At 37.3% G+C, this 243,793-nt stretch overlaps 4 protein-coding genes and 1 long non-coding RNA gene across 16 annotated transcripts; 3 read left to right on the top strand and 2 right to left on the bottom strand.

Annotated features, from left to right (window-relative positions):
- The first annotated feature begins 16,963 nt into the window (after positions 1-16,963).
- Positions 16,964-39,662, top strand: phb2a (prohibitin 2a). The gene is made up of 10 exons (XM_067362313.1): positions 16,964-17,162; positions 22,570-22,699; positions 24,102-24,186; positions 26,460-26,539; positions 26,739-26,923; positions 29,287-29,416; positions 30,610-30,713; positions 31,305-31,382; positions 33,404-33,480; positions 37,587-39,662. Exons 1-10 carry the CDS (start codon positions 17,142-17,144, stop codon positions 37,603-37,605), a joined length of 909 nt encoding a protein of 302 aa, XP_067218414.1. The 5' UTR covers positions 16,964-17,141; the 3' UTR covers positions 37,606-39,662.
- Positions 39,663-60,684: 21,022 nt separating this feature from the next.
- ptmab (prothymosin alpha b) lies at positions 60,685-63,928 on the top strand. Its single transcript, XM_067362828.1, has 5 exons — positions 60,685-60,842; positions 62,766-62,828; positions 62,931-63,012; positions 63,099-63,187; positions 63,297-63,928. The coding sequence occupies exons 1-5, from the start codon at positions 60,798-60,800 to the stop codon at positions 63,339-63,341; spliced, it is 324 nt and encodes a 107-aa protein (XP_067218929.1). The 5' UTR covers positions 60,685-60,797; the 3' UTR covers positions 63,342-63,928.
- Positions 63,929-66,493: 2,565 nt separating this feature from the next.
- On the bottom strand, positions 66,494-68,975 carry LOC137003655 (uncharacterized). The gene is made up of 3 exons (XR_010892023.1): positions 68,867-68,975; positions 67,798-67,874; positions 66,494-66,719 (listed from the first exon to the last, which is right to left on the bottom strand). It is a non-coding gene; the product is annotated as an uncharacterized lncRNA (long non-coding RNA).
- A 23,195-nt stretch (positions 68,976-92,170) lies between these two features.
- Positions 92,171-238,773, top strand: dlg1b (discs large MAGUK scaffold protein 1b). Of its 12 annotated transcripts, none has more exons than XM_067363948.1 (26): positions 92,171-92,844; positions 93,097-93,228; positions 105,458-105,621; positions 156,277-156,444; positions 162,449-162,565; positions 177,221-177,319; positions 177,878-177,931; positions 185,660-185,710; positions 189,024-189,148; positions 190,802-190,971; positions 194,269-194,405; positions 194,493-194,637; positions 211,428-211,554; positions 213,329-213,485; positions 213,659-213,761; positions 215,138-215,252; positions 218,899-219,075; positions 221,119-221,185; positions 223,231-223,330; positions 226,650-226,691; positions 229,122-229,172; positions 229,283-229,384; positions 231,687-231,859; positions 232,046-232,155; positions 232,431-232,522; positions 236,577-238,773. In XM_067363948.1, exons 1-26 carry the CDS (start codon positions 92,778-92,780, stop codon positions 236,681-236,683), a joined length of 2,952 nt encoding a protein of 983 aa, XP_067220049.1. In that variant the 5' UTR covers positions 92,171-92,777; the 3' UTR covers positions 236,684-238,773. The 12 variants fall into 12 exon arrangements, with proteins under 12 accessions (XP_067220049.1, XP_067220051.1, XP_067220050.1 ...); XM_067363950.1 differs by lacking the exon at positions 223,231-223,330 and adding an exon at positions 223,581-223,614; XM_067363949.1 differs by having other exon boundaries at positions 92,171-92,796.
- Positions 238,774-240,172: 1,399 nt separating this feature from the next.
- Positions 240,173-241,090, bottom strand: ncbp2as2 (NCBP2 antisense 2 (head to head)). The gene is made up of 2 exons (XM_067363716.1): positions 241,000-241,090; positions 240,173-240,898 (listed from the first exon to the last, which is right to left on the bottom strand). Exon 2 carries the CDS (start codon positions 240,889-240,891, stop codon positions 240,577-240,579), a length of 315 nt encoding a protein of 104 aa, XP_067219817.1. The 5' UTR covers positions 240,892-240,898; positions 241,000-241,090; the 3' UTR covers positions 240,173-240,576.
- Between the last annotated feature and the right edge of the window lie 2,703 nt (positions 241,091-243,793).

The following is a 243,793-nucleotide window of genomic DNA, read 5'->3' on the forward strand; positions in this document are numbered from 1 at the left end:
GAAAGACCTAACTTGTAGGTTAAAACCACATTTTTCACATGTGCATAACACTCTAACTTGATATATGTTCTTAAAAGCATACATCCACTTATTTAATATATCAATATATAAAGCAGTGGACTCATTACCTGTAGAATATTATTCTACTGGGTTACATATATATATATATATATATATATAAAGCCAGTTTGTGCTTTTCAGATTCTCTTTAACTGTAAAAAAATAAATAAAATAAATGTACAATATATTAGATTTATTCATGTCCACTACAATGGGCACCAGGACGGAAGCAACAACAACAACAACAACAACAAAAAAACATATTTTAACCATACAGCATTATGAGCTAGAGTTCAAACACAGTATGTGAACTAGCGTTGAAGATTTTGAACTTAACACATACTGAAACAATGAGCAATGGCAATCAGAATGAAAAAATGTAAGATAGATGGAGTCTCAAAAGACATTTTGATTCTTTTTGTTGGTCGAGTGGGTGAATTGAAGTATATGTACTTGCTGGTTTTGATAAATATGTGTTTGTGTGATTGATTGCATATAGCATCCAGGCATCAGTGTGTGTGTGTGTGTGTGTGTGTGTGTGTGTGTGTGTGTGTGTGTGTGTGTGTGTGTGTGTTGCTTTGTGTACACTCATAGTCATTTCACATTCGTTGTTTCACAATATTGTCTCTTGTTAAAAACTATACATAACATGATTCATGAATAGGCTATATTTTTAAAATATATTTTTACATATGTACACAGGCCTATTTATGCATGTAACATGAAGATCAATTTTTAAGCTTTATGTTCTATGCATTTTTACATTTTTAAAATATAAACAGTATACATATATATATACATATATATATGGAAAAAATTAAGAGACCACTTAATATTGATTTCTGAACTTGGAGTGGTCTCTTAATTTTTTCCAGAGCTGTATATGAAGACTTCAGATGCAAAAGCCTCTAAGTGCCATCTGAAATTCTTCTAAAATGAGCATTTTTATCAAGCTTATATGTTTATGTTCAGTTATTTCACTTTAATGGCAATGAAAAGGACCTATTAATTGCCATTCAAGTGAAATTACTGAACCTACGAGCTTGATAAAAATTTCAGACGGTACTTAGAGGCTTTTGCATCTTAAGTCTTCATATTAACAGTGTTTCACATATATGTTGCATTCATGGTTTTCATTAACGCTCCTTCTCGTGTGTTTATGACCTGCCGATACCGTTTGAGCAATCTTCGGTAGGCTATGCTTTCATTTAATTTTAAAATGGATGCATCGGACAAGAAATCACGGAAACTTGAGGACTGCTCATTTTATCAGTGTCAGAGTAAGAGCCTGCTATAGATTTTGCTGCTCATTTATGTGGATTTATTATAAATAACCACTGCTATAAACTTGTTTAATTTACTTAAATAGGGTTTTTATAACGAATTAAAATTATATCAGTAAATAAGTCAAAAGACATGCACGTCCTAATAGTGCACGCAATGTCCGATTCCTCTAACCAAGTTTCAACATATATTAGACGTTATGATTTCGATCATATGCGTCGGCGTAGGTATCTGTTGATGAAACAACCTCATTTCGACATTGAATCGATGTCATATTTTCGACGTAATAACGTTCTGATGTACCGATCAAATAGTGAACGTTGAATCAACATTGAAATTTGATCGGCGACTGATACTGATCTTTACAACCAAAAATAAACGTTGAATCGACGTCCGTTTGCTATCTGGGCAATCTCGTGGCCATGTGATGTAAAGTTGTGGCCTCGAGATCATATGATGAGGGAACGAGATATTTTTCTCGTGGCCACGACTTCATTATGTTGAGAGAAGGACATTTATTTCTCATGGCCACGAGTTACATTTGTAAACAACCTGCGCTACCACAGCAACCTGGAACTATCAGAAATGAATAAGATTATAATAATATTTTTAATTAAGAAAAAGCGCGGAATTGCCTACAGCGGCATTCGAATGAAGTTTATCAATAAATATTAGAATATGCATGCATATTTTTATCACATCCAACAGTCTTTTAAATCCATTCACTGACTGTTAATTTTTTTTTTTTTCATATTTTTTTTTACATTATTTATTATTATTATTAGGCTATCATTATTGGTTAAATGTTTTTTATTCATTGTTATTTAGCCCTATTTGCTTTATTTTCCCCTTCATTTCGTGTATCAGTGGTTTAGGTCAGATAGGACATTCTCTGTTATGACTGATGACCTCTCCTCCTCTTCAGCCCCTATGACCTCTAGTGTGCCACAGGGATCCATTTTGGGCCCTGTTCTATTCTCTCTGTACATACTGCCTTTAGGTTCAATTATTTCAAGTCACAATGTGTCCCTCCATCTGTATGCAGATGACTTACAAATCTATCTGCCGGTTGTCCCCAGTTCTTCTGACAGTCTTTAATCCATAAACAGATGTTTAGATGACATCAAATTGTGGCTGTCTCAGAACTTTCTCTGTTTGAATGAGGACAAAACTGAATGTATTGTTTTTGGCACATCCATCCTGCCCAGTGTTTCAGCTCCTGGTCTTGTTGCGTTGACCCCCCATTTAAACCACGTTGTGAAAAATTTGGGGGTGAAATTAGACAGTCTGAAATTTGATAAGCAAATTGATTCTATGGTCAGGGCATGCTTCTTTCAGCTCCGCCTCCTAGCAAAGGTTAAACCCTTCTTGAGCCGTTGTGACCTGGAGAAAGCTATCCATGCTTTTGTTAGTTCCCGCATAGACTACTGTAATGCACTCTATGTGGGAGTTAACCAAGCTGGTCTTCACCATTTGCAGCTTGTGCAAAATGCTACAGCCCGCCTGCTCACTAACAGTCGGAAACACGAGCACATCACACCTGTCCTATACTCCCTGCACTGGCTCCCTCTCCAGTTCGGAATTCATTTTAAAATTTTGACATTTGTTTTTAATGCAGTCAATGACCTTGCACCTTCCTGTTTGTGTGAGATTTTGAGCCATCACCGACCCAGCAGAGCTCTACGATCTTATGGGCAACATCTGCTGGAGGTCCCCCGGTCCTGGTGCAAACAGTGGGGCGACCGTTCTTTTGCAGTGGCCGGTCCAAAACTCTGGAACTCTCTGCACATTGACTTACGCTCCATCACTGACCTGCCTTTGTTCAAAGCCAAACTTAAAACCCACTTATTTAGAATAGCTTTTAACACTTAGTGGTCCTGTGACACTTCTCTTTATCTTAATGTTGTAATGTGCTCTGCTGACCTATTTGTACTTTTATTATTATTTATTATTATTACTTTTTATCTTGTTTTTAATGTTGTACAGCACTTTGGTTCAGCTTTGGTTGTTGGAAGGTGCTATAGAAATAAAGTTTGATTGATTGATTGATTGATTGATTGTATCCTTTCTGTAGGCCTATATTATGTTGTTAGCTATATTTTGTAAATACTTTAAATGCCAGATCATGCCAAAAAATGTGACTTTATGACTGTATTGTAGCCATGAAGATAGGATAAATGAGGGTCTATTATCATTTGTAGACCCTCGTGCCCGTGACAGCTTTTGAATGAAGTTCGAATAATTTATTATTATTAATTGGTTGTTAAAAGAATATTTTAGCTAAAAAAAATAAATAAATACATTCACTGATATAGCCTAGACAAAAACTTAATTTTGTTCATCATTTTATTTAGGTTTAATAGGCATATTTATAATAATAATAATAATATTATTATTATAATAATAATTATAATAATAATTATTATAATAAAGACACAATCAGATTAAAAGGCTGTGAGATGGGATGGATAAATGTTCATTATCATTAAATGAAGTTTGTTTTCAAATTGATAATAACAAACTTCATCTGAATGCTAGTGGCAACATCGCGCGCAATAGGCTATTTATAGCTTATTACATTGCGCTATGTTGACTATATACTGTATATAGCATTCAAATAATAATAATTTCTTAATTCCGCACTTATCATTCTTAATTCCAGGTTGCTATGGCAGCGCGCGTTGTTTACACATGTAACTCGTGGTCATGAGAAATAGATGTCCTTCTTTCAACATAATGAAGTCGTGGCCACAAGAAAAATATCTGGTTCCCTCACCATGATCTCGAGGTCACGACATAAGGATGTCGTTACCTCGACAAAACGATCTCATGGCCACGACTTATTATCACGTTCCCACGAATTAATATCTTGCGGCCACGACTTATTATCACGTTCCCACGAATTAATATCTTGCGGCCACGACATATTATCACGTTCCCACGAGTTTATGTCTTGGCCACGACAAAACTAAGTGAACCGAACATGTCCCCTCCCGGTCACCGTACGAGAAAAAATAGGCTTGTTTGAGATGCGCCTCGCCTGAAGTTCAGCCGAGAGTAGGCGGCTGCAGTGAGGGGAGGAGTGAAAAAAGTGCAGGCAAGACGGACAATTCTCCGTTCTCGTAGTGCATCAGACACCTGCGAGATCAAAGGCGGATATCGCGGGATTCACACTTGTGCGCTGTGTTGCTGATAAACTGGATGTAATTTACGTTCTGTTGCTTTTATATGAAAACAAACATAATGAACAATACACCCAAAGTACTTGTTATTTTTTCCATTCGAAGGATGTGTGTATCAATCATTTTTATTTCTAAAGGCTGCAACCCAGCAAACACAAAACGTTTTTACAACTTTTCACAACGTTGTATTTTGGTTGCAATTAGGTAATGTTGTAGTACAACGTTTTAAAAACGTTTTAAAAACGTTTTTTAAAATAAAAAAATAATGTAACCAAAATAAAACGTTTTAAAAACGTTGTGAAAATACCAAGCTGGTATGTTTTCTTTAAGTAGTCAAAAAAACGTTAATATCACGTTTGTCTACTACGAAAACGAAACTATACCAAATTGCAACTTTTGGGAGACGTTTTATTCAGGTGTTAAAATAACGTAATCTGCACGTTGGAATACGACGTTTAAAAAACGTCATGACAGTACCAAAATACAACCATGTCAAAACAAAGACTATGCTAGGGCCAAAACACATACATTCTGTTTTTTTATTATTATTTGTTGTGCAATAGCCTATAGCCTACTTTTATTTGTACACCACGTTGATCATTTCTGGTATATAAAACATATGTTTTCTTTAGTCAAAAAGAAAAAAAGAAAAGAAAAAGAAAACTTAAGTATTCTAAAGCTATATTATATTATATTATATTATATTAACCCCCCCCCCCCCCCATATTCAAATCCATCAGTTACAATCCCCCCCCAATATTTCAACATGAAAATCACAGTAGATCTATACTAAAATATGTATAATTCATTTATTTTGTAACAATAATTTTGTTTATAATCGAATATGTGTTTGTCATAATAAATTAGTAAAAAAATACCCCCCCCTCCATTGAACCGATTGGTAACGCCCAACCAATGCGCATCGCATTTTCACCAAAAAAACGCCAGTGGCGCTCTACTGTTTGAATGAATGAGAGCGGGTAGCACCAAAAAAGAAGAGAACCGCTGCCCAGCCGACTATATTAAACTTCTGTTCAAAGAGGGACGTTAAAAAGAATAAAGCATGTACTGAGAAGGAGGTATGAAAACATTGTAATAGTTAAGTACACTCCACATATATTTTAGCTAGCTAATCCATTGCAATTTAGCCATAACTATCAGTGTAACTGTAACCAATTACTAAAACAGCCATCTATTTTGTTACTTCATTTTTCAATAGCGTCTTATCAGTGACAAAAGTATTCAAATCGGTGTTTGTTTTCTTCCTTAATTAATCTGATTTTTGAATGAATTGGCTGAATGAACGATTTAAGTAGCTCACTCATTAAAACGTCGAATCGCTGCCACCTACTGGCGGTTTCAATATATAACATTATTTATTTTTAGAATCACTCCGTTATGTTAGAATTTGATGAATAGTTATATTCCATAAAGTTATGATAGATAGATAGATAGATAGATAGATAGATAGATAGATAGATAGATAGATAGATAGATAGATAGATGATAGATAGAGAAGAAATAAATTATCAAATAACGCTACACATAAAACAGATTTTTTTTTTTTTTAATTAAAAAAAACACAAAAAAACAGGCAGCATACCAACGCTCAACCCCCCCAATGTTGAAACCAAATCTACGCCCTTGACTCCATCAGTAGTCTATTGTTTTAACGCTGTAATGTAAACGATAGCTGCTTAACTTTTGACATGTTTAATTGGCGTGCGCATTTAACATTTCGAGTCCCGTGAGCAATCGGATTGGAGTCACCATGGAAACGGGGCGGCAACCAGGCGGCAACTCAACCAACTGACAAGTGTCAAGCAAGAGCACGACCGTCTGTCACTGTTATTTTCACTGCTTTCAGGTAAGTTTAGTGCCTAAAATTACACAAATAATACATACAACTGTTCTTGACACGTTCATACATGTAATTGACAAGCTTCTGTTGAATATTTTCTTCATAGAAAAGGTTTGTTGTCTTTGGAAAAAGATCGTTAGAATCTCAACCGTTAGGCTAACTTTAAGAGGTAGACTAACTTGACATAAACTCTTATTTATGAAAGTTTGGGCTTTTAATCACATTTTATGTGTAGATTAGAGGTTTTGATAGTTTTGTAAATGATTTTCTGGCAATTTGTCAATGGATGATTAGAAAATATAACTTAAAAGTATGCGGTGTACTGTTAATCGGTGACGTCACTTATATGGAGCGTGAAAATGGGGTGAAACTAACGTTATTTCAAACATGTTTTGATATTTCATGGTAAATAAATATTGATTAAAATTGCACTGTGATTTCAGGAGCGTCAGATATATGAATAATTTATATTTATTGCGTCCAAACATAATTAAGTGACATTGTATGAGGAATACTAAATAAGTAAAGCTACAAATGTAAATGCTGGCATCTTAAGACTTTTTTTTACACACACACACACACACACACACACACACACACACACACACACACACACACACACACACACACACACACACACAGACAAACACACATAGCCTATATATAAATATATATGTATATATATATATATATACACATATATGTATATATATATATACACATATATATACACACATATATATGTTCTGTATATTATTCTTTCTCATTTCTGCATTTCACCTCTATTCTATTTTTTTTTTTTTTTTTAATAAACCTGACATTGAATACTACATTTTGTTGGCCCTGTGACAACTTGTTTATGTTCCTAGATTCTTCCATGTTAAAGTTTGATCAAAAGTTTATCAAGTATTCAAAAAATTCATCAAATATTTTTTGAGTCCTCTATGGCCATCTTGTTTAACTCTGCATTGAGGACACTTGGTATAGAGTTAGCAACCTACAGTAAGGTCCAACATAATTCAAAATGAGACAGATGATAATAAAAAAGTACTGAGCATTGTGAATGTAAGAGCCTCACATTATATTAATAACAATCATTGTTGGTGTGTGAATTGCATTTCAGGGCAGTTTGTGAAGACGAGATGCTGTGACAACCTGGACAGAAGTCAGTTCCAGATCCACCTTCAACACCAGACTTCTCATATGGATTGCTGTATACTAGCATATTATTATTCGCTTCAGAATTGGGTGCATGCAGACAAATGTTTATAACATTCTTTCTTTCTGGTGTTGTGTCGAATTCTGTGACCTACCAAATCATATGACTATAGGCACTGCATTGACCTAATCTGACTAAACCTAACCCTAATCCTACCCTTTTGATAATTAACCATGGTTTTACTATAGTAAAATCTTGTTGTTGTTTTTTTTTTTTGTTGTTGTTGTTTTTTTGACGTATTGATTACCATTTGTATAATCACACAAATACCATAGTTAAAACTGTTTTTCTAGCAGAACCATGGTTCATTTGTGGTAACCATGGAATTACTACAATGACTATATTTTTTGCTTTTAATCATGGTAAAACCATGATAAATTTCCATAACCTACACCTTATAACCTACTAGGGTCACATAATTTAGTGGGTTACAGAATTCGGCATTATAACTGTTTGGATCAGCAATTAAAGGGTTAGTTCAACCAAAAATGAAAATAATATCATTAATTACTAACCCTTGTGTCAGTCTACACCCGTTAGACCTTCGTTGATCTTCGGAACACAAATTAAGATATTTTTGCTGAAATCTGATGGCTCAGTGAGGCCTCCATTGCCAGCAAGTTAAAGGATTAGTTCACTTTTTGAATGACAATGTCCTGATAATTTACTCACCCCATGTCATCCAAGATGTTCATGTCTTTCTTTCTTTGGTCAAAAAGAAATTAAGGTTTTTGATGAAAACATTCCAGGATTATTCTCCTATGGACTTCAGTGGACTCCAGACGATTGAAGGTCAAAATTACAGTTTCAGTGCAACTTAAAAGGCTTTCAGTGATACCAGACAAGGAATAAGGGTCTTATCAAGCAAAACGATCAGCCGTTTTTTAAGTGCTTTCATTGCGAGTGCTTTCATGTTCCGTATTCTTCTAATGCTGTATATCCAATGCCTTCCCTATTCTACGTACGGAAAAAAACTGAACTGGTGCCGGGTTCGTTCCGTAAGTTGAATAGGGAAGGCGTAGGACATACAGAGTAAGCTTTTTGAAGCATACACAACACAGGAGCACTCGCAAGGCGATCATTTGTGTTTATAAATCATATACAGTTATTTTTTTTTTTTTTCGAAAATGACTGATCGTTTCACTAGATAAGATTCTTATTCCTTGTCTGGTATCATTTAAAGCCCTTTTAAGCTGCACTGAAACTGTAATTTTGACTTTCAACCATCTGGGATCCATTGAAGACCACTATAAGGAGAATAATCCTGGAATGTTTTCATCAAAAACCTTCATTTCTTTTCGACTGAAGAAAGAAAGACATGAACATCTTGGATGACATGGGGTGACTAAATTATCAGGACATTGTCATTCAGAAAGTGAACTAATCCTTTAATTTACACTTTCAGTGCCCAGAGAGTTACTAAAACGTTTAAAACAGTACAGCGGGCCTACTAATATTAGTATTGGGTCTTAATATTGTAGAACAGCACAAGGGTGAGTAATAATATTGACATAATTTTCATTTTTGGGTTTACTATGTCATTAAGACAGCTCCTAGCTGCCACCTACTGGCATAACAATGTAACCTGCAATGAAAGCGCTGAAAAATCGAGAAATCGCTAACATAGTTTCTCAAAATCAGGTATTTATTGAACAATAAACTTCTTATTTAATATATATTATTTAAGTTCCGATGCCTATATATTTGTAATTTGTGTTGAAAAAAATCCTTAAAATATAAGCATTAGTTTTACTGCAAACAAGTGATTAAAATATAATTATTATAATCGCAATAAAATAATTTGTATCTATTTAAAATGAAATACTTTACAATTTACAAATTAAATGTTTTTTTCTTCTGTAAAAACATCTGTCCTCTGAAATTTCTTGGAATTTGTTAATGACCCCATATTTAAATTCGCCAGTAATGGCATAATTTTCATGTGTTTTATTTATTTACATATTTACCTTTTTTTCCATATCATGTTACTTTTTTTACATTTTGTGAATAAATATGAGTGACAAAATTTGTGTGTAGTATAAATTATTAGGCCTACATATATGTTAATGTAGGCTTATACAATGGACAACAACCAGAGGTCTGCTCTACAGGTAAGGTAGTGCAATGTAAAAAAAGTTCTGTTGAATATTCAGATTTACAGAAATGTTGTAAACTGACATAATAGCTTATGATGAATTATAAAGAAATATAAAATACACCACTTAATGTATTTATCTTACCATACATTTATGTTTTATATATTTGTTTTATATGGTTTTAGTCATTTTATCTGGAAAGATAACACTAAAAAAAACATTTTGATGGCAGCATATGAAGTACTAGTTTGGACGTGTCAAGTACGTTTTTAAAACGTTGCAAGGAGACATTCAGACGTGATAAAAACGTTATAAAGACTTTTCTGCAATGTTGTGAAAAAACGTATTTATAACGTAAAAAAAACCCGACATCTGTCGTATTAAATACGTCCGATTAAAACGTTATCACGACCTTTTCACAACGTGAAAAAAACGTTTTTACAACGTTATTGTGTTTGCTGGGAACCTCATCAGTCGCTAGAGCATCTCTTGAGATCAGAGGAGTGAGGTTTACTCGCACAGCAACTACTAGCTGGCCTCCGTTACATACAGACATGTTTTTATATATTTTTATAAATATGATAACAATCACATAACCCAGAGAGATCGCACTGTCAGAGACTTTTGGAATATTCACACATAATTCACACACATAAAATCATGGTATTAGTGTTTTAAAATCAAACATTTTAAAAGAGATCAATACATCACGGTTGTTTAAACCAATAAGCTTTAAGCTGTGTCGTCAGCAAGTCGTTTCCCATCGTGCTTTTGGTCAGCGCAGTCGGTGGAGAGCAACTGCGCTCGACTGCAGAATCCGACACGTCCGCCTCGCCCTCGCGAGAGGTTTTGACACACGTCAGCATGACATCAGAGCAAGGCGGACCATATGGGATCAGATTCCCGCCAATAGTATTGCGGTCACGGATCAAAAAATAATACCACATGTATAACACATGTAAAAATATATAGCACAAACTTAAAAAAAATAATGCAAAATGATCGGAATGGCAAAAAACATGGTCACGGATCAAAATATAATAAGCGTAAATCGAAAAATTAAAAGCACATTTAAAAAATATAACAAGCATGAATCAAAACTTTAAACACATTAAAAATGATATTGCACAAATCTTAAACTTGTGTTTATGCGTTCTTAAAAGTTGTTTTCCTTGCTTTTATTACTATTTTCTTTCTGCTCTCTTTACATTTTCTGCTTATATTTTACTCTTTTGTGCGCTTGTGCAGTTTTTCTCTTTGCTCTTCTTTCTACGTTCTGCTCTTGCTTTTCCAAATGTTGCAGTTCGAGTTTCATGTAAATTAGGCTGGGCTTAAGCGCCACCATTGGTCCACTAGTTCTAGATTGACAGCTCCTCCTCTAGCCAATCAATCGAAGGGAGGGAGATGACATCACTTCAATGCGACTCATGGCTACTGATGCTCACACTCATACAGGAGAAGATAACAGTTTAATCTGAAACTTTACAAGGACTTTCAATCTGTAAAGTTATATTTGAGATACTCTTTTTATTGTGCAGTCTACTTATGATTGTTAATCTTTATGTTCATAATATATGGTATTTGGTGTAAAAATATTACTTGGCTCATGGTGCTAATATGCTAAGGCTACTGTAGCTAATATATTTCTTAATTGTTGTTAAACGATCATAGGTAAATTAATTCTAAGACTGAATGTATCATCTCTGCATTGACTACGATAGTGTTACAGAGAAGATAGTTACAGAAACCAGGTGGATTTGATATGCAGTGATTTATTCACACATTTATTGTGTTTAATTACATAACTACATAATTGCACAATACTATAAGATTAATGTTTTAAATAAAAACAAAATTACAGATACAGATATGTAGGTGGCGAAAAGTTCATTCAAACTTCTCGTTCAAATCAGGAATTCATTAATGAAACACTGCTGTGTTGCTCAGAGACGAGCGAAGCTGTTCTGCTGTGACTTTGTTTGATACTCCTTTCATTAAAATAGTGCAAAAACACATTCAAAATTAACTTATAGCTATATTGATTTATACAACAGCTCAATAAACATTTGCAATTGCTCTAATATTGGGGAAAACACTGATGTGAAGGCTATTGCTTAACTTTATAATTTTATAATCTCAGTGTTAAAATGGGATCAAATTCATAAACCAACACCCGTGTCAATGACATACTGTACATGGAAGACAAAATCTATAAATCTGTTTACAGGAAAACAATACATGACAAAATATGCACAGTTTACTATTACGAGCAACATACAATGATCTAAACCAGTGGTTCCCAAACTTTTCAGAGTGGAGTACCCCCTGAGACACTTACCATCCTTCTGTGTACCCCCTCTCTTCCACTTAGATTGTAAATTTTCCAATAAGGGACAATATTTGCCCCCTAAATTGACTTTCTAGTGCAGTTTTTGATCTTTATGAATACTTTTACAACAATAATAATGTTTTAAATTAAAAAATGTTCAATAGAGAAATATGCAATGCTAAAAACGTGAAAAGTGATTATTTTAAACACTAAAACCGCCAGTAGATGGAGGTAAGTCACTGTCTTAATGCCTGAGTCATCGAGTCATTCATTCAAAGAAGCAAGTGGCTGTATTTATGAATGAATCATGACTTTCACGAACAATTCATTCAAAGTTGCAGATTCGTTCTCGAAGCACTGCTGTGTTGTAATCCTGCTGTTGTTTTCGTTGCAAAATAGAGCAAATACTGACAATACTGTGAAGAATAACACTTAATATTACCCCTTTGTTTGTTGAACTGTTGTGTGGATATTTGGATTTGCATTTTTGCTCATATAATATTATCAACATTAAAAACAAGAACTCACAAAAGGTAGGCTATGTTTTGTATCAAGAGTTTGAATCTTAAATTGATATTTAAGCCCGTTTTGTGCCAGGCTATTGTTCTTCGTGCTAGTAAGTGCTAAATCTGCAGGTACAGAATGGCAGTATGTTGCGCGTTTTGCTCAGGCTGCAGACTCCGCACGCAACCTATACTGTAGGCTATATGCAGTGCGCTGCATGTGGAAATGGACTCCGTCAGATTTGACCGCAAAAGATGTGGTATTTTGATTGGATGTCATATGGCATATTGTACCTGTTAGAAAATACATGATCAGTTTTAATGTTATTTTAATGTAGAGAAGAATTAAATGAATGGCAAAATTCTGCATTTTGTTCGCGTAACGTTACCCCCTCTGTCACCTCACGTACCCCAGTTTGGGAACTACTGATCTAAACAATTGCCATGGCATATCTTACTTTAAATGTAATTCACGAGCAAATATATTAGCCTAGTAAGGTAGGTTTCATATGTTATATTCTCTTGTGCAAAAGACAGGAATAAAAGAGACAACAAGCAAGCATATTATTATTAATATTATTGTATGAATACTAAAAATATCTAACAGTAACATAACAGGTATAGACGAGCCAGGCACACATAAGAATGATGTTGTGAGGCTGCTGCATGGTGGACGCTGCGTTTGACGGTGTCAAGTCCAGTGATAGGTGCATTAAAGATTAATATAACAATGATAGATCGTCAGACAGGCACAACTGTGACAGGTTGTCGTTAGGATGGTAAATTTAACAATAAAAGATTGTCCAGGTAGAAGTAGCCTATATACCGGTGACAGGTCGAGTTGCAGGTACATGTATGAAGGTACATATGTACATGTTATAATGTATATATATACATTATAACAGTGTCCTGCAACAGAAAGAGTTTACCACAGCTCGGAAATTGCCAGCTGTGATGGTTATCTTCTCCTGTATGAGTGTGAGCATCAGTAGCCATGAGTCGCATTGAAGTGATGTCATCTCCCTCCCTTCGATTGATTGGCTAGAGGAGGAGCTGTCAATCTAGAACTAGTGGACCAATGGTGGCGCTTAAGCCCAGCCTAATTTACATGAAACTCGAATTGCAACATTTGGAAAAGCAAGAGCAGAACGTAGAAAGAAGAGCAAAGAGAAAAACTGCACAAGCGCACAAAAGAGTAAAATATAAGCAGAAAATGTAAAGAGAACAGAAAGAAAAGAGTAATAAAAGCAAGGAAAACAACATTTAAGAACGCATAAACACAAGTTTAAGATTTGTGCAATATCATTTTTAATGTGTTTAAAGTTTTGATTCATGCTTGTTATTTTTTTAAATGTGCTTTTGATTTTTCGATTTACGCTTATTATATTTTGATCCGTGACCATGTTCTTTGCCATTCCGATCATTTTGCATTATTTTTTTTAAGTTTGTGCTATATATTTTTACATGTGTTATACATGTGGTATTATTTTTTGATCCGTGACCGCAATACTATTGGCGGGAATCTGATCCCATATGGTCCGCCTTGCTCTGATGTCATGCTGACGTGTGTCAAAACCTCTCGCGAGGGCGAGGCGGACGTGTCGGATTCTGCAGTCGAGCGCAGTTGCTCTCCACCGACTGCGCTGACCAAAAGCACGATGGGAAACGACTTGCTGACGACACAGCTTAAAGCTTATTGGTTAAGTTTGTGCTATATATTTTTACATGTGTTTTTAAATTTGTGATTCACGTTTATTATTTTTTGATCCGTGACTGCAATACAATTGGCGGGAATCTGACCCCATAGGACCACCCTCGGACACATTTCTAACCGGCATGCATCTCGCGGTGATCGCGGTGATCGATTCTGCGCAGAATTTGCTCATCTCAAACAAGCCTTGCCAACTTTACTGAGTTAAGCACTGACCGTATTCTTTATATGCTAGGCCTACTTAAGTCCAAAGTAAACTCTATGAACAGCTCAACGTACTGTACATAATAGTGTAGGGCAGGCGCTAAATTATTGCTTGGGCAGACGTGCCGTAGATCTATCCATAAATGTACAGCGCTCTGGATGAATATCAACACACGCTCCACCCCCGGCGACACTGGTGGTACGATCCACCCGCGAGCGCTCATTATTAATGGAAAATCAGAATAATGAGTCATATTTATGTTTGTTCAAAAATCAGATTCGGACGCAACAACCCATGTAGAATCGAAAATTAAACTGAGTGACAATTATCCGTTTGTGAAGTATTCTAAAAAATGAAAAAATGAAAGTTTGAAGCCAACTTTTCATTTGGTTCATTTTGATGGTGCAAATTGAACAAAGAACTGCAAAGCGTTACACGGACCCTACACCAGTGGTGTAGTCTAGTTTTTTGTAGTGAGTATACTGTGATTTTTCCCTCACAACCTCATACACCACCACACCCGCTAATGCATATAGTATGTATCTGATCTAGGCTACATGAAATTGAGGGCATTTTGAAAGACTATGTGTGTGTTATCAACATGTCAATTTATTATAATCAACATAAGACTTTAACAGCCAATGACATTAACAGCTCTGGACTGATTTTCTACTGTTTAGTGTCAATCCCCAAAATTCAAATTCAAATTCAATTTACTTTATTGGCATGACATATTTCCAATGTCAATCACCATCTAACTCAGCCAGTTAAGATCTACATTTAGTCTTAGATGGTATATGAATATGGTCTCTGAATCATGAGTTTTATCAGCTGGCAAGTTTCAATGCACATTTAAGAGTTAAAGTTGCAACTATTATTACAAAATGCTGGATTAAAAACAACCCAAGTTGGGTTGAAAATGGACAAACTCAGCGATTGGGTTAAATGCTGGGTAGTTTTATTTAACCCAACTATTGTGTAAAAATTGCTTTAATGCTTGCTTAAAATGGACCCAAAATATGTTGGGAATATAAGAAATTATTTAAAATATAATAATTAAACAATAAACATTTATTAAATAGTTTATTATTAAATGATCACCTTTTGATTATTATTGTTGCCTCTAGTAATTGTCTGATTTTTAATTTCCAACCAATTTTGGGTTCATTTTGGCCAGCCACAGTCATTTTTAAACAATAGTTGAGTTAAATAAAACTGCCCAGCACGTTGGGCAAACAACCCAAGTGCTGGGTTAAAACAACCCAATCGTTGGGTTTGTCCATTCTCAACCCAACTTGGGTTGCTTTTAACCCAGCATTTTTAGAGTGTAACAATAATGGAAAGATGAGGATTATCAGTATGTCACAATATCACCCTGTTTGGACTGTTTTGCACCATTTCCTGCCAGTCTGTCATCATAGTTATGCATTTCAATTCACTAACTTGAAATTGGATTCAATATCAGTTATTTTGGATAGGCTATACTGTATATCAGGTCAGTATATGGCAAATTTCCAAAATATCTCAACTAATGCTGTAAAATATACATGGAAATCCGTTACTACATTAATATTGAAGGTTAAAATTAACTGATTTGCATACAAACTTAAACTACACTTAAGGATTTTTTTTTGTAATAATAAAGTTATAATAGCTCACTTTAATTTCTACTCCATTTCGTTTTTTGAAATATAAAACATTTAAATGGTGGCTGTCAACTTGACAGATTTATTCAAACATGCATTAGGCTATATAGGCTTTTTAAGAATATTAAAAATTATAATGTAATATGGTGCATATATTTAGCTAAATGCTCCTCTCTAGAGTTCATTTTTCTAGCTGACTAATGAGTTTATGGTCACTGAATAAGTTTGTTCTGAGGTAATGTTAGCCTAAATGTGACATTACGTGACATTGTTTACAAGCTGTAACGTCTTTCCGCGGTTGAAACACTGATTACTCGAATACACGAAACATGATATGGATTTCATTAAGTTGTTCTGTATCTTTTATCATACCTTCAGAAGTTTATTCATGTTTATTTCGCGCTGTAACTGGTATTAAAGCGGAAGAGAGAACCAGTTCACGCGCTTCACGCTGCCGCGTCTGTTGAACTGATGAGGCGATACAGCGGTCACGACATATTAAAGAGCGCCAAAACGGTATTTATGTTTTTTATTACGTAGTAAAATGGGCAGAATTTGAAATATGAGACTTTGTTTCATGTCAAAAGCAACAAACCACAAATCTTATTGTGATTTATTGGATGGTTACGAATCCTCGTGCTTTTTAAGTGGGTATACGGAAATCCTTAACCTTTCCTAGTGGGTATACGGCGTATACCTGCGTATCACGTAGACTACACCACTGCCCTACACTGACCACATACGTAAAGTAAACAATAGTTCTTTATTGCCACATCCTGACACGTTCAAGTACTCTCGTGTATTCTCACAAACAGACCCAAAAGTGACATGTAATTAAAGTTTCATCCAACTACGAAAGAAAAAGTCTCTGAAGAAAGCTTTGTTAAAGATCTTCGCGGGTTAAATCACGTTCATATCACTGCTGCACTACAGCTCCACCAGTAGAATACAACTCCCATGGTGCCATGGCGTAAACCAGGACGGAACGTTACTACATCATGTGCTTGGTTTGTCACAAGTGACGTGCAGTCGAGAACAGGACAGCATGGCGAGTAAAGATCCCGGAGTAAGTTACTTAATATTAAAAAATATAAAGAAGGTATTGGGAATGTATATACATATTTTGTTTGCAGGTAATAACGGCATTTTAAATAACTGTCTTCTAGTAATTTGCATTTAATTGTGTAGGTTTATTTATGTCTTAAAGAAAGCTATGCTAGTAGTGTGCTAGCTTTGCAGGGTTCAGTTATGCCACTATGACGCAGCCTTGTACAACTTTATGTGTGTGACCTTCACTGAAATATAATTATTTTGATATAACTCACTCTAAAATCACAGGTTGTTTCAGTGATATGGTGACATTATTATAACAGTATTTTAAAGTTGGCCATCATTTGTCCTAGACAAGGTCAATTTGGCACACTTGAATTGCATTAACGTTACTTGTACTCGTATCCCACATTCATTTATTCACTGAATTCTTACTCATCAGAAGGGTATTTGTATCTTGTACAAAACCACTAATAACATTTTTAGGAGTCCTTATCAAATTTGATCAATTTTCATATCTTTTTGTAGACCACAACAAAAATGGGTAACACTTAACAATAAGGTTCATTAGATAAACATTAGTTAATCTATTAACGAACTAACCATGAGCAATACATTTGTTACTGTATTTACTAATCTTCGTTAACGTTAGTTAATGAAAGTACAGTTGTTCATTGTTTGCTCATGTTGGTTCACAATGCATTAAAGGTACAATATGTACAATTTTTGCAGTAAAATATCCAAAAACCACTAGGCTAGTGTTATATATTTTGTCCAGCTGATTACAAACAGTATCTCTAATGTTTTCAACTACTTGTAAATCATGAGAAAATTCCCATTCTAAACAGTGACATGAGGCGTTTCTCAATGTCAAGGATACTTCCTTGGCAGGACTGGTCCTTCCAAGTCACTTCCTTCAGAGGCTAGGCGAGGCTCCTCTTTAGCATTCGGAGAACACGTAAATGGAACAGACTAGCAAGTGCACGTCATTGCGTTATTACTAGGGTTACCACCATCAAACAAACCAAATGTGGGACGATTGCTAAGTTTGTGTGGGACAATGTGGGACATGTTACCAACACTAAAACACAACCTGAAGCTGTTATATAATGCCTATCTAACATAATAAAAACATTTGTATTATACCTTTCAGCTTATAAAAAAATACTTTGTTCTTTAGTCCCTTCCAGAAAACACCATTACATCACAATGTATGTCTTTATTTTACATGTCATTTAAATTAAATATCACCGACCTTAAAGGCATCAGGCATCATGCAGATAACTATTTTTGAATTAGGTGACCAGATTTCTGAAAGGGAAACTGGGGACATTTCCTATTTGAGTGGTCAAATTTGTTATTATCTATTTAAAAAACAAGGACAATACATTTTTGAATGTTTTTGTTTTTAATTGTTGTGGGTTCCTTTATAGGCTATTATTACATTAATAATTATTATTAGTATTTTTTCTCTGGTTTTAATTCAATTCACCAAAAAATACTTTTACACTATTAATAGTAACCACTGTAGAAGCAGTTCATAACAATATGCCTGTTATATAATTATAACATTAGTATGACTTTACAAAAGCACATTACATTACAAAAATAAAACAACATAAATAGGTCTAGAAGATAAATAGCCTATTTAACAGCATTTAACAAATATTTTTTAATATTACAGAATTTAATATTTTAATTTTCACAAGCTGTTTTAGCTACTGTATACAGAAATAAATATTTGTTACTATTATTTTGCATTTTAGACCCATTTTAAGCACAAAGTATGTGTATTTTATTTTATATTCATATCAGAGCGTACTTTCACCACGTGATGTAGCTAAGAGTGTGTGGAAATTGCTGCGTTGTGACGGAACTAATGTGGACGTTTAAAATTGTGCAAAAAAATCTCACACCCTGTGAGGACCGGTTATAAAACATACAAACAGTATGAATAGTTAATACTAACCTTGAAACTGATAACGATGTTTATTTTGATATTTGACGATAATGTAAGGTGACCAGATTTCTGAAATGGAAACCGGGGACATTTCCTATGTGAGTGGTCAAAATACCACCAAAATCTTATTTGTTATTATCTGTTAATTAAAAAACGGGGACAGTACATTTTTTATTTTTTTATTGTTGTGGGTTTCACATTTTACATTAATACATATTATTATTATTATTATTTAATTTTATTAATAGGATTTTTGGTCTGGTTTTAATACATTTCACCAAAATAACTAGCCAGTAGGCATAACTACAAAAAACTTTTAAACTATTACACTATTTTGAAAAATCACATTACAAAATATGAGATAAATAACAAATAATAATTGCAACATTTATTATTGAATTGAATATTTTTCTTGAGCTGTTTATACTGTACGAAATTACAACTTTTGTCCAATGACATTTTCATTTTTTGTTAACAGCTTTACTGATACGAAAGGAGCTTTGATGTAGTATTCTTGAATAAAGTTGACAAAATGTTGGCTAAATTGGCTACATTATTATTTCCCACTGGAATTTGTAAAATGTTCTGTATACCTCCTCTAGTGGGGTCCGGGGGCATGCCCCCCTGTAAGAAAATTTTGTACATTTTAAGGTTAATTGTATCAATCTGGTGCACTTTGGAAGCTCAAAATTAAGAGTTTTCAACCCATGTACAGTGTGCAAATTGAACAAAGAAACAGCATTAACTTGTACCTGGACATTAAAGAGGGTTTTTAGTTCTTCTTTTTAGTTGTGATATAAAGTCTATATCGTTTTAGGTGTTGTAGGATGCCAAACAATTACTACAATAAAATAATATACATTTCCGGGGACAGCTCCAGTCGGGGACGGAGCACCAAAAACCGGGACTGTCCCCGGAAAACGGGGACGTCTGGTCACCCTACGATAATGGCGCTTTGCTCTGGTCCAGATCAGATCCAGATCACGTTCCTCATGAACTAGAGGCGCGTGCGCGACCAAGTGTAGCTGCACAGCCCCCTCTGTTGGAGAACATGATCACTACACAATTTCTCCAGCAGGCTGCTGTAGCCTACGCTCGTCGGTCTTTTTGCAATGTATATGCGGGTTGTTTTAAGCAATATGTAAAACGGGGACATTTCCGGGGACAGAACACCAAAAACCGGCCTGGTCACCCTATTTTTGAAACAGTTCTGACCAAGTCCGACTCCGCTCCACATTTGGATTGACAGCCGTCACAACCAACTAGTGACCGTGTTTACTCCTTTCTTTTCAACCACTGGATCGGATTTAAAAAAGGGCTGTTGGGATGTTACTTCTGTCGAAGCGCTGGTAGGTGAAAAACTACGCAGCAAAAAGAATAAATAAAATGCTTTCTTAAAAGGCAAAAGAACGCATGCACGTTTTCTTAATATTATAAGTGAAAACCAACAGACTGATGAAAATGCGGGACATTTTCTCAATATGCGACGTGCGGGACATTGAGTCAAAATGCTGTGCGGTGCAACGCAAAGCGGGACAGGTGGTCACCCTAGTTATTACCCCCCGGTAAACAGCTGCTTGTTTTCTACACGGAGACGTATAACGCCTCCGTTTGTTCCTTGGTCCCTTGTCAATTTTAAGACAATTTTAATTATTGCTTATGTAACCATCTGTGAGTGCATATCAACATAAGCCGAGTCATTACCAGAAGTGGCACAGATCTCTATAGCCAGAGTTGGGCCAGTTACAGTGAATAGGAATCGGCACGGTGCTTTACAGCCGTAACAAATATACATGTCCCAGAGTGAGCTGCGGGCCACAATCGGGCCGGTTAATACGCGCCGATGCCGATTCTGAGCCACATGCGCCGCGGGGCAGCCGAGCTCGGGCCGATTACTACATGCTATCTGGGCTGTTAAAAAAAGATGAGAAAGCTATGAATAACGCTGTGAATGGTATAATATTAACGTTAAATTACTTTGGACAACTTAACTAGTTATTTATAAAAGAAATGCCGGTGACTGCAACGGCAACCAAGCCAATTGTTAAATGACGGTCCGGTTCAGTTAGCCATCAATAACGTAATTTGTATTTGTATAATTATAATATCAATACGGTAGTAATTTGTACTGGCATTTAAACGTTAAACTTTATTTATCTGACATATTTACTACAGTTATAACAAATGTTTGGTAACATAAACATACTTACATTTGAAAGCATATTGCCTAACGTCCAACATTTTTTTTAAACATTTTTGAACAAGATTGCAAAGCTGTGCGCATAGGATTGTGGGTGATTAGAGAGCGCGAAGGCTACACATATGCATCCTTTCCTGTGTATGGGATATTTTTCGAATGAAGGACTCAGTCCTTGTTTGAAATTCCGAGGATCCTCGACATTGGAACAGTCCTTTGACGGATGTCGATGACGTAGCATCCTCTAAATTCTGGCTTCCGAGGATCCTTCCTTGACATTGAGAAACGCCTACTGGGCAGTGCAGTCGCCTGTCAATGACGTCAGTTACCTTTGTTACCGCCTTTACTGACGTAGAAACCACATGACAACAGTGCCGTGGACAAATGCGGAAGTAGAGTCTCGCGTCCAGCAAACCACTAGCTTGCTTCAAGCAGTTCCTTATTTACTTCTTGCATGTTTTATGGTGGATTGTGTTACTTATTTATGGAACATAATTACTTTTTACCATCTGCCGCTGGTTCTGTCGACAAGGACAGCTCCCGTAAACTAATGACCGGAAAAGCGGAAGCGGCACCGGCGACTGTGTCATAATAAAAGTTCCGCTGCTCTTGAGGCGTGTGTTGATCAATCGCTCCAGCTTCTCATTCAGCTCCTGCTCTGCTTCATACTACAGTAACGTTAATAATCACATCCACGAACATAAGTTCTTCCAGACTCCAATCCCTATTCTTTTGCACCGTCCGTTGAGATGGAGACCACATGTCCCAAGTTTCCGCTCTAAAACTTGGCGTCATCAAACTACGCCTTTGTTTTGAATAGGCTTCTAGCGACCTCTAGCGGAAAAAATATCACAGATTGTACCTTTTAACTAGTGTTAACAAGATTTTAATAATATATTAGTAAATGTTGAAATTACCAATAACAAAGATTAATAAATGCTGTATAAGTCCAGTTCATTATTAGTTTATGCAAACTAATGTAGTTAACTAATGAACCTTATTGTAAAGTGTTACCCAAAAGTCTTTCTAATCGGAGTTGAATCAAACTGGCTTGAGATAAGCTTTAAGGCTTTAAAGTATTTGATGTATACATCTACACAGTTCCCACTTCTATATCATTAAGTCTCTTTAAACATAACACCTATACTTTAGTAGGAGGAGGATCAAGCATGTTTAAATTGAGATGATATGCTGTCTAGTAGATATAAGATATAAATAACCATTTGAATATGTATTTGAAAAGTCTGACTTTGTGTTTGTTCTCAGAATTTTTTGCAGCAGCTGAGGCAGATTGCTGGCAGGATGGGGTCTGGCCCTCGAGGGGCTGGGCTGGGCTTGAAGCTGCTTATCGGAGCCGGAGCCCTTGCCTACGGGGTCAAAGAAGCCACATACACAGGTAAAACTCATGCTGAAAAAATAAAGGAGGATCACATACAAAGCATGGTCATTTTTAAATAATGAATTAAAGTTCACCCCAAAATAATAATTCTTCTGTCATTATTTATCTGCTCACGTAGGGCTGTACAATTATTAATCTTGATTAATCGTGTGCTAAATAAAAGTCTGTGTTTACGTAATATATGTGTAATTATTATGTGGATAATAATTATTTATATAATAATTATATTTATATATACATAATTATTATACACATAACACCAGGGTGCGATTTATAGGAGGGGACGGGGGGGATTTCCCCCCTTCTGATCTATGCATCCCTGCCTCTGCTGAATTATTTTTATCCCCGGTGGGGATAAAAAAATATCCCCCCTGGGTGATGCTACTCCACAAACCACCAACAGAGCATATAAAATACCAAAAATAAAAATCTTTTTTTAAAATATCGCCAAATAAAATGCTGCGTTTATATAGAACTGTCTCTTTACCACCACAACAAACGGGACACTTTTCAGAAGCGCATCCCGCGGAAAAGGTGCAGGTGACAACGAGTGAGCTTCAGTTGAACAACAGTGAACTGCGGTCAGAAGATGTTAGTAAAACTCAGAAAAATGAACATGACTGTCCAATCAGCCGCTATACTGTGCTCGTGGCGTGCACTCAAGAGTTGCATGTGCAAAAATTACTTTATTATAGCTTAAATAAATAAAGCGCAAAAGAAACTATGAGCAATGGCCGTCGGTGTTCTAAGTCATGAAATGACCAAACATGCAATTAAAGCTGCCTCAAAACTGTGCATGCATGTAATTGTTGACAATGTTTTTAAAGCTATTGTTATCCAATTTGTTGGCCTTTTAAACGTCTTAAAAATGCACATATGTACATTGTACTCCAGGGAAATCTAAATTTTCTCGGGGGAGCATGCCCCTGTACCCCCCTAGTAAACTACATTTTCTGACCTCGGTAATTATGAAACCCTGTGTACAGCACAGCTTATATTCTATCTAATGAAATCTGAGGTAAACGTGTATAAATAAATGGGACCAGACGCAATTGAATGTAAAGGGTTGTGTCTCGTTATTCTATTAATAACTACCGATTGATTTTGCATTTCTATCAGAATTAAGAATGTCATTGTAGTGCTGGAAATATCTAAGCTATATCTATACTTCAAATCTCAAAGTTAAATCAGAATTTTTTTGTAAAAATGTTTCAGTAACAGCTGCCAAAAATAGTATATAGCTCCACTGTGGTCTTTAAAACTCTGTAAACTTTTATTTTGCACACTATTAATCGCGATTAAAAATTGTGCAGCCCTATGCTCACATGTTCTAAACTCAAACATGTTTTATTGGGAGATTAATAACTAATTGTGTTTTGCTGTGTGTGTGTGTGTGTAGTGGAGGGTGGCCAGAGAGCCATTATCTTCAACAGAATTGGAGGCATGCAGATGGACACTGTGCTTTCAGAAGGATTGCACTTCAGGTACATTAAACACAATGGCTGTCATTCAAGCCGTGAGATTTCATTATAATAATAGGAGTTTCCTCACACTAGGCCATCTGAACCCCCTAGTCACCCCCAAAGTCTAGTTCGTTTGACTTGTGTAATAATCATGCCCTGGCCCGCTTAAAGAGGTGGGCACGGATCTACAGGCACTTTAGGCATGTAGTTTGATCCTTAGCCGTGCTGGTGAACGGAACGGCTACTACTTATATGTAGGGTTGTCAAGGTACCAAAATTCTTGTTACCAATTTTGGTACCAGAGCAAAAACTATTGAATTAAATACTTTATAAAATGTTGTTGCATTTTGTCTTGTCTGTTGGTTATCACTGTCAGTCGTCACAGTTTCCAATTCAGTTGCGCATTTAAATACGGTTGTCAATCTTTGCAGTGTACTGGCTGAGCAGCAAGTGAAGAGCCCTCCTTTTATAATCATTAAGGCTTTCAAACTCAAAAGTGCAAGCTCCCTGAATTCTGCACTCTTAAAAAATCTTGCATTATAATAAAAAAAGCTGTCTTAATTGTACAGTGAATCTCTTATTTACATCATGTTTACACTTTGTTGGTTATAATGAAAGGATTCGCGAGTGTGCAGCTAGTGTTGAACAAAACAAAACCTTGTGTGTTTTCAGCGGTAAAAGGATTCTGACTAACTTACTGACTAGCACCTCTGATAGGCCTTTGTGTTCACACGCTTACCAGATATGATTGTAATTGGCTACAATGCTCAACGCTTGTAAAAATAGTTACCAACTGGTACCCGTATATTTGATAACACTACTTGTATGTGCACTACTGTCCATGCACCACTGTCATCATTTCAACAACAAACATTTTCTAATGCTATTTGGATAGTACACTTTTCAATTAATTTGTATATATTTAGGTTTATAACAGGTTTGGTTCTCACTTTATTGATGCTCAAGCTGGGTACAAGGCAACCGTGCCTAGTGTGAGTATGCCCCACGGCTGTGTTCACACTTGTAGTTCAGTTCGTTTGGTCTGGACCAAAAAATAATAATTTAGTCCTTGTCCGCTTAGCATTCACATTGACATTTTTAACACTGAACCTAAAGAATCTTAAGGCATAGAGATACGTTCATAACCTGATTGGTTGGTATATTTTGAGACGGAACATACCCAACATCAAAACAGTGCTGTGTGCTGGGCTAAATGTGCTTGTTGTATGTGCGTAACTTACATATGATGGTATTTTGACCAGCTAAGAACTTGTGAAGAGATTAAAAAATGTGTAAAGGAGTCAAAACAGCAGCAGTCACACACAAACGAAGGTCTGCTGCGAGGAGACGCGGTTCTGATGCTTGTGTACTGTAATGGGCAGTGTCACGACTATGATGAGAAAAACAGGTATGCTTGAGCATTCTGTCCTTTTTAGGGTGACATCATGTCCTGTTTTTGGTTCATTTACATGTCTTTGGTCCTTGTTGCGTTCATATTTAATTCAAACTGCACTTTATTGAAGTGGACCAAGACTGTAACGTTCACACTTATTCAAATGAGCCGAACTAACAGAGCAATCGCCAAACATGCCAAGTGTGAACACACCCTAAAAGAAATAGTATACTTCAAAATGGAATTGGTCAACATTTAGTCACTTCCATGTCAATTTTTCCCTTTCATAAAGTACAAAAGGTGTTAGGCCGAATATCCAAGCTTCTGTTGTCCATGCAAGGAAAGTGGATGATGTACTGCCAAGCTTCAAAAAGGGAAAGAAGCTTCATAATTTTTTTTCTGGGAACCATGATAATTTTTTTTCAGGATTCTGTGATGAGTATAAAAAAAATAAATTAAATAATAATCTTTTATAAGTTAACATTATAAATGTCTTAACTGTCACTTTTGATCAATTTAATGCATCCTGAATAAAAATTTTAAAAAAATTCTTAAAAATAAAAAATCTTACTGACCCAAAACTTTTGAACAGTAGTGTAAATGTTAACTTTTATCTTCCCATTATCTCATAAATCTCATTTTGGTTCAATATTTAAAACTTTCTTTATCGTATGACTTTAGAAGACACTTTTTTTTTTTTTTTTTTTTTTGAAGCTTAAATGACAAATTATTTTAGTTGTATAGAAAAAAGGACGTCAGGCATTCTGCCTAACATCTCACTTTATGCTCCACAAAAGAAAGAAAATGATATGGGTCAGAACAACATGCGACAGAGCAAATGATGCAAAAAGTATGTTTTTTGCAGTAAACTGTTCCTTTAAGAAGTATGTCTTATATTTAGGATACCGTGGTTCCAGTACCCCATCATTTATGATATTCGAGCCAGGCCAAGGAAGATTTCATCCCTCACTGGAAGCAAAGGTAACCTTGAACCAGATGTTTTATTGTCATAAATGCAATAAATGTTATAAATGTACATGATAAAATCTTCAAAGAGGTTGCCTGCTGTTAGGGCAACATACCCTGTCTCTCACCATTGCTCTCATCAATAACCAGCACATTAAGGCTGTGCTGCTTGTGACCTGCACCTTCTGAATTCATGTGACTCTGTCCATCACAGATCTTCAGATGGTGAACATAGGTCTTCGTGTGCTCTCTCGGCCCAGTGCCTCCAGCTTGCCAGTCATGTACCAGCAGTTGGGGAAAGACTATGATGAGCGTGTGCTTCCTTCCATTGTCAACGAGGTGCTCAAGAGCGTGGTGGCCAAGTTCAATGCCTCTCAACTGATCACCCAGAGAGCCCAGGTACAGTATAAAGCAGGGCTCGTCAACTGGCGGCCCGCAGGCCAAATCAGGACCGCCAATCATCTTCATCCGGCCCGAGGGCACCCCAACCTCCCTCCTCCTCTTTTTCCTGGCAGTGCAGCTAAAAATATCAATTTGACACACACCTCTCAGTAACAATCCACAACTCACTCGATGATTAAACTAGTTTTAAATTGGATGAAACGGCCTCAACATTCCCAACAAAGACTGATGAGGAAAACAGGAGAAACATGCCATGAATGAAGATAATCCGGCCCTCGAATTAAACTACTTGAAGTTTTGGCGCTAGAGGTCGCTTTTTCTAAATAATAACAAAGATTTAACTTGATGACACCGTGAATGAGCATGGAATCATGGGAGTTGTCGTATTCACCTCCGTAGCCGATGGAAAGCAATCCGATGGGACTCAGGCAGAAATTATGTTCATATATCATACATTTCACGTTGCTGTTTTTATTATGCTTATATGCCGCAGTCAGCTGCTGCCGCTCCTTTTGCTTTGTTGTTTTTGCATGTTTTATTGTTAAATTTACATTTAAAGGGATAGTTCACCCAAAAGTGAAAATGTGATGTTTATCCGCTTACCCCTAGCGATGTGTTCTGCTGAAGAAACAAAGTCATCTACATCTTGGATGTGCTGGGGGTAAGCAGATAAACATCAAATTTTCATTTTTGGGTGAACTTATCCCTTTTAATGTTCACCTCCTTCCCTGAACTTGAACTTTGTTATGGTTGCATTTGATCACTTAAATTCACATTATTTTATTTCATTCAAATAAAATAGCCACAAGTGCTGAATTACTACTGATACAGGTCACTTTATCTAATGAATTATCAATCATACTAAAAGAATCATACTACAAATATGTTTTGAAAGTGTGTTGAAAGTTGTGTTATAACATTACTCTGTGCGTTTGCTCGGTAGCTGTTGTGAGACACATTGCAGTAAGCTAGATGAGCGATTGGGGGGTGGCTTACGCAGAATGCGTACTCTGCAAATAGGTAGTAGCGGTACTGGTCATTTGCCAGCATTGACACGTTAAAGCTGACTGGATGGATAACTTACATTTAGTTATTTTGTTTATGGGTGATTAGATCTAGCTTTCTGCTCACTTTAAATCAGACACTGAGATAAAGCATTTTGGTAAGATTGCTTTTATTTGAATGAATTAGTGATAGAGAGAGAGAGAGATAGATAGGGAGAGAGCGATATTGTGCATGTGTATATTGCGTTTGTGCAGTGTCTCTCTACTAATAGTGAAACTTTGAGTTCAATTAATCACAAGAGTTTGTGACTATTATTTAATGAACAAAGCACACTTACACACACAAAAAAATGTATGACAAAGCCCTAAAACAAACAATTAAACGTCATAATCACAATAATTTCTTGGACATTAAATCGTCAGCCAAATTTCATAATCGTGAGAGCCCTAATTGTGTATTTACATTCCCCTTTTGAATGACGAATACAGACTACTGCCACCTGCTGGTATGGGGGCCCAGAGCGTACATGCTAGTTGGCCATTGGCTGATGTCTTTGTTGTGTTCAAATAACTCTATGACCCAGTTGCAGGCAATGTGAGGTGACACCACCATTGAATTTCAACACTGCTAGTCTCTTGATATTTGTTTGGTGTGTTGCAGCCTTAAGGCTACAGGCTGTTAGCATGCCTGCCTACTCATTGGCTTTTGGCGAAAGTTGCTATTTTGACAGTGAAATCGTGCCAAGCTGAGGAGGGTTGTTTTTTTTTTTTTTTTTTTGCCAGACCAGAGTTTGCAGGACTGTATTAGAGAATAAGATTTAACTACTATTACTGAATTGAAGTTATTTAAGACGAAGGGCTGTTATTTCACACACTCTCACCTGATGCTTCGGGGAGATGGCTGGAACACACATGAAATAATTAATATTAAAGTATTCACTTGTTTGGTCACAAGTCTAAAATTTAAGACTTGTGATCAAATTGTATTAGTTTTATTGCATGTTTTTTCATGAAGTGGGGTCCAAAAGTCCACAAAACAATATGGGATTTCAATGAAGCACAAGATTCTCTTTGGAACATTATCAAAAATCATGTTGGGTAACATGATATTTATACAAGCTTGTGGACTCAAATGCTGCTGTCAATAAAGCAAAAGAAGGATGTAGCAAATACTAGGACATTCATACTTCGTATTAAATAGTATAATATTAATATAATAACTTATAGCATACGTATAAGCAATTTCACTTTTGGACCTCATCTTATCTGCATGCCTGTTGCTGGTTTAAATAAGGTAATCAGTTACTGAGAAAATCAGCTTAGCTGTTATTTGTGTTGTTTTATTTTGGTGGTCAGGTGTCACTACTCATAAGGAGAGATCTATTCGAGAGAGCTAAAGACTTTAACATCATCCTGGATGACGTGGCCATAACAGAGCTCAGCTTCAGCAAAGAGTACACCGCTGCTGTGGAGGCCAAACAAGTTGGTTAGTAGTACTGAAATGCATCTTGTCTAATCCATAACAGAATGCAGCGAATTTAGCACCCTAAACTAAGCATGCCTAAGCTTCCTAAACTAACAAAAATTATATTGTACCTAGTCAACTGATATGATTTGTTTACATTGGATATATGAGACGAGCCTCTTCATAATAAAGTCTTATATTTACCTGTCTAATGCCACATTCTGTGTATTGATAAGAGGGGCCAGATGTTTTGCCGCATTTTATGTTACATAAAACATTTATAAATTGCACATTTTATGATGTGTATAGAATTTGTAGATGTGGAATATAGGCGTTGGCTAAACCAATTGGCATATAAACAAATGTTGGTCAAGTTTTTCAGTGTCATTTCAATTTTTCCTACACTGTAATTCATTTTTTACAAACTAAATGCTTTTACTAGTACTGGTTGAAAACCCATTTCTTGCTCCGATGCAGCTGAGATCTCATAGATAGATCATGTGACACACCCAACGTACTAAAGACATATTCATAAGGAAATATATAAATATAATATTCACAAGGAAAGCATTAACTGAGACATGGCAGACCCTAGTGCTTTGAGTATGATACCTGTGCTGTAATAAGATTTTTTTTTTTTTTTTTTTTTCGGGTGTTCTGTGTGAAATTGTCTTAATTATGTATAAGGTATTAATGCAATATACAGTACCATTCACAGATTTGGGCTAATATTTAATGTTTTTGAAAGAAGTCTCTTATGCTCACCAAGGATGCATTTATTTAATTAAAAAATATTTAAAATACACCAATATCATTTAAATCACTTTGATCTCAACCCTATCATAAAGGCCTATTTTCAGATATAAACAATTTACTTTTTTTTTGTGAAATTCTGAGTTGCAATTGTAGAAAAATAACTACACCTTTATCATTGGTTATTGCCTATATTGGTGTATCCTTGAAAGAATGATATTTGCTTATCTTAATGCTCTCCACTAGAGGGCACTCTGGTCTAGTTATTTCATCAGTATTCCCTATTGACCAAACGACAATATACACAACTTGCATAAACGGTTTGTGTAAGCACTGAAATGTTTTATTGTTTGCTGTATTTTTACCACTTAAAAATGAACAAAGGTTGGCCTGAAAAAGGAGAATATCTATGTGTGAGCTATTTTTCTATGAAATAACCTTTCTCTCTTGTTACCGTGTAGCCCAGCAGGAGGCCCAGAGGGCTCAGTTCTATGTAGAGAAGGCCAAACAGGACCAGAGACAGAAAATTATCCAGGCAGAGGGTGAAGCTGAGGCTGCTAAACTGGTATGCTGCTGCAGCTTTCTCTATTCCACTTTGACATACAGACACTCACACATATTGATAATCTTTGAAACAATCTCTGTTTTATTCAGGCTTATAGGGGGTTTCCGTGGTTACCCTCAAATGTCCCAGATGCACTATTTGCATCCACAAGCACCCATTTCATATGATCATTATTCCCTGTTATTATGTTCTAGATCTGAGTGGTAAATGACTGTAATTATCAGATATAATTAATGAACACTGCTTAGTTGAGCCACAGTCATTGCAGTCATACATCTAGGCTATTTTGAACTGTTGCCCCCTCATTCTTAACAAGCTATCCGCAACCAAAACACATTTGAAAGCATTTGTTCTCTCTTTTTGTTTGTGTATTATGGACATTTCTCAGTTGTTCTTTCAATTTGTTTGTAATTTTCTAGCATTTGCAGTCTTAGTGTCTTCATGACTTTGCTTTTGCACTCTTTCCTGCTGATATGATGCAATTCTGTTTCTAAAATGGGCTGCAGGTCAATGGCTGTCTGCTGACGGTAAACAAAGGCTCAACCAAGGGTACAGAGTAATTTTCCTTTGTTTTTATTCTGTGCACTCCAGTTGGGTAAAGCGGTTACGAAGAACCCTGGATACCTAAAACTTAGACGCATCAGAGCAGCCCAAAATATCGCCAAAACGGTAAGACACACTTCAAACAAAAGAAATCATTGGTTGAATTTCGTTGACTCACATTAGCAGATGTTCATACACTATTGTTCAAAAGTTTGCGGTCAGTATGAAATAATAAAAAAAATCTAAATCAATGATTTTTATATAGCAAGAGCGCATTAAAATGATCAAACTTGACAGTAAAGACGTAACAAACTGTAACAATATATTACTATTTCAGATAAATCCTGTTCTCTTGAACTATAACTCAGAGAATCCTGAAAAAAACATTAAGCAGCACAAATTACATTTTAAAATATATTTATAAAAACATATTGTACTGACCTAAACTTTTGGACGGTAGAGTACATGCTAACAGCCCAGTACTTTACTGCCAGTTCCACAGCTTACATGAGCAACACATGAAAACTAGGGCCACATGACTTACAGCTTACTCATTTACACTGTGCTTCTTACTAAAAACAGTGAAACAATAGACATTAACAAATTTTCAAAGCGTAGTGTGCTATATAAACACATTTTGTTGCATATAAGTGAACAAAAATTGTTTAAACTTTTAAAAATGTCTTCACTTTTGGAAGTCTAGTCATGTGAGTTAAGAGATATTAAAAATCACTGTTGCATTTTAAATACTTTGACCTTCCATTACTAGTGAGGTGAAATTAATGCAAATTAAACCAACATAGTAGGTGATTGGGTATTCCATCTGTACTCTGCACAGTATACATATTACATACTATGTTAGTATGCAATAAAAAAAGCTGTTGGAGCCGATTGCCTCTTGGGCAGCACTCCGACATATAGTGCAACTGTGCCTCTGGCGACCCGAGTTTGATTCCCAGCTCGAGGTCCTTTGCCAATCCTGTTCCTCACTGTCCTATCTAATGAAGCCATAAAAAGGCCATATATGTAGATGAGTTTGAAATGATCACCTGCCAAATGCTATCACTTTGCACGGCATCATTTTAGTGCCCTTCTTGTAAAAGGATCCTTAAACATTGGCAAAACAAAACATAAAGAGTGCCACACACTGAGAGAAACTCCACACAGTGCCACATCTTTAAAATTCCAACACATTGATTGTTTTCTATGACTGTATGCACACCGGCGGTACCACTCGGTGTCTGTCTGCGGTGCCCAGCCACGACTCCAGCTGTTCAAAATCATGCCCCGCCACAGCATCACTGACATAGTTTTCCATTAAAATACAATGATTTCGTATGTATGTACTGAGTTCACCCTAGGACAGGGGTAGGCAACAGCGGTCTTAGAGAACAAATGCCCTGCAGAGTTTCTCCAACAATTCAATGATTCAGAATCAGATTTAATAATAAATATATTTAAATCTAAGCTGTGACTTTGATAATCTGGTTTATATGTGTGTGTGTGTGTGTGTGTGTGTACAAAAAGAAAGTACACCCTCTTTAAATTCTATAGTTTTACATATCATCAGGACATAATAAAAAATCCTTTGGTCCTTAGCAGGTCTTAAAATTAGGTAAATACAACCTCAGATGAACATCAACACATATTACATATTGCATATTACACTGTCATTATTTATCTAACAAAAATAAAGCCAAAATGGAAAAGCCATGTGTGGAAAAACTAAGTACACCCTTACTGCTTCCATAGAAATTAAGAGGGAAAGTAGCAGCCAGGTGCTCCTAATGAAATGCCCTTGACCAACTCTACAAAAGCAAAAGTTTTTGCAGTTTGCTGGTCTAGAGCATTCAGTTGTGTTAACTCAATGTCAAGGAAGAAAGATGTCAGCATTGATCAATCTAGAAAGGGTTACAAGGCCATTTCCAAACAATTTGAAGTCCATCATTCTACAGTGAGGAAGATATTCACAAGTGACAAATGTTAGACAGTTGCCAATCTTCCCAGGAGTGGACGTCCCAGCAAATTCTCCCCAAGGTCAGACCGTGCAGTGCTCTGAGAAATTGCAAAAAACCCCAAAGTTATATCTTAGACAGTTAGCACATATATATGATCTCTTGTCTCATAATCTTATATCTTATCACCAGGTGGCAACTTCTCAGAACAAGGTGTACCTGAGTGCAGACAGCCTTGTTTTAAACCTCCAGGACAACTACTTTGACAAGTAAGATCCCAGTGCTCCTCACATACTAAACATGCTAAACATAATAAACATTTTGTCTTCTTTCTTCAATCAAGCATGATGTTAACAAACTAACTGAAACATTCATAGCTGTAGTTATAAAAAGGGAAAGTCCCTTCATGAAATGTGTTCTGTGATTTGAGAGCAGTGCAGAAAAACTTGACCTAACTAAGTCTAAAGGCCCATTCACACCAAGGACAATAACTATAACGAAAACAATAGAAATGTAGTTCTAAAAATCTTTCTAAATATAGAATAGCTAGTCCACACCACAACTATATTGATAATGGCAGAGAGAAACAATATAGTTGGAATTACTTTCACTTAAATATCAGCAATATTACTGATTTGACTACACTGACACTATCGGATGAGAACTCAACTTAGCTGGATGATGACATCACTGTTTTCTCCAGAGCCGCTTTATAGCTGAATTGAACTCATTTCATAATTGATGTAATGAATCGGCACTGAACTGATTTCAACTGAATAATGACTGTTTACTATTGTCTTTTTAGAGCTGCTTTACAGAAGGATTTAATTCTGTTTGCATTACTGACTCATCAGTTTCCTGTTTATCAGTGTAAAGCTGCTTTGAAACAATCTGTATTGTATAAAGCGCTATATAAATAAATTTTTCCAGAAGATGAATGTTAAAAACATTGACAACCAATCAGAATTCATCCTGCTTTTAAGTGCTCAAACATTTAAAGGCCAGGCCACAAAATTAGAATGAACAGAACAATATCGTCTGCTGGTGTGGATGCTAATATACTTATCATTATAGTTATCTTTGTAGTTATTGTTCTTGGTGTTAATGGGCCTTAAAGGGTTAGTTCACCCAAAAATGAAAATTCTGTCATTTATTACTTACCCTCATGCCGTTCCACACCCGTAAGACCTTCGTTCATCTTCAGAACACAAATTAAGATATTTTTGTTAAAATCCGATTGCTCAGTGAGGCCTCTATAAGAAGCAATGTCATTTCCTCTCTCAAGATCCATAAAGGTACTAAAAACATATTTAAATCGGTTCATTTGAGCACAGTGGTTCAATATTAATATTATAAAGCGACGAGAATATTTTTGGAGTGCCAAAAATAACGACTTATTTAGTGATGGCCGATTTCAAAACACTGCTTAGTGAAGCATCGGAGCACAAGTGAATCAGTGTGTCGAATCATGATTCGGATCGCGTTTCAAACTGCCAACGGCTGAAATCACGTGACTTTGGCGCTCCGAACAGCAGATTCGACACACTGATTCACTGTGCTCTGATGCTTCCTGAAGTAAATATGTTTTTAGTACCTTTATGGATCTTGAGAGAGGAAGTGACATTGCTTCCTATGGAGGCGTCACGAAGCCACCGATTTTCAAGTAAAACATCTTAATTTGTGTTCCGAAGATGAACGAAGGTCTTAAGGGTGTGAAACGGCAATAATAAATAACAGAATTTTAATTTTTGGGTGAACTCAACCCTTTAACCTGTTAGAGTTCCACTGTGCTGCCCGCGGAACACATACCTTTCAGAAGAGTCCAAATCCATACATATACTCCAAATGGTTCAAAAACCGTATGCAGTTTACTTTGGGTATGCCTTTTTAGGCAAATTTTACATGAATGATAAGGGGTTAGAGATCACCCAACAATGAACATTTTGTCATCACTTGCGCACCCTCAAGTTGTTCCAAACCTGTATGTGTTTCCTTCTTCTGTTGAACACAAAAGAATATTTTTTTTAAAGAATGTTGGTAATCAAATAGTTGACGGTAGCCAATGGCTTCCATAGTAGGAAAAAAAATACTATGGAAGTCAATGGCTACTGTCACTGTCTGGTTACCAACATTCTTTAAAATTTCTTCTTTTGTGTTCAACAGAAGAAAGAAACGCATACAGGTTTGGAACAACTTGAGGGTACTTAAGTGATGACAGAATGTTCATTTTTGGGGCAACTATCCCTTTAACCCTTTGATGCATAAGCTATGAAAACCCCTTCTAATGCATAACATGGGTCAAAAATGACCCGTATTCATTTCCTATTTAATTTCAATAACAGTTGAGTGTTTCTTTGCTGAATCTTTAAAAGAAATGTATTTTATCATTCATTTATTCCAGGTATTCCTTAAATATCTTGTTTTGTATTTTAACAAATCATTGTTTTTATTTTTTCTTTCTTTTTTATAAACAAACACAGCTTTTGTATTTCTACATCAATTTTACACACACGGGTCAAAAATGACCCATATAGAAACCTTTGCAAATTATCACAAGTAGGAACATATTTACTGCAGACAACTATTCATCCACCACACATTTCACCTCTCAACATGGCTGCTTTTGTATATTTGATGGATGAAAGTCATATTATATTTCATATAATAGGCTATATATTATATTTCATAATTTGTATTTTTGTCATAAACCAATGCTACTGGTCACTTTTTACATCTATCAGTGTTCCTGAAAAGTAACAGTTTTGAACAAGGTTTCTGTCCAACAGTGAAAATATATAATAAGTGAATCGATCAACAGTGCTTTTGATTTTTTTTATCTAGGGTGTTAGCGGTTGGTCCTCAACAGAACTGAGGTGGATGATGACATCACTGTAAAAAAAGCTGAAAGTTTACTTTGCGCACAAACGCAATTTAAATGTGTATGTGCAGGTTGTACATACACAGTTACAGAAATCCGGCGGAAATTATAAAAAGTTACAAAAATCTGTATGCTGATCCTCACATATGCATACAAAAGTGAGGTATACTTTGGCCTTTAGAATGGTAATGACACACAAAAAAAAACATATTCAAAAAGAAAGGACGAATTAAAATAAGGAATTGTTTGAGTATTAGATGGAATAACGAATGATAAAATTAATTTATTGTAATATATGCGATATAGAAAGTAATAACTTATTCAGGTCACTTTAGACCCATGTTGTATATGTCCAAAACTGTTACTTTTCAGGACCACTGACAGACTTGAAGGGTGACCAATTGCATTGATTTATGACAAAAAATAAAAAATTATGAAATAATATATTAAATATAATAAGACTTGCATCCATCAAATATACAAAAGTAGCCTTGTTAAGATGTGAAATGTATGGCAGATGAACAGTTGTCTGCAGTAAATATGTTCTTACTTGCAAAAATTTGCAAATATTAAAGATTTCTATATGGATCATTTTAGACCCATGTGTGTAAAATTGATGTAGAAACTGTGTTTGTTTATAAAGTAAGAAAGAAAAAATGAACATAATGATTTTTTACAATCAAAAACAAGATATTTAAGGAATACCTGGAATAAATAAATGACAAAATAAATTTCTTTCAAAGATTCAGCAAATAAACACTCAGTCTTGACTGAAATACCATGGAAAATGAATACGGGTTATTTTTGACCCGTGTGTAAAATTGATGTAGACAAACAAAAACTGTGTTTGTTTATAAAGTAAGAAATAAAAAATGAACATAATGATTTTTTACAATCAAAAACAAGATATTAAAGGAATACCTGGAATAAATGAATGATAAAATACATTTCTTTTAAAGATTCAGCAAAGAAACTCAACCGTTATTGAAATTACATAGGAAATGACTACGGGTAATTTTTGACCCATGTTGCGCATTAGAAGGGTAGTGATACAAAAATTATTTTTATTAAAAAAATAAGAAAGAAAAAATTTTAAATGAGGATTTATGATCAAAAACAAGGTAATTGAGGAATACCTGGAATACTGAATGATGAAATTAATTTCTTGCAAAGAAATAGAAAATAAAAACTCAGCCGGGTCATTTTTGACCCATGTTATGCATCAAAGGGTTAATAGGGTGAATTCAGTTTGATTGGGACACTTTTTGCCATTGGAATGTGTCCCAACCAACCTGAATTCACCCCTACTAGTCTCACATTGTTTTGTTTTTTTCTTTTTCTCTTAAACATTTTTCTCTTAAACCATTACTCAGTGGACCAAACACATTTTGATGTTTTGCTCTAAACTCTGTTAAGTGTTCTTTTCTGTTTATATTGATGCCCATATGTCAGCGTGATTCCCTCAGCGGTAATGCATGCATTTGTCTTCTCTGGCAGGCTGTCACTGGGGAAATGAGGAGCATCATCCATGAAGAACATATGCATTCCATATGTAAGCAGTGTTTGCTGAGCCACTATATTTATGTCCTCTTCCCAAACATGACTGAGCAGAGCCCCTCTCACTGTACAGTTCTGCTCGGGCTCAGATAACACAAGGGTCTAGCGACCTTAGATTCACACGTACATAAATATCCATTTATACACAGTTGTTTGTCATTCAGCTGGTCTTTTGGATTGTTTTCTGATCAATTCAGCTCAAGAATTTAAATTTTAACATCAGGTGGTTTTAAATACTAATGGTGATTACAAAAAAATATACATTGCAAACAATAAATGGTCACTTATTCGTTTATTCATAAAGGTCACAATGAAGACTAAAAAATAAGTTGCTGATCAGGGCCAAACAGTTAAAAAGTTGCACCAGGTTTATTATTATTATTATTATACCCATTTACCATCTATAAATTTCATACTGTTGGATTTCACTTTATAAAGTATTTGTTGACTGATACTAAAGGACTTGCAGCAATTTTGATTAAATAATGTGTTTTCAGGACTATTTGTGGGGAATATTTATTTCTTTGGAAATATTGACTATTACAACTGAATTGTTATATATTAAAAATTATATCAGCATAATTTGAGTGTTTGAAATATTTCTTTGAATTTCCAAAGTGAATAAGTATTTGGTATGTGTTCCAAAAATAGTGAATCACTTGCATATGCAACTAAATAATGTCTATCATTAGCCATCGGCTAATAAATTAAAATTCACTCGCCAGTGTTTAAATTAGAGGCTAAGCATAAGTTTAGCACAGATATATTTTCATTCGTCCTTAACTGGAGATTTTCGCTGTCCATCAAGTGATCCGTGAAGTGCAAATTTTAGCAGGGGAACCCACCAAAATGTGTATTATATCCCCGGAACATGATTTCAGGGGGGGGGACACCTCCTTGAAACACGATTGGGCTAGTTTTGAGTAGCAACTGGGCGAGTTTTGTTGTGAAAACTTGGCAACCCCGGTAGCTATACATGAAATTTCCCCTATTGTGGGCGTGTCCTTGAGACAATGCACAAACTAATGGAACTGAAAATATTAGTGCACGCTTCTCAAATCGTAAATTGTTTAATGAATTATTTCGAAAAGGTAATGAAGCTTCGATGTTACGCTTCGACTACAACCTTTCACGTTTTCAAAACTGCATCATTTGTGTTATATGATAAATTGTCTGAGCTATTTTGCCTGATTGATTACAGGCATTCAGATAAAAAGGACTCAGCAGAGCAAACGAGCGAGTAACCTATGCTAGTTGTCATTCTTGTTGTCATTCGGTGACTAGTACTGCAGTGTGTTGACAACAGATGTATCTGTGCCCTAATAAAATGTCTATAAGCTAGCCTGGTGAGAGTATTGTCATCCTTAATTTCTTGTTTATTTTGTAGATAGTCATTGTTTACCTGCTTCCACAGTCCCATCAGTAAAACTCAAATTCCCTTTATCAACACCAAGCTATATACGTTTTCCTGTTTTCTTATATTATACTGGAAATCAGGTAGAATTATCATTAAAGTCACACAAGTGAAAATGCACATTTACTTGTATCTGTGATATCTGTCATGTACTGATAGATTATAATACATTAAAAGTGTAGTCCACCCAAAAATGAAAACACCATCATTTGCTCACCTGCTCAAAACCAGTATGACTCAAATTTCCTCCGTGGAGCATAAGATATTCTGAGGAATATTGGGAATCATAAGAACCAATATTGGTGCCCAGTGACTTCCATTATATGTATAAATAATATATGGTAACACTTTACAGTAAGGTTCATTAGTTAACTACATTAGTTAATAATGAACTACACTTATACAGCATTTATTAATCTTTGTTAATGTTAATTTCAACATTTGCTAATACATTATTCAAATCTTGTTAACATTAGTTAATGCACTGTGAACTAACATGAACAAACAATGAACAACTGTATTGCTCATGGTTCGTTCATGTTCGTTAATACATTAATTATTGTATTTATTTAAGTCAAATACAGAGCATCCTACTACTACTAATAATAATAAATATTGTATGAATAAATATTGTGTGTATATATATATAATAAAAAAATACATCATGTCTGTTTGTTTTTTTTTTGACCATATGTTGCACTGAAAACAACCTGCTTTCATGTCGTGTTTTGTATTATAATGGTGTGTGAAAGCATCCGCAATACCATGATCCATAGTGTTGTGTTAATCAAGTTTAAAAAAATCTTTTTAAGTGTTTTATTTTGATTGATCCCATACTTGTCATTAACTCAAAAGCAATGCAAGATTAAGTGAATGTCTGGTGTCTGAGATATTAATTAAAACATGGCCAGTCTGAAACAGTGACTTTCCATGATGATGAATAAATGTGGAAACATCACAACAGCAAAACTAAGACATACATTGCCCTCCACAATTATTGGCACCCTTAGTAATTATAAACAAAGGCAGCTGTGAAAATAAATCTGCATTGTTTTTCCTTTTGGTCTTTGATTTAAAAAATAAACAAAATTATAACCTTTCATTGAAGGAAAATAATTGAAAGTGGGGGGAAAATTACATTATGAAATAAATCTTTTTTTCTCCAAAACACGTTTGCCACGATTAATGGCACCCTTTTATTCAAAACTTTTTGCAAACTTCTTTTGCCAAGATACCAGCTCTGAGTCATCTTCTATAATGCTTGATGAGTTTGGAGAACACCTGACAAAAGATCAGAGATCATTCCTTCATGCAGAATCTCTCCAGATCCTTCAGATTCCAAGATCCATGCTGGTGCTTCTTCTCTTCAGTTCACTCCACTCATTTTCTTTAGGGTTCAGGTCAGGGGACTGGGACGACCATGGCAGAAGCTTCATTTTGTTCTCAGTGACACGTTTTTGTGTTGGTTTTGATGTTTGTTTTGGATCATTGTCCTGATGTAATATCCAACCACAGCCCATTATTGGATTTCTAGCAGAAACTAGAAGGTTTTTATCTGTTGGTATTTGCTAGAATCCATGATACCATGTATCTGAACAAGATGTCCAGGACCTCCAGCAGAAAAAATAGGCCCACAACATTAAAGATCCAGCAGTATATTTAATCGTGGGCATGGGGTACTTTGTGCACCAAACCCATTTGGTGAGTTTGCTGCCAAAAAGCTTTTTTTAGTTTCATCTGACCATAGAAGCCGGTCCCGTCTGAAGTTTGACAACTCCCAGTCGTGTCTGACAACTGAATATGCTGGAGATCGTTTCTGGATGAGAGCAGAGGATTTTTCTTGAAATCCTCCCGAACAACTTGTGGGGATGTAGGTGCTGTTTGATTTTTTTTTTTTTTTTTTTTTTTGGCTTTCTGAGACTCAAGGCTCAACTAATCTCTGCAATTCTCCAGCTGTGATCATTGGAGAGTCTTTGGCCACTCAAACTTTCCTCCTCACCGAGGACGATTTAGACATATGTCCTCTTCAGGCAGATTTGTAGCATCTTTAGTTGATTGGAACTTCTTAATTATTGTCCTGATAGTAGAAATGGGGATTTTCCATGCTTTAGCTATTTTCTTATAACCACTTTCTATTTTGTGAAGCTCAACAATCTTTTGCTGCACATCAGAACTATATTCTTTGGTTTTATTCATTGTGATGAATGATTAAGGGAATTTGACCTTTGTGTTTCCTCATGTTTACTCCTGTGGAACAGGAAGTCATGGCTGGACAATTTCATGCTCCTAGTCACCCTGGTGTGCTAAAAAAATGTAAATATCAATGGGATATACTTCAGAGATATTTTACTCATAAGAATTTCTAGGGGTGCCAGTAATTGTGGCCAACGTGTATTGTGAGTTTCCCCCCACTTTCAATTGTTTTACTTTGATTAAAGGTTAGAATTTTGTGAGTTTTTTGAATGAAAGATCAAAAGGATGAACAGAGCAGATTTATTTTCACAGCCACATTTGCTCATAATAACTAAGGGTGCCAATAATTGTGGAGGGCACTGTATGCATAATTTTCTGTCCCAATTTAAAAATAATATACTTGAAGTAGCTGCTGACTTGTGTCAAAGAAGAGTCAGAACCGTGTCATCGTAACAAAGCTCCAAAGATTTGTGCACTGTATTCTATAAACAGTTACACATTGTGATGTTTATTATAATGACTTCAAGATTAAGAAAACATTTTCCTGAATAGGTATGTAGCTTATGTAGTTAATTGCATTTATTGTGAGACTTTAATTCTACATGATATCCAGTATAATATGAGAAAAAAAGGAAAATGTATAGTTTGGTATTGATAAAGGGAATTTGAGCCTTATTGATGGGACTGTGGAGACTGGAAGACACTGGCTATCTATAAAATAAACAAGAAGTTAAGGATGACAGAATACTCACACCAGGCTATCTTACAGACATTTTATTAGGGCACAGATACATTTGTAGAGGTTTATTTCAGGCATTGGTGTCAACACACTGCAGTATTAGTCACTGAATGACAACTAGGTAGGCTACTAATCCAACTCGAATAAAATTTAAAGCCTCACAAATGAAATAAAAATGCTAAACACATCAAAGAGTAAAAAACTATATTAGTAACCATAGGTTATTTGCTCATTGTTTGCCCTGCTGTATCCTATTTATCTGAATGCCTGTAATCAATCAGGCCAAACAGCTCATTTTATCATATTGCACAAACAAAAATTATATTACAAAAGCAATCTTCTATCATATTACAAAAACTATGTATAGTTTTGAAAATGGGAAAGGTTGCAGTTAAGGCATAACACTGAAACGTCATTACCTTTTCTAAATAATCCATTAAACATGGGATTTGAAAGCGTGCATTAATATTTTCAGTTCCATTCGTTTGACTCAAGGACACGCCCACAATAGGGGAAATTTGCCGTTCCCATTCTGATTTCAGCAAATCCGTTCAAACGAATGCAGGTAACTGGATTAATATTCATTAACACAGCAGCTTATCAGACCTTTGTGCGTTTTAGATTTTTATGAGTAGTAGAATTTTTAGTAGCAAGTATTTTTTTAGTATTGTTAGTTTTTTTGCAGAAATGACCTGTGAATGACCAATGATGTCTCAAGCACCAACGCCAGTCCTAAGTTCTGTTAAAATGACAAATATGCATTCATACATTTTCATTCATACGTGGATACCACGTTTTAGTTCTAGTTAAGTTTAAATGCTTGATTGACTTTTTTTGTTTTGTTTTTTTCTTTCCAGTTTAAAAATTTTTTTTCCCACTATTCATTTTTAATTTTCTTAAATTGAGGACTTTTTAAGATTGTAACACTGAGTAATGTTTAAAAATAAACCTATAAATAGGATTATGTGTAACAGCAACATTGTGTGAAAAGACATTGCTTTCAGTAAAGAGGATGTTTAGTCAGTGGGTGGCGCCAAATACAAAGCCAGTAGTTCCTTCTCCTTTAATTGGAATTCTGCAACCATGGAAATAAAGATGAGTCTAAATGTAGAGAAAGAGACGTGGTAAGGGACTTCTGCTTGTGTACATGTTGTACACAGCACTGACCCACGGATTTTCTGAATGCTTGAGAGCATGTTTCAATGTGATCCTCAGAAATAGGGTCTCTTGTGTCTCTTTAAATCTCACTGGATTAGAGCGAGCGCTCTTCAGGAGGGGTTTGAAGGGGCTTAATGCGCTATCCCATTCTATTCATGTGGAGGAGGAGGAGAGTATGGAAAGGGTGGAGCCAGTGAAGTGGTGCATAAGGCCAAACCCCTTCTTTTTCCTCAGCCTATAGAATTCAGTCGAATTTTTTGAATGCGGAAAACCTTGATGAGTGAGTGGCTGCATTTTGTCTTATAGCTTGCCTATGGCATTTGTGTTATTGTAACATTTTCCACAAGAGGGATCTGGTGCTGCTGCTCTTTTGACCTCATTTTGCATGTGTAATCCTAAACTGGTTCCGGTTTGATCTGCTGAACGTGCTGCTGCGAACGCTCTAGTATGCAAATGTGAGTGGAGGAGATGCCCGTCACGTGCCCACACCCCCACCCTCCCTTTCCTCAATCCTCTCTCTTGCACCTCCCCTCCCTGCCTATGCATAAACAACAGCAGATTACCACTCAGCTGGTCCATCTCCATGGAAACGCTGACCTCATGCTGGGACAAGAGATCTGGGCCAGTCACCATGGCTATTCGCCAGGATACTAGACTTGATCTCCCTTACCTATGGCATGGTGCACCTAATAGCGGCTTTGCTGCTATTTCTAGAGTTCAACAGCACAACATTCTCAGATCATGCTGTTTTTTCCCCCACCATGCACTGTAGAGCTGCAAATAATTATTTGCTATGCTGCAGCTCAAGAACCGTGTCAGTGCTTGCTAACTATACGCTCATGCTAGATGTGTGACCTACATCCCACTTCAAAGTCATGATGCTCTGCAGTTTGTCTGCGGTGTCCTTGCCACAGAATCTGATCTACAGAAATGCACACTGGAGTATTTGCTTAGTCATTTGAGCTGTATTAACATTTCATAATTTCAACATACAAATAGCATACAGAAAAAAGGGCAAACACTATTGTCATGACCTGCAGCATGAATATGTGAACCTCATATGACCAAAAATATTTTATGTTTAACTGAGCATTGAAAACCTAAAGAAATTAAGAAGTTAGTGCTTTGAGTCTGCCTCCTAGTTAAGATTAGCTTGTTTTAAAAAGGAAATATATATATATATATATATATATATTCTGATATCTTATTGTAAAAGAACAAAAATGCATTGCATTGTCCCAAATGCAGTGTATTCAAACAGGATGCCTTTTTTTTTTTTTATGTAGAACCAATCAGCATAGGTGATTTTCATCAACTAAAGATTGAATGTGAATTAAGTAATGCTTGGTGATACAAAAGCTACAGGTCCCGCGTTTCCAGGTTGAATTCGCTCCCCTGGAGATGAATTGATGAATTGGTGCCATCCGTAGTCAGAGAAGGCCTCCACATTAATTTACTGAGTGGATTTAATTAACCTGTTTCTTTTTTATGGCACCCTCATTATGGTGTCAAAAGGGATTTGGAAAGCTTGTCCTAGTTTGGTTAATATTGTTCCCTTTTTGTCTTCCTTTTTTCTTCCATTTGCCATTGTTTAGGTCACACTCAAGGCAAACTTATACAGAGATCTGGCCTGGCTTTGGTGTTACGAGGTGTCTGAATTCTCTGTGCACCCTTTCCATAGACAGACTATCTTCTTTAAAGGGTTAGTTCACCCAAAAATTAAATTGTCATTTTTTACTCACCCTCATTTCGTTCTACACCAGTAAGACCTTTGTTCATCTTCGGAACACATATTAAGATATTTTTGATGAAATCCGATGGTTCAGTGAGGCCTCTTTTGCCAGCAATGTCACTGAACCTCTCAAGATCCTGAAAGCTAAAGCCATATTTAAAACAGTTCATGTGACTACAATGGTTCTACCTTAATATTATAAAGCGACAAGAATACTTTTGTGCACAAAAAAAAAATAAAAAAAATAATGACTTTTCAACAATATCTAGTGACGGCTGATTTCAAAACACTGCTTGAAGCTTTACGAATCTTTTCTTTTAAATCAGTAGTTCGGATCACGTATACGAAGCTTCATTTACTGAAATCACGTGACTTTGGCACTCTGAACCACTGATTTGAAACAAAAGATTCTTAAAGCTTTGAAGCAGTGTTTTAAAAACGCCCATCAGTAGATATCGTTTAAAAGTCGTTATTTTGTTTTTTTGGCATACAAAAAGTATTCTCGTCGCTTTATAATATTAAGGTAGAACCACTGTTGTCACATGAACTGTTTTAAATATGTCTTGTACCGTTCTGGATCTTGAGAGGTTCAGTGACATTGCTGGCAATAGAGGCCTCACTGAGTCATCGGATTGCATCAAAAATATCTTAATTTGTGTTCCAAAGATGAAAGAAGGTCACTTACAGGTGTAGAACGATATGAGGGCGAGTAATAAATTATATATTTTTTTCATTTTTGGGTGAACTAACCCTTTAAAAGTATGCTGTAATTGCACATCCATATACACTTTGAAACGAAAGTTCAGAAAAGGGTGCCTGTTTTTCTTTTTTTTTCTTTTGCTTCCTGCTACCTGAGGAAACACTTGTGTCTTTGTTTCTTCCTAGAAGAACAGGAATGCTAAGTAGAATATTGGAAGTGTGTTAACCTTAGCCTCGGTTCACAAGTAGGTACAAAATTTGAATCGTGCCTCTTTGTGTGAGGAGCAATGATTCTCACACATCATCGATAGAGGTGTTATGTAACAACGGCTGTATAGTTCATGTGAATTTTTATTTTTATTTTGTAGTAGTAGTAGTAGTAAAGGAGAGGAGGAAGTAGTGCTATACTTTTTTTCTTTCTTTTTTTTACCCAAATGCTGGGTTCAGCCTGTTGGGTCATTTAAATAATATACCCTACCTGCTGGGTAGTTTTTCTGTAAATCAGTTGATTGGTCATTTTTACTGTCAGTACAAATGATGAACTCCCTCACATCCCTACTCAGCGCTGGGTCTGTATAAAACAATGTTCGGGTGGTCTGTGCTAAACTAGTTAAAGCTGGATACAATACTTCATTTTTAGTACTTCAGCCACATGCTTATTAAAGAAAATTTTGGTTTTCTAGCTAAATAGAGAGCTACAAATATATGTGTAAATGACTATTGCAAAGCCATTGAAAAGTAACTCTGCAATCTTTCTTGTTCAAATTAAATTGCCTCACGACCTGCTTTCACTTTGGAGCACAGCTTGTGGGTTTTATCGTATTTGTCCAAAGTAGCAGCAGCAGCTTCCTCTTTCATTGTATGTCAGGAAACAGGCCCTTAGTCCCTCCATGTCAGTTCCCACAGGTGCAGCGTCTGCACATCAGCCTCGGAGCATGTGAACGGCTGATAGAAGCTACAGTTATGACTGTGATTAGCACAATGGTCCTTCTACGTCAGTCAGCTTGTGATATTTTCCTGTTCAACTCCTCACAAAATCACTAAATACTAATGGTGCTATTTTGAGTCTGGTTTTCCTTTCAGGAAAATTTAACTAACTGTTCTGTTGAACAAAATCATTGTTCCTTTTAAAGTTGCGAAGTAATGGAAGTAGCGACAGATCCTTTCTTCCATATTGTGGTGTACATTTGGGATGTACATCCATTTTAAAATGGTTCAACTCATTGATCGTTAAATGGATTGAGGTAGTTCGTATGCAAGCTTGCAGATTATTTTTTAATTATCTAACAGATATATAACAGATATAACAATAAAATAGTAGGGACAACAAATAATATTGACAACAATATTGATAATAATAATAACACAGGACCCAGGGCCACCATTCGCATGCCATGCCTCCCGTGTATGGCTTTATATATATATATATATATATATATATATATATGGATGTGTATGTGTATGTGTGTGTACTATTTTGTGATGCATTAAAAAAGTGGGACATGCCGTGCAGAAGCTTGCAGATTATTATAAGAATGGGGCAGAGTTTATGCAGAAAAAATGATTGGAGAAAGCTGGGCTTTTCACTGTTGAAATAGAATAATTTCAATAGGAATCCAATCTGGAATTTCCTCAATGCAGATCTTGCATCAGGGTTTTCAAGCAAATTCAACAACAGTAAACTTGGTTTAAAGTGACTTTTACGCTACACTTGAAAAATATTTCTCCAAAATTCAGCTAATGTGAACGTACCTTAAAGGGTTAGTTCACCCAAAAATGAAATTTATGACATTATTTACTGACACTTATGTCGTTCCAAACCTGTAAGATCTTCGGTCATCTTCAGAACACAAATTAAGATATTTTTGATGAAATCCAAGAGTTTTATTTTTCATCTCCCATAGAAAGAAATGGAATTACCACATTCAAGGTCCAGAAAAGTAGTAAAGACATCATCAAAATAGTCAACGTGCCTACAGTGGATCAACCTTAATGTTATTTAGCGACAAAAAAAACTAAAAAATAACGACTTTATTCAACAATTTCCTCTTTAACCTGTCATTCTCCTACACAGTTTACGTTGAAGACACATTTCAGAGCTTCAGTGTTCTACATCGGAACGCCGACTCTCTATTGGCCAGCTCCTACACCAGCATCACACATGTGCTCATGTGAACGCCGTTGGCCAATACCGAGCCAGCGTTCGGACGTAAACACGGAAGCGCTGCACTGCATTCACTGTGTCAACTGCATAGGAGACTGACAGGGTAGAGAAGAAATTGTTAAATAAAGTTATTTTTGTTTTGTTTTTGCACAGAAAAAGTATTCTCGTCGCTTCATAACATTAAGGTTAAACCACTGTAGTCACATTGACTATTTTAACGATGTCTTTACTACTTCTCTGGACCTAGAATGTGTTAATTTGGTGGCTTTCTATGGAAGATAATAATAAAAAAAACCTCATCAAAAATAATTAAAGTAATTAAAGACAGTAAAGTAATTAATGACAGAAATTTCATTTTTACATGAACTAACCCTTTAAGGCAGTTCTTAAATACCATTTTTTTTTTTTTTTTGATTTTTATATTGGCAGCATATCATATCTCTTGACTCTGCACAGATATACAGTCAAATTACATGTGGCAGTCTTATGTGTCTTCTGGTATCTTACCTCCCTCCTGCTTGAGTTAAACAGACCCCTGTGTGTTTATCAGGTCTACTCCCACTAATGATTCTGTGTTTGGCACAGATGGTGAGCACTAAGGGTCTCCAGGCTTTGACACACTGTGTCATCTGATTAAGGGAGTCTCTCAGGCCTCTTCCCCTCTGTGATTACATGACCCAAAGCCAAAATGGACTTTCCTTATGATGACTTACTTTACAATTAAACTGGACACATTTAGTTGTCATTAAAATCCATTGCTCTAATTAGGTGAATAATTGTATACCAGCCATAATTGCAATGCAGATCTACATCTCTTGAGGGATATGTTTTACCTAAATTAATATGTAAGCAGCATTTGAGCCTGAAAATCAGCTCTCAGTTTGTTCTGTGATAAACACAATGATCATTCAGCCAATAAATATTATGCTACTATAATTTTAGCCATGCTGTGATAATGAACTATCACCTCAACTCTCACATATGAATATTTAATGAGCAGATCAGCAGGACACTCCCATGCTTCTGTTGCTGGCCCCCAAGGGTTTCAAGCAGTTTCAAGTTACAATAAGAGGGGGTGGGGCCACAGAAGGAGAGTAATTTTCCCTCCTTTTTTCTATACCAAGTAGGCCTAGGTATAATGCATTGTTTGGCAAATTTATTTTTACACATTTTAAAATAATAATTGTTATATATTTGTTTTCTTCTCAAGTTAAATGAGATCATTACATTTGATCCCTAATTACTTTTCTTTTTCTACAGATTGGGCCATGAAATTGTTTAGTTAAAGCTTAAGGTCTTCTTAAAATGATTTATAATACTAATGATAATGCAGCTACCTGGTGTCTCTTTCTATGCCACATTTTGAATTAGCACAAGATCTTTGAAGTCTTAAAAACTTCTCCAAGGACCCAACCTTCTCCTCACTCAGAGACCATTATTATCTATACGTTGAACTGCCTTCTTGAATAGAATTTGCTTTTGTTAGTAAAGGGGGAAGGGAACAAATGTGTAAGATGAAGTACCTGCAAGGCACAACAAACACAAAATGTTTTTAATACCCTATATTAGCCTAGAAGTTATTAAAGCACAAAAATATGGGAAAAGGTGGAAAATCAGTTACACTGCATAGGATTGCTCAAGAAACATACAGCATGTAAGAACATGACCAACTGCACCTGTAACATTCCTTTCACCCCACAGGTGAACTGATTTTTCTGCTGGGTGGTGCAAAGCTGATTTAGTGTAAAGTGTTTAAAAAAACATCCATCCACCTCAACAAGCAGGCATGTTTTTTTAAATAAATGAGGGTAAAACACCTTTTCAAGCGAATTCCTAAAGTATCGAAGCTGTTCTAATCATTGTCTGTCAATTCAGCTGTGGCTGCGTGTCGGATAAGTCAGTATTGAAGCGGATCCAGATCCAGATCGTGCTCTGGTCCGTGTATTTGCGCTTGCCTACAAATGTTGGGTCGGATTTCACCGTCCTCTTGCTCGCTTCTGTCCGCCATTTCGCGTTGTTCCGCAGGGCTCCTTGCAAGTCGCGTCATGGAAGAACAATAAAGCGTCTTTGTTTCACTGCAGCTGACGAGTGGAAACGCTGAAGAGGCAGTGCACGATATAATGAACACAAAGAAAACACATACCCGTTACACGCCGCATGTTGATACAAAAATAACAATGATATTTACAGTGGTTTTTCATTTTTTTCTGTTTTATTTTATTCTGCATATTCCCCGTTTGAGATCAGTACCGGAAATGGACAGAGCAAGCCATTTTTTTTTTTTCGTTTTTGATTTACATATCTTTTAGATGCTAAAAAAAACGTTATTATACAAGATACAGTAAAAATGAGCAGTGGCCTACCGTAATACCGTATTTGATCTGCGTTTTTTACAAGTTTGTAAGCTTATGAAAACGTTGCTGAACGCTAAACGTCGAGCTGTTTGAATAAACAAGGGTCTTCTTGTGATATCTGACATTTAGTCTATAAGGTCATTCCAAATGGTAAAGAAATGTGAAAATCTTACTTTGTCCTTAGGCCTACGTTTGGATGCTACACTGTTGTCAGGGTGGTCTCACCTTTCCAGTGTAGGCTACCTATTATGAAAAAATGTAAATAAACACTTTATTGATTCATTCATTAATTTTTTTTTTTTTTGCCAGTTATTAAGCTATGTACATTTGCAGTATGTTGTTGAAGCACTTGAGAATTACATTTGGGTGGGGCAACAATCAGTCAGATTGTTAAAACCTTTGTGTCTTAAGCCCTAACCCTAATACATTACAAAAGCAAGGAAAGGGTTGTCTTTCTACTTGTGTTTTGCATTTCACATGGATGTATTTAAATGGAAAGGCCACATTCTAAGGTAACTGCTTTAGTGGTCTTGGTCTTTTGAGCAAAGCACATTGAATAGAATGAATATTCAGAGAGATAAGACTTTTTGCATAAAAAGATTTTTTTTTTTTTTTCAATTGTCATTAGAGCATATCAAGTCTTTGTTGGCTCTTGTATTCCTCCACTTTCGTAATATTTTTGTCTCCACAGTTCATGCTGTTAACCATCAGACATTTTCTGCTGCCTTACATGCATAAGGTGGAACTGGTTGGCTCCTTACAGAGATATTCCTGCTATCAACTTTATTTATTTAGTTATTTATCTACTCATTCTTACGTTTGTTACTACCCTTACAACTGTCTTCAAACACTGGAATTTATCTTGCCAAGTTTCTATTTAGCCTTCTGTAATTCTTTCAGCATAAAGTAATTTCCTTTCTTGTAGTGTCACAGAGATGACACTAGATGGTACTAAATTGTCTAAATCTGGACAGACAAATGAATAATAAAACAAGCCAATTTAATGCCAGATTTCATTTTAATTATTAATAATAGCCAACATTCTAATATTTATTATATAAATTAAATGTAATTTATTAGACCATGTGAATGGTCAAGGTTTGGGCCTTCATGATTGAATTTGATATAAATTGTATTTCTATTTCCCAAACAAAAATGTATTCAAACATTTTCTTTGGGAATACACCTTGTAAATATATATATATATTATATATATAAGGGTATTGGGCTTCTAATGTATGTTCTGAGAATATGTTTCTTTACTTATGTGTAGAATTATAATATTTATTAGTACAGAGTATGAAAATGAACAATCCATCAAGATTTACTTTATTGCTATAGTCTGTAGATATACCTTGATATACCTTCATCTGTAATGCATTCATGAAAAGAAGAAACCAAAATTAAATGCATTACATTAGACTCCAGGTAGGATGCCTCCACCCCCCCCCCCCCCCCTTTTTTTTTTTTTTTCTTTTTCTTTTCTTGATGTCTTTATTGCCAAAGTTCAAATATAGTGCATATTCCACCTGGCTCACAATGTCATACTATTTGTTTTTGAGGATTTATCATGGTCAGTTTCAGTTCATGGTACAAGTGAGAGGTTTGGTTTGTTCATTTATGTGTTGCTGTGTCTGGCCACAAGAGGAGGCTAGAGTACCAAGATCACAGCCACATGGATCGGATGACTTTTGGGCCTTTTAGATGACATCAAGTAAAGAAAAAAAAATCTTTTGAAGTCTTTACAGCTCTTCCTGTGTCAGCTTGTTTTATGGGCTCAGACTTAAGTGTGGGAGTTTTGTGGGAGGGAATAACAGTTTATTTGGCCAGTCACTGGTAATTTGTTCTTGGGTTTAATCATTGTGTGAAAGTCGAAGCATCTGGTCAAATATTGGATAGCTTTTTTAAGGAATTCAGTAACAGAATCTATCAAGAAATGGCAACATTTAAGCCTAAAGTGGTGACTTTTTGCATATAATGACAGTGAATAAACTAGAACAAAGTCCAGTCCTGCCCCCTTGAATGAGCTCCAAATGTGGTCTTATTGCTCCAGTCTGATCAAGGTATGTTGGATAAAGTCCTTTTCTGACCCAAGTGTGCAACAGTGTCTACCATGTATTTAACACTTGGTAAAAAAATCTAGTAAGGTGGCTATGAGGTTCATCAAACAATATAATTCTTTTGATGTTTTGACTGTTTATATATTGAATGACAATCAAGAAAAAAGCTATATAATGTCTTATACGTGAGAGAGAGATTGGAGAAAAGCTGAGATAACATTAATTTTTAATCTAAAAGGAAAGACTTCTGTAATTGGGTCCATGGGAAAGTCTTTTGCTCCTCTTGCTTGTCCTCTAACCTCAGTTCTGTGGGAGAAAATGGTGTCAGTGTCTCTTTTAGAATAATATTAACTAAACGAATACCTTTGATCTAATACTTTATGAATTCTATGTGCTTTTGCTTTGTTTTCATGACGTGATTCTTGAATATGAAAGGCCCAAACCTTTCCGATATCCCACCCACTATTCATCATAACTGTGGCACCAATGAACTCTCTGATGTGCTGGATGGGTAGAACGTGTCTCTGAGTTTCAGTTTTATTGACACCCACTCTGTCAAAAAAGTAGTTTGTGGACAAACTGGATGATGCAATCACAATGGTTGCTCTAAGGACTTGTATAATACGCTCAGTTCTTGTCCCTGATGCCCAGTCGCTGTTTCTCTCTATTATTTTTGTTTTCTATGTGACTGTGAATGCTTCTTATTAAAGCTAATGAATAAATACACAATGCAGCCATTATGCCTGATACATTCCTATAGTTTCATCACACAATTTGTGTTGCAGCTGAAGAGAGGACTTCTTCAACAACATGTGAATGAAAATAACCTTGTCCATTGGAAGGAAATGATTCATATTTTGATACTATTTGTTGTGTCTTAGTTAGACACAGATTTCAGCAACCCTTTGAACTATTTTCAATATATAACATCCCAGACTGCAATGGTCTAACTTTATAATATAACATGCAGCAGATGAACAAAGGAGGGCAGTATTTGCAAATGCTGTAGGTAAACTGAGGGAAGTGGGCAAATTAGGTGAACCAGGATTTCTCTGCATTTGAAAGAAAGAGGATACTGCTATAGTCAGACACTTAAAAAAACAAAAAAACAGTCACACTTTAAGAAGAAGAAAATTATGAATTTAGGGTACGTTAACGACAACAATGTACTAAAAAAAAAAGTTTTTTTTTTCTTTTTCTTTGAACAGATGACGTTATCAACACTATTCCTTTTCATACAGATCCACGAAAATGACTAAAAACGCTGTATTACGCATGCCAGACAAGTAGTTGGCGACGTCACTTTGTAAAGAAAGATGCGCGCATACGCATTCTTTTACAGAGTATGAGGTCTCTGCGGAACAAAAGTGGGTGTTTTCAAACTGGTGGGTGTTTATATATTATGCAATAAAAATTATCCCCTTCACCCGACCCCACCCCTAAACCCTATCCACACTCTGACGTGGACAAATCAGGTAATGCTCTCAAAAATGCCCCTCTGTTTATGGCCTAGTCCACTGATCATTACTGTCCTGCAGAGACCTGTACTTGCTTTTACAGAGCACTCGCGCCAAACACACGTCTATCCACCTTATTTTTGTGGTTTACTGCACTTTGACATTCTTGTCGTTATTTCCCTATAGCGGTAAACAAATCTGAAGTCTCGCACATTTACAGAAAACGTTTAAAATAAGGTGGACAGACTAGAAGTAATACGCATGTGCATGGCGTCACTGTTTTCACAGTCAAGTTTTTGCAGTTTAAAAGTAGATGACAATGGTATCGTTTTCAAAAGCTTGCTGTTTGAAACCCGTTTTCAAAAGTTTGCATTTTCAGGCCACCAAAATGCCGTTGTCATGTAAATGAAAGGCCAAAATGCATAAAAAGTTTTCCGTTTTTAGTTGAAAATGGTGTCGTTTAAATGGCCCCTTTATTTCATGTTTAACTATTTAAGTAGTTTTTAACAAGCTTCAAACTTTGACTAGGTCAGAGGTGTTTAACCCAACCCAAACCCCAATTAAACACACCTGAATCAATCAAGGTCTCGTTAGGCATACCAGAAACATCCAGGCAGGTGTTTTGAGACAAGCTGGAGCTAAACTTTGCAGGACAGCGGCCCTCGAGGACTGAGTTTGGACCCCCCCAGGTCAATAAAATGTTTAGCTTTCTTGGGACATTTCCACTTTTCACTGCAAATTTCTTATGTTAACTTAAAACATCAAACTCCCAGCTCTTTTCTTTCTGTTGCTCACTGTTTTCCAGCTCATGTTTCCTGTAAGATACCCCAGGTGAAAAAAAAGTACACTTCCATAATGTATAGGCCTATCCTTAAAGTGCTCTATTTTCACACACTGATTTTGTACTTTATATACTAAAAAAAATCTTCTTATGATAATCTTAAGGGCATCTAAGTGTATTTAACTGTGCTATTTTGAGACACCATGAATATGAACTAAAATGTGCTTTTAACATCTCTGTATTAAAAAAAAAATGTTTCGTTACCATGGGTAGCTAAATACTTTTTTTTTTTTTTTAAATACAGAGATAGTTGTAGCACTTTGAACATGTACTGTAGATTGGTGCACTTCACCGATCAGCTATGTAAAATCTTTATAGCTTCAGGCACTTTCTGCTTTCTGCTGTATACTACAAATCCTTTAGTGCACTTTTTAAATGTAGACCATAAAGTAATTTAAGCTCAACCACTTCAAAGAAATTAAAAAGGTATCCCGCACACTGAAAGCGAAATGTGTGAATTTGTTCCCACAAATTATAGATGTCTATATTCTTAATACTAGGCCTGTGTATATATAGGCCAAAAATATATTTTTACTTTTACCATGTTGTTGTTTTTTTATGAACTAGGTTTATGTTTTTTCACAATTTAATAAAATGATCCAGTAATAAGTAGCCCATGATTGAATAGGCCTATCTAATGTAGTTGTAGAGGCTATGTGGGCATTAGGGCCAGTTCACACAGCACACTTTTATCGGTTCCAGTGCGTTGCTTTGAAATTGTTTTTCTATATAAGCATATGACGGACTCTTTTGACTGTTGTACCCTGTTTGGCTGTTCCTTTCAGCATCTCACAAGAGCTGCGTTTTTAAAACGGCGTGTCAAATTAATGAAGTTCAACTTGTAAAAACGCGTCTCGAGACATCATGCATTCTTTTCCATTCTGCTGCGCTTGAACACTGTGTGAATGGCTCCCTTTTCTTCAAAAGTATAAAAGAATGGGAAAACGGAGCAGTGTAATGATAGTACATGAAAACAAGCTGGCATAAATACGTTGAGTTGGCCTTACTGTACAAAAAGATATGCCTGAAGTCCTAAATTTGAGACATATCAATTGCTATTACATCATTCCCACAACTCCATTTTCAAGTGAATTTCAATGTCAAAAGGCACAAAGGTGCTTTTAAAAAAATGACAGGAAAGCTTCGTGAACCTTTTTTGTATTATATTTTACCTTGCCTAAATGAAATGTTGACCACCATGTGAATTCATAAATCTCTGAAGCATGCAGTATGTAATGATCAAATCTTTAAAAAGTTATATCATATTTCTGTTATACAGAACTTAGTTATTAAAAATAATTATTAAATATAATTTAATGAATAATTGTATGAATATTTAATAATAACCAACATAATTAGAATTTATTTTTTTCGCATATTAGGGAAGTATTTGATTTCAGACACAGCGATTGATTTCAGCAAGTGATGATATGTTGACTTCCAAGATGGTGGACGTGTTGACGTCTCGACGGTTGAATGTGGCATCTACGTATACATATCTATGACATAAGTACATTGAGGTGTATCTGAATGTATAAAATCAGGCCCAGGTGATGGAATAGATTCAAACATGATATGTTCCCAGAGCTTCGGCCACAACACATTGCAGCTGTTAACAAATACTGTGGAGGATCAGAGAGAATCATACCTGAGGTGGCTGGCTGTGCCTTCAGAGCCGTTTAGTCATACATTGTGCATATCTACATATTTGCTTATATTAATCCAGATGTGTACAGCAGAAAGATAAGGGCTGTATCTGAAATCTTATACTTCCTTACTATAATATAGTAGGCGAAAAACAGTATGTGACAAAAGAAGTATGTCAGAGTTCACAATAGCCTACTTATAAAAAGAAGTCAAAAAGTCAGCATATGACCTACCACTTCTGGTGAGATTTTGAAGTGCACATTCAATGGACACTTTACTATCCCATGAGGCCATGGGAGAGGATTTTTTGAATGGCAGTGAAACGACGCAACTGACGCTGGTAGGTCACGTGATAAGGGCAAATGTAGTACGTCCAGATTACATTCATACTATATAAAACATACTTTTTTAGTGGTTGTGAAATAATTACTTATTCAAAATAAGTACCTACTCAAAAGAGTATGCGATTCCGGACTCAGCCAATTTTACTTCTATCTAAATGCACTAGTAGTTTGTAAATCATTATGGCATCTAGAACAGCTCAACCATACCTAATTTGCATTAGTTAGATCCAGACAGTACTGACTCAACCAAAGTTGTGTCCCAAATGACACACTATACACTTTGCACTTATGCAATATGTAGTGTATGAATTTTATAAGGTTATTTTGTCATTTAACATCAGAGTGTCTGATAGCACTTGCCCCTCCCCTTCTGCTATTATTAAAGCTGCAACAGTTGAGTGCATGAAGTGTCCAACAATTAACTTAAATGCATCATCCGGGTATTTAAAGTGCTTTCTTCTATTTGGAATTTCAGTGCACACTACTCTAGCGTGCACTATTTATACTACAAAATGTTATAGAAAAATGCACAAGTACGCAAATTGGGATGCACCTCAAGTCTTTTCATCAGGCAACTGAACAATTATTAGTAATGAGTGACTACTTACTTACAAATATATTTGACATGCTTTGTTGACAGTTCAGGCTTACTTGTTCAACGTCTATTTTATTTTATTTAAAAATAACTGACATGCAGTAGAGGTCTCTCTCTCATCCTATCTTATTCCCCTTCTTGTTATCGATCATTTCACCAAGGGCACCATGCCTAATTTATGACTTCACACTCTTGTGGGAAGGAGAGGAAGAATTGGGTTTCACCCCAGTCAGTCCGAACCATTCAAGTCCAGATTTTCTCTGGATGTGTACATTTGTTGTACTGTGCCATGTTTGTTTGTATGCATCTGATGTTCATTAGACAACATTAGCTTTTGAATAGACATTTTCCCTTACTACACACTCTGAATACTTGAGAGCATGTGAATTAAAAATACATAAGTTCACCCAAACTTGAAAATAATGTCATTAATTACTCACCCTCATGTCGTTCTACACCTGTAAGACCTTCGTTCATCTTTGGAACACAAATTAAGATATTATTGATGAAATCTGATGGCTCAGTGAGGCCTCCATAGACAGCAATGCCATTCAAACTCTTGAGGTCCATAATGGTACTAAAAACATACTGAACATGTGGGTTCAGTGGTTCCATCGTAATATTATAAAATGACGAGAATACTTTTTGTGCACAAAAAAACAAAATAATGACTTTTTGAACAATATTTAGTGATGGCAGATTTCAAAACACTGCTTCATGAAGCTTCTGAGCTTTATGAATCTTTTGTTTCGAATTAGTGATTCAGATCTCCTATCAAATGGCTAAACTGCTGAAATCATGTGACTTTGATGTTCCAATTCACTGATTCACTGAATTCATAAAGCTCCAAAACAGTGTTTTGAATTCAGCTCATATAGATTTTGTTGAAAAGTCTTTATTTTGTTTTTGGTTTTTTTGTCGCACAAAAAGTATTCTTGTCGCTTTATAATATTAAGATAGAACCACTGAACTCACATGAACTGTTTCAAATATGTTTTTAGTACCTTTAAGGACCTTGAGAGTTTGAATGGCCTTGTTCTCAATAGAGGCCTCACTGAGCCATCGGATTTCATCAAAAAATATCTTAATTTGTGTTCCGAAAATGAACAAAAGTCTTACGGCTGTAGAACAACATGAGGGTGAGTAATAAATTACATTATTTTTTCATCATTTTTGCGTGAACTAACCCTTTAAAATAGTAACAATATTACTATTTTAATATTAATATCACTGTATTTATGCACACTTTTTAATGTCCTCTCAAGAAGTTTTTGAGCCTCTAACAGAATGGTTGCTGTAGTAATTGTCAGCAAGGGATCACTAGAACGCACTTGTTCTCATTATGCTTAAAATACACCAGGCCAGTGTTACTACTTTCAAATTAGCACTTTCTCCTTGTGGAAACGGCATCTCAGTTCCAAGACATTCCTTAAGAGGAAGTTCAATACAGTTCTCTGTGTCTTCTAGGAAAGCAAAGTTTAAACAAAGAAGACTTACAATAAAAAAATTTAGACCGGGTATTACTATTGTAATCACTGTGCAGAGGAGTGCATGACAGTAGATGCTATAATATGTGCTTCCCACTAGAGGGAATACATTCCTGTCTCTGAGTGAGACACTTTTTCATGAGAAGAAAAAAAATGACGGAAATTAACAGCCTTATTTGATGAGGACCATGCCTTGTTTTTGTTTTTTTTAGAATAAGAACCTCATGGTGAAGAAATGCACACTGATAGCTAGGTTGTTTTCTAAGGTTCTGGACACTGCTTATGGCCGGTGTGTACCTGGTTGTCTCACACAGTCAAATATGTGCCCTTGTTAGAAGAATACACCTGTCTGAACCTCAGAGAGCGAGAAGCAATAGTCTGAGTTACTTCTTTCACAGCAGTGCTTTCCTCCTCCACATCTCCCTGGCAGGTTCACGCATGCACAGTTTTCACTGCCTACTCATGAGGAAGTGTTTCTCTGTGTCTCTTATCCTGTACAGCAATATATACTCTGCCTCAGGGGAGATCAGCTTGAGAAGCAGGAAATTTGGCCTGATGCTAGAATTAAAATGGGGCATTATTGGGTGTGAAGAATGTCTTCAGATTCTGATTAATAATTAGGCGTCTCTTTAAGGTAAGTGTATGTTATATTGTTTTCATTGAAATCAGATATTTATTCATATTATAAAGTGTACAGAAGATGGAATTTAATGACTGAAAGCAATCCATCATAAAATGATAAATGCACAGTGATCAAGACTGGTTAATTATTTTTGGTGATGATAATCTGTAAGATGGCCTAGGCTATGCTGTTTGGGAACAGGTTTTTGCAAGTTATTATTGATCTAATAATATTATTTATCTAATATTGATCTAATAATAGTTGTTATCTTTGCTTCCATATCATTAATGTTAAAAAAATTGTTCAAAAATAAGGCCCTCTTCTTTATTGTCAGGTCAAAAGTGAAGAGTTTTTTACAATTTGATACACTTCACAATAACAATCCCCGCCACACGATTTGACCTGCTCACAAATCGGCATCCAGGCCAAGAATATTTTGGAATCCATTTCCAGGCTTTCTCGCACACTGTGTGTCATTTCTTTGATTGACATCTCTGGCATCCAATAGTTTCGCGCAAAGCGTCAACTGTGGGTTCTGATCGTCTGGACATCCAATCAGATGCGCTCGACTGCAAAAGCATCGTCATCAAAGTTGAATTTGAATGTAGGTTATGATGAAGTATCCGAAATTCCCCTCCCCTCTGTGTTCGCCGGCGAGGTTATGGCTTCTGCTTTGTTTAAATGCTACTCATCCCGAATAATAAAGCACAAGCCGTGTGATGTTAATGATTTTACAATACATTTTCTAACAGTATAATCTACAGCGCCCAACTTGCAGAAGACGCGTTTCCATTGAAATAAAACGCTAGTAGTTGCAGCTCCACATCGTGTGGTTAGTTTTTTTTTCTCGGTAATAAAAATTGGTTTCTTGTTCTGAAAGGGGTTATGCAACTAAAACGTCGTGCCTGGTGAATTTTTAGCTGGTTTGTGTGCATTTTCTCATCTCGTTTGTCAGAAGGCAGCGGTGAAAAGAGCTGTTTTTGTTCGCAGTGCTAAGTTTAGTGCGAAATTCACGGAAAGGGGAGGGGCTGCATCTGGCATGAAAACACCGTTTCCCAAATGCCGCCCCTATCACCGTACGTGCTTTTTTTTTTTTTTTTTTTTACATTTGCTTAGTTTGCTTTGGCATATTGACTACCTATGCTATAATAGTAGGTGCCGTGTTTGGGGGTGATGTAGGGGTCAATAAGTCTAAGCAGTTGATGGACAGACGACATTTATTAACTACTGATTTCACGAACTTTAAAAAAGAGGCTTCATATGTTAGAGGTAGTATGTCGTATCTACGAATTTGTTGACGAAATGTGGAATTGCGTTGCACAGATATGTCTGTAACGAGAAAAGCGGAGGTAGGAGGTGTGTCTTCCCTGTTGAAATACCGGCTGGGGGTGTGTCCTTTTACATTTAGAAATACTTTCCATTGTTCCACTCTATTGCCTTGAAAACACACCTCCTCGGAGTCCACTAACCAATTAAGTACAGCCGACCGCCTCTCATGCTCCGCCTCCAAATCTATATTAAAGCCTCCTTCATCACATGCCGTCGGCATAAGAAAGCTTCATTACAGTAGTGATTACTGGAGGATAAAGGCGGATTATTTTCGCATTTTCCTTCGTTACGAATTTTTTGATACACAATATTAATTATGGCCGATACGAAGGTTGACTCCGCGACAGAGATCTCTGCAAAGGTAAGAACGGGTGCCTCTAGATAAACGAAATTCTCATTTAAAAAGCATTTTCTCTTTTCATTTGGCTCCTAGTTAAGATTTAACATGAACGCGTAGGCTAATTTGGGCTTTAGCCGGAAAGAACCGTTGATTCATTATTGCGAATAAAGGAAAAGTATGCGATAACTGCTCCGTAAGTGATTTAAATTGATACTATAATGAGAAATTTAAATGGATACATTGTAACGAGTTCTATCGCGCGTTCGGAATGAGAGCACATTCAAACGCAATTTCTCATTGTCCGGAATGTAACAGTCTGCGCGCGCGGGTTCTTTGTTTATACAAGCGTGTCGGTTCCCCTTTGAACAGCGACGATGTGAGCTGGGGACCGTCAACTGCTTTACCACGATAAATCCTTAAACCTGTAATTTTTTGTATTTCGTTTTCCAGATCTTAAACGTATACATAGCCTAATATGTTACACAATTTACTCATGTTTTGTTTGTAGGTAGCCTATGGTTTTGTGGCTTGTGTAAATTTCCGCACAACAATGTTTTGAGCACTTATCTATTCCTAAATCTGTTCATTCATTACCGGTTAGTTTGTGGCTAACAGGCATTACGGCGGGTTTGAGAACGCGTTGATCGGTAGATGGCTTCGGGTCTGAAAGTTTGCCGGTTTGTCTAGGCGGCTAAACGATAGGAAATCTCACATGTGATTTAAAAAAAGCACATTTGACGGGATTAAAGAAGCATATTACAAGTTATTTCGAATTACCGCTGTTTGGGTTTATCAAGTCAGATAACGATTGATTCTGATGCAGCCAATACGCGGAACTTGGATTAACGCTGCAGTGCATCGGATTTCAAAGGCAAATAACCATTTTCTTTCTTTTTCTGAAGTTTATGAATAATAAACAAGTGAAGAAACTGTATGATATGTGTGAGTCGAACTGTTTTGACGTTCAAAAGCGGTGGCGGTGCCGTTGTCTAGTAGCTACTCGATAGCCCTTTAAACTCACAGAGGCAGCTGATATGCAAGCCCAAAGATCGAATAATCGGTCTAATGCTGTTTGTTATGCATTTCCAACGAGTTTATATTTTTCCGTATGTAACGACAACGTGGGCTTGTTGGTTTACTAGTTTGAAGCCAGGGACGTCGTGAATTTAAGGAGGCGGTCCAAGTTGATGTGGTTGATAAACGGCTTAAGGGCTAAAGATTATATAAACGAATTAATGAAAATATTTGCATGTGTAAGGCTCATTTAACTGCGTTTGACAAGGCTTTAATAGAAACGTGACCCGTCAAAGCAAATTCAATGATATTCTGACATTTTTGACAGGTTGTGTTTTTTGCCTACGGTTTCTTGTCAATTCTGCGACTGCGCGAACTAAATCCAGGTTAACGTGACGGCGGTGGTGGCGTGCATGCCGAACTCTGTTGTGTTCGAGATGGATAGATTGTGCCATGCGTGCGCTTCTTTGTCTTTCATTAGAGTTCGGGATCAGCTCGCTGAAACACAATTCCGTGGTTCTGAATCATCCCGCTTGTTTCGAGTTTTAAGCTTGTGTTTTCTGGAGCTGCAATGTAAGCAAGTGCGTACACGCCAAAATATTGTTGCTTAATGGATTTACATTTTACATTATCCACAGCCGCCGAGTCTCAGTTAAAGTGTCAGATTACAAACGAGCTCACTCGATAAGAGGCGGGAGCAGGGGTCGTTGATGGACAGCAAAATTCTCTGCTGCAGCCAATGAGGCGTCAATGTCAGAGGGGCGTCATTAGAGTTGCAATTTAAATTTGTGCGCATAGGGGGCGTTTTGTTCGTCAATCGTAATCTGTATTCACTCTGCCTATTGGACACAGATGGCTCCAATCTGACAAAGGTACATTTTTTAAAATATCAGTTAAGATTTTTTTTTATTTTATTTTTTTTTTATGTAGGACCTGAAAGAGAAGAAGCTCCTTGAGGAGAAGGAAAATGGAAAAGATGCCACTAATGGAAAGGTAATTAAATTGCCTGGCCAGTGTTCTTGACTTCTCTACTATTCCACTACTTTGGTAATTAATGAAGAACATGCACTGATCTTTTTTGAAATGTGTAAACAGGAGAATGAAGAAAACGGAGAGCCTGAAATTGATGATGAAGAAGATGATGAGGTAGATGAGGAAGATGAAGAGGAAGGAGAGGGTTGGTGCAACATTAATGTTCACAATTTTCTGACATGACTAATTCAAAGACATTTTAATCATGTGGCTAATGGTCCTTTTCTGCAGGTGATGAGGATGAAGATGAGGATGAAGATGACGATGAGCTAGGTGGAGGAACAAAACGGGCTGCTGAAGATGACGATGAAGATGATGAGGTACAATCATGAATCGCTACCTAAAGAATACTGGAACCGAGTGGTGGTGGTGGTTTCCACTTTTTGTCACAATTCAAATAATTCATTTTTAATCCCACTTTTCTGTTAGGATGACGTCGACCCCAAGAAGCAGAAGACGGATGATGATGATTAAAGGATGGTTTCATATTGCTGAGCAGGTGTAGACGCCTCTGCTTTAACCCAACTGTTGGAGCCAGTGGCATAAAGGACTCAAATACATAAAACATGGTCATTTTCAAGTTCGTCACCCATGTCAACCAACTGACCCCCAATTCAAAATTTTCTAGAGGACCGACGACAACTTCCGATTTCCAGCATTCACAATGAAATAAGCAAGACAAGGATTTGTTTGTATTTTTATTTACATTTTATATTTTTGTACATATTGTGAAGAGGTCAGCCACTTTATCGTGATCTCCTGTGACCAAAACGGTGCTTCTTTATGAAATTTTACTTGTTTGACCATGTCTCAATATTTCAACATTTAAGACAACATGTATAAAATCAACAGCCATTGAACTCAGAGCATTCCAGTAAATTTTATGTATGAACTTTAGTTGTACCATAACTAGTTGTACCATAAACTAGTTTTTGTATGGGAGGGCTAGGCCAAAGAAAAAAGGAGTTTTGGTTTCTTTTGACTTTGTTTTGTCTGCATTATTTGTTTTACCTTGGCCTGTTTGTTGTATGTGTGGAGTTTGTTGTTCAACAATAAACTTAACTTTTATTTTGTGAGTTATATCTTTTTTTTTAAGTTTCAAAAGCACATAAATTTGCCATTCATTGTGTCAGACTAAAGCATGCTTAAAGAATTGGAAATGCCAGTCCTATATTCACTGACTCAAATTAACATTTGATGCACTTCGCACATTAATTCAGTTCATGAGACACTACACTCAACTTTGATGCATTTAAGATTTAGAGCACTACATTTCCAAAAACCACTTTCTAAACCCATATGTCTAAAGATAATTAGATTTTATGTGGTTCAGTAAAAGCATCTTTGCTTATGAAACCACCCAAACTAGTAAGGCAACATGATGTATGAAGTTATACTCAAGCACATCAGGTGGATATTAAAAATGGCATGATTCCACAAAAGGTGCTCTTCATTTGCTGCACTATGGAAAAGCTAAAAAAAGACTAGTGCTATTAATGGGTTTCTAGTCCTTAACCATATAAAAGCATTTTAGTAAAAGCCATCCTCTCCTCTGCATCTCCTACAGCAGATCTAACACCTTCAACATGCAGGTTTCTGTCAGGGGTGCAATCCTAAAGGTTGATTTTACACACACTTATAGAAGCGATCCTGCCAGAAGCAGGCTTTTAATACACACACACACACACACACACACACATACACTCTTACATCTGCATCCTTGCTGCCTTCACACAGCTGCCAGATATTTCCCCACTAGACTTATAAACGCAGGTCATTTGGCTCAGCAGACGTGTACTGAATGTGCGTATGTGTGTTTGGCTAAAACACTGGCTGATGTCATGTCTAAGTAGGCGTCTATTTCAAGCTTATATGTCAGGGTCATGTTTGAGGAGGCTGAATGCTTGTGGAATGAGTGTGGATGTGTATGAAGATAAGCAACAATATGGCATTTTTCTCTACAGAAAAAAATAGGTTGTAATGGGACAGAAATCGTCAAAAAAATACAGAGTTCACCTCAGAAAACAGCAACTTTGTAAAAACTAAATAATCCACATGGTAGGCTACATGTTTAATTTCATATTTCACCTCACATTTTGGCTTACCACTCCATCCCTTGCATCTCTCTCACATACATTTCCCAGCGTTCAGTGCAAGCATGTGCTTTGATCTTGATAAGAGTGGAGCTACTCGGTCTAGACCGGATGGCAGCTGTCTACCAGCCTTCACTGAAGTGCATCTCGATATATGCAGGCATCAGCTTGAGTGTTTGAGGCTTCAGTAACACTGCTGGTATGTGACAACAGCATGAGGCCGATCTATCAAACACATGTTAATGCACGTCAAAATGTTGGCTCCTGAAATTCAGTGGTATATCATGTAGTCTGACAAACAGCACATCGGCTACATAGGTTGTGATAATGCTTATACTTGGATAGACACCTCGGTTACAATCAGGGATTAAGTGGAAATGAGGAAGAGAGTATTTAAAAACATATACTAATTGAAACATTAATCAAATTATGAAATGCGTGAAATTGCAACTGCAACGCGTCTCCAGCTCTATTTAAACGGACATTTAAAGCTAGAAAGATCTCAGTCTCATATAGAAGTTCAAATTAAAGTTGAAACGTTACATTTTTTCAAGATTTGTTAAAGAATTATTATCTTACCAGAGGCGCAGACGTAATAAAACAGACGGAATCGATGGATATCCCGTTTAAATTCTCTCCATATCAATATTTCATTTTTCATTTTGACTGACAAATGAGAAACTAAAACGCCTTACAGGTATTTCAAACTGACAGACCACTGGTAAAACACAGTCCACGTCATGCTGAGGTTAATGTAAAATGGTAAATGTCCTCATTGACAATTCCAGCAGCGCGGTGCAAAGACTTTCAGACTGCACGAGTTCTCGGTGGATTTGACAAAGTGAAGCGAATCCCATACAAATAAATAGTTAACCGTTGGAAAATTCACCGTCCTCTTCTGCCGCCTACTGGCAACCAAAAGTATCGCACACAATCACAGAAAATAATACAAGCAATGGAGAGAAAGGGTCCGTTCACACAGAACGCGTTCATTATTTCAACTGTAAGGTGTCGAGATGCGTTTTAAAATACACTTCTTTTAACTTGAAAGAAGTGCGAACTGGAGCAATGAGTAGGCTACGTCTCATAACACAAAGAATAAAAGAAAATAAAAAAGAAAAGAAAAGAAAAGAAAAATACATATTTATAACAGAACATATAAGTTTTATCATGCACACTAAAAACTCCTGGGTCAAAAATAACCCATAATGGGTTATTTTTGACCCAAATCCTGGGTTAAAAAGGGACCAACTAATTTCTGGGTTATTTCAACCCAGAAAAATGGGTTATTCTTTTTGACCCAACTTCTGGGTTAAATACCTAACCCAAATTTTAGGTTAAAATAACCCAAAATTGTAGTTAATATAACCCAACTTCTGGGTCAAAAGAACAACCCCAATATCTGGGTTAAAATAACCCAGAAATTAGTAGGTCCCTTTTTAATCAAAGGTCAAAGGTCAAAAATAACCTAACTTGGGTTACTATGCCAGTATGCCTCATTTCAGAAAATAAAACTTCAGGCACTTACACACTTCAAGCACTTTTACATTTTTATTGCATTAAATTAAATTAAACTCTACACACTTGGACCTATTTATTTTAGGTCACACTGTAATAACATCAGACATTAGAAAAAATAGAAAAATAAACAACTCATTCTCTTTTGACAACATTCAATAACTGGATTGAACTTGAGGGACAAGATTTTTGATAGTGTCCTCATCTAAGAGAAGAAATGCCTCCTCATCTCTGTCTTCACCTGAAAGACAGAAAACAAGACAACATGAGTATTGTTAATAAGTCGAGACAATTGTGAACCACTCACCAGACACTCTTTGATTATCAAGCTAACAAATAATCACTTTTAAGGGAATGATGTTGTTGTTGTTTTTTTTTTTTGTTAAAAAAAAAAAAAACGTGGCCCAATTTGCTAGTTAACTAATGTGGTTCTTTTGCAGCATTACCCATTTTGTGTGAATGACAGTCTATACTGTACATCTTTTCTTTCATTAACAAGTGTAATAATGACATTAATGCAAAGGTGAATATCTGGCCCATTATTATGCATAACAGCTTAAAGACAAGGCACAAGTATCTTTTAACTATAAGGGTTATTATAGAGATGCATTCCCCACTGTCGAAGAAGTTGTGACTGTCACAAAATCTTGCACTGACACATTTAAGCCATATTAAAGAAAAATATTTAGGTATAGAGAGATGATATGAGGGCAGTTAAAGGGATAGTTCACCCAAAAATGAAAATTTGATGTTTATCTGCTTACCCCCAGGGCATCCAAGATGTAGGTGACTTTGTTTCTTCAGTAGAACACAAATTATGATTTTTAACTCCAACCATTGTCGTCTGTCAGTCTTATAATGCGAATGAATGGTAACACAATTTATAAGAGTCAAAAAATAACCCAAAAATAAATCCAAATTAAACCCTGCGGCTCGTGACGACAAATTGATGTCCTAAGACACGTTTGTGCGAGAAACAGAAAATTATTTATATAATTTTTTACTTCTATTGCATTTAGCAATCACTTAGGTTTCTCGCACAAACCGATTGTTTCGTGTCTTAGGACATTAATGTGTCTTCACGCGCCGCAGGGTTCAGTTTGGATTTGTCTAAGCATATTTTTTGACTCTTATAAATTGTGTTACCATTCACTCGCATTATAAGACTGACAGACGGCAACCGTTGGAGTTAAAAATCATCATTTGTGTTCGACTGAAGAAACAAAGTCACCTACATCTTGGATGCCCTGGGGGTAAGCAGATAAACATCAAATTTTCATTTTTGGGTGAACTATCCCTTAAAAGAGTAAAACGCTCACCTCTAAAATTCTCTATCAGCTCAGACATCCGCCACTCAGTTAGCTTATCAGCAACAAAGCTGTCCATTTAAAATGACCTGGAGAAAACAATAAAGGTTAGCAACAATTTGAACACTTAACACACTTCATTAACTCTCACTACTTAAGCCCGTAGAGCACTGTATAATATGATAAGCACAGCGCAGCTGGTTAACATAACTATTATGTAGCCTCGTCGCTCTAGCCACGGCTAAAGGGGGTCGCACACCGGAAGAGATGCGTATTTAAAATTCAAACACATTATTCTCTATGAGTGTACACACACCGGCGGCGCCCAGCAACGGTTCAGGACCTTGTTCAAAATCCTGCAGCGCCACAGCGCGCCATGTACATAGATTTATATTAAATTTACACTTATTTGTCTCAAATCGTCGTTAATGTATATACTGACTTCACCATGTGCTGCAATATAAAGTTAATTTTACATTAATTTACAGTAATCAGCTGCATGAATAAAAATTGCTTATGTTATTGGATTTTCAGGTGATATTCTCAATTCATTCAGTTAACGGACGCTCTGAGGTAAAGTGTTCAGACTGCAGACTCAGCAACGTATTTAATTATACAGTACAATCATAACATAGTACTGACATTATCTTAATTCCACAATGTCCTAAAACATAACAATATTGCTGGCCATAAACTGAGAAAGTACACGATACCTCGAGTTGTCCTAGACGCGGCTCAGCGCGGCGCTTCTCGTCCGGTGTTCGACCCCCTTAACGCGGCATGAAGTCGCCACTAGCTGCACTGTACTTATCGTATTATTACGTTACGTCAAATTTGGCTTTGGTGGTTAATAACACTTTCTTATTTAGTCTGACAAACTTAAAACACATATTTATTTTGACTTTACACGGACTTTAAACTAGTTAGATGTTGTCGCGATATCCGCAGGCGGCTACATGCTCACCACAGAATTACCACGGTAAGCCATGGTCATTTTTTCAACAAATGGTGCTAAACTAGCAATGGGGACATGGACACAGAAAAGTTTACGTTACATTGACACTGAAAATACTTGCCTTACCTTGAATACGCGACGAAGTTGCACCGAAGAAGCCCAGGCCAAAACGGATCGAGTGCGTTCAAGTTCAAGTGACGGTTGTTTCAAACGACTGTTGTGAGAAAATTCCAGAACAACAGCGGGGGGCGGGGGGAGGGGCGTTAACCCAGAACATGGGTTACTCTTTGAAAAATAACCCAGAAACCTAAACAACCCAGGAATTGGGTCAAAATATTAGCCCTATAACCCAGAAAAAGGTTACTCTCTGAAAAAATAACCCATAATTTTAACCCAACACAAATAACCCAGAAAATGGGTTAAAGAAATAACCCAGGAGTTTTTAGAGTGTGTTTGAAAAAAAATGGGTTAAACCAGATGGCCTAACTTTAATGAGAATTTAAAGTTTCATTTTCAAACTATATGTTAATATTGTCAAATAATCTTTGTACGACTAAAAATACTGACACCATGGTATTTTACTAGGTATATAGGCTGCTATGGTACAGAAAGAGTGCCATATTCATTTCATGGTATTTATATGATACTTCAAGGTACTTCAAATAATGTTGTAAAAAACATATAACTTTTTTGTTAGTGTCCAAGCTTCCAGCCTTTATCCAGCAGTTGTTAGTTAAACTTTACATTCTAGCCACGGTAAGTTCCAAAGTCTTTGTTTCTGAACCCTATACAAATGCAGGTGGCCAGTTGCTTTTTAAAAACAGAGACATGACCAGCTGTACCCGTTGATGTATTCAATTGGGGATTGCACCCACCCCCCCCCCCCCTCCAACACACATACACACACACACACACACACACACACCACCACCACCACCACCACTATCATTACTTTCCTCCCCCACCATCTTTGTTGCCTCCACCCCCATCACACATGCACACTAACTCGCCTTTTGTTTACCCCACCTTTTTTCAACCAAAGCAGCCTTTGCTTGGTAACGTATAGTCAAGGGACATCTTGTGTTGGATACGACAAGTGCCACTGAGAGCAAATGGCAAAGGACGCTGTTAATTGTCCCTGAAGGCAAAGCTGTGGCTGCTTGTCCAGCCCAATGAGATTAAGTGTAATGAGTGTCCTTGTGAAACACAATAGTTTTGAGATAAAGGTGAGATGCAAGTGGTCCCTTTGTATTAGTGTTCAGGTGAAATAATTGGGGTTAATTGAACAAAGACACCATCTCATTTCATGGGCTGAAACAGTCACCCTGATTATTCTTATGTATAATGTTTCTCACAAGTTTATGATAAAAAAGAATGCTGTTTTGAGTTAAAATTTGCATGCATATACATATATGATTTTTATTTTTATTTTTTTCAGCCATATAAGGAAGTCAGCGTTTCTGACGTTTCTGACTCCTGCTATTTCTGCAGGTTGTGTGTCTTATGGACATATCGTTCTCTGTCCACTAGGTGGCATACTTGCACGGCTCTCACAGCGTCATCGTGTGAGGCGATAGCAGCCAGTACACCTTGCTAGTACCAAGTTTGACCCCCTTTTGCCTTCAGAACTGACTTAAATCTTCATGGCATAGATTCAACAAGGTGCTGAAAACATTCCTCAAAGATTCTGGTCCATATTGACATGATAGCATCACGCAGTTGCTGCAGATTTGTCGGCTGCACATCCATGATGTGAATCTCCTGTTCCACCACACCCCAAAGGTGTTCTATTGCATTGAGATCTGGTGATTGTGGAGGCTATTTGAGTATAGTGCACTCATGGTCATGTTCACGAAACCTGTTTGAGATTGAGCTTTGTGAAATCGAGACTCAGACCAGGCAGCATTTTTCCAATTTCTATTGTCCAATTTTTTGTGAGCCCGTTTGAATTGTAGCCTCAGTTTCCTGTTCTTAGCTGACAGGAGTGTCACCTGGTGTGGTCTTCTACTGCTGTAGCCCATCTGCTTCAAGTTGTGCGTTCAGAAACGCTCTTCTGCATACCTCGGTTGTAACGAGTGGTTATTTGAGTTACTGTTGCCTTTCTATCAGCTCGAACCAGTCTGGCTATTCTAACCTCTGTTATTAACAAGGAATTTTCCCCTACAGAACAGGTGCTCCCTGGATATCTTCTCTTTTTTGGACCATGCATTCTCTGTAAACCCTAGATATGGTTGTGTGTGAAAATCCCAGCAGATGAGCAGTTTCTGAAATACTCAGACCAGCCCGTCTGGCACCAACAACCAAGCCACAATCAAAGTCACTTAAATCAACTTTCTTCCCCATTCTGATGCTCAGTTTAAACTTGAGCAGATCATCTTGACCATGGCTGTGTATGAAATTACCTCCTATACCCTAAGTAAGGCCCTATTTGAAGGAACAGCCATTCATATTGGTGTCTAAAACCATAGTGGACATTATCGAGTGCACTCATTCATTTCCACAATGCACTGCAATAACGAGTTTATTATTTAATTAAGGTTTATACATGCTAGTTTCCATGACAGATTTCAAGATAAATCTTTTCATTACTACTGGAGCTGCCAGTTTTAATTATTAAACAGCAAGCACAATCTATGCAAAAGCAGCAGTCCTTCCGGTGCACTCAGTGTCCAAATTCACTCACTCATTTTCATTCACTCCCTCAAGTGGACTATATTAGTGGAGTAATGTAGGGAATAGTGAATGAGGGTATAGGGAGGCGATTTTGAACACAGCCCATGTCTACATGTCAAAATGCATTGAGTTGCAGCCATGTGAATGGCTGATTAGATATTTATACCTTATAAAGTAGCTAGTGAGTAGAACAATCTGAGAATTACCTAGGGCCGGCTTGAAGGACCCTAGCTGGAGGCACAGACATCACAAGGCCTCCCCCAAACCATATATGTAACTTTTGTTCAATGATTTCATCCTTTAAATAATTTGCATCTTAGTTAACATTTACATTACACTTCTTTATATTTATGCATTTAGCAGACACTTTTATCCAAAGCAAATTATTAAGGGCAACAAAAGCCATTCATCAAAAGGCCAACAATATTTGTAATATACAATGTTTATTAGACAGCTAGATTAGGAAGCAAGATAGAGAAGAGGGGAAAAAGAACAAATAAACTAATATTGTGAGTGAGTGTGTAATTACATTGGTTTAAGGGTTTAGGGTGGATAAGTGCTTGCAGAAAAGTTAACAATGATGGTTAAAGTTAACAGTGGATGTTAAAGGGATAGTTCACCCAAAAATGAAACTGTAATCATTTACACACCCTCAAGTTGTTCCAAACCTGTATTTCTTTGTTCTGCTGTACACAAAGGAAGATATTTGGAAGAATGTTTGTAACTAAACAGATCTCGCCCCCCCATTGACAACCATTTTCCATAGTATTCAGGTGGGGGCGGGGGTGTAGATCTGCTTGGTTACAAACATTCTTCCAAATATCTTCCTTTGTGTTCACCAGAACAAAGAAATACAGGTTTGGAACAACTTGAGGGTGAGTAAATGATGACAGAAATTAATTTCATTTTTGGGTGAACTATCCCTTTAAAGGGCCTCTGTGCTGGATGATAGGTCTCTTCATAGGCAGAAATGAAAGTATGGGGTCCTCTGTTGTGTTTTGTTTTTGAAAGGATGTGTTTCTGATTATTAATATGAAATGAAACAATAATGAAAGTTCAGGGCATTTGGAGATGGTGTTCAGTACAGGGCCCCACATTGGTAACCCTGCCCTGGAATTGCTCAGGACCCTAATTTCTTACTCTTATATTCATGCATGGAGCGATCTGGGTGGATAACAGCAGATGACGTCATCTCCTCCCACCTCTGAACCATAGGGAATGACTCTTGCTTTCTAATATTAGATTTTGGTAGGTTTCCAGGTGCCAGCATTTGAGTCTTTGTGTGAGCCTGTGAGTATGTGTACATGAGCTCATGGACAAGATTGTGTCTCTCTGAGTGTCTGTGTTGTCTGTGCGTGTGACACCCGCACTGATCCTATTCTGAGCTTGGCTGTTAATCGGCTTACTTGATATCCTTGTGTGTCTGTGTCTTCTGTCTTCCGTCTCAGCACTTTTGTCATATCGTGCTGTCAGATCACAGGGCAAGCTGCACGATATGCTGCAAGCCTTTAATCCAGGAACAGTCTCTTTTGTCAAAGCTGTTAAAGTTAATAAATATTGTTCAAAATTAAGTTCTGGTCATTAAATTTGAGTGCTGATACTTAGTCCAGGAGCAGTTTTTGTATCACTTCACTTGTTAGTGTGTACCAGGCAGACTGTCAGTCTGTGCATTAGTGATGGGATTTTTCATTGGCTCTCTTCAGCAGGTTAAATCAGTATACCAGTAGATGGCGACACATAATTTGTATTTGTTTCTTTTTTTCTTTTTCCTTCTTTTCTTTTTTTTGACCTAATGTTTAATCAAAAAGTCATAACTGGACCTTTCCGCTAAATGCGAAAGACTCTGGTGATGTATGCAGAACTTATCTCCAATCATTACGGAGGAAAAGATCTGTCGCTACTTCCATTTCATTGCAACTTTAAACACTCGGGCAGCGTCTAAAATCTACGGAGCCACATCATGTGCATGGCTCCGTAGATTTTGCACGATTTAGCAAATCGAGTGAATGAAATAGTAAATCGTGCATATGATTTAGTAAATCGAGGGAACTACTTAGTAAAAGCGTGTGCACAATTAACTTTTTTTTCCCTGCATGTCATGTGTGGGGCTCCGTAGAAATCGCATACTCACTTGAGTAGGTACTTATTGCATATACTACATTCGCCATATTGTCATTATAATGTGACCTACCAGTGTCAATTGCTTCACTTCACTGCCATTCATAAATCCTCTCCAGTGGCCTCATGGGATAGTAAATGTCCATCGAATGGGCACTTCAAAATCTACTTTTTGCCTCCTCTTTTATGAGTACTGTGAATTCAGACATACTTCTTTTGTCACATACCGTTTTTCGCCTACTAGGTAACTATGTGGATGCAGCCACTGTTTAATTCAGGAGCACCTCTACTGCTTGTTTGGAGATGCCACGGTTGTTCCTGGTACTTTGCGTTCATGTCATATTGAAATTGCCATAATTATGAGAATTTGGACTTGTAAAAAGTATTCACTTCTCTAACTCGCTATTACACGCGCAATGTTCTCAGAGCTCCAGTTTGTCATCTTGTTAATTCTGACATGATGTGATTGCATCTGTTATGAGGCTGCAGAAGACCCAGAGGCAAAGGAGCAGGTTAACAATATTTATTTAGAGTCTCAAACAGAAAATAGAACAAAAGCAGACTGCCAGGCGCAGAAACACTGCATGCTGCAGCTGGAGATCAGAAGGAGTAGTCACAGTTCGTTCCCTGAAAGAAGACCAGAAAAAATCTGGCTCGGTGATCGATCTGGAGTGTCTCAGGTAGCAGATGGAGCACACTCTAGCTGGTGGGTGGTAGAGACCAGGCCTGACGACAGAAGTCTCAGATAAACGGACCACGAGTTCAGGTTCAGAAACTGAGACTGGGACTGGGACTGGGACTGGAACTGGGTCTCAAACTGATAACACACACACAAGCAATATTAGAGCAGAGAGAGATACTGCAGTAGCACGCCACACTAACAGTGGAAACAATTACCCGACACAGACTCGAACAGACATCAGGGAGAAATAACGAGAGCAATCAACGCAGACACAGAACAGGTGCGGACGCGAAAGCACAAATGCAGGTAGAGATGACGAACAGCTGAAAGGAATCAGCAAAGATAGACTGACACAGAAAAAACAAAACAAAGAAACAACAAAACCATCAAACCTGGTTCATGACAGCACCATTTAACTTTGTTATGAACTATTTTTTTTGGTCGAGCAAAAATAGACAAAGTAATGGTGCATTCATGCTATGTCTAGATAACAACCCAGACATTCTTTTCGGAGCTGTTCACATTCTAGGACTTGACATTATGCATTTCTGTGGCCACACTATTAACACTATTCAAAATCATTCTGTAATTTGAGTAATAAATAGACAAAACCTCCCATCTCTCACCCTCCTATCATGTCATTATTATTATCTAGCTGCGGCAAATATTAATACTTGAATAAATGCTAATAATGCTTGAATAAGATTTGTAACCAGATTTTTCTCTTTTTTTTAACCTATTTTCGTACTTGCTCATGATAAACGTGGCACCACAATGCTAGCATGTTGTGGGTGGTTGCCAGGGCTTTGCTATGCAGTTGCTTTGGTGTTCTGGGTAGGTTTGCACCAGCCATTCGTAAGTTCTTTCTTAATTTGGAACGTAAAATCCACACTAGAGGCTTAGTAACTACTAGCTAGTTTGTAACTAACTAGCTAGTTTGTTTTCTAACTCTGTGCTTTATTCAGTTGTACCATTTGTTCTTAAGGCAGAACATAGCTAGTAGGTCATAGGAGGCTTCTATAAAAATGTAGTGCATACGCTACACTTCAACTAAGTTTAATGCTGCAACGCAAAACTTTTTAGTAGTGCATAAGTTGTAACTTAGTGCCTATTTACGTCAAAACTAGGTTACATTGTAACTTACGCACAGCTGGTGCAACCGGCCCCAGGTCAGAGAGATCACCAAAGTCTCTAATAAATTTTGGTCCCTATATATTCCTTAGGTTCCTGTTTCAAGTAATAGCATATCGTTCCTCAACAAGCTTCATGGTTTGAGGTATCATTCATGTGTAGTCTTGCATGAGTTGGAAAAAGAATTGAAAAAAACAAAACAATGTATGAGCAAAACAGCTCTTCTTTTAGAAAACTGTATCTTCTGATGCAGGCACATTGAGTGTGTTGTCAACAGATGTACTTTCATATTCTTCAGCTCAATGAAACAGCCAGTGAAATGCAATAATTCACTTGGAGAAGGGCAGACTGATATTTCCTGGTCATTCCTTAAAGGAGTCACACTCCTGCAACACAAATGAATTATCACCTTTCCCCACACAATATGATGATCTGAGATACTGAGATTAAAGATCAGATTCATATCCATATTTCATTATAGAAAGAAATAGATTAGGTGAAGGGATAAGGATTCCTTAATTACAGTGGCAGGTTTCTCTTTATTAAATTAAAGGTATAGGCTAGCAATAGCAATTTAACGTTGAAAGCATGAGATCCCACTCTCCCTTCAGAGCGCTTTCCAAAGCCATGCCAGATTCTGCAAAGCATCACGAGAGACAGCGTTAAATTACCTCATGTCTCAAAGCACATAACAATACAATAATAATTAACTTAAACAACTTACAGAGGTCTTACTTGTACCACCTGACTGCTGCAGATTCATTTCAGCATTGATAATGCTGACATAGCATAAATCCACCTATGGAACATTTGTTTTGTTCTGAAACAGGGACTAAATTTATTACTATGTTGCATTTTCTTCTTGGCACCCGAGTGCAATTGCTGCATTCACACCTGCTCAAACAAACCGCACCAAGGGGGACAACGAACTCTAGTGCGATTCAACCGAACTAAATGAGGCAGGTGTGAAAGCACCCCTAGTCTGAGGACATGCTCCGGGTAGAATGTCACAGGTTATGATCTTGTAATAATGGTTATGACATGGTGTGAATGCAGCATAATCAATCATCATGACAGAATTGCATAAACTTAAAGGTGAAGTGTGTAATTTACACCACTAGCATCACCAAAGTCACTTCCAATTATAGTGCCTGTTTTCAAAAGGCTTCAAACACACTCCCCATCTGCAATTGGTTGAACAAACAGGTAGTTTCGCCCAAACCCACAGCATTGGTCAAGCCAGTGCTATTATGTCCATCCCAGTCTGGGGTGCTCAAACAGATTGCAATCCATTTGATACTAAATTGAAAAGCAAAATAACAGCTGTACAACTGAACTGTAAATGGCTTTGCTTTCACCCTGCTGTGAGATTAACTACTTCATGAAGGGGTCAGCAGAGGTCAGCACAGCCCATGGAACCACAATCAATGTTTCCACACAGGCCTGGCAAGTCATTGATCTTGTATATCATGTTATTGTAGTAGTGTGGCATGTCCCAGCCTGAAACATCAATGCAGACAGGCATCCGGTAAGACCTGAGAGCTGCATTATGGGTATAACATTGCCCTATGCCAATGCTTCAGACTAGTCTTGTCCTTTTATTGTCATTATTCAGTAATGTTCAGTAACTTTTTATGAGTGTATTATAGCTGTGTTTTTTGCCCCACAGCTTCATCGGGGCGGAGTGAGTGGAACTGAACTGCCATTGCCAATACCAGTGAATTGTACAGCAAGAGGTGAGAATGTCAAAAATATCAGACATACTTTATGCAAATGAGAGGTAAAAATTGCTGGGTGGCAGCCAATTGCTTTGAAGGGTTTTATAGGCAGCTTTGTAGGTAGTGACGTTTGTTGTGAGAGATTTAAAACCCTGCCATTAGTGCTGCAGTCTCCGGTGGTTTTATTTCTTAAATCATATTGTTACCTTTTATTTAAATTAGATTTCAAATACTGTGTTGGTACTTTAATTGTGGCTAGACTGGCTTTTCAACTCTAAAGTGGCAGACATCTTCTGTTTTGACTGAGTGGTATTGAACAAGTTTCTTTCATGTTTCTTGTATCATAATTCATGTCTTGCTCTAGTATTGACCAAATTAAAAATCTAGCCCTAGACATTAAGAGTATTAAAAGTTTATGTCGACAACTTAAAAACTCAAAACAATCAGTAAATCAATACTGTGGGTGAAAAACGGACTGACCAAGGAATTTCCAAAATATAAGATATAATTTACAGCCATTACCACAAAATAAATCCAGACAGTTTTACAGTGTGCAACAGTTATTGTTCAGACATATCTGACCACTGAATGTCCTAACTGAGTGAGCAATCAGAATTGCAATAGACCAATCAAGTATTCTAGAGAGCCATTTAATAAAATCTGTTATTTGATAGGACAAAATTAAGAGTGTTTTTGCAGTCACTGTCCTGTAGTCAATTTTTTTATCATTTGCAAGTTCTTTGATGTCCTGAGGGGAACATCACTTACTGACACTCTGTAAGATGATTCATGTGTTTCTCCCAACCATCTTATCCAATCTAAGCCAAGCCTAGCCTCATCTTGCCACTTTAATCAACAACTTGAATTTACCAAAGTGCATTAGTAAATAAGTCTCTTTACAGTCTCTTTAAATGCCATCCATACTTCTGCAAAACACAAATAAGTACAAATTCATCTTCCTTGCCCTGTGAGTCTAAAGTCTGGTGAGAACAGCTTATCTCAAGCCTAGTGAGGATTTTGAACTGTCCATGTCATCATAAGCAGCTTTGCTGATTTGGTCAGAAGTCCCTCGAACTGAAGACCACCTGAACTCTGTGGATCTGATAAGGTAGAACATAATGCTTACCCTGTCAGGCCCTTGTTATTTAGTAGCAGCTATCTGCCTACTATTGATTTAAGATTTACAATACACCAGGTTTATCATGTTTTTTTAGATTGAGAGCCATGATACACTACACCCCCCTGTGGATGCTAAGGTAAGCTTGAATATACAGCATGACCAATATATGTATGCTCTTGCTTAAAACCTATTGATTTGTTACAGCTGTGTTAAAACCTTGTGTAATGAGACTGAACGGTCAATATTCACTGTTCCTAAATATATATATATAAAAAATCACATTTCTGGTTTCCTGTTCTTAAAGAGAACAAATGCAGTAGAAATTGTTTCTGCTCTGGTTTATTTCTTCATCAATTGCAAGACTTCAAATGTGTACTTCAATAAGATGGAGGAGCAGTGCATGTACGTGAAAACACACAATGAATGGCTCATTTCCACTGTAGGAGAAAAGGAGACGGAGGCAATTTGTGATTAGCATAACCAAAGGCTACATCAAACGACTGGTTCTACTAAAACAGGCAGGTCAGATGAGAGCAAAATCTGTGTTTGAGGGGTCTACCATTTGTTGTAGTTTAAGCAATGGTTTAGCGTACTGAATTAGAGTGCTTTTTTAATGAGTAAACATGACATGGTGAATTTACAGTGATGTTAAAGGGTTAGTTCACCCAAAAATGAAAATAATATAATTTATTACTCACCCTCATGCCGTTCCACACCCATAAAACCTTCGTTAATCTTTGGAATGCAAATTAAGATATATTTGTTGAAATCCGATGGCTCAGTGAGGCCTGCATAGCCAGCAATGATATTTCCTCTCTCAAGATCCATTAATGTACTAAAAACATATTTAAATCAGTTCATGTCAGTACATTCAGTACAGTGGTTCAATATTAATAGTATAAAGCGACGTGAATATTTTTGGTGTGTCAAAAAAACAAAAAAATGACTTATATAGTGATGGCCGATTTCAAAACACTGCTTCAGCAATCTCTTCACTTCATGAACTTTTTTAAGCCTTAACATTTTGGTGGAATTGACTTTCAATGGATGGACAGAAATTACTCAGGTTTCATTAAAATATCTTCATTTGAGTTTCAAAGATGAATGAAAAACTTATTTTTTGGGGTGGGAGGCAACTAACCCTTTAGGACAAACAAACTTGCAGCAAATGTCCAACTAAATGTGTTTACACTTAAGGGGCCTCTCTCAGAGGGCCACTCCAACTTCTTTCCATTAGATTGCATTAATGAAGTCACTTACAATGGCTGTTTGAAAAACAAGCCTGATGTTTCTCCCCACCTTACGACAGCTAGGTGGGAACACATGGGCCACATTTACTAGAAAACTAAAAGAGTTTGATGTATGCAAAATATGCAAAGGATGCATTGGTGGAGTGTGCCAAGGATTCTGACAGCATAGTTTCAACCTGGCATGCTGAAGGATTTTATGAATCCCTTGTGAGAGCCGGTGTATTGGGTATATTGTATTCGGGCTTCAGTGCGCATGCTTAAACAAATATGTGTGCAGTGCAACACAAGCTCTCACACATTAACACACACTCACATTCATACAATGAGCCCATCCCTTAGCGCTCTCTCTTCTTGAACAGAGGAAGCTATTGTACAGCCTGGTACAAAGTTGCTGAGTCGAGACTGCCAAGGAGGCTCTGTGGTGCTGTTCCCTCTCCTTTCTTTACCCCTTCCATTCACTCTTTCTCAACAGCAACCAGACACCAGGGCTCTCTGTGCCTTCCATTAGGGGAAACAGCCTTCTGACCAGCGCTCATTCACTGGCTTCACAGGCACAAGGCCTCTTTTTCCTCATGTGGGATGTGGTCATAGCTGGGCAGACCAGGTCAACGCCCAAAGCACACTTTTGCACCACACACATATCTCTGAAATGGAAACTCACAGTAGGATTTGCTTTGCTTTTTTGTTTGAATTAGTGTATTGTGGTTAGACTATATTAGTTGAGCTCAGTGGAATATAGTCTAAGATGCAGAAAAGACTTGCCACTGGTATTTGGCACTTTTTAATACTGTAACCAAATATTTAAATTTAAATGAATAATGTCTTTATTTTTACGAGGTTATGTAAAAGTCCTTTAGATTCGGTACTAGTTTCTAAATCACTTGCTCTAAATGCCAAAAATAATTATATTACTAAATACTGAGTTAGAGCATGATTTTAGTAACACCAAAATCATGGGTTTGATCCCCAGGGAACTTTGGATAAAAGGGTCAATAAGAGCATCAATGTTAGAGAAAAGGGAACATCTTTTCGATGTGCCAAGTTCTTTGAAATGTTTTTTTTTTTTTTATGATTATTATTATTATTTACATTGGTTTTATATTATTTTGAGAATCTTTTATCATGTTTTTTTCATGTCATCTAATTTAAGCATAAATTAAAAAGTAATATTATATAACATATACCTTGAATATAATCATCATTAAAAAAAAAATAATATATTTTTAAAGAAAACTTTTTTTTTTAAATATCATGTTGGTGTATAATAAATGCTGGGTGGCTTGTGTTGATAAATGGCATGCAATTAATTTTAAAACATAATTGTATGATGGAGATTAATGCTGTATTAGCTACTTGACAAAATAGTGTTTTTCTCTGAGGTATGGTAAAAGCATGTTACTCTCGGAAAATCAAGAAAACTACATTTAAGGAATAAGACTAAATGTGTTGCGCTATATAACAATAATTTGTTTTCTGTCTATAAATGTATCCAAACAGTTGTTACCTTGTCTAATAAAACATCTAATATATTAAAGCGTCTTTGGTGTTTCATGTTTTCTACAATAAAAAACAGGAAACCAAGGGTAACGCAGATATGACGCCATTGACACGCGACTCCCGGACACATCCCGTATCCTTGGTTAAAATCCTGTTTTTCTCACGATTTACAAAAGTTGGAAACATTTGGGATATTGTAAGTACTCAACTGAACAAAATATATAAAACTGGCCTAGTGGTTTTTGGATATTTTACTGCAAAAATTTAATTTCTATTGTGCCTTTAAATTACTTGTTTTCCCTATGAAATAATAATACAATTATAAAATGTTTTTTTTTTTTTTTTTTTTTTTTACAAGAATTTCATTCTTCATTGTGTTATATTAACAGTTGCTTTTAACCTTATTCCTCAAAAAAAAAAAAAAAAAAAAAATATAAGTGTATTTTAACAAAGAAATGAAAAAAAAAAACCTTTTTGTGGAAGAGTTGTACTCAATTCACTGTTAATTGAATTTTTAATGTATTTTTAATTAGAAAAATATGAGTGCCATGTCATTGATCCATCGGCCACATGCATAACTGTTCCATATAAGCTGGCAACATGATATCCACCAAGCTCAAACATCTGAACACACTGAATCAACAGACCACTGAAGATCATGGTGATGTGGAGGCCATGTTGCTAATGAATATCTGATGACATGGCCCTTGTAAGAGATTTCGCTATACACTTTGAATGGAAATGTCTTGCATCGTATTATAGCATTTAATGATATATATTATATAATAGAATAGATAAGTCCTTGCGAAATGACTTCTCTGAGATAAGAATATGTAGAAAACATGTAATAACTGAGAGTTATTTGAGAGAACATATAAATCCTGATATAAATCAGACAAGTATGCATTATAAACAATACGTGCTGTTTTGATAGGCCACAGTGATGCATTTCCTGTCAGTAAAACATGGCCAGCCCCTTCTGTAAAAGAAGAGAAGCTGTTAGACAGCACTGACCCATAAACGTGATGGACAATGAAACGAGAGTGATGCCAGAAATGGATCTAATCTCTTACAATAGCTTTTTAATGCAGTCACTCAGTGTAATAGACCCAGTTTACTTTTCTAGAGCAGTCTTTAGAGCAAAATGTCTGATAAAATGTGACAAATACTGTTTTCCTCTTCAAAACTGTGTGCTCACATGGTTAGACATGTATAGAGCTCCATGCATATTTAATCCCCAATTTAATCCACAAAGATTTGTTTTATGGCATTAGTTTATCTTCAATTTTCACACGCATTTGACCTATTGTTGTGTTCTCTGTTATTCTGGGATTAATCCCTGAGGTCAAAGAAGCTAATTCAAACCATTATCTGTCCGCCTCTGGGATTTGTTCAAATCATGAGCGGAATCGAGTGTACTCAGATTACACTAAAATGAAAGAAAAAAAGCAGGCTTGTCACTCATAATAATAATTGCTTCCCATTAAGACAAAAATTTTAGGAAAATTTAATATGGCTGTCTCATCATTTCTGAACTTCTAAAGATGCCAACTGGCATATGTCCACATGTAACAATCAGTGATATGGCATGCTTTTACTGTTGACTGAATTAAGTCACACCATTTATAGCAACATGGCTGACCCCCACTGAAAAAAAAAGACATTGGATTGTGCTACTTCACAGTAACTACAAATTCAGTTGCAATATACAGTTCTGATTATCAATTGTTTAATATATTTCTCTAGTAACGGCTTATTCAGTAGTATATTTAGGACTTATACATGTCTTTTGACAAGTATAATACTCACAAAAACTGCTTTTTAAAATGATTGCAGTTGTTACACTGTTGAGTAATGAACATGGCATCTGTTGATGAGAGTCAGTTGATCAGTGTTACATAATGCCAGACAACAGATATTGTCAAATCTGTTAGAATTTGACATGCCTGATGATAACTTAAGATTTTCAAGGATATTGGTTTGCATTAAAGCAACATTTAAACAGTGAATAATACATGAAAAATATATAATTGCATTGTGTTTTCATTCATTTTGTTGTTTTAAAGGGTTAGTTCACCCAAAAATGAAAATTCTGTCATTAATTACTCTCCCTCATGCCGTTCCACACCCATAATACCTTTGTTCATCTTCGGAACACAAATTAAGATATTTTTGATGAAATCCGGTGGCTCAATGAGGCATGAATTGCCAGCAAGACAATTAACACTTTCAATGCCCAGAAAGCTACTAAAGACATATTTAAAACAGTTCATGTGACTGTGTTTCAATGTTATGATTGTTAGCAGTTTTATAAGTGCTCCGAACCACTGATTCGTAAAGCTTCAAAGCTTCATGAAGCAGTGTTTTGAAATCGGCCATCATTAGATATTGTTGAATAATGTCATTTTTTTTTGGTGCACAAAAAGTATTCTCGTCACTTCATAACATTAAGGTTGAACCACTGTAGTCACATGAACTGATGATCTTTGATGAACACATGATCTTTAGTAGCTTTGGGCATTGAAAGTGTTAATTGTCTTGCTGGCAACGCAGGACTCACTGAGCCATCAGATTTTATCAAAAATATCTTAATTTGTGTTCCGAAGTAATTAATGACAGAATTTACATTTTTTGGTGAACTAACCCTTTAACCTATTTATAATGTTCACATTAGCTCTAAAACTGTTATAATATACTGCATACTGAATTACAGTAGTCTAAAATCAAGCCTATTAATTTTATACAGGCTTATACTATTAATAATTTAATGTGTTCATGTTTTCAATTAAGATCCTCTATCGGTAATGTTTTTCCCTACGTTTCTGTTATGTCTGCACTTGAAATCTTTATTTTTCAGCTTTATACTGAAAACAAGACATTCAAGATATTGAAGTTGATTCAAGATATAATCTGCTATGCCATCTGAAATCATGAAAGTTGTAAATGAAACAGATTATTGGAGTATTTTCTACAAGAGAAAAAAACTATTTCAGTTTTTTATACTTCAAAGTTTAATTCAATTTGTTACTTGCTGTTTCTGTAATTATTTGTGAAATTTACTCGCAATTGTTGAATGAAAATAGTTTAAATCCTACTGTATGTTTAAACTATATGGCTGTGATTATTTATTTATATGCCCCAATTTTCCTTTTTCCCCAAATATCCTGGTTCTCACCAGTTTGCAGATGTTATGCATATTAGGTATATATAAGCACTGATTCATTTTTGGAACACACATTTCTACATTTTTCTTTTACAAACCTTTATCCATATGTGAAACCATGTAGTCCTCTATGGATTTTCCTCATTGATATTTTTTGCATATTTTCTCGGTTTTCAAGCACACTATAAGTACATCATCATCATTACATCATCACTAGGTGCACAGTGCAGAATGGTGCCACTTGGCACAACAGCCCATTCACTTCAATCACTGTGCTTTGATTTTACAGACAGTAATACAGAATGTGTGCTACTGTCTCCCTAGTGCTCTTTTAGGCTTGCTGGAATGTAGATAAGACTTCCTGTCTTGTGTATTAATACTACTGTGGGAGATTACATTAATAGACTTATTTTATGATGTAAGGTGGGATTTGTAGGGTGCCATCTGGCCATTCACAAACACTCTAAGCCCCTTCCCCTATCATCTAATCATGACCAAGGGGCTGGAATAGATTACAAGGAAATCTTCCCTCACATGGATATTAAAGGGATAGTTCACCCAAAAATGAAAATTTGATGTTTATCTGCTTACCCCCAGGGCATCCAAGATGTAGGTGACTTTGTTTCTTCAGTAGAACACAAACGCTGATTTTTAACTCCAACCGCTGCCGTCTGTCAGTCAAATAATAAGAGTGATTGGGAACTTGAACAATAAGAGTCGAAAAAACTTCCATAGACAAATCCAAATTAAACCCTGCGGCTCGTGACGACGCATTGATGTCCTAAGACACGAAACGATCGGTTTCGGCGATAAACCGAACAGTATTTATATAATTTTTTACCTCTAATACCACTATGTTCAACTTCGTTCAGCATCCGGTTAGTGAGGTCTGATCGCGCTCTGACAACGGAAGTGATGTCTCACACTCATTGAAGTATATGGGCGAGACATCACTTCCGTCATGAGAACGCGTTTTTTGACCTCACTATCAGGAAGCTGAACGAAGTTGGACATAGTGGTGTATTAGAGGTAAAAAAATGATATAAATACTGTTTGGTTTCTCGCACAAACCGATCGTTTCGTGTCTCAGGATATCAATGCGTCGTCATGAGCCGCAGGGTTTAATTTGGATTTGTCTATGGAAGTTTTTTCGACTCTTATTATTCAAGTTCCTAATCACTCTTATTATTTGACTGACAGACGGCAGCGGTTGGAGATAAAAATCATCATTTGTGTTCTACTGAGGAAACAAAGTTACCTACATCTTGGATGCGCTGGGGGTAAGCAGATAAACATCACATTTTCATTTTTGGCTGAACTATCCCTTTAAGTCAAACTACTACCTAACTATATGCTAGCAAAAGGTATGATCATCAGTCCTTTATAAAGAGTCGTTTATTTGATGTGTGTTAGACAAAAGCCTTCAGTAAAACTAAATTATCTAGAATTGTTAAACTGATATGCCTCTTCTCTTATTAATAGAGTTCAGATAGTAAAGGTGAAATATTCTGTCTTCTGCCATTATGACCCATGTCATTGCATTGCCTGTCAGTGACGCCATATCCGCGTTACCCTCGATTTCCAGTATTACTTCCGTACCATGGAAACATCAAAGATGATTTAATATATTATGTGCTTTATTATCCAGGTGAGCAACTGGATACATTTATATCTTCATTAAAGCTCAACATGGTTAGTCTTATTATTTGAATCTCTAGATTTTTTTATTTACCGTGAGTAACATGTTTGTACCATGCTTCAGAGAAAAAGTTATTTTGTCAAGTGGCTAAAATAGCATAATAGGAAAAACAAGCTTTATCTGTAGTAAGAGTAATACAGCATTTTCTCTGCCATGAAATATATTTCAAAATTATTTGCATGCCATTTAGCAACACAAGTCATCCAGCTTTTAATAATTTGATATTCTAATATCGATCTAGCTTACTGCAATTTGCAACAAGTGTCTCATTCCAGCCACTAAACTAACGCACAGAGTAATGTTATAACATACCTTTCAACACACTCAAATCAAATTTATTTTTAGTATAAATGTTTTGACCAAGCAGTGTTAATTTTGACAGCAAATTTTGATCTAGTTTTAGTCATAGTCTTTTGACTATGTTTTAGACTCTCGTTTTAGTCGACTAAATATCATAAGATTTTATTTTTTACTAAAATATAATTTAGTTTAATTGTAATGCATTAAGTAAATATTTCTCTAACAAAACACAGATCCAATACACTGATATACATTTGATATTCTCCAAACTGTTTATATTTACTTAAGACAACCAACTGTACTTTACTCGCCAAAGCAGACAGTTTTTGATCGTTCAAGTGCAAAAACACACAACAGAGAGCTCAATTCAGTGCTTTTCAGGGATTGACACACTTATCATTGAGGTAGGCTATTATAGTTTTTGTTTTAAATTTCGATTTTTAGTTTTACTGCTTTCATTGTAACTTTAGTTAAAAGTTTTGGTAATTTTTTATGTTTGTCTTTTAGTTTTTAAATGTCTATAGTTTTTTAATTTCTGTTTTAGTTGTTTTAGTACATCATGTTAAGCTAAAGATTAGAAGCTATTAAATACAGTTTATTGTGTAAACAAAATAAAAAAAAAATTTAAAATAAAAGAAAAAATTATAATTATAAACCATCCCGAAATACACTGTGACTCTTATTCTGAAATGTCTGCAGTCTGCACTGAAGCAGGCTGCTCTTTTAAGTTCAGATGAGGGAGTTAATAAATGCATTCTTACAACCATCTAAAACATATTACCATATAAGCATTGTGTAGTAAACATTGTCATAATTCATCAACATTAGCTTATAAGAAATCGCTTGGCATAAATGAGAAGCAGTCTGAAGTGCTGCTGGTGAGCCTGTAGAGTGCGCAACAGCGCCGCGTTTTCCCGCAGTAATATCAGCACATTACACTTCAAATGTGCACATCTTTCACACGGGACAGCAGTCCTGACTGGATATCTTCCCAAATCATCCCTCTCTATAATTTTTGTCCCATTTTTAGAGTAGATTTTTCATCATAGTTTTAGTCATTCAAAACACATTTTTATTTAGTCATCGTCTCGTTATCTTCCGTGAAAAAATGTTGTTGACGAACAGCCCCAGTTTTAATTTGTCAAAAAAAGTGACCTGTAGGAGCAGTTATTTAGCACTTGCGGTTATTTCATTAGAATAAAATAAAAGCAAACGTTAAATGTAAACGTGGCCAAATGCAGCACATAAGCAATAATAAAAGCTCCGGAGCTCCTCCATGGGACTCGATAGGCTCCCACAGCTCTTGGCCTCGCCCTGCTTTATATCACAGTAATGATAATAAAGCTTTAATACATTAGCTCATCCATGAACATGATTTCTGCCTGAGTCCTGTTGGATTGCTTTCCATTGGCTGTGGAGGTGAAGCCTCCTATGATTCCATGTTCATTCACGGCATCATCAAGCTATACGCCTTTGCTATTGTTTTAAATAAGCAACCTTACAGGCAAAACTTAGATATTCTGCCATTAAAATATTCAGATTACACTCTGAATACTTTGAGTTTTTAGACATCTGAAATCTGAGCCCCAACACGGTGTGGACAAAGTGGTTGAATGGTGTGGTAAAAATGCTCTTGATATTAATAAAATTAAAACTGAAGAGATTGTATTTGGTTCACTATTGAGCATTCATAAAGTTCCAGTTGTTATTCATGATGAGGGAATTATGCAGGTTGATTCATAAATACTTGGGTGTACATCATTTGTTATCTTGGAAATATCATATTGAAAATATTTGTTAGGACAAAGCAAAAAATATATTTTCTTTACCATCTCAGATCTTTTGGAGCAAGTATACGGGCAATTTTTTATTTTTTTTTAATTATGAGTGTTTTGCAATACTGTACTACTGTATGGAACAAATGTTTATCAACCACCTTAAAGTCAAAGTTATTTCATCAGAAGTTTAAAGATAGATCCTTGAGATGCTTTATGAATCAACTTATCATAATATATTAAGGCTGGCAAACAACATTATTACTTATCATAATAATTGAGAGAACTGAACTGAACAAACACAGGGCTTAAAAAGACTGAGGAGCAAAATAACAAGACACACCTGAACTCAAAGTGAGTGAGTGTTAAATAGTCCAGATAATAAGCTACAGCTGTATGTGGCAAATGATGATTGGTGTGGAGTGTGCATGTGACTGGCAGGGAGGATTATGGGAAATGTTGTCCAGGAACTGACAGGAATCGCGACAACATGTGACTAATGAAAAACACACTCTAAACATGAACAACTAAACAGAACAAAACACAACTCAAGACGTGATAATCATGTCCTGCAAAGTGAATATACATTGTTACCATCAAATTGGTATCCCACGATTTAAATCACACTGAAGCACTCCTCTGTGTCCAGTCCTGAACTTTATCACAGTGTAAAAAACAACCAGAAAATCTCTTTTAATTATTTTATGCAGAAATTAGACTAATATATATATATATATATATATATATATATATATATATATATATATATATATATATATATATATATATATATATATATATATATATATATATATAATCAAACCAAAAATTAGACAGACATTTTATATTTTATATTTTTACTAGTGGGTGGAGGACACTACAGTTCATTTATTTAAGTGAGGATAGCAAAATAAAGTAAACTGTGACATATTATATACCCAAAAATTCTTCATACAGTGGACTACAAGTAAAATTGATAAAAATCTGAAACCAAAAATTATTCAGACACTTTGACCTGACCATGTTTTGCTTAAGTGTTATCTGACATAAATATTTTTTTTTTTCTGACACAGTTTAACTCTGAGATCTTGTCATATTTTATTACCATTTTTTAAAACTATAGTTAATAAACTGTATTAATGAATGAAATGTTCAAGGTGTCTGAATAAATTTTGGTTTGACTGTATATATATTCTTATAGGATTTTAAAAAATATATATTTTACAGGATTTTATATTTTTCCTGTTTTATGTTTTGTTTCATGTGGTTTTATTGGTTTTATATGGGTTTTATGCCCATCTATCAATTCTACAAACCAGGGTTGTAGGGATATTGAAGTTTATGCTCAGCATATTAGGCAATAGGCAGGGAAACACCATGAATGTATATGGCAAGTCCATTACAATGGGAGAAATACATTTCCAGAGAGTGTAAATGTTTCAATCCATCCAGCATGTTTCCTTGCCTATGGCCTGAGAAGCTAGAATAGGCTCCAGCACTCCCGCAACCCTACATAGAAGAAGTTTGGAAGATGGGTGGATGTATTTTTTACGTTTTATTTATTCAATCATGGCCCATGGCAGGACTTTTATGGATCCCGGAAGAATACTCTGCATGGCATTAAATGATGATGTCTCAAAATCAATCCATTTAAATGTGCATGCAAAATCACTGAATTGGACTTCTTAGGGAATTATAATATAATCTTCATTGGAAATGTTAAATGTTGCCATTATGAATGGCATTTCTCATAGAGTGAGTGCCTTTGATATACTGAGATGCAGCACAAATGGAAGATAAGCTATTACTCTGGATCGATCATGTCTTGGCATCCTGACAACCCACTGAAATGATGCCAGAGAATTATCATGTTTACAGGCTGGGATTTGTTTAATAGGCCATCAACACATTAAGAGAATAAGATCAAATTACATGCCACACCACTGTATTATTATTATAATACCGAAAAGATTGATTATAATAAAATGAACAAAAATGGAAATAATGATTTCAATGAAGCAACCGCAACAGCATCACATTATCATTAGTGGCAACAAAGCAAAAACATCTAAACAAAACAAATGTTTCTGTACATAGATGGGGCACTTTACTGCCCAGAGAAATTCCTGCATCATTTTAGTTGTGTTTTCCTTGTTGTTGACAAAATTTCATCTCACTACTCTCACTACACTCACCAACACTGCTGCCAAAATCCTGATTTATGCCAAGATTAATTGTGAGCAATTTGTCCAGAGATGACAGCAAAAACAGCTGCTATAATCACTGTTCAGTATGAGAGAGCCAGACGGGATGGACATGTGTCGGGAAGCGCCTATGTCATATTGTTTACAGATCCACATTCTGTTACAGAGAATATGCCCAGTCTCAAATGGTAATACATGATTATTACATTGACACAGTTTATACAACAACAACAAATTTGAATCAAAGAATGAAATATTCCACAAAAGTGCCAGACTCCCAAAAAATAAGCCTTATGCAAAGCATGCATATCTGTCACCAAGAATAATACGCTGGATTAAAGGCCAAAATCTAACTAATGACTCAATGCAAATCCAATGTTCGTGAGATACAATGCAAACCTGACTGCTCTTGTACACTGTGGCAAGATGGAGGTAGCCTCTTCAAGATCAGAGAGGATCATTCATAAAACATGACCATCTAAAAATAAAGTCCTCTTTTACCATGTCTACTTTCTAATCTGGGCCTCTGCTTTGGTTGTTTGTGTCAATACATGTTAGATCTGAAAGGCACATCTTCATCTGATGATCCACTGAGTGTTTGTGGGGTCACACAACCTTGACATTGCTGCCTATGTGTGGTTCAGATACCCTCAGACTTCATCAGAAATATCTTAATTTGTGTTCTGAAGATGATTGAAGTTTTTATGGGTTTGGGATGACATGAGGGTGAGTTCTTAATGACAGAAATTTCATTTTTGGGTGAACTAACCCTTTATTGTGCGTTCTGGGAATGGAAAACATTAATAAATGAAGAGTGCACAGAGGATGTTTTCGTTTTAATCTTTAAGTTATTTCATGGTTGATTTTTTTTTATGCATACAACAATTTTTTTTTAACATGGTGCACAATAAATGAATAAAGGGTTAGTTCACCCAAAAATTAAAATAATGTAATTTGTTACTCACCCTCATGGTGTTCCACACCCGTAAGACCTTCATTCATGTTCAGAACACAAATTAAGATATTTTTGTTGAAATCCGATGGCTCAGTGAGGCCTCTATAGCCAACAATGACATTTCCTCTCTCAAGATCCATTAATGTACTTAAAACATATTTAAATCAGTTCATGTGAGTACAGTGGTTCAATATTAATATTATAAAGCGATGAGAATATTTTTGGTGCGTCAAAAAAACAAAATAACGACTTATATAGTGATGGCCGATTTCAAAACACTGCTTCAGGAAGCTTCGGAGTGTTATGAATCAGCGTATCGATTCATGATTCGGATCACGTGTCAAACCGCCAAACTGCTGAAATCACGTGACTTTGGCGCTCCGAACCACTGATTCGACATGCTGATTCGTTACGCTCTGAAACTTCATGGATATGTTTTTAGTACATTAAAGGATCTTGAGAGAAGAAATGTCATTGCTGACAACGAAGGTCTTACGGGTGTGGAACGGCATGAGGGTGAGTAATAAATGACAGAATTTTCATTTTTGGGTGAACTAACCCTTTAATAAATAAAATGTACAATATTTTACAACACTTATATTCATACATTATATATATATATATATATATATATATATATATATATATATATATATATATATATATATATGCATACATACAGTATGTTTGTTTGTGTGTGTGTGTGTGTTTTGCAATACCCATTACATTACTGGATTAACACATCTCAAGATCAGGTTCTGTGTGGCTTTACATAATGGCCCCTCAGTTGAGCTTCCACGTGAACAGCCACTACAACTTCTTGGCAAATCAAAGCCGGTGTAGTCAAAACCGTGAATGTTTCATTTGGATTAAAAACACAGTGTAGGCATAGCAATGGTCAATCATAACATGAACATAAAAGTCCCGCATAAACTTGTGAGAGCCTATATCCTCATATGGACCCTTGTTTATACCACTTGCCTGCTTGAGTCAGTGAGTCTCCTTTAAGAAAGTGTGAAGTCTCACCTTCCCAACCCTGAGCTGAAAGGTAGCTCCAGTCCCATGATTGGGCGGTCAAGGGTAGGGTCTAGAATCACGTGACTTTCTTCCAACCCTGGGACGCCATTTTGGAGGAAAGTTTGGAATTTCTGACACATAGGAAGAAAAAAAAGGAGGAGGAGATAACGAAAGAAGTTTGACGTTTAGGAAAACAATCCTCATTCTTCCGAAGGTGAAGAAGAATGAGGGAAACTGCGGACGTGAGGATTTGAATCGCTTGTGTTCACATTGAGCCCTTGCAAGCGCACGGCAGGGAGGTGTATATTTGCAGTTTGGGGAGTTTTTTTGGAAGCCCTACTGCAACTGGCGGCGACATATGTTCAGTTTTTCTCCGCAGCCGCGGAGCAGATTGGCGGTGGAGACTGAATCGCAGCGTCTGTGTGTCTTTTGAATGGAAGCGCAGGGCTGTCAGTGGAGTAAAGCTCAATTCTGTGTTGTCGCTCGACTGTCAGGTTAAAGAAGTGCAGCTCGCGCTCGACTCTAAAATCAATAGGCTCAGTTCATATCAGCCTGAACCGTCTTCATGTTTACCGGATAAACATTTGAGTTTCATGCCAACTGCGTCTAACTTACCCCTTCTTGACACTCTGGACGAACTCGTGTTGAGAGAGGAGCGTTTTATTATCGCGTGTATTGTTAATTTTTGTCGCGAGCTCTGCTGGATTGGTTATCGTGCACGAGCCCAACCTAAACATGCCAGTCAGAAAAAAAGGTGAGATAAACTTCGGATATACTTTTACGCAATCAGACATTGGAGCTGGTAAGTCACTTCTTGGAGGCTTAACAGAACATTGCAGACTGAATATAAACTGTAAAATTCTTTGGACGTGAGAACTGTCATACATTTTTTTTGTCCAGTCATCACCACATAGATTTGAAAACCTATGCCAAAGTATTTTATTATTTATTTAAGCTTTATTCAATCCACAAGAAGGCGGAGATTTAAACGTAGAGTCTGTTGCAGTATCGTGTAATTTTGTAATTCAGTAAACTTTCTGTCTGCCCTGTATAGATGCACAGAGGGCTCTGTTACTGCTGGAGGAATACCGGTCAAAACTCAGTAACACTGAAGACAGACAGCTGAGAAACTCTATCCAGAGAGTCATTGACATCTTCCAGAGTAACCTCTTCCAGGCGCTTATAGGTACTACAATGTGTCATTCAGCACTTCCTAGTTATAATGAAAATACTGTGTCATGCTGTGAGAGCTACTGTTTATTGGAACGAGTTGCATTCTATCTATCTATCTATCTATCTATCTATCTATCTATCTATCTATCTATCTATCTATCTATCTATCTATCTATCTATCTATCTATCTATCTATCTATCTCATTTTAATGTTACTTACAATTTTATTTAACAAAAAAGGGTACACAGGACAAGTGACTGAACTTTTTTGTGAGCCCTGTTGTAAATTTTCAGTATCTGAAGGGTTCATATTCACTGTGTGGAGGTTGCGATGCTTTCCCTCCAAAAGTTTGTGAGAGCTTGTCATTGCACAGAGGTGTTGAGTTGTAAAAGCCAATCAAGGCCGTGTGTTAGTCAAGCCATTGCCTCCGTTTTCAGAGGGGTGAGAACTTTTTGACATGTAGGTGACTATACTAAAGAGTACCTAATACTATGATGTGAATGGTAAAAAAACCCCAAAAAACAATTGAAATGAATTCTTCGAAGCAGTGTAAACTATTGTTTAGAGTAATATCTGAGGATGTTCTTGTATAAAGAGATCTGCTTTGCATTGAGTTATCTTGTAGTTTGTTTTGAGGAGCTGCATTATAGTGTTTCTTAGTTCTCTGGTTTATTTATTTATTTGATAGGGACAGTTTACAGGCACTGTAAATAAGCCAGAGTTCTATATATATATATATATGTATATATCATTTTTTTTTTAGACATGGTAAATATCACAAATAAAAATCACAATTATCCACAAATAATAAAATGTGTAAATAGTGGCGTACCTCCCTGAGGCATTTAAAGGGTTGGTTCAACCAAAAATGAAAATAATATAATTTATTACTCACCCTCATGTCGTTCCACACCCATAAGACCTTCGTTAATCTTGGGAACGCAAATTAAGATATTTTTGTTAAAATCCGATATGCCTGCATAGTCAGCAATGACATTTCCTCTCTCAAGATCCATTAAAGTACTAAAAACATATTAAATCAGTTCATGTGAGTACAGTGGTTCAATAATAATATTATAAAGTGATGAGAATATTTTTTTTGCGCCAAAAAACAAAATAATGACTTCTATAGTGATGGCCGATTTCAAAGCACTGCTTTATGAAGCATGAGCATTTATGAATCAGCGTGTCGAATCAGTGGTTCGGAGTGCCAAAGTCACGTGATTTCAGCAGTTTGGCGGTTTGACACACAATCCGAATCATGATTAGACACACTGATTCATGGAGCTCCGAAGCTTCATGAAGCAGTGTTTTGAAATCGGCCATCACTATATAAGTCGTTATTTTGTTTTGTTTTTTGGCACACCAAAAATATTCTCGTCGCTTTATAATATTAATGTTGAATCACTGCACTCACATGAACTGATTTAAATATGTTTTTGGTACATTAATGGATCTTGAGAGAGGAAATGTCATTGTTGGCTATGGAGGCCTCACTGAGCCATCGGATTTCAACAAAAATATCTTAATTTGCATTCCAAAGATTAACGAAGGTCTTACAGGTGTGGGATGCCATGAGGGTGAGTAATAAATTACATTATTTTCATTTTTGGGTGAACTAACCCTTTAACATCCTTCTGTGTACCCCCCCCCTCTTCCACTTAGACTGCAGTCACACCCTTTTCCATTTCCATTTTTTACCTATTAACCTATTAAATGTATGTAATGTTTTATGTCAAATTCTTAAAATCCCAATAATGTAATTATTAATATTATTACTTTATTCATTAATAATCAACTTAAATCAGTACCAACAAAAGACATCTTTGCACTGCAGTGGCAAGCTCCATCTAGATGTATTTACACAGTTTAATCCTGCTTAGTGGAATGAATTCAATTAAAGTGCCATAAATAATGTTATGAGATAATGTTTTAGATACTAAAAAATGTTCAATAGTAAAATATGAAATTATGGTAAAATCAAAGTTGATACTTCAAAATATTCAACTAAAACCACCACAAAGTAAGTGGCAGCAAGTCACTCTCTTAATGAGTGAGTCATCGAGTCATTCATTCATTTGAGCAACAAAGCAAGTGGCTGTGTTTATGAATAGGTAATTGAATCCTTGACTCTCCTGATTCGTTCAATGCCATGGATTTGTTCACTGACACAATGTAATGTAGCATGATTTACTAAGGTAGCATACTTTCATTATATGCATGCTGCTTGTGTGGATGCAGTCAGTTTTGACCGCAAAAGATAATTTAATTTGACTGGATGTCATGTATTTGACCTTTTATTGCACTACCGTTTTCCTGTTTTTATGTTAGAGGTGGCATTTTGCCTGTTATAAATGCATGCTCTGTTTTAATGTTATTTTGGGTAGGGCAGAATTAAATGAACGGCAAAACTCAGCATTTTGTTTGCATACCCCCTCTGTCACCTCATGTACCCCAGTTTGGGAACCACTGTCTTAGGCCAGCCGTTTGAAACTAGGCAAAGAAAGCAACCACAAGGAATGCTGAACACTGAACAGCCTGTTTGAGGCTGTTTCTCTGGGGTTTAACTGGCCATGTGCCAGTGACTTCCTTTGTTTGACCCTCAAGGTGTGGAGGCTTCCTGTAATAACTTCATCCTCTGTTTCTCATTTTTTAGAAAAAAACCCATAAGTTTTGTTGCTTGAGTTGTTGAAGGGAAAGAGTTATACTTAATGTGTGCTTAGTTACTTGTTTTATTGTCTACTGAAATGGTCATGTGTTTTAGGACAAAGACTGATCAGCTTCCTCTTTGTAAATGTATTTCACCAATGTGTTTTGCTTCAGTTTGAAAGCAAACTCGTTTTGTAAAAAGCACAAAAACTTATTTAGAGAGGGTGGGAAAATTACAAACAATTGAATTGCATATCACAACACAAGAGTTGTAAATATCTAAAAAATATCTATAAAATATTCTGTTGTCCTGGCTGGAGCACTATGTGTGCCTCACCACTGTTCTGTATCTCAGACAACAGTCTTACTCTAAGCTGCCGTGATGAATCGTCGTGCTCAACATTGCTGGATAAGTTCATACATCATACATGTGTAATCACCCTCATGCGTAGTCTCGTTCAGGTTCACACAAACACGCACAGAAATCCCTCTACTCATATGTGTCCTGCATGCACACATGCTCTTCTTAAGAGAGCCGCCAATGAAAAATGCGTTGGAGTGACAGTTTTTCAATTTGACTTTTCCTCAGATATGTATTCTAAAGGACAAACAAAATGTAATCCGTCTGTTGACATGATTACCCCAGTCCTAATCCGTAGGCTGATGATTTACGATGGTTTCTCTGAGAGAGCAGCACATGCAATACTCATGGTTTCTCAATGATTAGAGCATTAAGATCCCTCCTAGGATGCCAAAGAAGAAGAGTTAACCAGAGCAGGGCAGGTCTCCTCCTGCTTGCAAAATGTGGGTCACAAGACAGACCAGGTTTACCCTTGACAGAACCTCCCCGCCTCATGAGTTCCTAGTTAATTGTTTTGAAAATGAGACTGAGTAAGAGTAAGATTAAATCACATTATCTAAAATAGATAATGGTGAGGTTTTCTGTTCACACACAGAAGAAACTTTTTTTTTTTTTTTTTTTTTTTTTTTTTTAAAAAGCTCTTAGTGCTTCATAAAGAGCTGGAGTGGTGAATCTGATATTACAGATATTCTGAAACAGAATATGTAATGGATAAAAATCACTTCCTCAAGTAGATAGGAAGCATCTCACTTGGGCAAACGTCAAGCCAGCCAAAAAATGCTATCATATATTTTAAAATGATTCCCTTATGTACCCCTCATCTAAATTATTGTAATATCAAAAGTCGATCATTTCAATCATAATATTAATTGCCTACAGAAAGCATTAACATTCCATAATCTGTAAATGAGCCATCAGATAATGAAGACATGTGTCAGAGGTAAAGAGACCCGGCAGGCTCTGTGAACTGTGGAAATTCTATCCTGTGGCTGCAGAGGTCTGTTAATCGGACGTCAATACAGCACTCTGTTCAAGGGCTGTCTTACCACATATCTTATTCCGGAGGGAGAAAAGTGAACATGAGACTAAGAGAAACCTGGGAATCGGCTGAGAGTTACGCCTTCGTTTTGACTGGCTCAGTTTTTTTAATCTCCAATTATCATCTACACTATGAAATATAACACATTTAAGGAGATAAGTCCAGTTACAGCTTTTTAGCTTTTACATTCTGTTATGAATCCACTATCATTTACATTTTACCTGTTTTTTTTTTTTTTTCTTCAGTCTTGTAAACTTAGTTGTGAAAAGATCACAAAGAGTTGAAGTGTCTAGGTCACAAATATACAACATCTCTATTAAGTATTTGTGATGTTCCATAGATTATTTGGGACCTAATTATACATCAGTTTGAATTACCATAGTGTCTGATGCAGCTTGTGTTTTCTACTGGTTGTGAATCATGCACCTGTTTAGATTTGATATCGGACACATTCGGGCTGATATTATAAAGATCATGTAAAGCATGACCATTTGTACTATCAACGGTTTTGATGTGTCGCGGTAGTACTACTAAAATAGGCAGCGATTAAAAGTGTTAGAGCTCCATTTTTATCATGCACATTGCGTACTCTCAGAGCATGGATGGGGTCACTGAACTGACATGAATAAACAGAACGCCTCATAATGTCATTGGTATTATACTAAGGTGAAAAGAGTGTGTTGTTCAGTATTAACCACCTAATACTGATTCTCAAACAATGATTAAATCTCTGTGTACCTCACTCAGAAATTTGTGCTCATTAGTGATTTGATTCAATCATAACTTCATCAGATGCCAGACTGATTTGCCACAGTGACCAGATTAAAGATCTTACTCATAACCCCACTGGTTATTACTTTACTTCATCGTATGCATGTTTTATCCTGGCTGACCAAAAGCTTAAGGGCAGCCATGTTGTTGTCCATACTGTTTAAATCTGCTAGAACAAACAGATGTATCATTTTGGAGTCAAAGGCTGGGCGTTAGAAAGATGCTTTTTAGCGCAATTTGAACATGATGGCCTGGTTTCACAGACAGGGCTTAGACTATGTCAGGATTAGGCCTTAGTTAAAGGTGCTAAAGAGGATGTTTTGTTTTATACATTTTTGCAATATTACTTGAAACTGTCTTTACTAACTGATAAAAGACTATTTATTAGGTCCACTGAAAGGAATAATATTAATATACATCATCTGTGCACGAGGTAGGGCCTTAAAAACATCAGCCAATGATCGCGTAAACGATTGGCCCTCTGGCTTGTCAATCACTGCCGTGACGTTCCTTGTGAGAGACGTGCGCGGATTGGCCCTCTGGCTTGTCAATCACTGCCATGACGTTCCTTGTGAGAGACGAGCACGGCTGCACGCTCCATTAACTTTCCACACTCCACAGGCGCCGCATGCGATGTTTTTGTCCGAAGACAGGAGTAACAACTGCAGATTATGAGTTTCCTGCGGTGAGTCCGACATAATGAATCCACTAACACAACACAGCGAATGCCGGTGGTAAACACTCGTGTTCCAATACGAGTGTTTACGAGTTTTGGGAGGCGTTCCTTTGAAGGAGGGGGGTTGTTCTTACGCATGCGCTCATTTCAAAAACTCAGTAACAGTCTTTGGATTCTCAGTCGACGAAAAAATCCTCTCTATCACCTTTAAATTAGGACATTTAAGATGCTTTTATAAACGTGCCTTTACTGGTCAACTTAAGTCATCTTCATTTATATAGCACTTTTCACAATACATATTGTTTCAAAGTAGTTTCACAGTGACAACAGGAAAATTATTATCGAGCTAAAGATGTTTTTTGATTTAATCACGTCCGTTGTAAAAATTGCTAATTATTACTTTAGGGGCTGCTTAAATGACACCTTTCCTACTGAAAACCAATACCTTTAATGCATTTTTGCCGTTCATTTACATGTTTAGTCTATAGGTTTGCATGTTTGAGTGTGTATGTGCGCAGAAGCTTGTCCTTTTTAAAAAAGTGGTATTTGCCAAATTATTTGTCTGGTGCGCATAATACAGAAAAACTAGTTGTGTCGGCGGAATAATTTTGATAACGTTTTATCTATACATAGGGAAAGGAAAGGGAAGGAGGCCTTCACAGGGGATAGTTTAGTTGACACTTCTGGGCTCCGTTCTCATCATGTCTAGATGCAGGTTCTTCATCTCATCTGGATACGGCCTGGATCTGGCAGGCTGTGGCAAACCCCGGGATAAAAAGAGAGAGACTAATATTAGCGTAGATGCCATTCTTCTTATGATGTAGCGAGTACATCAGGTGTTATGGGAAGTGTTCCTGGTTCCGGCTGACCTAATCTATGCAGCCTAACAATTTACAGAAGTAGATAATGGTTTATGTGTATGCAAGTTTAAACAGATGTGTTTTTAGTCTAGATTTAAACTGACAGAATGTGTCTGCTTCCCGAACAGCGATAGGAAGACTTCCAAAGTTTAGGTGGTAAATAGGAAAAGGATCTACCGCCTGCAGTTGATTTTGATATTCTAGGTATTATCAACTGTCCAGAATTCTAAGATCGCAATAAACGTGAAGGACAATAATGCATTAAGACCTCGCTCAGCTACTGGGGAGCTAAACCATTTAGTGCTTTGTTAGTAATTAGTAAGATTTTAAAATCTATACAATGTTTAACAGGAAGCCAATGCAGTGTTGACAGAACTGGGCTAATATGGTCATACTTCCTGGTTCTAGTAAGAACTCTAGCTGCTGCGTATTGGACCAGCTGTAGTTTAACAGGCGAGCGGAACAACCACCCAGTAAAGCGTTACAGTAATCTAGCCTTGAGGTCATGAACGCATGAACTAACTGTTCCACATTTGTCATTGAGAGCATATGTCGTAGTTTAGATATATTTTTAAGATGGAAGAATGCGGTTTTACAGATACTAGAAACATGGCTTTTAAATGAAAGATTGGTATCAAAGAGCACACCCAGGTTCCTAACTGATGACAAACACATAACAGAGCAGCCATCAAGTGTTAGACAGTATTCTAGGTTATTACGTGAAGAAGTTTTTGGTCTGAAAATTAGAATCTTTGTACTGGTGTACATCTTGAGACAAAACAATGGCACTGACATATTTTAAGGTATTTCAGTGTAAACATGCATTTTAGTCTACGACTAGGCTTAAACCTTGTTTGGGAAACCGGGCAGATTAGTTTTCCAGATTGGTGCTCCAGTAGCCTTTTTGAGCATTTTGTGATCAGACTCTCTTGTCGTCAGATAGGATACCTGAAGTAAGCAAACCATTAACTGTTATTTAACTTTAAGTTGGTCAAAACCCATAATAAAGAGCACTAAGCAGCACAATGAGAAGTTGAACTGTAATTACGGTGTTCGACAAAGGTAGAAATAAATGAGCAAAGCGTTACACAAATCATACAACACAATCTCAAGGTGCGTTCTATTCGACCGTAAGTGGACTGCGAAGTGGACTTCACACGGTATTTCGCCATCTTAAGTGAGATTCCATTCCGAAGGGAGCGAACATGTTCCGTTCGAAGGGCACTGCGAACGGCATAGGGAATAAGGGAACATCGATACATCACTTCACAGGAGGTAGAGAGGTAAAATTACCCAACTGTCATTGCGCACCACGTCACCATTCAGAACTACGACGAAGCAAAGCCGTTGAAAGAGTTTAACGGCTCTCTGGTTTTGAGTATGAATACATTTTATACGAACGAAAGTATGAATGGTTATGGCGATGAGTGTTACATTTGTATATTTTATTGTATGAATAGGCATGACAAAGCAGCTAAGGCTCTATCATTTATTTTATTTTATTTTATTTAATGTTACCTCAGGAGTGTTTATGCGGCTGCGCGTGGAAAAGAAAGCGCATGAGACCATAGATTAAGAATACATTTATACAGTTAACCAAATGAGAATTTATTTTCATATGGCATGACAGTTACATCTTCAAATCTGTTAAGAGTCGATTTTAAATTCGAAAGTAAATTAAAATATCTATTTATTTATTTATGTCATCAATCTGTCGACTTTCTTTGATGACGTTTGCAGGGCATTCCAAATGAACGATTATTGTCAGCGTAGTCCACTTCAACTGATATACCGTGCTCAGGGAGTAGGGAGCAGTGAACACTGCGTAGGGACCCTGTCGAATGGAACGCAGCTTCAGACACTAATATCTGGATGAGATTAGATTTCTCACATATTTTCCTCAGGAGTCAGTTAAAAAATCTTTGGTAATTTGCTCTTCACTTCTGTAATTACTGCTTAGCTGATTTAAGACAAATATAAGGTGAAACTTGGCAAAGTGTAAATGCATCTGGTTGTTCAGGCTACATAAGGAAACATTACTTCTCCGATATTGGCATACTTAATTTGGGAGCCCCACAGTCAACATGTAAGGAAGCAGCCATGGATGGAGCAAATACTAAACACTAATTGACTAATTTAAAAATACAAAAAGTAGGCTTCAAATATACTTGTTCAGCATAACAACACGTGAATGATTTGCTTGCAAATAGAGGGTTTTTCGCCATCTGCTTCCTGATGTGCTTCAATGAGATTTACAGATGAGGTTATGAAATATTTTGCTCTGATATTGCAGCTGACTCAGCTAGAGTGCTGTGTAAATGCACACTCTTATATAATGCATTTTTAATTTGTTTGATGCATGATGATTCAGCACTTGAAAAATCATTAGGACCTTTGATTTATGTGTCCCAGATTGTTTTTAGTAAGATAGCATAGTTTGCTCCCATCCCATCCCATCCCACCCCTACTTTTGAACAGGTCGATTGCCAATTTGAAGCTGCTCTTGACATTTTGTGTTCTATAGTTTTCTGATTATTTCTGAACTCTTTAAAGAGTTGTCATATGACCTGCTGTCAGATGTCACTACATGTTACAAACAAGATATGCTTTGGAATAATGCCAGTCAGTAGTTGCAATGCCATCCAAAGCTGCAAATTTAACTGCGCAGAATTGGAATATCGCATAAAACATTTGTGAATAAAGTATCCTATGTGTTCAAGAGAGCAAAATCATAACTTCCTGGGAAACTGTCACAAAATATCTGTAATAAAAGTGGAAGTTTTTGAAATCTGGGAAGATTCAATCTGGGAAGATTTAATCACTTAACCAACCCCCCCTGCCAAAAAAAAAAAAAAAAAAAAATTATACTTATGAAAATGTGAAATGAAGGCCTTTGCATTTCAGCTGAATAACTTTAGTCTTTGGTTTTCAGTAAATATAGTGCTCAGCGTAAATGAGTACACCCCCTTTGAAAAGTAACATTTTAAACAACATCTCAATAAACACAAACAATTTCCATAGTGTTGACAAGGCTGTTGAACTTTATAACATTAAAGTCTTCTAGGCATGGAATGAACAAGTTGGCGACATTTTGCAACATCTATCTTTTTTCATTCTTCTAGAATGACCTCTTTTAGAGAGGATGGAGGATGATGCTCAACTTGCCTCTTCAGAATTCCAAGAGGTGTTCGATTGGGTTCAGATCAGGAGCCACTGAATCTTTTCACCCTGTTCTTCTTCAGAAATCCAACAGTGGCCTTAGATGTGTGTTTAGGATCGTTGTCATGTTGGAAAAGTGCACGACGACCAAGGGCACAGAGTGATGGTAGCATCTTCTCTTTCATTATAGAGCAGTACATCTGTGAATTCATGATGCCATCAATGAAATGCAGCTCCCCGACACCAGCAGCAATCATGCAGCCACACATAAGGACACTGCCACCACCATGTTTCACTGTAGGCACCTTGCATTGTTCTTTGTATTCCTCACCTTTGCAATGCCATACAGTTTTGAAGCCATCAGTTCCAAAAACATTTATCTTGGTCTCATCACTCCTGTGTATAGAGTCCCAGTAGTCTTCATCTTTGTCAGCATGGACCCTTGCAAACTGTAGGTGGGCTTTAGGAGAGGCTTCTTTCGTGGACAGCACCCATGCATGCCATTCCTCTGCAGTGTACGCCATATTGTGTCACGGGAAATAGTCACCCCAGTTTGGCTTTCTAATTCTTTAGATGACTGCAGTGAACTTGCATGCCGATTTTCTTCAACCCTTCTCATCAGAAGACGCTCCTGTCGAGGTGTTAACTACTGTGGATGACCTGGACGTCTCTGTGAGATGGTTGCAGTTCCATCTTATTAAAATTTTTGTACCACTTCTGCTACAGTATTCTGACTGATAAGTAAAGCTGTGCTGATCTTCTTGTAGCTTCACCGTTCTGGTGTAAAGAAATTATTTTCTTTCTCAGGTCTTGTGACATTTCTCTTCCATGTGGTTCAGTTGCTGACAGCATGAAATGGGAAGGGGTTTTAACACCCTTTTATGGTCAACTGTCTGCTGGACACCTGTGTAATGAATAATTAGACTCATCTTTGGTTGAATTCTTGTTAAGTTATACATTTGCAGTCTAAAATTTAGCTTTGCTCCAGAGACTTTCAGTGGGGTGTACTAATTTTTTGCTTCACCCTAATTTGAGTAAAACTGAAAATTTTGTTCTAATGTTATATTAATAACTTTACTTTCATGTTACAAGTTAAACAGATGTTATATAAAACTTAGTTTTGTCAACATTTTGGAAATTGTTTTTGTGTTCAATGAGATATTGTTTAAAATGTTACTTTTCAAAGGGGGTGTACTCATTTACACTGAGCACTGTAGGTTCAGTATTTTTTTTTCCTGTCTTTGTTTTATTTTAAGAGTAGATGCATGTCTGAGAGGTCAGTCTGATGTTAAATGGTAGGATTCTGTGACACCCCCTTGCTTCTCAAAGACTTACAGGGGCAATGACAAGTGAACGAACAGCGATTAATCTCAATATATATCCTGGATTAGTTTACCCATCCGGCACTTTCGTGTCTGTGGCACAAACCTTTTATTATTGACTAGCCTTAATAAAGGAACCAAAATCACATTTCAGACCTAGATATAGAAAAATGCTAGATCTAAATTTTTAATGGTCATAGGACAAATGCTCATTCTACATGAGTGGGAGCTCAATTACAAGGCAGTGTTTTTTTTTTAGAGGGGCTGTGAAGTCACTGGACTCAGTATTTCTACAGGGAAACCAGAGATGAGGGAATCACCCCCACCAGCTGCGTGCATTATAAAAATATTTATTCTCATTTCTGTGAAGCTCCATGTGATCCAGCATGTATTTTCAGCCCTGTTACCCAATCTCTGCCATGCATAGAAGAACTGTAACCCTCTGCTATTTTCTCTCTCGACTGAGCGTCGAACAGCATAGCTAACCATAGCGCAGAACTGCATTCTCTCAAACAGTCATTTCCCCTCTGCTTGTGGAAGGGACTAGTTCCCTAATTTATTTTAAACTGAACATGTGCCTTTTGTATGTGTAAATAGTTTCTGTTTGTTTGATTGTTAGAGTGTATGAACTTCTGTCTTATCTGCCACATTCATACATAAACATGCACTGTTTACTCACGACTGGGTGGTGACTTTCAAATGAGTGCAATAAATGTTCATAATAAGAAGTTCCTGTGGGATCCATCTGACCCTTGTATCATTATGATTGTAACCTGAAGAATGTTGTAACAGTTGTTAACGACCCTTAAATCTCCCATGACCTCCAGTTTCAGTCCACACTCTTGTTGGTAATCTTTAAATTGCTGTTCACTCTAGGATGTGTATTTATAGATACATGCCATTAGCAACCAAATCACATCAGAGACCCTGATCAGTGAACAAGGTTTTAAAGCTGCACAATTAATGTGTCCTTGAATGACCTTCAAAACTCTTATCGAGCTCACATATACAGTTAACCGTAAAAAGATATTTATATACTTAAGTCACAATTAAAATGTAGGAATGTTTTCACAATTAAAATGTACACACATTTAGGCACTTTTTGGTTGTCAAACATTAGAGGAACACCCTGTGTGAACTTGAGGGGAACTGAAATCATACATTCACACACACACAAAAAAAAAAAAAAAATCACAGTGGGACCAGTTGGTTAGAAAATAATTGCAGAAATGACCTTTTTTGATATGAAATCATCTATGCAATGAAATTCATACATTTATGTGTGACTTCAGTTTCTAAATACTTTGTGGGGCCTCTGTATCTTGCTTTTCCTTTTTAGTAAGCTCTCTCAGGTATATTACAGAAACATTTCCTCTTGAAAATGTATAGTTTCTCTTTATTCAGATATCCAGGAATTTTACGAAGTGACCTTATTGGATAATCAGAGATGTGGGGAATCAGTGAAAGTGCCCGATGCAATGCCCCCAGTGAACTTGTGGGATTTCTCCAGCATTCAAAGCTCAACGGTGACTTCCGACACCCTGCCCAGTCTTAGCACCAGCATAGAGGTAAGAGTGCTCCAATTTTTAATTTTCTGAGTTAGATTACCGAATAGAGTTTAGAAATATCTGAAATGTCTGGTCTGATTTGTTTTAGGTCAATTTGATGCTGTTTAAAACATTTTAATTCATTACTGCTAAGCATCTAAACATCTTGCAATTTAAAAACATTGATGTTGTCAAAGAAAATGGCATACTGTTTGTTTCTTTTTAAACAAGTTATGCCATAATATGGTCCTTTTAATTAGACGGCATTCAGATTTCAAAGCACTAACCAAACATGACATTGATTGTTTGACATGTTTATTTGAAATAGATCATGGCAGTCTTAAATATTAAATGAAAGGATTTTTTTTTTTTTTAAAGCAGTGCTGTGATTGGGGCCATTTTGCTGAGGTGCGTTTCCCAAAAGCAACTATGGGAAACGGGTCAACGGAACTTGCGACCATAGTTTGCTAAAGATGCTTTTGGGAAACGCACACCTGAACAGGACAGGAAATGTCTCTCCTACACAAAGCACATGTGCTTTTGCTGTTACACACTCTATGTAATAATCGGTCAGGTATTCTGAGAATCTGACATCCTGCTTTGCATGTTATCACAATTGTCAATGTTGGTGGAATTTGCTATAATCCATCTTAAAGAGTCTACTGGAAATCGTTTGCAGAATGACTCCTCACACTCACAGAAACTGTTGGAAAAGACACTCTATCCTCCTGGATTCAGGGGAAGTATTTCGGTCTCAGTAGCTGTGCGTGATTCTGCTGAAAACAAATATGACAGAGGAGTCTTTACGCTCCATGGCTCTAACTGCAGTCTCTGTGCATGCTGTTTGTGAGCTTGAATACTTTAGTAGCAGATGTTCTCTTTCCCTGAACAGAGGAACAGAAAGTTCAATCACTAAATGAATGAGATTAGTTATCACAGATTTGTTTCATTAGCTCATTTTTAATAAGTAAATTAAACAAGCAGTAAAAAAAATGTAGTAGATATGCAGATACCTTCAGACTTTTTCTGCTTGATGTTTGCTGAAATTAATGCAGCATTGGTTATTTCTCACCACACTTTTGAAAAACGTGAAAAAAATGGACATGGTAAGCTGTGGAGAGGAAAAGAGAACACAACAATTGTCTCTTCCAGTCAGTTTTATTTCTTTCAGTTAAAAATATCAAAGGTTCACAATGCATACTACATGCAAAAAAATTAAGAGATATTATACATGGTTTTGTACGCTACATTACACACCAGTAATTTTATATCTATAATTTAATGGTAAATAGCATGTTAAATATCACTTGTGAACAGTATTTTTTTTATTTTGCATCATTTATAATCAAGCTGCAATTTTGTCAAATTATACATAATAGTATGAACATATAAAGTGTATAGTGTGAGAATATCAAGTGTATAAAGCTAGTTTCATGGATTTCATGCTATCCATGAAACTAGCTTTATAGCAAAACAAAGGATTCAGACACTTTATTTCAAAATGTTTCAAGTGTCATTTGACCACAGAATATGAAACACTGTAATGAAAGAATTCTCCTCTAATGTATGTCCATTGTTGTGCATCGATTATTAGACAAATTAAAATATTGTGTGAAATCCACTGTGCCGAAAGTGTCCATAGTTAAAAAAAAAAAAAACAACAAAAAAAACCTCTCCTATATACCCCTATTTTTAGTTTACTTGTTGTACAGATAAGCTTTGGAAGTTTAAGGTAACTCAGAAGTTATCCACCTTTTTCCTACGACCCATGATGCTTTGCTTGAATTATGGGAGTAATTTCTGGTAAACTGTCAACAATCAGCGAAAGGTTCGCTCTGGGAATGCAATAATAAGCATTTCCAAAAACTGAGTATAATGAGATGACATTATTCTGCTTGTCCTTCAACCATCGAGCATTAAAGGGTAAGTTCACCCAAAAATGAAAATTCTGTTGTTAATTACTCTCCCTCATGTCGTCCCACACCCGTAAGACCTTCGTTTATCTTCTGAACACAAATTAAGATATTTTTCATAAAATCCGATGACTCGGTGAGGCCTGCATTGTCAGCAAGACAATTAACACTTTCAATGCCCAGAAAGCTACTAAAGACATATCTAAAACAGTATATGTGACTACAGTGGTTCAACCTTAATGTTATGAAGTGACGAGAATACTTTTTGTGTGCCAAAACAACAAGTAACAACTGTATTCAACAATATCTAGTGATGGGTGATTTCAAAACACTGCTGCATGAAGCTTTATGAATCTTTTGTTTCGAATCAGTGGTTCGGAGTACGTATCAAACGGGTATCTGAACTGCCTGAAGTCACGTGATTTCAGTAAACGAGGCTTTGTTACGTCATAAGTGTTTTGAAATTTCAATGGTTCACCACTGGAGGGCGTGGCTTTGGCAGTTGGATTCATGCTCCAAATACAGTGGAATACAAAGAGGAAAAAAAAGAAAATAATCAGGGGGAAAAGAATTCAGCGACTGAAGAGAGATCTTGCCATATATATTCTTGTTATACCATGTCACATTATTACCAAGTGTTAGATTACTCTCCTGATGTCTAAAAAAATAGAACATGAAGGACATTTTACATCTTCAGTCAAACTGTCGGATAAGGATTATTTGTAGCACGGCCTTATTATTTGAAATGATTTGTTTCAGTCTTTTCAGTGGAACTTCCCCAAATTGGAAGTGCCTCCCATAATTAAAACGCAGTAGGCACGTTAGAAAAAAGGTGGATACAATTTGTTTTACTAAAGTTTACTAAACATGTTTTGCCCCACTGTAACATCTGACATAATTATGAACAAACTAAATGGTTCATAAATAAATAAACATGCTTTGTGCCCAACTTCTCAGATTTCTAGAAAATTAGATGAATTGATCGCTTATAGTAACGATAGTGAGGTTATTTATTATGAAGATAGAATTGTTCCGTTGTTCCAGATAAACAGATTATGATCCACAAATAAATTAAAAGGGACAGTTATAGACTTCTAATTCGTGACCAGTGTTTTGTTTTTTTCTCTCTTCTGTGCCTCCACGTTTGTCATTGTGTCATTGCATTTGGGTCAATGGTTGCTCTTCCTCCCAAATTGACTGATGTGTACAGTCGTCCGCCAGAAGCTAGTTATTTGAATTTATAAAGATATAAATTCAATACATTTATAAGTTTACAAAGTTATAAATCCATTATAAACCTTGGAGGACTAAGGATATTTTTAAAAAATATCTCCATTTGTGTTTGTCTGAAAGATGCTCATAGACACCTATGACTTGAGGGTGAGTAAATCATGGTATAATTTTAGAGATTCACAAAAAAATAATTATATACACAAATAAATAGAATGAGATCCACAAATATATGTCAGAAGTTTCACAAAAATGAATTAAATTCACAAATAAATATAATGAGATTTTCTAATAAAAAATATAGTCACAAATGTTTTTATGTCACAAGCACAAGTCTGCCTGACATTCATTTATGAATCACCACCTGTACATTTGTGAATCGATTTCTACGGATTTGTGGATCTCTGCACACTTTTTTGGGATCTTTTCCTGCACATTTCTGAATCACCTCAAGAATTTGTGGATTTTGAAACAGTTCTAGCATCAAGACTGCAGACAAATCCACAGATAATGGCCACATTGCTCTGACCAATCGTGGCACGCTCTTGCTACAACCACAATCGTGTGCAGTCTCGTCCTGCATTGGCTTAGATAGGAAGTATAGGGTTCTTAAACATTGGTACAGTAAAAAGATGTTTAAATTTTGATTTCATTTCACCATTAGACTGTGTGTCAAGCCAAGCCAAACTACTATATATTATGCGCCATTTGAAAATGCCAGAGAAGCCGAGAACGTACTTGGTTACGTACGTAACCTTGGTTCCCTGAGATACGGGAATGAGTACTGCGTATGGGGAAAAGCTCCTTTTTCCTCCTTGCTGAAGCCTTTTTCAATAGCGCAGTGAAACTGCACGTCTATTGGCTCACAGGAATGGAACTCTTTGAACCAATGATGGTGTGGCGTAGTCGCGCGAGCCATTGGCGAAACAGCACGCCAACAAGCCCGCCAAAACGGGCGTGGCTTATGGCTATATAAGCCTGTGTTTTTGCCATGTATTCAGTTTAACTCGACTGAAGCGATGATACCGAGGTTACGTACGTAACCGAGTACGTTCCCTTTAGATACTCTCACTCATACTGCGTATGGGGAACGAATTCAATCAAGCCATGGCGCGACAGGGAACGACCAAACATAATGTGGGCGCCAGGGGGGCCCAGAGGATACGTGAGGGGCTAAAGCCGTCGAACCCTAGATGCACAGGGGCCGCAAGGCCCCTGGGAGAGCGTGACGACAATGCTCGGAGAGGCCGTCTGTTCACACCGAAAGGACCCGAGCATGTAAGGTCGGGATGTCCAAATTGTAAAATCTGACAAAAGTGGACGGCGAGGACCAGCCGGCCGCCTCACAGATGTCTTTGAGAGAAACGCCACTAGACCACGCCCAGGATGAGGCCATGCCTATAGTGGAGTGAGTGGGCTCTTACTCTTATGGGGCAGTCCAGGCCCATAGAGGTGTAGCATAGAGCAATTGCGTCGACTATCCAACACGAGAAGCGTTGCTTAGAGACAGGAGACCCTTTGGTGCGGCAGCCAAAACAGATGAAGAGCTGGTCTGACTGCCTGAACGGCTGAGACCGCTCAACATAGATCCTCAATGCCCTGACGGGGCAGAGTAAATGCACCTCTCGCTCGTCCGTGGAAGGAGGTAGCGCTGAGAGGGAAATAACCTGTGCTCTGAACGGGGTTGAGAGCACCTTGGCTCATAGCCATGTCTGGGTTTTAGAACGACCTTAGAGTCGTTGGGCCCGAACTCAAGGCATGCAGGGCTCACAGAGAGGGCCTGCAGGTCGCCGATGCGCTTAACTGATGCTAGCGCGAGTAGCAGAGCGGTTTTGAGCGTTAAGGGCCGAAGGTCAGCTGACTGCATTGGCTCAAAGGGCGGACCCTTGAGGGCTGCAAGGACAGTGGAAAGGTCCCAAGAGGGAACGGTAAGCGGTCTAGGGGGGTTAAGACGCCTAGCACCTCTTAGGAAATGGACAATAAGGCCGTTTCTGCCCACCGTCTGGCCAGCAATAGGGGCGTGGAACGCTCCAATGGCTGCAACGTAGACCTTGAGCGTGGAAGGGGTGAGACCACTATCCAGCCGCTCCTGGAGGAAAGACAGTATCTGGGATACATCACTCTCCACAGGGTCGACGCTGCGCGTTGAGCACCAGTCAACGAAGACCGACCATTTCTGGGCGTAGAGACGCCCGGTGGACGGAGCTCTAGCATGAGAAATGGTGTGCAAAATGTTCCCGGGGAGGCTTATTGGCTCCCATCGAGGGACCATAGGTGCAGAGCCCACACTGCCAGCATCTCAAGGCAGTTGATGTGCAGATGGCTCAGCTCGTGGGTCCACGTGCCGAAGGCCAGTCTGCCCTCGAAAACGGCTCCCCATCCCGTGTTGGAGGCGTCCGTCGAGAGCACCTTCCTTCTTGATACCGCCTGAAGGGGGAATCCATGCTTGAACCAGCTGGGGTTCGTCCAAGGTCTCAGAGCTGTAACACAGGCCTGATTGACCTTGATTAAGAAGCGGCCGTGCCGCCAAGCATGAAGTGGAACCCTGAGTTTCAGCCAGTGTTGCAGAGCCCGCATACGTAGGAGGCCGAGCTGCAGTACCGGGGAGGAGGAAGCCATCAGCCCTAGCATCCTCTGGAAAGTCTTCAGAGGATAACGGGCGTTGTTCCTGACTGATGCCGAGAGCCTCTGAATCGTCAGAGCGCGCTCTGGGGAAACTACAGCCTTCATGTGGACTGAGTCGAAGACGGCGCCCAGGAACGTGATACGTTGGCTGGGGAGCAGTGAGCTCTTGGCAAAGTTGACCCTGAGGTGCCTTCGGGCGAACTGCAGGGAGTAGCCGCTGGATATAGTCCCGATGACCCACTGTGACACTCCGGGGATGGCTTGCCAGGCCTCGACCCGTGTGACCAGGGGCTGAATGGCGTCCGGTGACAGACCGCTGTGCAGGGGTCTTTGCACCGTCATTATAAGATGAGGAAATTTGCTCTCTTTTTGGTAATCTAAAAATATTGGGTTCGCCATTAGAACGGCGGTTTGTGTGGGCGCAGTCGTTGTGGGCCCAGGGCACATAACCCGATGAATTCCAGCACCCAGAGCTAAGCGAGGTGGCAGGGAATGCAAGCGAGAGAGCTTCTGGGGCGGTCCGGCCGTGGCAAGACCTGACCCCATCCTCTTTCTTCCTGTAGGATCAGGAAGATGCCGGAGGCATTGGGTCCAGCACTATCTTAGGGCGGGGACCCTGGCATCTCGGGAGCGTGGAGCGTTTCGATGGGCGGGCCCGCAGGCGTTGCTCCTTAGGTGGCGCTGCTTGTGATGCGGAAAGGGCAGGCTTGCTCTGAGGCTGGGTCGGCGCAGGTTTGGACCGACTTACAGCGGATGAAGAGCTGGAGCGCTTTTGTAAGAAATGTCGCGTTGCCTGGGATGATTTCTGCACGGCCGAGAAGTGCTTGGTGAACCCTTCCACGGCTGACCCGAAGAGACCTGAGGGCGAGACAGGGGCATCCAAGAAGGCCATCTTGTCTGCGTCTTTGATCTTCGTGAGGTTAAGCCAGAGATGGCGCTCCAACACAACCAAGTTGGCCATGGTCCTTCCTATGGCCTGGGCCGTGGTCTTCGTGGCACGCGGGGCCAGGTCAGTAGCGCTGCGCAGGTCACGGAAGGCCGGTGCATCAATTCCAGACTCGTCCAGGGTACGGAGGAGTTTGGCCTGGAAGACTTGAAGGATGGCCATCGAGTGGAGCGCTGATGCAGCTTGCCCTGCTGAGGAGTACGCTCGGCCAGCAATGGCGGAGGTCGTACGGCAGGGTTTAAAGGGAAGGGCCCTCTTGCTCTTCCAGCCCACGGCTGCGGGCGGGCAGAGGTGAGCGGCTTTGTCTAGTGGCGGCATCTGCTCAGAGCCCTTCTCACATGAGCCGTCCACCGAGGTGAGAGCCGCGGGTGAAGAAGTGCGAAGGTGGGCGGAGTATGGGGCGCGCCAAGACTTCGTGAGCTCTGCGTGGACCTTGGAGAAGAAGGGCGCAGATCGCTGGTGAGGGGTCTGGCGGGGCCCCGGCAGAAACCACTCATCCAGCCTACTGCGAGTCAGCTCCTCTGGCGTGGCCCATTCCAGGTCGAGCTCCTCAACGGCCTTAGAAAGGATGCGGATTAACTTGGCGTCCGTTCCTGGCCTGGAGTCAATGGGCTCTAGTGACGGCAGGGGGGCGGGCTCCTCGCCGCCGACCCACTCCTCCGCTTCGGATGCCGCGAGGGACATGGAGTCATCGGGCAGCTCATCCTCCGAGCCGCCGAAGGAGACGAGGTCACTCGCTTCCGCTGAGGGACGCTGCTCCGGGCGTGCAAAGAGGACGGGGGACGGCTCTCTCACAGGAGAGGGAGAGGTCGGCGGGCGGGCGACCCAGCCAAAAGGAGCTTTTCCCCATACGCAGTATGAGTGAGAGTATCAAAAGGGAAACCGTGTTCTCTTATATGCAGACAACGCTATGGATACAGTCGCGTTATGGAAGTGCCACGTTAATCAAGATGTAACAGAAAGCGTCAATAAGATATTAACTTAACTAACTGAAGTCAACCTTGTTATTAACAAGTTCATGAATTAGATGAAACTGTCATCACACAACAGCCAACAGTCAAACATTTTAATGATGGATATGAGCAGTAAACCAGCTATTAAGTCTATAAGTAATATTTTAAACATTAATTAAACATTTTAATGTTCCCACTGTTTGTAGAGAAGATGTGGCAGGCTACCTGAATTCTTTTTAAACATCTGACAAGTTGTTGAATTCCATATAGCATGTGCATTTCATTTAAAAGTAAAATGTCCAGCAGTGAAACACTTGATCACACAAATAATACTTCAAATGAATCAGACAGATACTTTTTGATTGTAAAAGTTCAATGTAAAAGCATCCAAAATAATTACAAAAATGTATTTTTCACTTTTCAGCATTGCAACATTTAGCATTTTTGCATTATCCACTCATAAAAACCATAGTACACACTGCAGTGCTGCTAAGGCTAGTACTTTTACATCACTGATGGTCATTCGTGCTCATATTTGGTATTATACATGGTATAATGCAAGTGTGGAATACTGTACTTATGGAGTAGAATGGGTTACTGCTGGTGATGTGTGGCACCGTGCCGCTTGTAGAACGTATCATTAGCTGCATTTACATGGACCGTAATAATGTGATCTGTTTGTTCATATTGATTATAATGCCTTGAATTTGCTGCATCGCGCCGTGCACGTCAGGTAGAGAAGGTGTAATAGTACGTGATCTGTGAATGATCAGAATTCATGGATAGTCCTTTATCCTGATGGCAATATAAAGAAACATTATACTCTTAAAATCTTTTTTTGAAAATGGGGTGTTTTAATCACTCAGACAACACTTCAGCTCAATTCGAACAAAGCGCCCATAGAGTAATACAGAGCTCCTTTCAGAGGTGCAAAACTGTTCCCACCCCGATTGTAAAGCAAAATGTGATTGGTAGTAGTGGGAACATGCTGCGATTGGTCAGAGCAATGTAGCCGTTATCTGATTGGCTTGAGTAGCCTAGTCAGTTGTTGGAGTCGACCCATTTGTGGATTTGTCTGCAGTCTTGACGCTAGAACTGTTTCAAAATCCACAAATGCGCAGGAACATAAAAATATATTTGTGAATGTTTTTTTTTTTTTAATTATTATTATTATTAACAAATCTCATTTTATTTTTTTGTGAATTTAATTTAATTTCTGTGAAAATATCTTTGTGGATCTCATTCTATTTATTTACGCATATGATTATTTTTTGTGAATCTCTTTATATTTATTTGTGGGGCATAATCTATTTATTTATAATAATGGAACAAAATACCCCCATAGTTAGTGACTTGTCAGACCACATTCTTAGTGTTACCATGAAAACATTCAAAGTTTAAACAGCAGTTGGACATGTGTAAACAGTGTTGATGTAGTATGCATGTTTGCAGCTGGACCAGTCTGTTTTGGAAGACAGTTGTCGCAACACCACCACCTGCCTGCAGTGTGTAGACGTGTACAACATGAAGAGCCCCTTTTGAGTATATTTATAAAAGAACAAATGATTATGTCTGTTTTTAATAAAGCAGTATTGAATCCAGACATTAGATTAGTTGGGGAAAAGGAACTCCACTGATTGACTAATATCTCAGTAACAAGATTTTCAGACTGACCAGTGTCTCAAGACGAAATAGTGTTTATATTTCTATAGGTCAGTTAGTCAGTAAGCTTATCTGATTCTCTAAACTGGTTCACCTACTGTATATATTACTACTGAAAACCTGGAAATCTGAGCCTGAGCTGCCAGGCCCTGAAAATTTTAGGCTGCTTGGGATGATCAGTTATACCATTAATGCAATAATCACTTATTCAGAATAATTCTTCTCATTTGTCTTCAACTCTAACTTACAGTGCTTACTAATATTTTGTTTTATACAAACAAAATATTAATTGTTGCTCATTTTCAAGCTTTTAAACTTGATTCTAGTGGAATGAAGGTAATTTTAAATAAACTTATCTTACTCGCACATTGTATTTCAATGTCCTTTCTCTTTTCCCTCTTGTTTCTTTCTGTGTTAATAAAATGGCCACTCTCAGGACTCTCCCCTCCTAAATGAAATTCTTCATGTGCTCGCTAAAGCGAAATCCTCCCACAGTGAGCTGGACCAAGTGAGTATCATACCGGCACGGGTTTGGTGGGTTGGGCATCCCCCATGGCCGCATGTCTGGGCCGTTCATTTCCTCTTACCCTGTTCCCCAAGTCTCGTCGATGGGGTTTGCTCCAAGAACAGAGGGACTCATGTGTCATTGCGCTCTATTCATTTAGACTCGCCTCATGGGTCTGCTCAAGTCACAGCAATATTGTTGGGATACCAAGTTTTGGTGGCCAAGCTGCGGGTGGCATTTTCACAATGCTGAAACTTTATTCAAAATGTGTAAGCAGCATTAAATTCAAAATGTGAGACCATTTATCTCTAAATGTGATCAGCCCAGTATAGCTGATAATGATTTGTGGAATTGTATTTTTAATTCAGTTCAGTTGTCAAAATACATGATTATTAAATTGTGCTGTTTAATATAATAATTTGATAAAATAAGTCTGTTTAAGCTTGTGAAAATGTCAATTTGGTGTTGAAAATTTAAATAATCCAAGGTCTGTATTATTAATGTTTTTTATATATCAGCAAAATGTGTATTTTATGTTGTTGACGTTTCGCCTTATGCCTTAGTGTAGAATATGATTGTAAAAAAATTTCATTATGGACCCACTACTTTGATGACAAATTTCTATTGCATATTGCAAAGTTTTTAATTTTTTCAGTCTTTTTAAACGTACATTTATAACACTACTTTGTGTTATATTCCACGGTACATGCAAGGGGATTTCTAATACAGCTGTAGAGCTAGTTATGAAATCTTTTTTTCTACTGGTCCGTTCAGGAAAGTGGTTAAAATTTTTACTTGCCCTGCCAAAATTTTCATTCGCCTCACCATTAAAAAATCAATTTAAAAAAAGGCCTAGTTTTCTGTGTTTTTGACCCATAAAATTAATAAATAAGGTGACAAAAACTAATAGCCTAACTCATATATATTTAAAATATTATTAAATTCAAGTAAACATTCAGTAATACAATAAGAACAAATAATAAAATTACAAACAAATAAATAGAAAAGAACGAAGATATAAATTAAATTAACAATGCTTGTCAGGTTTTCCAGGTTGGTCTAACAGTAGTTTTCAGGTACAGAAATTGAATAAAGTAATCAGATGTAAAATTACACTACGTGGTCTTCATTGTATAAATAAACTATAGATTAATGTATTCAGACAAGAGTGAACGGATTTTTTTTTTCTTCCCTCTTTTCTTGGTCTTATTTGATTAACATTAAAAACACAGGCAGCAGCAGTAATAGTAGGCTGCTGTCATTTTAAGACCTAATGTATGGATCCAATATACTGTTTCTCCATTCCACTGCACTATCCATTGTTTTTCAATGTAAAAGAAATTCAACTTGTAAAAAAAAAAAAAAAAAAAAAAAAGGCCTTGCACTTTTTCGTTCTGGCCTTTTTGCACTTTTAATATAAAAAACATTTTCAGCCCTTACACATGCAACTGTTTACATTCACTTAAGCCATAACAGACTACGTTTAGGAGAATACATGCCAATATGGGCATTTTTTAAAAATTTTGTGTGCATGTGAAAGAAGACTCGATTAAGTATTTGCATGCTGTCTGAGGCGCGGCTTTCTGGGCACACACTTCGGATGCGTGTTGTCCACATAAAACTCAAACAGCGAGTACCGTATTGAGTTCTCTTTCATGTGTTCTTGCACTTGAATATTTAAATTGGCCAATGATAAACATATGCAAATGTTCCGTCTACTGTCCCAAGCGTCATTTACACTGACCCCGGGCCATTGGGCAGTCCTTATTGTTGAGCCCTGAAAGTAACATACTTTTAAGTTTACAACAAAATATTTGAGTTTCTTTTCCAAACAAGTAAAGCAAGTTACTTTTTCCCATTTATTGACTGACACCTCTCCTGTCCCCACTTTGAGAGAAATCGTGATTAAGTGGAGAGGCATTGTGTGTGCTGTGTAAACATTTGCAATTATCATCTCACTTGGAAAAAGATTCAACAGATTCAGTATTCTTAAAAATGCAAACTCTGAATATTATGCAAACTTTCAATAATTAAATGTTAAAGGGGACCTATTATGCAAAATTCACTTTTATAAAGTGTTTGAAATCCGATACGTGTCCACAGTGTGTGTAAACAACCAGCCTATAATGGTAAAAATCGACCCACTCCTTTTTATTTATTTTTTTGAAATTTTTTGATTTTGTCTATTTACAATGGGCCTGTTTACACCTGGTCATTCATGTGTTTTTACTGATCGGATAGCTATTCATTTTATTACAATCTGTTCTTTTGATTGATCTGTTCCTCAATCTTCAATTCCTCTATATGCAAATTCAATGGAGTTCACGTCAATGAAAGCAAGATATGAGCTTCATTTTATTTATCAGCTAATTTCAAGATCGAAGACTGAAATTGAAGAGAGAGCAGCATCAGCACTGGTAAGATAATTTAGTGTCACTGCTTTACTGAAGATGACTGTATGTTGAGCTTCAGGACATGATGCTGAATTTTCAGTTTCATTTTGCGGCAGTTTGTTCATCGGCTTGCTGAAGAGATGCTCAGCTGCTACTCTGTGGCGGACCATTTCTGCGGCGGTGCGTGCTGCAGTAGTGCTGTCATATCAGGGTACCGGGAGCAATTATAACATGTAAAATTACAACATAAAATTTACATATGTGGCTTCAACAACCAGATGCATTTTGTCCAGTTTCATCTGGAATGTGAAAAATGGCCTCCCTGCACGATTGGATAAGCTATCTGATCAGAGAAAACACATGAAGTGACCAGGACACAAGAACGAAGATTCCACATATGTCAGACATTTTGATGTGTGTGGAATGTTTAATAAGGACTTTATATACTAGTTTGAAATTTATACCGTTAACAATGTACAGCAGAACAAGCAAACTGTCAGTAATGTGTGTATGTGATGCGCAGTGGTAGCGCTAATGGTTTGTCAGAGCTGCGTTTTTATTGTGTTATTATGAGGTATCCCACTTTATGCGGGGGAGGTACTTTATCAGAATGAAATACATACACCACTCTCGCTTTTGCTCACGTGCCAGCAATTACCCCTCGGCACACCATTGCCGACCTCTGCCATAAATCATAAACAGTCTCTCCAAACGAGCAGTTCCAGATTTCTTCCTAATCTTATGTAAGAGTAGGGGGAAGCCCTGCCCATGTCTGCTGACGGAATATGCCCTATTAGCTTAGCTCCTTCCCTTGAGTGAGCTGCACGCAGTTCGCCATGTTTATCTCCTCGCCAGAGCATTTAACAGCAGCATTCAAGTAAGAAATGTATTCTTATTAAAGGTACCAGTTAAGTGCAATGAGATGTGTAAGAGAAATCAGTTTAATACTCAGGACGCGCCATCTGACAGCCAGCTTTCTGTGCGGTGAGCATACTGTACAGGCGTGAATTTGCATTTCCTTCAGCCTTAGGCTTATTCATTTCACTTTTTGTGTGAAAAGGTCTTTACATTTGCCAGAAATATAACTTTTTTTGTTATTAAAAAACAAACAAACAAGCAAGCCTTGCACAAGAAAAAATAACACAAAAGTGTTAAACATTTCTTTCCATAAAAAGTAACACAAATAGTTATTTTTAACAAAGAACGCTATATTGTAAAGCATTACTTTTAAAAGGAACTTGCCCCAGCACTGGTTGTGGGTAGATCCTCTGATATAATAGACCCTTTCCACCGACAGGGTGCTGGTGCTTAATCTGGAGCTGCTCCACACATTTCCACCACAGAAATAGTGTTTGCGGCTCCGTATTTCAGCTCGCAAGTCAGAGGAATCATCAGCTGTTTTCTAAGTGCTTTGGATTTCCCCCGGCCGAGTTCTGATATCATGAGCACCACCACTAGCACTATTTCTTTTGGAAACTGGGTAAGAGATGCTTATTACCTAGTGTTCTTTTTGTTTTCTTTGGTCCAAATCCTTTATGCAACCGCGGCATGCACTAGCACATTGGCTGCTTCTGAAAGGAAGGGCTAATCACTGTGCACATCAAATATTTATTCTTGCACTGCATTTCAGGGCAGTCTACAGTATGAGCTATATAAAGGCTGCTTTTACACCGTCGACTCAGTGTTAAAATGTGTGTGAGGTGACTGATGGTGGGGCTGCATCTGCTGGGAACATGCTTGAGTTCTGCCAAAACACTTTCTCTGTGGGGTGTCTGGATTTCTCTCTCCTGTATCAGTTGTCACTTTCAGATCTGTAAATTGTAACTCACACTTTACGTGCATGATAAAGGTCAGGTAAATTCCTGAAGAGTCTGTTTTAGTTTTGTCTGTTTTATGCCATTCATCATACAATTGTAGCATTATATATTTATATATATATTAATTATATTTAATTATTATATTTTAATTAATTATATATAAATTACAGTGCTGGTTGGTGAACCCCTTGCAGATTCTGTGAAAATCTGAAAATAAGAGGGATCATGCAATATGCATGTTATTTTTAATTTAGTACTGTCCTGAGTAAGATATTTTACATTAAAAAAATGTTTATATGGTCCACAAGACAAAAAAATAACTGAATTTATAAAAACGACCCACTCAAAAGTTTGTGAACCCTTGATTCTTAATACTGTGTCATTACCTGGATGATCCACCACTTTTTTTTTTTTTTTTTTTTTTTTTTGCTTTGTGATGGTTGTTCATAAGTCCCTTGTTTGTCCCGAGCAGTTAAACTGCCCAATATTCTTCAGAGAAATCCTCCAGGTTCTGAAAATTCTTCAGATTTCCAGCATCTTTTGCATATTTGAACCCTTTCCAGCAGTGGCTGTATGACTTTTAGATCTGTCTTTTCACACTGAGGACAATTGAGGGACTCAAACACAACTATTAAAAAAGGTTCAAAAATTCACTGATGCTCCAGAAGGAAACACAATGCTTTAAGAGTCAGGGGTGAAAACTTTTGAACAGGATAAAGATGTCAAAATTTTTCTTATTTTGTTTAAATATATATATATTTTTCATTTAGTACTGCCCTTCGGAAACAACAGAAGACACTTAAATGTTCGCCAGACAAATTAAGTAAAATATTCCTTGATCTTCAAATTCAAAAGGTTTTCAGCCTCCAGCTCTTAATGTATTGTGTTTCCTTCTGGAGCATCAGTGAATGTTTGAACATTTTTTAATAGTTGTGTTTGAGTCCCTCAGTTGTCCTCGGTGTGAAAAGATGGATCTCAAAAGTCACTGCTGGACATGGTTAAAATATGCAAAAGATACTTGAAAACTGTAGACTGGGTAAACCCAGCCTGATCTGCCAGCTATTTGATTTCGCCCGGCAACTCAGTCTGGAAACCCGTACATTCATTTCTGCTGCATCTGTTACACTTTTGCGGGAGCCAATCACAGACGGGTTTATACACCTTGCTCGCTATTGGCGGGTACAGAGCTCTTTCTATGGCTCTGGGCGGGTATAACACGATGACGTCTCTCGCACGACCGTCAATCCAATTCCTTTTAACCTCTCAACGATGCTAAATGACTTCTTTTGTTTAGCAGACAAATCACTCGACTGGGTGTAAATACCACTCACTTTCATGTTTTTTTTGCACAACCTGCAAAAATCGCTCGATGCCTTTGCTGCTTCTGCAAACCACTGATCAATGCTACAAACCAATACAAACTAAACCTGTCTGGAGTTTTCGCATCGCTCTGCAAAAGTACGTCACCCGTATCGTTGATCTGATTGGTTGAAGGCCTATCCAATTGCAAGAATAATGCTCGTTGATCACGCCTCTTGTGCAGTAGGAAATACATGGCAAACTCCCCAGACCAATGTTCAATTTTAAATTGAGCTTGGTCTGGTGATAGCCAGACAAGGAAAACTGAAGAATGTTTGGAACCTGGAGGATTTTATTATTTTTTTTTTTTTTTACATATTGGGCAGTTTAACTGTTCAGAACAAACAAGGGACTCCTGAACATCCATCACCAAACAAAAAAAAAATAAAAAATTGTGGATCATCCAGGTAACCACACACAGTATTAAGAATCATCAAACTTTTGAATTGGGTCATATTTATATTTATATTTAAATTCAGTTTTTTTTTTTTTCTCTCTTTTGGTTTGTGGACTTTAAGTAAACATTGTTTATGTAAAATATCTTATTCAGGACAGTACTAAACAAAAAATGACATGCATTTTGTATAATCCCTCTTATTTTGTTAAAATTATTCAGATTCTGCAAGTGGTTCACAAACTTTCAAGCAGCACTGATATATATATATATATATATATATATATATATATATATCAGTGCTGCTTGAAAGTTTGTGAACCACTTGCAGAATCTGAATAATTTCTGCAAGTATGTATATATATATATATATATATATATATATATATATATATATATATATATATATATATATATATAATCAGTACAGTCCAAATGGAACCACTCAGTTTTTAATGTTTTTAAAAGAAGTTTCGTCTGCTCACCAAGGCTACATTTATGTAATTAAAAATACAGTAAAAACAGTAAGACTGTGAAATATTATTACAATTTAAAATAACTGTTTTCTACTTGAATATATTTCACAAAGTAATTTATTCCTCTGATGGCAAAGCTGAATTTTCAGCATCATTACTCCAGTCTTCAGTGTCACATGATCCTTCAGAAATCATTCTAATATGCTGATCTGCTTCTCAAGAAACTTTTAATGTGTACAATTGTACAAAATATTTGTGTACAATATTTTTTTTCAGGATTATTTGATAAGTTCAAAAGGACAGTTTTTATCTGAAATCTAATCTTTTGTAACATTATAAATGTCTTTACTGCCACTTTTGATTGATTTAATGCATCCTTGCTGAATAAAAGTATTAATTTCTTTAATTTCTTTTCAAAAAAATAAAAATAAAAATTCTTACTGATCCCAATCTTTTGAACTGTAGTGTATAATGCTAGCTTTGTATTTCAGATAAATGCTGTTCTTTTGAACTTTCTATTCATCAAGGAATCCTGAAAAAAAAAGTACACAACTGTTTTCAACATTGAAAATAATCATAAATGTTTATTGAGCAGCAAATCATCATATTAGAATGATTTCTGAAGGATCACGTGACACTGAAGACTGGAGTAATGATGCTGAAAATTCAGCTTTGCATCACAGGAATAAATTACTTTGTCAAATATATTTAAATAGTACACAGTTATTTTAAATTGTAATAATATTTCACAATATTACTGTTTTTTACTGTATTTTTAATTAAATAAATGTAGCCTTGGTGAGCAGACGAAACTTACTTTAAAAACATTAAAAATCTTAGTGGTTCCAAACTTTTGGACTGTACTGTGTATATATATATATATATATATATATATATATATATATATATATATATATATATATATATATATATATATATATATATATATATATATATATATATATATATATATATATATACTCTGATATGCGTTATTTATCTTTTGAGATCATGCACCATACAGCGACAATAACGTTGTTTAGCTTGCTAATGTGGTCTTTAACAATGTATTAAAGTTGGTTCATGGCTTGCAATTCTCCATGGACATTCAAACATGTCGCGACTTTGTTATCTGATGCTGATTGACATATAGATGTCTCGGAATGCTGGGTATTGTTATCGCTATATTAGACTTAGTGTCATTCTGGCATGAAGGGAAAAATGCTAGAAACTGATCCTTTTGTTGAGGTTTAGTTTTTCCGCAGAATCCATGAATGCGAGCACGGACTTCCAGAAAACAGACGTTGTCTACGGCGTTTTTTAAAAACACGTTGATAGTCGAAATGAAGTATCTCCTCTGCAGAGTTCAATTAGTTGGATGCTTGATGAAGCAGCGCTTGTCGCTCTATGTAAACTAGTGTGATATGATGCAGCGCGCTCTCGCTGAGGCGCCTTCGGGTTTATTTGGAGACGTGTGCGCATCTCTCTCTCTCTCTCTCGCTCTCTCGTGAACTTCATCGACATGACCAACATGGAGAGCAAATACATACACGTGGGTCGTTCTTATTTTATTTTTTCTCTCGGTCCTTGAGGAGTAGCGGTGAGCTCCGCATTTATGAACGGATTCAGCGTGATTCTCGTTAAAGAAGAGTTACGAAATGAGATGCTGAAAGGCGCGAGGTCTCTGTCCGATAGGAGAGAATGGACTGCATTTGTATTGTTACGACCAAGGTAAGCGCACAGAATAACGATGACTTACTGCGACCATCTGAGTGATGGCATGTACCGCATTTTGTTATTATTAATAGTTCGGTTTATTGCTGTGCACATACTATAGCAGTACTTTACTAATTGTTATGGCAGTATTATCATTTTGTCCTGTTTGAGCAGTTCTTTAAATTGAGACATTTGTTAGCCTATGCCAGCTCTTTGAGCTGAACGTGAATGTGCTCATGTATGTAATAAGTTTAGAAGAATAGGCTAATTGAAGTTTATAGTATAGTTAAACTACTTCTGGGAAGTCAATTTAATCACTTTAATAATAATAATGATAATATATTATTGTTTTTATTTATTTTTTATTATTTTCTGCTTAATACTCAAAAAACCTCATTTTCTTTGGACAACATATTTGCTTAACCAACAATATAACCAAATATTCAAGATTGGGGGAGCACAAGTAAGTTCCATTGAAAACATATTGATTGACTATTATTCAGTGTCCCTGTCATTGACCTGTGTTTAACCTTTTCTCAGCATCACCTGTTTGGTTATCTGGCTTTACTTAGCACCTTGAAGTTTATGGTTTTAGGTAATCTAGTTAAGTTTAAGACAATGTGCTGTTTTCTTTAAGTGCATTCCATCCAGATATTATGTATGATTTATAGCATCCCCATATTTTGAGCCTCAGTGTGCTGCTAGACTGTCTGCCATGAGACTATCAGAGACATCACATGTCTTCTTTCCTAGTGTCCCCATGTCCCCATGTGGTGGTTCTCCCTCGGTAGAAATCGTGTTCTGGGGTGTATTGCTCATGGTTCATAAATTAACCTTATTGTAAAGTTTTAGATGTGTAAGATCCAGACAGGTGAAACAATATCTTTGTAAGTTGGATTCATGAAGACTTGTTTCTGAAAGAATGATTCAATGATAGACACATTTTTAACAGTAATTTGTTGCCACCTAGTGGCGTAACAATTCAATCGATATAGTCGTCATTTGAAGTCCAGTTACTTTCAAAAGGTGATTTATTATATTTTGATCGGTAACATCAGCGTTTCTATCTGAATAATAAACTTTTGTATACTTATGTGATAATTGGAATATTTGTCACACAGAAATAATGATACTGTGTGTTTGAAAAGATTGTGAGCTGTTTATCTACACGACAGCTCTCTTCAGATCAACGGCAGTGAGAACGCAGATTTGAATGTTGTGATTTTGTTTTTGTCAAAGGTTTAATATACATGGGTGAATCGTTGTCATTTAGGAATTAGATCATGTGGGTGATGAAATCGAGAACGCGATCTTTTAAAGATTAATCGTGCAGCGTTGTGCTTCTCTCTATTTGACGTATATGAGCGCGAAGGCTTTTCAGTGCATTCATTGATATAATATTCATGATGTGAGACATCTCTATTAAAGGATACGCTCCCCACACTTCGCTCACCCATTACACCAGAACCGTTTTCGGAACCGAAACTTAGAAATCTTGCACGGTTCCGTTTTTTTTTTTTTCAAAAAACACTACCTGGTCCGGATGAGAACCGGTTCTCGGTTCCCAACCCTAGTCAGAATAAATCAAACCAGTGACTACAGTCAACTTCACGTTGTTTCTCTCAGTAGGATGAAAATATGTTATTTAAACAGTGATTAAATGATTATATTAAGGAGCGTTTAAAGAATGCTCCAATCCTTGGAGCTGTCAAATAGTGCAAGTCTATCAGTGACTGAGTTCTGGACATGCGCCAAAACTCCCATTTTATTCAACAAATCTCTTAGTTACAATGCGTTTCACTATTAGTTATGATGAAAGCATTCGTTAGTGTGCAGAAATTGAGTTGCAATGAAGAGATCACTGATTTCATGTGATCAACAACATGTTTGTGATCGGCTACAATGTTGTAATGCCATAGATATGTAATGCAACTCTTTTCACGATTGGTTAACCTTGAGAGCTGTATTAGTAAAAATGTGCTAAAAGTTTTCGAGAGAGTAATAATTAGCTATTTCAAATGAAACGATGTTAGCCAATCACACACAATTACACTGAAGTCTCACATGAAACACATGTGATGTATGAAACACAGCTGTCTTGACTGTAAGGTTAACCTTTGACTATGTAAATAAAGTTAGATTGCACTGCAGTGCAAGTGAATTTTGGCTCAGCCTGGAGTAATGTTTTGCACGGAGCTGTACACACAAATCGCTGAATGATTACTTCGTTTCTGAACTGTTTACTGTGATAATTTTTTTAGCTACAGCATACACTTACATTTATGATCTCTAAATATAGACTGCACAAATGACATTTCGAAGTAAACAGATAAATAACCTATGAGCTTCTGTTGTCAGAAATGTTGCAGATGAGGCTATTTCTGCTTAAGAGAGCAGCATTTGTGTCCCTGTGTGGGAATTTTCAAGGAGTTCTCGCTTTCTGTCTCTCCCTAACCCCTGTCAGAGTGCCTGGTTGTGAGGCTTCACAGAGGATGGTCTCCAGTTGTGTGGAGTGACTGCATGCATGTTTTTTGCATGCATGACTGCTAATGCTCATGTCTCCTCTGGTTGGTGCCAGCCTCAGGGCATATCAGACTTGCAGTTAAAAGCACATAGATTTCCATGCGGGCTTTGCATTGACTTCACCCAGTACCAGGAGGCAAAGTCAGGAAAAAAAACAAAACTCTTTTTGTATACATCCTCAGCTTTCTCACTGTCCTCACAAAATAATTTTATTTACACATTTATTTACCCCTTATATATTATCACAATTTAGTATCATGTGATGCAAAGGTTTTTACTCCATAAACTTTAATCTTAATATTTAATATTTTCTTTGCCTGCTAATGAAGTTACTGACACCCTACCATCCACATGATATTTGTCAACATTATTCAGTCTTAAACGTTTTAATCAGGGTCAGAGTTTACAGTACAGCTTTCATTAAGTCTACAGGCCTGTTAAATTCAGCAATGGCAAAGAGCTCTGTAATAAAAAAATAGCTATAGACTGTCCTGAAGAATTAAACAGACACAAGTTATTCAGCTCATTTGGGCTTGTGTGTGTGTTTGTGTGTGCACACCACTCAAATCTGATTTAGTGGGGCTGTGTGGGAGACATAGTAGCGTAGCCTGCATCAAATGTCATGCTACATATTATCTCAATTCACGCAAATGAATGACTCATTGGTTCTGATATGGACCATTCTCCTCTGGGCATTACAGTCTGCGCTAATCACTTCTTTTAAATATTCATTATCTTTGTCAGTCTACCATGACTAGTTCTTGATGATGTCTTGAGAGGTCTCACTGCATTAATAGATTCAAATAAACGGAGGCGGCATCATTGTCATCTAAACGTGAATCGCCATACTCTACCACATAGCTGATGTCTTTCAGGTCCCCATTACCCTTGTCATTTTTATGCATGGTGGTGAAGATGCCAATCTTTCTCATTATTCTGGTGCTTTTATACTGAATTATGCATTTAGTGGCTCTGAGATATCAAGCTGGAACATGGTATCGCCTCATCTAAAAATGCTTGGTTGTTTTTGGGTCCAAGAACCTACTGGTCAGCTCTGATGGAGTAAAGGCCCATTCACAACAAGGATGATAACTATAAAATGATAAAGATATTTACATTACATTTAATCATTTAGCAGACACTTTTATCCAAATAGCAGAGTCCACGTCACAACTATAACAATAAAAGCACAGGTAAACGATCATTGGAATCGCTTCCAGAATTTTATCCAGCTTGACATAACCTCAGCGTGCACTAGTTATCTTTTTACAGTTATAATTCTTGGTTTGAACTGGCTGTAATGCTTGTAAAATGTTCAAATGTTGTTAGATTCCATTCTGGACTGATTTGAAGCCACAACATTTTCTTCATATCAGCTGTTAGTCCATATGGACCTACAGTTCTCAGCGGAGATGCGGCGTGGCATGATGAGAGGTGTGGCTACTGCTGAAAAAAAGAAAAGCCCTCATGTGGTTCTCTTAAGGCCGTGACACACCAAGCTGACATGAAGAACTAGCAACGACAAAAGCTGACTGTCACCTTGTGTCAGCTGTGTCTTGGCCAAAAAGCTGTGCTTGAATACATCACAAAGACTACAGGCGACTATCAGATACTATGGGTGTCCTGCTCCTGATTGTAATGAATTAACTTTCTATATCAGCAGCTATCAATTGTCTATATCCGTCATTCAGAAACGAAAACCGAAACTAGGACTGCAGATACATACTGTAAACAAAGCAGCGCACTTTTACCATTTTGAATATCAATCATGCTGATCACTTTCTTCATTCCAGGTGGCTTATGTTGTTATGAAAATATTTGCGCATTGGAATGCTTAGGTAAGATGAAGTAAAAAGAACAGTCTTCTGTCTGTGGCGTCTTGACTTCTTTGCTCACTTTCATTACTTTCACTGATCAGTGTTCTCTCTGTCACAGACAGCGCCGATTCAACATGCTCAATCTGTTTACGTTCACTTAAGACATAACCAACAGAGGATATTAGGCAAATCTTTTTCTATGTGACTGTTCAAGTGCATTGACATGAAAGAGAACTTAAAGGGATAGTTCACCCAAAAATTAAAATTTGATGTTTATCTGCTTACCCCCATCTCATCCAAGATGTAGGTGACTTTGTTTCTTCAGTAGAACACAAATTATAATTTTTGCAACCGTTGCCGTCTGTCAGTCAAATAATGTGAGTGAATGGGAACACAATCAATAAGTAGAAAAAAACTTGCATAGACAAATCCAAATTAAATCCTGCAGCTCATGACGACACACTGATGTCCTAAGACACGAAACAATCGCTTTGTGCGAGAAACCGAACAGTATTTATATTATTTTTTTACCTCTAATACACCACTATGTCCAACTGCGTTCAGCACTCAGTTAGTGAAGTCTGATCGCACTCTGACAATGGCAGTGATGTCTCGCGCATATACTTCAATGAGTGCTAGACATCAAATTTTCATTTTTGGGTGAACTATCCCTTTAATTTGGTACTAACGTTCAGTCTGAGAGGGTTTTCTGTGGGCATACCCAAGGGTACGCACAGAAAGCACACTCTCAAACACCATGCACACTCTCAAACACTTTTGTGATCGAACATCGGTCACTCTGACCCCGGGCCCATTGGGGTGTTCTTATTGTTAAGCCCTGATGGTAATGCCGCTCATTAATGTATTTTTTTTTAGACTTTGAACTTCTTGCTTTTAAAGGTGCCCTAGAACCATTTTTAACAAGATGTAATATAAGTCTAAGGTGTCCCCTGAACATGTCTGTGAAGTTTCAGTTCAAAATACCCCATAGATTTTTTTTATAAATTTTTTTTAACTGCCTATCTTGAGCCATAATTATATATGCAGTGATTCAGTGCACGGCTCCTTTAAATCTCATGCTCCCCCGCCCCTGAGCTCTCGACTGCCTTAACCATTATAAACAAAGTTCACATAGCTAATATAACCCTCAAAATGGATCTTTACAAAGTGTTCGTCATTCATGCTGCATGCATGCATCGATTCCTGTGAGCATAGTATTTATTTGGATGTTTACATTTGATTCTGAATGAGTTTGAGGCTATGCTCCGTGGCTAACGGGCTAAAGTTTACATTACACACTGTTGGAGAGATTTATAAAGAATGAAGTTGTGTTTATGAATTATACAGTCTGCAAGTGTTTAATAATGAAAATAATGACGGCTCTTGTCTCTGTGAATACAGTTAGAAACTATGGTAACTTTAACCGCATTTAACAGTACATTAGCAACATGCTAACAAAACATTTAGAAAGACAATTTACAAATATAACTAAAAATGTCATGATATCATGGATCATGTCAGTTATTATTGCTCCATCTGCCATTTTTCGCTATTGTCCTTGCTTGCTTACCTAGTCTGATGATTCAGCTGTGCACAGATCCAGACGTCCTGCCCTTGTGTAATGCCTTGAACATGAGCTGGCATATGCAAATATTGGTGTCATACATATTAACCCTCTGGGGTCTGAGGATTTTCGGGGCCCTGGAGAAGTTTTGACATGCCCTGACATTTGTGCTTTTTTCAGTTGTTCATAAACATATTAATGGAAAAAGTGTCATTACACTGTATTCAGCACAAACTAGGCTACAATAATATGTGAGAAACATGTATGTACATGTTTGTATTTTTGAAGGAATAACGTTTATGCGTGGTTATTGAAAAAACAAAAAACTTAAGTCACTGAAATAAGGACAAAAAATAATATTATATATGTGTTCACAAGACTTCTGGGTATTGGAGGTTGTAGACTAGAGTTTTTGCCTCAGAATGATGTAAAAATTATGCTGCCTACTCATTCATGTAAAACAATAGAGAGATTTAAATTTTGTAAGACACTTTTTGTCAAGAAACACAGTATGCGTGGAGGCATGAATCATCATGAATAATGGGTGATTCTCGCCTGAGAAGACAAAAGAATCACACAATAATGACCTGAAATGACTTGCATAATAATGAGCTCTTTCAGTAAGGTAGGCTGTGAAAAAAACCCTCTGTGATCATGTCTCAAGCTCATCATATGGTGTATATCATCAAACAGCAATACTGAGATATATTATTACAATTTAAAATAATGGTATTCTATTATATTCTTTAAAATATAATGTATTTATGTGATGCAAAGTGTCATATGTTTGCAAATTTTCTATACAGAGGAGTAATATTTATTCAATATTTATTGTTATCACTATGAACGCTGGATACTGTTTTCAATTCATACTTGCAGCCAGAGGGCGCTCTGTGCACCTTTAGTCCACAAATTTATCTAAAGAAGAACAGGTCATGTGACTCTCCAGGAACTGAACTGAGGCCAGAGATTGCTAACTATGGCTATTCAAAACACTTTTCAAGACAATAAATACACGATTGACAAAGTATGCATGTATTGACTGAATTTGCGTCTGAATAGCGCTCTTTCTGTAGGCGTGGCCACATTAGCGGATAATGAGCTGAATCATGTACTTCTGGCATGGCTCTCTTTTCATACAGATTATATAAACAGAATATTTGTTTTCGATTTGACTTACATGATTTAAAACCTGACATTTCAACGTTTTTTTAGACATGAGTCATTTTTGTGTCATTAGTTTTCACTAAGTTACAGTTCATTTTCTGAGAACTATCAGATTGGACTTTGTTCAGAGGGAGATGACAGATCACGCTTCAGGTTAGTTTTCTTTATTTTACAAAAAGCACTACATTTTGTTTTTACTCTGAGTGTACACAAATAAAAGAAGATATTCAACAGATTAAAATGGTGTATAACTCTTAATTGTATGTGCAACATTGACGGAGTATTTTGAGTCTCTTTCACACTGGTAAGAAAAAAAACGTGGTGGTATCGCCGGCGATACCTCAGACCTCTGAGTGTTAATGATCCCGACTGTTACCTAACAGTCGGTGTTATGTTGAGATTTGCCTGTTTTTCGGAGGTCTTTTAAACAAATGAGATTAACATAATTCAATTTTTCATTCGATGGCACCTTTTATATTTTCCACTTTTTGTTTTACAAGATTTTCCACCAAGCTTTTGTCTGCATCAATGAAATGAATACAGTAGTGCATAAAGTAATTCTACAAATGCTGTGTCCCACTAAATAAAAAGTGAATCACAGTAATGCAGTCATATGTTCAGAGACTCTTTAAGACCCCATGAAATCAAATTTGAACTTGTTTGGCCTTTAGGCCGTGTCCGTTATCTTGGAGAACATTTATTAGTAAATGTTAACTCCTCAAAGTTGACAAACTTTTTGCAGACTCAAATATTATAAAAAAAATCTTTGTATCTTTAACTACACTTTGAACAATCCATTTAGTAATAATAGTTTAGCTTAGGTTTCATGAACCTCATGTGCAGAATATTTGCTTAATTTTCGAAATAATTTTTTTAAACTACATGCAAATAATCATATTTCCCCTTTGTATGTTTCTTCCAGATTTGGGGCCTGATGTATAAACATTGCGTTCATACAAAAAAGGCATTGCCATTTTCTATGCACATATTGGGATTTATAAAAAATAAACAATCTGTGTGCACTGTCCATGGGTGAACACATGGATCGTTATCACGTGCAGGCAGCCCTGCCTGATGAACGCATGAGCGTAGAGCTATTTAACTAGCTCAGTACAAGGGAAGTGCTAATTCATCATTAAAATTATGCTTGGCTCAGTATTGAGCTACATAAAAATTATTCAAAGATCCAATGAATAATGCAGTAATAAAGTAGTGTTTATAAGCACAGAGGTAACCATGTAAAACAATATATTTCAGCTGTTCCATAAGCACCATCTACTGTCATCATGATATTGAAATTGCAATTTTATTGCAATAAATTTATAATTTAAATTTATAATAAAATTATAATTTTATTTTATTTTATGTCAGTCCAATGTGAAAATCGACCCATATTTATTTTTTACACAGCTTACATGCAGTTGTAAATGTTAAGAAGCGTATGTGCTTTCAAAAAATATATAATAATAAGGTATCTAGAATATGATATATTATAAATGATAATACACATTTAAAATATGATTAATCATTTTTGATTTTGATTAATTTTTGTATTATCATTAATGATTTTGACTCTGATCCCTTTTCTCAGATGGTTTAAAGGGGTGGTTACGTGGTTTTTTTCTAGGCTTGATTGTGTTTTGGGTGCACAGTTTAACATGTCTTAATGCTTCGGTTTTTTTTTAAATGCTGTATTTTTCATATATTTTATCTTAATTCTACACCTCAGTTTCCACTGTCATATGAACGGCTCGTTTGACTTCCTGCTTCTATGAAGCCACTCCCTCCGACATACGCAATGTGCTCAGATTGGTCAGCAGGTTGGTAACTGGCCCAGTCTGTCGTGATTCGCTGAAGCGTCCGGAAATGCCACGCCCCTTACCATTCGTAGTTACGCGCTTAGGTGGAAAGTAAATAATAGCGCCTATATTGCTGTATCAAATTGAGCCGAATCAGACCCAGATGAAGAGGGTCAGGCAGAAGCTCTCCAATCGCAGCTTTTAAAGGACGTTTATGAATGGTATTTCATTTAGTATTTGTGTCAAAGTGTTTAGATGCTGTCACTGCTGTTTGTTAGCTTTCAATATACAGTTTTATCCTGATTAAAGCTTTACTGTTGCCGAATACATGACTGAGTAGTCGCATTTTTGTAAAGGTATCTTTTAATTTATAGCATGAACAACTGTTTGTCTATGAACATAGAAGTTTGTTGGTGTTTGTTGCACTAGAACTTAACTGGCTAGCAGAAACAAGTTGCTCTTTGTATATGTCCTTGATGCATTAAAAATAGCAACAGAACTATAACATTACGTTTAAAAGTCAATAAAACATACTTACAGTTTGGGAGCGATAAACAACTGCTTCTGCTTTTAAAGTGGGAACTGCTTAATCTTTCAGTAAAAGTCTTTGTGTAAATCCAGCATTAAACTCGTGTAGATTCTGGAAGCTGTCTTCAGCACCGCGTCCAGTGTAGAAAATATCACAGAATATAATGGGTTCTATATCTTTTGACGCGTCGCGTCGCGCAGCTCGCGTTTGGTGTAAACAACTCTTCCGCTTTCATTATGCTGTGCCACATGGCCTCGCCCACTTTGTTGCGTGTTCCTGGGGGCAGTGTTTATGTTAATAGCAAGGGTTTATGATGTCACCAACCCGGGAAGAAGCTCGTTGTAGTTACCTTGAATAAAACAGCACATTTTTTCATTACAAAAGACCTAAACCGGAAGTGATCTAACCTGTTTTACAGAATTCGGTAGTTAGATTGCGCATAATCCCTGTATGGTGGAATAAGTTCCATTTTTCTAAGTAAAAGATCCAGTTGCTGAGTGGTAAAGTCATTGTGTCACTGCAGCTGCCATTAGAAGTTACGGTTCCCACAGAAACCTAAGACTTGCGCTTAGGACTGCACATGCGCATTAGCCAGTCTAGGCCATAGGCCAAAAATATGGACGTAGTGTCCGTGACGTCACCCATAGATTTCTGAAGAGCATTTTTGAAGCGAAATCGAGGCCGCTGCCATCGTAGCTGCGCATCACCGCACGTCACTTCCGGATAACTGAAAATGGGCAAAGAGGCGGGACGTGGTTGGAACTGAGGTGCCATGGTTACTGAAACCACGCCGCATAGCTCGACGTAATCATGGTAGCAGGCAAAGGAGATACTATCTAAAATATTAATATTCAAATTATATAACTTATCTTTATTAACTAATAAAAGATAAGTTATATCATTAGAAAGTTCTAAAGGTTTACTGTCAATCTACGATGTCTTTTTTACGATATGCTCCAGCACCAGTAATTGAAATTTGTGTCAGGTTTGCACATGACAACACGAAAAATCAGACGGGACTTCATACCTTTATAATGAAATAGCGATCGTGACATGAATCCAATCCGTTGCACTTAGGTAAAATGTCAATGAGTGTCCATTGAAAGAAAAAAAAAAAAACAGTACTTTTTGTCCACAAAAGTGTTAAATCCATAAAAAATCGATATATTATCCATTGTTTGCATCACATTTCTTCTGAATGATCTGCTAACCATCATCAATCTTCCAGAAATGATGCAACCTGAGCAGCATTCATGTTGTAAAACTGCATATGATCATATCACAAACAAAGTGTCCAAAATGCAGCAGTTTTAGTTATAATCCAGTGCTGTCTGAGTTTGTGGTGTCTTGAGAGGGATATTCCCCAGCCATAGTCATAGTAAATCTCACGAACAAAACTTTCAGCCAATGCCAAGACGATCCAACGTGTGTTCTGTTTATCTTCCGCATGCAAGCACATGTACACAGATGCACATCTGTCTCGAGTCTTGATCATTAACGCACCAAACCATATTATTTTATAATTGTATAAAATTATCCCTAAAAAGCACAAACATGGCAGAGATGCCAAATTCAGTGTCTGGAATTAGCTGAGGTGACCGCTCACAGACAGCGCAATTCACCTGTCCCTCAAGTGACCACGCCCTTAATTATGCAGAACTTCAAGGCTTAATATAATTTAAACGGATGAGTTATAGAAAAAATCACCCCCCCAGAGTTGTCATGAAGGGCAAAATTAGCAGTATAGACCAAAACCACAATTTGTACCAACCTTTAAACATGTTTTTTTTCTGCTGTAAAATTGGCCATTTTAACATGGGACTCAATGAGATTCTGCTCTCTTTTGGAGCCTGTCCCTGGAGGCCAGTCGATGAATTGCAGTTTAAGTCACTTCCGTATTGGCTTCATGACAAACTGGGGGAGGTTGCCGCTTGGTCTAGGCTTATAAATAAGCTTTTTTAATGTTATTTGAGCATAAGAAAGAATTTGAGCATTATGGAAGGTGCCTGGAGGTGTTGCAAATATGGCCGCCAAGTGAACAGACTTTCCTTGAAAGGGACTTTGCTTATGCTCACCAAGTTTGCAGTTCTTTAATAAAACAAACAAACAAACAAATAGTAAAAACAGTAATACTGTGAAATATTATTACAATTTATTTTTTTTATTTAATTCCATTTTAATTTGAAAATGTAATTTATTCCAGTGATGCAAATCTGAATTTTGAGCATTGTTACTACAGTCGTCAGTGTCACTTGATCCTTCAGAATTCATTCTAATGTGGTGATTTGCTGTTTAAGAAACATTTATCATTATTATTATTATTATTCATTTTGAGGTAAGAATAAAAAAGAGAGAAATTAATACTTTTATTTAATCACGGAAATACATTAAATTGATCAAAAGTGACAGTGAAGAAATCTATTAATAAATGCTTTAATAAATTTAATGAATACATTTAATAAATGCAAATAAATGCTGTTCATTGAATTTTCTATTCATTTAAGAATCCTGAAAAACGTATCACCAATTCCACAAATATATTAAACCATACAACTCTTTTCAACATTGATAATTGTTGGAAGAAATGTTACCAGATCTTTTAATTTGTAATAATATTTAGCAATATTAATGTTTTTACTGTATTTTTGATTAAATAATTGCAGCCTTGGTGAGTGTAACGAGGTTAGTAGATGTGGGAAGAAGGAGGCGGGAACCGGCGAACATTCAACAAAACTTTAATATAAAATAAACAAACAAAACGAAAGTAATGCCGGCAGACCCTCGCGGACGTCTGCCGGCCACACAAACATAATAAACATAAAATAAAGTCCAGGCCTGGTCCTCTCTCGTCCTCCACGGTCGTCGCTCCTCCTTTTATGCTCCCGGAGCTCCTCCGTGAGAGACTCAAGGCCGGTGCGCCTCCCAGGTGATGCTTGTTATCACTTGCGTCACCGGCCTCGCGCCGTTCCCTCACGGCTCTCGCCCGCCCTGGTCGCCACAGTGAGCATAAAAGACTTCTTTCAAAAACATTAAAATTGGTAAAACTTGACAGGTACTGTGTATATATATATATATATATATATATATATATATATATATATATATATATATATATATATATATATATATATATATATATATATATATATATATATATATATTTTTTTTGTAATTTAAAAAAAAAAAAATTGTCAACTTGTTTTATTTAGACTGTAAAGTTGTTTAAAAAGTTTCTTTGTTAATGTGCCACCATCCCCCCGCCCCATATTTATAATTACACATAAACGTACCTTACATATTCACAATGGCTAACATAGAAATAGTGCAGAACCCTAAAAACTTCTAAAGCAATTTTTCATAAAATTAGTTTGATCATATTTGAAGAAAAATTTTTCAATGGGAATTTACGCTTGTAATCCATGTCTTAGTAATGAACATAAAATCTAGGCCTTGTGCAGTAAAAAAGTTATTTAATAAGAAAGTCTTATTCATCATTGACCTCGAGTTGATCAAACCGATCTTCAGTTTTATTGTATACTCATCAGTATGAGTTGTCCGATGCAGCGGTTTAATATTACACAATCTTACCCCTCCAAGTCGAAGACCCGGTGAGCGAAGCACTTGTAGCGATCCAGTAAAAGTAGGGAAAATCTGGACATTCCAGTTATATAACGATTCCATAAAGTGCCATCTCACAAAATGAGAGCAGTCTATTCTGTTGACAACCAGATCTCGAAAACCGTATCTCCTCTGGTTACTTCCAAGGGCAAGTTTGAGTTTAAATGGGAAGCCACCTCTTTTCCTTCTATGCTTCCGTCGTTTTTTTTCCCCGGTGACAAACATTGCACCCAACGAAGGTAGGGCGGCACAGACGCCAACAGTGGCGGTGGAATCCCACCAGTACCCAGCACTAACTGATGTGTTTGTCCATCTGCCAAAAGTCCAATATTCAGCAGAATTTACCGGTCATAAACTAGCCCAGGTGACGCGCTTTGACTTAAGGCATCATGTGATTTAAAAGGCAATTAAAAAAACCATAGTACAAACAGGCTTGAGAGTCTCAGAGAGTGACGGCGTGCCAGGAACATCGGCGCCATCTTATTTTTCCAACATCGGTGTCATCTTGTTTTTTCCTTTTTTCACTGTGTGTTGAGCTTCAGGATGTGACATTGAACTTTCAGTTTCATTTGCGGCAGTTTGCATGTAAGCTTCCTGAAGAGATATTGAGCTGCTCTTCTGTGGTGATGTGTGCTGCAGCAGTGCTGCGAGCTTTGGTGGAAACTAAGCAAATATTTATTAAAGCGGCAGTGGATTCAAGAATCCACCCCTTCAGTCCCCCATTTTATACCAGTGTGATTGCCAATACCATGTGAGGCCACTATGGAAGGTAAATGTGGTGACACTCTCCCCTGGCGGGTTACAATTAGATAAAACACACTTAAACAGATAGCAAATACAGACATTGGCTGTAACATAAATATTTACATGATTTACAATTCATTATAGAATTCAAGAAGAGGGATTGTAAATCCACTCCTTTCAAGGAATTTTGCACAGGTCCTGGCGTATGAATGGTTTTATAAAACTGAAAACATCTCAGGTTACGTATGTAAACATGGTTCCCTGAGAGGGAACAAGAAGCTGTTTTGAAGATGCTGTGGGAACACCTTTACGTGTTTGTGTCATGAAGCACAAGTGAAATCAGTCCATTGGCGTGATGGAACATCATAGGCGGGTGACGTCATGACCAGGACACTAGAAAGCACACCCAAACCAAACAGCACTAGCTTCTGATAGGCTGAAGCAAGTTGGTCACAGGCATGAAGGGAGTATGGCGAAGGGACGCAGCATCTTGTTCCCTCTCAGGGAACCATAGTTACATAGTAACCTGAGATGTTCCCTTTCAAGGGAACTCGCGCTGCATCAAAGACGCTGTGGGAACCTCAATACCCATGCAATAGTATAGTACCAAGTGCCTGTCTGTGTGAAATCGTGTTAGCACACTAAGACAAATGCACCCTGGACCCTGGAGTAGAGGCCAGATTTGGGTTATAAAACCTCACAAAAGTGCAGCGATGACCAACCTGCCGCATCACAAACTCCTTGGAGGGAAACTCCTGACAAAAAGGCTTTAGAAGCAGTCATGCTCCTGGTTGTGGACCCGGACCACCAAAGGTGAAGGCTGGCCAGCCAATTTGTAAGCAAGTGATATAGCTTCGACTATACATTTGCTCATCGTCTGCTTAGATGCAGGGTACCCTTTCTTGGGCGATCCAAAACACACAAATAACTGGTTTTCAGCATTACACCACTGGGCAGCACTGTGGACATATGCATCTAATGCCCTGACTGGGCAAAGCAGAATCCATTTCTCCTGGTCTGCATTATTAAAAGGAGGAGGCCAAAGCCTCAAAGTGCCACGAAGGAAACATGTTACCCACGATGTCTCCCAACAGACATACCACCCAAAGGAGTGTGGTAAGCAGCTATGGCCGCCACATAAACATACACATACACATACAAGGTGGATGGGGATAACCCTGCAGAGAATTGCTCTTGCAGAAACTCCAGTACTGTAACAATTGGGAAGTTAGCTGGGTCCAGCATGCGACTCCCACACTATGAAGTGAAAACTGTCCACTTCAGGCCATATAGTTTCCTTGTGGAGGGAGCTCTGTAATGGAGTACCTTGGTTGAGAGACCCAAATCTACGAGCGAGGCCCCCTCAGAGGCCAAGCCCACAGTTTCCATAACTCCGCCTAAGAGAGAAGGTCCCTCCTGACCGGAATCTCCCAAGGAAAGTTGTCGAGGAGAGCTATTAGGTCCAAGAACAAAACTCGGCCTGGCCAGAACGGAGCTACTAGCAGAAGACAGACCCCATCCTGGCGTACTCTCTACAGAACTCCTGGGAGCAGAGCAAGAGCCCTAGGGCCCACAAGAGGATCTGGTGTGCCAATTTGCATAATGGCACGAGTGCGGACCCCCTTGATGATTTATATATGAGACCACCGATGTGTTGTCCATGCGGACCAACACATGGTTGCCCCCAGGTCTGAGAAGAAGTGTTTGAGTGCACAGCCTTCATTTCCAAGTGGTTTATGTGCCAGGAAAGAAGATGGCCCCGCCACAGACCCTGAGCTGAGCAACCACTCGCAAAGCACCCTCAGCTGGTGAGGGATGCATCTGTCGTAAGTGTTGCACAACGACAAGTACCTCCCAACACTGGCCCTTGGGAAAAAAACATTTTTCTCCCCACATGACACAGGCACGAAGCCATCGCTCTGTGACTTTGATCATGTGAAACGAGTTTCCCCTCAGGGAGAACCCCTTGGTTTTGAGCCACCACTCCCCGGGTCTCATGTACAGCAGGCCAAAAGGTATCATGTTGGATGCAGCTGCCATCAGACCTAACAGTCTCTGAAACTGTTTGACAGTGAGTGACTGGCCTAGCTTTAACTTGTTTATGCCTATGAGCATTGCTTCTATTCAAACAGGGAACAGACATGCCTGCATCGTAGATGAATCCCATATCATGCCTTGAAAAGTGGTTCTCTGTGCCGGAGAAAGCACACTTTTCTCAGAGTTTAACCTCAACCCCAGCATCTTCATGTGAGTGAGAACAACATCTTGATGTTGAACCGCTAACTCTTGATTGAGCCAGACTCAGCCAATTGTCAATGTAATTTAATACATAAATGCTCTGGAGTTGTAGCAGAGCCAGAGCTGAATCCAGGTATTTTGTGAAAGTGTGGTATGATAAAGCTAGGCCAAAGGGAAGGAACTGATATTGGTTCACTTTGCCCCTGAAAACGAACCTCAGGAACTGTGTTGTGAAAGGATAGAGACATGGAAGTATGCATGCTTTAGATCTGTTGTGACAACCAGTCCTCAGATCTGATTCGAGTCATGAATTGTTTCAGTGTGGGCATTTATACTTTTTTTTTTTTTTTTTTTAAGAGCGATTTAACAGCACAGATCTAAAATAGGATGCAATCCCCATCCTTCTTTGAAACAATGAAGTACCAGCTGTAAAACCCCGACTCCCTGCTGAGGAGGAGGAACCCGTTCTATAGCCTCCTTTTGCAGAAGAGCCTTTACTTCCTGTTCCATAACCATAGCCTGCTCAGGGCTAACCACTGTTGATAAGACCTTGTTGAATCTGGGCAGACAAGACCCCAGAATTCCATATCTTTCTTTCTTTCTTTTTTTTTTTACTGTCTGCAGGACCCATTGATATATATTCGCAGATGTTTCAACGCTGCCCAAAAAATCTACTAAGGGAACCAGTCTCTCGAGACTGGTCTCTGGTGTAACATGAGTGGCTAACTCTGTGCCCTGTAGCAGCGAACCGGCAGGGAACGACCAAACTGACCCTTCTGAGACCCTCCTCAGAGGGAGCGAACATTCCAGTGTAGCTACGTTTCAAGGTGGACACTGAGATATATGCTCGATGATGACCACTGAGCCCTGAAGCACACGAGGTGGCAGGATTGGCAGAATGGTCCCCTGAGGGCAGCCTTCTTAACGATAATGACGGTCCTCAGATCTACTTTATTGTTAGAAGACATTGGCTGTGAGTGCTGCCCTGAGTACGGGTAGCAATGCTCTACCATAAACATGGATTTTAGAAAAGTGCATGAAACAACTAGATTCTTTATTGCAGCCCCGTAATCTATGCGCTGACTCAGCATATGCAAGATCCAAGCCAATGCAAGGGTTTCTTCCCTCGAGAGGAAAGCCAACAGGAGCAGGGCTAAAAACTCCAGATAGTGCATTCTTACACGTCGGGAAATTTTATGAATGAACACTGTCAGCCCACATGAAAGCTGACATGAATGTTCCGCTCCCAAACAAATATATTAATCGCGTGTATCCCACTCGTAATGTAGCGAGGGCAGGGAGGGACACACAATTCAGAAGGCTGTTTGCTCACCATTAAACTCCTGTCTGATAATTTATATATGCTTGTGACAAACAACAATAAATAGACAGAGGAAATTTCACACATATCACAGAAGCTAGTGCTGTGTGGTTTGGGTATGCTGTATAGTTTCCTGGTCATGACATCACCCTCCTATGATGTTCTGTCATGCCATTAGACTGATTTCACATGTGCTTCATGACACGATCATGCACAGGTGTTCCCACAGCATCTTCGATGCAGCAAGAGTTTCCTTGAAAGGGAAATTTTTTTTTTTTGTGCGTATGCAAAATCTAGCTTTTGTGCGTACACACACCGTTAGGATGAAATCTACATAAAGTTTTATACATGAACCCCCGGACCATTTCTGCAATTCAAAATACAATATCAGCCTGATGGGACTAAGGAGATGGGGATAAGAAAGCTTTCCTTTGCTATGTTTGCCAGAAGACTGTTGTTTGTTTCATGGGAGTTTGAACAGCAAAGAGCCAGGACTCCTCTCATGTGACCTGTTCAGTGCAGATGCTAGCACCTACACAGAGACTATTCCAATGTCTTTACTGCTCTTAGATCTGCTTACAAACAGATTCATTGTGAGAACTGTCATGGGATCTGTTGTTCCCTATCAGACGTGCCCCATAGTCAGCAGCAATAGGGATCATAGGGTTATTATTTCTCATTGGTTTGTGTGTATATGTTTTACCAGCTCAAATTTAGAAAGAGTCAATTGTTTGTTCACTCTAAACCATTCTCAAAATGAGAAATCTTGTGATTAATTTAACATATCACTTGTGATAAAAGACTCTTTTTCACCAACTTGTAGTTGCAGAATCATTCTGTTATGTTTCTTTTGCCACTGTGGTGATACAAAATCAGGATTAGAATGTGCATTACCTCAGTGACACACGAGCTGGCAAGTTGCACTGTGGAGGATGATCTTGTCATCTGGGCTGGGACCGTTTTGAAATTGAACTGAACTGAACCATGCTCAGATGGGAATGCAACTGGAACTGTTACCCTTCGTGCTAAGAGTACTTGGAAAAGCGCTTTTATGTCAGGGCTCTGCATTGCGACCATGCGTTTGGATTATCTTGTGGCAAAAATGACTTTGATATATGTAAAGTAGTTAAGCAACGTCACACAAGAATCCCCTCCGAATCTGTCAAGATTGTCTGCTTGTAAACATAAGCGCAGCATGCTGGACACCATATAATGAGAAGACAGAGAAATCTTGTACCACAAGTTACAGTGACAGTGTTATCAGTGTGTTATCAGTATTAATTTGCCTCTCCCTCCTGGTTTTATATGGCATTAGGTACTGAGAAGCCCAAATCAATGTATAAAATTAATTAACATTAAAGAAGATGAAAAGCATGTCCTGCGTCTCATGAAGGTGCGTTTGTGTGTTTGTACGTAATGCACATGCATGTTTTTCTAACAGCAATCAAAGGAGAGCAGATCAACTACTTTTTCTTCTTATTAGAATCTCTTGTATCATCTGATAAAACATGCTCACCTCTGTGAAGCAGAGATAATAGTAGAGTGTATTCAGACACAAACTCACAGCATTAGATTCATGAGCTATAGACCTTGTCCACAGGGTGGAGCTGTGTGCATTTCTTTCAGGCTTCCCGAAGACAACACACTTTTCTGCCCACCACTGCAACACTTTCAGGTGGAGGTTTGCAATTATGACAAATCCTTGATTAGGTTGGTGATATGTCTTAACTTTAAAAAAGAAAAAAAAAAAGAAAAAAAACCCTATTTATTTAAAAATAAATTGCTTTGAATAAAAGTTGAATTATTAAGTTGTTGTGTCACATTTTTGGGCTAGGGGTGAGAATTATGCTAAATTAAGTTTCACAGGAAGTGGTTACATGCTCATTAGAGGCTGAAACCATGAAATGATTTAGTGTAATTGTTTGTAATGAAGCAGAGCCACCTGAAACAGTCTGAACAATCTTGACCACAGCCCAAATGTTCTTTTAAGAAAAATAACTGTACGTGCCAGAATACCCAACTATACTTTTTTAAATATACTCAAAGAAATCGATAAACTGTAGAGTGCCACAGACAAGAACATGACATTTTCAAATTTGATCAACTTTGCAGTCCTCCCTTTTCCCCCTCATACTCGTGACTGCCCAGCACCTTGAGTATTGAAAATTATCAAAATTCTGCATGTTGCCACAGAAATAGCATTCTAAAATAAGTGACTAATAATAAATCAAATTATTTTCATATTTTTGTGCTGTCGGTCATAAGTGTCTCCATGATGCAGCAAATAAGCATTTTGGTGATTGGTAGCCCTGAATGGAGTTTGCCAGCATTTGTTGTGTTGCACACTGAGTGATGCATATATATAAAGAGAACGGCAGGATCTGAGTCACACATGGACAGTGAGGCACACTGACAGCCGAAGTAACATATCATGAGAATAACTGATGCTATTGGCTTGGAGCCCTTTGACATTTGCACAAAATGTAAATACACATGAGAGAAGAAACTCAGTATCTTAGGGAAACCAATAAAATTGCACAATAAAATGTGCTGTTGTTTATTACAATATTATTTTGCTTAGAATTTATTCTAGGATTTCTGCGCTGACAGATTATTGCACATGTATGTGCACGCTGCTTACGAACATGATCTCATTAGCTGTAAGGATTAGATTAGTGTTTATGGCAGTATTTTGCTACATCCCTCTTAGCTTGACTGCTGATTTAAAATTTTCCTGAAGCAAAGTCAAAGCCTGATCTTTGTCATTGCAGACCCTCCCCCACATTACTGCCCCTTTTTGGCCAATGACCTGAGGGGTTTGTCCTGTGTGACCGTTCCACGGACATCATAATCAAACCTTATACAATGGAAAAATAGACTAGAGTACAGCATAAGAAGTTCTCTGTTTGACCCTGTCATGGACCACTTTTTCCATCGTATGGATTCCTTCAAGAAATGGCACCATTCTCAGAAGGTCACAGCCAGACTGTCCAGTCAGCTGCCAATGACATTCTGTCGTCTTATTGGCCAGGCTCCGAGCTCCCCCTCCCCCTGCCCCTTTTCTCTCCTCCATGTAAACGTGCAGGAAGTCACTCCATTATTGCTCCTCCTCCTCCATGCGAGGCTGTGCTCCCTGAGGATGTTCATTTGCTGTTCCTCTGTCTCACTGATAACCACTTTAGCTTTTTTCCTTCCCCTCAATGTATCGGGTGACGTAGAGCACCCACGCTGAGGATGAGACAGAGAGAGACTCAACCCAACTCCTGTCTGACGGAGCCCATGTGACAAACCCCACGCTCTGCAACAGCTTTACCGTTCCCTCCCTCCCTCCCCTCACATCTCTCCTCCTCTTCCCTCATTCTCTTCACAACTCACTGCGTTGTGTTCACTGTGGCGTTCTTCACCTTTCTTTTGGGAAAGAGGTGGTTGTCTGGTGTCTTGTGTGATAGAGAAGATTTAACCAGAAGAGCCGAAAGCTGTACTTCACGCGTGAACGCACTCTCTTGCACACGGCATGGCTCCAGCAAGGCCTCTGTGTAAACATCTACTCTCTGACTGACAGCCGTGAGGTCGTTGGTCAAAAAGGAGAAGGAAGGACCGTGGAAGACCGGTAGGAAGGTGGAGAGACGGATTCTTCATTGCTAGCAAGTGAAGCAGAAGAAGAAAGGTACTAAGAGAACAGCGGAAGACTGGAACAGTGGTGACGGAGAGGGGGGCGTGTGGAAAACTCGCTGGATGAAGGAAGCAGACTGGCTGTCCCTTCCCTGGCGTGATGGAGTGAGACGAGGAATGAGGGTGGATGGTGAGAGCGGGCAGCAGCAGCAGCAGTGGAGGGGCAGGAGGAGGAGGAGGTGCGGGGGGAGGTGGTGGAGCAGGAGGTGGCCGGAGAGGCAGGAGCAAGTATCGCTCACGGAGGCGAGTTTCTGGCTCTTCGCTGGCTGAGCGGCTCAGCTGCCATAGCAGTGAGAAAATGTCACCCAGCATCAAGAAGTTGGACTGTTTCTCGCCCATGCTGTGCCACTGCAAAGTGGCCTGTACGAATAGCACCATCTCACTCATGTTTGGATGCAAGGTGGGTGGCGGAGCTCTCAGCTCTGTTTCTCAGGTTTGCTTTATGTCAGAGATAGAGGACAGACTGTGAGAATCTGTCCAGCATGTGCATCCAGGTGTAGCCAAGTGTTGCTGCCAAAATTTTCTTCTGTACAGCTGCCAGAAAGATCAAAGGAGAGGAAGCCTGAACTCTAAGGCACATGCAGTCAACTTGGTGAGATAAGAGTTGTCTTAAAGATCCAGCATACACCAAAATAGAGCTGACACGAAGCATGTCCACAGACTTCTTTCTTTCCCAAGATTTAGGTAGAAATTTAGAATGTAACAGGGAATGTAGGTTCACTCTTTTAAATTATATTTTGGTTATTATTATTATTATTATTATTTATTTTAGTGTTTTCTTTTTTTTTTTTTTTTAAATCCTATAAATATATTAATAAAGTGTTAGTAGTAGGATAGTAGTATAGAAGTGTAGGTAGGAGAAGAGGGATCAGGGCATGACCGAAGTCGGACCTGGGTCCCTGTGAGCCAACATACATGTATACATAGATGTATACCTTTTTGTCTTCACTAGTTTATATTAACATGAGCATATAAAACCTGTAAGCATAGCAAAAATAGTTTTAGATGTACCATGTAACACACCACGACTTTCGGAATGTATTTTATGTTAACTACTAGCATGTTTAGAAGTGCTTGACTGCTGGTATGAAGACTGTCATTGTATAAGTCAGGGGTGTCTTTCCTCTATTCACAGCTTTTCTCTTTTAATCAGTCATTGGCTTATCTCTGCTCTGACTGGAGTTAACACTCTGCTCTCCAGTAATCACTGTCTTTACACTGATGGAGATTGCACACATTTCATTGTATTAGCTCAGGGTAAAGTCTGCTTGTGCTTAACGAGAGCATCACAGTAATGCGTTAGCTCTGGCATTACCAGAGCACAAGAAGCTCCTGATCAAACACTTACAGAATTTCATGTATGAAACATCTTGTTTTTTTATACTGAATTATTCAGTACTGCATGATCATGAAATTGTCAGGATTCAACAGGCTCAAATTGTGAAAGAATGGATGGGAGGGAGCATAAAGAATCATTTTCACACAAGAATTTGCACTTCTGAGTCCAGACCTTACATTCATTGAAAGTCTTTGGGGATGTGCTGGAGTACAGAGCTCTTGACTCTTGCATTGTCAATACAAGATCTTGACCAAAAATTGATGCACCTCTTGATGGAAATAACATCACAACATTTATTTCCATCAAGAAGGTGCATCAATTTTGGATTGTTAAGAAACAGTTATTTCAAATGCTGATGTTTTCACTCAATTAACTGTTAGAAGTCATTGGCTAGGCAGTGTTTAACTAGGACCCTTTGGCCTCTGGCATGATTACTGCCTGTATGGTGCCGTATGGCGTCTCATGCCACCTCGAACCATGGCATTAACTTCTCAAATCCTTGATGCACAGCCCATTGGATTACATTCCATCTGCTCTGCTCGTGATTGACATTCAGTTGGAATTCCTTTGTCAATTGTTAAAACATTCATGAGGTGCAACATACTACAAGATCATTGTAAACTTTTATTACAAGAACCTCTCCATAATTAAACTGACCATGCCAAAATTGTTTCAATCTCAGCCATTCCTGAAATTTCTAAAAGTAATATAAAAAATGCATTTAGAAAACATACATATGAGATTAATGTAACATGTCAGCATATATGATTAGTCTTTTCTACAGACAATCAGAAGTTCCACACTTTTTTTGGATGAAGGAAAATTTTACATTCCCACTTGGAGAATTTAAGTACTTGTAAATATTCTTTTGGTTCAAACATGGAAAGGATGTTTTTAAGTCATCTGTAAGCAATGACTGTTTAAAAAAAACTTAAAGCATCTATCTGATTAAACTAGGGGGAAAACGGCACTGTGACAGTGATGTATGAGGGAGCCTATGCTGGCTGTTGGACTGCTGCTTGTGTAAATACTAATTTCTTAGTCAATCGTCCTTTGTTCCAGAACAAGCTGGCTGAATATACAGCTTCTATTTTTAGTTTCTTAACAAACATGGGAGGTTATGATGGCTTTGGTAGGCTTCCATTCTCTTTTGCTCTCTTTTTCTGCAGGATCCATTGATTTTAATAATGACAAGTTGGGTTATATATTCCGATTTGTCAGCAGCGCAACCTCACCACGTTAACACAGTTAAAGGTACAATATGTAAAATTTTTGCAGTAAAATATAAAAAAAACACTAAGCTAGTGTTATATATTTTGTCCAGCTGATTACTAACAATATCTCTAATGTTTTCAACGACTTGTAAATCATGAGAAAAAAAACTTGGCGTCATCAAACTACGCCTTTGTTTTGAATAGGCTTCTAGCGACCTCTAGCGGAAAAAAATATCAGAAATTGTACCTTTAACCCAGAGCTACATGTACACTTTTCACCAGCTCCAGAGTCCAGTTTCTTCGGTCTACTTCTCACAAAATTATCCTTGCAATCTTTGCCTTTAAAAAGCCTTGTTTGATACATGCTGGCACATTCAGCACATCTCAGATTGAACTAGAATGATCCAAACGAGCGGTTTCTCTGCACTTAAATGTATTTTTCTTGATGACAGGAAGGGCAGCATATGAAAGAGTCAGATTGACAGCACAGTTTTAGCATCTGATCACTAATAACAGATAATTGCCCAAATGCCATGTCATGTTACCCCAGATTTTGTTTTTAGAACCATTTCCAATGATTGTCCTTTAGGACTGGAACCGATGGCTTGTGTGCGGATTTAGTTACAGGCAATGTAAAGCATCGCTTTAAAGCATTACCATTCGGTCACCCTGTAATAACAGTAGGACAGCACTTATCTTGCTGGTTTATGTGTTTAGACAGATGTAGAGCTGAGGCTCATTATGAATTTGTTACAAGAAATTATACATTCAAACATGTATATTTAGTTGTAGCTCCTGGTTATGTGTGTTTATAGTGGTATTTATTCCCCTTATTGGTACTGGGTGCTTCCCTGTATTATTAAGGAGAAAATAAGAGTCTTTTTACTAGATTTTTTTTCATTCGAATCCTTAAGGATAAGCTTATGTTCTAGTGAGTGTGGATGTTGACGGTGTAATTTTGACAAAACCTCTAACTGCCAACTTCACTTTCTTCAGAGATTGCAAACTTATAAATGATGGAAGGAAAAAGAAACTACCGATCCTTAAGTTATTTGTCTATATTTCTATATACAGTCTTCTCACAGATTTTTAATTTAATTTATCCTTGAATTACATCACAGCTTGCGCTGTTTGTTGCGTTCTGAAAAAAAAAAAAAAAAAAAAAAAACGCACACATTCTCATAAGAATATTGAAATATACACCATTTGAAATTTATATATACGGACAGTTTATACATAATATATATTATGACCCTTTTTTTTTATTGATTTTATTTATTATTTAAACCTCAGATGGGATACCTGAATCATTGTGTTAAATCGCAAAATACGTTTAAGGAACTCAAATTTACCTAACCTCTTTAACCCTTAAATGCATACCTCGGGTCTTTTGTGACCCGGGACGTCATTCACTACCCTCCTCCTCGTTCATTTTTTAAAGTTAGACATAAACCTTCTTGGTATTCCTCAATCAATTCATTATAAAGAATATAACAAGAAAAAAATCATAAAATTATAAAAGAATGCCTATTTTTGTATTCATTTTTTGTAAAAATTGTATAGGGTCGCAAAAGACCCGAGGCGTGTATGAGTGTACTTATATTTTTCTGCACAACAATAATTTAATCTTAGATGACGGAATAAGTGTGATTCACCTTTATTCCACAAGGTGGCAATGTCTGATACACAATGCTGAAGTGACGACTCATTTAGACAGAAAACGAAATAATAACAACAACATGAAATGGCACAGTGATTTACTGCAGAGTAAGTACTGAACGCAATGAAATATGACTGTAACTGTTACAGGATGAATCTGGTGAAGCTGTTAGCGATAGAAATATTGATGATCGCGAATGGGCTCATATTCGTGACCTGAAACATAAAACTAGCCTATTATTTGCTGAATGTACTGGGAAATGAGCTCTGACGAGGACAGTGATGATGGCATAAAACATCTGCTCAAACTGAGCCCTTTCAAGCTCCAAAAGGTAACAAAATATGCTTTATTTTATTCTTCTGTAATTGTTACTCTAATATCAGAGGAGTTTTATATTATCGCGACAGGTAGAGATCCTTCCATGTTAGATATAGTTCCGGGTCGATAAAGGCCCGAATATGTAAGAATGATTGGCGAAACAGTCATGCATTTAAGGGTTAAGGACATTGATTCTCATCAAAATAGAATATTTCCTATTTTTTTTTTGTTTTAAACATCTTTCCCTGCTTTTTTTGTTGTTGTTTTTTGTTTTTACTAGAACAGAATAACGTGATTGCTCTTTAATTCAGTTGTAATTAATTTAGTTGTTTTTAGTAGTGTTTACTAAGGCAAGCATCAGTACGTTTGCTCAAGGTAATTCATTGCACAATCCTAAGTATTAAAAATAGGCACAAAACTTGTTAGTGTTAGTGACTTGTTAATAAATGGTAATTCAAAAGTTTTTTTTTAATTTTTTTTTTATGTTTCTTCACATCAACTTGTGGGTAAAACTTTTTTTCTTACTGACAAATTGCAATATAAAGCAGGTTATTGCAGTGTGTGTTCTCATTTGAAGCTGTGAATGTTGAATGTGCAGAGGTGGAAACTAGAGTCAAAAAACAGAGTCAGTTTGGATTCCAGTCTTCAGTGGTGAAGTATCAGGTGTATCCCAGGAAAGCTCCAGATTGAATAGTGAGCTGCCTACCTCAGTCACAGAGGACCATGACTCAATAGTGAGTGGTCCTGGTTGCCAGGAGATCCTCCTCCTCATGTGCTCATCAGGGAAGACTGTGAGCTCTCCTCTTCTGTAATGTGCTTACTCCCACATGCTCTACACACTGAACACCTACAAATCAATCTTAATGATAGCAATTCTTTATGCCGATCTCGTTGATATTTCCAATTATGGTTGTTTAGAGGGAATTGCATAACATGGCAGTATTGTTAGGGAAAGACGAAAACCTCCCAGACTGTGGCCAGATGCAAAAAGAAAAAGCTACGTCTTTGGACACCCCTCTGACTTTTTATTGTTGACAAAGCTTAGTCTCAGTGTAGTGTGTAATTAGATCGCTTGCTGTCAATTCAACAAAACGCAGCAGTTAGTAGTTTAGTAATGTATTTCCATCCATAATTACTCAATATGTTGCTGCCAATATATATAGGTATATTGGTAATTTACAGTTAAACTCAGTTTTATTAAAATGTTACCTTTTGGATTTTATGCACATACTACTGTAATTTAAAAAAATACTGTTTACCGAACAAGCACAATAAAGTCCTTTCTAACATTGATGGCAAAGATCCCCTTTTGACCCCCTTCCTAAAATATAAAGACAGCTGTATATTTGAATGCATAAAAAGTCATTCATACTGTATGAGGAAAAAAAATGCAAAGCTTGAAAACATAGTGATGTTAAATAATGTTCCATAAAGATGTGAAATAATGTTCTAAAATTAAATAATTTACTTATTGTTACAATATACTGAAGCCAAAGCACATGGTTTAAATATTTTTAATACAAAATGTATAAAGATAAAGAGAAACATGTTCACTCAATTTAAATGTATTTCTATAAGCACATTTGGTTTTTATTTTATGCTGTTAAATGTTAGGGCTATCGGTAGTATAATATTAATTTCAATAAATGAAAATTAATCTCATCATTAATGACCTTTAGAAATAATTAGTCTTTAGAAATCAGAATAAAACAGTTAAAATATTGAAATTCTATAAATGTGCAGCAGTATTTACATATAGTATATTTCATTAAATATTTAATATCTTAAGTTAACATTGAACTTTGTCAGTCCTAAAATACATTTTAAATGCCCATTGAATTGGCCTGAAGTTTTTATTGATGGTGTGATGCATTTCTGACTGAAACAAGTCAGGGTAGGCCACAGTTGTATTAAAAATTATGTCTAATAAATTCCCCCTTTAGATTTAATATAAAACTGTTACTATAGAAAAAAAAAATAGTTGTTTGAAAAGATTGTAAATATAATTTCTACTCGTCAGTGCTGTTTAGAGACTGTTTAACCATTTGATGTTTCATCTCAGGAAAAAATGTTATGTTTTATCTCCTCCATAGCACTTTAAAATTCAGCATTCTGTCTCTAATTCAAATGGGTTGGATTTGATTTGTATTCTTTGCCAACATGTGCATATGATCCACTCTGTGCTATCCTGTCTTTTGACTGAAGCAAATTGAGTGTGCGCTGTGGTTAGTGACTTCATTCACTCTACTTGAAAGCATATTTACACAGTCTGAGTCGTTCACTATTCACCATATAGAAAATATTAAATGTGTAAAAGAAGTGACCGATTTTAGATGCAGCTTTTGCATTTTTTCAGTGTAGGGGCGCGGGAGACTTAAGATTGTAGAGAGCATTTGATTGGACAGAAAATCTAATTAGAAGCTGAAGTGTAGAATGATGTCATCAAATATGTTGATCTGTATTGGTGGTAGAGAAAAACTTTAAATTTTGAATGCTTCTAAATGCAGTTTTATTTTTTTCATTGTTTTAAAGCACACTAGCTTAACACTAGATAACCTTAAGTCTAAATTTATACTAAAAGCTACAATTTTGATTTCATGGAGACTGTAAAATATCTTTCTGCAAAACTCTTATTGCCCTCTTGTGGCCCCATGGGAGTCCTTGAACTCCAGTTTGAAAACCTATTTTATTCTGTAGCAGCTTATTATACATGTATTTTTGGATACTCTCTCAGGTCTATGTTGAATATGTAACTGTATTTCAGTTAAATATGTATCTGTAATAAATGGACAATATTTAATTCTTTCTTGACAAAAAGTATTTACTTGGGATTGAGCATTTAACCATACCTGTACCTGAGGTAGAAAGTGATGTATGTGCACATTTTGCACCTAAGTGATAGCAGAATACGCAGATTCGATGATTGTTTAAAAGAATATGATGACAACTGTCTGATGGACAGATGGTTTTTAATAACCAAATGCAATGATTAAGATGTAGAATGACATGTAAGATGGTTATCTAGGTTGACCTCAACGTCCATCATTAAATATATTTTCTGAAACATTGATGATGTAAATAATTTCCCTTCACTTGCTAATGGGGAAGTTAACCAAAACACTTTACAGTGTGAATTTCCCATTGCTCTTTCCTGTAATCTAGCTACTGATTATACACCATGCAAAATCATAAAGCTAAGTGAGTGAACCAGTCCAGTAAGGCTTATGTCGGCTTTAAATAAGGCTCCTTGAATCACAGGCGTACCCATAGTGAGAAGTAGTCAGTATCTGATTAACCTGTTGTCATAGCAACTGTGTCGTTCCTCCGCCTGTTTGGAAACAGCTCATCAGTTACTTTTCTGTGAAAGCATGTTCCACTGTATGTATTTTAGAGGGAGGGGAACCCATTCATCATCATGTGAAAGCACTACTGTAGTGCAAGGGAATAGGTTGATAGAGTCTGTCTCAAGAAAAGTCTGTTCAATCGGCGGCCATATTTGCAATGCCTCCGTGCAGCTATTTCTGTCATCCAAGACCAAGTCCTATCTTTTTGAATAGGGGAATCCTGAAATCTCCAAAAACTCTTGATACTTAGGCTCTCTTTTAAAAAGTATGTGGTGTAATGCTCAATTAAAAATGAGGGAATACATATAATTTACTTAATCATTTTACATTAAAAGATTTTGTTTTTCCACCAAACGGTTCTAGTCATTTGCAATGATACTGCACAATATCCAGTGGCACCTTTTTGGAACACCTTTTTAAAACACAAAAAGAGTAAGTGTTGAAGAATGCTGATGCTGCTCATTAAACTAGTACAGCACTTTTTCAAGGAAGTTTCAAGCTCTAAAAAGGACAAAATGCACAATGAAAAAATCTATACAAACTCTTACTCTACATTAGGCTCTATATTGGGTCTAAGTCATGTTATGTAGTCTTCTGAATCCATACAGTTTAAAGTTGTTGTTCCCTTTTAATTCCCCCTCCACTGCAGCTCTCTAATCTTATATGTGTTTTTTGTATATTCCCTTTCAGTTAATAACTAGGTTTACAGAAAAGGTCATGAGTATTTCTATTAGTTATAGTGAAATAAGTGTGTAGCATAAGCTTTTAACTATTGCTCTACAGTCCAGTCATCAAGACACTTCACTGCATCTCTACTTTCAGTCAAAGATTTCAGAACATTTCAGGATTAATGTATCTGCAACCATATTCTTTTTTCATGTTTTTTGCACCAACTACATGATTACTAAAATCGTTTTTTTTTTTTTTATCATCCTCCTAATTTCAAATGTATGATTGTCTAGATATGTCTCAGATTGCTTAGCTCTGTTACAAAATCTAGACAGATGTCTTGCTATCTACTGCCTACATAGAGAGCTGTTGTAAGACAACATCATAACAATCATAGAATTACATAACTGACTGATTTTGAATGTTTTATATCAGCAGGATCATTCCGCGTTCAAATAAAACCAAATTTAGGAAACTCCCCTGGCTCAAATTTTTGATTTTGTTAATGTTTTTTCTGTACAAAGACAAACATAAATGGTGATGAAAGCCAATATATTAAATGTTACAGATGTATATTTACTGAATAATCCACTATTTTGTTGAAATGACAATTTTCACTGGAGAGTTTGAGCCAATTTACGGGGTTGTAAAAATGGCTTTAGAAAGATGGCAGCATCATTATTTTATTTTTACACAGAGATTAGTAGGTCTGTTAGTAAAATCTGTTGACTTAATCAATTTTTGTCAATCATTGACTGTTCAGAAATGGCAAAAAGCACTTCTTGTGCCTCAAGTTTGCATGCTTGTAACTAAATAAGTATTAAAAATATCATAATATCCTTTTAGATTCTGGTTCTGAACAAACTTTCTTTTGGCGTCTTCATTTGAAAGGCCCTCGATGGTTCAATCGCATATGGAGATCTTAATGGGGCTCCATGAGTAAATTGGAAAATTGTACACATTTTCAGTGGTCAAAAAAAAAAAAAAAAAGTGTGGAACTTTGCATATAGCTGAGTACACACAGGCATTTTGTAATTTTTTTTTTTAAATTAAACTGAACTATTTTTTTTTTTTTAATATTACATCTCATTACTGAAATTAATAAATAAAGTATTTTTCTTGTCCAGCATTTTAGAATTATTTTTGTCATTAATACATGGGATTTACAATTTGAGATTGCCTTCTCTGACAAGGCCTAAATGGTCTTCAGAGGCAGCATAATTAAAGTGTTACCTCACCCCTAAATGGAAATTGTTAGGGTTAGGGTTAATTAATTACTCACCCTCATGTCGTTCCAAACTCTTAAGTCTTTCGTTTATCTTCGGAACACAAATGAACTTCTTTTTGATGAATTCTGAGAGATGTCTGTCTCTTTATTGACTGCCTTTGCAATGACCATGAAAAGATTTAATTTGGGCTTTTACTCACATTTAGCAGAAGCTCAACCAAGCATGAATAACGCACAAAAACAAACATCTTCCGGAAACTCAAACGTGCTGAATAATCAAATGGTTTCGTTCTTGTGTGTTATGCAGCATGTTTGAGCTTCCGGAAGAGGATTGTTCATGTTGCATTATTCATGTTCGGTTGAGCTTCTGCTTATGTTCACTGATCAATATTTACATGTGAGTAAAAGCCTAACTTAAATGAAATCTTTTCATCATAAAGCGATCGAGTCTCTTCAGAAAATTTGGACTAATCCGCACAATTCATATGGATTATTTTTATGATCTCTTATTAGAAGTGTGACGAGATTTCTAGTCAAGGCGAAAAGTAGTCTCGTGATGTTGCCATGACAGACTGTTAGGATGATTAGGAAAGAATATGCCACCGCTACGTTTATTACGCCTCCACTGTCCTTTTGCTTTGTGTTTAAATACAATTTTTTTTAATTCAGTTGGATAACGGTCGCCGCCGCTCCATATTTACAGAGTTATGCACGATCGCTGAAAGTGAAAGTAAACGCGCACGTGCATTCAAACGCGATTTCAATACCCCACATTTTGAAAGCAGCTCCCTGATGAATGCAAATATCTCTCAATATGAAAGCTATTTTAGGCTGGGCAGTGTAGTTGTAACCATCTCTTAGCTCTGTATCAAAGAAAAATTTGGTCTTATTTGCACTTTGAATATTGAGAGAGTGCCATTATGGTTACACTTAATGTAAAGTGTTACTATAAAACGAATAACAGTTTCCTCTTTATCTTATTAAGCACAAACAGTAAGGTTTCATTTGTTAACATTAGTTAATGCACTGAACTATCATGAACTAATAACGAATGACAAATTTTATTAACTAACATAAAGATTAATAAATACTGTAGCAAATATATTACTCATTGTTAGTTGATGTTGGTTAATATGTTAATGTTAATAAATTAGACCTTATTGTAAAGTGTAACCATTTTTATTTATACTGTTTCTATGATCAGTTTGTGGAAAGGAGTTCAGTTAGGAGGTCAAAAGTTGTAGAAGCTCATAAATCATGTACAGTAAGGTCTGAAGAGACTGAAATCATACAGAAGAGAAGTCAGTCAGTTGAGTTAGCTGACCTTTTACAGTACTTATTGTTGTATTTTACTGCATATGATAATGCATACTCAGAAAGTAGAACTGAATGACATTCATTACAAGATGATTAGTTAAAACATTTCAAATACACCTGCAGAATATTTTTTCTAGTCATGTATTTCGCCATTGAGGATTTCTTAAAAATAGTGTGTAAAAATCTCGTCTCGTCTCGTGAGATACCCGTCTCGTCACACCCCTATCTCTTATATTTTGAAGCGTCAAAGTGGTCGTTGCAAAAGCAGTTAGTGGAGGGACAGACATCTCTCTGAAATCATCAAAAAGATATTCATTTGTATTCTGAACGAGTCTTACAAGTTTGGAATGACATAAGGGTGAGTAATTAATGAATTTTAATTTTAGGGGTGAACTACCCCTTTAAGTTTACCTACCTTTTAGAACAACCTTCATATCAGAAGCGTGCTTATGTTGGCTTAAAATTCTGCTTCTGTAGGAAGCTCACTGGGTTTTGAAATTGTATTTTTGTGTCTACATTATCAATGCAAACCAAGAAGTTCTCAAAGTTCTCAAATCTTTTCTCAAGCATTCATCTTTTCTGACTGGTCACTGTTGTTCTTTGCAGAAATACAGACAACATGATGAAGACACAGGAACTCCACAGGAGCAAAGCTCGCCCCAGTTCACTGATGAGGCTCCTGGACCAGAGCTGGTCCAAGTGGCCGAGAAGAACCTTTCCCAGATTGAGAACGTCCATGGCTATGTGGCACATGCACATATCTCCCCAATGAAGGTAGGCCTTGGTCTTGGAATCTAGACTTCATGATCGGTTCACCCGTTTTAACACATGCCATCTTGTTGATCACCTCATTGTCTAAATTCTGCCATACAGTTTGTTATAACTGAGTGTGCCTCGCTCTTTACATACACAAGACACAAACACGTTTTAGGTTTTAGAATGGCTTCCTCTTTTTGCATTATTACAAGAAAAAAGCCGGACAGCCATAGTACTGCTACCGGTTTTGTTTTGTTTTTTGCCACAAGCGATCAAAATGAACACATTTAACAAAAGCATGCAATGCGGTCAGAATGAAGTAATGTTGGGCAAATAGAATGATTTTGCTAGATTGGCTCTTAATCCACCCATGCACTTGGTTCAGTGGGATTCTCATTATTACTGTACAAAGTGATTTATAACACAGAGGGGATTGCAGAGCCCGAATGGTTCTGATTGCTAAATGGACATTGATTCAAAACACACCGCTAAAGCTCATATGAAGCACAGTGGACACAAAAACACCCCCCCCCCCCCACACACACACACACACACTTTCTCTCAGCTTTAGCATTTATTGCAGTTATACATAAAAGATGGGACACATCTTTAATGTTTTTAGATGAGTGCCTTTGAAATGTATTGTAACGTATTGTTTAAAATGTATTAGTAGCATTTCTGATTTAAACATAAGCAGCAAAGATGGTAATAGAGGTGGGAAGTGTAGTTAATTTCTGAGAAACAGTTCTTTTGTTCAAAATTCATTATTTAAAATTCATGATTCAACCTTTTTCTTTTTTGCTTATTACTCAGAAAAGTTCTTATGTGCCATTTTGCATGAGTTTAAAATGTTAGTTCTAAAACTATATTTTGATATAATAGTCTAGTATGTTTTCATTTTCTAAAGGAAAGTTTGCAGGTTCCCATATATCACAAGTTTCTCTTTTTCGGTGGCTAATTTAATAGTGTAGAATAGAATTCATATAATGTGTGAAAATAAATTCTTCCTGTTAGTTTGGCAATAATGGACAATAATGATGTCTTTTTTTCAGATTTAAATAGTGGCGGTCATAAAAACAATGGATTTATTCAAATATATATTAAATATTGAATAACAGGTTAAGTAAAAAATACAATCGGTATGCAATGTAGTGCATATACTCTAGAGTTTATTTTTCTGGCAGACTAACAAGTTTATGGACATTAAAAGGCTTTTCTGAGGTAAATGTAACATTACGTGACATTGTTTACTAACGGTTGAAACACTGATTGAATGATTACATAAGACATGATATGGATTTTGGTAAGCTGTACTATATCTTTCAATATACCTTCTGATGTTCATTCATGTTTATTTTGCACTGTAACTAGTAGTAAAGCTGAAGAGATGATCAGTTCACAAGCGCTTCATGCTGCCGCTTTGCTTGAACTGAGGCGCTACAGCAATTGGTCAAGCCACATTAAAGAGTGCCAAAATGGTATTTATTGTATGAGTTTCGTAATAAAATTGACAGAATTTAAAAGCTTATTGCGATTTATTGGATGGGCGTTGCTACAAAGCTTTGTTCATTCAACAACTGAAAACACCATAGACTAAATAATTGATTCTTGGGATTTAAGAATCAATATTGGTTCATCAAAATGAGAATCGATTAAAATCAAGAAATCAATATTTTTAAACCAGCCTTATTAATTGTGTTATTCACTTTGAGTCAATTCAATTTAAAAACAGTGTTGATGGTGCAAAATCGTTAATTATGAAACTTAGTTGAAACAGCTATAAAGCATCTCTGCAGAAAACAGTGGTGTCAGTGGTGTCAACAGTGGTGTCATTCCTCCAATAGTGTCAGTGAAGTCAAATCCATAATATTACTGAATATTAAGTGTTCCTAACTAAGAAATTCCATTGGGAACACCTGACAACATGTACGCATTTTGCGTACCAGGTACTCATTTTGACCTCATAATACGCTGGTACGATTTGTCATACTATACTACGCAAAAACCCGGTGACTCCTCTGTGCACGCCTAGTACTCAAATGCAGCAAAAGAGTTCGACCAATCTGAGTTCATTTCCCTAAATAGCAAGAGGGGATGATTGACAAATGCGTACAGCCTATCAATAAAAAGAGACTGCAAATCGACAGCAATACAAAATCCCGGATTTGGTAAATGATTCTTTAGTTATCACTACCCCTCGTTATATGACTAACTTCTTGATATTCTTGAATACTCGATGCGTTTGCTCTTATTGGTCCTTTCTATTCATTGTCAACTGTTTTCTATAAATATGTTTGTATAGGCTAACCTTTTATTCAGTGAATGTTTGTCTTGTTTATAATTCAAAGACAGCACGGTACAAATAGAAACCCTTTTTTCTGTGAGATTTAGTATCATATTTGGATATTGGAATAATAAATTAAGTATTTTAAATGAATCACATGGAAACTCAATGTTTACTATTTTCTAAGGGTTTCTTAATTGTAGACTAGTTTTCATTACAAAACCTGTATGAATGACTCAACAGGTTGTAGCCTTCTTGAAATTGCAAACAAAATTTTTTTGTCCATATTAAATATATGAATGTGATTTACTTGTGGTTTGTATAAGCACACATTATGCAATGCAAGATTAATCATGAATTTAAAAAATGCTTTTGAGCAGGTGTAGTAAAATTTTTAATTGTGTCAAATTAAAAAAACTTTAACAGTCAAAATTAGATTAAAGAAGATGGGTTTGTGTGCTTTGTGTATTGTATTATCAAAAATGTAAAAAAACAACCCTCGTGGAAGGAGATCACTGTAGTGTTCAACTGTGTCAACGAGCGCTTACCAGGATCAAATAAACACTGGATTTTCAAAAGTATGTGAAAGTTACAGCTCTATTGTTGCAGTAAACTTGCACAACGTTCTTGAATGAATCATTTATTAGATTCATTCATTCATTCACATGCCGGTCTGTTATTGTTGGGACATCGACTTTATATTTTCACGCCCCTAAAGCTGACGTGAAACAAAACAAGCTGTGATTGGTCATGTCAGTCACACGTCCTCTTGGGTGGTCCTTGGCCAGTGAAAGCTGCGATAGAGTCCAGACCTTCTGCAGTCTTAACAAGATATTTCCTGTATTTCTGCTGTAATTATGACAAAACTGCTTGTTTTAAAACTTCTTTTATTGATATATTGAATTAAAGTGGTTAATTAATTTAATATATTAAATTGACCATGATTCATTTTGTAATTCATACAGTTATATTCTATATTCCAGAAATCTGTTCTTCAGTAAAAACAATAGTTATTGAGGGAAAATCCATCTATCCATTCTCCAAACTGCTTTATCCTCTGCAGGTTTGCAGGGATGCTCGAGCATATCCCAGCATCTCGGGCCACAGGTGGGTGATCATCACCTGTCCATCACAGGGCGCACAGATTCACATTTGCACTGTCATTCACACTTGTTTTTTGGAAAGTGGGGGAGACCGGAGCCCCCAAAGGAAACCCACTCAGAAAGGCCTCTTGGCTCAGCCGGAACTCTGGGATCTTTTTGCTGTGAGGCAACAGTGCTCGCCCATCAAGCCACCATGCTATCCTTGAAGGAAAATATAAAGAAATATTATATATTATAGAGTTAAATATTATAGAAATATAATAGAGAGAATGTTACTTTTTACAGCTAACCAATCTGAGCCCATTGCGTATTTCAGAGGGAGTGTTATCATAGAATCAGGAAGTCAAACCGGCCTTTCAAATGACAATGGAAACAGTAGTGTAGAATAAAGGTAGAATATATGAAAAATATGGCATTTTTTAAAACAATGAAGCATTAAGACATGTTAAACTGTGCCTCATAAACACAATCAAGCCTAGAAAAAAAAGGTGAACCAACCTTTAATAATAATTTGCATACTTTCATGCATAAGTCATCTTGTGGCTCCCTTGGAAGTATACTTGTATAAAGTATAAAGGCCATCTGTTTTCCACTTTGGTCTGCACATTGTATGTGTGATGTAATTTTTTTTTATTGGGAGGGCCACATGCAGCCCAGTAAACAAAGCAGCATATCTTGCTCCATCGTTTTTGTTTTGGTACTTGCACTAAACTTCCGCTACTTTTATCTTTCTGAGCGAACGTCCTGTAAATGACACAACTCAGTGCTGCCCTCTGGTTTCTGGAAGAGTATAAAAAAATTGTACTTGGCGTGTGTCAACAATCCATGCTCATCCACGGTTGAGTACTCTTTGAAAGCCGTGCGAACACAACTGTGTGAGACACAGAGCAGAGCGCTGAAAGTATATCTGGGCCTTTTAGGCTCTCTAGCTGGCCCTTTGCATGGTGGTTTAGAGCCACTGTTCTAAATGGCACTCGTACCCTGATGCTTGTTTTGTACTGTTAGTTATGGTCATAACAACTACAGACATTTAGATGGATGTCTCCCCTTAATATTCAGATTGACTAAAATGTTTCAATTACCAATTCATAATCATTAATCTTTGGTAATTTTGAAGATTTGGCAACCTTACTGTCAATCACAGTATTTTCTGTATAGATGATTACATGATTACTGTAGCTGGTTATGTTTTCTAAATTGATGAAATGTTTGAGGTACATTTGTGTCTTTAAGAGTATGTTCATGAAGCTGAGCTATAGACAAGTTGATGACATTTGATCTCTTCAGTCAATCACCATCTGTTGTAGGGTCCATGACACAATGCTCTTTTCTGTTTTTTTTTTTTTTTTTTTGTGATATCTATTAATTTATTTTAAAATACATTTTAAAAACCCATTCTCCATAATTATTTTCTATAATATGACTTGAAAAGAACTCTCTTATGATGTATTGCAATATTATAATTAAGAAAAAAAAATACATTCTTTTAACCTTATTACATAGTTTGGTATAATCTTTACTATTAGAAAAAAATGATCAAAACTGATTTTCTCTTTATTAATATTTAAACTTTTGTCCACAAAATAAAAAGTAATGGGATGCAACCAAAATTGAAGACTATGCAGAATCCGTAAAGTTATAGTAGTAATATATATATATATAATATATATAATATATATATATATATATATATATATATATATATATATATATATAATATATATAATATATATAATGTTTTTAACTTTACTAATGTACACCAACATATTCTTAATGGTTATACCACACAACATTTTAGAAGTCATTAAATGTAAACTTTTCTTAAAACTTGTATAAACCATTTGAAAAGAATGTTAATGCAAAGAGTACATTTATAAGAATGTGTTGTTAACATTTTTTATTCTGTTTCTCTGTTGCGGACACGTTTATATGATATTGACCCGGTAATTTGTCATGTAACAATTTTACAGGGATACTTTGTGAGGGTATATATATAGATATATATATATATATATATATATATAGATATATTCAATCCAACGCAGTGGTGGGTTCTTTTGCCACCTAGTGTTACATAGAAGTCATTGCAGCTGAACATGTCTCAAACTGCTGCAACTGGTCATGATGTATCAATGATATACATACTTTTGGCCTGTTCTATTTAGGTTAGACACTGACATTTGAGTGTTTTCATATATTAATGTGTTTTACATTGAGTTGTATAGCATACATTTGTGTCTTTGTATATTAAAACAGTCTGCATGTTCCTCATAGTTGCCATTTGGGATAAAGGTTTCCATCCTGGTGATTATATACTGTCTGTGTTCCATCAACATAATCGTCCTTATGATACCACTCTGTTTGCTGACTCTTAGGCTTTGTCTCAAAACCTAGTGAGCTTGCCTAGCCTAGGGACTGCATTTTTGGGTATCATAGAACGTTCAAACATGCATGTGACGCCCCAAACTGATGACTATATGAACAGCTCACTAGCTCTAACTCCTTACTCCTCATTTTGTCCTATTGTCTTGTATTTATCCTCTTCTCATTATGATGCAATTGTAAATTTGAAAGGCAATGGCAATTTGAAGTCAAACTTGTATTGTAATACAATGAGTTCAATGCCCCTCTGTAGGTTGAGTCGCTGGAATGCATCTTTGATGGGCCATCCACTGTAGTGAATGAGGAGAGTCCTCCGCCTCCTACTACTCCCCTCTCCAACCCATACCCTCAAAGTCCTATGACCGTCCAGGTAACAGTCACCTCTCCGACCTGTGGGCAAGCATCTTTATGTGCTTCTGATGTAGTATCTGTGGCTTGCCGATTCTGTGTTTGTCAAATGGCTGTCAGTCATATGTGGTCTGGTGTCGGTCATCTCCATGTGATGAGCGTGGCTGGTCGATGCAGCTTTTCATCATTTCATGATGAGTCACATACATTTTATCGGACAGGCTTGATGCTGACACTAGGGGTACATTACAGTACCTCTTGTTTGTCCTTCCTGTTTGTATTTATGCAGTATGTTATTTTTATCGGTGCATGAGGCTGTAATCTACATATTTGGGTTCTAGTGAAATGATCAACTTGTGTTTTTAAATGCAACAGTTGTTTGGCTATGTATGTGGAAGTGATAGCTTTGCTGTTGCATTCGTTATCTGTTGGTGCATGCTGTCATGCATGGAAGCACCTTTGCTTCCACAGCGCATGGCCAGTGTTTTTTTGTGCTCTGGATTCCGATTAAATCCTGCATTACTGCATGGAATGGTAATTTTATATGATGATGGCAAATTTCTTGTATACTCCTTTTCTGACTGCACATAAACAAGGTCTTGGGATATATGAGGTGAATGTATAAATTCAGGTCTAGAAACAGTTTGTAATTTCTTTGCCACATGCTTTTAAGAATGAGGCAATGTTTGTATAGGTTTGAGGTGAGGCTGTGTCCTTCAGTCACTTTTCTCATACAAATCATGAGCCTTGAGCTGCCTCCCATTTTCCGTCAGTGACGTCAGTACTGATAAATCTCCCCATGAGGCAAAGTTTAATGGCTTTATCGCACATTCAAGAAAGCATTAGGAGAGCACGACAAATGCGAAGAGGTCAAGGTGCCAAAGTGCCATCCCCCACCACCCAGGAATTTCCACAGGCACAGGAAAGGATATTACCCTGCCTCATCTCCAAGGCAATGTGAGAAAGAAGGGGAAAGCATCGTCCTCTCTTTCATCACAACACAGCATAGAGACACTGCAGCCGTTTATCAGAGAGGCATAGCTTTGGAGTACTGTCTGCATCGCAAACCTCTGGACTAATTTCTTTCAGGCAGTCAGAGAGGAGCGCAGTCAGTGCTAGCCAAGTCAAGCACCCAGTCTCACTCTCTCTGCTTCCTGCTGACTCATTTTGAGCTGGAAGAGACGAACGCAGGCACCTGCATCCGTCTGCACTGAGCTTGCATCCCACCACTGCACAGCCGCGATCGCATCAGTGTGCCAGGAACTGCATCAGCCACAGCAGTGAGAGAGAGAGAAGGTGAAACGAGTAGCGTTACTGGGGGCTGCACAGATTGTAAAGTGCTTTATTTCTGCTGCAGTTTACGTGCGTCAGGCAGCCTGTGTTTTTCTCTTTCCCTGCATGCAGCTCTTCGTAGGTACCTGCACCGTATGTTTTTGTCGCTGGCACTCACTATGTGCAGAAACTGGCTTTGAAATGCCTGCGTAAGAAGAGGTGGAGGGGGGCAGGTCAGAGTCGGGAAACCAGTTCTATTTTACCGGAGCCTGAACCCCACACACACACACTCCAGCCTCAGCCCACAATGCTCAACTCGGTGTGGTATGCAAAAAAGATGGGTCGCCGGATCATGGGTACCCTCAGGAGAACCAAGAGGCGGCGTCTGCACTTGTTGGTAGGTCTGGAACTCTGCAACGAGAGAATGCTACGTGTCAGTCACGGCATTGAATACTTTTGGTAAAGCAGAAGATAAATGCTTAAACTTAGTTTTGGATGTTGACAGAAGTTACTTGATTTGCCTTGTATACAACAATTTATTCTACATCATTTGCAACTGCATCAATCTGATTTGTGGGAAGTAAGATGTGTTTTTTACCCAAAAGACTGAATCGACCATATAATCATAATCGTGAGCTAGGTGTATTTACAAAGCAGAGTAGCGTCATTTTTTTGTTAGTACGTCATGAAGTCTGAAAGGCACTGATTGACAGACTGTCTCGTAAGGCCACAGTCAATTCCTTTGTTTTGTTGTGTGAAATATGAGCATTGATCTGCATTTACATTGTGGCAGTCACCTGCGTGAATGTGTGATGTCCGGCACGTCAGTGTGTTTCAATGAGAAAATGTGAAGGCACATATCTCTTCCCTCTGCTGCCTGGCAACCTGCGTGCCTCTGTCATGCAGCAGTGCTCGCTGTGTCTTACACACACACACAAACACACGGTGTGCACTGCACAAAGCGTGTACGTTACAGATGCAAATGGCAGCGGTGCTTTGCCACTGATTCAATCATGGTTGTCGAACATGCTGGAAATTTAACACGTCAGATTTATTGTTATGGTCCCTAGTCGCTAAATGATGCATGTTACATGTTTAAATACCCATGGTAGCTTTGGTTTTGGTACCTATTTCTTGGTTTGCTTGTTTGTGTGTATATACTTTCAGTCCCTATGAAAACACAATTGCTTTGCTATTGGCTTCTACATTTGTATAATTTAAATGTATACTGGACATTAAAACCCAACAGATAACCAGTCATTGTTCAGGTTGAAGAAGTGAGTAAATAAATGGCATTCCAAATAGGGTAGATATAAAATCCAAGTGTTTGGATGTCCACGGATGTTCCATTAGCAGTAGGCCTTTGTGGAATCTGCATACAAAACTCCTTTGAAAACTCAACAGATATCCTCAGAATTGGGATGTGATGTGTTCAGGGCTGGTAATCAATACAGATTTCCCGATTCAATTCTGTAGTAGACTGTTTCCAGTAACTGATAACTTCATTTATAAATAATCATTCGAGATTATTATTTTTTTTTTTTTGAGCCATAGCCTTGTTGGCAGTGCTCCAACATATATCTTATACACATACGTATCTTGTCATCGTTAAAAGATTAGTCTTGTCAGAGTCATGTCCAATACCACATTTCGGGGGAGTTCAGTTATCTTATCTCTGTTTAACGCATTTAAAACCAGATGAAAAAGCACTGACATTCTCAGCAACACTGATGCTGAAATTGGGACAAACATTGTGCCAACGCGATCCAGTTTGAAGATCTTTCAATCCACAAATCACCAACATTTACCATGGATTTATGTACAACACTAACTGTAACCATGGTACTGTGGCAGAAATGTGTGATATTCATGTTTAATTTTATAATTATTAAGGTTAATTAAATGAATAATGGAATATAATTTTTGTTATGCTTTTTGTGCATTTGTATTTATACTAAATGTCTTTAGGCTACTGTTGTTTATAATAGGGCTGCACGATATATCGCATGAGATTGTCACGCGCATTTCATCAATAAAGGCGGTTCCCTGGTTACCGCTAAATCGCCATCACCTGCTTTCAAATGCAGCGGCATTTAATAGACAGAGCCGTAGATCACTGAAAAGCCATGCAATATCGCATTCATATCGCAGATTAATCACCTTCGATAATGAACGCGATATTGCGTGGCTTTTCAGTGATCTACGGCTCTGTCTATTAAATGCCGCTGCATTTGAAAGCAGGTGATGGCAATTTAGCGGTAACCAGGGAACCGCCTTTATTGATGAAATGCGCGTGACAATCTCATGCGATATATCGTGCAGCCCTAGTTTATAACCAATACCACAGAAGTCGTTACTTTTTATTACCTTGGTAATGAGGTGCTATGTGTGGTTTTACCTGTGGATATTGTGATCTTCAAATGTATGATACTATGGAAAACCAGTAGTTAATTTTAACACGAGTAGTGTCCTAGCGCTTACTGTCAGAAAGTTTAAATTTTTAAATTAACAATTCATTTAGTTTAGTTATTTTATTTTAAAAGGTGCTACTAAAGCAAGTGCTGATGCTGCCATATGTACTTTGAACTCTCAAATGTTAGTCTATAGCCCTGTAAAAAAAACTATTGTCAATTAGAAAGTTTAGCAAATAAAATTATATTATTACAGCATCATAATTTCCATATTCCAATATTTCAGCTCTTTAGAACCTACATTAGACCAAACATGAGCACATATTTGAGATGGGAACCTGTAAATCATTTTTGTGCTTCAATAGTTAATCTGGTGCATCTCAGTGCATTAGTGTATTAAGTATCACTTTTAATAAAAGTAAATTCATGGGTTATAGTTTTGGTCAAGATTGTCATCAGCAGCAGTTCTTTCATGCTCCTGGAACACAACAGGCTTTCGTCAGAGACTGAATACAGAGAAAAGGTGGTGACAGGAATAGCCAAGACATCATTTGTGGATTCTGACTCTGCTATCAACATCTATTGAGAAGCTGACATGTAGTCTGACCCTGTCAATAGCTGGCCTAATTTGTCTGCCATTGTGTGGCTTATGGAAGATTTGAAAACGGATATCCAGCATTAGGTGCCCATTCTAGCTGCAGAAAGAGTCAGATGCTACCTTCGTGAAGTAGCTGTTTCAGTTGCACGAGCACATGCTTTTTGTTATCTCATTCCTTTACTCTTAACATGTTAAGGCGGTTAGATCCATCAGTTACTAATATTTGTGTGGAATTTCCGTGCTGCTCAGTGCTGCAGGGTGGTGGTTTAATTGTCAATTAGCAAGTTGACAGGATGGCTCGGTTCTGAGAGGCGGCTCTAAATGGGTTTTGCTGGCATCTCATTATACATGCACAGAGTGTATTCAGGGATAATTTGGAATGTATTATTGATGTCCTGCCATATCTATTGGCAATCTTTTCAGAGGGAGGTGGCGCTTTAGCATTGTTGTTTGGAATGCCGTCTTACCCTTCGTTCAATAGTAATTCGTCAATAGTTAAAGCTAAATCCAGACAAGCCATTTCTTCAGTATAATTCAGTGGTGTTTATGTGCAAAAGGCTTTATCTGATTACATGAGGGGATGCAACACTATCACAGCGCTTGAACCAGCATGGTGTTGACATGCGAATGATAATGTTTTCGTACCATCCAGTCCCTGCTGTAGGCTCTACTGCACTAATGAATATGTCAACAGATGAAGCCGAAGAGCATGTTTACTGTGGCTTCTGGTGCGAGACAGGGGACCGGAGCCTGCACGGGAAATCCTGCTGGCATTCTTAGATGTGCGAGCAGTTGCCATGGCTTTAAGCTCCCAAGAGAGTGGAGGCAGAGCCTGGTGACAAAATCAGCCAACTCATCCGGCACCTGTGGCACATCTACGGAACTGTTGAATGGAAGAGGTTCCTTCTGAGTGCCGCTGTTAAAGATTGGGCACTACATCCACAGCAAATGGTAATCCAACTGATCCGGACCTGGAGAATACTTCATTATCTTTCTGTGCTTTTTCAAAAACAAAAATCTTCCTTTTTGGTCTAATTGCTGATAACTACTACACTTTTAATGGTATGGGAAAGCCTTCTCGGAGGAATGGAGATTGAACTTTATTTTGGAATAAAGCATGTTTGGGTCCAATTTTCACTTTATACCTTCAGTTTCTAACACTTGGAAACATTGTTGGTTGGGCTTTGTGACATTCCCAATTTGACTTGGACAGGCAGCTGTTAATCATTCGATGGGCTTTAAATTTGGCATCTTGGAAGCACATCAAATTGCACAGATGGTTTCACTGGAACAAAGTATTGGCAACTTGTAATTTGTCCCGCTACTGATCAGCGTCTTTGAGTTTGCTTCCCCAGCTTCTTGTGGTTGATAAAAGAGCAGATAGCTTTGCATAAAACTTACTTTCTTCTTTTCTTTCTAATCCTAATTTATTTTCTGTGGTGCATCTGAAGCAAAGCAGTGTTGGATGGTTGTTGCTGTTTTGCTGAGCAAGTCTTGAATGGAATGGAATGGAATGGAGTATCTAGGGTCATGAGTACAAAGTACACTTGGGCTTGATGAAAACTCTTGATATGGCCAGCACAGGAAGCCACACTCTTAATTAAGGAAGTTGTTTCGAAAAGCTCTTAGACTTTGGCTAGATTTGTTTTCCTGTCTTTGTCATCGACACACTCCTGAGAAGTGACTGGCTTGCCTCCATAGTATATTTGCAGTGATGAACTACATTTTCGGGGGAAACACCCTGTACTCCAGGGGAAGTCGAGGCAGCAGCACCAGTTCGGCCCATGGTGGCTCATCTGGATCCAAGCTCAGACAGTGGTCCATACGTAGTTCCTCAGAGGAGACTGCAAAACAGACCCCATCCCGCTGGCGCCGAGTTCTTGCTACCCTCACCCGCCTCAATACCTTCACTGACTGCATCATATCAAGGACAAGTCAGGTAAGTTCTGCAAGCTCATGCAGAAGTGCCATGGGACACAGACATCAAGAGATAATGTAGGCTTTCAACTCTTGGTTGGCAATGACAAGTTTTCTCTATCAAATAAACGTGCTATGCATATGTTTCAATGTTTACTTCCACTCTGCAGTGCCAAGTATTTTGGTTTTTTTTTATACTATTGACAGTGAGAGTTTTGTTTTTTGTATAATTTTTTCAAGTTATAAAATATTTCATGTTTACTCAGATGTTTGAAATTGTTTTGGCTGTTTGTCTCAAGACCTATGGTTATAATGACGGATTATTATGAAAGATTATGAACTTTATGAAGAGGAGTTTGTTAAAAAATTAAGCAGTTTAATTTAAAGCACACAAAACTCCCTATATTATATTATATTATATTATATTATATTATATTATATTATATTATATTATATTATATTATATTATATTATATTATATTATATTATATTATATTATATTATATTATATTATATTTATTATATTATATTACACTTTATTTTACAGTACCATAGTTACACATTACTACATGTACTTACTCTAGTAATAACAGTAAATTATGCATAGTTACAAGTAACTAACCCTAATCCAAATCCTAACCCTAAATGTAACTCTATAGTAAGTACAGTACATGTAGTTAATTAACAGTACGCAGTACATATTTGAGTAATGGACCCTTCGCTAAGCCCCGCCCTCCTTAGTTACTGTTGCTACGCCTGTCAAGCTTTCGCGTCTGGCAAGTCATTTACAGTATGTATGCACCGGTGTCAGACATTTTCAAGGAGATAATTAGTCATTTTTGGCGAACAGGTGAAATATCTGAGAGAGCAAGCCAAAAGGGACTGCAGTATGCATTTAAGGGATATATCCACGACATAATATGCAACCGATTAGAAAATAATTTTTATCAAAATTGAAGCTAAAGCTCCCAGCGCGAACAGCAGCAGCCTCATACGCTGACCATTCAGTTGGGAAACGCACAATTTATTGAGAAAAAGCTTTGTTCATCCACAGCAGGTTAAGTAAAATTTGTGAAAATAACCTAATAACTATAAATCAACAGCTTATCCATAAGTCTTGTGGAATAAACACAAGACGTTAGCCTGACCACTTTGCAATGATAACATTCTCCCGCTTATATTTTTAGCACGCAAGGCTAACGAAACTCCATCTTGCCTTTAATCATTTTATTTCACGTTCAAATATATGCATTATGAACAAAGAACCGTCATTATTTCCAAGCAATGATGTGCTGAGTTAGCTAGCTAACACAAAATTACAGTATATGCATTATTATAAGGGTAGGTTTGGTGGTGGGGTAGGTGTAGATGTTAATAAAGCCATAGACCACGTTAATATCAAGCTGGAAGCATAATCTGATGGGTAACGTTAGCATTTTTCAGATTTAGCTTACGTTACCTACTGTTTCAATGGGAGGTAGCAAAATCTGACAGGGTAGCACAAATTGTCATAACACCGGCATTTCTCTCCTTGGGTTTTAGGTTTCAGGAAGGGAAAAAAAAAATCCACCACCCCGTCCAAACTTTTAGGGTACCGGGTATCAGGTTAACACAATCCATAGGCACAACGCTTCGGCATGTTCCCTCACTCGAAAGCTTGACAGACCTAGTAAAGGTTGCTAAACCACGATTGGCCTGTGGCGGTTTTCGGGCGAGGCTTAGCGAAGGGTCAATTACAATGTAACTACGGCACTGTAAAATAAAATGTAACCTTATATTATATTATTATATTATATCAGACACACCCAAATGCTCTAAAATACTTTTAGATATCAGTTATTATGAACACTGCTTGGTTTCATTGCATGAATTCATGGATGAAGTCAGAGCTCTGCATTATGTGAATTGTGAAGCAATTGAGGCTCCACTTTGCAGCACTGATGGTTGCAATGCTATTGCCAGGAGAGTGTTTGCTGTCAGTTGACAGGCCATGTGATTAGTTATCCTATTAATTGTCTTTAATCACTGAGCTTTACCTTACACTGTGTGATCAGCACACATACTAATAATGCACAGATAATGCCACTACAGTACATGCGGTAGCATAATATCTTGCCCAAAATCTCGTTTTGGTTTTTGTAATTGTAGTCAGCTGAAAATGATTTGACAAATAACAGTAGTTTAGCTGAAGGTCAGAGAGATAATTGAACAGTTGAATCCACCTCATACAGTGTAAAAGAAACACAGTCTCTGAACATGCATGAATATGTAAGTATTATGGCATGACTTTCAATTAACTTTTCATTTAAATTGCTTTAGGGCTGGGCGATATGACCCCAATCTTAAACACCATTTACATGCATATTGTTAACTATGGCAGTGATACACATCACCAAATAATAATTAGGATTGCCAGTACACCAAATTGCTATAAATTGAACAAAACATCAGATTTCATAATCCCACATATCACCTCATAAAAAATTATTAACTGCCTACTTAAAACTTCTAACCTACAGAAGGAGTGGATTCTTGAATGCACTGCCACTTGTTAACTGACAAGTATATCTAACTTTATCTGCATACATATTGTACACTCACATAAAGCGATGCTTTAAAGCAAATCTCAGTTTCTTTCTAGAATATAGTTTGATTTGTCTTAAAGCAAAATTGAATTTAATTTCTTTCTCTTTTTCCCTTTTTTTTTTTTATATAATGAAATATGACTCGGGCATACCTTGGTGATGTTCATCCTAGCACTACATCACCTGAAGTGATTCCCAATAGTCATTATATTTGCGTGTGGAAAAACATTGTATGTATGGTTTTAAAATTGGAATTAAAAATAATTTTCATACTAAATTGTATTTTACGTTTACAATTTACAGTTGTTGGTACTGTGTGTTAGTAGAGAACATTTTATTGGTTGTGTGGCCAGTAGGTGGCACTGGAATTGCATTGTTTCCTAAGGTGAAATGGCTTGCTGTAAACTTGATCTGAATCCTGACCACTTCCTTGAAATTTTGGATTTAAATCTCTCGCACCTGAAATGAGCAAGGTTTAAGAAGTTTAAACCATGATTTACAGGAGCCTCAGTATTATTATTGATAATACCATTATACTGCTAATACAATTATTATTATAATCTTTTTTGAATCATTCAAAGGGTTAAAAGCAGCACTTTTCAGATCACAAATAGATAGGCTGAGTCTCACTACTTCATTCGTAAAGCTAATGCTGTGTGCTTGGCACTGTAACATTACATCATTAAACTGCATTTTAACCTGCTCTTTGTTCATCCTAGCTGACATACATACCACTCTAAATGCAGAAGCAGTGGTTGTTAACAGCTTGGCACACTCATACTCATCAATTCAAATCCACTTATAAAATCAGCCTCCAATCCAAACGCCCGAGTTGTCATGTCAACGCAGCTATTCTAGGCCATTTATCTATTCATAATATCCCCAAAGGATAGATTCTTTGCATCTATACACTTATGGTAAGCCATCTGTCACAAAAGTGGTCATATGTAATATACATTATTTTGTGTTCTTTTGTATGTATTCCTTTCTTATTTAGTGACTGATTAAATGAAAATTAAATTCAGACCACAAACAAAAATTTGCACATTTCAGGCATCAAAATCGAATGTACAGTCGGCTTAAAGAGAATTTCTATAGATAATATTTTATTCATCCTGACTATGATCACACAGAACATCAGAGAAAAGCTCCCCACAAACGCCATGCTGACTCAAGGAATCCAAGGAAGTCAGATATTCTTAATTATGCAGGTCAGGAGCTGTTTGCTTTATGGATCCCCCTCATGCCAGGTTACAGTCGCTCTGTGTGTGTTGGCGCTGTTTCGGCAGGCTGGCTTTGTATGTGAATCGGAGCTCAGCATTGATTATTCATGCCAGGAAAAAGCCCCTCCACGCCTGATGCCTTTGCCCATTGGAGCTCTCTAATTGGCATGAGAATGCAAAGAGATGAGAGGAAGGGTGAAAGAGAGAGACAGAGCGCAAGAGGATCGTCTCGCACACCAACGCGTGAGAGACTGGGCTGAATTTCCCTCCAATCGTTTGTTGCCAAGGCACTGCACCAAAACACAGCAGCCTTCTCAACGTCGACCTTGTTCTCCTAAAATTTGACTCCGTCTCTTAACGTTTTGTCCACGTTCCGACCATGACGACCTTCTACTCCGGCCATGAGTATGGCTGCCGGAGAGCAGACAGCTGTGAGAAGAGGAACGACTCCCATGCACGAGTCAACCTCAGGCAAAACTCGCCATCCACCTCCATCCTCAAGCAACCGCAACTCCAGCAGATGGTGAGCCAGGAGGGCTCAATCCACCCTGTCTGCTACAACTCTTGCACCCTGCCCTTAAACATAGGAAAGACCAGGACCAAGTTCCTCAATCTGCGTGACAGTGTGAAGAAAAGTCCCACCAAGAGCACGGCCAAAGTGAGTGGGCCAGGGGAGAGGTTTTCCTTTTGGTCCTCTGTGTCATTTGAAAAGGTAAGTTAGAGCAAAGGGATGGGCTGTTCCATGATTGGACCTGCTTTGATAATTGACTCGGGATGCTCTTCTGCTGCTTGGTGTTATTAAATTTGGTTCCTCCTTTACATTCTTAGCTGGTATGCTCACATTTTTGTTGATTTTGATGACTCAGATGTATCATATTCACTAGTGATTCTCTTTAATCTACAACACTGGATGTGGTATTTGTCACCCCCCTTAGTGTTTCATTATTTTCCCTTAGTACCGCTGTTGTGTTACTGCATTTCTTTGTAGAAATGTTCCGCATTTGCTTTACTCTAACAAATTTGTGGGTTGTTGCATATTATATATGCATCTTTTTTCCATTTCAAATGTTAGTTAGTCATCAGGTTGACGCCATGCTTCTTGTATGCTAATGTGTTGTTTTTCCATGTTAAATTCATTTAGAGCAATTAATCCTACAATTGAAGGTCTATAGTGGGACACTAAAGTGGAACTCCAGTCGATGCTATTGACAAGCTTTTAGTTTCTGTGCAGACCGCGTGTTTAGGGTTTAGGCACCACAACAATTAAAGTGGCATCAGTGTTGTTTAAAATCAAGCAAACATAATATACATCATCTCATTTAATACACTCAAATTCAAAAGTTTGGGTTGATTTTGAATTTGAGCGTCTCTTGTGTTAACCAAGGTTGTGTTTATTTGATCGAAAATACAATAAAAACAATAATGTATTTATGTTGGCAGAGTTTTCAGAATCATTACTCCAGGCTTAAGTGTCACATGATTCTTCAGAGATCATTCTAATATGCTGATTTGGTGCTGAAGTAACATTTATTATTGAACCAACTGTGAAAACAATGCTTTTTTTTCAGGATTCCTTGATGAATAGAAAGTTCAAAAGAAAATAAATTATTTGAAATGATCTATATTCTGTTTTGAAGTGTTAACAGTCGCTTTTGATCATTTTAATGCTTTCTAGCTGAATAAAACTAATAATTTCTTAGAAAAAAACCCTAAACTTTTGAACGAAAGTGTGTTAAAAGTTATAATTATGTAAATGGCTTGCATTGGTTGACTAACTGGGATGTCTCAGGTTTCAGACAGGCCTGTACTAAATCTAAAATAAATGTGCACATTACATTTATTATTAAACTGCTGGTCAATAAATTGTCGCTATACTTTTTATTACTTGAACATGTTAACGTGTTAAATAATCTTAAATGTCTCACTGTACTGTACATTGCTATTCTTGTGAGTGTTATACTAGAGAAAGTCAAACTCCAAGCCATTCCCCAGACTGGATGTCAAATATATTCATGGACATCTGCCCTGTCATAGTGTTAAGAGTCATGCCCATGAATTTGTAGCTCATCGTTCTGCTTGTCGTCACACAGATCATTAAACAAGTAGCAAGAGTCTCAATAACAGTCTACGACCACAAACAGATGCAAGTACACAACTGCAGATTGATTTCTTTTTTTTTCTGGATAATGGTTTGATTCCTAGAGTTTTGTCAGGAGTCTTATGCATACCAAAGTGTAGTCATATCAGATCATGCTCCTTTAACTCTTGACTTGACGTTTTTGAGCTTGACTTCTCCTAGGTGAAATTTTTACTTGAGAGATGAGAGTTTTGTCTGCTTTATAGCAGATCAAATTTCTTTCTTTTTAAGCGTCAATAAATTGGAAGACGTCTTAGATTCAACAGTGTGGGAGGCTCGTAATATGTAAGAGGCCAGATTATTTCTCGAACCTGTAGAAGAAGTGTCTTAAAGGGGACATATCATGAAAATTGGACTTTTTCGATGTTTAAGTGTTATAATCGGGTCCCCGGTGCACCTACCAACCCAGAAAATGTAAAAAAAGGAAAACACAGTAACTTTGTTTTGGTAAGCCTTGCCTTTTTCTGCAAGCATGTGAAAAAATTATCCAGTTCAGATTTCGCTCTCTTTGTGACATAGGGTCGGCTCTTCAGGACAGCAGCACTCAAGAACGACCGTCCCTGAGCTCTTGATATGTCTCAGCTATGTAAAAATGATCACTGATCTGTTAACGGCTATAATAATAAACATATGACTCTCCATAAACTCGTGGCATCTGAGCCACTAAGGATGCAGTGGTGTAATTTTATTTAGGAAGGGAATGTGTCCAGATAAATTCATATACCAATATGTGTGCCAGTGTTCCTCCATGTGGTATTTTTTTAGAACCTGACAGGTGGCTGTGGCGCTAAAGTTTGACGTCATCACATTTTACGTCAAAAAATTGGGATCAAATGGAGTTCACTTCTAAACGAGATGACATTAAAGAATTTCTTGAGTGGTTAAATGTACCTACAGTATGCTATCTTCTGATGGAGGAGGAGGTGGCAGGAGGTGATAGCTGCCATCTCTTCCTTACAATCAAGGAAATCCCAGGGACCTGATGGTTTTCCATCAGAGTTTTATAAAACTGTCTCTGTCTCTTGGGATTGGGACACTTCCCCCAATGTTAAATAAAGCTTGCATTTCTTTACTACTCAAAAAGAATTAAGACCCCTGGATTGTGCCTCATATAGGTTGATTTTTCTACTCAACTGTGATGTTAAAGTTTTGAAAAAAGGCTTGAGGATGTCCTCCCTACTATTGTTTTCCCTGATCAAACAGGGTTTATAAAGAATTGCCAACCTTTTTTCAATACCAGCTGTTAACTTAATGTTCTATATTTTCAGCGACAGTCAGTGTGTGGTCTCTTTAGACACCAAGAAGGCATTTAATTCCTGCTAAGGCACCCCTTGTGGCAACTCTGAGAATGCATTGCATGTTTGCATTGTGTTATGACTTGGTGTCTGCTTATGAAGCTAGAAGTGTCTGTGGTTGCATAGAGTAGGTTACCAGGACTTCATCTGTATCCAAGTAGGACTAGAATTTAAATTCTGTCAATAATTACTCACCCCCATGTCATTCCAAACCCATAAGACTTTCATTCATCTTTAAAATTGAGGTATTTTTAATGGAACCTGAGAGATTTCTGCACCTCCACTGAAAAGTCCATTCCACCAAAACTTTGACTCTTCAAAAGTTACTTTTTAAAAGTAGCCTATTTCAATTGAGCAGTTTACTCCAAGTCTTCTGAAGAGAATATCACTTTATACGATAACAGATTAAATTTTTTTTCACAAAGAAACATTGATCAACGCACAACAAATATGGTCAACTACAGCTCAACTGTACTTGCTTGCAAACAAACCTCACTTACTTACAGAAGCTCTAACGTGACGCACGAGAACAAACCTCATGGTTCTCTTGTGTCAAGCAAGCTTTAGCTTTCTTGGTGTGCTCTATGTACAGTATGTGTGGGCCTACCTAGATATATGTTTATATGATTATATGAGAATAGAAGCCTAAATTAAATCTATTCATCATATAAAGTGATTGTGTCTTATCAGAACCCTATTTTTAAACTGCTCATTCCATGTGGATTACTTTTAACAACGTCTTTATGAACTTTTTGAAGTGTGAAAGCTTTGATGGAATGGATAGATATTTGGGTGAACTACTGTATCACTTTAAATTTGTCTTCTTTACAGTTTTTTTTTTTTCTTTGCAAAAATTTTTTTTTTTTCTTTAAAAATTTGTAACAAGCTGGAAATTATAAATACTTAATTGGACTCTAGAGTGACTGCATCTGCAGTGGCTTTGTTGATTAGGTCAGGAGTATCTGTACCATGTGCAACTGTGTGGATTATGGCCGTTTTCTCATTCACATACTCATTTTCATTCTCCCCTCATCTGAATACTTCATTGATCACAAACAGAGCGTCTCGCAGCTCCCCCCCCCCCCCAACACACATTTTGATTTGCTTCAATCTTGCACACATGCTCACACCTACTTGCATCCATCCCCCATGGTTGGTTCCTGTGCAATGCTATGCAATGTTGTGTTGTTGTGTATGTATAATGTGACCTGACCTCTCCCCTTCCATGCTATTGTTCAGCAGACAGATGCTGTCCCACCCTCCACTCTCATAATCCCTGTGATCCCAATCTCCACTGTCCCTGCGGAGCCCGCTGTCATCTCTCCATCAACGTCACAGGTCTTTTTTTCTTTCTTTCTCTATTTCCCCACTCCCCCCCCTTTTTTTTTTTTTTTTTTTTTTTGCTCTCTTCCTGTTGGTCATTTTTTCTTGATCCCTGCCATTCCACTGCTCGTTGATGGGGCTGAAGGATTATCGGCCCTAGAGTCGGCTCCCCCGACTAATAGCATCTGCGTGTCAACCAGCCGGAAGAAGTGGAAAGCCCCACTGAAAGACAGACAGAGAGATTGAGCGAGCGAGAGAGAGTGGAATTAATTTTAGGCTACTTTTGGCTCGTAATAGCATTCATGCTTCAGCATTGCATGTTCTGCAGTATAAAATGCCATGTACATACGTATGCTGGCAGCGCTGTGTTAATATGGTGTGAATGCCAGTGATGGTATATGTAGCGTCATGTGGAGAGTAAGTGAATATACCTTTGCTGTGTAGAATGCTGCAAGCTTAACATGGCTTTTCCTAGTTACTGCATCTACTAACGCATCACGTTCCAGGTCCAATCTGGATGGAACATGAAATGTGCTGGAATTAATGTCTTAACTGGACTATTTTCTCTTACAGGCAAATCCACCACCTGTTGTGGTAAATACAGAGAGCTTGGATTCAGCTCCATATGTAAGTGTTCTTTTCATTTATTTACACTTTATTAACTTTTTAAATTTTGAAATTCATAATTCCCTCATGCCACATGCCACATAGTTCTGTCGGTTTCCTTTTTGTAATCAAGCTGTTATTGCCAAGTTACTTAAGTTACTTTTAGCAGAAAAAAAGATGTAAAACCTTTAACGTCAACATGAAATGGCATTCCATTTTGCTTAAGCAATGTCATGTATTTTTATGTATTTGATTGGACTGAATGAACATTTTGTACCAATATTGAAACTGGAATGTAATACTCTTTAAAAAAATGTGCAAAAATTCTACCTGTAGGGGAACAATAGCTTGTCATTGGCTCAGTACCCTCAAGTGGGCATCTTTGTACCTCATTTACACCTAAAATGTTCATTATTAGAATTAAAAATAACTTTGTATTATAGTAGTACCTTAATAGTAGCTAACTTTATAGTAGTACTCAGGGTGTGATTTGTGAAAAAAACAGATGGGGGAATTTTTTATTTATTTTTTTTGAATATTTGTTTAAAACCAAAGTGGAGCTATATACTATTTTTGGCAGCTGTTACAGAAACATTTTTACAAAAAATCTTCTGATTTAACCTTGAGATTTGAAGTATTAGATATCTTAGATTTTTGCACCACTATCTACAATGACTGTGACACTAATAATTCTTAATTTCTGATAGAAATGCAAAATCAATCGGTAGTTATCAATAGAATAATGAGACACAAACCTCTAAATTTAATCGCGTTTGGTCCCATTTATTTTTATTTATCACAGTGCATACACATACAAACTTTTAGTCCAAAGGTGCGCACATTTGTAGAAATACACATTTACCTCAGATTTCATTAGATAGAATAAGCTGGGCCATACGCAGGGTTTCATAATTACCGAGGTCAGAAAATGTTGTTTGCTAGGGGGGTACGGGGGCATGCTCCCCCCGAGAAAATTTAGATTTTCCTGGTGTACATATCTGGACATTTTAAGGCCAACAAATTGGATAACAATAGCTTTAAAACCATGTCAACAAATACATGCATGCACAGTTTTGAGGCAGCTTTAATCACATATTTGGTAATTTCATGACTTAATTTACAACAGAACAATGACGATGCATGCTCGTTGTTAATAAAGTAATTACTCAGCGCGCGCCAGCGCATTTGCGCATGCAATTCTTGAGTGCACACCGCAAGCACAGTATAACGGCTGATTGGACAGTCGTGTTCATTTTTCTGAGTTTTACCGACATAGCCAACATGTCATCTGACCGCAGTTTACTGTTGTTCAAGTGAAGCTCCCTCGTAGTCACCTGTAGCCTATCTTTCCCTCGCTCGTTTGACTTGTGCCTGCCGCTGAGTTGAAGTTGGAATGCGCGTCTGAAAGGTGTCCCATTTGTTGTGGTCATAAAGAGACAGTTCTTTATACATTTTATATGCTCTGATGGTGGTTTGTGGAGTAGCATCACTCAGGGGGGATATTTTTTTATCCCCAGCGGGAATAAAAAATAATTCAGCAGAGGCAGGGATACATAGACCAGAAGGGGGGAAATCCCCCCACCCCCCCTACAAATTGCACCCTGGTAGTACCTCATATACCTCATATTACTACTCCAAGGTACTAATATACCCATTTAGGCATACATAAGGTACAAAGGTACTCTTTTAAAGGTAGTGCCCCAGTGACAACCTGTATAAATTTAGCATATTTTTCTGCAAAAAATACACTATTTCTGACAGCATGGCAATTTGGCTATTGCAGTAGGCAAGTTCGGGTAGGCAAGTTCGGTCCTAGAGAGCCGATGTCCTGCAGAGTTTAGCTCCAACCCTGAAAAAAACCCTTCAGCTGCCTATAGCCTTAGTAATCCTGAAGATCTTGATTAGCTTGTTCAGGTGTGTTTGATTAAGGTTGGAGCTAAACTCAGCAGCTCTCTAGGACCGAACTTGCCTACCCCTGGGCTATTCCACTACATTATCCAGTAGCTCATGCAGCCTAGGTGACATCAGCAGAAAGACACTTCAGAGACAGAGCAGGTTATTTTGATGACAAATTATGAAAACAAAAATGTGACCAGTCACGGAAAGTAGGGACACAAGTCGGTTCTGGGACATTTTGAGTTATTCTCCAAGCTTTCCAACGATGTGTAACACATGGAAATCTGATAATATTTGGAGAAGTTGTGGCCATTTGAAGGTTGGCACTCAAAAAATCTCAAAGGGCAGAAAATGACCTAAAGATTTTGCAGTTCTCGCCTGTTCTCACCTGCTGGGAGTGACAATAGGGCTCATTTACATCTCATAAGCCATACCCCCTGTAAAGCTGCATGGTTGCATAGCAACGACAGACGCAACGGGAAAATCGGACCGCATACTATTAATAATAAAGGATAATGTGCATTGTAAATGTCAGTAATTTATCTTTTTTGACATTAGAACTTTTTGAACAGGATTCTGTGATAACCGTATAGTCCTGGTTTAGACCTCAGTTAGTGGTTAGACCTGGTTTGAGTCAAAGGATTAAAAAAATCCTGTACATTAAACTCTTCAATACTTTTACTTTTGACTTATAACACACATTTTACGGCTACGTATACTTTATACTTTTACTTGCGTATGAATTTAATCTGATACATTTACTATTACATTAGTAAATCCTTGTTAAGAAGTAGTAACTGGCAAAAATTATTAGCGTCACATTCAATTCAAGAATAGTAAGGTTTACATGAGCTAAGTCATTCACACCAGTCAATTCAAGCAGTTGAAGCGTTATTCAAATTAACATGCTAACATTACCATCTAAAAGCCCATTATAGTAATGGGGGTTTTTGGCAAGTGATACGATGCTAAGGATTACAATTAAAACAACAGTCCTGAGCTAGCTAATAACAATATACACATGAGATAACGTGTAGCCTACGTGTTCTTAGAATGAACACAAAACGACAAACTTTGATGTTTATGGAAACTCACCCCATAAGAAACAGAAAAGATCTTGTTGCCTCCAATGAAATAAGTTTTTCGGGCACACTTTCTCTTTGTCGGGGTCTTCTTTGTGGATGTAACCATCTCCGAAGTTTGCACTATGCATCTGTTTGCCTCTAAATGTCCAATAATCTGCATGTCCTGTCACTCTTTTTCCGCAGCTAAAGAATCCAGCCATATGTTGTACTTCAAAACATTTTCGGTGTAACGGCCAGGGTTCAGCTCGTCTGCGATATTCGTTGCGGCGTCCATCTTCATTAAATTTTGATATCAGCTAGAGCCGGCCAGGGTGCTGCATAAATAAGTAGCCACGCTTCCCTTGGAGGGCGGCGGCAATAACAAAAGAAACAAAAGCCGGCGTATCCGTATGGAAATACAAACAGACAATGACACGCCCCTACTGCGAGATAGAATCTCTGAAAAACAAGCCGATTTCAACCTCAAAATGTACGCTTTTAAATAAACCAATACTGCTATCTAAAACACGGAGATGCTTCTTCATGATCTCAACTAACAGATTTTGCAAAAAAACGAAAATCACCAATTTTGAAAAAAAACCCCGCTTCTTTCTCAGTTTGCTCAATAGTTGTGCTGCCGACTTGTGTCCCTGGTTTCCGTGACGGGTCACAAATGTAAATAATGTCTGAGGTACTATAAGTTTGGAAATGACTGTAAATTTGCATTTAGGGAGTCAATATCTTAAACTCATGTTGACAAGATATATTATTTTCTTCATTCATGTTTTATTTATTAGACTATGTACTATTACTGGTTTCTGTCACTGACTTTGAGTCAAGTACCAGGGTGGCTCTGGACCTCTGATGGCATAGTTAGCATAGAGTTTGGAATATTATTTCTAAACCCCATTAGTCAAGTGTGGTGTTCATTCAACACTGACATCTCTTGGGTTTGTTTTCCGCTTCATTTCCCTTGAGTCTTCCTGTGGAGTAGTGAGGACAGTTGTCTTTATTGTGCCACTCAGGGCCACTACGTCTGTTTTTCTCATCAAGCACCACACATTCAACCTCCACTTCAGCCTTTCTGCTGTATCAGCAGTGCCGCAGGATCTGGGTAGTATACAGAACCTCACGGGACTTGCTGCCATTTTGTCTTATGTGATCGGGGACCATAATTGACTTCATGTGGAAATTATGTTGTGAAGGCAAGTGGGGTGAGAATAATGTTTTCAGGTAGGCTTGTTTAAAGGAAACTACATTATGTAGGTGGTATTGCTGTGGCTCAGGTGAAATGAGAACTAAATCAGGCTAATGTCTCTATAATTTATTGAATTTGGTCAGATAATGTGAAGACTTGAAGATTTACTAGCTACCAAAATGAATCTGCACACCTAGTCATAAATTAAATAGCAAATTCAAAGTAAAGTATGTACACTACTGTTCAAAAGTTTGGTAAGATTTAAAAAAAAAAAAAAAGAAGAAGGAAAAAAAAAGAGGTCTTATGCTCACTATGCTTGCTGCGATAGTTGGTGTTATCAGTGTTACACAGTGTTCAGCCACACACCGATTACATAATTTGCCCATCGCAGCACCGCCCCCCACCACCGTTTTAGTAATAAAAATAATTTTATTCAGTTAAAAAACAGACACTACTGTTAAAAACTGAACACGTCTGCTTTTCAATGTGAGCTAAACTATATTCAAAGTACAAATCAGTATGGTGTATGCTGTGCTTATTCATTTTATTAATAAAGCTGTCTTATTTGTTTTGTTAATAAAAAGTTCTATGTTTAATATAAGCGAGTTTGTCATTGTACTGTTTTGGTGTTGTGTTTTTCATTAATGAACCCACCATTCAAGCAATTGCCGCCCTCTAATTGCTACTAATTTGGTGCAAAAGAGAGAAAAACTCCAACGTCCACCCCCAACCCAACCTAACCCGGTGATACCGGTATTGCCAGTGTTGTCATACGTCGATTATCTGGTGGGAAAATTTCCTCACCGTCACATCCCTAATGCTCACCATGGCTGCATTTATGTAATCAAACATACAGTAAAAATGGTATTATTGTGAAAATTTATAAAAATTTAAAATAACTTCTTTGAATACATTTCAATAGATCTAATTTTCCTGTGACTGCAAAGCTGAATTTTCAGTAGCCAGTCCTCAGTGTCACATGGTTTTTCAGAAACCATTCAAATATGCTGATTTGGTGCTCAGTATGTTACTGTATAGTTGTGTACAGTTTACATCTGCTAAACCAAAAGGTGTACAGTATATTGTGCAAACAGTTTAGTCCCTGATTTTAAATACTAAATACACTCAATATAAATATAAAATCTCCTAATCACAAATAAAGGGAAATCAATGAATGGAATTTGATGTCCTTGCTCATTAGCTTAATGTTCAGGGCTTTGTCAGTGTGGCACTGTCTATAGTGCTGGGACCAAACCAGATGCAGCTGGCTTCAGTGCTAATGAATACGCAGGCCCAATCCCTCTATGCATTACATAATCAAAGCTGAGTTCTTATGGAAAATTGCTTTGACTGCAGTCACATATTGGATAGACACTGTGGTTTAAGGGTCATCTTTGTCATTTAAGTGTCATGAGGTTTAAATATACGTCAAAAGAGAATCTTAAAGCAGAGGGCTTAGAAGATTACTTCAAATTTTGTTCTAAAATCAGACAATGAACATCCATTTATGAGCACTATTCATTTATAGCAAGCATTTAAGAACTTGCAGTGTACACAGCAGTCTCCAAGCTCAGAGTGTCCTGACTCCTGGGCACCAAAATTTTAACGATTCAGAAATAATGAATCACATAGTACTACAGCACATGTGAGTGTATATTAGCACCATTTATTGCTTTTGGGATCCGAAGGAGCGTTTGGACCTGGAAATTGTGATGTGTAATGTCAGACTGATTTGCACTAAACAAATCTCATCAAGGTTAATATCGTCAGCTGTTCGTGTGTTCTTATGGACCACATGCAGATTTTTAGCCGTGTTTGCTTGTGCTTGTGTGTAAGGGTCTCAGCTGCTTAAAATCAGCTTTTGAAGGGGCAGTGTAATGGGTTCATTCTTATGTTTCATTGCCTGATGTTAGCCGACCATGTCACTGATTTCATTTAATGGCTCTCTGCCTCAGTGGGCTCATCAGTCACACACACTTACAAAGATATATACACACATTTGCAATTTCAACCATAATCATAAACTCGTTCAGCCACTGACCAACTGACGTTTTATAAAAAATACCTGTTGGTCAACATTTACACTCATACACATGCACACAGGTGATTTGAAAGTATCATTACTCATGTATTCCTGCACAGAACATGAGCAGAACATTACACAGTGTTTTTTATTTTTTTTATTCATTGGTTAAGTGAGATTTTACAGAAGTAAAATGATGTTGGTCCTATGCATGCTGCCAAAACAGTGCTGATCTGCCAAGGCATGGACTCTACAAGACCCCTGAAGGTATCCTGTGGTATCTGGCACCAAGACGTTAGCAACAGATCCTTTAAGTACTGTACATGTAGGTTGCGAGGTGGAGCCGCAGTGGATCAAACTTGTTTCAGCACATCCCACAGTTGCTCAATTGAATTGATCTCTGGGGAATTTGGAGGCCAGGTTAACACCTTGAACTCTTCATCATGTTCCTTAAACTATTCCTGTAGACAATGTGTGCAGTGTGCATGGTGCATTATTATACTGAAAGGCCACTTCCACCAGGGAGCAACATTGTTATGAAGGGGTGTACCTGGTCTGCAACAATATTTAGGTTGTTGGCACGTTTCAAATATATGTCCACATGAATGGCCGGACCCAGGGATTCCCAGCAGAACATTGCCCAGAGAATCACACTCCCTCCACTGGCTTGCAATCATCCCACAGTACATACTGGTGCCATTTCTTCCCCATGTAAATGGTGCGCTTGTGCATGGCCGTCAATGTGATGTAGAAGAAAATGGGGCTTATCTGACAATGCGACCTTCTACCACTGCTCCAAGGTCCAACGGTGATGCTCACATGCTAATTGTAAGCACTTTCGATGGTGGACAGGGTTCATCATAGGCACACTGATTGGTCTGTGGCAATGCAGCCCCAGACACAGCAGACACAGGGGTTCCTACCATAACCATCATTAAAATTTTGTGTGACTATACATACATAAAAAAAAAATAAAAAAAAACTGCATATGTATTGGCAGATACAAGATCATATAACTGTGCATGTTCATTTCCTTTATTTTAACATATAGATTATCTATGCCATTAATGCTTTCTTTTTTTTTTTGTTTTTTTTTTTTTGTTTTTTGTACATTATAGTGATTTAATGCTTAATTTAAATGTAATGATTAATTCACTTGATTTAATTTTTTAATTTTTTTTTTTAATTCATTTAGACAAAAAAGTATAGAATTTTATTATCTGCTTGTTCATCAGTTTTTGGCCATAACAAGAAAATTTATTGTGAATCCCTAGTTACAAATGTATTTTCCAAAAAGTATTCATCACTAGGCTGTCTCCATAACCAAAACTGATTTAAAGAAAAGAAAAGAAAAGAAAGAAAGAGAAAGAAAGAAAATCAATCAATCAAGTTTACAGGTTTACTTGGTATGTTTGCTTTTAAGTTTTATTTTCCTGAATGGACTCTGATTGCTTGTCTATATACATGCAGCAGTCTACTAAACAATCCATGAAATTATAACTGTAAAAGATAATGAATTGTTGAGTATTGAAATATTAAGAGTCTCTGACATGTTGTTTTGTTTACAGGTTAACGGTACCGAGGCTGACTTTGAGTATGAGGAGATTACACTGGAAAGGGTGAGTGGACTAACTAATACTGCTTTTCTTGCTTTTGTTCTCTGGTGTCTCCATACTGTAGTTACTACAGGTCACTAAGGGGGCTTTCACACTGGCAGTTTAGTTCAAAACAGAGCATGGTTCGCATGAAAAATTGGTAATGTGAAAGCTGTCATGGCGGGAGTGCACTTAGGTACAGAACCCCAGACTACCTGTAAGAGGTGGTCTGAGGTGGAACTGTGGCACGATTCACATGAATGGGAAAGCAACTTGGACTTGGTTCCACACAATAGCTGATGATGACATCACTAGGGCTGACAATGGTGATGATTTACCTTGGATACCAGTGAGAGTGAGCCTGCAGTGCAGAGTGAGTATACAACCAGAGTACTTGTGCAGTGTGAAAGCCACCTAAGACATACAGTAGTACTTTGTACAGGATAATCTGCAGGTATGTTTGGGAACAGAAGTCACTATCCATTTTACTGTCATAATTTGATGTTTCTCCAAGAGGAACAGGATATTCAATGAGTAAATAAAGGCCAGGACGTTTTATCCATTATTTATTTTATCCATTGGAAATTGATTGAATCATGAAAAGTGGTCATTAAGGGAGCTTGTTGAAGGAGAGAGGAGCTTAAATAGCTCAATTGTGTAGTATCAGCTTTAATTTTAATGTAATATTACAAAGACAAACAGATTATGTTTCTTTGAAATAAAATGCACCAAAAAGTAATTCACTGTAATCCTGTAAAGTAAATGTGGTTGGTTTTGATTTAGCATTGACGAATAACAATTTGCACAGCATACAGGACAATAACAAACTCTAGATTAGAGCTAAGCAGTGTGCAGATGAATCTTTTTAGAATTGTATATCAGATCTCGCTCTGTTATTTCCCCTCTGAACAGCTTGTGTATCACTGACGCCAGTCCTAAAGTACAAGCGGATACACAGCCAAAGCTTTACATATTCCTCTGCAGTGACTCCATTTAACAGCTCAAAGTCCATCAATTATAATGCAGTCAGAGCCATCAGTGCTCAAAAAAGCATAAGAAACACTACTAACTAACTAACTCACTCTCTGCAGTTACCAGGGAGGAAAAAAGAACACCATCTTGCCTTCCACAGTTAAGACTTAATCCCCGACTCTGCCTAAGGCCCACCTCCCCCCCTTCTCATGAGCTTTTTTGTGACCCAATTCAACACTGCTCTGTAGTGCACATTTATTAACTCTGCATAAATAAACAATGCTCCTCCACAAGCTGTTGTCAGCTCAACTTAAAGCCTGCTTCTTAATCGCAATAACGGAATAACTTGTCGTTGCAATCCACAACTGAGCTCTGGAGGTGTTTTTTTTTAGTCTGGGCATCGTTTCTTCATGTTCTTTTGTCTTGCATGTTGGCTTATAGTGGTTACTGTGTTGCCTAAAAATCCACATTATTAGAGCCTTCATATAAACATGTTTTGAGCATCACTGTAAAAGGCAGTGAAATAATTACTGTTGTATTGGTACTATAACAAATGCTGGTCCGTGCATTGGGTCTCATTCATGAAACATTCGTAAATATACGAGTAAATATGTGATTGATTTGCGTGTAAACAGACTTTCAGGCATCATATTATGACACCAAATGAAGGATTTTGGCCATTTTATAGGAAACAAGTTCCATAGTTTGCCCAGCCCTATTGAAATCAATTCATTATTTGATTAAAGTGCTCCGTTTGCAGATGCTATAGGTGCGTTCACGCGGCCTCGTAATTCCTGTAGTTACAAGATTCTAGCTTGTAAAAAGCGTTCACGTCCTCGTAGAGTTCGTAATTACAGTTTGTAAGCTGGGATTTTCTGAAAACTCCCACATGTAACATGTGGCCGTTGATAGTGGTGCCATGGAAACGCATAATTTCCAGTCTAAGGACCAAAAGGACGTGAACAGCTCCGAATATAACGTCATTTCAAGATAGCGGTAAATACAAGGTGACGTGAACGCAGCTTATTACTGGCTCTCACAACAAAAGTAAAAAGAAAAAACGTATGTAATTACTATATATAATATTTTTTTCAAAATGCTGTAAATATGTACCTTATTAAGGTGAATTAAAATGCAGCCTTATTAATGAGCAAAACGTTCGGATGTTAAACGCACTATTTACGCGTGGCTGGGAGCAGGTGTCGATTTCTTTCGTACCAACTAACATTTGGAAAGTACAAACATTTTAATGAATCCGAAAATTTACGCCAGAACCACTTTACACACGATTTACACAAAAAAATCGTTCTGCTCGTGTTTCATGAATGAGACCCAAAGTTAGTAACTGTGGGTTGACTTTAACTGTGGTAAGAGCTATTTCACTGTCTAGGCCTGCAACAACTAATCAATAAAACCAATACAAATACAATACATATCAATGTGAAGCTAGTTGACAGCAGAGCAAGCTGTAGCCATTTTTATTGTGCCATTTATTTTAGGACTACTAACAATTATTTAGATTATTTCTTACTTTATTGGATAAAAATCTTTTTCTATATTTTCTTAAAAATGCAAATCTAGCTCACTGTTCTTCTGCAAGCAATGTACAAATTAAAGGCCATAAAACAGTTCCAAATGTGTTAATGTTGCTGTGCTATACATGTGCTAAAATGTTTAAAATATAAACATAAAAAAAAACGTTACCCACAATGTTAAAGCACCAAGACTAAATTAACTAAAATATAGATGTGGGATAAATATTTTAATATAAAGGTAAAATCCAAGTTGTAAAATTTATGCACTGAGAGAAACTCTGGCACTTTAAACGGCACAATCCATACCATAACATTTTATTGGACATGTGACCTTTGGTGACAACAACAAAACATATATATGAAATATTATTAGCTGAAATAGATGGATATTTTTAATTTGTTAATGCACTAAGGGTAGCAAAACAATCTTTTGTATATAATTTCCTTAAATGCTTTTGCCCTCACAATTAACACATTTGAAATAGCATTTTTTAATACCACACAATTAATGTAGCAAAATTGAATGATTTGAAAATGCATTGCACAACATAATTAATAACATCAATCTCTTCAGTGTGTCAGTGTCTTCAAGCAAAGGTTTTAAGCAAACCCTGTTGATACACATTTAGTGTAGATTAAACTATTGATAAAACAATGTTTTGAAACGTTGCACATAAAAAAAATGTCAGTTCAAACACATTTTGCATATCACATTGCCAGTTGAATTTAGCCGGCATTGTGTTCCTATAGTCACTGACCAAAGCATAGATTGAGGTTTTAATTGATGTTCCTCCAGAATTTAACTTTGTTTCTTCTCCTCTGTTGTGTAGGGGAATTCAGGCCTGGGCTTCAGTATCGCTGGTGGCACGGATAACCCTCACATTGGTGAAGACCCCAGTATTTTCATCACCAAAGTCATCCCAGGGGGTGCTGCCGCTCAGGACGGGAGATTGCGGTAAGGCTACGGTTCTTACATGTTACAATATTTTTGCTTAAATTTTTGCTTTACTAGTGTGATTATGACTTTCTTTAAAATAATTGATCCTTGATTTAATGGTTTCTAATGTAGTGACATCCAGAAATGTTCTAAATGTGTCCAGATACTTGGATGTACATGAATACAGTCTTCAGAAAAAAAAAAAAAAAAAAACTTTCTTTTTAAATGTCTGTTAAAATCAATTCGATATGTATTTCGATATGAGATTGTATTGAATTGACCATTGAGCATTGCAATAGATTTCCTCCTCATACATGTTTTGTGTGGGGATGGATTTGTCCTGGTTTGGAGTAGTGTTACTAAGCGATAGAGCCCTCCAGTGTCTCACTGCTGTCAGAGGCTCATTAAAGCAGCGCTACTGAGGTCCTGACAGCATCACACAGACAGCTCAACACACACAGAGAGAGAGTTTAAAGAGCCAGTCCTGCCACCGACTGCTTGCTTGTTTTGTAAATTTAATTATGTGAAAGAGAGAGTTAATGAATGTACTGTATGTCACAAAGGCTTTGAGATACTTACAGACTGTGTTATGTATAATTGTATAACTTTAGTTTGTTTATGGACTTGATAACTCATTTTTAAAGCTTGTAATTTTTCATGTCCAGTTAGAGCACTCACTAAGAATTGAATTGTAGCCTAGGTCAGCGCTCAAAGTTTCTATACTCTATTCTTCTGTGAAAATGCTGTGTTGAAGTTCTGCATTTATGCCACCTGTTCAATTTGCATGCACACTGACCGAGCAGACAATATTCAAAAGATAGAACATTGTACACCTGGAGATTTTGTATTCAAATCAGCTTAACTAAGCACCGCTCATCGAGATGTAATGCAGTGTCCAAAGAAATCAGTGTAAAACATTAGTAAGTTCTGCGTTACTAGCGGCAATTAACAGCTTTGTTTACTCAATAAGATAGTCCCACCCAACCATTGGTTAATCAGAGTTGCTGTGTCTGGCTTGTCTGGATGCTCAAATAGCATTTTGATAGTGTCATAAAGTGACAATGTTTATACATTTAAACATTTCTGGGAAATCAGTTTACTAGTGGCTTTATTTATGGTTGCCTTTGCATACTTTGCATACTCCACCCAAGGAATGAAAATTCTCTTGTCATTTACTCACCCTCATGCGATGCCAAATTTTAAATGACCTTCCATTTTTAGTGGAGCACAGAGATTTTTAGAAAAATAATCCAACTCTATGAGTCCATATAATGCAAGGGGTTCGTAACCCAAATGCTGACGCCTTAAAAACCACACAAAATGAACACATATGATCCCAGTTGATAAATCAATGTATTCTGAAACAAAACTATACATTTGAAATGATAGATAAAAGAAAGTCATGTAGGAGAAGTTACAAACTTCAACTCTAGAGTTTGCTGTTGATGGACAATTTTGCCTTTGTGATGTCTTGGTTCTGTTAGCTGTACTTGAAACAACACAGAAGGTAACTTTTTTTTAATAGAGTAACAAAAAATGTAACACCCTCAGTATCAGGACACTTGATGATTCTTGACAATTGAATAATGCAAGCAGTTAAATGGGATGGGGATGTCCACACGCCTCATTGTTACTTGTGCATGTGTTTGACCTGTGCTTTATTTCAATTAGGGTGAATGATGTGATTCTGCGAGTGAACGAGGTTGATGTCAGGGACGTGACCCACAGTAAGGCTGTGGAGGCGTTGAAGGAGGCAGGGTCACTGGTCAGACTGTATGTCAGGAGGAGAAAGTCTGCATCAGAGAAAGTCATGGAGATCAAGCTCATCAAAGGACCCAAAGGTACAGTAACACCAACATACTCCTCATTACTGCTTGCTGATAGGTGCATCTTAGTTTAGACATTTAACAGTTTACCTGGGATATTAAAGCCATGTTTAGCGACCAGTAGAAGACATGCCATTAGTTCCTGGTTCCTTTTCTTCTTTATATGAATTTGTGGCCTAAAGGTATACAGAGAGCGCCCTCCGGCTGCAAGTATGAATTGAAAACACCATTCCTGAAATGTCCTCTTCTTCTTTATATGAATTTGTGACCTAAAGGTGCACAGAGTGCCCTCCGGCTGCAAGTATGAATTGAAAACACAGTATCCAGCACTCATAGTGATGATAATAAATATTGAATAAATATTACTCCTCAGTATAGAATATTGACATAAATATATACAAATCCATCAATATTTCTCCAAATGTGCATGCTTTTAAGCTAAAAGCCTATATGAAATGCCATAGAGGTTACATAATTGTTCAGACACTTTGCATCACAGAAATACATTATATTTTAAAGAATATAATAGAATACCATTATTTTAAATTGAGCTGAGACATGATTACAGAGGGTTTTTTCACAGCCTACCTGACTGAAAGGCTTCATTAATATGCAAGTCATTTCAGGTCATTATTATGTGATTCTTTTGTCTTCTCATGTCTAAATGACCCATTATTCATGATGATTCACGCCTACATGCACACTGTGTTTCTTGACAAAAAGTGTCTTACAAAAACTAAATCAATATATTGTTTTATATGAACAAGTAGGCATTATAATTTTTATAATTTTGAAGCAAAAACTCTAGTCTACAACCTCCAATACCCAGAAGTCTTGTGAACACAGATTTAATATACTTTTTTTGGCCTTATTTCAGTGACTTAAAGGGATAGTTCACCCAAAAATGAAAATTTGATGTTTATCTGCTTACCCCCAGCGCATCCAAGGTGTAGGTGACTTTTTTTCTTCAGTAGAACACAAATGATGATTTTTAACTCCAACCGTTGCTGTCTGTCAGTCAAATAATGCTAGTGGATGGGAACTTCTACTTTAAGAGTAAATAAAACTTGCATAGACAAGTCCAAATTAAACCCTGCGGCTCGTGACGACACATTGATGTCCATTGATGACATGAAACGATCGGTTTGTGTGAGAAACCGAACAGTATTTATATATTTTTTTTCCTCTAATACACCACTATGTCCAACTGCATTCATCACTCGATTCGTTTGGTCATATACTTCAATGAGCGCGAGACATCACTGCCGCTGTCAGAGCACGATCAGACCTTACTAACGAGTGCTAAACGCGGTTGGACATAGTGGTGTATTAGAGTTCAAAAATTATATAAATACTGTTCGGTTTATCGCACAAACCGATCGTTTCGTGTCTTGGGACTTAGCCCCAAATCAGCCTCAGACTCCAGAGGGTTAAAGGTCTTACCCATTTTACATGTTGGGTCAGTTTTGAATGTAAATGGGTAATCTTGGGTAGGCAGTTTTTGGGATTCTCTATTTTACACTGTTAAACTGTAGGTCAGTGCTTATTTGTGTATGTGTGAGGTTAATGACATTGATTGGACAAGTGCAATGTGAGGAGCTCACAACCTCTTCATGTTTGAGTCTCTTCATCCATCTGGTTAGCATGTTTTCCATCACTGTTTGATGTTTACTTTCATCTTCTGAGAGCTTTTTTTTCCTGAGGAAATAAAATCACATAAACATTTCTGCAACTGAATAAAGATCAGTTTTTTATTATTAAAGATTTTTATTATTATTATTTCATTCTACTGTACTAAGAACATTGTGGCACCACATAGTTTCAGATGTTATAAAAAATAGGAAACAATGCTTAACTCAGCGTTAGAATCAACCATATCTCAAGGTTAAAAATTAGGCTAATGCAGGGTTAAGGATAGCATGAAAAACCTGTAATTATACTGGTTTGAAATTTACACTGCATACAATACATCTTGCCAATCAACAATGAAAAAATATTGCTCCGAATTAATGTGCACCATGTTGCAAGTCTTAAAACTTCACAATTGACTTGACTAGGCTCTAATTTTCTAAATTATGTATAAAGTTGATTGTAAGTTCATAGTTGATTATGTATAAATGTGACTCTTGCTCTTTTAAAAAGGATACATAGCATACATCAGAACAGAGTTTCAGTTTCAGCCAACCAAATGTGGCATTTTCTAGGTGTTTATTCTTTGTTCTTCATCTAAACCTTTAATACTTCCCAGCATTACACTGAGGAAGCAAGAGTGCTGCTAAATCATTTCTTGGGGTCAATATCCGATCAGAGTTAAGAATCTACTATTTTTCAAGTCACGCTTGAACTAGAGACTAGAGACAATGTCCCCTCCTTGGAAAAAAAAAAAAAAAAAAAAAAAAAATATATATATATATATATATATATATGTAATGTATAGAACATTGTACACCTGGAGACTTCATATTCAAAGACAACTTAACAAAGCAACCCTCAGCAAGATGTAATGCAGTGTCCAAAGAAATCCAATGTAAAACAGCAATTTCTGCAGTACTAGCGGCACTAAACAGCTTTGTTTACTCTAGTAGTAAGAGTACTAGTAAGATAGTGCCACCATTGGTTGATCAGAGTTGCTGTGTCTGGCATGTCTGGATGCTCAAATAGTATTCTGATAATGTCACAGAGACAGTGTTTATACTGCTAAAGTGCTTTAAGAGTACTGCTAAATAATTTCTTGGGATCAGTATCTGATCAGAGTTAAGAGTGTACTATTTTTCAAGTCAAGCTTTAACTAGAGACCATAGACAATGTCCCCTATTGGAAAAAATGTGAGTGCATATATATATATATATATATGTATATATATATATATATATATATATATATAATATATAATATATAAATTTACACACACATACAATACGCAATGGGGCTATTTTAAGGCCAGCCATGACGTTTTAACAACACTGCAAAGACTTTAAGCTGCTGTTGCTATGGAAATATTCCCCTCCCATGGCTTTGGACAGTTTGTTGTATAATTTATGCAGAAATTTAACTAATAATTTTTGTGTATTCAAATTTAAAGATTACTGCATGTTTCATTATGGTTATGTTGTGTGTGTATGAGAGAGAATGTTCATTATGACAGATATTGTTGATGATTATTTAGCTACTATTAATAGCTTTTTTCTCATGCTGTATGGATGATTTTTGCACGTTTTGGGTATAGTGCCAAATGTATTAGAGCTGAATATAAATGTTGCTGTCACCATCCGTTAACCTTTTGTTTTTTGTCTGTATCTTTGTTTATCCCAGGTCTTGGTTTCAGTATAGCAGGAGGTGTTGGGAATCAACACATCCCAGGGGACAATAGCATCTACGTCACTAAGATTATTGAAGGTGGAGCCGCACACAAAGACGGGAGGTTGCAGATAGGAGACAAACTTCTTGCTGTAAGGAAAAAGTATATTGCCTATTGTTGACCATGTGCTTGTTAAATAGACTAAAGCCTGTGTTTGTGTGTGTTTTGGTGGTCTTAGGTGAATAGCTCCTGCCTGGAGGAGGTTACCCATGAGCATGCCGTGACTGCCTTGAAAAATACCCCAGACGTGGTCTACTTGAAAGTGGCTAAACCCAATAGTGTCTTCATGAATGACAGTTTTGCTCCTCCTGACATCACCAACTGTGAGTTCCACTATAAAATGACCTGACAAAAATTAAAAAAAAAAACTCATAGTTTATATTCTTATGGTGTGAAATAGTGGTAAAAACAGTGAAGGAGTTGTTAGGTAGTCAAATATTTAAAGCACCATATGTTGCAAAGTCTACAATATCTACTAATAGAATGATGTAACTTTTAAAAAGTTATGGTAAAAAGTTATGTAATCCATTAATACATTTCACAGCCTCCCTCAAAACATCTCTCATTCTCCACTGCACATAAAGCCTCGACGGAAACATTTGTAAAAGCTGTGAAATGTGGTGGTGATTGGGGTGGGATAAAGTGTCATACCTCTACTGACCAGACTGTTGCAGTGTGTGAGGCCCATGCCCGGCAGTGAGGGTATTGATCTGTGCTCTGTTCATAGCTCTGCCAGCAGGAGCACTAATAGGCCACAGAGGAGAGGACTAAACTACTATCGATTGCTCTTGTCTGAACGTGTCGCCCCCACAGCCATTAAAGCCTACGTTGTGCCTAAGCGCAGGGGAGGTGAAGGCACCACTGCACAATGCCCCCCCGTTTGTCTTCCTGCTCTTAAACATAAGACTAATGACTATGATCTGCCTGTTGAGTGTTTTTTTTGTTTTAAGAAAATATACAACTAGGGATGTGCAAAACACAAACAGTATGTTCAAAATAGATTAGTTGGTTGGTTGCCTGAATGACTAGTCAACCAATTGATTTTAAGGAAGCCCCAATTAGGCTGATTTCACTCAAAGTGTTTTTTTTTTCTTTTTTCTGGGGGAATTTACACAGGATGCATTCTTGTAAATAGCTAAACCAGTGGTTCTCAACCAGGGGGCTAAGGTCCACTAAGGGGCCTCAACAAATTTCCAAGGGGGTGCAGGAGGACTTAAAAATATTTAAATTATTTTATTTTTTTTACTATATTAAAATAATCTGTAATCTCTAATAATAAGCTAAAAACACATAGGGCCAGATTTATTAACAGCTTGTGCCAGCGCAAACCCTCTTTTGGCATTAAACTACTGTCAGGATTTAATAAAGACAAGCAGTGAAAATTTTGCGCTGAATAGGCATGATCTGGGTTATTTTTGCGGCTGATCTTATTGCATATGCATTTGTAGAAGTTTCTCTTTCAGACACAATTTATTGGAGGAGAATATTGAAATTAATCAAGCAAGGTGATTTACTATGGTTTGCACGCTAATTTGCCCTGTTTAGTAAATCTGGCCCATAGAATGATATCAGACATGAAAATAAATATTTTCCTCAATATATATTGTTTTTATTGAAGAACACACAGTTATGGAATACGTAACATGTGGCACTTTTTCACTGCATGGTACTACTCAGCTCGGTACGGCAGGGCTCGGCTCGCTTTACTTTCTGTTTGCTTTTCCATTGCAGTTTAGTACTGCTTCAAAGTGGGTGGGATTTTAGACTGATCATTATAGTTGCGCTGCCTCTACTGCCGTGGATTCGCTCCTCAGCTACCAATGAGTATGCACCTCGTCTACTGACCAAGATACAGCCATTTCTTTTTTTTCAAGTTGTGTGTGACGGTCGTTTAAAGCAAGTTGTTTCGCTAACAATGATACTGTGGTGTAGGGCTGGACGATAAAACGATAACGATATTTATCGCGATAGACACGTGATCGATATCACTAAAAAATGTGTTCGATAAAACGTTCGATATTTTTTATTCCTCGTCAGAAGAAAACAGAGGTTGCGAAGCAAGTTTGGTTGCATTAACAAAGGCACTCGCTCTCTGGTAACCTAGCAACGTATGGAGTGCCATGCTAGGCAGATAAATGTACAACTATTATGCTATGTAAATATTGATTTACATTTGTTGGCAAACTTGGCATATGTGCCGATTAATGTTTCTGCCCACACTATAATGTTTCGCTTATGGCAACATTAAATCCTGGAGAGAAGACAGTTCTAGATTCACGACTGCATATGCAGGAGGACAGAAGTTTGAGCGCGCAGATGTGATATCTGAGCGAGAGCGCGCGCGTCCAGTTTTGTGCAAGGGAAATCGCCATAGAACCCGCATTAAATGAAATATTAATTTTGTATCGGTTAAAACAAATGGAGAATATCTCGTTTTTCTGTAGACTCGACCATTTCCATGTGTGGCGCTTGATCGCCGCCGTTCATTGGAAATATTAAGCATCAAGAAGGATGATTATATGCTTTAAATCAGTGGTTCTCAAACTTTTTTCCCAGTGGGCCGCACAATGGTCCAAGTGCAAGTCTCACGGGCCGCGTATAATGTACATATGGCGTCACCAATGCAAACCAATCAGATTTAATGTTATGGTATTAGCAGATAATACTATTATGCCTAGATGTTGCACACAATAAATAACAAATAAAAACTAACTTACTGACATTAGCTTTACAATAATAATCAGTAATGCTCAATGAACACACAAACTGTATATACAATCACTTTAAGTTATTTAATTCTTTATGACTGTATGACTCTCTTCAACAGCATCGCAATAGTCACCAAACAATCACATAAACGCCTTAAAGGTCCCGTTCTTCGTGATCCCATGTTTCAAACTTTAGTTAGTGTGTAATGTTGTTGTTAGAGTATAAATAAAATCTGTAAAATTGTAAAGCTCAAAGTTCAATGCCAAGCGAGATATTTTATTTAACAGAAGTCGCCTACATGGAACGGCCAGTTTGGACTACATCCCTCTACTTCCTTCTTTAATGACGTCATTAAAACAGTTTTTTGACTAACCTCCGCCCACAGGAATACACAAAAAAGGGGGCGTGGTCTTGTTGCACGGAGAAGAGCATGAGTTGTGTTTGTAGAGAGTGTTTGTCGCCATGTCGTCGAAACGGTGTTATTTTCATCCCGCAGTCCAATCACCTTTGTTTGGCCTTCCCAGGAACGCTGTACTTAGAGATCAATGGTTACAATTTGTGTTTAACTCGGTTGCCGAAAATTATAATTGTGGTATCCTTACTGCAATAGTTAATGTTGGACTGCAGTGCACATAATGGCCACAAGAGGGGACTATGTTTATGTATATGGCTGTTTTCCATATGAGGTACTCTTCTGAGTGAGTGCTAACGTTGTACATTTTCTGTCGCTGCTTGTGGAGATTAAAGAGTTCAGTCTCTCGGGAAATATTGTCTTTTGTGTTCATTCAGCACAACACCACAATAATCCACATGTAAAACTATATGCAGCACACGTTATGGTAAGTGGCGTGACCTTTCCGGGCAAGGTGCGCTCTCTATGGCTTTGGGTGCGCTAAGCTGCTGTCGAATCACAACACAGGAACCGCTGGCACAATCAGAACCCGTTACGTATTTCTGAAGGAGGGACTTCATAGAAAAAGGAAGTCATCAGCCCGTTTTTATGACAGTGGAAACAGCGGTATACAGATAAGTAAATTATGTGAAAAATACTGTGTTTTTTTACACACGAAACATGAACACATGTTATATTGCACACTATAAACACAATCAAAGCTTAAAAAAAACACGAAAAACGGGACCTTTAATAAGCAAATGTTACTCAGCTCTTTTTACAAACAACACTGAGCGCACTGTAGGCTACAATCTCTGACGATATCAAGCATTCTGTCATGTTCGATCCCTCGCGCAGCATCGGATCCGCGAGCGTGCGCAGAGTTGGGCTCATTCCAGCCGAGGATGCGCTGATGCGGTTATTTTTACTGATTTAAAATACATCAAACACACACATCAAATTCACAGTTCAGTCTTTTGAAATTGTAGGTTTTGCTTGTCAAGTACTTTACTACAGAGCAAACAGGAAGGCTGCCCATCTCAATTCAAATTCTAAATTCACTTTAATTTAAATGTTAAAACAAAAATAAATTGTATGCTATAATTCATTTATTTATTATTAGGGGCCAAGCACCGGAGGTGCTTAGGCACCTATTGTTATTGTTGGCGTTCCGTACGCTTATTCTTCTTCTTCTTCCGCTCTTGAAGTCTATGGAAGCCCATAGAACCGCTTGCGGGAAAGTTATGAAATTTGGCACACAGTTAGAGTCTGAGCTATGTCCATAGCAAATTTGGAGTCTCTAACTCAATCCCTTTAGCGCCACCAGCTGTCCAAATTTGCACTTATGTTTATGTTAATAACTTTTGAACCGTAAGGGCTAGAAACAAAATTCTTCCGCCATTTTGAATTTTCTGAAAAACGTACTTTTTCAAACTCCTCCTAGGCCGTTACTCTGATTTTCATGAAAATTGAATCAGATCATCTTCAGACCATGCTGACAAAAAGTAATGGAATTCAAGTCAATTCCTCAAACCGTTTTCGTAAAATAAGCGAACGAATTGTGCAAAGTGCTAGCGAAAATGGACATAAAGCTGTATCTCCGCAACGCTTTATCATATTCAGACCAAACTTGGTACATATCATCACAAGCATGACCAGAGGCATCATGCAGTGTTCCGGTGCAGCGCCACCTACTGGTGCGGAGATATGAAAAATCGTCATTTTTGCTTATAACTTCTGATGGTTTTGTCCAAAAATCATAAATTTGGTCTCGTTGGATTCGGGGAGTCATGCCGAGTCAAATGATTTCTAATTTTCCCATATTGGCAATTTTGGACGTCAGCCATTTTGAATATTGTGCTAAAATGCTGTATTTTACGAAAGCATTAGCGTATCGTTACGAAACTCGGTATGGGTCATCAGGACAATGCCTGAGAATTTTCGGACCAGCGCCACCTTGTGGTCAAAAGTTATAACAAAATTTACAAAAATGCTAATAACTTTTGACTGTATTCACCAATTGTAATGAAACTGGTCTCAGTAGATTCCTTGGCTCATGCTGAGAACATAGATATCAAATTTGCCATAGTCGGCTGAACTTCCTGTCCGCCATATTGTTTTTCTTTAAAAACCTACTTTTTCGAACTCCTCCTAGACCGTTGCTCCGATTTTCACCAAAATTGAACCGTATCATCTTCAGACCATGCCGACAAAAAGTTATGGATTTCAAGTCGATATGTCAAACCGTTTTCGTTTACCAGAGCAAAGAATTTGAGGCATGATGCAAAAACGACTTTTGAAGCTGTATCTCTTCAGTGCTTTGACATATTGACACCAAACTTTGCAAGTTTCATTGTCACCTCACTCTGACCATACCACAGCAATTTGGACACAGCGCCACCTATTGGTCAAAAGTGATGAGCCAGTAAATCCTCATTTTTTTATCATTTTTCAGCTCTTTTAGCTAAAATGATCTTAATAGGTCTTTAATTGCTCACTGCTGCAGTTAGCCTGATGCTCACAGTCGTGTTGGCTTGCTTCTTGTGCTGTTTTTGTGCTTGGCCCCGTAATTGCTGCTTGCAGCTATATTTATTATTATTATTGTGGTCGGCATATCGAGGGCTGCATTTACATTCGTGACGGGCCGCAGGTTGAGAACCACTGCTCCACACAGTGTCGCGTTGTGCGACTCGCGCCCAATTACGTCAAAAGTGTACACTCACTGGATGTCATGGCAACTGAATCACGGAGGAAAACTTTAAATATCTCGCCTTCGCTTTAATTTCGGACCATCTCCAAAAAGACATAAAACACTAAACAAATTATTTTGACAATGCTTTTATCAAAGTAGGAAATCCAGACTTTTAATCCCTTACACACAATTACTGCTGTTGAATTGGGATTGAATTCCCTCCGGGTCCGGATCCGGACCGGAGTCCGGACTTTGAGAAGTGCTGCTTTAAATCATCGATTTGGGCAGCTTTGAGCAGCACTTGAGGTTCTTATCCAGTATGAAAGATGAAATCCTTGCTGGTGTAGTTGTGTTTACAGACTTTGATGAGGCCCGCTCTTTGCGCTGTCCACTCAGTTGTCATCAGCGGGAAAATCTCTCTCTATGATTGCGATGGTTGGTTATTTTCACAGTTAGAATATGACGGCTGCACAAATAGATTTTTAAATGCTCACAGTTTTTATTATATTTCTTACTGTGGTATTGTAATTTCAGGCAGTGTGTGAGCAAAACCACCCTAGAATGAGAAAAATCCACCCAGTGTTTTTTTTACAATCTCGATAATTCATAAGCACTGTCTCAGAACGCCCTGTTCTAAGATTGCTCTCACTGTGACGTAGAATTGCGCTAAGCCCCACCCACGTGGTTTGATTGACAATCTGGTTTTGGCATAGACCCCGCCGTCGGTGATCTGTCAACCATCCTCCATTGTTTCAACGACAGCCGGTAATGTCTCCTAAGAAACATAAGTGTTCTGTTGTGGGATGTAATAATGAACATAGTAGTTTTCACTTACTTCCGACATCAGAGCCACTGAAAACGCAGTGGATGGATTTTATTTACGAAGGAAAGGCGCCACTCAAAATTCCAAAATACGTTTATGTTTGCGCGAATCATTTTTTGACTGACTGTTTTGAGAACGAAGGTCAATTCAAAGAAGGTCTTGCTTCAAAGTTAATCCTCAAGTGTGGATCGTTGCCTACTGTTCGCGATCCAACGTCACCTCCAGAAGAAGTAAGTGTATTTAATGTTTTTTGAGCAAATAGTCATTTCAGTCGATGTCAGTCAATTCAATAACAAATGCGTCTAAAGTTGTTGTCGTCGTCATAGAATGTCTGTGTATATAATTTAAACCTTGTTTTTATAGTGTGTATCTAACGTACTTCGCAAACGTTATCACAGTATTTGTGTTTGTAGTTTCAAAAAATTGCGCGAACGTTATCACAGTGTGTGTGTGTGTGTGTGTGTGTTGCACATCCATAATTGCAAAGGGGACGCGTTTAAAACTCTATAAGTACATAAATGTATCAAATAACCATTCAGAGACGTCCTGCTCCATTCTCAATTGTGTTTCTTCTGCCGGAGTCTCTTCATCATCTGGGTCTGATTCCGGTTCAAACATGTACGGCTGAATGCCATACAAAACAGCCATTCTGCTTCTACCGTATGCAAGTTACGCCCTCATCCAAAGGCAGGGCGGGGATATGCAGCTCATTTATATTTAAGGTGGTACACACCAAAACAGCTCTTTTTAAAACAGGCCCCAAAAATGACATTTTCAAATGGTTATAATAAATTAACTGTGGGGTATTTTGTGCTGAAACTTCACAAATACATTCTGGGGACACCCAAGACCAACATTACAGAGGAAGGTTAAGTTTAAAATAAAAATGTTTAAATGTAATATATTTTTCTCCTGGTCCTTATTTTAAATGGGTATTTTTTTAATTAATTTTTTTAACTGCCTATTTTGGGGCATCATTAAATATGCGCCGATTCAGGCTGCGCAGCCCCTTAAATTCTCCTGCTCCCTGCCCAGGGAGCTCGCGCTTGCCTTTAACAGCATAAACAAAGTTCACACAGCTAATATAACCCTCAAAATGGATCTTTACAAAGTGTTCGTCATGCAACATGTCTAATTGCATAAGTATATGGTATTTATTTGGATGTTTACATTTGATTCTGAACGAGTTTGATAGTGCTCCGTGGCTAAAGCTAACATTACACACTGTTGGAGAGATTTATAAAGAATGAAGTTGTGTTTATGAATTATACAGACTGCAAGTGTTTAAAAAATGAGTCTTGTCTCCGTGAATACTGTAAGAAACGATGGTAACTTTAACCACATTTAACAGTACATTAGCAACATGCTAACGAAACATTTAGAAAGACAATTTACAAATATCTCTAAAAATAACATGATATCATGGATCATGTAAGTTATTATCGCTCCATCTGCCATTTTTCGCTATTGTCCTTGCTTGCTTACCTAGTCTGATGATTCAGCTGTGCACATCCCGACGTCCTGCTTTTGTGTAATGCCTTAGCTGGCATATGCAAATATTGGGGTCGTGCATATTAATGATCCCGACTGTTACGTAACTGTTATGAGATTTATATAAGAAGGAGGAAACAATGGTGTTTGAGACTCACTGTATGTCATTTCCATGTACTGAACTCTTGTAATTTAACTATGCCAAGGTAAATTAAATTTTTAATTCTAGGGCACCTTTAAAACAAACAGCTTTGTCAAAATTTCGGCAGAAATACTTGAAATATCTTGGCATATATGGAGAACCACAGATAAATGCAATGCAACCTTTTGAGAATCTTTTTTTTGTACGACTATTTAAAACGTGTCTAACACATAGAGCACAATATACTATCAACATGGTAAATAAAGTTTGTGGCCTAATGGTTAGAGAGTTGGACTTGTAACCCAAAGGTCGCGGATTCGAGTCTCAGTGCCGGCAGGGCTGGGGGGAGTGAATGAACAGCGCTCTTTTCCACTCTCTTCCACTGTCACTCCCTGGTCACCTCAGCAAAAATGGCTGCCCACTGCTCTGGGTGTGTGTTCACGGTTTGTGTGTGTGTTCAATACTCACTGCTGTGTGTGCACTTGGATGGGTGAAATGCAGAGCAAAAATTCCGAGAATGGGACACCATACTAGGATACACGTCGCATCACTTATCAACTAGTCAGTTGTTAGACCACTGATGGCTGGAATACACAACACACCTTTTAAAATTTAAACAGTTTTTAATACTCCAGCCATCATACACTTGCAGACTTTGTAAATGGTAACAGAAGGAAAAAGTTGTTCCGAACACAACAAAATCAAGGAAACGAGCACCTCATTGCTAGGAGATGATTGGCAAATGAAAACAGTGTGTGTTCTAAAATCAGCTCAAAATATTCATCAGGATAGCATCATAGTCTAAAGCTGAAAAATCTGTGCCCATCTTACAATATGCAATTTTGTCTGTCAGTTCCGACTGCTGAACATCTGTATCCTGTCTCTGACTTTTAGCAACTAGTATTAATGTGTTCAGACTGAAAATCTGGTCAAAAGTCACATAGTGTATTCCAGCCTTAATTCGCTTGTTGATCGTCGTGACCCATCCCTACAGTCAACATGATTTGTCTCTTTTAGGGGTGTGACGAGACAGGTATCTCACGAGACGAGACTCGAGACTGAGTTCACGAGACGAGACAAGATTTTTACACACTATTTTTAAGAAATCCTCAATGGTGAAATCATGACTAGAAAAAATATTCTGCAGGTGTATTTGAAATGTTTTAACTAATAATCTTGTAATGAATGTCATTTCAGTTCTACTTTCTGAGTATGAATTATCATATGCAGTAAAAGACAACAATACTCAAGCACTGTAAAAGGTCAGCTAACTCAACTGACTTCTCTTCTGTATGATTTCAGTCTCTTCAGACCTTACTGTACATGATTTATGAGCTTCTACAACTTTTGACCTCCTAACTGAACTCCTTTCCACAAACTGATCATAGAAATAAAAACAGTATAAATAAAAATGTTAACACTTTACAATAAGGTCTCATTTATTAACATTAATGTATTAACCAACATCAACTAACAATGAGCAATATATTTGCTACAGTATTTATTAATCTTTGTTTATGTTAGTTAATAAAAAATAGTCATTCATTGTTAGTTCATAGTTTACAGTGCATTAACTAATGTTAACAAATGAAACCTTATTGTTTGTGCTTAATAAGATGAAGAGAAAACTGTTATTCGTTTTCATGGTAACACTTTACAATAAGTGCAACCATAATCACACACTCTCAATATTCAAAGTGCAAATAAGACCACATTTTTCTTTGATACAGAGCTAAGAGATGGTTACAACTACACTGCCCAGCCTAAAATAGCTTTCATATTGAGAGTTATCAACATCACGAGACTACTTTTCGCCTCGACGAGAAATCTCATCACAGTTTAGTCTCTTTTGATTGAAAAGCCACGGTAAACACAAATTAACTTAATTTGGCCTTTAAAACATGATTCATGTCAGTGTTCCCCAGTGTAATACGTCAAACTATAGTATTACCTTAGGCACTGTATTGTGAATGCAATGCAATACCCAGAGTTTCAACTTTGAAACACTTTCAACTTTTCAAACACTTTCAACTTTGACTCCATTTGTTGTTGACCTTTCAAAGCCCAGACAACAATTATCAAGAAAATCATGATGCATCAGTATGTAGCTTATGGCTGGTGGCCTGATCCTCTCGATAGATGACGTTGTTTGACACATCTTTTAATTATATTAATTTATTATTTAAAATGCTTATTCTTACTCCAGATTCATCGGATTGGAAGTATTTTTATCTTAATGGCTCTGGCCAGTGGTGGCAGGTCAAGGATGTCCATCTGACACATGTGTTCATAGACATGACAATTAAACAATTGCATTGACAGAGCATGAGAGTGTCATTTGTGTGAACAGCCCTCATCTGCAGTGCTGTTCATGTGGATGTCAAAGCACCACAGTATGCTTGTTTTGAGAGATGCATGCCTGATGCAAGTCATGTGAAAAGAACTTAAGCTTTGTACTGTAGCTTCAAAGTACTTAGTACGGTTGGGACTACAGCTTTTGACCTACAATATCTTGACTTTTGAAGATGGACAGAATAATTTTCCAGTAAGCTAAAGTCTGTTGAATGAAAGTTACCTCAAAGTTATTATACTTACCCCATGGGTGCCACCAGCACATTTACATAATCAACCACCCTTATTCTCCACAGTTAAGCCCTCCAACGGCTGTTGACCCCAGACACACAGTAACACACTTACAGACACAACACCACACCACCAAATCAGACACGCCTTTGTCATAAAAAGCTCTTGATCTCTCAACCTCTTCTGATGTGCCCCATACAACTCTCTTTAGACACACTCGTTTTTAATCCTTAAAAAGGATGTCTGCCATGTACCCCAATATGATGAAGGATGACTCCTGTCTCAAAGTCAAAGCCTGCACAACTCTGTTCATAGCGCTGATCCCCCTTGTGTATGGGGCAATTAGACAAAACCACCCCCATATCGGTCATAATTCGTGACCTATTAGACACAGATGAAGTCTAGAAATAAGTTCAAAACCACTAGAAGAGAAAAGGTCCCTAATTAGGAGGGTCGCATGCAGAATACTGCAGCCAAGATATGTTGGTTCCTTCATAACACATGGAAATGGTTGATGGAAGATCTAAAGAAGAGATACAGGCACTTGATTCAGAACCTTATAAGCTGCCATGTTGGCTACGTCCGAAAACGTAGTCAGCTGACTTGTTGCCTTGCTGCCTTATCAGGCAGTGACCTTTGTAGCACACAAAGGTACCTCACGAAACTAATTTCGGACAGACTTCTGAAGCAGCTGTGCGGTTTAATGAATGATCTACAGCAAAAGAGAGCAAGCTTTGGAGATAACTAAGCAAATATTTCATTATTACAATAGTAATTTCTCGCTAGAAATGACATCAGAAGTGTAAAACGTTGGTCAAAAACGTATATTTACACACAAACTGACCACTAACTGCAAATTTCAGATTGCATCTTTATTTTTTTAGCTCAACTGTCACAGACTGGAAAGCACATGATTGTGGGATATCAAAGGCAGCAGAAGATATGCTGCCTCTAAAAACTGATCAGATGAAGGTATCTCGACACAGGAAGTGAAGCTAATATTGGAATCTGACTTGTCTTGATGCTTTTTTTGCCTTGGAATGCATCCTCCGATTTTAAGTTTTCGAGCGGAGCCCATATTTCCTAAAGGGGCTGTAACCAGTCCCTCCAGGATTGCAGCATTTAATAGAAATTCAAACAAACTCCGCAATATTCGGAGAAGCTTGCAATTTTTCTAAATTGCAGCAGATTTCCTGCAGATTTGGGGTCTAGATGTGTCATGTGATGTCATTGCAACGTGCTTTCAGCCACAGCCCACTTCGAAGTAGGCTACATGTACACGTTACTACGGCAATGCATCTGTCACTCTCAGTCAGTCAACAACCGCAACCCCGCTCCCACTGTAAACATGCATGCTCTCTCTCTCTCTCTCTCTCTCGCGCACTCTCACACACACACACACGCACGAGCGTGCATGCTCTGAGTGACATAGTTTCCATCAGTCAGTTCTATTTATCAACACTGCCTGTATGCTGCATTAAAAGATACTCTATAAACAAGAGGCGAGTTGCAACATGGAACGAGTGAAAATGTAAATTCACTTTCTGACAATAGGGGCGCTTATGGAACAGCAGTAATACAACGGTTTCCAGGTTTTTCCCTCTTAAAACAGCAGGCTACTTCACGTTTTTGACACCGCTTGTCATGGAAAAGAAATGAAGTCAATGTTTTGAAGCCATTCAGATTTTTGTGTTTGCGATGGTGTTTAAGACTTTATAGAACTTTATAGTTTCGTTTCGTTTCTTTTGCACTTCTGTTGCACTAAACAGTTGTTTACTTTATACTTTATACATTTTGTGTATTCTTCAAAAGTAGGCTACTGTTTTAAGTTCTTTTTGTTATATTATAAAAATACTAACTTGCTAAATAATACTAAAATAATGCTAAAATATTACTAATCAACCCTGTAATAATCAATAGAAAACCTGTAATACTAATCAAGCCTGAAATAATTAATTAATATAGTCAGACCTTTGGACACAATATAAAAGAAAACTAATGTTTTGATACTTGATACAGGCTTTTATGGCCCATATATATATCATATAGTGAGAATATGGAGGAAAAAACACCTTAATTTTATTCAGAGGCCAAAACTGAGCTTAGTTTGGTGCTATTGCTATTTATATGCCCAAAAATGTACAGTATAGCAGATTACTTGCATAAAATGCATATAAATATAATTTGTCACTCTATATCTCCCAATAATATGTCTTTGTAAGATTTTTAAATGCTTAGTTTTATGATGAAAGCTCTGTAATTTTTAGTGTGGAGGGCAAAACATGATGCAATGCAAGAGAGATGAACAAATAAATGTTCGTTAAAAGCCTGTTGTTGTATCATATTTGATACATGAAATATACAAAATTAATTGACACCTTTAAAATATGCAAACTTTTCTAAAAAAAAAATGGGGAGCATCATCCATGCATATGTTTCTTTTTCTTTTTTCCTTGTGATGTGTACTGGATATCTCTGATAATTTCATCCACTTAAACCCTGTCCCTTTCTTACAATAGACTCAAAGCTTGCATTAAAGGGATAGTTCACCCAAAAATTAAGTTTATCTGCTTACCCCCAGGGCATCCAAGATGTAGTTGACTTTGTTTCTTCAGTAGAACACAAATGATGATTTTTAACTCAAACCATTGCCGTCTGTCAGTCTTATAATGCGAGTGAATGGTAACACAATTTATATGAGTGCGTTCAGCATTCGCTTACTGAGGTCTGATCGCGCTCTGACAACGGAAGTAATGTCTAGCACTTATTGAAGTATATGGGCGAGACATCACTGCCGTTGTCAGAGCGCGATCAGACCTCACTAAGCGAATGCTGAACGCAGTTGGACATAGTGGTGTATTAGAGGTAAAAAATTATATAAATAATGTTCGGTTTCTTGCACAAACTAATCGTTTTGTGTCTTAGGACATGTCATCACGAGCTGCAGGGTTTAATTTGGATTTGTCTATGCATATTTTTTGACTCTTATAAATTGTTACCATTCACTTGCATTATAAGACTGACAGATGGCAACGGTTCGAGTTAAAAATCATCATTTGTGTTCTACTGAAGAAACAAAGTCACCTACATCTTGGATGCCCTGGGGGTAAGCAGATAAACATCAAATTTTCATTTTTGGGTGAACTATCCCTTTAAGATTTGCCATCATCTAAGCAACAACCATTGGTTAGAACCACATTCCTACTGTCTGTTTTTGTCTATTTATTCTACTTCCATTGCATCACAACAATATTACATGTATCTTTTGGAGAGGCAACCACAGCATGAACTACGAACATTCAGTGCCAAAAAGTGTTGAGGGTTGAAAAAAGTTTCTGCCTATGTAGCACGTTCCAAATGAGTCACTTATGAGGTTTCTTACCAGTTAGCAGGTAAGCAGGGAGCCCATTAGGTGGTGGAAGATAGCTAGAGATGATATAGCTACAGAAAGATTCACTCCCTCAGACCCACACTTACATCCCTGAGACTCATCCATATATCATAGTGGAGCCAGCAGACAAGGATGCTTTGCTCTGCTTGACTTGAAAGACAAATAGCAAATTCAATCATGGCTGGGATCACATGGTCAAGTCTGTATTGCTAATCCAAGCAGCAATATCCTAATGCAGAGAGGGCAGCATGTGGAACGATAGCACACCAGCCTCAGAGAGCCAATCTGAGTCTGAGTTAATGAATGAAAAATAATTCTGTTAAGTGTGCACAATCATTCAGCAGCCTGACTCAGAATGGAAATAACACTGTTTATAGCTTGTAGATGGTGTGTAAGCGCATTTCTTTTTTCAGTGTGTTTTTTGGGCACACTGATCTGCTTTTTCTGGTTAGTGTGTTGCAGAGGGGGGAGACTTTGTGTTAGTAGATTATATTTTTGTCCCCATGAAGAGCCATAAAGCATGCATTTTACCATCTGTTGTGCTTTTTTTTTATTTATTTTTTTTTTTTTATTGTGCCACTCTGTTCCGCCCTGCTTCGCCTGAGGGTAAAGCGAGGTTTCTGCAGCTAAGCCTCTCATTCTATTATATGCCATAGTGCAGTACTGTTGGAGAGAAAGCTACTGCCATTGCTGCTCCCAGCCAACTGGGCCCAAATATATATCTCACAACCATCAGAGAGCTCACATCAGAGGACAAACAATAGAATCAGATCTGTGATAGACACATAGATGAATAAAATGCCTTAATGTGGGTTTCGAAAAAACAAATTGGAATTGCATTTCCTTTTTAAGACTAGCTAATTATATCAATTCACATTTTTTATTTAGATAGCTCTTTATACAATACAGATTTCAAAGCAACTTCACATTAATGTAATAAACAGGAAAAAAAGTGTTATAGTGAAATACTTAAATTATGTGACAAATTCAATTTTGGCCTTAGAGCAGAACCAGAAGACAATTGTGTCATTATACAGCTCAATTTAGTTCAATATCGCTCATCAAATATCACATATCAATATCACTCATCAATACATTAGGAGAAAGATATTTGCTTACAACATGGGAAATTACCTTGATCTTTGCCAATGGATAACCAGATAATTCAATCTATTTAATTACACAATGTGTCAAAAAATTTATCGCAAATTAATCACACATCAAATTTGGCTGAAAAATTACCCCGAAATATAATTTCAAGTCATTGTTGTGTTAAATGATAAAAGCATCAAATAGATATTTAAAAAGTAGCTTTAGAAAGAAATATTATATTAGATTCAACAAAGAACTTATTACACATAAACTTTTAGGCTACAATGACCATGAGTCCATGACGGTGATTAAATGATGACAAATTTTTAATTTTTTGGGTGAACTAATTTTATTTATTTTATATATATATATATATATATATATATATATATATATATATATATATATATATATATATATATATATATATATATATATATAATATTTTTTTTTTTTTTTTTTTTTTTTTTTTTGTATGGAATACATTTTTATTTTTTATGTAATAATACTCTAAATAGGACACTAAAACTGCCAGTAGGTGGCAGTAAATGTCTAAATGAGTAAGTTATTCGATTTGTTCAAACGGCTGATTCCTTCAGGAATGAAGTAAATGGCTCTCTTTATGAATGGGCCATTAAATCATTGGTTCCCCTGATTCGTTCAAAAAGCAAATGAATTCAGAAACACTGCTGTGTTGCTCGGAGACGGAAATAGTTCTGCTGATATAAATAAAAACTCATACAGGGGAATTTTAGGGGCATATAACTGCATTCTATTGGCTCCATCATGCTGTGATGTTGTTGCCCTGTATCATGTTCATCACCATCGACTGTATGAAATATCAGATGACCTATATAGGTCTGGGGCGGGGCGGGGCGGGCCGGGTGTGTTGATTTCGTTAATAATTTTAACGCGTTTTTTTCCATAACTAACTAAATTAACGTGTTAAATTGACAGTCCCTTTCTTTCTAAGTATATTGTGGTCTTGAATATTGGATTCTGAGAGCACATATCTGGTCTCATCTCACTAAAGTGGTGTCACACCTCATCACAGGAGAGAGCAGTCTTTCATAAAGTGGACACTATAGGGTAGATTGGAGCTTTGTTACCCTGCCTCTCATCATTGCAACGTTTATCATGTTTAAACATGCATTCCACACTGTTGGCATTACAACTATAATTATTGATGTCAAATATTGGCAAACAGACATTAAAAGCTATTTGAGGCTGTTGGGAAAATGATTCAGTTACTCGTCTTGGCCAATGTAATATCTGTTATATCTATCTCTTATAGAAATATCTATTTATCCATCTCATTCCCTCCTCCCATTTACCATCATTCTGTTATTATGCAATTAGGGATCACACTTATTTCCATTCAACAGAGCTCATATGAGGATGCACCGTTACCCAGGCAGCATTTTATCATGAGCTCAGATAACTCTCTGCTTCAAATGAGACATTTACAGAGAGACAAAGACAGGTAACATAAGGATAGTTTAGGCTCAGTTTCACCCTGACCTCCAGGTCTTTTTCACCCACATGGATAGCTATGTAAGTGGAGCTGCAGTGGAGGCCCAGGTGGTAAAAGCTCAGCCAAAGGTATCATTTACTGACAACGCGTATCTATTTGCAAACTACTGAATATTATATAGTTGTGCAATATTGGAGGATTAGACAAACTTCTTTGAGATCCTGGAACTATTTGGTGCAAGCTTCTAGGGCGATGCAGATCAAGATGTTACAGACTTTTTTCAGTGACATGTATTAATGTTTGAACCTGTTTTCCTCTTTCCCAGCCTATTCCCAACACATGGAAAACCATATCAGCCCTCCAAGTTATCTGAGCCAGCCGTTGCCCCCAGTGCATTCTGGACGCTACTCCCCGACCCCAAAGACCACAGTGGGGGAAGATGATGTTACCAGGTATTGTCTCAAAATTGGCTACATAAACCTCATGCACAGACTATTTTGCTACAATGCAACGAGACGAAATGCAACATGCAATCTGTATGTATACATCAATATGTTACACATTAAATAAACATTTTATTACACAAAACTAATCATATCCTTACAAGGGTATCGATACAAATTTCCTTATTCAATTTCAGTTCTGCATTTTGCTTACATGTAAGAGAAATGATGTCAGTCAATGCTTTAAATTATAAAGAAACCTTGGTAAAACTACAGAAATGTTAATTTTTAAAATTAGCAACAATGACTACTATTTTGCAGATAGTAGTAATTATCACAACCAAAAATATAAAATTATTTTAAAATTATATACTTGTGAATGCTTCTTGAAAGTGTAGTAGTTTGTGAGTCTTTTTTAGTGATTCATTAAAAGGGCCAGTGCATAATATTCATTAATCAGACTACACCGATGGAGCTGTATGTTATTTTGTACAGCCTGTTTGGATAGAACAAAGGGGAAGCTACAAGCTGTTCACGATTATTTTTATAATGTGTTACGAGAGCAGGTCAGTGCTCTGATGCTCACCTGTGATGTTCAAGAGGGGGTCATGAATAGATGAGAAGCCTTAATGAACTTTGATAGAGTTCACCGGAATATCAAATTCCTATTTACTTTTGCTCCGGTGACAAACATATGTGTTGATTTTACAATCCATTTTAATTTTAAAAAGGCTCAATCAAAAATGGTAAATGGTAATCAAAAACTGGATGCAAAAAAGTGTGCGGTTAAAACATTTATCCAGATGCAATAGCAGACCTTTAGAGAAATCCGACCTAAAATGACACGTCAATGCCGATTTAGCGATTTGATAAGCTCCAAATTTAGCCCATCCACGTCATGTGTTGGTTCATTTTCATAAAAAAACGCACATCATCAAGCCTCTTAGCCAGCTTGCCAGAAAATGAATAAACAAGATTGTTGTAATCCAACAGAACAAACGATTCTATTAATCTGACCATTTAGGTACGCAGGAGGATTTGAATTTTAGCACAATCAAGCATACAGTACAACGTAGCCTGAAAGGAAAAGCATGTGTCCCATTCTAAATGTTATTGTATTCAGTGCTGTTGTTGTTGTTTTTTTAGAGTAATTGTTCAATTTAATAGGCAAAACCTGATGTAATAAAATGGCGTTTGACTTTACAGTGTCAGTATTGTAGGATAGCCACAGGGATTTTTTTTTTTTGTGGTGTAGTAAAACAAAGCTGTGTGCAGCAGAGTAGAACTTGACCAGCAGTGCCTCCAAGCGGCCAGCTATATAAATTGATCCTGCACTCTTAAAAGAACATTTATTGTGGCATAATATCGATTACCACAAAAAATTATGTTCTCAGATGAGACCAGATATGTTCTCTCAGAAAATAATGCCTCTCAGTTTGTAAATCACATATACAGTAATGCACTGTAGACATACAGAAGCATGATATTCAAGGCACTTACAATTCACTTAAAGGCTGAAATATGATGCTTGAATATTATTATAGTATGTTAAAGCACATTTATAGCACACATATATTTTGCTTCATATAAAAAGTGATTTATTCTTTTTATGAGATTCTTGCATGCAACAGACTCATATATCGTAGAGGTTGCGGATTCATTGCATTTAAAGGGACTGTATTAAAGTATTAATTCTGATTGATGAATGGATAGTTTATGTACCATGATATGAGTCTGTAAGCTTAGTAGTTATGTTTTTTGTTTTGTTTTTTCGGTTATGTAGGGAACCCAGAAAGGTGGTGCTGCATCGAGGCTCTACAGGGCTTGGCTTCAACATAGTGGGTGGAGAGGATGGTGAAGGCATATTTATTTCCTTCATCCTGGCCGGAGGCCCTGCAGACCTGTGTGGAGAGCTGAGGAAAGGAGACCGCCTGGTGTCTGTGAGTATTTCAGTGGCCACTGAAACTTTACCCTGTTACAATTAAAATAAACTTTTAATCAGGAGAATTTCTAACAATATTCACCAGACATACTGAGCTCAGTGTTGAACAGTCTGCAGACCACTATCATACCGTTTGCCCTATTGATGTATAAACGACTGCATCTTTCTTAGGTGAATGGAATAGACCTACGCAGTGCCACTCATGAACAGGCTGCAGCTGCCCTGAAGAACGCCGGACAAACAGTCACCATCGTTGCCCAGTACAGACCAGAGGGTGAGTCTTTCTCAATGTAAGACAGTACCACGTCAATCATTTTGACCACACATTAAAAATAAAACAGAAATCAATCAACGATCAGCAGGAGTCTCTTGGCTGTGTTATTGCAAGAAGTAAAAAGCCAATAAACCAATACTCCAGTTTTATAGCCATGAATTGACTCATTTGAGTCATTAAGTCAGGTCAGGGTCTTAAATAGAACTCATAAAAATTTGATTTGGATATTGAATTATCCAAGGCTGACTGTACAACTCGTCCTACAGACCATTATTATACTGTTAACAATGCCAGTAAATTTCTATTGCTCTTTCCTGCATTCCCTTTGAAATACATTTTTGAGAAGATGTGCTTTTAACTGCAACAGACTCACTCATAGTAAATGTTGCAGTTTCATTGCATTTAAAGGGACTTTGAAATAGAGCTGCACGAAACACCCGTGCAATCTTATTTTATTAATGACAACGATTCGTCTGTGTCTATTATACCTTTGACGAAATCATACCGGAACATTCAAATCTGTGTTAGTGCTGCAGCGCTGAGCCAGAAAGAGCAGTTTTGAACTATATAGTAGTTATTTCTGTTACAAATATTCAAATTATCACAGAAGTACTGGGATAAACACTGATGTCAACAATAGCAATCAAAATAGAGTAAAACACCTTTTGAAACTAACTTGGAACCTCAAATAGCGGTTGTATCAATTACATCTTACGCCACAAGTGACATATTTATGTCATTGAGTCATTCATTCAAAAGATTCGTTCAAAAACACTGATTCATCCAGTAATGAAACATGTATTTATTACTTAAGTCATTGTATTAATTCAAAACCATTTTTTTTAATAATTCATGCAAATATATTAAACATTTTTCCATAAATTAGTCCAGCAATTTATATATATATATATATATATATAAAATTGTAAATATATATATATATATATATATATACAGCTATGGAAAAAATTAAGAGACCACTCCAAGATCAGAAATCAATGTTAAGTGGTCTCTTAATTTTTTCCATAGCTGTATATATATATATATATATATATATATATATATATATATATATATATATATATATATATTTATATATATAAACACACACACACACACACACACACACACAGTATCTCACAGAAGTGAGTACACCCCTCACATTTTTGTAAATATTTTATTATCTTTTCATGGGACAACACTGAAGAAATTGTCACATGAAAAGATATAATAAAATATTTACAAAAATGTGTGTATATATGTGTGTGTGTGTGTGTGTTTGTACAAATATTCTCCTGTGAATTCTATTATGACTGCTTTCAACAGCAGCTTTCTGGGAGATGGGTAGTATTGACATTTTTGGCCTTGTGTTTCAGAGTACAGCCGATTTGAAGCCAAGATCCATGACCTAAGAGAGCAGATGATGAACAGTAGCATCAGTTCAGGCTCAGGATCCCTGAGGACCAATCAGAAGAGATCACTATATGTCAGGTATTGGACAAATATCCACTAAAATGCTACAAGGGACTAGTCACCTGAATCTAAAGTCACCATGAAATCAGTCTTATCTTAATCAAATCTTATTTTTTAAAATATTGCTGTTTAATTATACATATCTAACAACAGTGATCCAACGGTTCAATCCATTCCTGATGGAAATCAAGTGCCGCCCTGCATTTTTTTCTCATTCAAGAAGCCATTTCACTCAGATAGTCATCAGTGTAGCTAGGGAAGAAAAGACCGCAATTTCTGTATCATGTCAACTTTAAAGGTCCATGCACACCAAGAATGATAACTATAACGATAACTATTTTAGCGTCCACATCAACGGACAAAAATATTCTGTTTTTTCTAAGCATGTGCTGCAGTTTTGTTGTCTGCCGCTCTATAATGCTGGATCTCTTTAAACCAGGATCGATTCTTATTGGCTGTCAATTTTATCACTCATCAGCTGGACAAAATCGTGATTCCAGTGGACTCTGATATTCTTTTATATTTAGAACGATTGTTAGAACTATATCTTGCTATTTCATAATCAATTTGAAATGAGATGTCTTATATTTACAGTTCACACACATTAATTTAAATCAGGGATGTCAAACTCAGTTCCTGGAGGGCCACAGCCCTGCAGAGTTTAGCTTCACCCCTAATTACAGTGCCTTGCAAAAGTATTCGGCCCCCTTGAACTTTGCGACTTTTGCCACATTTCAGGCTTCAAACATAAATATATGAAACTGTAATTTTTTGTGAAGAATAAACTAGTGGGACACAATCATGAACTGGAATGAAATTTATTGGATATTTCAAACTTTTTTAACAAATAAAAAACTGAAAAATTGGGCATGCAAAATTATTCAGCCCCTTTACTTTCAGTGCAGCAAACTCTCTCCAGAAGTTCAGTGAGGATTAGGGGTGGGAATCGGAGGGTACCTCACGATACGATACGATAACGATATTGTGGCTCACGATAACGATAATATCGCGAGTCAGTGATTCTGCGATAATCGATATATCGCTAGAAAATCCTATAATGATACATCGCGATATTGGTCTTAACATGAAAACAAAATGCACGTGAAAAGGTTAAGTGCAGGTTAACGGATAAATCTGATCTTATATGTACATTTAATAGAGGTCTCGTCACCGAAAGCAAGAAATATGAGGTGCATTTTATTGACCATCAGTTAATTTCAAAATCAAAGACTGCAATAGGAGAGAGCGGCAACAGCACTGGTATAAGGTATCATTACTTTTAATGAAGATAATTGTGTGTTATGCGTCTGCGACTTACTTTCACTTTCATATGCGGCAGTTTGCGCGTCAGCTTGCTGTAGAGATCTGCGGCGATTAGTGATGCAGTAGCGTTGTCATATCTGACTCTCACATGTTTCAGTTTTAGTATATTTGGAGAAGTAAAATTTACATATGTAGTTTCAACAACCAGATGCATTTAGACTGAGCATAGACAGTTTTGACTGGAATGCGTCCCAGACCATCTTGAAGTGGTTTGAGCGATCGGATTTAAATCCGTCTCAAATGCGTTTTTAGGCATTTAGGCATTTAGACCTGGTCTTTTCACGATCAGATAGCTATCCGATCAGAGAAAATGCATGAAGTCACCAGGTGCAAACAGACCCTTTGACGTTCTTCAAGCGCTTAGATATACACGGGAGCGTTCGAAAGCAGGCGTCTATCAGAGGATCCCTAATATATGCTTTCGAATGCTCCCGTGTATATCTAAGCGCTCGGTGAAGAACGTCAAAGATGTCTATGACTATCACATCAATGGTATAAAAGTGCGTCAAGACTTTGAACTTAAACGTGGCTGGGGCATCTATTTTTACTCACACTGCTGTCCGCCATCCTGTTAATAACCTCTTTTTCTTAGGCTAGTTAACTTAAGTTCACGTTTCCCTCATTCATGTGTCGAGCGCCGCCTTGAAGTAGGACGTTTTGAGCAAAGAAATCTATATATAGCGTTTTATTTTTTTAAATTAAAATATCGATATTTGGCGCAGAGAAGGATGACGATATATCGCCATATCGATATTTTGTCCCACCCCTAGTGAGGATCTCTGAATGATCCAATGTTGACCTAAATGACTAATGATGATAAATAGAATCCACCTGTGTGTAATCAAGTCTCCGTATAAATGCACCTGCACTGTGATAGTCTCAGAGGTCCGTTTAAAGCGCAGAGAGCATCATGAAGAACAAGGAACACACCAGGCAGGTCCGAGATACTGTTGTGGAGAAGTTTAAAGCCGGATTTGGATACAAAAAGATTTCCCAAGCTTTAAACATCCCAAGGAGCAGTGCAAGCAATAATATTGAAATGGAATGAGTATCAGACCACTGCAAATCTACCAAGACCTGGCCGTCCCTCTAAACTTTCAGCTCATACAAGGAGAAGACTCATCAGAGATGCAGCCAAGAGGCCCATGATCACTCTGGATGAACTGCGGAGATCTACAGCAGAGGTGGGAGACTCTGTCCATAGGACAACAATCAGTTGTATACTGCACAAATCTGGCCTTTATGGAAGAGTGACAAGAAGAAAGCCATTTCTTAAAGATATCCATAAAAAAGTGTCGTTTAAAGTTTGCCACAAGCCACCTGGGAGACACACCAAACATGTGGAAGAAGCTGCTCTGGTCAGATGAAACAATGCAAAATGTTATGTTTGGCGTAAAAGCAACACAGCTCATCACCCTGAACACACCATCCCCACTGTCAAACATGGTGGTGGCAGCATCATGGTTTGGGCCTGCTTTTATTCAGCAGGGACAGGGAAGATGGTTAAAATTGATGGGAAGATGGATGGAGCCAAATACAGGACCATTCTGGAAGAAAACCTGACGGAGTCTGCAAAAGACCTGAGACTGGGAAGGAGATTTGTCTTCCAACAAGACAATGGTCCAAAACATAAAGCAAAATCTACAATGGAATGGTTCAAAAATAAACATATCCAGGTGTTAGAATGGCCAAGTCAAAGTCCAGACCAGAATCCAATCAAGAATCTGTGTAAAGAACTGAAAACTGCTGTTCACAAACGCTCTCCATCAAACCTCACTGAGCTCGAGCTGTTTTGCAAGGAGGAATGGGCAAAAATTTCTCTCGATGTGCAAAACTGATAGAGACATACCCAAGTGACTTACAATGTTAATCGCAGCAAAAGGTGGCGCTACAAAGTATTAACTTAAGGGGGCTGAATAATTTTGCACGCCCAATTTTTCAGTTTTGATTTATTAAAAAAGTTTGAAATATCCAATAAATTTCATTCCACTTCATGATTGTGTCCCACTTGTTGTTGATTCTTCACAAAAAATTACAGTTTTATATCTTTATGTTTGAAGCCTGAAATGTGGCAAAAGGTCGCAAAATTCAAGGGGGCCGAATACTTTCGCAAGGCACTGTAAATGCCCCTTATCAAGTCCATCAGGCTTAATTGAAAACTACAGGTATGTGTGTTGTAGCAGGGTCAGAAGTAAACTAGGGGGACTAGCAGGGACTGAGTTTGACACTACTGATTTAAATGGTTTAGCAATTTTTAAAGCTTCTTGTCAAACCTTACCACATGCACTGAGATAATGCATCAAGTATCTAGTCTATGTTTTATTTTGACTGTTTTCTGCAGGGCACTGTTTGATTATGATAAAACTAAGGATTCAGGGCTGCCTAGCCAGGGCCTGAACTTCAAATTTGGGGACATCCTGCATGTGGTGAATGCTTCAGATGATGAGTGGTGGCAGGCACGGCAGGTCACTCCTCAAGGAGAGGTGGAGGAAATGGGCGTTATCCCCAGCAAGAGAAGGTGAGAGATTGAAGCTTATAAAATGAAAAACAAACAAACACACACAGGTATTTTAAGGTTTACTTTGTAAATTTTGTACTTGTACCAAATAATATCAGTCACTGGCAATGTTCCCTCTAAGCTGCGCAAGTGCACGGCCGCGCACTTCTGAAGCCACGGCAGCGCAGAAAAAATAATTGCCGTGCAGAGAACAGACACGAAAATCATGTGTGGCGAAATCCATTTGATTGTAGTAGTTTAAATGAGAAACAATTGTGGTGCTCTGGTCAACCGCTATAGAGTTATTGTCGCTATAGAGTTTACAGGTTTCATAGAAAGAGAACGATTGAGCGTGTGTGAGCTGGCTGGCCCTGAGCCATATCAGTCGCGGTAAGAATACTGTCGTGTTTGCGGACTAAATACCTCAATACGAGAGGCAATGCGAAACGAAAAGAAATGTGAAATAAAACGTCATGTTTTAATGAAAAGTGGTGGAAATAACGGATGATGGGCACAGAATGCTAACAAAATTCTGAGACATTTACAATTATACTCCCACCACCGGTGTAGCTTGCAAACTCAGAATACATCAGTGATATACCTCAGTTTAAATAGATTTTTGTGTGTGTGGTGGTGTGGATTTCAGGGATGTTTAGATAACTATAAAAGAGTTAACATTCACTTTTCTTAAAAAATATTTTAAATGCTTCAGTTTGTTTTCACTTTATAATATTAAAACAAATGGAAGCATTTAAACTGATATAATACTGTATTAAATACTTATTATTATTATTATTATATTTTATTATATTATAATGTAAGCCTAATAAAAAATTGATCTCACAAGCGGGGGCTCCTTTAGGGCTCCTTGCCATGAAAAATCTTGAAACCTCCTGGTACATAAAATCTGGGAAATTCATAAGCAATAAACATGTAATTTTGATGGTTTAACACTGTTTGTTGCTAAAAATTGACTGTACAAAAACACATTATGGTTGTTCCAAACCATCATTGTAACTGCTCATATTATATTATTAGAAAGAATTTAACTGTCCTGCAGGAGGAAAGAAATTATTTTTTAATAGATTTTCTTGGTAAAGAGTGGTACAGTTAATACAGCAATGTGAAAAAAACTCAAGTAACCTAAAATGTGCTTAATTTACTGAATTGCTTGTTTTCAAACATATTATTTAATATATCACTATGTTACATCAAGGGTCAAATAAAATAGAAACGGCACATTAAAGTTAAGTGTTACAGTTGCATGATAAAACCATTTTTGTTTTTTTTGATTGTACAGGTCTGATATAAAGTATGTTTTTGCTCAGGTGGCCAAAATGTGCGCTCAACAGAGAAAATTTTTTGCTCAGTCCTCCAGGACCTTTCCTCAAGAAATCCTCAAGTTTTTACTGTACCTGTGTGTTTAGCTTATAATTTACCCTTTGTAGCCTAAAGTGCATGTGTTTCCACCTATTATTAAGATGCGTTTTGTTCGATCGTATCACAAGTTGATGAGGGAGACACATTCTCGTTTACACCTAGTGTTTTAATCCGTCTCTATTGTCCACTTTCAACCTCTTCTGTCCTGATTTCTTTGAGGGAAGGGTCTATGGGAGGGTAAATGTACAGTATGGGCTTTTTCAGATCTTCTGAACTAATGGATGAAATAAGCTCATGCAGTTTACATATGAGCACACCTGGAGACGACAGAAAAACATACAGCCAACAAAATTTAAATCCGGTCTGGCTAGCATGCTTCCCATAATCTTTAAGCATTCAGTCAGTAGGCGGAGACTAGGTGGTCTTTTGTGACTAAAGCAATCTGGTTGAATGCATTTTTGACTATACTGAAAGTAATCAAAAGTTGACAAGCTCAAAACGTTTTTGACCCAGTTTACACCTGTATTTAGTGTCGTCCACTTGTGATCAGATCAACAAAATGCATCTTAATATCAGGTATAAACAGGGCATAAGGGATGTCCTGATGAAGGAGATTGCAGTGTAACATGGATTAAAAGTTGATAACAGCTATTTTTATATGGGATCCTTGTGTTTTCTCTCTAGAGTGGAAAAGAAGGAGAGAGCCAGGTTAAAGACAGTTAAATTTAACCCCAAGTCACGAGAAAAAGGGGTGAGTGAACCATTACATATATGCATACAGTACTACTAAGATATGAACAATATTCTGTTCCAAAACCTAGTGAGTTGCTTTGATTTCTAAGACCACATCCTGGTAATCACTTCGTAAGTGATTGATTTGCAACACTTTTCAGTGTCACATCCACACGGTTCAGTTTTGTTGTTAGCAAGTTAATTAGACAGTAATGTAATAAAGAAAAAAAAATACCTAGCACACTTAAATATTGGGTAAATTTGGGATAAAGTTGTGTTATGATTTTCTATACTTTTCTGTTAATAAAACATTTCTCTCAACTTGTCTGCCATCTTGAATAAAGTTTTGAGCTCACAGTGTGTTCTGGGATTGTATTCTCTGCAAACCAGACACTACTGTTCGAAAGTTTGGGGTCGGTAAAATTTTTTTACTTTTTGAAAATACAATAAAAACAGTAATATTGTGAAATATTTTTACAAATTAAAATAACTGTTTTCAATTTATTGTATTTTGTAATGTAATTTTTTCCTGTACTGAAGCACCAGTCTTCAATGTCACACGATCATTCAGAAATAATTATTTGCTGATTTGGTGCTCAAGAAAAATGTCTTACTGTCAGTGTAGAAAACTAATATTGAACAGATGTTCTGCATAAGATATTATGATACTTAATTTTTTGATGAAAAGAATATCTTTTGCAACATCTACACTAAATAAAGTGAGTTTTGAAATATTTTTTTTCTATATATAAAAAAATGACTGACCCCCAAAAATTGCTTAATTACACTGGTAGTGTATATGTGATGCTGCCTTAGATTTTGGCCAAAACGAGGTATCTTAGAAAGCAGCATAATGATGTTACCTTCCTTATGGAACAACCTCAGGATTATGATGTCTAAAATGCTGTAGAAGTAGGCAACTCACTAGGGGTTAGAACAAAGCCTCTTTGTTGTTTTATATTGTGTATCTAGAATGACATTGAAATGCATTTTAAATGACTTTACAAATTAGTGTTTGGTAATGTTCCTACCTCTGTGAAAGTTTGACTATTTTATATTAACTCACATTTAAAAATGCTCAGTCAGTGCATTCAGTGGAATGTAATATTCTGGATGACGTTTACTAATCAGTCTGCCATATGAATGGTCCGGTCTAAATTAACAGCATGCGTAGCTGCAAGTGTTGCAGGCCCAAAAACGGCCATATGTTATATAACACATATAACAATGCTGTAATACATCTATAACTCATTTATGAGACATAGAAGTCAAAACACCAGGTTATCTAACAGCCCGACAAAATATGCATGATAGGAAAACGAAGGACAAATACGCTTGCCATTGATGTCGGACTGCTCGCCCTTATGTATGCCACACCTCCTCCTCTCCTCTCCTTCATCCTCACACTTTCCTCCTTCTACCTACCATGTCATGCTCTCCAGTAACCCACAGTGCTGCAGTGCAAACAACCAGGCTTATAACTGATTACTGCATAAGAATGGAAATGCACCTATAGTCCTGGTGAGTCATCACTGCCGAAGAACAGAGCCGTGTAGTTAGTATTACTTAAATAATTTCACATTCAGGCTCTGTTCACAGCAAAGGATTTCATACTATATTTGGAAAAAGAAATCAGCCCAACTCGATTTTGTGGCGTGTTGCTGCTGATAAGGAAGCGGCCACAACCAAAGCAGTTATAGGCCTCCACATGCTTCTGGCACACTCACAACGCTTCTTACCCTCTGCATGCAAATCTGAATGCTCCTCGTGTTTGAGATTTCCTGCTGCTTGCTTTTTTTGAGTCTTTGACTCAAATCCATTTATTTGTCCACTTCAGTTCATCATGCATTTCATGTACAATTCTTACTTTGTGATGTCCTCCACATATCTAAAAGAAATTGATCATCAAAATGTAACTTGAATCACTTCGTTTGATTAAGCCACCAGAGGTCCACAAAGCCAAGAGCAAAACAATCATCTTTTTATTTTTTCCATATGGACTTTAGACAGCCCTCTTCCCCTTCCCTTCTTTTCTTTTGCCCTCCCCTTCCTTCTCTTCCTCAGCAGTCCCTCAATGACAAGCGTAAAAAGAACCTCTTTTCCCGCAAGTTCCCCTTCTACAAGAACAAGGAGGCGAGTGAGCAGGAAACAAGCGATGTGGACCGTAAGTACAGAAAGCAGCACTCCAGTGTTGGGCAAGAATAGGGCAGCAGGTCATAAGGATAGAGGTGGGCACTGCTCCACTGGACACAGCAAGCATCAGAGCCTACTTTAGACACAGCAACACCAGTGGACAGAGAACGCTTGGTGCCTGCTGTGTCCAGTGGCTGGACCAGGCCTTATAGTGTCTCAGTAACCCATGTACTCTTGTGGTTGTTGTCTCTCTCGTTGCTCCATTCCTGACCGCTCCACAGGACAACCCAGATGACATGCTATCCAAAGGCCAGAGTAAGTTCACCATGTAGATGCCCACTTGGTCACCTCTGGACCAGAACTCCATTCTATCTCTCTTCCTGTCGCATCTCTCATTCTTCACTCTCATCATTCATACTGATCTTTCTTTAGAGGGCACATTTAGTTTTTCCCAAAGTTCAAGAGCTTCTCCAGACACGCTTAAAGTACCAGACAAAACCATTTTCTCTTTCAGTTGTTGATGGTGGAGGTGAAAGGTTGTTTTCTTCTGTCTTCCTCACTGTTCTCTATGGAATCTTCCCTCATTCATTTTCTGCAAATTTTATTTTCTCATCATGTTCTATTGAGAGTAATTATCTATTGATCTGATATTTATTTGCCATGATAAACTCTAGATAGTAAAGCTATTATCTAATTATAGTTTACTGTGTTTAATTTTAACTCCTCAAATAGCCCATGTAATGGCTTGACAGCTGCAGTTTTCTTTTATGTTGGGTCATTCTTCAATTGCGATGGCAAACAAGACAGAAAATGTGTAAACACCACGTTTTATTTTTAAATAATAAAAATGTATTGCTATGTATTTAAAATTTGTTTAAAATGCTATATCCAGTAAAATGAAAGCTTAATAACTTAATTTTAAATACTGATGCCACAACCACTTATATCTGTGCTTTTACCAGTATTTGAAGTACATTTCTGTTTTTTTCTGGTTCTAAAATAAGTAGGAATATGCAACTTTAAAGAATAATTAAGAAAAATAAATACCTTTGTGAATTCAGTTTTACTGCTTTATTAAAATTACAGTTTAAAAAAAAAAAAAAAAAAAAAAAGGGTTTAATTTTTCACTTGGCCCCTATTTCCAGCAAGGGAGTTTTTTGCTGCTGCTTCTTTTTCTTTTTGGTCATAAATTTATTAAATTAAATTGAATTTAATTAAATTAAAATTATATGATTATGAATGTCCTAAAGCAAAGGGACATTTATTATTTTTAATAAAAATAGACTATTTCTGGTTGTATATTGTCTGTGGAGTTACTATGGAGTCATGTGGGGTTACCATAAAAGACTATAACAACACAGACAATTTGCACAAATCTAGTCTTCCAAAATAGAGGCTGCCATCATGATGGTTTCAACGTCTGGGGATTTTAGAATTATCAGTAAGACTATTTATCAAAATTTAGACTAAAATATGTAAAAATCTGTAAGTTATCAGTGAAACACCACATACTCTTGATAAAGTGCAACACATGAAATTGTTAGAAATTTTGCAACATTTATGAAAATCAATAAGAGAATCAACTCATCAACCACCACCTGCAATGACTTTTACATGCTGGAAGTTGTCTAATTAAAATTCCCCATTTTCTTAAAGGTGCTAAAGAGGATGTTTTGTTTTATACATTTTTGCAATATTACTTGAAACTGTCTTTACTAACGGATAAAAGATTAGGTGCACTGAAAGTAATAATATTAATATTAACATCATCTGTGCACGAGGTAGGGCCTTAAAAACATCAGCCGTTTGGCCCTCTGGCTTGTCAATCACTGCCGTGATGTTCCTTGTGAGAGACGAGCGCGGCTGCGCGCTCCAGTAACTTTCCACACTCCACAGGCGCCACATGCAATGTTTTTGTCAGGAGACAGGAGTAACAACTGCAGATTATGAGTTACCTGTGGTGAGTCTAACATAATGAATCCAAAAAACATGACACAGCGAATGCCAGTGGTAAACACTCGTGTACCAATACTCGTGCACGATTTTTGGGAGGCGTTCCTTTGAAGTGAGCTGTGAAGGAGGGGGGTTGTTCTTACGCATGTGCTCATTTGAAAAACTCACTAACAGTCTTTGGAATCTCAGTTGACGAAAAAATCCTCTCTATCACCTTTAAATGGGCAACATCCATTACTGTAACACCACAGTTTTTTTTTTTTAATGACTTAATTAAATTGTACTTGTTAAATTAAATCTAAATCACAATATATAAATCCCACAATACCTCCTTGAGGTAATGCAGGATATGCAGATTTTGTTACACACGAAATCTCAAACTTAAATATTTAAAAAAAAAAAAAAAAAAAACTTTTAAGTTTACACATTGTTTTCACCCTACAGTGAAAAGTTTTAAAGTTTATTTTAACTGTTGCAAATTAGGGGAACACCACTTGCCACTGCAACTGAAAAATGACCCTGTTCATGGATTTTGATTTGAATCAGGACATTCAAAGTATACTGAGTGTTATCCCATAGCTTTTCGTTTATATCACAACTCAATGAAACCACACTTATATGGATGAAGATACCTTCAGAATTAGTTCCACTTTCTTTGAAAGGAAATTAATTCTCAGACTAGAGAGCATTTTATTGGACAAAACTTAGAATATGCCTGCGTATGCAAGATGGGTAGTAAATATTTTAAATCCATATTAGTCTATGAAGACTGTGTGCACGAACATGTGCTTACTACCCTGTTTCTGTTTAGATTAATATTTGCTGCTAGGAAGGAGTCATTGTTTACTGCTTTTTTACTATTTTTATTCTAATTCATAGGTTATTTTATGTTAAAACTAATTTTAGATTTATAAACCTGGTAAGAAACATGAAAATATGGCTGGTAATAGAACAGATAATTGTGATTAAACTTATGATTTCTGATCAGTGTTTAGAAAGCAGAATGAAACAGTAAAAATGGCAAATTCTGTACTTTTTAACTATTATTTTATTTGATGCATATTGTTTTATATGAAGCACAAGCTTGCATTCCCCTGGGGGTCCCCGACCACAGTTTGAAAATCTAGTTAACTTTGTCAACTTTTAAGAGTATAGTAGCACATGACCTCAAAACTAACATATACTGTATAGACTAAAATGTGGTCTTTAAATTGGACACAGCTGCCATGAAGATTCTTAGAAGGTGTACTGTGTCCCTCAGTGGTGTGTGTTTGTACTCCTCCACTTTGCTGAGACTCGGGATTGCTATACCTCTCTTATTTGAAGTCACCTCATGCATCATCATGTGCTCCTGTTCTTGGTTTTCATCATCCATTCCCCCTCTGTTATGATTTCAGAGCATGTCACCTCTAATGCCAGTGATAGTGAGAGTAGTTACCGTAAGTTCTTCTTTCCATTGTGTCCTTCGTCCGTCGGTCTCGTCTGCTTTCGCATTTAACACTGTTCTCTCTCTCTATTCCTCTCTGCTATGAATTAACATGTATGAGAGATCAATTTAATAATACAATATACAGAAATACCAAACAATGTAATTCTGGACTTCTAAAGAGTTTACATAGCCCACCCCCTTCAACAGAGCAGCACTGCAGTGAGACAGGCTGGGTAATGTTCCAGAAGCCACACAGATACAATACCAAAATCAATCAGTGAGCCCTCTGCCAGCCCCTGACTCAGTCTCCATAGCAACAGTGCACCCCCATCACTTCCCAGCCCTTGCCCCTTTCTGTCAGAGACAGTCAGAGTCACAGTGGTGCTATATCAAAGCCACTCTAAAGATATTACTATTCTGTCTCATGGGGGACAGATATTACACACCGCTGTGATCAGCACTACAGACTGTGCATTAGAGCAAGGCATTACCAGATACTGCATGATACAAGACACTTTGAGTCACAATTATATACATTGCAGCATCTTAAAAGGATTGCAAATGGAACTGCTGTGGCAAAGGCGCAAGGGATACTGAATCTCATAAAAATGGCTTTGATCACAGAATTTGCAAGTATGAATATGAATGCAAAAATAAACAGTAAAAAATTGATACAAGCAGGGCTCAATGTACAAGCCGGGGGGGGGGGTTCTCACTGGTTCTGCTATAACACTTCAAAAGCTAGGGGTATTTACATGGGGGAAAAGTTTTTTGTTTTGTTTTTTTAAAGAAAGAAATTAATTCCTTTATTCAGCAAGGATGTGTTAAATTCTGTTAAATTTAATTGCATTCAAATGTGACAACAAATAAATAAAATAACTAAAATAGATTTCTATTTCAAATAAATGCTGTTCTTTTGATTTTTCTATTGATTAAAAATCCTGAAAAAAATGTATCAAGGTTTTCCCAAAATATTAAGCAAAAGTCTTTTCAATTTTAATAATCATAAATGTTTCTTGAGCAGCAAATCAGCATATTATATTGATTTCTGAAGGATCACATGATACAGAAGACTGGAGTTATGATGCTGAAAATTCAGCTTTGCCATCACAGGAAAAAAAATAATTTCTGTGAAATATATTAAAATAGAAACAGTTATTTTAAATTGTAATACTATTTCACAGTTTCAGTTGTCATTGTATTTTTAATCAAATAAATGCAGCCTTGTTGAGCGCAAGATATTTATTTCAAACACATTAAAAAAAATTGGTAACACTTTAGTATAGGGATTCGGGAATACATTCACTATTGACTATTGATTTTTTTTCTCAAACTTCTAATTTACTGCTTATTAATAGTTAGTAAGGCAGTTGTTAATTTTAGGTATTGGGTAGGATTAAGAATGTAGAATATGGTCGTGCAGAATAAGGCATTAATATGTGCTTAATAAGAACTAATAAACAGACAATATTCTAGTAACATGCATGCTAATAAGCAACTAGTTAAAAGACCCTAAAATAAAATGTTACCAAAAAATCTTACCGACCCAAACTTTTGAACAGCAGTGCAAATAAATAAATATATCTATTTAAATTTTAAATTTCTTATTTCATTACTTCAGCATTAATGTAGTTTGCAATGAAATGGAAATTATAGAGCTATAGTACAGTGCGATATTGTTCCATGGCAGCAATTCATTCATAAATACATTTTTGCATGAAAATGATATCATATGATGCAGGACCTGTTCTGACAAGACTTGTGATAGTATAATCAGTATTTGATTGTATCAGCACAGCCCTACAGTACAAAGGCTTGTCCTGTGAATCAAGTCTACATTGAAGTTGTAGTGTGATCTCCTTAGTTGTATTCTTTGTGATCTTTCATACATGTGAATAACTAACACTAACTTATTTCACATTGCTTTTTTGTGGGGAGGGAATAAATGCATAATATTTCATATTTTAAGTACACAGTACACTACATTATCATGCAGTATACAGAACAAGCATGTCACAGGCCCTTACAAATTCTGCCCTGTACTTTAAAGAACAATGTTCTTTTACACCACATATCTACCTCTAACTCATAGTGCACAGCCTTAGGCAATCTGGCCTGCTGAGATCCACAGAAAAAGCTCCATTTTAATCATTATGACAACCTCATACCAACCATGACGGAGGACTCCATTGCCTTAACACTATTCATTTGTGCGGCATAGATGACCTCTAGTGGCCACAAGTGGATCTCGCATAGTTGTTGCTATTTCACACATTCAATAATGATGCATGAGCAGAAAACATTGCACTGATTTTAGTGTCTTAATATGCTTGGCTGGATTTGTTTGTCTAAAAATGATAACATAAACCAAATGATGAATTGTACAAAGAGATATTTTTCTAAGCTTAACTGTGTGTGTGTCTGTGTGTTAATTTCTCAGGTGGTCAAGAGGAATATGTGCTGTCTTATGAGCCAGTCTGTCAGCAGGAAGGTAAAATGTTAATGATTCTCTGTAACAGCAATATTAACCCTTGATATTTAACATGAACAGTTATCATTATTATGAAAATGTAACTGATTTCATGAATGGCCTTTCCATAGTGAACTACTCTCGACCAGTGATTATCTTGGGTCCGATGAAAGACAGAGTAAACGATGACCTGATATCGGAGTTCCCTGACAAATTTGGTTCCTGTGTTCCCCGTAAGTATCTGTACACTGTGTGTATGATCTGATGAGATCATATGATGTTACAGTGTCTGCAGTGGATTTTACAGTATGGTTTGCAAGCTTACCAGATTAGAAAAGCAGTTCAGACTGCATTGACATGGTTGAATATGTTTTTAATTTTTAGAGATTTTAATAGATAAGTTCTACTAGTAAGTAATGTTAATTATTATTCACAGAGGTCTCTTTAGTAGCACAATGAATCTGACCAGTTGGTCAACTGGGGCTGTTGAACTATGAATGTCTGTGATTTAATTAAAGGCATAGTTCACTCAAAAACATTTTGTCATCATTGCCTCACCCTCAAGTTGTTCCAAACCTTTCTTCTGTTGAACACAAAAGAAGATATTTAAAAGAATGTTGGTATCCAGACAGTTGATGGTAGCCATTGACTTCCATAGTATTTTTTTCTACTATCCCCACCGTCTGGTTACCAGCATTCTTCAAAATATCTTATTTTTTGTTCAACAGAAGAAAGAAACTCATACAGGTTTGGAACAACTTAAAGGGATAGTTCACCCAAAAATGAAAATTTGATGTTTATCTGCTTACGCCCAGTGCATCCAAGATGTAGGTGACTTTTTTTCTTCAGTCGAACGCAAATTATGATTTTTAACTGCAACCGCTGCCGTCTGTCAGTCAAATAATAGCAGTAGATGGGAACTTCAACTATAACAGTAAATAAAACTTGCTTAGACAAATCAAAATTAAAACCTGCGGCTCGTGACGACACATTAATGTCCTAAGACACGAAACGATCGGTTTGTGCGAGAAACCGAACATTATTTATATCATTTTTACCTCTAAAACACCACTATGTCCCACTTCGTTCAGCTTCCTGTTAGTGAGGTCAAAAAACGCGTTCTGAAGACGGAAGTGATGTCTCGCCCATATACTTCAATGAGAGCGAGACATCACTTCCGTTGTCAGAGCGCGATCAGACCTCACTAGCCGGAAGCTGAACGAAGTTGGACATAGTGGTGTTTTAGAGGTAAAAATGATATAAATAATGTTCGGTTTCTCGCACAAACCGATCGTTTCGTGTCTTAGGACATCAGTGTGCCGTCACGAGCCGCAGGGTTTAATTTGGATTTGTCTATGGAAGTTTTTTCGACTCTTATTGTTCAAGTTCCCAATCACTGCTATTATTTGACTGACAGACGGCAGCGGTTGCAGTTAAAAATCATCATTTGCGTTCGACTGAAGAAAAAAAGTCCTCTACATCTTGGATGCCCTGGGGGTAAGCAGATAAACATCAAATTTTCATTTTTGGGTGAACTATCCCTTTAAGTGATAACAAAATTTGTGGGTGAACTATCCCTTTAAAAGTATGAATGAGCTTTTCCTTTCAAAATGCAGTGGACTCAGATTATTCATGGTGCAATTTGATTAAAATGTGCATTAAAGGGTTAGTTCGCCCAAAAATTAAAATTCTGTTATTAATTCCTCACCCTCATGTCGTTCCACACCCGTAAGACCTTTGTTCATCTTTGGAACACAAATTAAGATATTTTTGATCAAATCCGATGGCTCAGTGAGGCTTTCATTGCCAACAAGATAATTAACACTTTCAGATGCACAGAAAGCTATGCAGATTCCCAGACATATTTAAAACAGTTCATGTGACTATAGTGGTTCAAAATACTTGAAGCATTGAAGCTTTTCAAATATTTTGTTTCGAATCAGTGGTTTTGATACACGCTCCAAACCACTGATTCGAAACACAAGATTCGTTAAGCTTCAAAGCTTCATGACGCGTTATAATATTAAGGTTGAACCACTGTAGTCACATGAATTGTTTTAAATATGTCTTTAGTAGCTTTCTGGGCATCTGAAAGTGTTAATTATCTTGCTGGCAATGGAGGCCTCACTGAGCCATCGAATTTGATCAAAAATATCTTAATTTGTGTTCCGAAGATGAACGAAGGTCTTACGGGTGTGGAACAATATGAAGGTGAGTAATTAATGACAGAATTTTCATTTTTGGGTGAACTAACCCTTTAAGAATACAGAAACACCCCATGCTCAGCTTATTTTGACAGTAAAGTTCCAAATATTTTTGCATGTATGGTCAGACAACTTAAAATGATTTAAATAAACTTATCGATAGAAATTGTGACTTAAAAAAATAATTTTACAGATCCTTTTATAGAATAAATCTTATAAAACTCATGAGCCTTTGAATATTGTTGCATAGCATAAACTGGGTGGCAAACACTTGGTGTACCGAGACGCACAATAATAATAATAATGTAGCGTGTGGTCCTCTCTGTCTCAGATACAACGAGGCCGAAACGGGATTATGAGGTGGATGGGAGAGACTACCACTTTGTTGTGTCCAGAGAGCAGATGGAGAGAGATATACAGGAGCACAAGTTCATCGAGGCAGGCCAGTACAATAACCACCTGTATGGAACCAGTGTGCAGTCTGTCAGAGAGGTGGCAGAAAAGGTGAGGTTGTTAAAGGTTATTACCAATACTGAGTCTACATACATAACATTTACCAGGCAACAAAAATGATTTGAATGTCATTACTCAATGTTTACAAAAGATGTTATTTAGGAACTGGAACTTAGCATTATTTCTGGAGAAATAAGCACAATATGCATGCTACACCTGCTGTGATACTCTCTTCAGGGCAAACACTGCATTCTAGATGTATCAGGCAACGCCATCAAGAGGCTGCAAGTGGCTGTGCTTTACCCCATTGCTATTTTCATCAAACCAAAATCAGTAGAGAACATCATGTGAGTAAAAGACAAGGAATCAAAATACATTACTCTGGTGCTGATGGAATGGGTGGGATGGTTATTGGATGTCTTCCACTCTAATTGCCATTGTGTCATACAGTATGTTGTAAACTTTACCTAATCAAAGCTTTGGGGTGCAGTCAAATCTATTTATTTCTCAAACCTTTTTTAATAGTAGATCACTAATTTATAAAGGTTATTCTGTCCTCCGCAAGCAATGTAATACTAAACAGTGTGTAATTAGAGGGCAATGCGGTTTACTCTCTCCTCAGGGAGATGAATAAAAGACTGACGGAGGAACAAGGCAGGAAGACATATGACAGAGCCATGAAGCTGGAACAGGAGTTCATGGAGCACTTCACAGGTCTGTCTGCTCATTCTGTGTGTCTTTCATACAGGCATCAAGACTACAGCCTACCACGACTCACATTTCTGATATTATAATACATTATATACAGAGGTGTGAAAAAGTGCTTGCCCCCTTCCTAATTTTTTATTTTTTTTGCATGTTTGTCTCACTTTAATGTTTCAGATCATCAAACAAATTTAAATATGATTCAAAGATAACACAAGTAAACACAGCATGCAGTTTTTAAATGAGGGTTTTTATTATGAAGGGAAAACAAAATCCAAGCCCACATGGCCCTGTGTGAAAATGTGCTTGCCCCCTAAACCTAATAACTGTTTGGGCCACCCTTAGTAATCAACGGTAATCAAGCGTTTGCTATAACTTGCAATGAGTCTGTTACAGCGCTGTGGAATTTTGGCCCACTCATCTTTGCAGAATTGATGTAATTCAGCCACATTCGAGCATAAACTGCCTTTTTAAGGTCATGCCAAGGCATCTCAATAGGACTGAGGTCAGGACTTTGTCTAGGCCACTCCAAAGTCTTAATTTTGTTTTTCTTCAGCCATTCAGAGGTGGACTTGCTGGTGTGTTTTGGATCATTGCCCTGCTGCAGAACCCAAGTTCACTTCAGTTTGAGGTGAAACGATGGCCGGACATTGTCCTTCAGGATTTTTTGGTAGATAGCAGAATTTATGATTCCATTTATCACAGCAAGTCTTCCAGGTCCTGAAGCAGCAAAACAGCCCCAGACCATCACACTATCACCACCATATTTTACTGTTGGTATGATGTTCTTTTTCTGAAATGCTGTGTTACTTTTACACCAGACGTAATGGGACACACAACTTCCAAAAAGTTCAACTTTCGTCTCGTCAGTCCACAGAGTATTTTCCAAAAAGTCTTGGGGATCATCAAGATGTTTTCTGGCAAAACTGAGACAAGCCTTTATGTTCTTTTTGCTCAGCAGCAGTTTTCGTCTTGAAAGTCTGCCATGCAGGCCATTTTTGTGAGTCATGAACACTGACCTTAACTGAGGCAAGTGAGGCCTGCAGTTCTTTGGATGTTGTTGTGGGGTCTTTTGTGACCTCTTGGATGAGTCGTCGCTGCACTCATGGGGTAATTTTGGTCGGCCGGCCACTCCTGGGAAGGTTCACCACTGTTCCATGTTTTCCCCATTTGTGGATAATGGATTTGGAGTCCCAAAGCTTTAGAAATGGCTTTATAACCTTTTTCCAGACAGATAGATCTCAATTACTTTCTTTCTCATTTGTTCCTGAATTTCTTTGGTTCTCAACATGATGTGTAGCTTTTGAGGATCTTTTGGTCTACTTCACTTTGACAGGCAGGTCCTATTTAAGTGATTTCTTGATTGCGAACAGGTGTGGCAGTAAGCAGGCCTGGGTGTGGCTAGAGAAACTGAACTCAGGTGTGATAAACAGAATCAGAATCAGAAAGAGCTTTATTGCCAGGTATGTTGTTTACACATACTAGGAATTTGTTTGTGACAGACGCTCCACAGTGCAACAGAGTGACAGCGACAAGACAAGACACATAATAAAAAGAATAAAATAATAATATACAAATTACAAGATAGACAAAGTGCAAAAAAAGCAAAAAACAGTATATAATATAGACAATTGTATGTATGTACAGTTATGTGTGCAAATTTGAAATATAAATAAGTGTTTTAAGTAAATAATGTGTAATAGTGTTGTGTGTTCCGTGTTTGTCAAGTGTTCATGAGATGGATTGCTTGAGGGAAGAAACTGTTCCTGTGTATGGTCGTTCTGGTGCTCAGAGCTCTGTAGCGTCGACCAGATGGCAACAGTTCAAAGAGGGAGTGTGCTGGATGTGAGGGTTCCAGAGTGATTTTCTTTGCCCTTTTTCTCAATTTGGCTAAGTAAAGTTCTTGGACAGTGGGGAGGGTTGTAACAATGATTCACTCAGCAGACCGGACTACCCTCTGTAGTCTTCTGAGGTCAGATTTGGTAGCTGAGCTGAATAAGACGGTAATTGAAGAGGATGGATTCAATGATGGCAGAATAGAACTGTTTCAGCAGCTCCTGTGGTAGGTTGAACTTCCTCAGCTGGCGAAGGAAGTACAACTTCTGCTGGGCCTTTTTTTTTTTACAATGGACTCAATGTGGTTGTCCCACTTCAGGTCCTGTGAGATTGTGGTGCCCAGGAACCTGAATGACTCCATTGCAGTCACAGTGCTGTTCATGATGGGGAGTGGGGGGAGAGCAGGGGGGTTTCTCCTGAAGTCCATGATCATCTCCACTGTCTTGAGCGTGTTGAGCTCCAAGTTGTTAAGACTGCACCAGACAGCCAGCTGTTCAATCCCCATTCTGTAAGCAGACTCGTCACCGTCCCGTATGAGGCTGATCAGTGTGGTGTCATCTGCAAACTTCAGGAGCTTGACAGAGGGGTCTTTAGAGGTGCAGTCATTGGTGTAGAGGGAGAAGAGCAGTGGGGAGAGAACACAGTCCTGAGGGGCACCGGTGCTTATGGTGCAGGTGTTGGATGAGAGTTTTCCCAGCCTCACTAGCTGCTGCCTGTCTGTCAGGAAGATGGTGATCCACTGACAGACAGAGGTGGGCACGGAGAGCTGAGTTAATTTGGGCTGGAGGAGTGATGGGATGATGGTGTTAAAATCGTAGCTGAAGTCCACAAACAGGATCCTCACATACAGTAAGACCCTGGTCTGTCCAGATGCTGGAGAACATAATGCAGTCCCATATTGACTGCATCATCCACAGACCTGTTTGCTCGGTAAGCAAACTGCAGGGGGTCCAGTAAGGGTCCAGTGATGTCCTTCAGATAAGCCAGAACCAGTCTTTCAAATGACTTCATGGCCACAGACGTTAGAGCCACAGGTCTGTAGTCATTAAGTCCTGTAATTTTAGGTTTCTTTGGGACGGGGATGATGGTGGAGCGTTTGAAGCATGAGGGGACTTTGCACAGCTCCAGTGATCTGTTGAAGATCAGTGTGAAGATGGGGGCCAGCTGGTCAGTGCAGGTTTTCAGACAGGCTGGTGAAACGCTGTCTGGGCCTGGTGCCTTTATTCTCTTGTTCTAAATCACAGTTAAGTTGTTTTAACAGTAGGGGGCAAGCACTTTTTACACAGGGCCATGTGGGTTTGGATTTTGTTTTCCCTTCATAATAAAAACCTTCATTTAAAAACTGCATGTTGTGTTTACTTGTGTTATCTTTGATTCATATTTAAATTTGGTTGATCTGAAACATTGTGACAAACATGCAAAAAAAAAAAAAAAAAATCAGGAAGGGGGCAAGCACTTTTTCACACCACTGTATGTAGCAATGGTAAAGCCTTTGTTTTGATTCCCAGGGAACCAGGGCTCTGAAATGGCTCAAGGAACGAAAACAAATTTTAACAGGAACATAACAAAAAATCAAATATAATCAATCTGAACAGATACGCTTATTTGAAATTACCATTAAAGGGTTAGTTCACCCAAAAATTAATTCTGTCATTAATTACTCACCCTCATGTAAATCCACACCCGTAAGACCTTTGTTCATCTTCAGAACACAAATTAAGATACCCGGATGAGCCTGTGTTATCTGTTTTTAGAGGTTGTTATCGGGAAATAACATACCGCTGGATGGCACCATTGACCAATCAGAATCAAGTATTCCATAGAGCCGTGTAATAAATCATATTAAATTATAAAACTGTGGTTTTATGTTGAAAAATAATCTACCAAAAAAAGGTTTCAAATTTTTTTTTGTTTGTTTTTGCAGAAGTTGCATTTAAAATGCACTTGTTTCAGAAATCTAGTGGGCATGCGAGTTCTCTGCTCACTGAGAAGTTGAATCTCTGAATTCATCCCTTTTAAAGCACCACTGCTAAAATGTTAAAGCTAAAAAAAGACTACAAAAACTCCCTAATAGACCTCACTAATTGACTAGTTTCTCATTGGATGACACTTCCACTATTGCAGCTGTAATAATCTTGGCTTGTCTGTATGAATGTTGGCAGTTTATATTGTATGCATGAATTTATTGGCTGTTTTTCACCTCACTGTGGTCTTCTCTGCATTGCAGCGATTGTTCTGGGGGACACTTTGGAAGAGATCTACGATCAAGTCAAGCAAATCATCGAGGAACAGTCTGGGCCATACATATGGGTACAGTCCAAGGAGAAACTATGAGAGCCTTCAGGAGTTTATCGTCCCCTTTTCTCTGCCTGATTTATTTATTGATTCTGTCATTTTTGTTTTTCTTTTTGATAATCTCAGTTGACAAGTGACAACTGACAGCATTAACTCAACAGATTAATTCCTTAATCCAACATACTTCGATCTCTGTTCAGTCCTACATCTTCACCTCCTGACTTTTAGCTCTTCAGTAGCTATTTGAAGAGAAGATGATCTGTCCTCCTCAGATCTCCACTGCTTCCATGCTTACAGAAAGCAAAGCTATGCCAGACCAGCATCTGTTTACCAGGGGGTTGGAAACGGTACAGTTCCTTAATGTTTAAGGGAGGTTACTTTGTAAGGACAAAGACAGCGATCTGGATTTTCCGACACAAGTCTCTTTTTGTTTTACTTGTTCTTTTCTGTGTTGTTTTTGTGAAAATGGTAACACGGAGCTAGAGTCTCAGGCATCGGATTCATTAAAATGGTGAGAAACACACAAAAAGGCAAAACTTTGCACGTTGTAGCTTTTAAGACCAGGTGTTCTTCGGCCCTTCTTTCTCGTTGTTCATTTTCACCATAGTCCTGTATGTTCCGCACATTCATCATCATTGATTTACTTCTTTTTCTCTCTTGACTGTTGTATTGGCATGCTTATTGTTCTCCTCATTCTAATCGTCTGCGTTACAGAGCCATTGTGTTTAGATGATGTCCCGCTGCACATGTGTGAGACGTGTGCCGCCACCGTTAGAATGTTGGAGTCTATAATCAGTGTCTTACACAGAGTACATGTTTTCAACTCATTGATTTACATTTAGGAAAGTCTGCCATTTGCAAGGAACTGATATTTTTAAGAGGCAATAAAATGCCACCGCATATGTGGAAGAAATTTATTGTACAATGAGATCTTAACAGATATTTAACCCTCCATAAACTGCCTATTTTGTTATAATAAAAGTCTATATTGAGCTTTACTTAAGCACTATTATGATGGGAGTTATTTTCTTGACATTGTAAAATGTATATTAGAGCAAGAGATTTAACAATAGTATGAATATATTTTTTCTTTTTCTGTTACCACCCTTTATTTTCCCAAACTGAAACAAATGCAGGACAGCAGGGAGAGCGCAGAGAAAACAGAGTCAAGCTGATTAACAGAATATTTGAAGCTAGTTCTGTCTCTTCTTCCTCTCTGCCCGCCATTTCAACATCATCTGCTCCAAGTGTGCTGCATCAGAGTCATAATGTGTGTGGAGAAGAACGCCCCCCTCTCAGACACAAACCATCTCAGCTAGAAGAAGAGCTTCGCAGGGCTGACAAAGCTTTGGCCACAGGAAGCTCTACAGAGACTCCTTTTTTTCTAAACCCATCCTGGAGACGGGGTCCTGCCTGCTCTTCCTATGACATGATTGTTTTCTATACTAAGACTGCTTGTTCTACCACCTCAACACCTCTGCTTTTTAGGGACATTTTGGGACTGGAAAAAGAAACCTGTAAATAACCTACTGATCTGATTCATTCCATTGATCAAAACGAACAAGAGAATGGTTAATTAAAAAATAAAACAAAATGTTTCTCATACAGCACAGTGCTGGTGTGAGTCTTCCTTCAGATGGAGGGCTGAAGTGTGTTTATAAGGTGTGCCATTATTCTGTGTAGCTGTAAACATCAATACACTTCTGAAAGTTGTCACATTAGTGATTATGGTACAGCTATTATTACACAAGGCAATTTATGGCATATTAAAGGGATAGTTCACCCAATAATGAAGTTTCTGTCATCGTTTAGTCACCCTCATGTTGTTCCAAACCTGTATTGTTTTATTTCTTCTGTGAAACATAGACATTTTTTTGTCCATACATTGGAAGTCTGTGGTCATCGAAATGGTTGCCAGCAATCTTCAAAATATCATCTTTTGTGTTCCACAGAAGAAATGAAGTCATACAGGTTTGAAAGGGTTAGTAAATGATGACAATTTTCCAACACTGGCATTTCTTAACTACTACTTAACTGGTGGTTAATTCGTATGAATTCCTACAATCTCATTTGTAGGTTTTCATATGATCTGCTTACTCCCCACTGACGGTTAGGTTAGGGGTGGACATTCTTGAAATCATGCTTTGTTCATATCAAATCATCACCTCATAAAAGTTATGTTTTCTCATGAGATTGGGTTGGAATTTTTAAGGTTAACTATCCCTTTAAAGGGTTAGTTCACCCAAAAATGAAAATTCTGTCATTTATTACTCACCTTCATGCCGTTCCACACCCGTAAGACCTTCATTAATCTTTGGAACACAAATTAAGATATTTTTGTTGAAATCTGATGACTCAGTGAGGCCTCCATAGCCAGCAATGACATTTCCTCTCGCAAGATCCATTAATGTACTAAAATATATATATTTAAATCAGTTCATGTGAGTACATTGGTTCAATATTAATATTATAAAGCAACGAGAATATTTTTTAAACAAAATAACTTATTTAGTGATGGCCGATTTCAAAACACTGCTTTAGGAAGCTTCGGAGAGTTATGAATGAGTGTATCAAATCATAATTCGGATCCAAACTGCTGAAATCACGTGACTTTGGCGCTCCGAACAGCAGATTCGATACACTGATTTATTTATGCTCCGAAGCTTCCTATAGCAGTGTTGAAATTGGCCATCACTAAATAAGTCCTTATTTTGTTTTTTGGCACACCAAAAATATTCTTGTCGCTTTATAATATTAATATTGAACCACTGTACTCGCATGAACTGATTTAAATATGTTTTTAGTACCTTTATGGATCTTGAGAGAGGAAATGTCATTGCTCCCTATGCAGGCCTCATGGAGCCATCGGATTTCAACTAAAATATCTTAATTTGTGTTCTAAAGATGAATGAAGGTCTTACGGGTGTGGAACGGCATGAGGGTGAGTAATAAATGACAGAATTTTCTTTTTCGGGTGAACTAACCCTTTAAGTGCTGAATCAATGTCACAGGAACTGATAATTCCTGAAATTGAGTACAAGAGCACGATTGTGGTGCATTTATTCATATAGCTGACTTTTTGTTTTTTTCCACTAACAAAAATAATTTGTTTACATTGTGGTGAACCAAGGAATTATGATTAACGTAGAACACGGACTGTGAAGAACAGTGAAACTTTCCAATGCTTCTTTTAACAAAATATCTGCACTATTTGGAAAGCTGCCTGTCGGTTTAAATTTGTGAAGCACACGTTTTGTTTTTTCCAGACATTGGTTTCTAAAAAAAAAAAAGTGTTCTGCGATGTCATTGTCAAAACAAACACCTGATTTCACCTCACTTATTTGCTTAATAGTACACGCAGTTGAAAGAACTTATAAGCATTATTTCAGCGCTTGATGACTGCTTTATGTATTACGGAAATCCACTGCCGACTCGGAGTAAAAGTAAAAATGGAAAATGTGAGAAAGTTTCAATTAAAAAAAGACACACTGTGAGACAAAGTCGCAATTATCTTTTTTACTCTACACATTGATCTGTATTTTCGCTTTAATCTTGTGACGAAGAAGTGTTATAGAGACATAATTGAATTACATAATCTTGATTTTACATTTTGAAATGGAGCTCATGCGCTTGCATTGGACCTCATGGAGCTCAATAAATCATTGTAGATTTGAAATGTCTTTATTTAATAATCTGGCTACACCTTTTGATTCAATTACGTGACATAACCAATCCAAATACCCATTTCATCCTTCATTTATTTATTTCTCAAACACGGCACTTCCGGTCATACAAACAATCCTTACATTGATATTTAAATAAGTCCTATGAGAAGGGGCATAAAACTCCAGTCTGACAGTAGAACATTCAGAGTCTTTAATGACGCTGTCACAAGTGGCATAGCAATAGCGCCATGAATATGAGGTCTCTTGTCACTTTCTGTCTTTTATCTGTCGGTTGGCGTCCCTCATTCCCTCTTTCACCTCCTTCACAAACGTATCCCGCAGTCTTGTAGCTCTCCGGCCCAGCTCTTGCACATCCCCGGGTATCTTTGACGTCTCCTCCCGTATTTGGCGAAAAGTGTCGGATCTGAGCAGCTTGGTCGAGGCGTCTTTCCCGGCTATCTGTGCTTTAGTGATGGCGAAGGCTGTGATTTGCGCCGCCCGTCTGATGGGTCGCGACTCCGCGAGCTTCTCCACCACTTGAGCGTTATTTATCAAGGCATAAAAGATCCGCCGCAGCACCATTTTGAACCTGTTACAAATATCTACATTAGATTTTAACGATCTTAACCACGTTCATATTTAATATATGTATAGTTTAACTGATGTTTCGTTATGTAAACAGCAAATTACCTTCAAAGGTCCCCAATCGACTACTCTGCACTGTATTGAGCGGGTCTTATCAACGCGATCTGGTGCAGTAGGATTTGCATCACCATAGGGCTTTACGCGTCACAGTGCCCTCTATAGGCGTGGGGGGAGTAATACATTTTAAACAGACAATCATGTCATTAGCTAAAGTTTATAAACGTGTTCATGCAGGTTACTGTGTTATAACAAATATTTACAATATTTTTAATAGTTTCCCTGAACCTCACCATTACTTTAACTGTATCATGATTAGAGGTTTGATCTAAAGGCAACAGAAAAAAAAAAACACTGTAATAACTACTATAGGACAAAGAATAATGTATAGTCGTTATATTACCAATGTAATGCAATTATTGTGAACACGAGGCTATTCATTTTGCATTGGAGTACTACACTTTAATTGATAAAAAGCTGTCTTTGTGAGGTCAGTCTGTAAAGAGCTGATAGTGTATCTCCTGGAAACACTCCTCAGCGCGATGCACACACGTCCAAGTAGCCTATGCTTCACTTTCAGTGGGAATTGCATCATCCTCTGTGGGGGCGTCTTTTTTACGTTGAGGTGGGCCGAATTAATCAACGGGCTTGGTCTTCAGCATTTGCTAGGTTTATCTTCCATTCTTATTTTTAGTTTTCCCCTCATAACAGTAACCTGTTTATGTAAAAGTCATTCCCCTCACTGTTTTCTTCATGCTCAGTGCTCTTCATGCCTTGCAGTATTACAACGCCTTTGGCCTTTTTTCACTCATTTCATGAAAATCATCCGCCAGATTAAAATCGACTATTTTGTGGAACACAAACTAAGATATTTCTTTTTCTATACAATGAAAGTCAATGGGGCATAGTGTTGTTTGAAAAAAGTGAAAAAGAATAGCTCTATACTCAATACTTTAACATACTTTTATTACAGAAGGAATAAAATTTAAGTGAATATACTGTGTGAACTGAATGTTATATTTTTAGACACTTAACTGCATGTACTTTTTAAGTGAATCAAAATGTATTATAAAAGTATCCAGTACTTTACATGTGCTTTAGTCCACACATCAAAATAGCCTAAGTGTACTTCTTTAAAACATTTCACATTTAAAGGGTTAGTTCACCCAAAAATGAAAATTCTGTCATTTATTACTCACCCTCATGCCGTTCCACACCCGAAAGACCTTCGGAACACAAATTAAGATATTTTTGTTGAAATCCGATGGCTCTTTGAGGCCTGCATAGCCAGCAATGACATTTCCTCTCTCAAGATCCATTAATGTACTAAAAACATATTTAAATCAGTTCATGTGAGTACAGTGGTTCAATATTGACATTATAAAGTGACAAGAATATTTTTGGTGTGCCAAAAAAAATAAAATAAAATAACGACTTATATAGCAATGGCCGATTTCAAAACTCTGCTTCATGAAGCTTTGGAGAATAATATATAAGCGTGTCGAATCAGCTGTTCGGAGCACCAAAGTCATGTGATTTCAGCAGTTTGGTGGTTTGACACCCGATCTGAATCATGATTCGATACGCTGTTTCATTATGCCCCGAAGCTTCATGAAGCAGTGTTTTGTAATCGGCCATCACTAAATAAGTCATTATTTTGTTTTGTTGGCACACCAAACATATTCTCGTCTCTTTATAATATTAATATTGAACCACTGTATTCACATGAACTGATTTAAATATGTTTTTAGTACCTTTATGGATCTTGAGAGAGGAAATGTCATTGCTCCCTATATGCAGGCCTCACGGAGCCATCAGATTTCAGCTAAAATATCTTAATTTGTGTTCTGAAGATTAACAAAGGTCTTACGGGTGTGGAACGGCATGAGGGTGCGTAATAAATGACAGAATTTTCATTAATGGGTGAACTAACCCTTTAAGATTTAAAGCACACTACAAGTGTACATTCAATACAATTAAGCACACTTTTTCACAAGGGGCTGCATTAGTGTGAGTAAATGATTACAGAATTTTTGGGTGAACTGTCCCTTTAATCCTGATCACTTAGAAAACTAATATCACACCTCTTCTCAACATCCTGTTCGTTTTAAGGTAGCGTTGTGCAGCATGGGTTATGTGCTAAAGCATTAAGGGTTTATTCATATCCCTAACATTAAAGGGATAGTTCACCCAAAATTGAAAATTCTGTCATACTCTCCCTCACGTTGTTCCAAACCTGTGTGAATTACTTTCTTCTCCTGAACAAAAAAAAGGAGATATTTTGAAGAATATGGGTAACCAACCAGTTGATAGGCCCCACTGACTTCCATAGTATGGGGAAAAAAGCATGGAAGTCAAAGGGGCCCATCAACTGTTTGGTTATCCAATATTCTTCAAAATATCTACTTTTGTGTTCAGCAGAAGAAAGAAATTCACACAGGTTTGGAACAATTTGAGGGTGAGTAAATTATGACAGAATTTTCATTTTTTTGGGTGAACTATCCCTTTAAGTATTAGCAACAGGAATAGTGATACATTCACCAATACTAATAAGAGCACAATAATTTAATGAACAGATTGCATAGCTTGATGAAGAGTGAAAAAGAGGAGAGTGTGTGTGTTTTAGGAAGAGAAAGAGAGAGTGTGAGTGAATGCTTAAGGTGGAATTCTGCCTACTTCAGCTGACGCAGCCAAACAGGAAAATCTTTAAATAAGAATAATTTTACCACTGAACGTCTGAATTCACATGCACTTTCCATTAAACTCCATGAACTCCATGTGAAGTTTCAGCATGTCATTGTGGTCTCACATTTACTGTAACAACAACACTTTCTGCTGTGAG

This window comes from Chanodichthys erythropterus, chromosome 16 (assembly GCF_024489055.1).
Source record: "Chanodichthys erythropterus isolate Z2021 chromosome 16, ASM2448905v1, whole genome shotgun sequence".
Taxonomy (NCBI): domain Eukaryota; kingdom Metazoa; phylum Chordata; class Actinopteri; order Cypriniformes; family Xenocyprididae; genus Chanodichthys; species Chanodichthys erythropterus.

What these genes read in the sequence shown, in the direction of transcription:
- ncbp2as2 (XM_067363716.1), bottom strand. Translation starts at nt 240,891, where the DNA reads ATGGTGCTGCGGCGGATCTTTTATGCCTTGATAAATAACGCTCAAGTG.
- ptmab (XM_067362828.1), top strand. Translation starts at nt 60,798, where the DNA reads ATGGCCGATACGAAGGTTGACTCCGCGACAGAGATCTCTGCAAAG. An exon ending in AGATGAAGAGGAAGGAGAGG is followed by an intron (nt 63,013 to 63,098) that starts GTTGGTGCAACA and finishes CCTTTTCTGCAG; the next exon opens with GTGATGAGGATGAAGATGAG. An exon ending in ATGACGATGAAGATGATGAG is followed by an intron (nt 63,188 to 63,296) that starts GTACAATCATGA and finishes CTTTTCTGTTAG; the next exon opens with GATGACGTCGACCCCAAGAA.
- phb2a (XM_067362313.1), top strand. Translation starts at nt 17,142, where the DNA reads ATGGCGAGTAAAGATCCCGGA. An exon ending in TCAGAAGGATTGCACTTCAG is followed by an intron (nt 24,187 to 26,459) that starts GTACATTAAACA and finishes TCTTATATTTAG; the next exon opens with GATACCGTGGTTCCAGTACC. An exon ending in CCCAAAATATCGCCAAAACG is followed by an intron (nt 31,383 to 33,403) that starts GTAAGACACACT and finishes TCTTATCACCAG; the next exon opens with GTGGCAACTTCTCAGAACAA.
- dlg1b (XM_067363948.1), top strand. Translation starts at nt 92,778, where the DNA reads ATGCCAGTCAGAAAAAAAGGTGAGATAAACTTCGGATATACTTTTACG. An exon ending in TGCCCAGTACAGACCAGAGG is followed by an intron (nt 213,762 to 215,137) that starts GTGAGTCTTTCT and finishes CTTGTGTTTCAG; the next exon opens with AGTACAGCCGATTTGAAGCC. An exon ending in GCCAGTCTGTCAGCAGGAAG is followed by an intron (nt 229,173 to 229,282) that starts GTAAAATGTTAA and finishes GCCTTTCCATAG; the next exon opens with TGAACTACTCTCGACCAGTG.